At 52.2% G+C, this 243491-nt stretch overlaps 10 protein-coding genes and 1 long non-coding RNA gene across 41 annotated transcripts; 6 read left to right on the top strand and 5 right to left on the bottom strand.

Annotated features, from left to right (window-relative positions):
* Positions 1-2539: 2539 nt before the first annotated feature.
* Positions 2540-6020, top strand: MYOG (myogenin; the record flags this gene model as incomplete). 2 transcript variants are annotated; one of them, XM_084497622.1, is made up of 3 exons in its annotated part: positions 2540-3019; positions 4658-4739; positions 5471-6020. In XM_084497622.1, the coding sequence occupies 3 exons, from the start codon at positions 2540-2542 to the stop codon at positions 5590-5592; spliced, it is 684 nt and encodes a 227-aa protein (XP_084353748.1). In that variant the 3' UTR covers positions 5593-6020. The 2 variants fall into 2 exon arrangements, with proteins under 2 accessions (XP_084353748.1, XP_084353747.1); XM_084497621.1 differs by lacking the exon at positions 5471-6020 and having other exon boundaries at positions 4658-5011.
* Positions 6021-6408: 388 nt separating this feature from the next.
* On the bottom strand, positions 6409-54197 carry PPFIA4 (PTPRF interacting protein alpha 4). 4 transcript variants are annotated; one of them, XM_084497683.1, is made up of 31 exons: positions 54134-54197; positions 34712-35521; positions 27625-27726; positions 27382-27546; positions 26685-26759; positions 26313-26408; positions 25698-25919; positions 25125-25271; positions 24885-25023; positions 24231-24310; positions 23934-24065; positions 22504-22566; positions 21104-21195; positions 18762-18903; positions 18299-18504; positions 17577-17817; positions 17368-17403; positions 16656-16789; positions 16350-16513; positions 15806-15899; positions 15482-15563; positions 14857-15057; positions 13861-13923; positions 12681-12707; positions 11573-11748; positions 10872-10969; positions 10034-10209; positions 9746-9814; positions 8762-8939; positions 8050-8141; positions 6409-7598 (listed from the first exon to the last, which is right to left on the bottom strand). In XM_084497683.1, exons 2-30 carry the CDS (start codon positions 34946-34948, stop codon positions 8083-8085), a joined length of 3696 nt encoding a protein of 1231 aa, XP_084353809.1. In that variant the 5' UTR covers positions 34949-35521; positions 54134-54197; the 3' UTR covers positions 6409-7598; positions 8050-8082. The 4 variants fall into 4 exon arrangements, with proteins under 4 accessions (XP_084353809.1, XP_084353810.1, XP_084353811.1 ...); XM_084497684.1 differs by lacking the exon at positions 54134-54197 and adding an exon at positions 50123-50209; XM_084497685.1 differs by lacking the exon at positions 17368-17403.
* Positions 54198-56456: 2259 nt separating this feature from the next.
* TMEM183A (transmembrane protein 183A) lies at positions 56457-69338 on the top strand. 2 transcript variants are annotated; one of them, XM_084497680.1, is made up of 8 exons: positions 56457-56628; positions 56918-57007; positions 59851-60006; positions 62108-62267; positions 63373-63553; positions 66871-66951; positions 67643-67798; positions 68850-69338. In XM_084497680.1, the coding sequence occupies exons 1-8, from the start codon at positions 56532-56534 to the stop codon at positions 69033-69035; spliced, it is 1107 nt and encodes a 368-aa protein (XP_084353806.1). In that variant the 5' UTR covers positions 56457-56531; the 3' UTR covers positions 69036-69338. The 2 variants fall into 2 exon arrangements, with proteins under 2 accessions (XP_084353806.1, XP_084353807.1); XM_084497681.1 differs by having other exon boundaries at positions 56470-56628; positions 62111-62267.
* A 925-nt stretch (positions 69339-70263) lies between these two features.
* Positions 70264-78096, top strand: LOC311423542 (alpha-1,6-mannosyl-glycoprotein 4-beta-N-acetylglucosaminyltransferase-like). 7 transcript variants are annotated; one of them, XM_084497678.1, is made up of 4 exons: positions 70264-70396; positions 75374-75508; positions 75814-75961; positions 76852-78096. In XM_084497678.1, the coding sequence occupies exons 2-4, from the start codon at positions 75398-75400 to the stop codon at positions 77994-77996; spliced, it is 1404 nt and encodes a 467-aa protein (XP_084353804.1). In that variant the 5' UTR covers positions 70264-70396; positions 75374-75397; the 3' UTR covers positions 77997-78096. The 7 variants fall into 7 exon arrangements, with proteins under 7 accessions (XP_084353804.1, XP_084353801.1, XP_084353803.1 ...); XM_084497675.1 differs by lacking the exon at positions 70264-70396 and adding an exon at positions 70647-70783; XM_084497677.1 differs by lacking the exon at positions 70264-70396 and adding an exon at positions 70676-70801.
* Positions 78097-79368: 1272 nt separating this feature from the next.
* On the bottom strand, positions 79369-85938 carry TMEM9 (transmembrane protein 9). Its single transcript, XM_084497682.1, has 6 exons — positions 85889-85938; positions 82831-82932; positions 82324-82415; positions 81796-81904; positions 81191-81322; positions 79369-80591 (listed from the first exon to the last, which is right to left on the bottom strand). The coding sequence occupies exons 2-6, from the start codon at positions 82921-82923 to the stop codon at positions 80442-80444; spliced, it is 576 nt and encodes a 191-aa protein (XP_084353808.1). The 5' UTR covers positions 82924-82932; positions 85889-85938; the 3' UTR covers positions 79369-80441.
* A 4491-nt stretch (positions 85939-90429) lies between these two features.
* On the top strand, positions 90430-96902 carry LOC311423541. The gene is made up of 6 exons (XR_014685738.1): positions 90430-91083; positions 91526-91782; positions 91878-92095; positions 92202-92353; positions 95677-96303; positions 96779-96902. It is a non-coding gene; the product is annotated as an uncharacterized lncRNA (long non-coding RNA).
* Positions 96903-103410: 6508 nt separating this feature from the next.
* IGFN1 (immunoglobulin like and fibronectin type III domain containing 1) lies at positions 103411-137861 on the top strand. 13 transcript variants are annotated; one of them, XM_084497663.1, is made up of 26 exons: positions 103411-103536; positions 108191-108331; positions 112258-112324; positions 112841-112963; positions 115087-115226; positions 115709-115808; positions 116708-116755; positions 117676-117721; positions 118493-118667; positions 119262-119375; positions 119982-120153; positions 120800-121072; positions 122618-124048; positions 125054-126661; positions 126853-126977; positions 127764-127905; positions 128437-128733; positions 129348-129647; positions 130352-130525; positions 131135-131263; positions 131755-132057; positions 132803-132891; positions 133850-134045; positions 134547-134846; positions 135336-135662; positions 136977-137861. In XM_084497663.1, the coding sequence occupies exons 3-26, from the start codon at positions 112306-112308 to the stop codon at positions 136988-136990; spliced, it is 6645 nt and encodes a 2214-aa protein (XP_084353789.1). In that variant the 5' UTR covers positions 103411-103536; positions 108191-108331; positions 112258-112305; the 3' UTR covers positions 136991-137861. The 13 variants fall into 13 exon arrangements, with proteins under 13 accessions (XP_084353789.1, XP_084353787.1, XP_084353797.1 ...); XM_084497661.1 differs by having other exon boundaries at positions 122618-124081; positions 124382-126661; XM_084497671.1 differs by having other exon boundaries at positions 122618-124540; positions 124694-126661.
* An 8637-nt stretch (positions 137862-146498) lies between these two features.
* On the top strand, positions 146499-194702 carry PKP1 (plakophilin 1). 2 transcript variants are annotated; one of them, XM_084497789.1, is made up of 15 exons: positions 146499-146576; positions 151067-151285; positions 157636-157736; positions 167086-167510; positions 175623-175767; positions 177504-177711; positions 178456-178633; positions 180723-180837; positions 181615-181770; positions 181874-182050; positions 184143-184296; positions 184807-184993; positions 189221-189305; positions 190415-190515; positions 191417-194702. In XM_084497789.1, exons 2-14 carry the CDS (start codon positions 151084-151086, stop codon positions 190484-190486), a joined length of 2205 nt encoding a protein of 734 aa, XP_084353915.1. In that variant the 5' UTR covers positions 146499-146576; positions 151067-151083; the 3' UTR covers positions 190487-190515; positions 191417-194702. The 2 variants fall into 2 exon arrangements, with proteins under 2 accessions (XP_084353915.1, XP_084353916.1); XM_084497790.1 differs by lacking the exons at positions 146499-146576; positions 151067-151285; positions 157636-157736 and adding an exon at positions 166912-166989.
* A 16408-nt stretch (positions 194703-211110) lies between these two features.
* On the bottom strand, positions 211111-221608 carry TNNT2 (troponin T2, cardiac type). 2 transcript variants are annotated; one of them, XM_084497657.1, is made up of 14 exons: positions 221457-221607; positions 219548-219606; positions 218639-218656; positions 217209-217265; positions 216635-216667; positions 216202-216237; positions 215910-215931; positions 215054-215114; positions 214837-214953; positions 214498-214575; positions 214208-214318; positions 213701-213810; positions 213255-213345; positions 211111-212728 (listed from the first exon to the last, which is right to left on the bottom strand). In XM_084497657.1, the coding sequence occupies exons 8-14, from the start codon at positions 215105-215107 to the stop codon at positions 212684-212686; spliced, it is 606 nt and encodes a 201-aa protein (XP_084353783.1). In that variant the 5' UTR covers positions 215108-215114; positions 215910-215931; positions 216202-216237; positions 216635-216667; positions 217209-217265; positions 218639-218656; positions 219548-219606; positions 221457-221607; the 3' UTR covers positions 211111-212683. The 2 variants fall into 2 exon arrangements, with proteins under 2 accessions (XP_084353783.1, XP_084353784.1); XM_084497658.1 differs by lacking the exon at positions 216202-216237 and having other exon boundaries at positions 221457-221608.
* Positions 221609-223047: 1439 nt separating this feature from the next.
* Positions 223048-231485, bottom strand: LAD1 (ladinin 1). Of its 2 annotated transcripts, XM_084497892.1 has the most exons (10): positions 231291-231485; positions 228243-228383; positions 226890-227391; positions 226542-226685; positions 225896-225945; positions 225215-225287; positions 224742-224873; positions 224301-224390; positions 223205-223282; positions 223048-223093 (listed from the first exon to the last, which is right to left on the bottom strand). In XM_084497892.1, exons 1-10 carry the CDS (start codon positions 231326-231328, stop codon positions 223085-223087), a joined length of 1257 nt encoding a protein of 418 aa, XP_084354018.1. In that variant the 5' UTR covers positions 231329-231485; the 3' UTR covers positions 223048-223084. The 2 variants fall into 2 exon arrangements, with proteins under 2 accessions (XP_084354018.1, XP_084354017.1); XM_084497891.1 differs by having other exon boundaries at positions 223048-223282.
* Positions 231486-237070: 5585 nt separating this feature from the next.
* TNNI1 (troponin I1, slow skeletal type) lies at positions 237071-243259 on the bottom strand. Of its 5 annotated transcripts, none has more exons than XM_084497653.1 (8): positions 243056-243259; positions 241194-241228; positions 240605-240646; positions 239980-240111; positions 239805-239894; positions 239419-239595; positions 237760-237870; positions 237071-237446 (listed from the first exon to the last, which is right to left on the bottom strand). In XM_084497653.1, exons 4-7 carry the CDS (start codon positions 240103-240105, stop codon positions 237763-237765), a joined length of 501 nt encoding a protein of 166 aa, XP_084353779.1. In that variant the 5' UTR covers positions 240106-240111; positions 240605-240646; positions 241194-241228; positions 243056-243259; the 3' UTR covers positions 237071-237446; positions 237760-237762. The 5 variants fall into 5 exon arrangements, with proteins under 5 accessions (XP_084353779.1, XP_084353780.1, XP_084353778.1 ...); XM_084497654.1 differs by having other exon boundaries at positions 241198-241228; positions 243056-243119; XM_084497652.1 differs by lacking the exon at positions 243056-243259 and adding an exon at positions 241406-241525 and having other exon boundaries at positions 241198-241228.
* Positions 243260-243491: the final 232 nt, after the last annotated feature.

The raw sequence follows: 243491 nt of genomic DNA, 5'->3' as shown, positions 1-243491 counted from the left end.
ACGGAACTGTTCTGCCTTTTCCAATGGAAGGAGCCCCCCGGTGCCAACCCCACCACCAGTGCAGGGACGTGCACCATGCCGCGCCGTGCTTAGGGGCTTCAAAAAAAAAAGCACACCGGGACCTTTGGCCGTGGTGGGACAGCAAAACAGCCCCCGGGCACCTCTCCCCGGCTGGAGAAGCAGCAAAGAGGAGCCCTGCTCACGGAGATTTTCTCAATGGGGAGGTATTTTTAGCCCGAGCCTCGTGGCTGCGGTGACGGGGTGAGCCGTCCCCGCGAGGCCGGGGGCCCCCTCCTCTGCCAGCCGGGGAAGGTCACCCCGTGACGGATCGCAGCACGTTCTGCCCGGCGCGCACACAGCCTCGCCTTTGTGTGCGTCCCAGCCGCCGCCATCCATCACGGGCTAACCTGACAGCCGGCAGCAGAGCCCTAAGCCCCCGACGGCTCCGAATTACCCGGGGCGCAGCCTGCAGCCCGGTTTTGGGGCCGTACGCAGGGTGCTGGGGGTGCTGGGGGCTGTGATGGGAGCCCCCCAGGGTCCCTTGTGGGGCTAGGGAGGGGACGGTGGCTGTGTGTCCATCCGTGGGGGTGCATGAGCCTGCTGGACACTTGAGACTGCGCTGTGCCCCCACACTGCGCCCAGGACGAGGGGGACCCTTGGCAAAGAGCATCCAAAGAGCACCTGGGATGGAGGAGCAGCACCACGGGCAGGGCCCCGTGTTGGTGACAGCCTGGATCCCCATGGATCCACCCTAAAAGAGCTGGGGTGAATGTGGGTGCTCAGGCTGACCCCCCAGCACCGTGCCCATTGCAGGTGACACCATTTTTTGTCCCCCTCCCCAGGGCCGGGTGCCCACAGGCTGCCTCCTGCCTCTCCTGCCGTGGGGTTTCGGTGACCCTGGTGTCCCGTGGGGGCTGCCTCGTCCCCACCTCTCCCGGCTGGGAAAGCCCCGCCGCCGGCTGCAGCGCTGCTGCCCCTGTTTTATGAAGTGCGAAATGCTTGGCCGGGCTGCTGCACGGCCCTGCCACGTGCCCAGCGGGGCTGGCTGTGTCACCGCCGCTGTCCTCGTCCTCCAAACGCACTCTGGCAATTAAAAAACGTCGAGTCGGGCTGGTCCCTTTGGTGTCCCGTGCCCAGGAGCTCACTGGGGTTGTGCCCATCAGCAGGTGCCCCCAGCACAGGTCCCCACGAGCGAGGCGCTCTGCTCCTCAGCCTGGTTTGGGTTCTCCCCTCCTAACAGCTTTGTGCCAGACACTGCAGGCTCTCAGGGACGAATCCTGCCCCTTTAGAACCATTTTAATAATTTTGCCTCATACAGGGACCAACCCAGTGACCCCATTGCTTTCCTTCTCGAGTATTTAAGGGTTTTGACTGCGCCCGGGGAGCTGTGCTGGACCCAGGGCTGCAGCCCCTGCTGTTACAACTGCAGATATTTTCTAGGTGGTAAAAATGTGGGGATGGCGATTTCCCAGTGCTGAGAGCCCGAGAGAGCTGATAGCAGGGCTTGGGGATGTTTCAGGGCTCCTGGCCAAGAAGAAATCACTGCCCCTGATGGCAAAAGGATGTCCTTTGGGAGGAGAGCACCATGGCGGGCCCCAAAATGACTAGAAATGAACCCAAAGTCAGCCAGAGCGCTGGTGGGTGGGCGCGGGGAATGCGCCTCCCCGGGGAGGGGGATTTGGGGAAGGAAAATCCCAGCAGGGTCGGCCCCGTTCTTGGCTGACATTCTTTCCACTGACCGATCCCTCGGCTGGAATCTGGCCCGGAGCAGGAATAGGAGGAGGTGGGAGATGGTTTCTGACGTTCCCAGTGGAAAAAAAAAAAAAAAAAAAAAAAAAAAACACCCTCTGGATTATAGACAAAGCTGGGGAGATGCTGCTGGAGTCCTGGGAGGGCTGGGGAAGGGTTAAAATCCCAGTGCCCTGCTCTTGCTCACACAAAGCCCATCACCGTGCCTCAGTTTCCCCACGCTCAGGGCTGGATTCCTCCGCGTCCCCACAGCTTCAGCAGAAGCAGGACCAGGCCTTTACACCCCGTGGGTGACACGGGGGGCACGGGGCAGCGACGGGGAGAAGCTGAGGGGCACTGGGCTCTGCCCGCGGGGATGGCGCAGACCCCAGGGTGCCACGGGGTGGTCACGAAGGGGTGCGGGTGCTGGCCAAGAGGCTGCCCCCACCCCGGCCACCCCGTAACTGAAGGGACCAGATGACAGCGGAATGCGGGACGGAGCTGGCAGCCACCCACCGGCCCCGGTGCCACCCGCGGGGGCAAACAAAGCCCCCGTTTGCCGAGCCGCCCTCCCGTCCCGTCGTGCCAGCTCCCCCCTAGGGCAGCGTAATCCCCGCGGGGAGGGCGAGCGCACGACCGCAGACGGACAAGTTTTGATGCGAGGAAGCAGCTTAGGGTGGGCTCAGGTTTCCTTTTTAGGTCCGCTATATTTATCTCCGTGATTTAATGCCAGCGCCGGGGTTTAAATGGCACCAAGCAGTTGGCGTGGGGAGACGGAGCAGCCGTCCCCGAGCCACACGCACGTCCCCCCATGGAGCTCTTCGAGACCAACCCTTACTTTTTCCCGGACCAGAGGTTTTACGACGGGGAAAACTTCCTGGGCTCTCGCCTGCAGGGCTATGAGCCGGCGGCGTTCCCCGAGAGGCCCGAGGTGACCCTGTGCCCCGAAAGCAGGGTGGCTTTGGAGGAAAAGGACTCGGCCCTGGCCGAGCACTGCCCCGGGCAATGCCTGCCCTGGGCTTGTAAGATCTGCAAGCGCAAGACGGTCTCCATCGACCGGCGACGGGCGGCCACGCTGCGGGAGAAACGGAGGCTGAAGAAGGTGAACGAAGCCTTCGAGGCGCTGAAGCGCAGCACCCTGCTCAACCCCAACCAGCGGCTGCCCAAGGTGGAGATCCTGCGCAGCGCCATCCAGTACATCGAGCGCCTGCAGAGCCTGCTCAGCACCCTCAACCAGCAGGAGAGGGAGCAGAGGGACCTGCGCTACCGCCCCGCCGGCCCCCAGCCCGCCGTGAGTGCCGCGACCCCCTCCCCGGGATTGGGGCTGGTGGCATTGGGGGGACCTCGGGTGGGGGCTGCGGGGTGCTGGCAGGGCAGGAGCAGGACCCTGTGCAAGGTTGGGGAGCACAGGGTGGCACGGGGAAAGGGGCTGAGAGCTGCCTTTGTAGGGAGGGGGCTGCGGTTGTAGGAACGGGGGTAGGGTGGGCTGGAGGTGGGCACTGCGCTGAGCGTGGTGTGGGTGCTTGGGAGGGAGCCTGGAGGCATATGTGACAGGGAAATGGAAAATAAAGGAACATAAATAAAATAAAATAAAATAAAATAAAATAATAAAAAGTGTGCCCTCCCCACTCACACACATATACTTCCCTGCTGCTGAGGCTTTGTGCGTGGTAGTGCCCAGCTACAGACACTGGTGTAGGCTGGTACAGCGAGAGGTGGCGTGGTTAGAGGTGAGAGGCAGGGACATCAATGAGGCAGCTACAGGTGGCACATATAGAAATATAGATTATATACATTATACAGGTATCTAGACTACATAGGTATTACAATTACATCGATAACTAATTTTATTTTGGGGGGGCTTAATTCAGATGGATTTGTTGGCTGCCCCCGTGCCCCTGCTGATGGAGGGGCCCAAAGCAGGACACGTGCCTGCGGTTCCTGCGTCACCACTGCTCCCTGTGGGCTGCTCTCCCAGGCAAGGGGAACATATTGAGCACAAAATGCAAGATTCTGGGCAAAAAGAAAAATCATATCCTTAAGAATTTAATTTTTTTTTTAGTGGAAAATGAATCAAACCATTAACGAACTGGCTGTGTCAGCAGCCAAGACCAAGCTGGGACCCAAGGTTTGGGGGTTCACCAGCGAGGTTTGGCAGCTCAGCTCCGTGGTGCTGGGTGACCATGGGGTGGCCCTGGCAAGGTGAAGCCCTCCCTGTCCCCCCTAGCCCGAGCACGACCACCTCCCAGAGCCAGATTCCATTTCTGAGCTGCTACAAACAGCGCATGGGTCCTGGGGTTTGCTCCCACAAACCCCATTTCGAGTTTAACCCAGGCCAGCATCTGCTTCTAGACTGAAAGATGAAGACGCACACACACACACACACAAAATTAATTCTGAGCTTTGCTGGGTAACGCGCTCATTTTTCAGGCTGTCAGCTCTTTTCTGTGAAATCTTTTCAGCCCCAAGTCCACAAATCAAACTGCAAAAAGATCGTCCCCAGAAAGCCCCTTGGGACAGCCTCAGGGCGCCCAGCCCATGTGACATTTTTTATTTAACTCAGGTGATTTTTCAGCAAAAAGCTGTTTTGCCCAAGGATGTTCATCTGCTTCCAGCCTCTTTGTCATAGTTATTGGGTAAAGAGACACTTTTTAACCTATACTGAGAGGATGGCCACTGGTCCAGAGCCCCCCAATATTTTTTTCAGCCCTTACAGTGGCTAATGGTGCATCTGGCACTGACGGGTCTCCGGGGACCCCGAATGTCACCGTCTGCTTTGCAGGCAGGGTGAGGAGGGCCGTGCCCATCATCCCACATGGGCATTGTGCTGCTGTGATGGGGGCACCCCAGGGTGTTTCGGGGGGCAGCCGGTGGGGTTTGGCTGGGCTGGAGGCGAGACCCCCACGGCCAACATCTCGGCTCCTTGCAGGCAGCCAGCGAGTGCGGGTCCGGCAGCTCGTCCTGCAGCCCCGAGTGGAGCACCCAGCTGGAGTTTGGCACCAACCCCACGGGTAAGGTCCTCCCTGCCTCGTCCCTGTGTCCCACAGCCTTGCTGGGGGGGACACCACAGCCCTGGGATGTCACCGAGCCGAAGCTTCCTCTGGGGGATGCTCGGGGTGGAGGACAAAAGGAGCCTTGTCTTCTCCCCACCCCGCAGACTTCTGCTGTCGGGGAGGGATGAGCCCTGCCGAGGCTCATAAATCCTCCAGCGCCGCCGTGGCTCAGTGCTGAGCTCACTCAGGCTTCTCCCGTTGCCTGATCCCATGGGACGTTGGCTCCCCACGAGCCGAGGGACTGGACGGCAGCAGTTCGGTGCCGCAGACCCCAGGAGGGTTTTTTTCCCGTTGTCGTCCCGTGGCTTGGCTGCCCGTAGCCGCCCTGCACCACCTCGCCCTCCCCATGTCCCCAGTGCAGCTGCTGCTTTATTTTCAGTTTTGCAGTTAACCCCTTCCAAATCCACCTGTTTTATTTTTAAATTTTTTATTATATTAATTTATTTTTTTTCCCCAGAAGACGAAAACTAAAATCTCATTTTCCAAAATAAAACCAAAAAAATTTCCCAAAAGTTTCACTCCCCGTTGCCATCTCCAGGGGAAGGTCTCAGCCCTCAGGGTGGGAGCTGGGTGCAGGTCCCCGAATCACTACGGCCACGTGGGGAGGTAACGGGGTCCCCTGCACACCAAGCAGGAGCCGTCCCTGTCCCGCTGCCACCCCCTGCAGATGCCACCCCTGCTTTTCACAGATCACCTCCTGCCTGACGACGCGGCAGAGGACCGCAACCTCCACTCGCTCTCCTCCATCGTGGAGAGCATCGCCGTAGAGGACGTGGCCGTGACGTTCCAGGAGGAGCAGGTTCAAAACTGAGCCAGCACAAACCCCGGCGGCTCTCCGAGCTGGTAACGGGGCGGGAATGAGATTCTGGAAGGGTCCAGCCACTGGAAATCCTATTTATCCCTCCGGCGCCGTGGACTACACCACTGAAACCACTCGATTCCTTTCCCACTCTTCGCCAAAAGCTCTCGCCAGCTGGAAAAAGAAAAGGGGCAGAGGTGGGGTTGTGGCAGCGCCGCAGCTCCCCGCTGGCGGCAGCCCCCGGTCCCCATGGCCAGCGTCGGGCACAGCTTCGTCCCCCCGGCCGGGGGCATTCGTTCCTTGGGGGCCACTGCGTGTGCTGGGGTCACTTGCTCATTTTTTTCCAAGATGCTCTTTGACCAACGTCTCTCTCCGGCTGGCACCTCGTGGGCTGCCCTCGCCGGCTTTTCTACTGAACGCTGTGTGGAGTTGCCATTTGTTTGTTGTTGTTGTTTTTTTTTTTTAATTATTATTTTTGTTAACTTATTTGGATTTTTTTTTTTTTTTTTAATAAAGGCATTCTTGTTTGAACTGCTCAGGGCCTCCTTTACTGCTGTTTCGTGTTGTGCAAAGCTCTCCTACCACCACCCCCCCGGTTAGGGGGTTCTCCGTATGAGAAAATCCTAGGGCTCCGTTTGGACCTCAGTGATGGGAACTGGGTGTCCCACACTTCAAATCAGCCCTGTGGAGACCAGTGAGTCCACTGCCTTACAACTGGGACTCAATCTTGTACCTCAAAAGACTCAGGGAGCAGGTAATGTTAACTCTGGGCTCCAAACATTAATTATATTTTTTAATTTGGGCTCTAGAAAGAAGGCTCGAGCCAGCACTGCTTTAAAATCCTGTTTATTGGAACACACATACATCCTTTCCTGACCCAGTTCAGGGTTTGGAGTCCATGCAGTACCAATAATATGACAAAAGAAATAGGGCATCGATATAAAGGGCTCACCGACTCTTCAAATTAAAAAAATATTTAATACTGTATTAGGCAAATAATACACCGAAAAGACATCGTGACTGTATAGCCTCTCAGATATTGCACTTCCAGACAGCACATGATAAGTATAGGTCATTCCAGCCATCAATAAATATCACATCAGAAATAGGGGCCACACAAGGCAAACGTGGCATGAGGAGACGAAGAGATCCTACCCTACGGGGGAGAAATGGGAAGAGCTGAGAGCCTCCTGGATCGATCCCTGCCCGTAGCCTGGGGGCAGGAGGGGAGAGCATCTCCTCTGCACCTGGAAGGGAAGGGATGGGCACGTCCCGGGGTGCCGGGTGCCCCTGTTGTGTCTCCCCGGTCCCCAGGGACGGTCCTGGCACCGTCCTGGCTGGCAGCGAGCCGGATGGGGTGGTCCAGCCCTTCCCCACGCAGCCCTTGGCAGAGCCGCCGTGTGAGCACCCCGAAATGCCCCGACTGCCCGCTCCTCGCCCCCACGACAGCCGGTCCCTGCCCCATCCTGCGCGGCGCCCACCCTGGCACTGGCCTCAGCCCCTGTGTCCTGTCCCGGGGGCAGCTCCTTGCCCATTCACCCCAGCATCAGGATTTTCGCACCGAGACGAGCCTGAATCCTCCCCGGCTTCGAGTCCTGTGGGCAGCAGTGTCCTTGATGCCTGGAGGAGCTCCGGTGTGCCGGTGCAGCAGCCTGTGGCATATTGGCAACGTGAACCAGGCAGGAGAAACGTTCCCAAATATTGCAGCCCGCTTTTGGGGCATCTCTGCATCTCCGATGGGTTGCAGCACACTTCCACCAGTGATGGAGCTGGCACCCAGCGAGTGCACCTCTAGCCTGGCTGGTGCAGTGTGGGGTGGGCAGAAAAGCCACGGGTGGGAGGCACGGGGAGCCGGGGGAAGCAGCGGGGTGCACAAGCAGAAGGGAGAGCATCCTTTTCGGTCCATGGCAGGAGCACTGCGGCATCTGTTGGTTTGGGCCGAGGAACAGGCGCAGGCTGGGCTCTGGCTTTGTCCTGAAAGGCAGCCAGCACGTGGCTGAACGGAGAGTGGGGACGTGCTGAGAAACAAAGTGGGAAAGACTCCATGAGGACAGTGGTGTGCCTCTGTCTGGGGACCCTCAAGCAGGCAAACCCAGCCAGAGTCAGTGGGGAAAGCTCCTGGCATGGAGCTCCGTGCCCTGGGGCACAGCAGGGTCCCTGGAGACTCTCCTTCCCTCACCCCACTGGGACCCCACATCTAGGGTGGTATCCTGGGGACCTCAGGGACTGGACAACTGGCATGTGCTTAGGATGCTGAGCATCTCTTCTGCATCATCTCAGGGTCCTGTGAGCCTCAGGTAGCAGCAGGCTGTTCCCCCACCGCTGAGCTCTCCAAACACCCCCATGGTGAGGCAGACTGTGGTGACAGCAGACACCTTGTCCGGGTGGCACCAGAGGGAGACACCGTGTCCTCCTGCTCCCCTCTTGGTCCCCACCCAGGTCTGAGGCCTCGGTCCTCCTCTCACGTACCCAGGGCCGGGCTGGTTCCCGTCACGCTGACCCTCAGCAGGAGTACGTCCGGACCGTGGAGGTCTCCAGCCGTGGCGACCCAGAGGCACCAACTGGAAGCAAATCAAAGAGCACAGCACGAAATTAGTGACTGCCCCAATTAGCCCTCGGCTTCCCACCAACACATTTATTAGGCAGCATCTGTGCGCTGAAGCTACATGAGTCAAAGGAAGAGGTATGCCTGGCCTTCACCCAAGGCTCCAGGGTATTTGGAAAGTTACCACTTGCCATCCTGCCTTGCTCTCGGGCAGCAAGCACCCTGCTGTCTGTATCTGGGGGCTGTCAGTTGTTGGGATTTTGCCCCAGGTTTTATTGTCCTTGGCCAGCTGAGAACTGCATCCTTCAGGCATGGGATGGAAAAGGAAGAGAAGTTTGACCTCAGCCACTAGTAGAAAGCTGGCCACTAATAGGAAGATGGACAAGACTGGCTCAGGTCATAGCCCACCACGGCCCTGATCCCTACCCTAGTTCCTGCAGTTCAAAACAAAGAAACCACACAGCAGAGAAGGGGCTGAAATAACCCTCCAGGAGAATCATTTACAGCAGACAACAGCTCTGCTGGCTGGATTCAGCATCGCAGGCAACCAGCAGACCTCTCTCCCTCTCCTCTCCCCACCCGTGCTGTGAGGTTCCCTGTGGTGGCAGAGGACCCGAGGGGAAGGGGGTGACCGACCTTCTGGGGGCATTTTCTTGGCAGGGGCGGATGGGGGTGGCAGGGGCACCAGGCTGGTGACACGGAAGCCAGCGGGCAGCGTCTCGGCTGAGCCACTGAGCATGTTGATGCTGTGAACATCTCGTGGGCGGAAGCGCTTTCGCCAGGACGGGGTTCGACGGAAAGTTTTGTCGTCTCCCTAGGAAGGAAGAGAGGGTTTGAGCCCGGCAGTCTGGGCAGCAGGACCTTCAGCCTGGACCTTCAGCCCTCATGAGATCCTGGCACTGCTTTCGCCTAACTGAGTGCGTGCCAGCATGCCAAGGCCACCCCAAAGTGTGCAGAAGTGTGTGATCAAATTGGGCTAAGCACATAGGAGCCAGCTTGCCTCTCTCTTCTCTTCACCCTGCCTGCAAAGATACAGATGCCTGGATACATCACCATGGGAGCCGCAGCAAAGACCCAAAGAGAAGCATCTAACCTTGTACAGATGGTGGCATCTGGAACCTGCTTGTTTCCATGCTCTAAAGAGAGTCCTGACCAGGCCTGCTATCATACTTCACGCAAGGAAGCTGGATGTAGGACAGATCTAGATGAATTCCCACCTTCAGTGACTCAATGTGAGCAGCTTTCTGTCTGCATCATGGGGCATCTCCAACCCACCAGCTTTACCAGGCACAGATGTGTCATGCACAGGACATCTGTGCCTCTATAAGGCAATATTAAAGCAGCTGGCAAGGAAAGCCAGTTGGGTCCTCTTCAAATTCAGCCCACCAAGCACTAGAAAAGATGCACAAGACCCTACCTCGTCTGCCTCCACAACCAGTTTTACGTTTTACATAATTTAGTTTTGAATTATTCCACTGGTCATGCAATTGCTCTAGATTCTATGAGGCACTGCTTGACTCCCCAGGACAAGGCAGGAGAGAGCTGAGGCCCTGTCAATCCTATTTCTTGAACAAGAACAGGCACCCAGCACGATTTGGGCCTGGGCGGTTTGGTACTCACATCATCCAGCCTTCGATCTGTGCCCAATGCCAGCAGATTGTTGAACTCCCTCTCCAGCACTTGTCGAGCCTGAAAATAACATCAAATGAACGCTCCCCATCGATGGGAGCAGTTCCCAGCACAACTTCCCAACCCATAAACCCTAAGAATGACAGAGAAAAGGCCCATGCACCACCCGAGTGCTCTGCTCAGCACACGGCGGGGTTGGTGGCACTGCTGGAGTCACATCACGGCCACGTCCCGTGCCCAGCACCCACCTCCACAACACCCCGGGGATGCTGCCCCTACCTGCGTGTTCTGCGTGGGGATTTGCAAGACGAGCGCCAGGCTGTTGTGGTCGAAGTTTTCGTCGAGGGCCAGCAGTGCCCCGTGCACTCCACTCTCAACGAGGTTGTTCGCGTACTCGCGAAGCCCGATGGACTGGATCCAGTGGATGACCTGGTCGTTGGTCCACACCAACACGTCTGCAAAAGAGCAAGGCCATGTCCCAGGGCAGCTCAGACCATGCTCGTGGTCATGTTGGGACCTGGCGATGTCCTGGAACCCTGCCCCACAGCCCCAGGCTGATCCCAGGACAATTCTTCCTGGGCCAGCTGCAACACCACGTACCCAAGTGCCAGCAACAGCTCAATTTGCCAAACTGAACGTTGAAATAACAGGCAGAAAGCAACTGTGAAAATTAATCCTAAGAACCCAGGGTTGCTGGTTTAATTAGGGGCATTATCAATAATGAGTTGTAATCTAAGCAACAGCCAGATGCACGGGAAATCTCAGGACAGCCAAAGGAGAAGGGGAGGCTGAGCAAGCTGGGGAGTGTCCTGAGCATCCGAAAGGGGCAGAAGTTGATCTGAAGCTCGGGCTAGATCTTTCCTGTCTTGACAACCTTCTTCTTTCCTTGTGCCTGACCAGGGTGAGCTGCTTAAAGGTACTTGGAGCAATCTGTTGGGGAACATTGCAAGGAAGTTCCCCACAGAGAACAGCCCTACGGGCATGGGCATTGCTCAGAAATACCAATTCTCCCTTGGCAAGTGCTGTGATAAAAATACAGAAGAGGGATCATTGCTGGGCATCTCTGGAGGTTTCCCATCAATCCTCCCAGAGCTGGGGGGTGTATGTGGCTGCTGACCTTTGATTTCATGCTGGGTCTCTTCTCGCCTCCTCTCGAGCTCTTTGCGGTCGTAGTTGAGCCTCTTCAGGCACATGATGCCGTACTGCAGGCTGGTGCTGCAAGGACACAAGACACCATTCAGCCTTCAGGAGGGCTCAGGCACCTTGGGGGCAGGCACCTTGGAGGGACCCTGCAGAGGGACCCCCCTCCCCACTCGTTTTCCATGTGCCCAAAGGATGTTTTGGTGCAGCACTGGGTCCTCACTGACACAGTTCAAAGGGAAAATCTTGGCCAGAACCTGGGGAACATCCCTCCCTTTCATCATAATCCCTCATTCCATCAGCTTTGCCCTGTTCTACCTGTCTGAGAGTACCTCGATACAAGCAATGATACTTGGGGGCTGGGGAGAGGAGGGACAACCTGCCCACGGGGGCTGCTCCAGCCTGAAGGGTCCTGGCAGCCCCCACGGATGCAGGGTGGGGATCAGATGGGATGAGCCCATTTTTTTTTTTTTTGTCTGTGGTTTGTTCCACAGCCAGAAGAAAGCTTGTTCCCCTCCAGTTTTGCTGAAGGAGCTATTTTGCCCACACCAGCTGTCCCAGGTGCCATCCTTCAGCACTGAGCTTGCCCAAGACAGGGAAAAATCCCTCCAATTCCCCCATCCTCTGCTCCACGTGCAGGCACTGCATCCCAAGGGCCTCCCAAAGGAGGGCACTCACCGGTGGAAGCTGTCCACCATCTTCAGGTGCACTCTGAGATCTTTCTTGGTGAGGTGGTCCAGCATCCGTGCATCGACGAGACACTCCATGAAGTAGCTACGATACTGCGGGAGGCCCAGGCTGGGCAGCCACTCGTTCCCAATCCACTCATGGTTCATGTCCCCATAGGCCAGCGTCTGTGAAAGCGAATGGACAGACTAGGGAGAAACCAGGGCTTGGTAGAGCTGCAGATAATCCCAGGAGAGTGGTGACAGGTCGGTGCTGCAGCCTGGGGGTCACTGTCCTGAGGACTAAACATGGGCCAGGGGAGATGAACCCTAGTTTGGACTGAAGGAGCTGGGGGGAACAGTCCTGTTGGCCATGGTCCTTGTCCTAATGGTGCCCCAAAGAGACAGGGCAGCAGCCAAGAGGCAAGCACAAGGGATTTCCTGACTAACTTCTTCTGGAAAAAGCACATTCAGGAAAGTCGAAACAACTAAGTAGGAGATATAGTTTATTGCTTTCCCAACTGATTTTTAGAAATCACCAAACTTTCTGTTTTATGATTTCAAAATGATAAAAGGTTGGTTTGGGGCAGCAAAACATCCAGTCAGTTTCACTGCAAGCTGATTCGGGGTCCAAAAATGAAATGAGATCCACCAGAAGAAAAGTAACACAATTGAGAATCATCGAAACCAGAAGAGATGGAACCAAGCAGGACTTTTTCCTCCCACCTTTTCAGTCCATGAAAACGTTCTGTATCCTGAACTCTGGGCCAATAAAGGTGAAACCTAAACATTTGTGCATCTGGAAACCTGCCCCCCACCCAGGGTGGCTGGTCAGTCTTGGGTGGGGATTTTTAACACCAGAACTGCGTCTTACAGAGGATGGCCCAGGAAAAAAAGTCACAGCTTGAAGGAGAGAAGGGCACTGCTTGGTGGGAGGTCCCAGGAGGACCGTCCCATGCCCAAGAGATGGCTCAGAGGAGCAACCACCAGGTGCAGGCTCAGCTCCAAGTAGGACTTGCTGAATCCTGTTGCCCCAAGCTCACTCCCTGGGTGCCCCGTGGTGTCCGTCTCTCCCTCCCATGCCCACCCCACCGAAAAAAAAAGTGCAACGGGGACCTCACCTGTGCCCAGCTGCCTTCCTCTGTGTCCTAAGCATGCCACACGCAGCATGTCAACAGAAAGGACAGATAAAGTCAGTTCCCGGTGGTGCAGCGCTGTGCCAGTGCAGGGGACCCTCGGCACTGCGTGACCCAGATGGGCCTGGGGTGCTCAGCCTTGCCAGCAGGGTGCTGGGGACAACCCGGCCCCACGGGGCCCAAACTTCACCCCAGCTCTCAAGCAAGCAAGGAGGATGTGGGATGGGGCTTTATCTACAGGTCTTGGGCTGGAGGTGGCACAGACCTGGGGCTCATATGTCTGTCCTGGGTAACATGGGTAACTCTTGGGTCACCCAGAGACAGATGCAGAGAAATCTAAGCTTCAGCTCATGGATCACAAGCTCCCAGAGGGGCTGCCTAACCCAATCTGCCCATTTTGCAGCTGCTTTTCCTTGTCACCTTGAACTAGTTTCTCTCAAACTTGCAAAACCTGTGAGGGAAAGTGCCGTAACCCCTGCTGTAACCCTGAGTTTGCTGTCCCCAAAAGGCACCTGCCACTTACAAGCTCTGTGGTTCCCAGGCAGTGGGCATGAGCTTCAACAAAATGCCTCATTCACACAACAGAGCCAAAATGCTGCCCCTGCTCTGAGACGTGAACATGGGGTCGTGAAGTTGCAGAGAGGGGAGCAGGGATTCCTCTCTCCAAAGGGCCCAGAGCTTTTAGGAGCACGGCCACATCCCCCTGAGGGACCCCAAGCTATCAGCCAGTGGTAGGGACAGACAGAGGGGACAATATCTGGGCACACTAAAGTGAAGGGAGGTTAGACGGTGACTTCTCTGGGCACAGGCTGACCAGTGTGGGTCTCAGTCCCATGCATCTGTCTGAGATCACCCTCGTTTTTGTCTTTCCTTTCTGTCTAACTCACAACCGACGGACGAGCTGTGCTGGAAACCCGGCACAACCCACGGGGACTTGACAATGGCAAATGCATCTGACGGGTTTTAAGCCAGCTTTAGAAATTGTTGGGATATTAAAGGCTGAAAGACGGTTTCTAGACAGGTGCAATGCGCTGGCCACGAGCTGACACATGAGACACAGCCAAGATCCCCTTCCCTCCTGGGGTTTGGCACGTTAATGCACGCCCGGAGCTCACTCAGTGCGGTAACCGATACGGCGCGGCGGCAGTGGGGCGCCCAGCCTCACCGTCTTGGTGGACGTGGCCATGTTCTCCATCTCCTCGTGGGTGACCCAGACGTTTCCAGAGGACTGGAGGAGAAAAAGGGCAGAATGGTCAGGGTGAGCCACTGTGGATGATGGAAATGAGCCTGGCTCAAGATGAAGGAGGACCAGACCACCCTCACGCCTGGGATGGCACCAGGGGGCACGTTGCAGCATCCCTGCATCCTCATGGGCTGGTGGCACCCCACTGTCCTTGTGCACCGTGGGCTGTCCATGGAGAGCCCAGCCAGGACCACTGACCCTCTGGCTGCCTTTATACTTTGGTTTTACGTTCACAGAGCCTGCAGGCTTGTCCCTGACAGCTGTGACACCAGACATGGCTGTCTGAGGGCATGCCTGGGGCCTTTCTTTTTGCTGTCCATACTCCTACAGACATGTCTTGACTGACTGGAGCACCATTAACCCCTCGGGGGCTTTAGGGACCAGCACAAGACATGATCCTGCCGTCTGCTCCCTGTTCTACCCAGAGCAAGGCTGGGATCTGCAGCTACTCTGACTTGCCCCAGGAATTTTCAGATGGTCTCGGGACAAGTTTTGTATTGAAATGACTGAAAAAATGACTGTGCACAACCCAGCTGGCCCTGCAGATCAAACTGGGTGGGAATTTAGCCCCTCCAGAGCAGACAGTCCCTGAGCTTTGCTCTTCACTGGCTGCTCTGCAGAGTCAGCCTTTTGCTGACAGCCCCTGTAGGTGAGGACAAGAGCGTCTGCTGGGCCCTCAAGGCAGGAAAGGACTTCATGCCTGATGGCAGCAACCATCTTTGTGCCTGAGGACATGTGCCTGGTGGGTTTACTGCTCTGTGAGGGGATGTCACCCCATCCACAGCCTGCGCCGAGTGCTAGAGAACCCCTTCTTGCTGCATATGCCTGCAGTACCGGGGCTCCCTGGGGAACAACGAGCCACAATGCTTCCAAGGAGCCAGGGAAAGGGGAAAACCAGTCATGGGATGGGGCACTTACTGTCCGTGAGGTGGGAGGTGCCGAGGGGCTCGTGAGCGAAACCATCTCCTGGATGGCCAGGCGCAGCTTCAGGCGATGCAGCGCGTTGCTGATGCCGATCTCCCTCTGGATCTCGGTGTCGGACAGGGCTGACATGATGGCTCCGCTCTTCACGTTGGCTCGGCAAGCAGCGACATACCAGGCTGGCATTCCCACCCAGAGCTGCCAAAACAGGGCAAAGCTGGTGACTGCCCAGGGCACGGGCCCTCATTTCCTCTGGCAGGGCTCTAGGACGCCCTGTTTAAACTCAGTACCCACAAGGACCCACAAACGGCTCCATGACCGCTCCTTTGCCACCTCCCTACTCATTGAGGGAGGAAAGAAAACATCTCCGTGCCTGGGGAAGCGGTCCCTACTGCCACTGGCCCCAAACACCCATTCTGTAGGGCATGCTGAGGGTCTCGGGGCTTTGCCAGATGAAGGAGTTGCCGAGCATGAGCTGTTTTACAATGGCCACGTTGTGCATGGACCAAGCACAGCGGGACTGTGGGGTGCTGTACCCCTGCCAGGGGAGCGCACCACAAACCAGCAGCAACTGCAAAGCTGTCGGTGTGTGGGGACAATGCGCGGGTGTGCTCTGCCTCACCTCCAGCCAGGAGACAACGGTGGGGCCATCCCAGTGGGCAAAGGGCAATCCTTTCCTCCGAGCCTCTTCCAGGAGTTCGTGCCTGGAGGGAACAGAAGCAAAAGAGTGGTTTATTGGGAGTCTGGGGAGAAGGGAACAGCTCTCGAAGGGGAAGAGAGTGCAGGCAGCAAGAATCAGCTGGCAGCAAAGCAATAAAGGAGCTAATAGGGCTCATGAGAGCGTGAAGGCAAGAAGTCTTTTCAGCGATTCCCGGTCCTGTGTCGTGGCTTAGCAGCCACCAGGTGGGACATTTTCTTGCTGGGGCACAGAAGCAGGTTCACTCACTTTTTCCGCAGGCGACGATCCTTCTCAGCCTGAGCACCCAGCTTGCCGAGGCCCAGAGGGTCCTGGATGCCCACCTCGGTGTCGGTCAGCAGCACTGTTGGGCAAAACACCCGTGGGTCAGCGCGATGTCCCCAGCATCAGCACGATGTCCCCAGGGTTGGTCTGACAACCCCCAGGGCACTGCATGGGTCCTCGCACTGAGGTGTCGGGGATGAGCCACCACAGCACAGATTTTCAACCCACCCTCATAGCCTCCCACCAAAGGGCTGTGCAAAATCAGGGAGGTGCCACAGGGCGAGAAAGAGGTTTGGGCCATGCTCAGGCCCGAAAGGTCCATGGGGCTGACAGCACCAGGATCTGACTGCCCTGAAGCTGCAGGCAGCCCAAAGCCGGTGGCTCCAACGTCCCCAGGGGTGCCCAGCAGGGGTGTCCCTGCTCCTCTGGGGTTACAACCCCAAAAGCAGACAGTGCCAGGGGGCATGCAGAGAGCCCGGCCCGAGAGAACGCCCGCCCGGCCCGCCCGGGAGCGGAGCTGCTCACAGACCCTGCCCTGTGGCCCCTTCTCTGCTCAGCTGGATCAAGCGGCCCTTCTCTTTTTTCCCAAACAAGCGCCCGATGGAAGATTTGATCCCCTTCCTCTTGGAGCCCTTGTGCAAGGAGTCCTGGCTGCTGTTGCTGCTGGGGTTGCTGGCCTGCTCTTCCAGGGAGCTGGGGATGGAGGAGGGAGAGGAACAGCAAAGCCTGAGGTTATTCCAAGCCACAGCAAACCCCAGCCCATCCCACAGCCCCAAATTTCCCCTCCACAAAGCCTCAAACGAGTGGTTTGAGAGCCAACGGGTGCTCCACTCACCTCTTCCCATCCTCCTGACTCAGCGCGGGGTGACCCAGCTTCTCCAGCCTCAACGTCCTGGGCGAGGACGGGGGGGAAGTCTCGCATTTGATGGTGGTTTTGTCCTCTCGGCTTTCATCCCGAGCTGCGGGTGACTGAACAAGCACAGGAGCCATGAGGTTGGGCGGCTCCAGCTCCGTCCTTGTCCTGCTGCCTGCCCCAGAACCTACCCCTCTTGCTCCATGGAGGCATGGCCCAAAGAGCCACCGGGGCCCCGAGGCCACGCTCCAGGATCAGCCCGGAGCAGAGCCCTGGTGGTGGCTCGAGGTGCCCAGGCAGATGGGAAGGACACAGCCGTAGGGCCAAGATCCTTGGAAGGAGGGAACTGGGGAGGAGAAAGGAGGCAGCCCCATGGTCCAGGTCAGGGTGTGGGGACTGAAGCTGCTGTTTCAGCAGAGGGCTCTGAGGAGGACAGATGGGAATGTCCCAAATACGCCCTGTCCCCAGAAGGGACGCTCAATGTTTGAGGACCCTCCCCACGTCCTGCCAGAGCCCCGGGCTGCCAGCCGGCATGTCTCCAAGCACCTTATGGGATCCCCCTGATCCTCCTGCTGAATCCCTGGGGTCCCCAGCTCCATCCCACGCCTGGTGCACCCTGACCTGGTGTGGACAAAGCCAGGAGCAGGCTGGAAAAGGGGCTTGGACAAAACCCAGCAGGGTGGGAGCCACTCACTAGCAGTTTCCTCCGGTGCTTCCTCAAGTCACTGGGCTGATTGCAAGGGAGAATGCGAGAGAGACACAGAAAGGGAGGCAGTTAATGGAGAAACCCCTCAGCAAACACGGGCATCCCGTTCCACATCACGCAGCCGTACCGGACACTGGGGGGGCAGCCACATGCACCCCCCCTCCCCAGGCTCCCACCTGCCCCAAGCGCCTCCTCACCAGCGTCATGATCCCCATGCGGTCGAGGTCCTGAGCGGCGCTGCGGGAGGTCAGTTTCGGGGTAGAGCGGCCACTGAGCGGTGGGGACGAGCTGGCCAGGGACAGGGCCGTCAGCGAGGTGGGGATGGAGGCCCTCTTGCACAGCTGGGTGAGGTTGAGGCCCTCCATGCTGCCGCTGGTCACGCGCGTCTCCAGCTCCTCCGCGCGGAGCTCGGTGGACTCCTTCTCCTCTTGGATCATCCTGGTGGAGGAGTGGGGTCAGAGCTCAGGGCTTCCCAGCTTTTTTTTTTTTTTGGGGGGGGGGGCCTGGCCATCTGGTAGCTCCCAGCCATGGGATTGAGCTGTGCTAGGGAACTGCAGCCCCGGTGCTGTGACTTGAGCTCCCTGTCTTTAGGAATGGCAGCCAGAGCCATCAGAATCCACACAGACCACGGCTGAGAGGTGTCCCAATTCCTTTCAGAATTTATGGGGATTTTTATATATTTTTTTTAAACAAAGATCCTTTCTGTAAGCCCACACCGGTACTTCCAAATGACACAGATCCCCATGTAGAAAGGACCAAGCCCTGTGGCTAAATATCCTCGAGCCATTTCCCTGGCTGAATCTGGACCAGGACATCAATTTTTGGGCATCAAAGCCTCCTCCCACTGCCCGGCGGTTTGTGCCACCCCCCGGAGCCATTTCAGAGCTAGGTGGTGCTGGGTTTTGGCCGTGGCCACTACCTGATCTCCTCGTTGATGGCATCCAGCTGCTCCTGGAGCATCATGGCCAAGGTCTGAGCATCCGAGTGCCCGCCAGGGGAGAGCACGTCCATGGAGCTGAAGAGCGTCTCGCGGTCATCCTCATCCACGTCAGAGATCTCAGGGTCGCTGTCGAAGGCGTGAGGCCCCGTGGCCAGGACGCTGCCTGCCTGCGCCTGCTCCCAGTCCTGGGGGGAACAAGGTCCACTGGTCCCACCTGGCACCCCCAGGTCTCCAAAAGCCAACCTGGAGGCCTCAAGCATCAGTCGCGCTTCAGCGCAACCCCAGCGGGAAGCCCTTCTTGCCACGTTACCCCCATGCCCGGTGAATGAAACCACCCCACGTCCCCAAATCAAGGGCATGTAAGACCAGCGTGCAGGGCAGAAGACCCCAACCCCAACCCTGACCCCAGCCCTGGCCCCGTGCTGGCAGGACACTGGGTTACCTTGGCCGGCTCCTCTCGCCGGGCGGCAAATCGCCCTTTCTGTGCCCGAGGCAGGCCTGGGGCCGTCCCAAAGGGCTCAGCGGGGGCATGGACCACGGCGCTGAGTGGGAAGCGCAGGTCCGTGGCACTGCCCATGTGGGACCTGGGGAGAGAGAGCTCTGCTGTGGACATTGCCTGTGCAAGGACGTTCCCCTGCGGCTCCCCTCATGGCCCAGACTCACTCAGGACAGAAGAGGAGGACAGGGCCGTGCTGGGATGCCCACCACGGTGATGCCTCCCTGCTCTGCGTGAAGTGATGCAAAAGCAGGGTCTGGAGGAGAAGGATGCCCAGTTCCCCCTGTCCTGGCCCTGGAGATGCATTCACAAGCAGATGGAAGCCCAGCCCAGGGCCCTACCCAAGTGCTACCTCCCCCTTTGCCCTGATACCCACAGAACATCCAGCCAGTTTTGGCCCAAACCAGAGGGTCTGGGGGCTGCACAGCTCCCTCCTGTCCTTCCCTCTCCAGCACAGCTTCCCCTCCTGTACACGTATGGCACCAGAGTCCTCTTGTGCCTGTTCTCCCCATCCCCATGATGGGGGCCAGACACGAAGCTTTTCTTCTGTTTATGTTTTCTTCAGTATTTCCATGAAAAAATCCCTGATGAACAAAATCCCATTTGAAACAGATCTTCCAAGGTACAGGTGCATGAGCATTGGGATCTCCCATCGGAAACCAGACGGGACTTCTTTTTTCTCCTCCTCCAGGCTTGTGTCGGTGCTCAGGAACACAGAAATGCGTCAGCTCCAGCTGGACACGAGGCCATTTTTTGTTATTTTGATGCTCACTGCACGTCTCCATGTCACCCGATCACACCTCCTCACCCCAAAGACCCATCCCTGTGGCTGAGCGAGGCGTTTTCCCAGAGAACGGGGTCGTTCCTCACCATACACATTGCAATAGGAGGCACGAGGGCTTGATTTAGGATGACAGAAGCATTTGTCCAGAGAAATCAGCAGATTTTCCGCCACGGTGGGGTCTGGTTTCCAGCGGAGGCATAGATCTGGGCTCCCCACCCCCAGCATCCTGCCGAGCCCAGACAAAATCACTCACACGAGCTGCTCGGCTTGGTGTCAGCTCAGTGCTTGCAGACGAAGGCACGGCCCAAGTTTCAAGAGGATTTAAGCCGTGGAGCTGCTGACAAGCTGCTCCTGAGCTAAAAACAGATAAAGGTGCCTTAGACAAAAGCTGACATTTCAACTGGGGGATTATTCTGGCCTCTGTAACTCAAGCTTTCTGCTGAATTGTCCTTCAAGAAATTACAGAAAAAAGATTGCCTGTCTGATTCTTGCAGACCCACACAAACAGGTCCCACATACGCTGCAGACCCTCCTCAGGCACGCAGCTGTCCTTCAGCCTCACTTCATCCTCACTCCCCGTTTCTTCCTTCCAATGTGGGCACGGGGCCTCCAGGCCCTTTCCTCTTTGCTGCCAACAGCTTCGAAGCTTAGTTGCTAGCTCCTTCCCTTCTTTTCCATCCTCTCAGGGAGGTGAGGTTTTGCAGCTGGTGGTCGCTCCCAGCAATTTCTTGCCACACCGAGCCCAGGTTGCGAGGGTTCAGGCGAGGACGTGGGCTCCCAGGTGGCCACAGCAGTGTGGTGGGGTGCACGGCGCCTCAGCACCCTCCTTCCCTTCCCTCCTGGGGCCGTTCCTGGATTCTTGTGGCCGTGCTGGTTCCCCTGGCTGGTGCCAGAGGCTGAGACCCGCTGGACTCACCTCACCTCCTGGAGCACGGGGCTGGGATCCCCCCAGTCTCTGCACTGCTGGCCATCACGGAAAGAGCTTCCTCTTTCCTCACCAGCCCATCCCAGCACATTGGGGGAGGAAAGGTGGATGGTGAACAGGGATAGATTTCACAGGGACTAAAAATGAGCCAAAATGAAGAAAATGCTGCATGGTCTGCAGCACCTCGAGCTGGGCAGCGAGGATGGAACTAGGTAAAGCCACCCCAGGGTAAAGGAGCTGAGAGAGAGGTTGCACAAGCCCTGAGCCCTTTGTGCAGAAAAAGAAACGATGCCCAGTGGATTTTGTTTTGTTTTGTTTTGTCATTGGAGAGTGAATCTGGGGCTGTTTGGTGAGGCTGGGCTGTTCTCAACAGTCTGTGTCTCACCCCAGGACAGATCTGCTGTGGGGACAGCGCAGCCAGAGCCGACCCTGCTGTGATGAACTGAGGCTTGGTGAGACCGAAATGCCCAGCACCAACAGCATTTTGGGGCCCTAAAAAACAAAACGCCCTGAAGACATGGGTGTGGGATGAGAGCGGGGCGTGCACTGGCTGGCAGGGTTTTGGCAGGAGGCTCTCACCTCGTGTGCACGCTCTCCACGAACGTCCCGCTCCTGGTTTTGAGCTGATCGACCTCCAGCCGCAGTTTGTCGATCTCGTCTGACAGCCGGCGCTGTTCAGGGCAAGAGAAGAGATGGGCAGGGGTTGGTTTTGTCCCGAAGAGCACAATGAGACAGGTTTGGGGCAAACCAAGCAATTTCCAGGTTTACATTCCCTTTAAAAGCCCCCATCCCAGCTTCAAAGCACCAGAGAAGAAACAGCTCATGCAGGCGATAGTGAATGACAGCGCTGGGGTGATGCCAGGGTGATGCTGAGAGGGGAGGGAGTGACCCCGGGGCAGACAGACACACACACACGTGCTCGAACCAAGGCTGCTTTGTGAGATGAAGGAGAGCCAGTCCCACCAGGATGCTCTGGCTTTGCTCCAAGCTTCATGTGCACATTCACCACAGCAAAGGGCTGGCAGCGTGGGACCCGCCAGCCAGATTTGATGCTGGGCCTGTCCCACCTCCCTGCTGCCACCCCCAGACCAGGACCACTACGTGGCCGTGCTGCCCTGCGGGAGATGCTGTGGGTGGGGATGGAGGCAGAGGGATGGGATCCTCCAGGCACAGCAGGATCCCATCCCGTGGGCTGAACTGGGGGTTGAAGTGGGCTGAACTGGGGTGGGCAGCATGCGGGCAGCATCACGCAGGTCTCCGGGCTCTGCCTCTACCCGGAGCTGAGCAGCCGTGGCCGGGGAGTGCAAGCAGTGCCTGCAAACCCTCACAGCAGGCAGAGAGCATCTCGGAGAGCTGCAAGCGAGGGGGAAAGCAGCCCCCCAGACCCTCCCGGCATGCACAGGACGTGGGGCACGTCCCCGAAGCTCCCATTGCTTCAAAAAGCTGGAGCCCTCCAGCTTTCTGGCACAGGCTGGCGTGGGCTCGTCTCGCAGACCCTAATTAGATGCTTTATCTGAGGGCAGGGGAGGTGTGGAGACCTACAGGGATTTCTGCAAGCTGGGCACGGAGCAGACCTCAGCCCCGACTGAGCGAGGAGGTTGGGGAAGTCTTGAGGGTGAAGGGGATGTGGCTGCCTCAGGGAGCACGGGGGCAAATACTCCTCTGGAAATGAGGACAAAGCCACCGCAGCCTCGCTGCTGTCCTCACTCAGCAGGGGGATGGATGAATGTGACAGAAATACAGAGATGGGAGCGAACATGCCTGTTCAGGAACCGAACCGGGGGTCTCCAGTGAGGTGGGTGGCAGCTTCCATTCAGCCACTGCTTGGGTTAGTTTGTGGCCTCCTGCTGCTGGGTACTTTGGGGTCCCAGCTCCTCCAAAACTTTTTAGAGTATTTTAGGTGGCGGGACTGCCACTAGTCAGGGGTTAGGAGTGAGGAGGTGCAGTCACTAGGGCAGGCTCCCTGTGGCGGCATTTACCTTGTCGTGCTGGTGTTCCTCTATCTGCTTTTGGGTATTTTCCAGCTCTTGTAACAATGTGTTCTTTGAAAATTTCAAAAGAAAAGGGAACACAAACAGGAAAGAAAGAGAGAGAGCATTGAGGAGACGGCTGCGTGGCCTCGCGGGGATGGCCAGCGTGGAACTGCAGCGGGGACAGCAGGACTGACACGGGGCAGGACGGGTGGTGGTGGCTCCCAGCCTGTCCCTCACCTCCCTGCTGCCAACCAGCCTTCTCTGCAACCCCCTGCTCCTCAAAAGCAGGGCTGCAGCCCGTTTCCAGTCCTACACTGGGGCTGGGGCATGGCCACGGTGGGCAAGCAGCAGCCAGAGCTCTGGGAACGCTTGCAGGGTGGGAAGGGGGCTGAGAGGAGATCGGCTCCTCGGGTAGCTGGCCCAAGGGCAAAAACATCCCCGTCTCCGGGCTAGAGAAGAGGTGTGGGGAAAGAAGAACTTGCAACTGCCTGGCGTTTTGGTTTTTGATTTGGGAAGTCAAAGAGCAGGATTTTTGCCCAAGGATGAACTGGATGTGGTGTGTGCCAGCGTCGGCAGCAGGCTGGGGAAGGCAGTGCTCCTCCACGAGGCTCTGCTCCCTGCTTGCTGCTGGCTGGGATGGGAATTTGGAACCAGTCCCACCCGTGAGTTCCTGTTCTGTACCCAGAGCTGGCTGAACACGTGCTGGCACTGCCAGGTCTGCCTGGGGACAGGAGGTTCAGAGCAGCAGGGACACAGCCCCGGTCCTGGAGGCATCAACCAGGGGTGCACCTCCCTCTGCGCCCCGATTTCTTACGGGGAGCACGGTCCCTGCAGGAACCCAGACAGACAAAGGTGAATGATCACAGGCTGGTCTCCTGTTGCCACTGTGAGGTTTAATCCTGCTCTGGGCCACCTGCTCTGCCAGCTGAGTGCATTCACAAGGCTCAAAGGAAAGCCTGGCTCCCCAGGAGGAGCAGGGAAGGAGCTGGCGGCTGCTCACGGGCTCTGTCCCGGCTCGGAGAGGGCAGGGCCTGGGGGACGGGAAGGTTTCACGGCAGCACACGGAGGGTTTGGGGACGAACACTGCATTTTCTCCTGCAAAATGCAGTGGGGTTTCGCTCTGGCTGCAGGTGAGGCTGTGCTGGGACAGACACAGGGAAGGAAGGGAACGGAGCAGGACAAATCCTGCCGATGTCGGAGGCAGCTCGGTGGGGAGCGGGTCCTGCTGGGTGGGGGCTGGCAGGAGGCGAGGACGCGATGCTGAGCCCCCAACCAGCCCTGGCACCCGGCTGGCATCCCGTATGGGGTCATTTCTCCATCCCTGCATGGGCACTTCCAAAATCCTGCGCTGCAGCTGGCGGAGGGTCCGTGTCAGGGCCGCTGCAGGTCCCTCACCCCCCAACACCTCCCTCCTGAAGCCTGCCCCTAGCCGATACCTTCTCCTCCAAGGCTGCCATCCTCTCCTTGAGGTGCAGCTGCAGCCGCTCGTTGGACTCGCTCAGCAGCCGGTCCACGGTGTCCGAGAGCCGCTTGTTGTGCTCCTCGTTCATCTTCTCCCGCTGGCGGGCCTGCAATGGCAAACAGCAGCCGGCCACGTCAGATCCAGTGGCTCTGCTCCTCTCGCTGTGAGGAGCTCTGTGCTGTGTCCAGGCTCCCAGCTGTCACAGCAAGGGGGAGCTGAGGCCAGATCAGGACCCTCGAGGACTCCCCCATCCGGGCTGAGCAGCACTTACCCTGGCCAGCTCCTGGTTCTTCTCTTCCAGCTGGCTCTCCAGCTGCCGGAGGTGCTCCTCGATGCTCCCATGCCTCTCTTCTGCCTGGGAAAAGCAGAGCAGCCCTCTCGGATGGTGCTCCCCAAAACCACGTGGGCCCTCCCGCATCCTTCCCTCCGTCCCTGCATCCACAGCCTTCCTGGGATGAGGCGCTCCCTCCTGCTGCCTGCATCCCTGGGCAAGCCTTGAAACAACTGCTAGAGAGGGGATCAGAGATGGAGGTGCTCCACAAGCAACTGGGCACCTGGAAAAGGCAGGGCTGGCCACATCCACACCCCCACCCAAGCCTGCACCCTTCCAGATCCAGCTTGGGTCCTTCCTCCTCCTCATTCCAAAACTATCCCAACACCAGGTGACGGTCACCCTGAGCAGCAAGGCCACCTCTGCCTTGGAGAGAGCAGTTGAGGAAAGGAGCAAGTCCTGCATGTGAGGAGTTTTAAAAGCTGTGAACTGTCCCCGCTACCCCAGAGGAAGCAGAGGGCAGCAGAGCTCAGAGGCTGGGACCGAGAGCAGGGTGCCCTGGGGCTGCCAGGCTCCATCTCTGCAGGTGGGTGTCCAGCCCTGCCCCTGGTTCCTGCAGCCCCCCGGCCCCTCCGCCCCACGCACCCCACACACTTGCCTTGCTGAGCGCTGCGATGCGCTGGGCCAGCTCCGCTTCCACCTCGGGCAGCGTCTCTGCTTTCCGCATCGTCTGCTGCAGCTTCTGCTCCGCCAGCTCCAGCAGCTCCTGCAGGTGCCGAGCTTTCTCCTCGCACTGCGGGACAGGGCAGGACGTGACTCCTGGCACCCACCTCCTCTCCCCAGCACCCGCTTCTCCCTCCCGGGTCCCCGGGGTGGTGGGTCCCGCTCCGGTACCTGGCGGTGCAGGGACTCCTTGTTGGCCAGTTCGCTTTCCAGCTTGTCATTGAGGTCGTGGATGGAGGTAGCTTCTCGCTGGGCTGCTAGGTAGCGTTTCTCCAGCGTGGTGATCCTCTCTTCCATGTCCTCCTTCTGAGCCAGAGCCTGGGGAAGCGATGGGGCTGTCACACCCTGAGCCCGTGGCCAGCAATTTGGGAACAACTGGGCCATAAGGATTCTCTGAGCCTGGGGCATCCCTGAGCCTAAGCATGCAACTAAAGCCCCGCTTTGCACAAAAATATGGAGGGGACAAGAAAGGGACAGTCAGGTAATCCCAGAAAACATCCTGGCACAGACACAGCTCACTGCCTGGGGGTATCTCAGAGTCTGCTTATCACAGAATCACAGAACTGGCATTATAACCTCAGGGTAGTCCTGCTGACAGATGTGGGGACAACCCCCAAAGGCAGGGTTTTTGGGGGGAAACACCATCCTTCTCCCTCCTTTCCCATGCGTACAAAAGGGGTTACAAACTCTTTCCCAGCACAGAGCACATGGAAGCAGCAGTGAGCAGAGGGGGCAGCGCCTAACCTCTCGGAGGTCCCGCTGGTACTTGCTGCTCATCTCCTCTGACTTGATCAGATCCTTCCTGGCGGTGCCCAGATCCTCCTCCAGCTCCGCGACGCTGGCAGCCAGGGCGGAGATGCGCTCCTTGGCTTGGACCACTTCGAAGTTCTGCTTCTCCAGGAGCTCCTGCAGCTCCACCACCCGCCCTGCCTCGTCGTCGGGGTGAACAGAGCCATTGGAGAGCCGCTGCAAGGCACCGGAGAGGGAGGTGGGTGCCCGGCTGCCCCACAACGCGCAGCTATGGGGTGGGTGAGTGGGGCAGGGGGCTCTGGGACCCCCGGGAACAGTCCCCACCAGCAGGGATGTGGCATCTCGCAGGCACAGCGGGACGGGGTTAGCTAAGGGCAGAGTCCCTGGGTGTGCAGAGCACCTTTGGGAAGCTGAGCCCCTAGAAGCATCCAGGTGGGAGCACAAATTCCCCCGTGCTGGAAAACGGCTCGTATCCAAAGGGCATTTCCCAGGGGTATAGGGCCAGGGGAGGGCAAAAAGCATTCAGTACCCCAGAGCCTGCAACAAGGGGGTTAGAGAAACCACAACCTTGGTGAGCGTGGTCAGAGCAGGCATTTTTGGGGCTCTCACCTTCCAGGGAAGCTTCTGAGCCGGCTCCTTGGGCTCCCTCTCATCCCGCTCGCCTGCTGGGGCCTCCCGCGTGGCGCCTTGCTGCAGAGCTGCCACCTGCACACCAACAGGGATTAATTAATAACAGAGAGGTAATGAAACCAGCTGGCCTGGCTACGAGTGAGGCCAGCCCCAGCACACCCAGCTTTGCAGCTGGCTCCCCACTGGCTTCTTCCAGCCTCTGCTTAGGGCTGAGGGGGTACAGGAGAGAGAGGGTGAAGGAAGAGTTCACCAAATTCAACCTGAATTCACAAATCTGGTGTAACTCCAAGCAGTCCCAGCACAGCAGTCGCGCCGGCAGGGGCCCAGGGTAGGCTGCCAAGCACCTCTTACCTGCCGATGGGCATCCACCAGCTGCTCCTCCAAGGTCGCCACTCGCTCTAAGGATGCTCGCAAGCGCTCCCTGACCTGCAGGTGGGTAAGATAATGGGAAAGTTGGGTATTTATTTATTATGGGTAGTGTCCTGGAGCCAGGAGAACCCCTAACCCCTTTTATCTGTCTGCAGGCCATGCCTATATGGATTCATGTCCAGGGCACAGACTCAGGGAGGCTCCAGCCCATCACTTGGGAGAGCAAAAGCGTGTTGGGGAGGCACAGCCAGGGCCAGTCTGAGTCCTGGAGGATGCCAGGAGTAGCTTGGAGTAGCTTAAACAGGCCAGGGTAGCTTGGAGATGCTTTTTAGCACAGCAAGGAGATGCTCGAGGCAAATGACTCAGGAGAAACTCTACGTGCTGTAATGCGAGGACTGAACCAGGGTGCCAAACACCTGCACTCACCACCATCAGGGGAGCAAACGGGAGAAGCAAAGTCCCCATCCCCAACGGCCTCAAGCCCACAGAATCTGCTCCAGCCCCAGCGGTTCCCAGTATCTTTTTGCTGAGTTCCCCAAACCCTCCTGCTGAGGCATCCCACATCAACACATCATGTAATAAAACGAAGAGGGAGGAGGCCAGGCTGTCCCAGCGAGGAGCGCTGGGAGAAGGTCTGCTCTGAGCAGGGGATGGGAGAGGCCCCAGCCGCCCCTCTCACCTTTTCATCTAGCGCCTTGTGATGCTCAAAGAGTGACTTGAGTGCCTTGAGCACCTCGACCTCACTGGAAACCCCAGACGGCGACTGGGCCTGACGCTTGACCACGGTCATCCTCAGGGACCGCTCATGCCTCGACACCAGGCACTCCAGGTGCTCCAGCAAGAGCTGCAAGAGGGCAAACGTGAGCTTCTTGTCACCCCAGGGGAATTTTCTGGGGAGGTTGGGGAGGCTTTTGCCGCTTACCCGGGTGTTGTTGCGCTCAGCTTTCAGCTCTGAGATCTCCTCCTCTCTCTCCAGGAGCTGCTCTCGGCACGCGCTGAGCTCCCGCGTCAGCGTGGCGAACTCCTGCGGAGAGCAGGGCACGGCCGTTAGCTGGGAGCATGGGATGGAGACGGGGCCAGCACCCTGAGCCTACTGCCGGCACGGAGCATTTCCTACCCCAACCCCTCCAGGGGGGTGACAGGGACAGAGAGCAGCCAGCGGAGCGCACAGGCGAGCTGGGAGGCAATTTATTCCTTTAAACAAGTGAGAACCACAGCAGCATCCCGCTCTTTATCCACTTGGTTTGATGTCCGGTGACACAGGAAACTGCTCTCTGGCTCCAGAAGCGCTCGATGGCATTTAAAGCATTCCAGCCAAGGCCACCAGCACGTTCCCATCCCCTCCCATCACCTCGAGGAGCACCCACCTGGGAAACGTCCCACCAGGCTGAAAACTCAGCCAGCCACCCACAAACCCCATGTCCCAGCCAAGACAGATGGGGCACGGGGGGAGAAGAATCCCAGTTGCTACCAGTCTGGCAGCAGCCTCCCAGGAGGTGACATCCAGCAAGAGCTGTGCAACAAGGGATGGCACAGCAGAGGGACATGAGGGACCCCTCCAAAACACAGAGACTTCATTTGTGGCTGTGGTGGAGCAGAAAGAAAACTTGCCATGAAGTTCCTAGGGTGCAGGAGGGTTCATTTTTTCTTAAAAAAAATAAAAAATAAAAAAAATAAAAGGAAACACGAGCACCCGGGTTAGCCCAGGAGCACTCTCCCACTGCTCCCAGTTGCTGTTCCAGTCACTGGTGTGTGCCAGGGCTAGGTGACATGGTGCAGCTGGGACTTTGTAGGGTGAAAAATGCAAATGAGGAAACGCTTCATGAATTTACACCCGCTTCACAGGGCTGTTGAGAAGAACTTAAAAAGGAAAAGGGCTGCAGAAGAAACTGAGAAAGATTTGCTTGAGCATTAACAAAACAAATTTTGACTGGGAGCTGAGAGCGGTTTCACAGCGTGAAATCCTTCCACTCTAATTTCCCAGTTAAACAAATTAAAAAGCCTTAAAAGTGAGGCAAGGCGTTCGGATTTGAATTAAATGCTCCGCTCAGCTCAAAGGGAGACCTCTTGCACCAGCTGACATCCCACCACGACACTCGGAGTGTTTCAATCTCTTTCTCCCAGCTACATTTTCCTCCTCCCTTTCCACACCATGCCCTGGGCTGCTCGCAACGGCTTTTTTACCCAGGGCGATGGGGACGGTGGTGTCACCGGGGATGCTGAGACCCCACAGAGGGACGGGACCTCTGTGTGGCAGTGGGGATGGAGGGAAAGATCAAGCTGCAGTCAGGCTTGAGCAGCCACTCTCCTGCCCAGCGCCCTCGCCCCGGCACTGCCGCAGCACCCCAACCCCGTTCCTGCCCCATCGCTTCCCCAGGGGCTGCTCCAGCCCTGGCCTCATCCCCACCCCACAGAAGGCACACACCACACCGACACCTCCCTCGCCAGCTCCTGCCATGCCCAGGCATTGTCTGGTGCTTGCTCTTGGCCCACCCCAAGCCCCCCAGGTCACAGAGACCCCCAGGAGATAGCGGTGCCCGGCCGAAGCTTCCCTGGATCCGTGCTCTCCCGGCCCCTGGGGATTAGGGCTCGGCTCAGCGCAGCACACACACACACACATGTGTGTGTGGCTGGGTTATGCAAGCTCTTGCATGCAAGAGAGAGCAGCTTGTGAGCATCCCCGTGGATTATGTAGGGCTGGGAAAGCCGGCGAGTGGGAAGGGGAGGAGCGAGAGGCACCCAGACGAGGTACCCGTGCACCAGCGGCTGCTTTGGGTTTGGGGACAGGCAACCGGGCTCGTGGTGAGCAGCAAAAGCCTTCTTGTGGCTGGGAAGGTCCCAGGGATGTTTTCCTGCAGCCTGAGCTTTGGTAGGCGGTGCTGCAGACTCTCCCCTAGCACTGGGGTAGGGACCCAGCGCATCCAAAGCCTCCAAATCCGGAGAGGCTGCAATCCAGAGGGGGAAGCAGGGCTGCGGAGCCTGATGCTCTCCCCACTGCAGCCCTTTGGAAACCCGCAGGCACGTGGGGTAGGAAGCCCAGCAGCATTAGAGACCCTCAGCAAATTGCAAACTTAGGGTAGGAGGCAGCAAGCGGTGCTTCCTGCGGTGTGGAGCAGACGGGACAAGGCAGCAGGGGTGGCCGGGGAAGACGGGTGCCACGACGGGGACAGAGCCAGCAGCGCCCAGCCCTCCTCACCCCGCTCTGCCTCCCGGGGTGGTGAAGCTGTGCAGATTGCGGCTGCAGTCAGGCTTTCATCCCGAAGGCAAGGAGATTAAAAGAGAGAGAAAATCTGCCGGAGGGAGCAGCACAGCCCCTGCCCCTGCCGTCCTGATGCCACCCACGGGGCCGGGGCTCAAAGTGCGGTGGTGGCTCCATCCCGGGCTGGTCGGGGCTCAGCACAGAGCTCCTGTCCCGGCCCCCTCCAAGTTGTCCCCTTGTCAGGGACCCCGCACACCATTAAGGCTCCCAGGGCATCCCGAGAGACCGCAGTGACTGTCCTTCCTTGGGGAAAGGCTGCAAAAAAAAATGAGCGTTTACCACCAGAAATAGCAGCACCCCTGCGGCGAGATGGGACAGCAGGACACAACGGGGGATAGCTGAGCTAGGGGGCACCTACAGGCCTGATCTGGATGCCTTGGGAATAAAAAAACAGGGACAATTCACTCCATCATCCACATGGATGGATGGCTTTGTCAGCCCTGGCTGACACTGTGGGTGCTTCTGGGCTACCGGCGGGCACCAGGCGAGGTTGGGGATGGTGAGAAGAAAATTCCCCAAGCCCCAGCTGCAGACAGAGGCACTCCCCAGAGCACAGCTTCTACCCCAACCCACAGGGGTGAAGCAGCAGAGAGGAGGACAGGGTGATGTTCCTGTCCCCTGGCCATGGGCAGGCAGAGCTGCACACTGCATGCCCCTGGCTCCAGCAAGCGCTCAGGCTAAGCAGGGACACCTATAAATGGATTAGAAAGCAAAGCAGAGGTGCCTGATCTTCAATCAAATGGAGGATAATTAGAGACGGCGCTGAGAGCCCCCAGGAGCCCTGCGGGAAGCCCAGCAGCCTGGGAAGTGGCTAATTGGGATTAAAACCAAACCACCCAAAAAGGGTGAGGGTGAGCGGCTGGGCTCGGCACCAAGCCCCGCACAGGAGGGACGTGGGGGGATGGATGCTGATGCTGGTTTCACTGGAGGAGCCAGGAGGGAGACAGGGAGCATGGCGAGGTGCATTGAGACGGGGAGCTGGGGCTTGGGGCTCTTGGTGCCAAGTTTGGGGTCTCCAGGCTGGAGAAACGCCGCAGGGAGACCTCGGGGAGAGGTTGGGGAAGCTCAGTCCTATAGCAGGGGGAGATGGCTCAAAGCACGGAAAACTGAAATGTGAAAGCCCTGAGCCACCTTCGTCCTTTCCCCACCCCGTCGAGATCTCACCAAAGTGAGCAAAAACCATTTTGTGGCAGGAGCACGGCCACCGCTCCAGCGCACCCGAGCCTCAGGAAGGAGCTGGCTCCAGCTGTGTGATTAATGGCATTTCAAAGCCCCTAATTGGAGTGATTGCTCCTGACAGGCGAGGCTTGCCGCGGGAAGGCTGCCCGCCCGCACCTGGAAATCTGCTGCTGGCTCAGCGTGCGAGGGACGGAGCCCGTCCGTCTGTCCGTCTGTCCATCTGTCCGTGCCGGGAGGAGACAGACCCCTCCAGGAGAGGCACGGATCCCCAGGAAAGCCCTAAGTCACCCCCGCGGGGCTGAATGCAACCCCAGAAGCAGGCAGCACGGCATTAGGGAGGTTAAATCCTGCCTGGCACCCCGGGGTTTCAGCCATCACCCCCTGACGGTGCCGGGCACCGCGGTGCCATTTCCCGGCTCTCTCAGCCCAGCACCGTGGCTCCGCGGGGATCACCCATGAGTGTCGGTGTCCTCCCCTCTCAACGTGCAGTCAGGATGTGTTTCCATCCAGGATTACTCGGAGAGCAGCGCTGTGCAGCTGAGCAAGGAGTAACCCAAACCCCAGGGTCCTGAGCTCGTAGGAGGGCGGCAGGCTCCAAGGGTTCAAAGCTCAGCTCCCTCCGTCCTTCCCCAAAACCTGAAGGTACGTTAAAGCCCTCACCCCACGGGTGTATTCCCCCTGCTTGGAGCCTCTGGGGTTTGTGTTTTCATGCTTCTTCTTTGCAGAAGGAATTCTAGATTCGCCTGTAAGTGAAAGGGGAGGAATTGGGGTGATGGCCGATGCCGGGATCCTGCCCACCTCCGGAGAGCTCAGGGGTCCTGGAGGCTCTGCCCTGGCTCTCAGCTCCCTGGGCAGCCCCAAAAAGCAGCGAGGGCCTGGAAGGAAGGATCGCAGCAGGTTTCCCAGCATATCAGCAGCCCTCTGCGCAGCAGCCTCTGTGAAATCGGGGAGCCCGTTCTCCCCCTGATGTAAACAGGGACAGGGATTTTTGCCAGACCCCCACGCCCTGGGCAGGACGGGGAGAACGGCAGCCTCACGCAGGACCCCGCAGCAGGAGCACATCTGGAAACATCTGGAGCCCTGCACACAGCATCCCTGGCTCGCACTACACCCAGTGGCCAAGCAGGAGGGAGCTGGCAGCCGTGCCACGGCCCTGGGGTGCTGCTGAGGGCACCCACACCCTGCTCGGGGCTTGGTCCTTGGTGCCAGGGCTCAGCCGCGCGCCCCCCGCGCAGCAGGGAGGGGAGAGGGATTGGAGCCGGGAGCTTTCAGCCCGATTAAGTCGCGTTCGGCGCTCCCACATGAATAAATAAATCATGTAAAGAAGCATTAAGGCAGCTTAGTCTCCCTGGGAAATCGCCCTGGAGTTCTGCCTTTTTTTGGGGGCTGAGGGATGCCCCCACAGATCAGGAGGGGGCGGCTCGGCCGTGCGGCACCGGGGAGGGGGACGGGAGCTGCAGGCAGGAGCATCCCTGGGGCATCCCTGCCTGCCCCATCCATGGGTCTGCCCCACTGGGGGTCCCAGCAGCATCCAACTGCCCCAGTGCCCTGGAGGGATGCACAGTGCCACCTCCCCTGGTCCCCGGCCAGCCCAAGCCATGCAATTCCTCCGTGCAGCCAGGGTTTGGCTCCTTGGAGGTGCTGCAAAAGGGCTGTCGGCCTCGGGGGGTACTGAGCTGCGCCAAAAAAAAAGGGTTTCTTCAAGCAGGCTGCTTCCTAATAGCCTCTCAGACCCTTCCCAATAGGGCCTGACAAACTGCAGAAAGCTCCTCAGTGAAGCAGACCTCAGGAAGGCCCACAAAAGAGGAGGAATGGGATGGGAGAGGCACACTGAAAACCCCCCTTACCCCTCAAGGGAAGCGCCCCGCCGCGTCCCCCTTACCTGGTACATGCACATGCTGGGGTTAGTCCCATTGGGCAGGCGAGCAGCGCCGCTGGGTTTGCTCCCCGTGTTCATGCCGAGCCCTCATCTCCCGTGAGGCTGGCCGTGCCCGGAGCCCCCCTGCCCGTGCGGGGTAAAGCCGGGCAGCGGGGGGCAGCGGGCACCCGGGGCCGTTCCCCATGAGCCGCCCGCGCTCATCGCATCCCTCGCCGCAGGGCAGGGAGCTGGAGAGGGGCACCCAGGGGGCTGGCGGGCGCTGACCCAGTTTGCTCCGTCCGCACGCTGCCGTGCGTGGCGCCGAGGACCCTTTATTGGAGCAGGAGCTGGGAATAAATCCGCACGGTCCCTTAATCCGGGGCGGGCGGCGCGCTCAGGGTGACCCGGCTTGCTCTCCGCAGCGAGCGCTGGAGGGAGCAGAGGGGACACGAGCCACCAGCACGAGGTGCCCGGCACTTGGGGAGGTCTTAGGGAAGCTCTGGGGACGTGGAGTGACCCATCCGTGGGGCTGCCCTGGAAAGAGCTGTTGTTTTTTTTTGCTTCGGGCAGCCTGTGGAGAGCCCGGCTCCGAGCACAGGACGGGGGCTGCCTCCCTGCTGAGCTGCCTTCCCCTGTCTGGAGCGGAGGAGGGATGCAGAGAGCCAGCCGGCCACCATCCCAAGCTCTGCCCTGGCTCGTGCCACCCGTTTCAGCCCATCCATCGCCTCCTGGCTCCCTGGGGTGCCCCAAAGCCCAGCACCCCAGTGTTTGAAGCCTCCTGCTCAAAGGTGGGCAGCCAAGGCACCCCATGCAGCCCTGCGATGCTGTTCCCCCCTCTCCTCTCCTGACCTGAGCATCTTTCCTCGCGGAGGCTGAGCTCGAGTCCAGGTCCCCGGAGCGCCTGCAGCGGGTCCTGCTGGTGGAGGAGCCGGGATTGCGGCAACACCCAGCTCTGGGCAGAGCCAGGAACCCAACGGAGCCACAGCCAGCCCCGATTCCCCCGTGCCCTTGGCTGGCTCGCTCAGCACAGACCTCTGGCAGCCTCCCCGCGTGCTGCCCGTCTGCTCCAGCTCAGGGAACAGATGGGCCCGCCGCGATGCCTCCATCCCTGCTCGGCACCCAGCTCTGCCACCAGCGTTCCCACTCGGCGCAGAGAAAGTCCTGACACCTGAGCCCGCACCCCAGGGCAACGGGGCTGTGGAAAGGAGCCCTGCCGGGGAGGGAAGGGGCCTCCAGCGGTGGGGAAGAGCTGTGGTTAGCGGCCCCGTTTGGGGGCTCTGTAAATGTCAGCGGGGATTCGTGAAAGCAAGGGCTGCCCTGAGTCCCACGGGGATGGCTGGAGGCGGCCCCTTCCCCGCGCACTGCTTGGTGCCAATGGGCGAGCAGGGGCTCTGCATCTGCCTCCATCACCTCAGAGTGTCCTCGCGGGGGGTTTTGCCCCTTCTCTGTGCCCATTCCCCTGGGCGAGAGCAGAGATTACAGCTCCACGTTCCCTGTAAGGAGTCACGGACCAACGAGGGTACAGGGGAGAAGATGAGGTGAGAGATCCCACAGGTTTTACTCTTGGCACGAGATGTACGACACCCGGCACCATCACCGCCACCCACTAAGCCGGTCCTCCCAAAATCCCAGGCTAAACCCAAGATCTGAGCACCCGATTGCCCTCACACACCTCAGCACGGGCTCCTGCTCACCCCGGGGCCGTGTCCTTACCTGCGGGAGGGCAGAGTTGAGCTGCCTCTGGAGCTGGTCCCGCTCCCGGAGGGCCTCCTGCAAGCGGCTCTGGGTGACGGAGAGCGTCTCGCGGGTCTCCCGCAGGGTGTCCAGCAGCTTGTCCCTCTCGTCCAGCATGTTCACCATCAGCTGCTCGAAGTCGGCATCCGCCTCGGAGCCCTGGGGGGGGCCCAGGGGGTCCCCCTCGCTGATGGTGGGCATCACCTCGCACATCATGGCGAGACGGGGTGGGCAGGAGAGGGTGCTGGAGGCACCCGGCGGGGCGGGTGCTGGGTGCTGTCGAGCTGCAGGGCCCCGCTCACATCTCTATGGGCTCCCCGTGCACCCGAGAAGCCAGCAATGGAGAGGGCAACGGGGTGGTGAAGGTAGAGGGATGCCCCATCCCTTCTTGGGTGCCCACCGAGGGCTGTCGCAGGGACAAGGCGATGTCCTTAGCACCCACAAGGTCCTCGCGGTCTTAAATCCCCCTTGCTCAGCTGCTTGGCACCGCTGGTGCCATCGTGGCCCCTCTTGCTGCTGCTCTGATGCCTTTTTGGGGGGCTGGAGCATCCACGAGCCACGGGGATGCTCAGAGGGGGACGAGGTGACCCTTGGGGACACGTCGCAGTGGTGAGCTTGAGCTTGCAGCAGCGCAGGAAGGGCCTGGGGGATATTTGGGCTGCCCGGGCATGCTGAGGAGGAGTCGGATGAAGAGCGGTTTTTCTCCCGGAGGCGAAGCGAGATGGCCCCAGCTGGTGCAGGAGGGCGTCTCCGTTCGGTGCCGTGGCTCTTTAACCACAAAGCTGTGACCTGCAGGAGAGGGGACAGCGATCAGCTCCCTCCTGCTGCCCCCCAAACCCATGGGGCACCCACCCAGCACCCCGGGCTTTGCGAGTTTTGTAACTTTACGACAGATGAAACACTTGAGACTGGGTCTGGATGTCCTTATCTCACCCCCTTTCAAACCAAAAGGTGTGCCTGGACAAAAAGGAAGACCGGCACGCAGTTTGGGGCCAGAGCAGCCTGTTCTGGGCTTGGGAACTGGAAGAAAAGGCACGAACCGAGCCGCCCAGCCGCGCGCAAAGGAGCACAAAGAGATGCTCTCGTGCACGCCCAGCCGTGCAGACGCCCGCTGCCGAGGCCGGGGAGCCGTAGCTCCGTTCTTGGGATGACATTGGCTCATCAGCTGATGGGAAGTTCGACACAAAAACCCTCTAAAAATAGAGAAGCTCTGACAAAAGCAGCAGCCCCTCAGCATGCATCCAGCGCACTGCGGGTTACGCTCCAAGCCAGCTCCCCGCGTGCCAGGACAGGGGCTGGGGCGTCCCGCAGGTGGCTCTGCCACCTCCTCAGCCTTTACAGATGTAAGGCAGGTTCCTCGGGTGGGATAAGACCTCTTACAGGGATGTGATGCTGCCCTGAACCCTCAAAGGGGTGACTGGGATGGATGCGCACAGGACACCCCGTCCCCGCAGCATCCCAGCAAAAAGGAGGCCGGGGGGGGAAAGGCAGGGAGTGAGGCCCCCCTGCAGCTCCTGCTCGCCTTGGGTTGTGTTGGACACGAGCCCCATCCCCGTAACTCCCAGAATTAAGCAGGGGAAATGTTTTTCAGTCCTCCTTCCCCCAGTTGGTGTCCCAGCGGCCCCCAGCAGGGCCACGCCGCCAGGTCCTTCTGCAGACGCTCCCGGGATTTGGGCCAAGAAGAGCAGAAATCAGCCTTACTCCCCAGCCAAACCCTATCACCTTGGGTGCAAAACCCAAACTAAGCAGCTTTCACACCCCATCTCACTGCTGTGCCTCTGCTTGTGGGGGGAAAAGGTGTCTGAGGACAGACAGGAGCACCCCCTCGTTCCCACGCCACCCCAAACCACTGGATTTCCTCCGTTCTCCAAAAGGGATGGGAAATCCTTCGCTGCCACGCACCCTCCCCTCTGGGAGCGCAGCCGGCGGATGCGTGCAGGACGCGGTCCCTTCGGGGTGAAGCTCAGCATTTCTTCGGCCCCTGCATGCCCAGACGGGCACTTCCCAGCCCCTTGGGGCTTGTCGATGTGCACGATCACCCCAATGCACGATCACCCCCTGCCCGTGATTTCAGCAGCAGCAGCAGGGCCAAAAGCATCCCTTGGCTGCCGGGTGTCAGAGGGGTCCGAGCCTGCTCGGAAGCAGCAGCAAAAAGCTGCCAGCAAAGCTCAACCTTTCGGCTGTATCTGCTCAAAGTACAGAAATGCGGCTGCCTGGGTTTAGAGGGCCTTATCTGATGGGATAATCATTGGGTAGAGGAGCGAGGCTGCGAGGAGACAGCTGGTGAGCCGAGAAAACAGACACTGCGCAGCTCGAGCCTTTTGCTGGGTATTTTTAGTCCCGCGGGGCTGCCAGGCGCAGACTTGCTGGAAGCAGGTTTGTTGCCAGTGCAAACGTACTTTCTTTACTATCCCTCCCCCCCCAGAATGATGCTTTCCCCACTCTCTGGGATGGCAAAACAGCGCAGCCACGTCCCACCTACCACCGCTCGGAGAGGCTGGTTGGCGATGGCAGCACCTGGGTGTGGAGCAGCTGATGGAGAGCAGGGCTTTTTTTCTTGCCCCTGGGTGGATTATTTGCTCAGCACGACCCTGTAGCGAGCCATGCTGCTGGTGGGATGCTTGGCACCCACCCGGTACCCCCCAGGGAACCAAGGATCGCCCCAGCTTTCCCTCTTACACCAGGCTGAGAAGCACTCCCAGCACCTAGCCAGGCACAAATCCGCCTGCGCACCGAGGCGGGCGAGCTTGTGGTTTTTCTCTGAACAGCCTCACTCTCATCTCAAAGGAAAGGAAAAAAAAAAGAAAAGAAAAGCAAAAAAAAAAAAAAAAAAAAAAAAAAAAAAAAAAAAAAAAAACCTTCATGGCTCTGTCAGCGAGATCATCACCCCAGCAGGCAGCTGGCAAAGAGGGTTTAACGCGCACCTCGGAGGCAACAAGCTTGCGGAGATTGATCATCCCATAAAAACGTCAGTTTGATCTTTTCCTCTCCTAGAAAATCCTCCCAGCCGCCCAGCCCGGCCTCAGAAGAGCAGCGTGGTGCAGCCCACACCAGCACCCACAGCTCCCAGTGCCCTGGGGCTTCCCAGGCTGAACAGGGGGCTCTGCAACCCCAACCCCTTCCCAGCCAGGCCCGGGAGGAGGAAGGAGGGCGATGCCCTTTTGCTGCAGGTTTTTCCTCGCAGCAGTTCTTTTTTATAACCTTTTTCCCTGTGATGCTGCGTTAAACGTGGTTACAGGGACGGGCTGTGAAAGGGAGGTATCCTGAGATTTTGGGCGAGCCCGTCCCCATCGCTGCTCCTGCTGCTGGAGCCGTGTCCTGGCTCGAGGGCTGCCCACCCTGCTTGAAGCCGGGCGCTGTTTTGGAGCAGCCAGGGCAGCTCGAGCCACTGATCCTCCCTGATGCTGAGTTCAGCCTGTGGCCAGGACAGCCAGGGATAACCAGGGAAATTGGTGGATTCTGGCTGGAAACAAGGTGCCATTTTTTTAGCAGTGGTGGATTAGATTCCCATCCTGCAGGGTGAGACGGGAGAGTCACCGCTGCTGAGATTTGCATCACGGATGTGACTGAGCCCTGAGAAGAGATGTGGTGGTGCTTCCTCTCCTGCCTGGCCCCAGTCCCACATCTGGCAGGCACTGGGATGAGGGGTGAGTGAAGACTTTTTGCTGAAAAAAAAGCAAAAGTGCAGAAGCCACTCGAGGTCCCCATGCCTGCAGCAACGTGTCCTTCACTCCCCTGGGGACACAGCCCGACTCAGCCCTTGCTGGGGATGCAGCAGGACGGGATGCTTGGGCAGCACCTTCAGGGCTTGGACCCTGTCTCAGAGCTGGCAGGGAAGCATCGGGTGCCCCTAAAGCATCGAAGGATCCTGCAGACAATCAGAGGACTGCTGCTCCCAGCGTCTCACCTCAGTGCTTGCGCTTTTGCCCTGAAGGCTTGCTCCAAGCCCAAAAAGCGGTTCCCATCCTCAGCCTTTGCTTGCTCCAAGCTGCTCAGTCAGCGGAGAAACGGGGAGGCAAAATGTCCAGATCTGGCTCTTTCTTTGCAGGGAGAAGTAAAGTGTTAGTATTCAGCCGATATTTATAGTTCCCTGTGGGAGGGGAGGCATTACACACAACTTCCAGCGGGTATTTTCAGAAAGCCACCTGCTCCTCGCCATTGTGCAGAGCCACAATTGTTCTGCAACAAAAAGCTCATCAGAGGATGAGCCGAAATCTCCGCAGCACCCTGAGGGGCAGGCACGGGGTGCAGGGCACAGGGGACGAGCCCCCCAAGAGGGGCTGGCACCACACCGTGCCCAGCCACAGGCACCGATGCGCAGGACACGGCACCTCCAGGAGAGCGTCACCTCGGCCACGTTGCGGTTCCCGTCTCGGCCTCTCTGTTTCTGGATGCAAAATGCTCTCTGTGTCCTCGCCTGACCCCAGAGAAAGGCAAAATCTCCCTCTGTTGGTAGGAGGAACGTGGCATGGGAAGGGACTGCTGGGGGAAAGACACCAAGACCCAAACCGGTGTGCGCTGGGGTAAGATGAGAGATGGGAACGAACTGGAGGGGCTCCAAGCCGGATGATCCCTCCAACAAGTGGGATCCCAACGCCTGGCCAAGAGCCTCAGCAAGCCCAGGCTCACTTCAAACTTCATCCTCGGCTCCGCACCAGCCAAAAACCCAAACAAGGGGAGAGAGAACAACAGGGCTGACGTTACTGCTACACCTGCGAGGACGCCGGCGTGGCCAGGAGCTCACATGGGAACCCAGCAAGCGGCGAGGCGAGGAGCATCATCACTGCAATAAGCAGCCTTTGGGAGGACAAAGCTGGCTTCTCTCCGACTTCTGCCTCACTCGGGGTTAGTTTAAAGAAGCAGCAGGGGGGAAATGCAGTCCTACGTCTCCTCCAGAACCAGTATGCGGAGGTGAAGCAGCCCCTGGAAGCAGTGGGATCCCAGCAATCGAGCTGGGGGCCGTCCTCCTCGCTGCCAAACCAGCACCCACGCGTGCTAATTTATGCAGCGCCAGGGGAAGAGCCACCAGCACGGAGGGAGCTGCTGAAATCTGTGCCACGGCTGCAGCCAAGCCCTGAGAAAAGACAGAGGAGCCCCCTCACCCAGCCAGAGGCCAGGACCCGTGTTAATGCTGGCAGCTGGGGCTCGTGTCCTGGCCCTGGGGACATGGGAGGCTGCAGCCTGGAAGAAAACCCCCCTGCAAATGCCACGAGCATCCCGGAGCAGCGGCCACTCGCTGGCATCTCCTCCACACCCAGGTGCATCGTCCTCCTGCTGAGCACAGGCTGCGGATTTTCGGTTGAGGAAGAGCCCAGGGATGTGATTTGGACAGCAAAGTGGCAACCTGGGCTTTTAATGTGAAATCCGGGAAGGATCAGCACGCATTCAGAGCTAGCCATGGACAGACTGGGGAAGTGCCCAGTGCTGCTGGCTCCGGCTCGGACTGCGGCAGATTTGGGAACACATCCTTCAGCCTCACCAGGGGGGGTTCTGCAGCCAACACGGCCTGAACGGGAAAAGCAACAGCCCAGGAGCACGACCACGGCGAGGCCTCCAGAGCTCTCACCGTGCCCCCCATCCCACATGCAGGCAATCCAGGGGCGTCCCCAGATGCACCAAACCACCACTTTCCTGCACCCTCCCAAAGCATGGGAGGTTTTAATTCTTCCTGCCCAAGAAGAACACCAACGTCTCATCTTGACCCCAGCCAGAGGCACCTCGGGTCGTTTTGGTAACCCAGATTTGGGGGCTTCCCCTGGCATTCACCCCCTCTGCTTTCCCTTCCTTAGGCTGACCCCATTCCCCTGGGTTTCGCTTTAGCAAGTTATTCAATCCATTTGCTGGTGGCAGAGCCAACATTAAGCACTTTTTGCCCAGCTGCAGACACTCTTTGGTGGGGAGCGGGACCCCGGCGTGATGCTCAGCTCAGTGCAACTGCGCACCGAGCCTGGTGGGGCCAGATCCAGTGCCAGGACAGCTCCACGGAAAGGAAAAAAAACCATTCCATCTCCCCACGTGGTTTGGAGGGAGCTGATGAAGTGGAGAGAGGAGCGGAGAGGGCAGGATCAGGCCCTGGAAGCAGCAGGCAGAGATGCAGCTGGACTGCACCATGACCCCTGTCTGCCCCAGCCCAGGCCAGAAAACCCCCAGCCTCGCTCCTGCGCACCCGAGGGTGCCCCGAGAGGCAGAGAGGGCGCAGGCAGCCGGGTGTCAGCTCCTGGTGCCGCATCCCTGCGGTTTATGGCAAGTGACACAGGCAGAAGCAGCCACGCGGGGACATGCGAGGACAGTGACATTTACAAGGCGGCCGGGGGCAAGGCGCAGACACTCGAGCGCCGTCTGCCTCTGCGTAACCCACAGCAAGCGAGCCCACGTCTCCAACCCGGGCTCTTCATTAAATAAAATTAACCCACAGACGGAGCTCGTAGGCTTGTAGCCTCCAGCACCAGGGGCTAGGAAAGTGCCGAGTGCCAGCCCCAGCCGGGCAGCGCCGCGTGAGGGTTTCGTCTTTTCGTCTGCAGCCTTTTCAAGCTTCATTTTCATGCCGCATTTCTCGCGAGGAGATTTCGGTGGTGGCTCTGCCCCTGCGTGTCCCCAGACGTCCCCAGGCACGGGCTCAGCGTGCCAGCCAAGTGGGCTTCCCAAGGGCTTTGGGAACCGAGCTGAGGAAGGAAATCCAGGTCGGTGCCCCGTGGGAGAACAGCGGAGGCAGCTCAATCCTTATTAGCCACCAGGGAAACCACAAAGAGCACCTCAAAAATACCCAAGCATGGAAAAGCTCCAGCTGGAGCTTGCTCCTCCTGGACTGAATCCAGGAGGAAGCGATAACAGATAAGTCCAGCTCCCTCCAGAGATCCCAAGCTCTGGAGAAGATGGGGAAGAATAAACCAGCCTGTGTGAATGTCACCAGCTGCTGGCAGAGCCAGCTTCCAGCCCCCTTCTTCCCATCTCTCTTCATAAACCTGCACCCCCAGCCCAGCTAATGACCCCCAAATACCCCGTTAGGGGTAGGAAGGTTTTCCTGGTGATCCCTGCACCCACCTGCTTGGCACGGTCCCAAGGCTGCCTTGTCCTTGATCCTGTGCCCTGCACCCATCAGGGGTGCTCAGCGTGGGGCTGTGTGAGCAGAGAGAGCAGCCAGAGGAAAGGCTGCAGCCCAGCATGATTCTCCCAGTTTGGGGGTTTGGAAAAGCAGCACAAGCTTCAAATTGAGGGAACTAACACAAAAATTGCTCCAGAAAGCACGGGGAGTGCCGTGGTTTGCGTGTCGCGCTTTGCACCAGGGTAGCGGCGCTTCTCCGTGCCGGCAGAGCTCTCAACAGAGCTTTTATCATCACAAAAAGCAGCAGTGGGCATTAGTTCAGCTCAATTTCCAACTCGCTCCCTCTTAAAATGTCAGCTCTGCAGAGCTGAGCGAGCACAGCCCCGCTCCCCGGGGCAGCCCGGGCGCAGACCCGCTGCCAAAGACCCCTGCACGTCCCACTGCGAGGTCCCACAGCCATGCCCCGCTCACCCCAAAAGGCTGCAGGGGTGCTGGCCCCAAGCATGCCATTGTCACCCCTCCATCCGCCACCCCAAAAGGCATCCAAGAAGCATCCAGCCCCGTTAGGGAAAGCGCAATCCCCCCCCAGCACCCGGAGGGGCTCCTGCATACACAATGTCGTGCCCAACCCTGAGCACTCGTGGCAGAGATGATCCCAGCGAGGAGGAGAGAGCAGGATTTGGCCAATCCTTGCAGGACACCACCAGGAGAGGAGGGAACTGAGTTTGCAGCTCAGTGGGACTTTTAAAGACATTAAATGCAGGTTATTAAACGTGGCTGGAAAAGGCGCGTGTGTGGTGGTTTCCGTGCTGGTCCCACCAACTGAGCAGGCTCCTGGGGACACTTGGAAATGCAGGGGCCAGGAGACCTTAAAATCCCTAGAGGGGGGATGAGGGGAAGGGGCTGAACCCAACGTCACGTACCCTCTGTGTTCAAACCAAGCAGTATTAAAGCTCATGGGCTGAAAGGACGCACGTGGGGCTGGTGCAGCAACAGGGTGGGTTTGGGGGACGCTGCCAACTCCCTAGAGTAATGCAGAGGGAGTCACAAGAACAAGGGGAAGAACGGTGTAAGGGGGATGAATGGGCAAAATAAGGGCCAGGAAACAAACACAGAGTTCCCAGCTCTGCCAGGACAGAGTGACGACCATCAGGCACAGCAGCTAAGACAATTTTTACTAAGTTTAGCGACAATGTTTGCAGGCAGCTTTAAGTTTCTGACTCCTTTACGGCACAGTTTTGGATTCTGGCCATCCTCCAGTGCCCAGCTCCACCAGCGCTGGCCTAGGGATGGTTCCCCCCAAAGCAGCCTGTCCCCAGGACCCACGGTGCCACCAGCGCAATGCCAGGGCTGTGCTGTCCCCTCCAGGCAACGCAGGGGGAAAAAATAACACATGCCAGGGGCTGGAGGGATGCTCAGCCAAGCAGAAGTAGCCACAGCACCATGCCCTGCCCTGACTTTCCCAGGCTCGGATGTTCCCTGCAGCCCACCTGAGGGGACCTCTCCCTGCCACAAGACACGGACACGTCGGCTGAGCAATGCTCAGGGTGCGCACAGCTGGCAGACAGAGCTCCCGACCTCGTCTGCATGATTAAATGCCCCGATTCATCCCACCCAGCTTTGGAAGGGGACAGCTGCAAGCTCTCTCCTGCTGTGATGCAGTGATTCGAGGCCAGGCGCCGTGTGGCACCGTGGTAACACCCCCAGCAGGACCTGCGGTCCGTGCGGGCAGACACCAACACCTCCCCGACACAGAAACCCACCCAGTGCAGGGAGCTCAGAGGGACGGAGCTCACCCCACACTCAGGACCTTGAAAACGTCCCGTGGGGTTTTTAAGGGCTGTCCTCCACAAGGGGCATGGCCCTGCTGCAGGACCTGGAGGATTTCAGGCTTGGCGAGCCGCAGGCGCAGCATTCAGGGCACCCCTGGGTCTGCACACCACGTCCCTGAGGCATCTCCGTAGGTCCGAGGAGGAAATCCTTCCATGCACGGAGCAGACACGGAGCTGGGCCTTTTCCCAAGGGCTGAAAGAAGGACTAAATCCTTATTAAGGAATGGGAGAATTTAGTTCCTGAGGTCCAAGAGTGCCCAAATCGGGTCTCCCCATCCCCTCTGCCCCCTGTGAAGCACGTGGCCATCCTCCTGCCACGTCTGGCCTGGGGAACACGAGGCAGGAGAGGGCTTCTGGGTCAATCCTGGTCTCGTGGAGGGGAACAGATGGGTTTTCTGGTGGGACCGACATTCTGAAAAGCAATTACACATGAAGACGTCCCCAACAGACTACGCTGTGCTCTGGCCCAGGGCCCGAGTCATCTTGGGTTTGGATTTTAATTAGGCCCGTTTTGGGTATCTGTTCTCTACTTCCCTCCAGATAATGATTTAATTATTACAGACATGTCTTCAAATTAGCAGCTTCCTCAGTGGATTATTCAGCTGGGATCTCCTCAATTACGGAGCCCATCTCAGTGCCATCAAAAAAAAAAAAAAAGAGGCTGGAGAGAGCACAAAGGAAAACCAAAACCCTTCCTGGAAAGAGAAGAGCAGGGGCCACTGCGGAGCCCTTCTCCTCCCTTCGTCCATCACAGTGGGTGAAGAAGCCTGGCTTCAAAACACACCCTGAGCACTTGCATGATGCAGAACCATGGCATCAGGGCTGCTCTCGTCCTGCCGCCACCAAGCCCTGTGACCCCACAAGTCAACGGAGAGTCCAAGGGGGAGAAGGAGAAAGGGATGCTCCAGCAGGTGGGACACAGAGCTGCTGCTGGGCATCCCCTCTGCTGGGAACACGTGTTTGGGGAGCCCTGAGGAGAAGGGAGCTCAGGGAGAGGGACCTTTTCAACAGCAGGACCCCCAGCATTTCCCTCGCTGGTCATGCTGCAATCCCCACACTGCAGCCAGGGGAGCAGATTTCGCTGCAGCCGCTGGAAGAGCGCTGCCGCCTCTCCCTGCTGCGATGGGAGCAGGGGCCGCAGCGGGAAATCTCCGCTGGCTCCTCTGTCGCTGCAGCTCCCGCTCCGGCACACCGCGAGCTTAAACCAGCTGCAGCTCCTGCCGCTGCAGGAGGAGCCCTCGAGAGCAGCCACGCAACGTCTGCGGCTGGAAACGCAGCCCAGGGCTCTCGGAAAGGAAAAAAAAAATGCAAGCGCCCCACTTGCGAGGCTGGAGCAGCCCTCCTCCTCCTCCTCCTCCTCCTCCAGCTCCCTGCCTGAACGCAAGGAAAGCAGGCGGGCAGCAAAAATAGCCCAGCTCAGCAGCCCGCTTCCCAGCTCACAGGGCTGGGGAGAGACCCCAGGCATCACCTTGGGCTGTCCTCCCCGCCAGCGCTCACAAGCCACGGGGCGTTTTGGAGCTCTCCACCCCATCAAATCTGCTAGGAGAGATCATCACATCCGAGAGCGAGAGAAAAGGCCGTAACCACGCAAAGCCATCAGCTTCATTTCCTTAAGAAAGCGGGCTAAAGAAGATGGGAGTGGAAGCGACACAAAAGAGAAAGAGAGAAGGATATTCATTAACCCGATCAAGCCTCCTGGAATATGATAACAGCGGCAATAGCGGACACCTCCCCTCTGGCTGAGGACAAAGAAAGGCTCCCTAGTTATGAAGAACAGGAAGAAAATTGGAGTGGAAGAGAGGAAATGATGTCTGAAATGTCAGATGTTATTAAAAAGCCTTTATCTACAGCGAAACGATGGGTGATGAGAGCAGGGATACGACGGGAAGCCGAGCAGCTGGAGAAGCAGCGAGACGGGGAGAAAGCAGCTGAGAAGGGCTCTGTGGCCCCCCAAAAGCTGCCCTGGTGACTCCGGCAGGAGGCTGGCTGCTGGAGGTGCACGTGGGGAGAAATGTGAGGACCACGGGGAGCCCAGGGGCCGTGCCAGCGAGGCGGGCAGCAGGCAGCAGCTCCGAGGAGCCCCGCGGCAGCCTCGACCCACGGCGGATCAGGGAGTCCCCACCGAGCTGCGGTGAAATGCCTCCGTGTTTTGAAGCGCCCTTTGCAGAGACCCCAGCCCTGCTCCTTGCCACCCCCTGGGCCACGCTGCCTCTGCACCACCTCGCGAGGTCCCTGCTGTCTTCACGGATGCCACCTCCCCTTCCCAGGGCACCTGCGGCACCGTCGGCACAGCAAGAACCCGCCTCTGCCAGCATCACGAGCCGAAAAGCAAATCGAGCAGCCCCTCCGGCTTCCCCACAAGCAGCAGCCAGCGTGGGGACACCCACACCTGCAAATTCCTGGGGCTGTCCCCCCTCCCAAAGAACCCCTGGGGCTGTCCCCTCTCCCAAGGAGCCGAGCCGCAGCATCCACGGCCGAGCAGAGCCGCAGCCGGTGCCCAGGCCAGGTGGCCCCGCGTGGCCCCGGCTTTTTCAGGCTGGCAAGAGGAGAGCCTGTGTTGGGTGGGTGTCACGAAGCATTGCGGGCTCTCAGCTCCCACACCGGAGCAAAGACAGCTCCAGCCCAGCCCAGGAGGCTCGAGCCGTTGTCGCTCCGCTCTGCTTCTTCCAGCGCCGACACAAAGCCCCTCTCCAGCTCGCTGCCACTGAGATGAGCTCAGCCCTCCCCAGCCTCCCCGGCATCTCAGGCGCAGCGACGCGAGGAGGTTTGCAGGCAGGAGCAGCTCAGCCTCCCCGCCGCAGCCTCCCCGCTGCTTGGCACCGTTTCCCCAGGCGAGCTGCGTGTGCGGATAACGCCCCCCGAGCGGAGACCCCGAGGCGCACGCACCAAGCTCCCACCCGGCAAACCGCCGGAGGCAGGCGGGCACGCTCCGAGCCTCGCCTCGGCTCCGCTGTAATATATTCACAACATGGCCAGAGGTGCTCTGAATCCGACAATATTCGCTGCTGGGAAAGCAGCAAGGAGCCAGGGCCAAACCGCGCGCGGCGCCCTGCCACAGCAAGGTCGAGACGGGCAGGACGCCGGGCGCTGCAGCCACACGGAGCACGGACTCCTTTGAACTCAGACCGTCACCTTCAGAGGCTGATACGGAGAGGACAAAGCCGTCACAGCAGCCACCACCACCTCCTCCTCCTCCTCCTGCTGGAGGAGCTGTCCACAGGCAGCCTGCTCTGGTTCCCGGGGAGAGAAGCGCCCGTCCTGCACCCACGAGTCCTCGTAGATGTGCCAAAGCTTTGGGTATCCCCCGGCGTGCTCGGCAGCTGCCCTTTGCAGAGGATCGGCCTCCATCCAAGGCGATGGGGATGGAGCAGGGCAAAGGGAGGCTCTGCATCCCCCGGGGGTGATCTGCACCATCTCACGCTTTTGGGAGTGATGCCCGTGACAGCGTGGCATCAGCTCGCCGCGTGTGCGCACCCGCCCTGGAGGACAGAGGGGGAAGAAAGCTCGGGTCGAGCACAGCAGCTTGGGAAGATCCTTCTGCTTCCTCCTCCAGAACAGGTCTTTGGCATTTCAGGGCCCACCAGGACAGCCCATGGCGGAGTGGGGAGGGAAGCTGGAAGAAGTCCAGGCACTGAGCGATGGGGGACCTGAAGCAGGTCTGAAGGACCAGGGCAGCGCTCCCGATGGGTCCCCGCATCTGACCCCACACAGGGCAGCGGCAGCACCTCCCTGGCCCCTCCAGCAGCTGGATTTCCTCCTACTCACAGCAGAGAGAAAAGGAAAACACGTGGCAAATGCCTGCCAGCTCCATGGGGATGGTGGTTCGGTTCCTCACTTTCTCAGCCTTCAAAATCTTTTTTTTTATATATATTTTTTATTTTTATTTTTTGCAGGACTCAGGGAATTATAGCTGCTTGCATCCATGGCTTGACCATACTGCAGCAGGGTGTAGGAGTCGTGGCTACCAGCCAGCCTCAAGCCTATGCTCACCCACCACTGAAGCTGCAATTACAGGTCAGGGATGAACTCACCCAGCAGCGTGCTCGTTTATCACACGGACAGGAAAATCCTGGTGCCTTCAACCCAAAGTATCCAAAACCAGCATGCCTACTCAGAGCACCGCTTGTGTTTATAGCTTCAGCACCTCTCACCTATGCTGAAATTCAGTTTTGCCATCTACCACACCCTTTGCAGCTCCAAAATCCCCCGGCTTGAGCCACCGAGCTGCCCGCAGCTCTCCAGTTTGCTGCTTCACCCCCCGATCACGGCACAGCCACCAGCTCCTAGCTTCACTCGACGAGCTCTCCCTGCCCTGCCAGGAGGCCAGCGAGGTCAAGGGCCTGAAATCTGCGGGATAAAAGCCTGCCTGCTTCTGAACTACACGGCAGCCTGCCCAGAGCCCCGTGCAAAATGAAAACCCCAGCACGGGCTCTGCGTTCGCCCATCGAGGTTCACCCCAGCTGCTCGCACCGGAGCCGTCAGCCCCCTTCCCTCTTCTCCACACCTCAAGCCAGACACGGACACGCAAATATTTAAATACATTTACCGCACAGAGGAAGGAACAGGCTCGTGGGACACGCGAGTGGAGGGTTAGCAGGGATGAATCACAAAGCACCGCGTTTTCTGACAGCTCCTGGAGCACGCAGCGATCAGAGGGCACCCAGACAGGCCCCCACCTCTGATCTCCTCACCACAAGAGGCTGGGAGGGCTCCCGAGATGCTCCCAGGATGGGCTGGAAGGGATTTTGGCAACGCTTTTCTCATGCCCTGTCCTGCGATGGAAACAGCCTGGGCAGCCCTTCCCCGGGAAGGTCACCAGCAGCGACGGCACCTTCTGTGGCAACAGCTTCAGGCCCCTTGCTCTGGTGATGGGACGATTTTTGGGGTGTATTTTGCTTAATGTGGAGGTGCCACGTTATGGGATGGGTATTTCCCCTCCCAGGCCCTGCTTCCCCAAAAAGACCTGAGTAGGAAACCTGGCAGCGCCGAGCACAAGTAATAAATGTTCATTTACTCCGAGGATTGACAGAGCTGCTGCATTATTTAAACCCCGGCTCTCAAGAGCAGAACTTCACCCTCTGTAGCGTAACAGATGTCCTGCACTGAGCCATGCAGCAATATTTAAATAAAAAATGGTGGCTGTACAATAGCCAAGTCATTTGAAAATTAAAGCGCTGGTATTTTTAGGCAGCAGGAGTATGTGTGGGAGAGATCTCAAAGTGCAGGCTGATGCCATTTGCTGCAGGGCAGTTAGAATTAGATTTATTGACGACGTGTGATTTGAAAGCGACACCAGCGTTCACGAAGAGCCATGCAGTGATCAGCAATGCTGGGGCTTATTTTGGCTTCATTTTAGGAGACAAAATATCTTTATATACACGTAAACGCAAAGGACATGCGGAACAAAACCCGTTTCTGCATGCAGAGATCCTCGGATTGCCACCTCCAAAAACGGTCACTACAGAACTCTTGTAACTAAATTAACAGCAAGAAGATGATCAAAAGAAAAAAAAGAAAAAAAAAAAAAAAGCTCATTTTTAAAATGGCAGTCCCAAAGTGATGGCAATAATCTAGTGATTAGCATCCAAGCTGTGACGCTGAGGAATAGGAGAGAGAAATCTCACCTCTCCATCAAAGCCAGCCACTTTCTGGGTGGCACACGTGGATCTCGGGCAGCATTGATGAAACAAACCTGTTCTGGACCCAAAAGAGAAGCCTTTTGGCCAGGGGAGCTCACTAAGAAACATTTAGCCCGTTCTGGGATGCTCCCATGGGTGGTGCCGGGATTTCAAGGCACGATGCTTCACCAAACCCCAGTGGGGTCAGGCTTGGGTCTGTCCCCCAGAGACCGAGGCAAAGAGAGTGCAGAGCCCTCCAGAGCAGGACCCTGAGCCACCCGGGTACTTTGAGAGCTCCGCAGATGTCATCTCGCATCCTCACCCCAACAAATCACACCCTCACAAGGTGCTCATGCGTATGTGGGACAGTCGGGGACCAGAATAACTTGGCTGAGCAGCGTGTGAAGGAATCAGCCAAGCCAAAAATAACCTCTGGACCTTTTTCTGACTCCTTCCTGCAAAACAGTTGAGGGAGGTAGCCAGAAAGAGGCTGAGATGTGGTTCGTACAGCTGCCAGGCACTGGATTACAGGGAAGATTAACTGGATTTTGGGGGGCTGTAAAATTCGTATGAGCCCATCCTTCTCCTCACTGTCTGCAACCCCTGGCACCACGAGGTCTTGCATGGCGAATCGTACCAGCCACCACCGAGAAGCCTATTAAGTTCATGATTAAAAGCTTCAGATCAGGTTTACGACACGCATGTTAACGGCTTGGCAAGGCTATAAACGCCCTGCCCGGTTCTGGCAGCCAAAGGGCCAGGCTTTGGCAGGCGAGGCTCCATCCGAGGATGCACTGCATGAACGAGGCTCCTGGAGAGGCAAATTTTGGGGGTGGAAGGCAGCCCCACATCCCCCTGCCCCACGCTGCGACCACCCAGGGCACAGCCCAGCTCCTACCTCTTGGCTACCAAACCCTCCGGGTGCCGCAGCAGCGCATCTCGAACGATGGGGAGGCAAAACCCATCTAATTACGGAGACGATTCATTTCTACCAAGAAAACTGGGGAAGATGGAGCTTTAAACCAGCAGATGAGCAGCCCTTCGGGTCCCTTCTCCCCCGAGCTGCCCCATCCCATCCCAACCGTGGCCCCGCTGCTCTCTCCATGAGGCTGGATGGGAAGAGCATCCCTCCCCATCACCCGGCCCCGCGGCACAGCTCTCGCTATTTAAAGAAACCGGCCACACGCTGCCAGCATCTCCCCTCCCTGCAGAGGAGCAGAGCCCATGCCCGGGGGTTCCTGACGTGCCACTGCCTCTGCGACCCTCTGGCACACAGCACCGGGGGCTCAGCACCGCTGCCCGAGGCTGGGGAGGCTGCAGAGAAGGGAGGCATCGCTCGCAGCAGGCAGCAAAACGCCCCGGGAACTGCCCTCTCCTGGAAATCCGTCGCAACGGGCAGGAGGATGAGGGAAATGATCTCTCATCTGTCACTTGTTTTCTGTTTCTTTGTGTGTGTGTTTTTGTGTTTTTTTGTTGTTTTTTTTTTTTTTTTGAGGCAATTAAAGGCAGCCACCCAGCCGGTACCTCCTTGCGCCTGCTAAGAGAAGCGTGGAAGAAATTGAAAAATGGGAGCTGAAAAAAAATAAATAAATCTGCATTTCAGACAAATTCCGGCCTTGCCTGTTTCTGCAGGATCACAGCGCTGGAGACAGCGACCTGTGAGCTGATTTAAAACATCAGGAAGAAAATTCAGGAAAAGGAGAGGTGACTTTGAGCAGACAGGGTCAGGCCCTTCTGCCCCCGCTGACTTCTGGCCCTGTCTTTTGGAGAAGTTTTGGCACCCAGCTCCTGGCTCCCTCCACCTGTGGGAGAGAAACCACAGTGCCCCGGTGCTGCACAGGGCCCGGCGGGGCTGCTCCCAGCACAGCTTTGCCCAAAAATGATAGAGAATGAGGAGAACCCACTTCATTCCTTAGGGTGCCCTCACCATAAAACCTATTCCGATGGCTTTGCAACGTCCCCGCAAGGATTCCAACCTGCTGGACCACAGCGCAAACAGAATTAACATCTGATTGTAGCAGAACAACTTTTTATTTATTTTTTTTCTTCTCCCGAACCATTTTTCACTGCTTCTGCTCCAGATGGGCCCCGGTGCAGACCTGTCCCTCCTTCCCAAATGTGGGAGAGCGCCCACGCGCACGCCCGCCTCCGAGCCTTTTGGCATCGCTCACGGAGAGTCCCTGCAAGTGCTGGAAGCTCCCCCAGGAGCCCGGCTGGGACCCACCTGCAGAGTCCACACCCAAGCTGTCACCCTCGGCCCCAGCTGACCGTCACCCCCCACGCCTGGCGCCCACGTTTCACACAAAGCATCTGTAAAGCGGGGGTGGCTGTGGCATTTAGCAGCGCTCTCGGAAGAAAAGATGGGCGAAGGATCCAAACCTCCTCCATTTAACAGCCTGGAGACCTCCCAGCTCACTTTTGGGAGCCATCTGGGAAACCTCAGACTCAGCAAAGCACGCTTGAGGAGAAAATTAATTGTAAAATACGGGCTTCAGGGTTTGCTAAAGAATCTGGTACCTCTCTGCACTGCTGGACAGCATTAAATGGCACCTCCCAGGCAGTGGACGCACTGACACCGAAGCTGCTCCACTTCCCTAGGAGTGGAGACCTTTGCAGTTGTGTCCCTGGTTGTGTTAAGCACCCTGCGAGGCTCCAGGGCTGTGTCCCCCGAGGTTTGGTGCCAGCTCCCACCTCCAACACGGTGCCAGGCTCTTCCCAGTGCCACCCAGCCCTGTCACCCGCCCCTCATCCTTGCACCACCGTCCTCCTCTCCAACACCGTCACCCAGAAAGGGCAAGGCTTGCGCTACAGCCCCTCAAAACACACAGATGTGGACTTTTTCAGGGTGTTTTCTACTCCATGCACCTCCTGAGAAGACTGACAACAGGCAGGGACCCAAAGCTCCAGCAGGCTCAACCCCCAGCATCTGCACTTCAGCTGCTGGCGAGCGCCGAGGCACTGCCAGACCAAGCCCCAGCGCGGAGCGGGACCCGCCTGTGCTCACCACAAAGCCAGAAAAGTCACACAGAGACGGACGAGCCGTTTAATCCCACATCTGCCAAGCTACAGCTGACCCAGCCACCCAGAAAGCCAGATCCAATCAATCCAACCACCAGTCCCACCACCCGTGCCTTGGAACTGGCCGGTTTGGGGGCTCCCTGCCATCCTCCAGCTGGTGGTTGGGGTCCTGGGCAAGCGCCGGGCCAGGCAGCTCTGTCTCATGGAGAGAGGCAGGAGAAAAAAAGCTGGAGAGTCACTCGTGCATCTGAGCACCAGCCACCTCTGCTCACGGCTCCCTGACAAATTCCCATGGAAGCTCACAGACATCGGTCCCATTTCCCAACCAGCACCCTCCTGCGATGCCCACGGGGACCAACACATCATGGCATCCTCCAGCGAGACACCTGCATCTCCCAGAACATCAGAGCTACCAAGACACCGAATTTCCATCTCCTCAAAAGCCCGGGCAGTGGCGCAACCAAGCCCCCGAGGCACCCAGACCCATTCAGCCAGGTACCAACCTCCAGCTCACGATGTGGTGGCACCGAACCCAGCAGGAGAACCCCGACCCAGCGCACGAGCAGATGCTGCCAAATAAGCTTCAGCGAATATTTTGCCAGCACCGACTTGGCCAAACCCCTGTAAGGTTTTGCAGGGCTTTAACGAAACCCAGCTCCCTAAGCCAATTGCTGGGATAATGATGCAATTTGCGGGATAAACAAGCCCCCCGAAGGGCTGGTGTTGTTCAGGAGGAAATCACGGTGTCTGGAGGCAGCTCGCCACGGCCGACAGGAGGATGGGAAGCAGAGCGAGCACAGCTGGAAGGGGCCAGGCTGGCTGCTGGCTGCTCGCTGGACCCATCCAGCCCCGGGGCTCGGTGATAACCCAGCCGATGCTGAGCTCTGGGCAGCACCAGCCCCGCGAGCATCCTCCCTGCAAGCATCCCCATGCGCTCCCGGGGCTCGGTGCAAGGCAGATGCTCGCAGGGAGGGTGCTCGAGGGGCTGCTCCAGCCCCAAGCTCGGCCCTGGATGGATGCTCACGGGCTGGAGACGGCGCTGAGGGAGGCAGGAGGCTGGGAAAGCGGAGGAGCAGAAGGCCATGGGTAAGGAGCGATCCCATCAGGATGCCACCCCATAAGGTGGGAGCGTGGAGGGGGTAAAAAGGGGAGGTTTGGGACCACACCGGGGAGCAGCTTGGGGCAGAGAGAGGCTGGAAAGCAGGGAACCCCCCTCCCTGTAACCACTCCTGGGCTACAGCAATCGCAGCCCCCCTCGCCCTGCAGCCGCAGGGGGAGATGCGGCCACCCTAAATCCCTCCTGTCCATGCGGAATAGGGCAGACCCCAGCCAGGGGTCCATGATACGGGGGGGGCATATCCACCAAACCCCTCGGCTCATGCTTCGGGGCGACAGCCCAGCCTGGGGAGAGGGTGGGGGGAGAGATGCCAGCCCCCCACTCAGACCCTACCCAAGGGAAACGGGGCTCATTCAGCACATCCCTGACTCAGGGCCCCCCCCGGGGAGCAAAAAGCACCCCCAGCTCGCAGCACCCCCTCCCCCGTTGCCCTAAGGGAACGATGGGGGGGGCAGCGCATCCCTGCATGGCACAGCATCCTCACCCCAACCCCACCGCGGAGCGGCAAGCCCCAAAAGAGGGGACAAGGGGGGGGCACGGAGCATCCTTTGGGGCTACCGAAACCCCCCCAAACCGCAAGGGGAGCGGCACGGGGAGATGGGGGGGGGCGCAGCAGCATCCCCTGCCGAGCCCTCCCAGGAGGGGCGATGGGGGCTGAGCATCCCCTGGCCGAGCCGGGGAGGGTCTCAGCATCCCGGGAGGGGGCTCAGCATCCGTGGGGGGGTCTCAGCATCCCTGGGGGGGGGCTCAGCATCCGGCCCCGCCCGCACTCACCGGCCGCCGAAGCCGCTGGAAGCCGCCGCCGCCGCCGCCGCCGCCCGCCCCTGCGTCGCCCTCCCCGCCTGGCCACGCCCCCACCGGCCACGCCCCTGCTTTGGCCACGCCCCCCAATGAGTACCCGAGGGGGGGTGGGAAAAGATTTTGGGGAAGGGGGGTGCAAGGATTTGGGGTTGGGGACTCGGGGAGGGGTGAGATGGGGTGTGGGGTTAGGAGCCTGCGTGGGGCTGCAGGAGCCTTCGCAGGGGGTGAAATCTTTCCTGGGGGGGGGGTAAAATCCTTCCTGGGGGGTAAAACCCACCCCCCATGGGGCAAAAAATGCCCTTGGGGGGCAGTTTTCCCCCTAAGGGAGCTTGAGCCCCTTTGAAGGCAGCAGCCCCAGGGTGGGAAGGGTCCCCCAAGTCCTCACCCGGGGCAGCAGCAGGGCTGTGGGGTGCCCCCCACCCAGGAGGGCAGCTGAGCCCTGGGTGCCCCATAACCCCCCCAGGAGCGAAGGGGGGTGATTAACGCAGTGCCATGCTTCGTTAGCAGGTGAGCAATTAATTTGGGGCCTCTTAAAGCCCAGGTGAGTGCTCGCTACCTTGTGGGGTCACCACACCCAGAGCACCTTAGGGTGCCCCACTCAGGATGTGGCAGTGGCGGTTTCTCCACCTCACGGACTCCCAGAGCCCATTTTTGGTGGTTTTACCAGCTAATTTGGGGGAAGATCCCAGAAGATAAATGCCACCGGTGTCACCAGCCTGCGGGATCCGTGGCCAGACCTGGAAGCAGCCACCTCGGTGGGTGAAACCCCCTCCGTTTTCCACACCAGTAAGAGGGCTGCTTCTTAAAAATACCGCTTTAATACAGTTCCCACATAACGATGACGAATCGCATAGCCCAAAGAAAAACATTTTTCGAGTGTCCAAGCAACCGAGGAGGTAGGTAAAGCCATCAGCCTCGGGATCTGGTTGTATCAGCTGCTCCAAAAATAGAGGAATGCGATTAGGAATCGTGTTTTTTTTTTTTTTTTTTTTTTTGTGTGTGTGTCAAGGAATGACCTTTTCTGTCAGGGAAAATCAAAACTTGATTGTCAGATCCGCTCTCTGCTGATAAAATAGAGCGTTTTAGGGTAATAAGGTATTTGAGGAAACTCCGACAGAAACATGCCGGGGGCCGCGTGGTGCCCGCCTGAGCAGCACCGAGGGCTTGAGCCCCACGCCAAGCACGGCCCTGCCCCAACCACCCTAAATTTGGGGGGCAGAGCACGGGGACCCCCCCACCCCGCTTAGTGGAATCCCAAACACCTTTGTGGGGTCCTTCCCCACGATGTGGCATCACCAAGCACCGAGGATTCAGCACGGCCCTAAAAGAAATGGGGGCGGTGGTGTTGTGCCACATGGGGCCGAGCCCCCCCTGAGGTGCTGGGGGACCCCCGGGGTTGGGGTCGCAGTGGGATGGGGCCGGGGGAGGCCCTGGTTGTGGGGCACCCCACAAGGCTGGGGGCACAAGGGACTGGTTACTGGGGGGTGAGTACCCCAGGGGTTCTCGTTATGGGGAGGACTGGGCAGGGCTGGAGCTGGGGTGGGGGCTATCAGCACAGAGGCCATTTGTACTGGGAAGACCAGTTTGCCCAGAGATCCTTGATACTGGGAGGACTGGTGTGGGGGTTAGCACTCCAGAGGCCCTCGTTACTGGGAGGACTGGGGGGTGGTGTCACCTCAGAGGTCCTTGTACCTCATGACTGGAGGGCTGGGGGCAGCTCCCTTCTTACTGGGAGCACTGGGGTTGGGGCAGCCATCCCAGAGGCTCTCGTTACTGGGAGGACTGGGGTGGCTGGTTACCTTAAGACACTGTTACTGGGAGTACTTAGGGGGGACAGTTACCCCAGAGCCCCTCATTACTGGGAGGACTGGGGTGGCCAGTTACCTCAGGGCACTGTTACTGGGAGTGCTTGGGGGGGGGTAGTTACCCCAGAGCCCCTCATTACTGGGAGCACTGGGGAGACCAGTTGCCTCAAGCCCCCGTTACTGGGAGTGCTTGGGGGGAGGCAGCCATCCTAGAGCCTGTTGTTACTGGGAACACTGGGCAGGACTGGAACTGGGGCTGCTTATATTGGGAGGACCTCACCCCAGCGCCCCATCACTGGGAGCACTGGGGGGGTGGGGGGGGCAATTACGTCATCAACGGGGACCACTGCTGAAGGAGGGGGGGGGCAGGAGGAGCGATGTCACCCTGCGGTATGACGTCAGAGCGCCGCGCGGGCGGGTGACGTCACGCTCTCGCGAGGCGGGGGGGGGCGGGGCAGAGGGGGGGAGGGAGGGGAGGGGAGGGGGGGGGCGGCGCTGTCCCCGCGGCCCCGCGGCGGCCCCGCTCGGGACGGGCCGGGTCGGGCCGGGTCAGGACGGGCCGGGACATGGCCCCGCGAGGCCGCCCCGAAGCCGCCGCCATGCCCAAGAGGGGAGCCCGCAAACGCCTCAAGTTCCGGGCCGACGACGTCTGCTCCGAGCGCGGTGAGGGCCCAGATTTGGGGAGGGCCCAGATTTGGGGCCTTATGGGGGGGGGAGGGGGAAAAGCGGGGCTGGGCCCGGCCTCGCTGAGGGGGTTGGGGGGGAGCTGGGCCCTGCTGGGTGCAGGCCGGGGGTGCCCCCCACACCCCCCCCAGGCACCTTTTGGTGCTGGGTGCCTCCTGCGAGGCTCGGTCCCAGCCCCTTGAGGAGGGATCGGGGCTCTCAGGGCCTCGTCCCCCCTCCCCGTGAGCTGTAACCCGCTGACTCCCCCATCTCCTTTCCCTTCCCGCAGTGACCGTGGCGGATTATGCGAACTCAGACCCGGCCGTGGTGAAATCCGGACGGGTGAAGAAGGCCGTGGCCAACGCGGTGCAGCAGGAAGGTGAGAGCGGGCTGGGCAGTGCAGGGGGTGAAGGCTCACCCCGTCCTGCTGGGCTCCGTGTGCTGGGGGAGAGCCCCCCACACCCCCTGGGCCTGAGATCCGACAGTCTAATTTGATGCCCGAAAATGAGTCTGCATTTCTCAGATGCTCAGGCTCCTAGACAGGTTGTTTTTGCAGAAAGCCAGCCACAAACCCAGCAGAATTGCTGAGTCTTTGTTAGTGCCTGAAATGGAAGCCCTTTTTTTTTTTTTTTTGACTTAATATTTGGAGTTATCTGCAGCTTGAAACAAAACAACAACAAACAAAAACAAAAAAAAAATCATGAGTATGACTTTATTACCTTACACAAAACTGTAGATAACAAAGTTATGAAATAAAAGTCTTTGAATTTGGAATAAGGTTCTGGTCGTTCTGGCAAATTGTGCTGTGGTTGCAGTGAGGTCTTTTGAGCGTGTTGTTGTTGTTTTCTTGCAACTGTGTAAGCAAGCAGTTTCCTGAAAATGTATTGCAATATTTTGTTATCTACTTCCTCCTTGTTTTCTAGCTGCTGAGGGTAATAGGAACGTTCTGGACTAACACTCTGCTTGCTTTAGAGCAGTTGATGTTTAGGATTTGACTCAAATGTAGCTGGTCTAAGGGGTAGAATGGGTTGGGGGTGGATGTTACTGTATCAGCAGTGACAGCTGAACTCTTTATATGGGAAAACTCTGGTTATGTGGTTGTAATCTTAAATGTTTAAGGAGAAGGTGCCCATTGTATGGGTGCCTGTTTTGGGGGAACAGTACAGGGTGGTGGTGCTGGTGATTATCCTTTCTATTCACTACTTATCAAGCTTTTTATATCAGGGCACCTCCCACTCTCTGCAGTAGGCTGGGGGCTTCCCTCTCCCTGTTCCATCTCCCATTCATCCTTACATTGGCTCTCCCTTTGAGGCAGCGTGGTTCAGCTTCATAGGCAGCAAACTGCATCACCTTTAACATCTTGCCCCCTGCTCTGAGTCCTTGCACCACCTGCCTTGTGCGGCTTAATCCCTCTCCTAAACTCCTGCATCCTATTCCTGGTTTGCCTTCTCGCTGTCTGGATGACTCCAGGTCACAGCAGTCCCTGCCCACCCCTTTCTCAGGGCTTTGCAGAGTCATTGGGGCTTCCCCTTCCTGAGGAGCTGATCCTCGGGGCTGTCCTGCAGCCTTATCTGCTGCACACCATGCTGCAGTTTGTCCCCGCACAGGGACAGCAGGCAGCAGGGAGGAGATCCCTGGGAAACTTTGGCCTTTGGCCTCACTCACCTCTCTTATTTTTTCTGGCTCTCAGCAAACATCGCCCTGCCCGTGGCTGCCAGGAGGCGAGCAGGGGAGCAAAGGCCAGGTGGAATTTTTCTGAGCTTTTTTTCCCTTCCCTTCCTAACCCCCGGGGACGGGGTGGGATTAGTGCTGTGAGATGAGGCGAGGGTGCCTCTCTGGCAAGGTTGCGATGCAGCGTGACTCAGTGTGTGAACAGCCTCGTGTTGTCAGCCCAGGTATCGTGCCGAGCTTTCCTTCCAGGAGTGTGACAGTGTCTTTTTCTCAACCCTTCCCTGACTCCTGATCTGCTGTCAGCCTCCCTTGCGTGGCTGTGTTTGATGGCACAACTTGCTGTCACTCGGCTTGCCATCTGTTTCTCTTTGGCTTTGCCTACAAAGGGTCACGTAGAGAGGGCAGTGCTGTTTGACAGCGTGAAGGATATCACTACTGCAAATGCATACAGTTTTATGAAGTTTCAAAAAAAAAAAAAAAAGAGAAAATGGGGGACAAAAAAATGGTAGAATTGGCTTAGCAAAGCACTGCAGTCCTCTGCTGTGGCTGAAAGCCTAGGGATGCAGTCCCTTCTCCTAAACTGCTCAAGCTCTGTGTTAAGACTGTCTTTCCACCTGCTGTGTTGCCATTGCAGAGCCTTGCTCTGTGGTTAGAAACGAGAACACTTCCAGCCTAGGTTGGTTTCTGGTCAGTTCCTTATCTTCACCCAAGCACATTAGGTAGAAAATCAGCGTTCTTGAGTGTGTGTGAGCCTGTCCAGTGCAGACTGGCAGAGAGTTTATCGTCCTGGTCTGTGACAGTGGCTGATGCAGCTGTAACGTAGGCCTGCACCTTTGTTTTTCAAGACTGTACTGTTACTTCCTCACACGTGGATTTTTCTGCCCTAATGAGCCCTCAGTTGATTGATCAACTTGCAAAAATAATGTTTCGTAACAGTGATGCATCTGAATGTTTCCCCTGGAGACTGCAAAAGAAATACTGTCTCCACTTGCTGTTTTCCTCATTAGGCCAGAGTTTTCCCCTTCACTAAATTCTAGGACAAGTGGAATTCCTGTGCACTTGGCTCCCAGTTGTATTTCTGATGGGTTGTCTGTCTTCAGCCACAGGATCTCTTTGTCCTGCTGAGGAGGAAGTATACCTTCAGGGTGTTTAGGGGACAATTACAGTGTGGGTGGTGGCTTTATACAGACTGAATGGTGGTCATGCAAGCGTGCTCTGGTATGCAGAGCAACACGTTTTATTCAGAGTTGTAAACAGCCTCAGCTAAAGCAATAGGATCATCTGCATAATGTGCTGCTGATTATCCTCACTGGTAGTTCCTTAAAAGAAGAGGCTGAATAATTGCTTCCAATTCATTCACCTGTGTTAATCTTGCTCTGGCAAGGTAATCCTTAGGCCTAGGATTTACTTGCTTGTGTCACTAGAAGGCTTTAATGAATTTAGGTTGCTGTTTCTTAGCAGTGGCTTTGGTTCCACTGAAGTGTCTCCTGAACTTGGATTGCCTTTTTCTCTCTGCTGGCATACTCACCATGTCGTTGTTTGTCGTTCTAGTAAAATCCCTCTGTGGTTTGGAAGCTTCTTGTGTTCCTTCTGAAGAAGTTCTCTCCGTATCTGGAGAGTCCTGTGACAGCAGCGATGAAATGGACACGAAGGAAAGCATCAGCGGGCGAACTGCATCTAGAAAAAAGAAGAGCAAAAGGCACAAAGGTACGGTACGGCTGCCAGCCTCTCCTGGGGTGCTCTTCGTGGGCTTCCTCAGGATCTTCTGCATGTGTGATGTTAGAGACTTCTATTTACAGGCTAGTAATGTGGCTCTTCAGGGGATTCTGTAACTCATAATTGTTTAAAAAATAAAATAAATGCCAGGGGGGTGAAATCTACCCCATTTCTCCAGAGAAACCTGCTGTGACTCAGTCAGATGTGTTGCCTTTTCACTTAGGCAGACCTTGGGGTGTGAAATTAAAGCCTAAGAGCTTGTTGCTTTCAGCAAACTTCTCTCAGCCTTGGAAAACTACTGCTGCTCTTCAGGAGTTGTGAAAATTTGCCAGCGGACATGTATTACCGTTTTTCACTGAAGGCACGTAGGTGAAAGCAGTGTTGCTTTGGGGAGGGAGAAAAAAAAAAAAGCACACACAAAAAACATTGCTGCCTGTGATGCGTTTATTGGCAGGATCCAGGCCCTGTTTTCAGGATGTTTCCAAGGCTGCAGTGTGCTGCAAATGGGTTTCAAGAGGTTTCTTAGTTTGTTTTTGTTTTTTCCCCCACAACTGAGCAAATCTGGCCCTGGTAGCACCACAATGCATTAATTCTGTTGCTGTATTTCAGCAGTTACCCTTGGCGTACTGCTTTCCATACAGCTGCACCACAAACAACAAGTCTAACGCTGACTTGCTGCACTGTGGCACCCTGCAGAATTTGCTAACAACAGCTTGCTTCTGCTGAAGCACAAGAAAGCAAGTTAAGCTTTGCTTAAGAAAGGAATTTGAACTTATTAATACTGGTACTAGTTTGTGTAACATATCAGTGTCTGGTAAGGACTGTAAATGCAGAGTTCCCCTGAGTTAAGAGTTTAATCTGTTACAGCCTGCTGTGGGTGTGGCTGCTGTAAATCCTCAGTGGTGTAGGTGAGTGCATCCAGAACTTTCCTTGGCAATGGGGGTTGCAGTTATCACATTGGGTTATTACCCTTTGTTGTTAAGCTGATAGTTGAAGATTAAATGTGGCACCCTTGAGTTCTTAAACACCTCCTTTGTGCCACTTGTTTCCAAACCTTGTGGCATTTTTTTTTCCTGCCAGTGCTCTGTACAAGTTGTATGTTCTCTTTCTCATAGTGTTGCCACTGCATGGTATTGTTTAGCCATTCATGTTCCATTAAAAGTATTTTATCTCCTAAGCCTGGAACAACGTTTGTGGAAATAAATGTGGTGCTAGCTTAAAACCACTGCAGGAATTAAATGAGTTTGTGAAGCTTCAGTTTTGGTGAAGAGATTCTGACACACCTCTGAGAACAATGGGCCATTTTATTCATCTCTGAGCTGCGTTAAATGTTTGCCATCTCAGAAGATTTAATTAAAACATGGATTTAATGAGAGCAGCTGATCAGCCATTAGAGGAGTTGCAGAAGGGAATTGCATGCCCTCCCTTGCAGAACTCCTACAAAAATGTTTTGACCGTTTGAACAAAAGAATTGACAGCTGTGACAATATCTTGATGTTCGGGGACCTCTTGTGTGCAGTGTACTTTGACCTGTTAAATGAACCATTTTGATGAAAGAGGCACGAGCTTGTCCCTTCTTCACACCGTAGCTGTATTTGCCTTGTGGCCTTTGTTTTTCCACTTACGTTTTGTTTTTTCATTGGGAAAGAGTCAAGTGCTGCAGAGGGGTCCAGAAAGGCTGTGGGGTCTCCATCCCTGGAGACAATCACAAGCTGACTGGACGAGATCCTGAGCGCTCTGTGACATGAAACTGGTGTCATTCAACCTGCTTTGAGCTGGGCTGTTTGGACTGGAGACCTCCAGGTGTCCCTTCCAGCGGAGATTATTCTTTGAAGCTGCCACTTGGTGCACTTGTGCTACCAGTGCAGCAGTGATAAGCGATGGCGCATATCCAGCAAAGGGAGGGTGTTGTGGTTGCACAGGTGGGAGAGCTCATGTTAACCAAAACCAGGAGCGGTGACAATGACGTTATAGTTGCTCGGGTTTGTTTAGATGACTGTTTATACCTGCTAGCAGTATTTAAGTATGTGCCTCTAGATGTGATTTGGCAAAGAGGTTCTTTATTACACTAATGCACCTGTGTTGTATTTAGAAGACCCTGATGGTGACGGTGGAGAAGAATACCCCATTGACATCTGGCTGCTGCTGGCTTCCTACATTCGCCCTGAAGACATCGTCCGGTTCTCTTTGATTTGCAAGAAAGCCTGGACTGTTACTTGCACTGCCGCCTTTTGGACCAGACTCTACAGAAGGTGAGACTCCAGAGGGTGACTTAACTACTTGTAGGAGGCTTCAGCAGCGACCGGTTCTCTGCAGAGCTGTAAATTAGAGAATATTTTCCTACAGGCTTGAGAGCATGGTACTTGCATATTGCAGTGATGGTGTGGGCCTTGTTTGGGAAGGTGTTGTGCTGTATTGCCTCTGCTTTGGGAATGGATCTGTGATATATTCCCAGATGCTTCATGTAAGATCTCAAAGCCTTGTGCACTTTTCTGCTTGCAATAGTCTACACGTTCCTGTTCAAAACTGTGCACTTTGTATATGAATTGCTCAGAAGATGCTTGCAGTAAGGTCAGTGCCGTTACCTTAAAGGCAAGCAATCCTCACTGGCAGAAACCTTGTCCTGCCTCAAGCTTTGATCATGGTCACCTTCCTGTATCTAGGATGGCATGAAAGAAACTAATGCATTTAGGAGCTGTCTCAGTGGCAGAAATATTTTATAAATGAAACAAAAGAGCAAAGAAGGTTACAACTGGAAACAAATCCTTCTGTCCAGGTGTATGTCACTCAGGCTTTCCTTCAGGACAGAACATTTTCTTTACATTTCTCTATCTGTTGCACATGAAACACAAGCAACACGAGTACAGGGTACATCACAGCTATGGTCATCCGTGCCCCATTTTTTTTATTATTATTTTTTTGAGTGAAGTTCCCTAGCAAAGTCGTCTTTGGCACTTTCTCTGATCACAGTGTGGCTCAGTCATTCACACTGCTCAGGCAGTTGTCCGTAATGATGCAGGGAAGCTCACCTAACATGAGTCCTAGGGAACCTGCATGAATCTGCAGGCCTTTGCCTGTCCTACAACTCAAATGCCAGCTGGTCTGTCTGGGGAAGCTGTCTGCAGGGGAATTAGTGGGGAATTGTAACATCACGTGTGTGCTGGAGCCTGGAGTGATACAGGTGAAGCCTTTCAGACTCTTCAGTAGTTCCATGGAGAGCGGTGCAGAACCCTTGCAGACTGAGCTGACAACGGGTCCTGTGATCAATTAGAAGTTTGTTTTTCTCAGAGCTCTCTTCTGCATGTTTTTGGCATTCTGAGCCCTCGGGTTATGTTGGCTTTGTCGTTGGCTTTTCAGGCACTACAGCCTGGACGCGTACCTGCCCCTCCGCTTGCGGCCGGAGTCCATGGAGAAGCTGCACTGTCTCCGTGCGTGCGTCATCCGGTCGCTGTACCACATGTACGAGCCTTTTGCATCTCGAGTCTCCAGGAATCCAGCTATTCCAGACAGTACTCCCAGCACTTTAAAAAATTCCAGAGTAAGTGGGATCGCTAAGGAAGTGGGTTGTGTTGGAGATGTTGCTTTTTCTGTTTTTATTCTCTTTCTAAAAGGAAAATAGACATTTAGAACCGTAGAAAAGCCTCGGGCTTAAGGGATCTTGAAAGGTAATTGGGTCCAAAATTTTGTGTGAAGCTTGGGAGGTAGGATTAACTTGGACTAATGACTTGTAAAAGTGCATTGGTTACCTGTATCTGCATAGCTACTGCTGCAGGGGATTTTATTTACTCTTTTGGGTGCCTAAGTCCTACTACAACAGCTTTGTAGTTGTCAAAAAAGGTGCCTGCTTCCTTGAGTGTCAGAACTGCTAGGGATATTTGCAGCTCTTCCCTCCTCTGTTACAAATTTGTTGCTGGAAGGAGGTGACAGTAGGGTCAGTGTTGATATCCACTGCTTTATTCGGACACTACCTGTCAGAACACTTCTCCGCAGCAGGCAGATGGAGAGATAAGAAGCGACACTGATAGCCACCGAAAGGGAATCATTTCCTACCACCTTCCTCCAGGTCACGCGTTGTCTTTGGTGTCTGAGTGAGGGAAGGTAGTGACCTTGTGAGCACAGCAAATGTGCAGAGCACATGTCTGCTTTGGGACTGGGCTTGCAGTTGTGTTGGGCTATAAGGGGTTTGTCACTGGTGTGGGCAGGCAACTCCACCTGCTGTCAGAGCTTGGAGCACTTTTGTGTCCATTCCTCTTAAATTTCTATCGATCTTTTAACTCTCATACACCTCCGGGTTTCTTGTTTGGTTGTAGCTTACAACTGTCTGATACTTTGTGGACAGCTTAAGCAACAGCATGAATTCTCCACCTTCCAAACCAGTTGAATGAGGTTTTCGGAGCCAGACAGAAGTGCCTTTGGTTCAACAGTTGTACAGTTTTCCATGCAAAATAGAGCAACCCCATCGCTCTGTGTGTAACATCCCTTCTCTCTTCCTTCCTCTCCCTGGAAAAAAAGAAATCATCATACTGCTTAGGGAGCATTGAGCGGTAACACAAGCAGGTGGTGCTGCAGAGCAGGAAAAAAGCACGGAGTTCTGTGTGCAGTCATACCTCTGCATCCAGGGCTCTTCATTCTCTTTCTGTTTCCCCACTTAGGGTGTCATCTTTGCTTAAAAATAAAAAGCAAAACATTTCTAGGAAGTTCTAACTTATCTTTAGCCCTTCAGAGTCTCATTCCGTGGCATGCCTGCTGCTTGGATCTGATAGCGTGGCTGTAAGAGCTAGAAACCCTGAGATGGTGCTGTAGGATTGTTATCTTAGAAGTGTTCGTGTTGACATCATAACGGCTTTGGTGCCCCCCTGCTAGTGCTTCTACTGTACTAATAGTTTGAGAAAGTCTTGAAGTGCAGTCTTCTACGATTCAGCTTTTAAAAAAGGAAATTAAATGGTGATGAGGCTTTGTTTAGGGCAGCGGAGGTCTGACCTAACCCCTCGGAGCACAAAAGAGCTGTCCCAAGCCTGGTCTTGCTGTACTACTGCATTGCAAGACGCTGAGCTCCACGTGTTACTGTGCACTGACACACATAAGCACGGGGTTATGGAGGAGGATCTGAAATTGCCTCCCCATGTTCTTGCTTTCATGGGCTTTTGGTACCTTTAGGGGTCACTGAAACTAACGGCAGACGCCTACGTAAAGTGCATGTGGCAAGAGGAGCCCCCAGTCCCCCATGTTACCGAATCTAGCTTTTCCTCTTTAATTTCCTTTTTTCTTTCCCTAGCCTAGCTTGTGTGGGACACTGGAGCCGTTATGGTGTCAGCAGAAGTGTTTGCCCTTTAAAGACACCCCCATTAATTTTGGTGGAGCGGCAGGCCGTACGGCGCGTCTGAAGGGCAGGACGGCTGACCCGTGGACAACATCCTCTGCCCCTTAGGAGGTACTGACCATTTTGTGCTTCACTACTTGCCTTGACCAAACAAGTTGCTAGACCAGGCCGCCTGTGCAGGTGAACGACAAATGCTGCTGATGGTGGAGTTAAACTCAGCAGCATCTGCGCACCTGAGGAAAGAAAAATCTGGAGAATGTTACCTGCAAAAAGTGAGGGTCACCTTCTCCCAGGTGGAGGTTACGTGATGCACGTTTCTGAGCTTGACTCCCCAAAGCTTTGCTGGTCACCTCGTGAAGACTGTTGAGATAAAGAACTTCTAATGACTCTTACAGATGTGACTCAGAGTAGAAGTACAGGGTCTTGTATCGCCTGTAGCTGCTAATTACAGAGGTTCAGTGGTGGAGAATGGCTCTGGCTTTGTTTCAGTTGGGGTTCCTCTATACTGGATTTAAGTTAAATGTGTGCTTCCCCCCGTGACCCAGCCAGGCCTTCTTGGTGCACCAGAGCTGGCACGTGTGTCACGAGGAGTTGTTGTCTTTATCAGTATTACTCTTCCTTTTCCTGTTGACGCTGCTTGAAAGGACCAGATCAGACCAGCTGTGGAGGGCTGGCATGTGTGGTGTAGAAACATGGTCAGTGGTGTGTGCATTGACTCGCCAGGTTGTTGTGTTGGCTGTTAAGGTAGTTGCTTCTGCTCAGTGGCAGGCAGGGAATTTCCCTTCTCCTTGTTTTAATGCAGGAGTTCTGCTGGGACTCCTGCTAGAAGTAGTGCTGCATGCTGGGATGGAGCCTGTGGACCGTACGGTGATAACTCTGTTAAATTAGAGGACTCTCGGTGTATGTCTGCGTGGGAGGGCAGTGCTGGTTACCTCAGGTGTTGGAGGAGGTACTTCTCTCATTTCCCTTTGAAACAGGAGCAGTAGGTTGATAGAAACCGCTAACTTGGCAGTGTTTTTGTGCTCTGAAGTATGATAGCGCCCAGTGTCAAGACTTTCTTTTGATTCTTAAGTGGCTTTGGACCTTTATCATCTGTCACCTCGAAGGTCATACATCAGTCTTTGCGTTTCCCTCTGGATTCTCTCCTTCTTGAGCCTCGTTCTGAGTGGCTGCTTTGCGTAGTCTTGTTTGGAGTCTGGTTTATTGGCAGTTCTTGGTGGGTGCAGGAACCAGGTGAACCTGCACTGCTCATCTCTGCCTTACCAAAGGGACAAATAGCACAGAGAGATTTCTGTTTAGCAGGTCAGTGGCTACGAGTTGTATCATCCCGCTGCACTGTGAATTGGCCAACTTGAGACTGGGAGACTTAAACTGCTGGGTGTGATCTCTGAACATAATTAATTTGAGTAAATGGCTCCTAACTGTTCCTATGTAATTGTGTTTGTAATTGGAAGCCTTAATGCTCTGCTAAAACTTATTTAAAGCGGTGCCTCCAAGGGTTTCATAGTTGTGTATTTCTTTTTTTTCTACCTCAGTGTCTGCTTTTCTGGTGCAAAAAGCTTGAAGGGAACAGACAAGAAGCAATGTGGGAATTCAACTTCAAGTTCAAAAAGCAGGTATGAAAGACGAACTGTCATGAAAGAAAAACCAGAATAGCTCTGGCTTTTTTTTTTTTTTTTAAAAAAAAAGAAGTAATGATATTTCTGAGTGGTGGAAGGGAAGGTGGAAACATTTTGAGTGAGTTCAGACAGTAAATGGAAACTCTGAATCACTTGGGAAGCTGAAACTCATTCTGAAACTGCGCTCAGTTTTCAGTCTATATCACCAAGATGTGTCCAGTCATGTGCTTTTATCTTTGCATTTGATATTTTGTTTCCTCATTGATCCGCTGTAAGATGTGGATTATTTGTCACCCCAAATAATCTTATCTTTGGATAAGATAAGTGATAATCTACTGATTACCACTAGAAAACAGACTGTTTAAGTCGAGTGGTCAAAATGTAGATCCAAATCTGAAACTGCTTGTCTTACCATTGGAAGGATTTCCCCAACAAGTGAGGAAAGCCAGTGCCTGCCAAGAAAAAGCACTGGATCTTGGGAGAAGCTTGTAGCCTAAGGCAACCCTGGGAATTCTGCAGCTTTCCTGTCTAAAGAAATGGCCCTTCAGATTCCTTGTCCCGAGTGGTGGCTTGTTGTTGTTTATGTAACGCTGCCCAAGTGTATGGGAATGTGGTGAGAACCTGCTAGTCAGAACTGGTGAGAAGAAACCAAAGGCTCCTGCTTAGCTAAATGTCTCTTTCTTTGAAGTCTCCCAGATTTAAGAGCAAATGTTGCAAAGGTCTTCAGCCACCCATCCAGTATGAAGAAGTCCATACAAACCCTGACCAGGATTGCTGTTTACTGCAGATCACCACCTTTAACTTCATATTCGTGCCAATAGTCATGGGTATGACATTTACCTTGGTAAGTGTTTGAGTAATCCACCACACAATCTTTGCACGCGCAGGTTTTGAAAGGAGAGGGAAACCTCTTTGGTGTATAAATCCTACTGCTGCACCAACCAGCCAGTTGTGGGAATCTCAAGGTTAACGATCAGAGGAATTGCTAAGGATCTCCTCAATTTAGCTGCTGCAGATCCATCAGCCCTTCCCTGTTTAGGGGAAGAAGCTGAGTTTGTGTGCACGTGCAGCAGCTGGGAGCAGATCAGTTGTCAGCACCACAGCAGGAGAGAAGTGGGGAGGCAGGAGAAGAGGTATTCCCTCCTTAATAAAATCTCTCCTTGCCTCAAGGCAGCAAATTCTGAGAGCAGAACCTGTACAAGCAAACTCCTGGAATATGTCTGTGGTCCCTGATTGCTGGGAGAACCGGTGGCTTTAGAACCAGCAAGCTGTGCTCCAGATGGAGGTGTTGCATCAGAACGGAGCACAGGCGTGGTTAGGTGTGGGACAGCATCTGTGTCTGCACCTGTAGTCTTGTAACTTTGTGCAGGGTTGGCCTGTGCCCAAGGGAGGCTCGGGCTGGCCTCACCTAAAGCAGAGCAGTGAATCCAGGCTTCCTCTGAGAGCCACTTGCTTGCACGCTCACTTCTGGCATTGTTATTTGGGGTTGCCAGTTGAAGAGGACTGGATTGAATTAAGTTTTGGAGTCAGAGTGTAACTTTCCAAGCACCTGAAGTACCCTGGATGTATACAGCTTCATTCTTAGCAATTTACATTTACTTTTTTTTTTTAATTTTCTTTTTTCTTTAATTCTTCTGCTTATTCATTGCTTTGATTATTGAAATGGTATCTTTTTTCCTTATAGGTAAATAAAAATTAAAGCTAAATTGCTTTGTGGAAAACCTACCTGAAGGGAGTCAATCGTTCTTTATCAGTAATGTATTTTAAATGCTGATGTAACCAAAAAGAAGTGATTTTGATACCTCCTGTCAGCGATCAGTCTGCATTTACCTGGAAACAGGCATTTCTAGAATCTGTCTGCCTCCTACAGCACCTCCTTGTCTCTCTCCTTGCAGTTCACCATCAACGTGAGCACAGACATGAGGCATCATCGCGTGCGTCTGGTCTTCCAGGACGCCCCTGTCCGCAACGGCAAGAAACCGCGCCTTGACCAAGGAGTGCAGGTTGTGCTGGACCCTGTGCATAGCGTGCGGCTCCTGGATTGGTGGCACCCACAGTACCCCTTCTCTCCAAAAGCTTAGTGCTCTCCTGCGTCTGCAGCAGCCGGCAGGTGACTGAATCTGACAGGCTGAAGAAAATTTCTAGGAACCAGGAAATCCTGTTTTTTGTTTTGTTTTGTTTTTTTTCTTAAAATAAATTCTGCAGCCTCCCTGAAAGTGGTTGAAGCTACTGAGCTAGTCTGTATGTATATAACTTCTGGTCAGTGATGAGCAGAGCTGAGTGTAAAGCAGAAACTATTTGTAAACACTTTTATGTAAAATTCACGTTTTATCATTTGAAAGGAGCTCCCTGGAACTGTTCATTTAAAATCCTTTTGGTGCTAACGAAAGTGGTCCTGTTTTCTGTTGTTCAGGAAGAAGCAGGAAGTCTTGCTTTTGAGCTTTAATGTGACCGGAAACAATTGACAAATGAGATGCATGTTTTTTTGTTTTTTTTTTTTTTTTACTGCCACATGATTGCATTCAAATACAGTGTGATATTTCAGTGTCTGAAAGCAGTAAGCAAAGCAGCAATGATCAACAATAATGCTGATTCACAGTCCAACAGACGTTTAAAGAACAGCATACGTGATCAAACAAAGGCGTTATTTCAAAGAGGATTTGTAAGGCAAAGGTCTTTCCTGAGTGTAAAGATATTCCAAGTTCTCACGGTGATGTTCCCCTTTGAAAAGAAGATCTAACCTTCTAAAATTTTTCAGAGGTACTTCATCAGGTACTTTTCAGAGAAGATGGAGGGAGAGGAGATGCAGGGGATAAACTAAAGTAACTTGAGCAGCTGTGAAGGACTTGAGTCTGTTTTTTGTCAGAGCAGTGGAGCAGTGTTGGCCTGTTGACACTGGAAAGCTCAGCAGCAGTCAGCGATTTAGCTCTTGACCAAACAAATTTAATTGCCGTGAGGAAGAAGAAGCCCTGAAACTTTCTGCAGCCGCTGTGGCTCTGGGGTGCTTGTTAGAATGGTAGAATATCCCGAATTGGAAGGGACCCACAAGGATCATCAAGTCCAACTCCTAGCTCCGCACAGGACCAAAAATCGGACCCTGTGTCTGAGAGCAGTGTCCAAACAGTTGAACTCCAGAAGGCTCGGAGCCATGACTGTCACCCTAGGGAGCCTGTTCCAGTGCCCGGCTGCCCTCTTGCTGAAGAACCTTTTCCAGCCTGACCCTCCCCTGGTGCAGCTCCTGCTGTTCCCTCGGTTCAGTGGTCACCAGAGAGAAAAGATCTTGTTTGAGGAGGGAGTGGGGTGCTGAGGCTGGGCCTGTGAGGAGCAGCCTGTCGTGCCCAGAGTGAATTGGGCAGGAAATTCAGTGGGTGAGCATCTTGCTGCTGACAGCCGCGGGTCTCCTGGAGGAGTGGCAGCAGGCAGAGGAGGTGCTGGCACACAGGTGAGTAACAGCAGAGGTGGTAACCCCGTACTGAGCTCTGCTGTCCACCAGTGACTGAGCTTCAGTCCTGTTTGACATCAGATCTTGTCTCAAGCAGGGGTAACAAAGCATTTCTTGTCTGTTGGCCACGTATTCTGTTTGGTGAAGCTCCTGGAAAGCAGTGGGTGACTGGAAGGAGAGGGAGTTCTTCATTTAACATGCAAATAACCCACAGTCCCTGTAGCTGCCTGGCAGGAGTTTCTCTCATGTGCTTCTGCCCCAATGTAAATCACCACCAAGGACATCTGCCCGTCGTGGAGCTGTGTTAGAGCTCTGTGATGTTGACTTCAAACAGATGCGTTTGGGAAAACTCCTGCCTCAGTTTCCCTTTTCTCTGCTGCCAAGCAGGTATGTTGGAACTGGCAGGTAAGTTCCAGTGCAAGAAAAGTGTGTTACAGCTGAGATAACAAAGCGGGTTCCTGTGACAGTGGAGCTTGGTCCGACCTGTGATTGCCTTTGGCCTGCAAGAAAGGAAAGCGAGGCTTTGAAGTGCTGGGGCTGCTGCTGTGGAGGGATTTTCCATTCAGGCATTGTGCAATGCATGTGTGTGTGAAGTGCCTGTGCAGAAGGAAGCTGGTTCGGGACAGCGTGAGTATCGGAGTCATCTTTGTGGTGGGGCTAGGAATCAGTGAACGCAGCAACAAGGCCTTGGTAGTCACAGAGCATGGTTCTTCTGCTAGAGGAACTCCTCCAGCAGCGCGTGGTGCAGACCACAAATGGCTCTCAGCCCCGTAGCTCTGCCAGGAGGGGCAGCTGGGGGCGCAGCAGCAGGAAGCAGGAGGGGCAGGGTGTTTCCTGTGCCCAGCGGGCTTGTGGTTTGAAATTTGGGTATTGAAATGTGGATGGAGAAGCCTCACGGAAAGAGCTGCCCTGCGGTCTGTGAGGGGCAGGGGTGCTGCGAGGCTGTGCTCTGCCTGCCCGTGGGTGAGGTGAGGGGTTCCTGGCCAGACCTCAGCCCTGAATTTGGGGCTTTCCACCCCTTGCCCCTCACACCCAGCCCTTGCAGGAACATCCTCCGTGCTCTCACATGAGTGGGGCGAGCTCCTTCCACTCCAGCTCACCCAAAGCCTCGTGCTCATCCCTCTGCCTCTCATCTGGGTCACCAGCTGCAGGTGATGCTGTGACAAAACTGATCCCCGCTGGGGCTCGGGGTGAGGATAACATCCCCTGGCGGTCAGCACGGGCCCCTACTGCGATGGCCGGAGCCCCGATGCTCTCCCTGGTGCTTGGGGCCCTGTTTTAGCTCCGCTTTGTTCCGCTCGGGCTCCTGAATAATGAAGGGCCGTAAGCTGATCCGGCACGGCGCTCGGGTTTCCACACGGAGGTCGGGGAGTCTCGGCCATCCCCACGGCCTCACCCTGCCCCTCTCCTTGCTGGGGTTTTCCTTGCCACTGGTCCAGCTCCGTGCCCCCAGCTGCTGCATGTGCAGATCCTCGTAATTCAGTAGGAGAAAGGTGGGAGAGCCCAGCCCCGTGCTGGTTGTGCCCGGACACCGCAACCTGCACCGTGGCCCCCCTTCTGCAGCACCTTTGGGATTCCCTGCCCAGTGCAAGGACAAGGATGGGGCCAGGCTGCGAGCGAGGGGACCTGCACCTGGCACAGCCCCAGGGCTGGGTTCGAGGCCCCGCTTCCTCCCACTGGGGCAGGAAGCACCGAGCCCCAGTTCCTTCCTGCGCTGGGCTCGGGGCCATGATGAGAACGGCCCCGCTGCCTCCTGCAGCTTGTGGCTGGGCAGCAATTCGCTGCCGGCCCCGCTGCAGCTCCCCGGGGCCTTTCAGCACGAGAACGGCCCCGTTCTGAGAAGCCAGGGCCGGCCTGAAGGTAGGAGAGGTCCTGGCTGGTGAGGGGATGAGGGAAACGGGATTGTGCTTTGGATAAATGAAGTGGGAGAGGAGCAGGGCCACCAGCACGTTGCTGGGTCGGGGGTCGGGACGTGGCTCTGGGGGTGCTGCATGTGGTCGGTGGTGGGCACCGCGGCCACGAGGGCTGCCGGGGGTCCTGCACAGCTCGGGGGAAGCGGTGGGCCCCAAGCGGTGGATTCCCAAAGGATTTTGGGGTGCGGGGGCCTGGTGAGAGCCCCGGGGGGCTGCTCTCACCTGTGGCTGTGGGGTCGATGATGGAGAGGGTGCTGGATGGGATGCAGGCGGTGTCCCTGTAGGATGCCTGATCCCAGGGGAGGCCGGGGCTGCCCTGACCCCCGCAGCAGGGCTGGGGGCCCTTTGCCCAGCCTGGCTGGTTCACCGAGCTCCTGGCACGGGGCCGAGGCCGCCCGTGGACGCTCCTCCTCTGCTGGAGGCAGGTGAGGGCTGGGGTGGGGCTTTGCAGAGCGAGAAACCAGAGCCCGGCCAGAGGAGCTGCGGACGGCGAGCCCGCACCCACAGCCCAGGTCCCCGCGTGCCCTGTAAGTCTGTGCCATCCCTGTGGGGTCGTCTGGAGCGGTGCTGGGGGGTGAGCCATCATCCTCAGGGCCTGCACGGGAAAGGGGTGCCTGGGGAGAGAGCAGGGGGCTGGAGCTTCCCCGTGCTGTTGGCTGCAGGGACCAGGTCGGACCCGAGCGTCCCCTTACCGAGCTGCCCTCGGAGACCCCTCGTGCTGCAGGGAGGTAGGAGACCTGTATTGACCTAAAGCTTTGGATCTTGGAGTTCTGGGGTGGAAAAATGCATCTCTTCCTCTCCTTCCTCCCCCTGGGCTGACCTTTGAGCAGGGAGACCCATGGGGCACCGGGTAGGGCCCTTGGCTGCTTCCCAGGACCAGCAGCGCCCCGAGCAGCCGGGATTTGCCCTCGGGGGGCTCGATGCCGCCCCAATTTGTCACATCCCCCACTCATGTGAGCAGTGTTTTTGGCACTGGGTTAAACCATGCCCAGATCTGCCTTGGGGACCCCTCCAAGCAGCGCTGAGAGGCGCTGAGCCCTGCCTCGTGCACCCAGCCCTCACCGCGTTGGGCAACACAGCCCTTTGCCCTGCCTCAGTTTCCCCAGTGCCACCTGGCACCGCCGAGCCCCGGCTGCTGCCACCCCCTGCGAGCAGCCCGACCTCTCCCAGCGCCACGGGTGGCAGCCGGGAGCATCCGGCCTTTGCTTGCAGCCTTTGTGGAGCGAGGCTGCGCGTTTCCTCCTCCTTGTTCCCCTCGGAGTCAAGGCCACTGCTGTCACCGAGCTGTCTCGGAGCCCGCTGGTCTCCTGACAAAGCGGAGGAACCACGACGTGCCCGTGGCACCACGGCATTGTCCCCGCTTGTGCTGATCTCAGTGGGCTGCTGGAGGAGAAATGGAGAAGTGAAAGCAGGGAGTTCATCATCATTCATTCGTTACCTTCCGTCCTCCGCTAAGCCTGCGGAGCGGGGCGATGCCGGAGGCTCCAGGAGTGTGTGACCGGGGGGGGGACCAACCGCAGGGACCCATCCCCTATGGGATCCCCTTTCCCTGCTCCCCACCACACCAAGCCGTGCTCGGGAGGCTCTGGGGTTGCTCGGCAGCGCCGTGTTTTCCACCCAGGACCCTTTGGCCTCACGCAGCATCAACGGGAACGGCCCCGTGCAGGGTCGGGTGCTGAGCCCTGATGTTCCCAACCCATCCCCTGGCTTTGGAGCTGTCCCACAGGGCAAAGAGAAGCCCAGGGGCATGGGGAAGAGCTGGCTGCGGGGCTGGCCTAGGGCAGGGAGCACCCCAAATCCCGCTGCGCTGTGCCCTGAGCCTTGGAAGAGGTTTCAAACAGCTCTGAGAGCTTTGAAGAAGCGGCGATAATCAGAGCGCAGCCATCGCGGCGTCTCCTTTGGCCCTTTCCCTGACACCCGCTGGGTTCAAGCCAGGTGAAGCGGCTCCTCTGCTCCCCTTTGGCTGGGACGGGGCTCGTTAAGGCTGCGATCAGCCAGCCCTACAGGGGTGGGAAGATGAGGCTGACCCCGATAACGTGATGCCTCGGCTGATCCCAGCTGCCTCAGCTCAAAGGCCGAGGAGCCTGGGGCGTGAGCACCCTTCGGAGGCTCTGCTTCGTGGGAAACCGTGATGTAAGGAAGAGGCTGAGGAGGGGAAAAAAAAAAAAGGGAAGAGCTTCCCCAGCCCAGCAGGAGCAGCCGCGGCCCCCCCCAGGAAGCAGGGCAGGCTCAGATGGCAGCTCGGTGTGTTGTAGTCGCTGATCTCCAAGCAGCACTCCCAGGTGAGGTCAGCAAGGATGGCTGCTGGCTCATTAGGATGTTAACACCCCCCACGGAAGGATTTTGGGGCTGAAGTCTTTTTTTTTCCTCTCCAAATAGTTCGGAGGGGCCCGATCTCCAGGGCAGGGCTGTTGGACCGGAGGTGCTGCGCCGGCTCCTGCTGCCTGGAGAGCGTGGGTGTGCTGGGAGCATCCCACATCCACGCTTTGAGCAAGGCTTCGCCTCCCCCTGGGAGCTGCTGACTTTTTGTAGAAGTCCTGGGTGAAGCCTGGCAGCTCCCGGCTTTTTTCCTGTGCTGCCTGGGAGGGCTTTTCCTCGGCGGCTCCGTGTTGAAAGGCGCTTTCACCAGACACTGCGAGCGGTTTGGATGCGCGCGCTGCGTCTGCCCCGCGGCGCTGGGCACTCGCTCTCCGCTTTCCCCTGTTCCAGGGCAGCCCCAGCATTTAGAATGGAAAAACCCCAGATAAACACAGGAGCCTTTTAGCCTCCTGCCACGCCTCTGCTGCGAGGGAGAATATCTTAAGGGCAATGTGAGCTCCTTGAAGGTGACTTTTCCCCCCCACCACCACCCCAGGGGCAGCTTTCTTGTCATTCCAAGCACGGGACGTGGCTGGGCAGGGGTAGGGGTGGCTGCTGGCAGCTGCCTGGGGTCGGAGGTGATGGCACAGGTCCTGCCTGCTCGGTGCAGGACAGAGGCTGGAGCAGGGGCTGGGGACACTGCCTCGTCCCTGTGGTGCCTGTCCTGGGGTCGTGCTGTGCTCTCATCTGCCTTTTCCTCCCCCAGGCCTCAGCGGGCTGGCCCGGTGCTATGAGATGCTCCCCGAAGCGCTGCCTCACGGCTGCGCTCACAGCCCTCGTCCTCCTCCTCCTCTTCCTCCTCCTGCACGGGGGCAGCTGGCAGGAGCAGGAGCCCCTCGAGGTGAGTCCTGCACCGGTGTCATCCCACTGGAGGGGGGAACTGGGATGTCCTCCACTGCACATCCCCTGCCTCCCTGCCCTGTATGGATCCTCACGGCTGGTTCTGCTCCCTCCCTTGTCCCGCGGCATCCCCAGCTCTGCCTTCTCCCCTCCCTGGTGTTGCTCTGTACGCTTGGGGCTGCCCCGGAGCAGGATTTGGGAGGGCAGGATTTGGGGGCTCTCCCTTGCCCTTTGCTCCCCCCACCTCGTGTGCATGTGGCTGTCAGCACCCTGGCTCTGAGCTGACCTCCTGTGGCTCCCATCCAGGTGGAGTTTAGGGACCTACCCCCAGACACCACCCTGCAGATGCTGAAGCCAGAAGGGGCCCTGAACATCCTCCAGGACCTGGACAACCTCTCTGCGCCCCACAACGTCTCCTACCACCTCCTCGCTGGCTCCCTGCCACCCCGCAAAAGTGAGTGGCTCTGGGACCCTGGGTTGGGCAGGGCTCTGGGGTTGTGCTCCCTCAGCAGGAGGTGGGGCTGGGTGACTGGGGCAACCCCAGGGTGGGAGATGCACATCGAGCTCTTGGACGGCTACGCAAAAAGCAATTCACGTGCCCTGGGGAGGAGCTCAGGGCAGCCCTGGGCACATTTGTGCCAAAACCAGTGACCCAGCACGGAGTCACAGAACAGTTTGGGTTGGAAGGGACCTCAAAGATCGTCTAATCCCAACCCCTGCCATGGGTGGGGACACCTCCCACTGGATCAGGTCACGCAAAGCCCCATCCAGCCTGGCCCTGAGCACCTCCAAGGACGAGGCATCCACGGCTTCTCTGGGCAGACACGCGCTGTGCTGTACAGAAAGGGAATGAGAGAAGTTGCAGCAAATATGAAATCTGAACAAAAACCACAAGTTGCCCACAGGGAAGGCACAGAATTGCCTCATCCCCCTGTGTTTCATCGTCATGAGGTTCAGAATGGGGTAGAGACATTGCTCCCAGGACACGTAGCTGTACCATGATGCCATCCCAGACCCGCAGACTGTATCTGCCCTTTCTTCCCCATGTTTTGTGTTTTTAAGGTGTCTTTTTCCTGGATATTTCCTCTTCGGAGGAGCCCCTGACTTCTCATCCTGGCCTCTCCCTGCCCTTTGGTACAGTTTTTGGTACCTCCTGAGATGCTGGTGGCTTCAGGAAGGACCCTGAAGGCCTCGGACATGAGGCCATGAATAGGACTGTGTGGGCTGGCTATGTGGAGAGCTGGAACCCCCTTTTTCATGGCTTGCAGGGAAAAAATCTCCCCGTGGTGCATCCTGGGTCTCTCCCTCAGCCTGCTGATGCCTTTTTGTTTTTTTTCCTTGCAGAGTTCTTGACAGTGGGGCTGTCGTCAGTGCGGCGGCCACGCGGCTACTACCTCCCGGCCACGCTCACATCCCTCTTCAAGCAGTCGACAAAGGAGGAGCTGCAGGAGATGGTGGTGGTGGTGCACCTGGCCGACACGGACCCTGGCTGGAACGCTCGGGTGGCCGCCGACATCACCCGCAAGTTTGCTCACCGCATCCTCCTGGGCCAGCTCCTGCTGATCCACGCTCCCCAGGAGTTTTACCCGACCCTGGAGGGCCTCAAGAGGAACTACAACGACCCGGAGGAGCGGGTGAAGTTCAGGTCCAAACAGAACGTGGATTACGCCTTCCTCCTGGCCTTCGCCGCCAACCTTTCCTCCTACTACTTGATGATCGAGGACGACGTGTGGTCTGCCAAGTCCTTCTTCACGGCCATCCGAAAGGCGGTGGCCTCGCAGGAAGGCACGACCTGGGCCACCCTTGAGTTCTCCAAGCTGGGCTACATCGGTAAGCTCTACCGCTCCAGTGACCTTCCTCGCCTGGCCCGCTTCCTCCTCCTCTTCTACCAGGAGATGCCCTGTGACTGGCTGCTGGTCTACTTTCGCCTCCTGCTCACCCAGAAGGACGTCATCCGCTTCAAACCCTCCCTCTTCCAGCACATGGGCCTCTACTCCTCCTTCCAGGGCACCGTCAACCGGCTGGAGGATGATGAGTTTGAGGCCGACGCCATGGACCTCCCGGACAACCCTCCCGCAGCCTTGTTCACCAGCATGACCGTCTTTGAGAACTATGAGCCCCTCAAGGCTTACAGCGCCTCAGGGGGGTACTTTTGGGGGAAAAACCCAGAAGATGGCAGCACCTTCTGCATCGTCTTCCACCAGCCAGCCCGCATCACCCGTGTGCGGGTGCGGACGGGCTCTGATGAGCGCCAGGGGGATTTCTTGCGCGCGGGGGTGCTGGAGCTGGGCCGGAGGCGACGGGCTGATGGCCGGGACTGCTCTGCCTACATCACCGTGGGCACCTTCGAGAAGGGGCTCTTCGAGCGCAGGGGGCTGGAGAAGGGAGCACCCGGCCCCGTGGAGTGCGTGCGGATCCGGGTGACCAAGGGCCAGAGCGAGTGGCTCATCATCCAGAGCATCGACATCTGGACGGGGACAGACAGCTGACCGCGGGGCGCTGGAGCGGTTGGGTTTTTGCACTAACGAGGAGCTTTTATTTTATTCTCAGCCCCTTTTCGGCTGGGGAATTAAATTATTCAGTCCCGCCGGTCATGCCTGCTGTCTCCAGAGGGATGGCGGGGCAGCGAGGATGGGGTCAGCCAGGGGGATGCTGCAGCAAGCAGTGCCCAGCCCCAGGTGGTTGGGTTCTGCTGTGGGGCTGCAGCCCCGATTTGTAGGGGGCAGTGATCTACAGCTCAATCTGCATGCCCAGACAGAGCTACCAGCTTCCCTGCTCAGAGCAGAGCACTGCTTCCTTCACCTCCTGGTGTCCTTCGTGGTGCCTCCTTTTCCCTGGAGCCCCCCCTGCCCCAAACTTCCCCCCTGGGATCCCAGAGCCCTCTAATGCTGCAATGTCCCCGTGGCTTCCCTGGGTGGGAAGTGGAAAACATTTCCTCCTGGGCATGATGGTGCATGGGACAGGGCTAACTGGCTAATTAATCAAGTAATCAGACGAATTAGCCAGGCAGCAGCATTTTTTTGCAACCTCTCTGTATCACACCATCCCCACCTTTGCTGTCGAACCCATCTCTTCCCAATTTTTAACCTGTAGCTGTTTTCCTTATCCCATTTCCAAGCTGTTCCAAGGCCAGAGGGCAAGGGAAGGAGTTGGGGTGCTGCTGCTCCCCGAACCCCAGGAGCAGGGAGCCGGGAGCCTGGGTGCTGGCAGCAGGACCCCTGCCCCTGGGGGCTGCTGATCTCTGCTGCTTCGGAGGGGCACCGGCCACCAGATGGACCCATCGGCCCGGCGCAGTCCTTCCACACCACCCAGGGCAGCTCCCACCTCAAAACCTGTGCTCAGGCCCTTCAGGCAGCTCTGCCCTCTCCTTGCAGCACAGCTGCCAGGCAGAACACACTGTGTCCGTGAGGGATTTGCCCCAAGAGGGAAGGACGGGGGGGAAAAAGGTTACAGAAAATGCGACCTCAGTCTAATTCAAAGCCCTGAGTATGTTTTTAGGCAAGCATGGTGCTAAAGGGCAGCTGGGGTAAATGTAGGCTGCCAGAGCAAAGCCCCCACAGAGCTTCTGTTTGGATTTTTTCTGGCTGTATCAAAAGCTGCTGGCCGCAGTGTGCAGGGCAGTGTGACCAGCATCTCTCCGGGGTAGGCTTTTAGCAGCAATTGCTCAGTTTTCAATGAACACGGAGGAATTGTAATCTGCTCGAGAGCCCGGCTGCAAGCACAGCCCAGCGTGAAGCAGTTCCAAGTTCCAGGAGCTGCTCGAGCTCAGCCCTCCCCCACCACGAAGCCCCCGAGTGCTGTAACCGCAGCCTCACGGTCCTGCAGCAGCTTTTCCCCGAAAAAAGCCAGTGAGGGAATAGGTCTTTTTCCGCATTTAATGTAGAGATGCTACATGATAAACTTCAGCACCTTCCTGACGTTACACATGTTCTCACTGGGATACACGCTGCAGAATCACCTCATTTTCCTCCACCAGCAGCAGTAGTTCAGAGGGCGCTGAGAATTCTGAGGAGCGTAAGGGTGACCTGGCAAGGGACGTGAGACCCAGGCAGGCAGAGCTCCAGCAAAGCCTTTGCCTCGGTTCTCTTGGACACAAATGCCTCCGATGCGCTGTGTGAGTAGCAAGGATTACAAATGTGGGTACAATCAAAAAACTTTCTCCCTAATGTATTTTTATCCACTGCTAGGGGAGGAAAACAGAAAGATAAATCCGCATTTTTACCTGGTGGTCCTTTACTTGTTAATGTACTAATCATTTTTTTCTGCACAGAAACAAACTGCAATGTCGGTTATGCTGGTGTAAGCCTGGAGAAACTCCACTGACCAGAGTGGAAATCCACCCGGGTTACACCAGAGTAAGTGCAAGCAGCAGCTGAGGACTGGCAGGGACCTGCTCATTGTCCTCCCAGTGCAACGCTCTGCACCACAACACCCAATTATCAGCAGTGCCAACTAGAGAGGGAGGTGGCTTCTTTATCCTGGAGCAGCACCACGTAATTTCTTCCGCATAAATGATCCCGTTAGTATCCCAGGAACACTAAACCAGCTCCCAGCACTCCACAAGACCCCTGGTCTCTAACGCAGGGCGTGGGCTGATGGAGGCTGTGGCTGGAGCTGCAGCCCCTGCACAGACCAGTGCATGAACCGGAGCGGCAGCGCTGCGCACGGCCGTCCTCATGCAGCCACGGGCCAGCAGGCAGCGCAGGTCTCAGCTGAGCTAAGGTTAAGGAGCCTCTGAGGCTCCTTACGTAAAGGGCAAGGGGACAAAACCAGGGGCAAGCACTTTGGCCTGCTCGTCTCTAAAAAGAGGGTAAATCGGAGAGGGTGAGAGCTCTCAGTCCAGCATCAAGGCTGTCCTGAGGGATGGCTCGCTGTCTGTCTCGTCCAGCTGAGCTACCCTGCCTCTCAGGAAGCGGTGCCGCATGTCTGCTCCTCTAGCTCAGCATCTTGTGGCGGTCGAAAACCGTCTTCCTCTGCTCCTGCACCTGGCGCTTCCAGCGCTGCTGGGCTCCCTCCACCCTCTCCAGCACCGTGTTGGCTCTGGCCCCGGACGGGGTGGGGGCTGCGGCCAAGGAGTGAGCGTCCTACAATGGAAAGAAATGGTGAAAAAGGTCAGCAATGTCAGAAGGCCCCCTGGGTAAGCATCCATCGTGGCACAAAAACACCAAGGCAATCCTGAGACCTATCCCAAGGAGATTACAGTCCAGAGTGCTAGAGTAAGATAAAGCTCCCCAGATATCAGGCATCTACAGCATACACCTAGATCTAAATATGAGTTGTTCCTTTGGAGCAGCGGAGCAAAAGCATACTGCTAGGATACAATTCATCTTCTCCTGCAGGACCTCCTTTTTTCAGCAGGGGAAGGCAATGGCTAAACTGTGCACCCAGAGCAGCTACTCCTCACTCACATCGGAGTAGGAAACAGCTTGAGCAGACAGTTTATACTTATAACAAAGTATGAACACGGCAGCCTGATCCAGCAGAGTACCCTCAAACCCAGCAGCTTCCCTCGAACTGTGACTGAGCTCATTGCAGCTGCTGGGGCTGATCCCACACGGGACCAGAGGGAGCAAAGCCTGAGGCCAGGCTGTCTCCCCGCCTGCCATTCTCTTCTTCCATCCCACCACCCTGGCTCCACCATGAGAGCAGCCACGCACTGCATGTGCCAGCAGCACAGCCTCACCTCATTCTCCTCCTCGTTGTGCAGGGGCTGGGTGTAAGCATCTGGCTTGCGGATCAGAGGGTCCACCAGCACAAGGAAAGCCATGTACAGCAGCAGCGCCCCAACCACGGACAAGTAAATGATGATGATCACCTGCAGTTAAGGACAGCACAGTGAAAAGGGATCAGCAGTACAGATAAGAAGCACCACAGAGGCCTGGAAGCTCCCTTCACAGCTACCTCTGATGTTTGATCTCTTCCCTCATTCTCACTTTGCTCACTAGAATGACCTATGACCTTGTCTGGATCATCACCCTTCCTGCAAGAAGGAAGACAATTACAACCCATGCTGATTTCCCTGCGTTGGGTCAATTACAGACATGCTGCACGTGAAAGGAGACCAACAGGATGGGCACCCAGTCTCAGCTGTGCTGCCACATCCTCACAAGGAGACTGGGCTCCCATTTGCCTCCTCCTTGCTGCCAGGAGCGTTCCCGACTCAGACACGGTGCCCCCAGCACTACCACGGGGTGTCAGCTGTGACAGCTTTGTTGTCCCTTGCTGGGCTCCTCTCTGGCACCCACCCGGCTGTGCCCGGGACGGCGTGGTGTCACAGGGAGCAGTTACCTTGATGGTGGTGGTGCTGCGCTCCTCGTACTTGCATTCACACAGCAGGCAGTACGCCTCCACATCGTTCCCGGGCACTGGCATGGGCTCCACAACATGCAGGCAGTTGCTGCAACACAAGGAAACCGAGACCAGCAACAGGACAAGGTGAACCCGGTGCTCTGGGGAAGGATACTGGGGTCACTTTGTCCCAGCTTTCCCATCTGGCTGATAACGCTGCCTGGAGTTCCCTCACAGCCAGTCCAAGGTTCCTGGGACGGATTGCCACAGCACCTTCTGCAGGGTGAAAGTCCAGGTGAAAGGGACTGGAGGGTAAAATCTCCATCTGCTGAGAGCCATGGCCTGAGAAACCATGCCTCCCACGTTCCTGAATCTCTGTTCAAAACATGCCCCTCACCCAGGCTGAGCATCACCTACTGGAACAGCTCCCTCCACAAACACACAGGCAGCAAATTTCTCCCCCAGCACTGGCTGGAAACTCCAGAGCGTTTCACGGAGCAACCCCTCAGGCTTCAACGTGCAACTCACCAGTCCTTCTGAGACACATTCTTGTTGTAGATGTGCCCACTGATGTTCCGGTACGGGGGACAGATGCACTTGCAGCGGATATCCTCCGAGCTCTGCAGAAGCACGAGGAGACAGCGTTAGTGAGTGAACAGATGGGAACAGTTCTGGGCTGTGGGAAAAGACAGAACATTCTCTGAGAGTGATGACTTCGTGCCACATCCCTGATTTCTGCTCTGCTTCTTTCACATCAGTAGCTTTGAAATCTTAAAACGTCTTGAGCACCTCTGCTCCAGAGACCAGGTGCTCTTCAAACAAATTTTAAAATGCAAACTCCAAAACATGACATAAGGCAGGGCAGAGGCCGCTATATCTAAAGCTGTGAATGGACATGACAAATCCATACACAGGCACTGACTTCTTACAGCACTTCTTACCTTTGCAAATTTTCATAAAAAAACACTTGTTTCTCTTCCATTTTTGTGCCTGTTGTACTACACTCAGTGCTTGTGTCAGAAGCTGTTCACTCACCTTGCTGGCGTGTGCTAGAGGAGAAAGGACGCAGCTCAGCAGTGCGACCAGCAGCACGGAGCTTGCACATTTCCAGGTGCACTGGGCAAACATTGTGCAAACCTGAGGAAATAAAAACTCACATCCAGGATAAGGGATCTTGGCATTCAGTGCAGCCAGAACACGTTACTTTGAGCTTTCCCTTTTGACCCACTTATCTCTGTTTTAACCAGGAAGTAGGGGTTTATCTCTGTATCTAAACAGCTTCCGCCACCTATTGCCATGCACCCCAACTACCTTCTGCAACAAAATATTGCTGACTTGCTGACCATTTCACCCCCACAACTGCACACAACCTCCTGTATCACCCGCAGACCAAGGGTAAGCTAAAGAACTACGCTGGGGCCTCACTGCTGAACTGCCCAATAAACGTAAATCATTCACCTTCCGATACCAGCGTTTTGCCTCTGCATGGCTCAACATATTTTCCTGTCTTGCAAGCCATGCCAGGAGTTCCTTTAGCTCAGGGAAGTGAAGTCCTATTTTATTTTTGTTTGGAGTAATTTTGAGTTGTTAAGTCATGCTACAAAGGCACAGATAACGTTTTTATAGAGGGAGTATGAGTTCATTGCTGCAAAAAGCAAAGTTAGCCTCTGAGGGATGCCAAGGCTGGAATTCACCTTTGCAACAACGGCGTGCCTGGAGCTGAGAGGCACTGCAGGCCTCGTGGTACCGCCTCGGGGAGGGCTCTGAAAAGCCACTTCAGTTTTCATCAAGGAAGATAATTTACAGCTCATCAGCTCCATGCAGCTCACGTTAATCCCCCAGCCAGCTCCAGGAACTTATATTTTGTGAGCTCACAGAAGTCCATTGTTAGTATTTTCACCTCTGTAGTGTTGCATCACCATTTGCTTTATCTTGTTTCAATACACTATAAATTCAGGTACCTAGTTCCCATTCGATTTTATGGATTATGAACACCAAGTTCCTCTCCTCTCGCCTTTATCTAAACAGAACACCAGCCACTCACTATCTAACAAGCTGATCTGCCAAAATCCATCAAAACACATTCCGATCTTGTGAGTTTATCACAGGCCTTGTTAACGCTTTGCAACCCACTTAGCAGGAACCGCCTCAAACCACGGCTCTTTGGAGACATCCTGATTTTAAGCTCTTCATCAGAAACACCGGCTGAGGTATGACAGCCTTGGGTTGCAGTCTGCATTCCCCATTGTACTCCAGTGCTTTTGAACTGCTACCCATTTGGATTTGTAACGCAACAATGGCTTAAGCTCATTTAAGTTCAGATCATCGGAACAACCCCAAACTGTTATTTTTAATACAAGCATGGGAAAACATGTGATTTATTACACGATGTTTACCAGGAACAAAATAAAAGCTTGGAAGGACGCCTAGACACCGAGTCTAGCCATCATGAACTGTAAAGCGCTGGGGACAATTCACACGTGGTTATTGCCCAGACTGATGGAACTTGTCCAAAGGGGGCACTGGCACAGCTGCCATAAAGGTTTATATATCCCCTGCATAAAAAAGGGGGCAAGGAGGGCAGACAGCTGGAATGGCTGAGCAAGGACCTGTAGGTCAGACTGGGGTGCAAGAAGGAAACACACAGGCAGTGGACAAGGCGTTGGCTTGAAGGTCGCACCCAGAGTGGTGGTCAATGGTTCTACATCCAGGAGGAGGCTGGTGATGAGTGGTATCCTTGAAGGGTCTGTCCTGGGACGGGTACTGTTTAATATCTGTATCAGTGATGTAGTGGGATCAAGAGCACCCTCAGCAAGGCTGCAGATGACACCAAGCTGAGTGGTGCAGTCCATACACCAGAAGGAAGGGATGCCATCCAAAGGGACCTGGGCAGAAGTGGGCCCACGTGAACCTCGTGAGGTTCAACAAGTCCAGATGCAAGGTGCTGCACCTGGGCTGGGGCAATCCTGGACATGAGGACGGGCTGGGAGAAGAACTCACTGAGAGCAGCCCTGGGGAGAAGGACTTGGGGTTCAAGGGGACGAAAAGCTCGACATGAGCCAGCAGTGAGCTTGCAGCCTGGAAGGCCAACTGCATCCTGGGCTGCATCACCACAGGAGCAGAGGAGGGAGGGGATGGTTCCCCTCTGCACTGCCCTGGTGAGGCCCCACCTGGAGTGCTGCGTCCAGGTCTGGGACCCCCAGCACCAGAAGGATGTGGGGCTGTTAGAGTGGCTCAAGAGGAGGGCCACAAAGATGATCAAGGGGCCGGAGCAGCTGTCTTACAAGGAAGGACAGAGCTGGGGCTGTTCAGCGCACAGAAGAGAAGACTCTGGGGTGACCTCATTGTGGTTTTCAGTACTCAGAGGGGGCTTGTAAAAGGGATGGAGAGCACCTTTTGCTCAATCAGATAATGACAGGACAAGAGGGGATGATTTTAAACAAAAAGAGGGGGTATTTCAATTAGAGGTTAGGATGAAGTTCTTCACCCAGAGGGTGCTGAGGCACTGAACAGGTTCCCCAGGGAGGTTCTGGACGCCCCATCCCTGGAGGTGTTCAAGACAACACTGGGTGAGGCCCTGGGCAGCCAGATCCATGGCACGGGATTGGAACCGGGTGATGTGAGGTCCCTTCCAACCCAACCCAACCCAACCCAACCCATCCCATGCCTCTACAAAATGCCTCATTTTCCACTCGCCTTTTCCCAGTGCCAAAAGCAGCCGGGTGCCGACCAACACCCCACAACAACGTCAGGGACGAGGGATGGGGCTGAAGGTTCTGACGGTGACCAAGCAGCAGCTCCTCACCACCACCACCACATCTCCTCACCACCCCCTCCACCACCTCCTCCCCTCACCACAGCCCCTCAGACCCGACTCCTCCCCGTCTCGCCGGGCTCCCCGTGCCCGGGGCTCCCCTCAGCTCCCTGCCCCGGCCGCTCGGCCATGGCTGCGGGTCCCCACAGCCGCTAAAGGGGGCGAGAGACCACGGGGCGCCCAGACATGGCAGCCCCAGCGGGGCCCCTGACAGGAACGGGACGGACACAGCCCCCCCCTCCCCTCAGCCGCCCACCCCCCACTGCCGCCGGCCCCTACCTGGCGCACGACGCCGGCGTCCCCCGCCCTCGCAAGCCCCGCCCCCGCTCCCGTCCGCGCACACCCATTGGTTGCAGCGTGACGGGCAGCCCGCGCGGCCAGTCAGAAAGCAGAACGGCCCGCCGGGGCTTGAGGGGGGGATCAGGCGCTCTGCCGCCGGGCCCTCAGAGCCGGGGGGGCGCGGGGCTGGGTGTGGTGTCCCCGGTACCCTCTGCCCTTTCCCTGCTTTTGCAGTGTTCACACTAAAATGTTGCTCAGAAATGTGAAAAGCTGGGCTGCAGCACGGCCCTAGTATCTGGATTTGGCCGCTGTAGCGGTGTAAATTACGTTTAGGGTCCCCGAGGTCCGCAGTCCCACAGCCCAGTGAGTTGGGTTTAATCCCGACCAAAGCTGCGTTTAACCCACAGACCCGCTTCAGCTCCTTCATTATGCTATGGAGGATGTGCCTTTTTCCCAAAGATCACGGGGCCTTGTGGTTGTTCAAAGGGGATGTTTCAGTGACCCGGCTGCTGGGGGCTCTTGTTGTGCCCCCTTTTCTGTGGCAAACCGACCTTGGGGTTTGCAAATAACACAGGCTCACAGGTGGCTTTGCCCAGCCCTGCAAACACCCTACTATGCACCCAGGTATGGGAATTACCCATATAAAAGCATATTCTCAGCCCATGGCTATAACGTGCAAGATGCTGCCCTCAGCATGGCCGCGTTCCCTGCACACGTTATAGGGTCACGGCCTCTGCCAGCTGGACTGATCCCAGTAAATACCCCCTGAGAATAAGCCCGGGTGTTGGATGCACAAGGTACTTCTAATCCTTTCCTCCTCCTCCAGTGCTGCCAAAGGGAAGAAGCCCGGTGGTGCTAACTTGCTGCTCTCGCTTCTGAGCAGAACCTTTGGCCTGGCTGCAGGGTGCTGCCGGCGTTGGGAAATAGTTGAGTTTTTACAGGCTTAAAGGCCAGAGGACCACAGGGCTTTCATGTTACTAACTTTCCCAGTGAAATGGATAAGGACTTATTTTTATCTTCTCTGATCTCTCTGTTGTCACAGCACTCTCCTCTTTGTTCTTCTGCAGCATAAAGATAGATATCAGTGCTCCTCGTGGGGCTGGAGTAAGCTGGATGGGCACTTGAAGAAAGCAGCTTAACCTCGTGACAAGATGCTGAGCAGTCCTGCTGGAGAAAGTAAAGAAATGACCCAGGCAGCTGAGACACTCGTCCTAGGGAGTGCCTCAAAGACAGGCCCACCAAATATGAGTTTGAAAGTTACATTTATTTCAGTTTCAGGTCCCTTGTTCAGGAGGCTGGTTTCCTCTGTGTGCCTGGGCTTGTATTCCATGGTGCAAGGGAGATGTTTCCTTTGTAGTGATGAAGGGTTCTCAAACACATCCATCCAGGAGACTCTTTCCCATTCCTTTCCTTGCTGACTTTCCTCCTGCAGCCTTCTTGTCTGCCTCAGGAAGCTCAGACACAGTGGGCTCAGTTCTCTTCTGTATGTCATCCCTGTCGCTGTGTTTAAGGCCCAGCAGCAGAAGAAAAAGAGAGCATTTGGCTGTGGGCAGCGGGATTTGCTGCTTTATGTCTCCCAACACACTGTGCTTAGCCTTGTCCTCACTCGTAAGTACAGCGCTATACAGACCCAAGAGCTGTGGTCACGTTTCATTGATTTCTCAGTGCGTTGAATGCAGGACAGTGGTGGGTCCTCAACTCCTACAGAGCTCACCATGAATTCTGAGTAACTTGGGTTGACGTTAGCCACTCAAACTGCAGAGATCTGTGACTTTTACAGTGGTCTGGCAGGAGGCTTCGCTGTAATTGGGAAAGTGTAGGATTAGCAATGACTGTGGGACTGTACGTTCCCAATTTCTGCCTGACACTTGAGCAGCAGACAGGTGAGAGGTGGCTTGGAGGAGCTTTCCATATGTGGTGTTCTGGGAACAGAGGCCAAACGCGGTTTATCTGGCACTGAGGGAGAGAGAATCAGAGATCAGCAGACAAAACAAAGCAACAGGTATGTAAAAGAAGGGTAACACATCAGACTTGGCCTCAAATGCCCTGAGCTCTCCTCTTACTGAGGTAATTAGTCCTTACTGGTATTCGTGGTGTCAGCTTTGAAAAGACAGGTGGCATTTTTGTTAACGTGGCCTGCAGCTGAGGACACACTATAGCAGCTTGTCCTTGCTCTTTCTGGAAATGGGTGTTAGTGACTGCACTGTAAACCTTTTTCCAGAATGATGATGGGAGTCTAATCAGGTGCCAGATATCTAAAGGGCAATTTAATTTAGATTGTAAACCAACAGATTTACTTGTAAATATCTTGGAGATACATCCTACCATTACAAAGAGCATCCTGTAATTCAGGGGGAAGACACTTGATTTGCAATAAAATGATTGTTTTATTTATTTGTGTTAAGCACAAAATGAAATTTGTTCTAAAAATGCTTTCATAATTGTAAACTGACAAAAGAGATGCAATGGGCACTGGGCGGCTTCATTGAACTCTCTTTCTTGCTCTGAGTAATTGGTTAGACCAAGGAATGGCAATTCTTTTTTTTCTTTTTGCTGTTAACTCCCTTGCAACTCCAGGAATGTTCATTTTGGTGATGTGCCTCAGTTTTCTCCTGGACAAAATGTCCAGCATACATCTAGATAAAAATGTAATGTGATGGGTGAGCAATCGGCTGATGGGTTGGGCTCAGGGGGGTGACATCAGGCTGGTGACCTTTGGGGTTCCCCAGGGCTTCTTTCTGGGGCTGGTTCTCTCCAATGTTTTCAAAAATGGTCTGCATGCAGGACTCAATTGCATACTAAGGAAGTCTGCAGATGATACTAAACTGGGGGGAGCTTCTGACTCCCTCGAGGCTGGAGAGTAGACCTAATCTGCTGCTGTTTCTGCAGCTTTGGTACCAGCTGTACAGAATTTATGATCGATTGTAGTGACACATTAGTCACATTATGTCATTGCCAGTCAGCCCAGCTGTGCTGAAATTAACCCAAACCACTGTATTTCCAGCTGTTCTTCTGGGTGACTCCTACCCGTGAGGGATTGCCTGTAGTGCAGGATTTCCCTCTACATGATTTTTTTTTTGGGTCAGGCTGCTCCCCAGAAGGCAGTGACGCTTCTGTTAGGAAATATTCCATCCTGCCTAAATTAATCTTTTTGTTGCTAATTTTGGAGGTAATCAGATAGCGTGGCAGGCAGCGCTCTCATCTCATGTATTGGTTGTATTAAAAATAGGATTTAAAAAATAATTTCTTGGGCACTTTTAAGATGGTCCTGGATCTCTGTCAAGAGGGCTCCATACTGTTCCTCCCCCAGCATTCCTCCCTCTCTGGAATCCTGCTTCGTTATGCCTTTTGGGTTAGCCTTGCTTGCTGCCATAAATATTATTTCTCATATTATATTTCACCTTCTCCACGTCCCATTGCAGCCACAGAACAGGACAATCCCTTATCCCAGCCTTAGCAGGACAGGAGGGGATAATGTTGCTGACAGAAGACTATACGAGGCAATTAACAGCTTTTACCAGCCGCTGGACGCCGATGGGAAGGCAGGTTATCCCATACTTGTCAGGGAGCCACGGAGTGCCTCTCCTGCTTGGAGGGGAGCACAAAAGGGCCTGGGCAAAGAGCAGCTCTGCTCTACTGCTGCTGTGGTCGCTCTCTGCTCGCTCAAGGGTTTTTCAAGAGTAGGTTCCAAGGCAGCGTTTGCTGTTAGGAGTGGCCTGTGCAAATGTGACACGCCACCACTGCCTGCTCCACATCACTGGGGTGTGCTCGGGATTGTTCTGGGCTCCTTGTCTCTGTGCAACAAATGGTCCCATGGGCGGTAGGAGTAGGCCAAAAGCCATATTTCCCTCCATGGCTTTTCTGGGATCGGTGAAAAAGCATAATGCAGAGCAAGATTCAGCCTCTGGACTTATTAGGAGGGATGGAGGAACATCAGACTGCATCTGGACTGATCCAGACCACCCCAGCCTTGCAGGGCCAGGCCTCGACTTTCTAGTGCTGTGGTGTTTATCTACAGCTAGCTCCCTTCAAAGGCCTGCCCTGGCCTAGCAGACCTGTAGTGGGTGGCAGCGTACATCCCCTGTTTCTCTCCCAGTTGGTCCTATTTATAGGTTTCAAATGATGGCAGGTGGGGAAAGTGAGACATTTGAAGTATGAGGGACTGTCACCGAGAAGGCAGGGATATTTATTTGAGTTGATGAAACTTGTTGTCATTGCACAGCACCAGGAACTCTGCATATGTGGTGGGGGTCATCATTTCCAGAGCATCGGTGGGCCTGTCAGGCAGGACAGAGCAAACAAAACGCGGTTAGAATGGGCAGAGGGATTTCTGCCTAAATAAATTATACCCAGTTATCACCACCTGGACAGCAGTCAAAACACCAGGAAGTTTCTCCTGAGGGCTAGGATAACATCTCTCCCTCGATGTTTTGTTAGCAGTCTGATCTCCCAGAGCTGTCTCACTTGGCTTTCCTGCACGCTGAGGGTGAGCTGAGGACAACCCGCTTGGCCACAAGTCAGATGGGCTGAAGTCTCCCTGGGGATTTAAAGCCCATGGAGGGTGTTCCCATTGTTGTCTCCACTACTTCTTTTGTCATTATCTTATCTCTACAGGCTTTCTTCCTCAACTGCAACAGGAACAGGAAAAATCCTTCTGGAAACTGATCTTGCTGTGATGGGCAGGTTTCACAGTCCCTTCCCAGTCTCAGCGGCTGTTTCAGCACTGGGAGCACTCGTTATTCCCCAGAAGTATGGGGAATGGCCAAGGTTGTAAGGGGATGGCCAGGTTGTCCACAGGAGTGGTGGCCAGGTCTGCAGGGTGTCTGGTGACAGGGATTACCACAATAAGCAGCTGGTAACGGTGCAGGGAGCTGCGACCCTGTAACACTTCTGCCATTTTTTTCTGCCTATTGTCAGAGCTCTCGCGTGCCAGAATTACCTTAATCTCTAAAACAGCTGGGGCTTGGAGTAGAGACCTCTAGAAGTGCCTTCCCTTCTGTGATTCTGTTTTATGACACAGACAGGATTCGAGGCATCGTCCAGGGACCGGTGACAGCGCCACTCTGTAGATGTCTTTTCCAGAAGGGATTCATTTCAAACCCAAGGCAGCTAATACTTCAGTGGCTCTGCAGACTCATCTCCTGTTTGCCCAAGAACAATGTCATTTCCCCTCAAGACAGGCAGATAGTTGCAAGGTAAATCAGTCTCCACACAGGCACTCATGCCTTGAACATTAATATCCAGGCAACCTGAAGCCCAAGTAGCCCCAGTCAGTGCTACCACTGCTTCCTGGGCCACCTCCATCACAGCTGCTGACAACAGCACAGCTAATTCTGCTGGCTGAAGGTGTTCTCTTGCTCCCCAGTACCCAGACGGCTTCTACCATACTTCAGAGAATCAGGGCTGGAGCAACAAAGCAGCTGGGAAAGAAAGGGACTTCATTTCTTTGTGGTTTTTGTTTGTTTTATTTTTCTTCCTTCCTTTCACAGATATTTCAGTGGAGGTGCTGAGTAAAAGTACCATTTAATGCACACTTATCTATGTGCCATTTCTTCCTCAGCCCCTTTCTGGGGGGATTCTACATGTATGCAGTCCTGTGCTGGGGCAGAGAAGTGAATTTGTTTACCTTCCTCAAAGGACGGATGAAGTACCTTGGTGCTGGTCATGCAGCTGAGCGTGATGAGGAGCTGGAAGGAGCCAGCTGGCAGGACGTTAATGGAGCACTGGTTTGTGCTCTGAAGACAGCTCTGAAGAGGCCAGAGGAACATGGCACCAGATCAAACCGGGGATCCGTCTACTCGAGGATCCCTCCTCTCACAGTACCCAGGGTGGTGGCCATCCTTGTGCATGATCCTGGAGGTTGGTTTGACCTCCAAGCTCTTCTCTCCTCTTGGGTAAGTCCTTCAGGGCAGCAGTCCCAACCCACCCCTTATTCCCAGCCCCTTGGAGACTCCTTTCAGGCCACTGTTTTTGTGCCACCCAAACAAAGGCTTTCAAAAGCTGCAGTCACGTATGAGGATCGAGGGCAGTGGCAGATAGCACTACAGCAGGAAAATCAGTGCATGCTTTCCTGGTGCTTCTCCTCCTGAGACCTTTTTTTGCTGAGTGTGATAAAGCTGGAAGTTCAAATGGGCTGTCAGAGCTGCGTGGATGGTGGATGGCTACTGCAGCTTTACAGAAGTTAAACGAGCCTATGGGATCCAAAGGGTAGGAGGGGTGGTGTACACCCAGTATTCTATCCTGAATCACTGTCTGGGGGTGGGACAATTCACTGAGCAGAAAACCAGACCTTCTCCTTCATTTGCTATCCTAGGTGCTGGCAGCTGAGCTTGCCGTGACAGCAGATGCAGAGACAGTGGTTAGTGCTGCAGCCAGGCTCGGCTTTCCTTGTCTAAATACATTGCTGTAGCAGTGGTGTTGGGCCGAGGGAGAGAAAGAGCCCTGAGGAAGCAGAGGAGAGAGCCGGTATGTGCCCCTTCCCCACAGCCTCCTCCCACTGCGAAGGTGTTTATCCTATTGACAAGCACTGTGGTCCTTTCATAACTGCTGCATTAGCAGAGGATCAAGTAACACTTAATGGGAGCAGTCTCCCTCCTGGAGTGTGATTGAAAAGGTCACCAAGGTGGATGGGGGAAAACATTTGCAGCAGGCTGACATAAGCCTTGGCTTCTGATTGACAACAGGTGGACGTTTTAAGCGCTGCCCTCCCCGTCCAGCATTTCGGCTGCCCTCCCCTCCTTCCACAACACTGGCTGAACGTTTTGCAGCGGCGCCACGGAGCATCTGCCGAGCTCGGTGGGAGGCACATGGGGCAACACAGCCCTGCCACAGAATTCAGGGAAGAGGTGATTTGAGGCCAAGTGTTGCTTTCTGAATTGGCAAAATCAAGGAAATCAGGCAAACTGTAAACAAGGCTTTCTCGTGAAACTGCCCCAAGCTGAATTGTTCGGTTGAACATGATGGGGCTCTTTTTTTTTATGGCACAAAATACATAGTTGATTCTCTTTTTTTAATATAGCTTTATTACTCAAGGCTGCTGGTTTTGCTGGGTTTTGCCTCTCCCTGCTGCTGGCCCTACAGTGGGTTTGATGAAGTGAAGTTGCCAGGTCTCAGATTACCGACATTTTTAACACCCTCAGTTTGTCCAAGCCAGCAGAAATCTTACTACTGCCCTGGCAAGCCTGTCCCCGAGGTCACGGACACATACTGATTGCTTTACGTGTCTTCTCACCCTACTCTCTTGCTGCTTTTGGTGTCCCATCTGTCTTATATGGTTTCATCTGGGAGAATGCAGAGCACTGAATCCAGGCCAAGTTGCTGATGACAAGCCAATTAAAGATCTAGCAGGAGAGGAGTACCTTAATGAAGGAGAAGTGGGTTGAAGGGCAGTTTGCCAAGGCTGTGCTGTGACACTCGCACTTAGGAGAGCTAATTGTGTGTCATAATTGATGGTTCAAGGGAGCTATTCACTGCACAGACTAGGCAGAGGAACAGAGAGCTCTTTTGATGGCATATTCTGAAAGGCTTTGATGGGATCACAACTTCCAAGGGCGAGTTCATCTTCCGTGGTGCCAGGCAAACAGTTTGAACACGGAGCTGCACAGTCTTACACCTCTCTAATAGCTGATCTGGAAAGTATGCTAAAGCCACGTCAGTGGAGACAAAAAGCCCAGAGCAGGAATCTTCATGGGACCACTAGTGGTCATGCTGAAGGTCAGGTGCTGCCCAACAGCCCTGAGCACGAGCCAGGTCGCCTCCCTGCAGCATACAGCGCGCTGGGAACAGCCAGCGTGAGCGGGAGGTGGGTTCTGGCGCTGGCTGCAGGAGGTGCTTTGCTGGATTATTTCATTAGGGACGCGTGCGCTGGAAACTTGCGGGGTAACGTGACGTTGGCCCAGCCCATCCTCGCAGGGAGCCGGTGGCAAATGGCCCAGTTACAGCAGCGTGCTGGCGGTGAGGTTGCTGACAGATCCGCATAGCAGGATGCTGGTCTCAGGGCACCATCCTGTGTCTGCTTCTCTTCTTCATCCAAGTCAGTCAAAGCAAGGCACTCCTTCACCTCTGGGAGATGCTGGAGTGTAAGGAATACTTGCAGATACTAAGGGAATTTTATTGCCCTTGATTTGGTTTTGCTTCCTGGCTCCTGCTTCCATGATGCATTCCCTTTCTGAAGGGTGGCACTGAGGTTCCTTTGACTGGCAACCAAATTAACTGGTAACTAATTACCTAACTCACCAAACAGGAGGGATGAATCGGAGAGTCTCTGGATGCAGTCTCTAGCTCTGAAAGGGAGTGGGGACTGGCAAATAGTTGTATCAGGTCTCATGTGTTTTATCCTCAAGTTCGGAGGAGGATTTTTCTAGTGGTTGCCCCAGGGATGAACACGTCTCACGTTAAGCAAGTCACGCAGTGGCTCTTTGTTTCCCACCTCCTCAGAAACAGTCTGGGAGGTAACTCATGGACAGCATCATGGTCCAGCAAAATGCTATTAACCAAAAAGCACCATAAAGTGCTGTTATTGTAGCAGCTGTGTTTGGCACCGGCCTCTGCCAAGAAGGTCTGTTTGCAGCAGAGAGCCCCTGCCCTTGACAAATACCTGCGTTCACACTGTCCTCCCTGCCCTGCGACCTCTCCTCACAGCTTCTAAAATTCCTCTCACCAGGGTGGTTATTTCCTTATTATTGACACCTGTTTGGACAGACAGGCGCGCTGACCATTTACAGAGCCACTGGGACTGCAAGTTTTTATGCATCCCTATATAAAGAGGTGTTAAAATTGGCCATGTGTAATTTATAGTCTGCAGCAGGAGACTCAGCCCACTGGACGCAGCACGCTGGAGCATTAGCTCTGCTGTCAGCTCAATTGTCAGCCGGATGCCGAAGGAGTGGATACCCTTTGGGTCACAGCTTTCCGCATTCTTGATCACAAGTCAGCAGAGTCATGAGCCTTAAGACAACTGTTGTGATTCTTAGGCCCTGAAGCACTCAGCAGGTCCTGATAAAATGCTCTTACACAGTCATGTACACAAACACATGCGCACACACACGTGCATCCCAAATGACGGAAGAATCATCGCTACGACTGGCAGAGAAGACAGACACCAAAGTGGTATTTCTGTCTAGATCAAATACCAATCTGTGATTTCTGCCTTAAAGATATGAAAATCTTGCCAGCAGGAAAGAATTAGGACCCTCAATTAGGCTTTGATGGCAGGGGTGTTGGTAGCTCTCAAAGTTTTTGTATAAATGCTGCCTTGTTAATTCAAATGTATGCTTTGTCTTACTTAAAGGTTTCTTCATTGCTCCACTGCTGACCAGATATATAGGTGCCCTGTCATACGGAGCACAAAGTTCACTGTAGTTTGGCTACTGAAGGAGAACGCCCAAGGATAGGGACAACAAATTGCCAAAATAACTGAACAGCAAGTCACTCCCAACTGGCATTTACTGCAGCCAAGAGTTTCCGAGTCCAGTGTCTCATGGCCGTTTGTCCTCCCAGATTTGATTCCTGACCTTAGAAAAGACCTCTGAATTTGAGTGGCAGAAAGCTGTGTCACAGTCCCTATTATGAAAGTTAAAAAAAATCCGTGTTAATTTTGTCAGATGCTTCTGCTGCTTTATTCCAACTATGAAGCTGTTTCAGACCCGGCCAGATCTAGTGGTTAAAAATTGGATTTTCCTCTTTGTGGTCAGTTATTTTTATTTTTCCTTCTGTCACCTTGTCCTCTCTTTTGCCATTTATCTTCATCAGGTTTTTATTATTTTTTTTCCCCATCTCTCTTTTGTCAGACTGAACAAGTCAAGCTTCTTCACTGTTCCTTAAAACACCTCGCTCTCAACTACCTTGAGCAGCCCGTGATCCCGTCTCCATATGTCTTCCTACATTAGCAAATAATTCTTGAATGTGCATGAACGTCCGTGTTGCCTGCATTCTGGTGGAGCCTTCAGAGGGTGAGATGGCTTACGGCTTGATCCAGGAAAGCATCAGCTCACTGCTCTGTGGTTGGAGTAAAAACAGAAAACAAGAAGAAAGAAAGAAATTCATTTTTGTTAGGAATGCAGAAAACAAAACAGAAACTGTCACAGTGCTGCTATAGATGTCTCTGGTGCTGCTGGTCTAGTAGTGTGCCTGCATCTTGAGTGCAGTCTGTGCTTCTGTCTGCCATCCCTGGCTCAGACAGGATATGAAGGTGAACGGCAGTTCAGAGAGGAGTGATGAGGATAATGAAATGGGCACCCACCCATGAAGCAGATAAATGGAGATTTCTTTTGAAAATGCAAAAAGCATGGTGGGAATTGCATCAAATAACTGTACAGACTGGAGTGGGAGGATGAACAGAAAATGACTGTTAATTGGTTTTCTTTCTCCTAGTGGAAGGAACAAAGTATGGGATCAAATAAAACAAAAGAAAACAGGTAAGCACTGTGGTATTAGCAGGGTGTGGAGCTCCCTTGTCATACAAAGATGTCCACAGACCTTTCCTCCAAGAGAGGCATGTTTGTACCACCTATGCAAGGTCAAAGAAACCTGATCGCTCAAGGTCTCTTCCTCACTGAAGGCTGATGAGAGCAGCTTGTATCCTCTCCGAGCATGCACATATTTATTCTTAATAATAAGCTAGGGCTTCCCAGTTATTAATAATAACTGATATCAGACTGCAGCATGTCAGCAATTCTTCACAGAACTTTAATGACAGACCTCATGGTAAGCAAAACCATTAGAAGGGAACTGTTGCCAGGAATCCTAAATCCCTGACAGTGGCATGCTAAGGTTTGGATGCTTCCCCCCTAGCCTGCTTTATGGGGATAGTTTATCAAGATTATTTTTGACTCTCAAAATTTCCCTCTTCTGCAGTGATTGCCCTTCTTTATGGTTGTTGTACCTTTGCAGATGTGCCTCTCGCTGACACCCCGTGTTGGTGACCACCAGTGACCCAGCTGCAGCTCGCTCTCAGCTGCCCACTTAGGCTTTTGGGTTCGCTAGGGGTTTGCTTGTACCCAAGTCTTGTATCAATGCTCTGACCTTGCATCTATGGAACAAAGGTTAGAACCATGTGGTACAGAAAATAATAAAGCCTTTTTTATAAATACAGCAGAGAGCATTGCCGGCCTCAGCTGCTCTGTGAACTGTCACAGCTTTCCTGCCACCTTCTGAGCAGGTCAGCATGGCTGGGTGCCTGGGAGCTGTTCATGTGGCTTTGCTGTATAGCTTAGTGCGAAAAAAAAAGATTCATTCCTTAGGCGAAACATTTAGGGAACTGCTGGAACTGCTAGAGCCTGAAAGAGGCTTCAATTCTTGGAGACTTATAAAGGCAAACTGGGGCTGTCCCTCTCCATTTACCCTCTGGTTGAGCTCAGAAATCAGCTGACATAGTTAAGCTGACAGTCATTAAATTTATATGTCCTTTGCTCCTGTCATTCTGTCCTCCTGTCTGATCTGGCAGTTTGGGTCTGTTGACCTTTGTGGCATGTAGCAAAGCCAGTGTATCTTGGCTTCTGTCTCAGACGGCTGTGGCTTGTTGCTTAAGGAAGTTTATTTCTCAGGGATATAGTCATAAGTCAGCAATGTGCATGTTCTATTTTTGTAGACATACCTAGAGAGTCAGGAAGAAGGCCAAAACTCTTCCAGAGAAGACAGACAGCAGATCTCAATGTTCTTATCAATGAGATGTAAGTTCATAAGCTACAAAGAAGATACAAATTGTACAACAGGATAAATAAAGAGAGAGGGCATGGAAAACAAATGTGCCTGCACAGTGACATGACACCAGAGGAAGACAATGATAAATAGGTAAACACTTTAGGAAGAAAAAGCTGTAATTCTAGGATAGATGTCGAGGAAAAAGAACTAAAGCAAATTTTGAAAACTGGGTATATAGTCCTAATACACACAACACACAGAAATACTGTCTTCATATTCTTGCAGAAGGTGGGCAGCAGCAGTTAATGGTTTATTTGACTGCTCCCTGCTTTTTGGAATCCTGGGCTGCTGGACATCTTGTTCTCTGTGCTAGGTTGTCCCTCCTGCACCAGCAGTCTCCCACCTCTGCTGCTGATGGTTTGGGGTGGAACCCGAGTTCTTTATTATTGTCAGGACAGGAATGGTAAGGATGGCCAGGAGGAGCATCTCGCTTGGGTATTCCTATTCCTGGTGGGGAGTGGGAAATTGTCAACGTGACCCAGTAAGCCATGAGGATCCAGGTGGAGTCCAAAATTGTAGTGACACTGAGGAATACAGGTAAACATGATTTTTTTCCTCCTTCTCTCCTGTACCACGTGCTGCATGAGGAGCTCTCCTCCTTTATAATCACTGCAAGGAATAATACCTTTGTTCTGTTTAAAGCCCCTTCAAGGTAGACACACTCATTGGGTGAAAAGAGGGGAGTAAGTGGTGAGTGCAAAATGGGATATGCCTGAAAAATAAGCTGAATTAAACTGGAAAGCAGGTGAATGGCTGCAGGATGACCTAGTTGCTGTCATGAACATAGATAGCTCCGAACCATCTGATACTCTCACATCTGTCAATCAAAGAGATTGATAAGGACATGCTGGGATTTGTGTAGGCCCAAACTGCAAGCAATTTGCTTGCCATTCAGTTTGCCTCAGAGCGACAGACCAGCTCCCTCTAAATTCAGGGTTAACCAGGGCCTTTGCGTGGGTCTTGTTTCCTCCTGCTCAGCTTCTGGCACTGGTATTGTCTGCCCGGCCACCCATCCCAGAAGACAGCCCTCCCTCATCTGTCACCCGTTTTGACACAGGATCTGTCTCTGACACCCACTCCTCCTTTCCTCCCTTCTCCTAGTATTGCCATGATGTATCGGCACCCCTGACATTATCCTGCCCATTTCAATGATGCATCTCTCCATCCATCTGCCATGAAAAGTGACCTGCTCACTATGTCCCTCCACCCTTCAATCAGACAGGAGCCTGCCTGTCTGTCTGACCACAGGCAGGCAGAACGTGCTTCATGGTTGAAAATACAGAGAGCGTGAGACCTTATGTCACCAAAAGCAATCCTTAAAAAGTAGCTCATGGAGACTGTCAGAGGACCAAGTTGTAAACTGGGCTACAAGGTACAGTGTCATCACACAGTTCCTATTCAGAGGCTCTGCCTTTTCCAGGCAGTTGCAAAAATATCTGTGTTGTAGGAAATAATATTGCAACAAGACAACCGAGCTCAATGGGAGACCTTAAAGGAGGGGAAGGTGATTTTATTTTAAAAAGTTTTAATTCACTCATATACACGTGTACCCTCAAGGACCCAGGTGCTTTTATCCCAGTGGTCGTCCCAGCACACAGGCACCAAGACGCAAGCATCCAAGTGACTCCTGTGACTGCAGGGAAGGCTCCAGGTACTCAGTACCCATTAGTCAGGTCTGAACATTTCAAACTGAGGTGACTTGCAAAACGAAGTTTGGGGTCTTCAGGAGCCTTGAAGTATCGGCAGAATTTATCAGCTAGCACTATCAAGGCTAGGCCATGTAGCAACCTGATCATTTTTTGGTGGCATCTTTTGTTAGGCATCTAACATGGTCTGTGGTGGTCTCAGGCTGGGTAACTGAGGACATGGACGTGCAGACTTGTTACATTGGCTTCGATGATCACCAGAGACTGTTGCCATCACTGTTCCTGCTCTGTTCACCTACAAGCGCCATTGAGTGCACCTGGTCAGTGGGGTCTCTGCCCTGCTTCTCCTGCCCTTTCTGTCATGGAGCAGCTCTGCTTCTCCTGCTCCCTGAATTCCAACTCTTACGAGCATTCCTGTGCTAAGAGGTTCCTGGCATGGCCTTGTGACTGGGAATGAGCAGTAAAGGCCTGTGGCAGAGCCTGTCACACATTAGGTCACCATCACATGGGAAAATGAGTGAGGGAACTGGCTGCCACAGGGTGTTTGGGGGGGAAAAACCTCAGCTGCATTCATGATGCAGTCAAGTCCCTCACAAGGCCAGCACGAACCCCACAACTGTCAGCCAAGACAGTTATAGGGTGATATCAGACCTGCTTTGGGCCCGAACCCAAGGAAACATTTGTAGGCTGGGCACTTACCGTCTTGCTTAGTGTCATCTGTCCTTTTCTGTGCTTACAGGCAGGAGGTCAGGTTACCCTGATAGCAATCAGAGCTTACAAGGGCAGGCTTCTCTCTGTTAGTGGTACTGGGCCAGGTGAGCTCCACTGATTCTCCTTAGCCACAGGCAGATACTAATTCCACTTGAAGGAGACTGAAAGAGGTGAATGGGAAACCCAGTTTCTTCTCTCCCTCATGGGTGCTCATTGAAGGCCTTAGGTCAACTAGGAGAGGAGTTTGGCTTTATTCCCTGGGCTTGGGTAATGGAGGGCTGTCCCAGCCCTTCACCTGGTAGAGTTTCTGTCTTTGAACCATGTCCAATCCATGTCTGGGTGCATGAGCTGAGCTCCTAACTATTGGCTAGGTCAGTCAGCTAATTGGTTTTCCAGGGAATCTAGCTACTGGACATCAGCCTCAGCACAGGCAAAACTTCCAGAGATTCCTGGAATAATAGATCATTTCAAAATAACCTTTGGTACCTCTGAGCCGTGAGGGATGCTCTACTGCCAGGCTGCATCCTGGATTTGCACAGAGCCTGTGCTCTGGATCCAAAGCAGTGTTGTAGTTACTACAGGACATCCATCAGGACTAAATCCTGGGAGTCTGAAAACTGTCTGAGATGTGCCATCTGCATTCGCCTTAGATGGGGGAATCCCATCCCAATAGTCACACTGGATTTGTGCTGGACATCCCCACTCTACCAGCAGGATCATGGCCTCATTGCACATTCCTGTGTAATGAATGTAGATTAGTACAGAGTAGCTGCACTACAAGAAAGCAGTGACTGTAGCATTTTAAAGCATTTTAGCAACTTGCCTTAGCTGTCCAAGGTATTATACATTAGGCAACTTGTACAACTGTCTCTTAGTGTCCATGTCCACCTCGTTGAGACTCCATGTCTCTTGAGCATAAAGCTTGAGAAGAGCACAGAGTGGATTGTCTTCTTGCTCTTTCACAATAAAGGCTCTGGGTTCTCAGGATTATTGCACTGGTTGCCCATTTCTGCATTTTATCCTCATTTGATTGAGAAGTGAGATTTTTGTGCTCTCAGTACAACTGCTGACAGACAATTCAATGACTGGGTTGCAAACATAGAAGTGTAGAGGAACAGGGCTGGCTGAGCTGGCTGTGCTTTAGGATAATACTCTGTGGGAGAGTAACAAAATCTGTCTACGTCGTAAATAAACCTGAATAGCTTATTTTGGCAAAGAATTTTCATTCCTGACAGATGCAAGTTTGAGACAACCAATAACCACTTGCTAATCTAGGATGAAATACTGTTGGAATCTGACATCTTCAGGTCAGCTCATAGAATTTGGTGGGTTTCCAGTGGAGTCTTCTCTCACATGTCTGAAGGGAAATAATCTTTATGAGAGCTGTCAAAAGGAAGGGAATGCCCAGGCTTACAAATCATTGAAGCAAGTTATTGGAAAGGGATGTGCCAGAGGATTGCTAAGTAAAGCACGTTACATAAGGCTGCCCTTTGGGTTTCTGAGGTCTGGTAACTGGGACATTTTCAAGTTTATCAGACTGAGTTTAGTATCTCCTGTGTTGTTAGTACTTCCCTACTTTTTGAGGCAGACCCTTTGCATTTTGCTGGCTGTAAATGTGCATAAAGATGTGTAAATGTGATTCGCTGGGATTTGCCACCTGCACCTTAATGACTTAAATCTGTTCCTGTATTATCTCAGCAAACTGTGGGACAGTCCAAGCTATCTCACCAACACGAAGAATACTTAGCGATTGACTGGGGAGAAAACTATTTAATTTGTACTAAAGGAGTTAGGGAGTTAGCTGGTTTCTTGGAAGCACATAAAATGCAAACATCCTGTTCTCCTGCTACTTTATCTTGGTACCTCTTGCTGGGCTTTCTTTGTGATTAGTTGCTTAGCCAGTCTTGGTGCGTTGGAGGTATGGTTTTACACAGCAGGGTAAGGGGCTCATTGCTTGGTGTGAGGGGGCTTACATTCATAGAATCTAGAAAATCCCAAGTTGGAAGGAACCCACCAGGATCATCAGGTCCACCTCCAGGCTCCACACAGGACCAAAAATCAGAACCTGTATCTGGGAGCGTTGTCCAAATGCTTCTTGAACTCAGCTCAGTGCTGTGGCCACGTCCCTGGGGAGCCTGCCCCAGCGCCCGAGCACCTCTGGGTGCAGAACCTCTCCCTCACCCCAAGCCAGACCCTCCCGTGTCCCAGCTCCATGCTGTCCCCTCGGGTCCTGTCGCTGTCCCCGGAGAGCAGAGCTCAGCGCCTGCCCCCCCGCTCCCTGTGAGGGAGCCGCAGGCGGCCATGAGGCCTCCCCTCGGCCTGCTCTGCTCTGGGCCCAACAAACCCAGGCACCTCAGCCGCTCCTCACACGTCTTCCCCTCAGGCCCTTCACCATCTTGTAGCCCACCTTTGGGCACTCTGTAGTAGTTTTATTTCCTTTTTGTACCGTGGTGCCCAAACTGAACTCAGTAGCGATGGTGAGGCTGCACCATTGCAGAGTAACCATTTAAATGGTTAGAAACAAAACATTTTAAAATGACGTTTGCCTTAGATTCTTGCTTCTCCTGTTGGATAGCATTGCACTAGGCAGCCTGATTCCAGGCTAGGTCACGTTGCTGGGGGTCTGGAGTTTGTCCACCTTTTAGCACTTGAAGTGCTTCGTGTCCAGCCTATCCTACAGACCTGTACTCTTCCCTGAAGACAATAAGCTGCTGTACATTACCATCTGCTTTTTAGAAGTGTCCATGTGCTCCTGTCTGTCCTGCCTCACAGTATTGCATTTTTAGTATTGCTTTTTAAGTTACAGAATACAACTGAAATTATCACCCAAGGTGTTACTCTGTCCCTGTGGCTAGCAACATGGGCAATGAAACACCAGACAAGCCAGCAACTCAGACCTGGAAGAGGGGGGAGCAAGAAGAGCTTTGGGTGGTCTGTGGGTGCCCACCACCCTCAGCAGTCTGAGGAAATTGTGTTTTCAGAGAGTTCTTTAAGAAAGCAGCATTTTTTGAGAAGACCTATTCTTAAATGTGCTTGGCCACTCACTTTAATCAAAGTTCAACTTATCTGATCAATTAGTAACCCTAATTATTCCTGAGATTGGTTTCAAGGCAATTAAGCTACAGTTTCCTTTAGAACATACAGGGCCGTTCAGTTGTATGAAAGTTTTTAATGAATCACGGCGAAGAGGAAACACAATCTGCAGAAAAAGCACCACTCCAAACTACTTGTCAAATATTGAAGAATTATGTTAATCATCTCAGATTTGTCCAGCACCCTTACTGGTATGGACTGAAATAATAACAAATAGGAGACAGGTGCATCAGGTTCCCGTAAAAAAAAAAAAAAATCATCTGCATGTCTCACAGGCTAACAGCTCTGTGACAGGCTTCCTCTACTAGAGGGAGAGGGCGAGAGAGAGAGATTAAGTGTGAGAGAAGGAGAGGCAGAAGTTGAGACAGGGAGCAGCTGAGGAGGATCCCAGAGACCCAGCACTGATCCCACAGCTGAGCACTGACTGCAGAAAGGACACGGGAGCTGCAGCTTTGACAGCACGCCGAGTAGAAGAGGACTCTTGGGAGACGTGTGTAGGTCAGTGCTTTTTACCTGTTTGAGTAGCTGTGGTTGCTGTTAGCTAAAGGCATGTTTGAGCTCCGTGTGATCACCTTCACAAGGCAGAAAAGCTGACCGGTGGGGAATAGTGGACACCGCTAGTTCTATACCCACATAAAGGAAAACTCTGTGACCTTTTGGTGAAATTGTCAGATTCCTGGGGCAAGCAGGGGCTGAAGGGGAGAGACATCCTCTCCTTCCATCATGGTTATTTCTTTCTATTTCAATTATTTCTCTGTTGTGTGCTGGCATAATTTTCTAGTTCTGGGTAAGACTTATTTTATTCTGACAATTGAGTGCTGGATACAGTTTGACAGAGGACAGCCTACAGAAGGAATGGGGCAGCATTCCCAGCAAAGGGAGTCCTCTGTCACCTCTGTGGGTGCCAGGCATTAACTTGTGCAGGCAAAGGACAGGCAGAGCAGTACTAGAACAATGTTGAAAATAATGTTCAGGCATCCTGCAAAGAAAGTGGGAAGGCAGCGTGTGCTGTGGCTTCTTGGAATTTCAGAGGGATTTTCTGTAGTATTTGTTTCAGTGACAAACTTCCTTGCATGTGAGGGTATGAAATATTAAAATAGTTTGTAATGTGAGGACTGGGCATTTCTCATCTGTTGCTACTGGCAGGTTGGGGAAACAAATCAGAAGTGGGGTATTTATTAGGTGCTCTTTTTGCATGTAAATTTAAAGTGGGGGGAATGAGAAGAAGTCTCATAACTTGAATCCCTTGCGGCATCTGAATAGCGCAGCTTGCCTTACTGTGCAGTGAGTGCGTGCTCGAGTGCTGGTGCACGTGGAATGGTTCAAACATACACATATAACTGTAACTGGTGCAGAAGATGTTTGGCAGATCCCAGTAACCATATGGAGTCACATGAAAGCAGCTAAAGCATACCTTATTCTCTACATTCATTAAAGAGGTCAATGTGTTTAAAATATAATTTTTGTTAGTGTCTCAGGGAGGGGTGAAAAGTACTGAAGGGCTGCTAAGTCTGGTACTATGTTGATGTTTAATCACATACTTGCTGAGTCCATGTTAAAAACCCTATTGCCATCTATTTTGTTTTCCCAAACGCGAAACAGCAAGTAAATTCCAAATACTGGCCAGCTCAGGCTTTGGAGCATGCAGCAAAGTGGGCAGCTACCACAAGAGAAAAGTAGGAATATCAGGTTTAGAGGCAGCCTGGCTCCGTTTAAATTCTGGATTGTGCTTGCAACCCCCTTCAGTCAGTCATGGATGCAAACAGATTAAATCAGTCCTGAAGGAAATAGTAGGCATTCTGTACACCGTGGGAAGGAGGGAGCTAATCTGCAGTGTGAAAGTGGAGTACTGGTGCTTCTTGAATTTGTTCCACTGCTTTTAATCTTTTCTGTATATTGAGTTGCATCTCAGTGTGTGAAAATCCAGCTAACTGTGGTGGGTTTAATCATGGCGTTGTATGAATAGTGATGATGGACCTCAGCTTACTGGGAAACTGGCATCTTGGATGTGGGATGTAAAAATAACCAAGGCTTTGGGCTCTAAAATAGTCCCTTAAATTTCTTCTGCAATGTACAGCATGGGTGATCTGGTGTTGAGGGGCTGGGTTGGGCATGGACATCTGCTGAGATGGAACCGTGAGTTTTTGGGGCACCACATTTATATAAAATCAAATGTGAGTCCAGAAGACTCATCTGGGGCAGCCATGTGCATGGTGTGACTATTGCTCATCCTGATGCAGGGTGCTTTCCTGGTAAAAAAAATAAATGCTGTTCTGTGATCCATTTAATTCCTAGCGTGATCTGATGGAAGGAATGTCTCTGTACATGTACATGACCAGCGAGACCAGTACTGTCAGATCCACCTGATTGAATATAGTACATAGGGCTGCAGGTAAATGATAGCCTTTGCCGAATTTAGACTTTTATTCCATTTTCTATGCCCTTACCCATCCTTAATTGAATGCAACTTTTTTTCATATTGTATTTTCAAATATTGTGTTTGTGAGAATCTTGCTGCTAATATGCCAAAGTGGATGTTGTACCTGAGCTTTGTACATCTTGACCCACTGCTTATCTCTGAATATTTCTGCCCAAAGGCCCCGCTGACATCACCCTGACCTTCAGTGCAGTGACTGACCAGATACCCGTGCTGCCGAGGATGGTGTGGCTTGGCCAAGTGGCTCTAATGGGAGGCTTTTGACCTTGGTTGTCTGTTGGCAGACTGGAAAATCTATTCAGCTTTTTGGACTCTTCAGGTCTTAATTTCTTTAGTCCTTGCTCTGTCTGGGCCATGTAGTAGGCACCAATAGTCTCTAGGAAGAGTTGTGCCAGTCATCTACCAGTTCTGACTGGTGATTTCATGTATACCAAAGAGGATGGGAATTATAGAGAAAACACAATTCTTCCAATCTTCTGTTTCTAATTAAAATGTACTTTTAAATTCAGTCCTGAAATATCTGTCCTGCAGCTGTTGCCTCTTGACACTTCTTCACTGCCCTTCATTAGGGGAATGAACTTGCTTCCAGGGAAAAAAGCACCCTCTTTGCATTGAAAGTGGTGACCGCTGCTGAATGTACAGGGCTTCGTTCTGACATTTTGCGGGTTTTCAATGGTATGTGTTAGCTTATCCACTGGCATGCAGGGGTTAACAGGACTTTTGGGTGGGCGGGTGGAAAACAAGCTGTGAAATGGAAGAAGGTCAGCCTCTTGGAGGGGTTTACTCGGTCACAGATGGTTTTAGGTTATCAGTCCCTTATAGGAGAGGTCTCCATCCCTTCCCCCCCATCACCCAGCAAAACCTATGTGAACCAGGGCTGGAAATAAGACAAAGCCTTATTAGGTCTAGGTCCAGTGCACCAGGCAGAATTGTGGCTCTCCTGGTGCTTGCTGGAACCAGCTATCTACATAGCTAGGAGTTCCTCAGCCATTCAGGCTGACTCCAAGAGCTAAATGTGATTTGAGACTAAATACCATTGGCAATGCAATTTTCAGTGAGGAGCGTATGTAGGTAGGGGAGCCGCAGTAAGCCTCACGGCTCTGGATAGCTTACATCCTCTAGTTGGGCTAACTGCTAAGTGGAAGGCTTTTGCAACAGCTGGTGAGAACTGAATTCAGGTTTCAGTAGAAACCAGTCAATGGGGTGCATCCCATGGCTTACGTGAAGTGTTACCGTCTTCAGAGACTTGTGAAGCAGCTGTTCTTATTCAAGGTGAATAAGAACAGCTCACTGTCTTAACAGCTCACTGTTAAGACATCAGTTCCCAAAGAACTGCGTGATACAACTGCTGCCCTGCGCCCATGAGACTAACATTCAAGGAATTATTTTTGGGATGATCATTAGGCAATGAACAGGTCATGGGAAACCCACTAGGACGCTAGAAGGTGGTGTCTGCTGCTGTGTCAAAGTTTTTTCAGCAGCAGATGAAAGGCACTGTCTTAATTTCTTGGCTTGCTTCTACTTTTTTACTACTGCAAATGTAACAACAGATGTAAAACTGAATGGTCTTAGCCCTAAGATCACCTTGAGCGATCAAATTTTCCTATACTGATGTTGTTTTCTTATGATTTAGAAAGGTGTAAATATCGTCATCAGCCATAACTGTCAGGAAGAAAGAAGAAATTTTCCTGTTTCCCTTTTAAATTGCCAATCAAAATGATGTTCCCTAGCCCTGCAAAGAAGCTCTTGACCAGGTTTGAGCAACCCGGTCTAGTGGAAGGTGTCTTGCCTATGGCAGAGGGGTTGGAATTAGATGGTCTTTAAGGTCCCTTCCAACACAAAGCATTCTATGGGTGTAGGATTCCATCTCTGGGTTGGAACAGTTGCCAGATGGTGCTGCCACCACCAGTGTCTCTTCCACTGAAAGCTCAATTCTCTGAGACTAGTGGAAATGGTGCCCTTCATGGGCCTTCTGTCCTTGACCAATATAACACGAGTCTTAGTTACAGGACCAAGTGTGTACTGTATGTTCCCTTCCCATTAATTACGGGTTTTAGAACTTGTAATTTGATGGGACACCAAAAGAAACCTTGTTCTGGTTCTGCTAGCCATGACAGCATGTGAACCGTGTGAAGGAACTATTTCCTTCAGACCTCTCAAGAGTCTCCCAGTCTGTGTTCTACTATGAAGACCAAGCCCAGGCTTGGTTTCCCAATGCACAAATGCCAGAATCCACTGGTCTTACTTCTCTGCTAAGGAATGATGAGCTCTCCTACGGACTCGTGACCTCTGAGAACCCATCTACTGGTGTGTCCTACAAAACTTGGACGTACAGCTTGTCCTTTCCTTGAACAAACCATTGATCCACACAAATGTTTGTCCCTTGTGGCACAAAGTCTTGACCCAGCTGGCACTTGGAAATGCACCGTTGCCGTGACTGATGGTCGCATATGACCAAGCTGGCCAACTGCCTTGCTTGAGGCTTGCCGGGTTCAAGTGTGCCTCCCATGCTGCAGTGGGAATGTAGGGGGTGTATAACCAACTCCCCACAACCGCTCGCAGTGCAGCGTAGACATCCCGGCTAGGCAGCTACTGAGCCCAGGCTTGCCTTCCAGGAGAGCGGAGAGGTGCGAAGGGGACAAGAATGTACTGTTTCTTCTCCCATTTAATGATATTTAGGGCAGATTAATAAGGGATGTGGCTTCTTCCATACAGATCGCGGATATCTGTGACCGAGAGACCTCTTGAACAGCTTTGAAGAGCTCTGTCATCTGAATCAACGGACAAAGCGACTGCGGTCCTAGGAGGCACAGTGTTGAGTTAAAGCAGGATCAGCTCAGAAGCTCAGCCTGTAAGGTAGTGAGTTTGGTCATGCTGTCACTGAGATTTGTGTGCGGGTGATACAGAGCTGGGGGGATGAGCTGCAACCTTTGCTGTCTCGTAGACTCTGTGTTGCTGTGGTCTGTAAATTGCTTGTAAATTTTCTGGGAATGATGGAGTCCTACAGTGAGAGCTAATTTCCCTGGGTAGAAGGCAGGCTCTAGGAGACCTGCTGCAAGTTTCCCATGGAGCTAATGTGTGACATGTAGCACAGGTATATTCTCTTTTCTACGATTTGTTGTCTTGCAGGCGTTGCTTCTTGTGGCAGCAAGTATGGATAAGTTGTTTTTTCTTCTGGACATTAAGTAAAACTTGCATTTGCTTTGCAATACTTGCTGTAAATTCATCGACTGTATGAAAATGTGTGTCTGTTATGAAAGAAATTATGGTATCTGGTGTGTGCATACATAAATTGTAGATGGCATGAGCATTACATTCATAATCCCTGAGGCAGAAGAGAAGATCAAGCCAAATATAGATTTTCCAAAGGAATAAGTCACATAAAATCTGATCCTTGGGCATTCCTCCTCGCTCTATACAAGGTCTCCATTCATCACAGGAGTACTTGTGGCATTCCCCCTCTGTGACCTACTCAAAAATTTTCATGAAGTTGCACTTCTGACAGTTGCTGGCCTTCAGTTTTGCGGCTCTAACAGAAGTATGAGACTTTCCTTTAAAAAATCTTCTGAAATTGGAAGACTCAAACTCAAAATATTATTTAATGTTAACAAACAATCAAACAAAGCCTACCCAAAGCTAAAAGAGAAATTTTAGGTGGGAGATTATTCTTCTCAATGAGTATCTGGATGTGCTAGTGTAAAACACAGCTTGGATTTGGGACTGAACACACAATTTGAATGTTCACTGTGTTGGAACTGTCCTGATTTTTATGCATTACAAAGAGAAATAGAATGCTGCATCTGTTGCTGATTAATTTATTATACTGATTTAAATCTTCTATTGTGGTCTGTGCTAATGGCTTTGTACCCCACCCGTGCTGTGCTTGTGCCAATAGTAGGTCCCATGCCCCTGGATCCATCACCTGCATATGAATCGCTTGCTTGCTGCCTGTCACTTCTCTGCAGGTTTGCCTAATTTTGCTCACCAGTCTCTGCCAGCAGTTATGTCATAACTCGTCTGTGTTCTACTGTCTGAACCCCATAAATAACTACTTGTGACATCACTAGTACCACCAAATCCTGTGACTTCCAAATGTTTTCCTCATTCACTTAGCTGATTTATGGCCCTACCACTAGCGCCCAGTCATAGTACAAAAGGGAACGGGCTTTTGCACTGTCTCGTCCAGATTGATAGATACACAGGCTGAAAGGCAAGCCTCCCATCCCGTCAGGCTGTCTGGTTTATTTTGTTAGTTTAAAAATGTTGTCAGTAGTCAAGGGTTTGCTTCTATTCTGCATTCACAGCAGTGGAAACTTTGCCACTGTCTCCAAAGGGGACATCTCCGCCCCTGAAAACCAGATGGACTTCTACACGGGATAAGAAATAGCCAAGTCTTATCTTGGTTATCTGAATGAGGCTAGCGGATGAAGTCCTCTGTTTTTCTGAGAGTGTTGAGCTATTTCCAGTATTAGCCCTGTTATGCTAGGACTGTCGGTAAAGAGCATTTCATAGAGGAGGGGTTGGTTGCCCTTCGGAAGCATTTGTCTGCCTCTTTTGACTAAACGGCAACATCAGTGATCATCTTAGTGCAGAGAGCTTTGGTTCAGGCAACTGTGAGTGGAGATATAAATTCTGCCATGACAATTTTCGGAAGGTTTTTGCTGTCTTTCATATCTTTAAAAAACAAACAACCAAATAAAAAAGCCTGTGATTTATTTTTTCTAGGATTAAACTGAAGTCAAAGTAAAAAAAACAAGGTTATTCTTGTAATAATGGAGTAGAAATTTTAAAAGTAAGCAGGACATATTCTGAAAGTTTTTGTGCCAGCAGATACAGTATTTCCAATCCACATTTAACATGGAAGACACTAGAAAATGTGACGTGGTTGGATTAATTCCACTGAAGGAATGTTCTCTTGCATATCCTGGCGATGTTATTTTAACTGTGCAGTCAGTGTGTGGCATTAGGATGCTTCTGTCTCACTCTCCAGAAGACAAGAATTCACAGGAGTTTAAGGACTCACAGCAGCTTATCTTTAATCCATGTCAATTTCTGAAATATTTAAGACCATGTTAACTCAGCAGTTTACACAGTGCATATTGAGAGGATGCAAGTATGATGTCTATTACTATCTGTATGAATATCGTCAGTATTTTTATTTTTTCAGCTAGGTTTGAATGTAGCCATCTCTTTATAGTTTGGAATTACGTTAGCATATGTCCACAGTCACACCTGAAAACCCTTGATTGACTTGACACGTGATAACATAAGAAAAAAATAAATTTCTTAACAGCTTTGGACCTGAGGCCCACGTTCATGTTTCGGTATAGATGCTTGTCAGAACTGCCTAATGTAGAAGGGAAGAAGCCTTGAGAAGTGAAGGGTGAATGTAAGCCTAACATAAAGACATCTTAGGGGAATACTGTTGCAAGTTAATGACAAGTAGTCACATTTGTGTAGAGTTAGACATTTCAGCTCCTGGAGTGGTGACATGTTTAGGAAGATGCAAGACTGTGAAAGGCAGGAGGGGATTATAGTGTTTGCTATTAATACAGTTCAGTACTTTGGAGGACAAATGAATTTCATCAGGAGATGGTGATTAAGAGTCTCTGAAGAGCTCTGCCACTTGCTGTGCAGTGCCTTGCCTGGTACAACCTGGAATCATCTTTTAATCATTTCAGTTTTGCATTTTTCCCTCCCACGAGCTGTTCATTCCCTTCATTTGTAATTTTTACAACACCACAAATAGATTTTTACAGTAGAAGGTATAAGATAATGCCAAAATATCAGTGTTCCAGCTAGTGTGTGTGGATATGTAAACTTAGTCTTACCCAGTGTTTCCATCAGGTGTAGTGTGGCAATTCATGGTTGCATGAACGTCAGTTGATACAGGAAACAGAAAGAAGGTGAAAGGTGTGCTGTCAAAGTCCCTCTTCCTTTTAAAACTGGTAAGGGTTGCAGTCACAACACGGTTGGACTGTGTTGAGCAAAGGAGTGCAGACGGGTAAGCAGAGACATAGCATTAATCCCACATGGGAATCTAATCTAATTGCTCTTTCAGGGCTGCAGTAACTCTATAGTTTCTGACCATCTCTCATATGACAAGAAATCTGCCTTCACAATTTGCTTGCAAGACAGTGATGTGTTACATTATATGCTGTCCACTTTATAAATACAGGGAAAGAGACACCTTTGACAGAGGGTCACATGAGTGATCTATAACAATAACTAGTTAATGCCAAGTTCACATTTCACCATTTCCTTCTAGAGTAAATACTAGCTTAAAGTCTGCTCTCAGGTCTGTTGCTAATTTAGACGAGCTTACTTAGATCAGGATGTGCTTCTGCTTCGTGCCCCAGTTTAGACATCCATCTCTGTGGCTTTCTTCTCAGCAACTGCTCTTGCCATCCATCAGAACTCAGCGCGTGAGTGCCATGTGGTGTAATATTTGCTTGAAACATGAGAGGAGGTCTTTGGAGGAAAGCCAGATGACATGTAAATGGACGATGTGTCAGAGGGATGCTGTTAGATGTGTTTGTTTTCAGTTTAGCCCCACTAGCCATTTTCCTACCCGTTTTGCATCATGCTTATGGTTCAAAACTGTCATGATGTGATTTGGAAAGAGGTGGAAGAGCTGTGTTGACTGTCAGGCATTTCTCAACTGGGATGCTGGGGATGTAGCAAGCAAGGAAGGGCAAACTGCATCATAAAGGTGAGCAGGATTAAGGTCTTTCATTTCCTTTGTGACCTGTAAATAATGAAATGTTTTGCCTTCTTCACAGGAGAGCCTATTTGTGCTGACCACAAGCAGCTGAGCTGAGCACAGCATCATGACAAGCCATCGGGCAGGTGAGAGAACAGCCACAGCTGTGGCTATCTGGACTAACCCTGAGAATAAGCCCAACTTGCTTTTGGTGTTGTTTGGCAATTAGGTGTCTGTCTCTCACCACCACCAGGAGAGACACCAGAAACTGGCCCATCAGGTTCTGCTGACCTTTGCAATTGGGTTTTCCTCATGCCAGACTTTGAATTTTTCTTTGGAATAATGACTGACGTAAAAGCATTCTCCGTCCAAAACACTGCTAGGTGTGTAAGCTGTTGTGGCCCTGGACTTTTATCTTGATCGCAAATTTTCTCACTCCAGCCACAGCTGTGCAATAAGTCAACACAAAATCACAGACCTTAATGCTCCAGCCTGTGGATACATTCCCATCCTGAAGTACGAGAATGGATGGTTCCTTTCTTGTCCAAGTGGAGCAGAGTAGAAACCCTCCCTGTTCTACAGGGAGGTGATGCAGATTGCATGAACATTTCTGAAACACAAACGCATTATCTTAATTGAATGTATTTTCCTTGCCTTTCTAGTGAAATCCTACAAGAAATCTTCTATCCCAGGAGTAAATATTGCCCAATTTGTGGATAGGATTCCAGAAGGATGCAGTACACCTGACTTTGAGAGGAAACCTGTCACTCTAACATTGCAGGAAGGTGAGATTCTTTAAAAAAAAAAAAAAAAAAAAAGTCACAGACCCAAAGGCTTGATTCCATGTCTATCCTATGTCAATTTTCCAGATTAAATCAAGCTAGTTTCTAAAGAGATTTGACACAAAAAGTATTGTGTGGCCAAAGTCTATGTACTACTTAGGAAAGTTCCATTAGTACTGCTGGAGTTCTCCTAAGTATTAACTATTGTATGTGCAATCAAAATATGGCTCCTAGTGTATACAACAAATCCTGTGAATTATTGCAGGAAGATCTCAAGGTAAGTATTTTGTAGCAAAAGGTTAAACACCTTGAAAAATGTTCATTGGAATGGGTTGCCCAGGGAAGTAGTGGAGTCACTGTCCCTGGAGGTGTTTAAGGAGAGGGTAGATGTGGTACTTAGGGATGTGGTTTAGTGGGCAATATTGGTGGTAGGTGGTGGATGGTTGGACTAGACGATCTTGAGGTCTTTTTCAACCTGAATGATTCTATGATTTTTATTTTCCTGTTTCACTAACTTGATTCATGCACGTTCAGCACAAGGTTAGCTGCCTTTTAAAGTAAGAGGAACCGCTGGTGCTATTTAGGCTGTAGTTCTTCAGCAAGAAGCAATGCAAATTGTGCATAGTGTAGAGAGGAGGCAAATAATGAGCCAAGGTGCAAAATCAATGGGAAGCTTTCCAGTAATCTTTCTACCCTTGCAGCAAGTACCTTTTTGGAGTGGATAGCCTGCATAGTTCGTGTAGCACTTCCTTCCTCACGAGCCTAAAGATTTTCTAGCACCCTGGATTTCAGTGTTGTCACACCCATGTGTCCATTTCCAATGGCCATTGAAATGTTAAGAAGGAGCACAGTGGCCTCTAGTGGTGCATCCAACCTCCACCACCTGCCTTTTGCCTGCCAGTTTCAGGCATGAACCAAAACACTGGTCGGTCATACTATCTAAACTTTCTATATTATTTCATTTAATGTAGGTTCTGCATGGTCCATATACACAATATTAGGGCGTTAAGGTCATCCATTGCGTAAAGAGCATTCAGTGTCTATGCAGATGCACTCTAAGTTTCTTTAATTGTATTGTTGCATCATTTCATTCAGTGCATGGATTAGCTGGTACTCCAAGCCATTACAATTTGTCAAAAGTGTAATCAATTGGATTCAGACTTTAATAATAGTTCTGGTACTGCAATTTTGGAAAAATTATGAAGAAAGATTCTTTTCGTAAGAATCTGTTGGCTGCATGGCCAACAGATCTTGCTGCATCATATATATTTTTTTGCTGGTGACTGCAGAAGGGTGTGGGAAATATTGCAAGACTTTCTGGGGAGACATTTTAACATTGTTGGTCATCTGAAGACCAAAACTATTACAAAGGAAAGATAGTAATCATTTCCTCCCTGAGCAACATCCACTCATCTCCTTTTCTATTCCAGTGTGACACTCCCACTTACCTACACATGAGTCACTTCTCTGATTAGTTGTTTTATGTCTCCTAAGACTTTGCAGCTGTTGGAGATTTCAGTGGTCAGCTGCATATACTCATATTATACCTATATACTCATATAATAACCTATACTCAGGTTATTAGAGGAGGAGAGATGGAGAGACCTCACAGGTGAATCCTGTTCTCTTCTCCCTTCCTTGCCTCTTCAGATAGCAGAGCCTGTGTGTTTGGAGTGCAAGGGAATTAGTCCCTTAGTTCAAGTCTAGGCTGTGGCACTTTTCCCTGTGTCAATAATGACAGGGTTTGTCTATATTCAACCATAAAAGGTCTTTAAATGGGGTGTTAGCCTGCCAGCCATGACTGCTAACACCCTCTAATCATTTCTGTAATCAACAGAGCTATAACAAGTTCATCTTAGATGTGCTACTGGCACAATTTTGGTCAAGGTTATTAGGTTATTGCAGGTATCTTACATTAAATGTTCAAATTCCTCCAAATTAAATTGGTAATTTAGGCATTCTTCACAGGGAGAACCAAAAGAATTATTTTTAAAGAATGTCTCTGTCCAAAACAGCAAAAATGGCTCACTCTGAGGGTCACTTTATCAATAACACAAGGAGCCTGGCGTGAGAATCCTTATGCTCAAGCTTGTCTTCAATAACTAATTTCTTGCCTCTTTCAAAAGGTAAAAATGCCATTTTCAGAGCAGTGGTCAAAGGTGTTCCAACCCCTGAGGTAAAATGGAGGCGTGCAAAAGGAGAAATGGACAATCCTGACAAATATGAAATATTCTTCAGTGAAGTTACAAGTGAATACATTCTGAAGGTAAAGATCAAATACTGTGGACAGGACACATAATGAAAAGGGGAAGCCTGCAGTGGGCTATCGGGGTGGAAACATCAGCATCTAGCAAAAGTGGTTAGGTAATCAACTACTAGAAAAGCCTAAAACACAGCTCAGGACTGAATTGCATCACTCCACCCATATAATGACATTCAGGGTGAAACAGGAAGAGAAGCTGAAGGTCAAAATAGGTGCAGATTGCAAATACTAGAGATGATGACATTCTGATAATTTATTCTTTTAAAAAGTGCCGAAAGAGCAAAAGGGTCTAACTATTTCACAAATAAAAGAATATATAGATATCATCAGGTCTGAAATAGCACAAAGTCAACTGAGCCATTTTTTGAGTCATTCTGAGAACAGAAGAAAGATCTGAAATTTCACCAAGTAGCTGTTTTATTACAAGTTGAATAAATGAACTGCAGTACATGGCTGCAAGCTCTTACTATGTTCTTCTTTTTAAGATAAATAAACTCACTGCAGATGACACGGATGTGTATCGTTGCTTTGCTATAAATGAATATGGGGAAGCTACATGCTCTGCTGGCCTCAGGATCATACAAGGTAAGACTGACTAGTTCTGTAGTCCAAATATCCTGTGGTCCCATGTAATTGGCTTCACTGTCCCTTGGGGGTGGGTGCCCAGAGTATTGTCTAAGTATCGTTGGTGTGAAGGGCTATTTTCTACGTCATTGAGGACTGGAGGTCTTCTGCAACTTCCCCAACTTTGGTGACTCCATGACAATATGAGCTTTAAGGCAACACAGGAGAAGCTGGATATTGTCATCAGTGCACCAGACCATGCCAAGAAGCTCTGGATTTAGTGTTAAATTGGCTTGATCCTTTTTTTTTATTTTTTAATCATGTTGGACAAGTTGGTCCATCTTCTTTTGTTAGGGATCCATCACATGTCACTTCAGATGTTTATGGTGCAGATGTCTTCACTTGACCAGGTTCTGTGGTTCTCTTCATAGTCAGTGGAGAGAAATAAGCAATTCATGAGTAAAATATAACAAACCTGCTCTGCGAATCTATGTGATCAGGACATGGATTATATTGGAAGTTTACATTTCACCTGTCTGCCTATAATGGAATTTTAAAAGGCAATTACCTGCATTTGGTCAGATAATCCTTGCACCTTGGCTCCCCATCTCTAAAGCAGGAAAATAATATTTCTTACCATTACTTAAACTGTAAGCTTCAACTATAAGGGCAAAAACAATCTCGTCCATTGCACAGAGTATCCACTAAGCACAGAAGCAATTGCAATAGGAATGTTGCATTATAGGTAGGGATGACTAGGCATCAGTGTCAAGCTAACAAGGAAATCCAGACTAGAATTTCCTCTTGCACTGATGACAGATGGAGAGATTTTATGGTTCATAGGCTTACTGATGTTAGTCTGTGTTATCTTGTTCATCTTATGAATTGCTTTTCATTTGTTTTCTCTTCTAAACTCTCAGTTGGCTTTAAGAGGAAAGCACAACACGTTCCTGCTCAGTCTGCTGATGGTGAGTTTTTTTTATATATATATATATATATATAAAAATGTATGTATATATACACTTTTTTTTTTGCATTCCAAATACTTATCTATCTAGTACATTTTTTACTTATTCTTCTTCATTGCTCTGTGAAAGAAAAACAGGAGGTGGGGAGGAGCAAACACAAAATGAAACAGTGATATTATTAGCATGGTATCAGAGAAAGTGCTAGAGGCCTTTGAGGAAGGAATAGGAAAACATTACCAGGACCTACCTGCCTCCCTAGCTTTATCAGGGGAAGGAATTTAATCTTGTATACACATTGCAGCAGAAACAAATGAGATATTAAGTAATTTAGTCTCCATTCTGAGGAAACAAACAGTAGTATAATTCTTTAGGAGGTTTTCTGTCTTTTATGGCTTTGAAAGTCACCCAAACTTGTTAAATAAATAAAATAAAATAAAGTAAGAGACGGTTAATGTATCTCTAGTGTTCAGTCCGCACTTTCTGCTTGTTGTTTACCTTTGGGTAAAGTGACATTTGTAAACATGGCTTTGAGCTATTACAAATAATGATTCCAGGTATGTGCTAGAAAAGGATTTTTGGCTGTCAAATTCATCAAACATGTTAACGTGGCTGGAAAATTGTGGGTTTCTAGAGTGTCCTCTCTAGAAAGAGAGGAAAGCTCCGTAGGAAGCAGTGACCTTTAATGGCACTAAAAGAACATGAGTTTGGCAGATGAACTTGTAAGCTTCACAGCAGTTTTTTCGTAAAGGGTAAAAACATCACCAGAGGTAAACACAGAATAGTGGAATGGTCTCCTGCTGGGGGCTGTTTTGCATTATCTTCTTTTCGGGACCATATTTTAGAGTGTTGGGTATCTGATTTTTCTGTTGTTGTTTTAATCCCTCCCTCTCTGTGTGTCGTCGTTTTCCCCCCCATAATAGAATTGAAGAAGAAGCTTCAGGACCTCAGGAAGCTGCTGAGGAAGCGGTAAGTCTCCATATAATGAAGGCCATTTTTACACTTCTCAGAGGTTTCTTGATATGGTAACTTCATAGACCTTTGTGCCAATATGTTGTTTCCAAAGTTGCTGTGAGACAGCATATGTACAGACATATCAGAACAGTTTGCTACTGTCTGTGAGGCTGAGATAAACACGAGGTACCAACCTTGCTTTGAGGTGTATGTTCCTTTGCACTAGAAGATTTTGGCTTTAAAAGGTCCGTTTCTCCACTTTCCCATTTTTAGCTTACAAGTAACTTCATGGCTGAGTGGCAAATCTTCATGTAATGATCTCTCTGGGCAACCAGGGACCGAGCCCTGGTTCCCATGCCATCTGTAGTCTGCCATGTGCCCATTGGTGAGCTCCCTTTACTTCCCCAGCAGGAAACCGCAAAGACTGCCTACTGGGAATGATCTCTGGCCTATGCAAAATCTTGAACTGTGCTGAGAAATAATTTGGGAAAGTACAGGTTGGCCTGGGCTAAACTGTGCCAGTGGTTCTGATAAGTAATTATCCAGACTGCTGAATTTACAGTGTTCTATATGTCCCAGGGCAAGACTATTCCCTGACACCATTTCATTTGGTAGTCTAGATACAGAAAGCCTGTGCCAGAAGAGTCGTATCTTTTCTTGTCTATATGTACAAGAGCAAGTGAGCTACAGAAATGATGGAGAGTAAACTGAAAGAGGATTAATTGTAGAAAAAAGACATCTTGTTGTCTTTCAAAAATTCTTGATTTTTTTCCCCCTGTTTCTAAGGGCCCCAGCACCAAAACAAAAAACAATCGACAAAGAAGCAATCTTTCAACTGTTACTACATGCAGATAAAAGAGATTATGAGAAAATCTGTATTAAGTATGGAATTTCTGACTTCCGTGGCATGCTGAGAAAGCTTCAGGAGATGAGAAGGGATGCAGAGAGTGAACAAGGAGAGGTAGGACAAACTGAAAACACTGAATGCACTGATTTTTAACAAGGTGCCAAGTCCTACAGTTCCTCAGTAGCTTCTAAAAATGTGCTAAACCTTCCTAAATTGCATCACAGATGAAAATTTTATTGTATGACAGGCAACAATTTGTAACATGTTTTATAGTCCTATGTCTATATTGATGCAGATGAAAAAGCTACCTACTTTTTTGAGGTTGACTTCATACATTTTAGGGGATAGTGAACTTAGGGTAATCCTTTTATTGAACCACAGAGCTAAATTCTGTATTCAGTTGTCTGTGATAAGAACATTGAAGAGTTATATGCCTGAGGGTCAAAATTGCCTGTTGCATACAGAGTATGTAGAAACCTCGACAGGTAGAGGTTGTGTAGCATATGAATGACCAGGGCATAGCATATACAACACAATTTGCCCACCAGAAGAACCTCTGGACATTCACAGGTGCTTCTTGTATACAAAAAGTTAGAAGTAGCTCTTTTCTGTGCAGATTTAAGGTAGGTTTCACATTTGTTCAACAGCTTAAGGACTTCTGTCTTGGCAGCTGTACCATTTACCAAGTTCTTGTATCTTTCTTTGCAGTTAATTAACAGTATCAGAAACATGGAACATATCAAAGTCAACAAGGATGGAACTGCTACATTTAGCCTAGAGATGGACCTGAAAAATAGTAACAGCAAAATTTATGTGCTTAAGGTAAGGCTTAAGATGAGTTGCCCAGGTCGTAAATCACCGTAGTTGTCTGCATTAAATGCTTGATCCGCTGGACAGTATCTGAGAGCAAATACGCATCTTAAAATAGTCTGTCCATCACAGAATCATTGACTGATTAGGGAAAAGTATTGGTGTGGGGGTCCACGTAATCTTTGGTGGTGAATATCACTCGGGATTTATAGATCCAAGTACAGTGGGAACATTTCTCAGTTACGGACATCCTTTTTACTTCAAGGGCTCTTCAGATAAGAGTAAATTCTAACAATGTCTTTCAGGTTGCAGAAATCCTGCAGTCTTATATCAGAAAGTCAGACTGATTTAATTCCAGCGTTATATTTGATTCTAATTCATTTCTTTGATAGAAGATAGCAAGGAAGTAAAACATCCCATCCATTTATGTAGTTGTGTTGCTGTGATCCTCATGTGACCAGAGTTGTGGATGTTCCACTGGAAGATACATTTCAGTAAAATTGCAGACTTCTCTCTTGCCACTCATTGATATCAATAGCAAAAGTTTGGCCTGATTTATTTGAAATGCCTTGTGCTAGTTGTGTGTTGTCTTTAAGAATATGTTGTTACTCTTCCTAGGATGGTGAGAGGCTCAGATATGGAACAGGGGATGAATACAGAAAGCACTACCTGAGGCGGATTGGGAAAAGGTATAATTTCATTGTCAACGATGTGCAGCCAGAAGATGCAGGCGTATATCAAGTCAGAGTGGAAGATGTACCTGTTTTCTCAACTGAACTGGATGCTGAATGTAAGGATTTCAGTTAGATGTATGTGATCTGCAGCTGTATCAAGAAATTATTTTTGCTGGAAAGTTTAATGTAGGAGCATATGCAAAGCTCAGCAGTCGAAGTTGATGACAACAGAAGACTTTTTTGTGTTGCTTAATAACGGTTTGCTCCTTATGACAAAGGTGAAAAGCATTTGGAGGGTGATTATGTGGTATGGATTTTGCATTTGTTGTCCAAAGGAATTGGACTAGGTTCAAGTACCCTTTGGACTTCTTGATGGCAGTTGACAAATTCCTTAACTTACCCTGTGCTGCAGTTTATTTTTGTAAGCTCAGCATAACAACCGTCAACCTTACTACTAGTATCAGGATGCTGAAACACATTAATGACTACAAATTACCAGCACATCACAGTGATGGGTAGTATAAATGCTTATACTAAGATAATAAAGACAAAAATCTGACCCTCTATACTGTAGAAGTGGGCACAGGAGCATGTCTTAGTCTATATTTTTTTTCTGCCTGAAGTAGTGTTCACAGGCATGGCAAGTTCTTGTCTTTCTTCCTTCAGCTGCAGCAAGTTTTTTCTGAGAAGACAGAAGTAACTCTTTTCTTTTCTGTAGCCTTTATGTTTTCTCTTTTTTCTTTTTTTTTTTTTCCTTTCCAGCCATCCCTGTGAGATTTCAGCAGCCACTTCGTGATGTGCGTTGTCCTGAGAAGGGAAATGCTGTCTTTGAGTGTATCCTACGCAGTCCTTGCTATGATGCTGTGTGGCTACATAAAACCCACCCCCTTGAGGCAAGTGAGAAGCACCAGATCTCCATAACCCCTGACGGTCTGACCCATCAGCTTGTTATCAAGGATGTTGAGGCCTCTGACAATGGCATGTACACACTCGACACTGGACTCTGTTCCTCCAATGCCTATCTTCTTGTAGAGTGTAAGTGACAATATATTTTTCCCACAGTGTTGGCCTGAAGCATGTAAATAAGATAATAATCCTCTCACTGTCTTATTGCTCACTGAGAAACAAATTGTGGAGCCTCAAGTTCCTAAAGTGTATCTGTAGAAATGAAGGTCTGTTTAGACCTTCTTTTCTCTTCAGATGAGACATTTTTTTTTATTAGTTAAGACAAGCTCTATTTGTTTATTTCCTCTGCAGTTGGAGAAGTATGAAGTATTATGTACTGTGTAGTACTACTTAGTACATAGTACTACTATGAAGTAGTATGTTCTCCATCATTTACCTAAAAATACTCCATATCCTATCATGTGTTTTTAATGAGGATGCAGCATACATACAATCAAGGGAATTTAGAGGGCATCTTGCTAGATGGTATTTTCTTTCCAAAGTAGGGGTTAAACAGGTTAGAAGCAGCTCAGAGGAAGGTGGGAAATGTGCCTTCCAGTTAAAGAAGATTCAGGCTGGATATGAGGAAAAGGTTCATCATCTGAGGGTGGTCAGGCACTGGAACAGGCTCCCCAGGGACATGGTCACGACACCAACCATGACAGAGTTCAAGAAGACACGTGATTTATTTATTTATTTATTTTTAATGTGGTCCTCTGGAGACCTAGAAGTTGGGCTTGGTGATCCTTGTGGGTCCCTTCCAACTTGGATGTTCTATGATTCAGTCTTCACTATGATTCAGATTAATAGTTAGCTGGCTTATATTTTTTGATAATCAAATGTAGTTGTTTCGGTTTCTTTTGAGTTCCTGCTGCAGCAAAAGCTTTCATAAAGACCTTTTTTGGTAATCCTTCAGAAACAGGGCAGGTTGCTGAGTATGACATAAAAAGCAACTGCCTGTTGACTTACTGAGCTGTCAATGCTCTACAGAAATTATATCTAGGTTGAAAATAAACACAGTCCATGACCCACTTTTTGTCTCAGAAAAGTCTGAATTATGGGTTTAATACAAAGCTGTTCACAGAACCAAAATCTTTAGTCTTCGGGTTGGAGATCTCTCAAGTGCCAGGATGCCAAATGTGCAAGCTGCTGCAATAGCCGTATGCAGACCCAGCATATTCATATAATTGAAGGGAACTGATGACCAGTCTGGGTGGGGGATATTCTGCAATTTCTTCAGGGCTGGAGGGAGAAGGCAAAAGGAACTAAAGAGTCCCAGATACCACTTAAGTCCCTCTAAATTGGATTTATCATGCTGGGTTTGCCCTGATCTTCCATTTCTTCTTTTTTTTTTTTTCTTATTTTTTTTGTTGTTTGTAAACAAACATATTTCAGCTAAAAATAATTGTTGTCTTAACTAAGAAATGTAAAGTTATGTGTTAGTGTAGCAATGAAAAAAAAAGGCTTTTAACTGAATTTAAGTTCATTTAAATTTGTTCTGTTTCTGTGTCTTAGAAAGAAATGATAACTTGCTAATGAATTTTCTTTGTTGATGTAGTACATGACGTTGACTGTTGTTTTTTCTCTTTTTCTGTAATTTTTTTTCTTCAATCAAACAATGCATCTTCAATACAGATCCCAAAGGAAAAAAGAGACAGGATGAAGAAGGTGAAAAAGAGAAATCTGGCTGGCGGAAAGAAACATTGACAGATAAAGATGGGGCTAAGAAACCTAAACGCAGAGAACATCTTAGTGATAAAGATCATCTTATGGATACTGGCATAGAAAAAGATGACTGGTACAGAAATGGCCAAGAAGGCAGTCAAGGCTACTCTGCTGATGTTGATGAAGGACGTATATTTCTGGGAAAAGAGGGGCTACGCAAAACATACAGAGATGGAACAATGGGGCCCGGGCAGTTTTCTGAAGCAGAGAGAGATGGAGAATCAATGACAGATGATGATAGTGACATTAGACTAAAAATTTTAGGAGGGAAAAAAGGTTTAAGGCCTGTACACAGCCAAGATTCTATGACAGGTAGAGCAAATACTGGTGATAGAACAGGAGGAGCAGATGAATTGTATTCTGTGGATGGCAGAGATGAGGGCATGTTGGATGCAGTTGATGTTGACATGGATGATGCAGAAGGTATGGATTCTTGGCATGGCAAAAATGATAAAGTAGGTGATAATAGTTCTAGAGCTGGCTTTGGTGGTATCAAGAAATTAGGTGCTACTGATGGAAGTTCTGTGTTAGATGGACTTGATCCTGATTCAACCAGAGTGGGAGACAAGCATTCCCTGTATGGTAAGGATGATAAGCTAGGTAGGACTAGATCTGGTAAGAATGCTGCCGGTACTGAGACTGCAGGAGGAATGAGATCCCCCTATAGCAAGGATGGTCTGCCTACTGTGGCTGGTGTGAGTGGAGCCGGTATAAAAAGAGAAGGAGAAACAGGGGCTCCGTATGGAATGGATGGCTTAACAGCTGATGCTGGTGGTCATCTAGGTCAGGCAGGAAGATCTGGCTTGCTGTATGGACCAGGTGGTCTCCCAGCTGGAGATGGGGCTAGAACTGGTGCAGGTGGAAGTTCTGCAGGAGAAATGGGGGTACTCTATGGTCCAGATGGTCTACCAGTTGGGGCAGGTGTTGACGATGCTACTGCAGGTAAAATGGGAGGGTTCTATGGTAAACATGGACAATCAGGTGAACCTGGGGCTGGAGCTGGAAATTGGGTTAGAGCTGATGGAGCCGGAAGACAAATGGGATCACCCTATCAAAAGGACGGTCTCCCAGATGGAGCTGGGGCTGGTGGTGCTGGTGTAGGTGGTTTTGGAGGTGTTGGCTCTCTCTATGGAAAAGATGGCCTTCCAATGGGAATGGGAACTGGAGCTGGTGTTGCTGGTACAGGTGTAGATGGCTTTGGTGGTGTGGGGTCTCCCTATGGAAAGGATGGTCTCCCAGCTGGAGCTGGAGCTGGTGTTGGTGGTGCTGGTGCAGGTGGTTTGGGAGGTGCTGGGTCTCCCTATGGAAAGGATGGTCTCCCAGCTGGGGCTGGTGTTGGTGGTGCTGGTGCAGGAGAAATTGGCTCTCCTTATGGTAAAGATGGCCTTCCAGTGGGAATGGGACCTGGTGCCAGTGGTACAGGTGTGGATGGCTTTGGTGGTGTGGGGTCTCCCTATGGAAAGGATGGTCTCCCAGCTGGGCTTGGTATAGGTGGTGCAGGAGGAATTGGCTCTCCTTATGGAAAAGATGGCCTTCCAGTGGGAATGGGAACTGGGGCTGGTGTTGGTGGAGCTGGTGTAGGTGGTCTTGGTGGTGCTGGATCTCCCTATGGAAAGGATGGTCTCCCAGCTGGGGCTGCTGTTGGTGGTTCAGGTTTAGCTGGTGCAGGGGGAGTTGGTTCTCCCTATGGAAGAGATGGTCTTCCAGCTGGGGCTGGTGTTGGTGGTGCTGGCGTAGGTGGTTTTGGAGGTGCTGGATCTCCCTATGGAAAGGATGGTCTCCCAGCTGGAGCTGGGACTATCGCCGGTGGTGCTGGAGTAGGTGGTCTGGGAAGTGTTGGATCTCCCTATGGAAAAGATGGCCTTCCAGTGGGAATGGGAACTGGGGCTGGTGGTGCTGGTGCAGGTGGTGATGGTTCTCCCTATGGTAAGGATGGTCTCCTGGCTGGGGCTGGTGTTGGTGGGGTTGGTGTAGGTGGTGCAGGAGGTGTTGGTTCTCCCTATGGAAAGGATGGTCTTCCAGCTGGGGCTGGTGTTGTTGGGGCTGGTGTAGGTGGTGCAGGAGGAATTGGCTCTCCTTATGGAAAAGATGGCCTTCCAGTGGGAATGGGAACTGGGGCTGGTGTTGGTGGGGCTGGTGCAGGTGGTTTGGGAGGTGTAGGGTCTCCCTATGGAAAGGATGGTCTTCCAGCTGGAGTTGGTGGTGCTGGTGCAGGTGGTGCAGCAGGTATAGGTGCTCCCTATGGAAAGGATGGTCTCCCAGCTGGGGCTGGTGTTGGTGGGGCTGGTGCTGGTGGTTTGGGTGGTGTTGGGTCTCCCTATGGTAAGGATGGTCTCCCAGCTGGAGTGGGTGGTGCTGGTGCAGGCGGTTTGGGAGGTGTTGGATCTCCCTATGGAAAAGATGGTCTCCCAGCTGGGGCTGGTATTGGTGGTGCTGGTGCAGCTGGTTTGGGTGGTGTTGGTTCTCCCTATGGAAAGGATGGTCTCCCAGCTGGGGCTGGTGTTGGTGGTGCTGGTGCTGGTGGTTTGGGAGGTGTTGGGTCTGCCTATGGAAAGGATGGTCTCCCAGCTGGAGCTGGGGCTGGTGTTGGTGGTGCTGGTGCAGCTGGTTTGGGTGGTGTTGGGTCTCCCTATGGTAAGGATGGTCTCCCAGCTGGAGCTGGGGCTGGTGGTGCTGGTGCAGGTGGTTTGGGAGGTGTTGGGTCTCCCTATGGAAAGGATGGTCTCCCAGCTGGGGTTGGTGTTGGTGGTGCTGGGGTTGGTGGTGCTGGTGCAGGTGGTTTGGGAGGTGCTGGGTCTCCCTACGGAAAGGATGGTCTCCCAGCTGGAGCTGGGGCTGGTATTGGTGGTGCTGGTGCAGGAGGTATGGGAGGTCTTGGATCTCCCTATGGAAAGGATGGTCTCCCAGCTGGGGCTGGTGTTGGTGGTTCAGGTTTAGCTGGTGCAGGGGGAGTTGGTTCTCCTTATGGTAAGGATGGTCTCCCAGCTGGGGTTGGGGCTGGTGTTGGCGGTGCTGGTGTAGGTGGTTTGGGAGGTGTTGGGTCTCCATATGGAAAAGATGGCCTTCCAGTGGGAATGGGAGTTGGGGCTGGTGTTGGTGGTGCTGGTGCCGGTGGTTTTGGTGGTGTAGGGTCTCCCTATGGAAAGGATGGTCTCCCAGCTGGGGCTGGTGGTAGTATAACTAGTGCAAGGGGGGCTGGATCTTCCTATGGAAAAGATGGTCTATCAAGTGGTGCTGCAGCAGGGGTAGCTCGTTCTCCTTTTGGAGGTGAAGAAGTAATGGGTTCACACCACGGTCGGGGTGCTGGGCTGAGCAGTGTTCAAGGATATGGAGGTGGAGCAGGAGGAGCTGGCTTATCCTCAGAAGGAAGGGGTGTTGGCGGCTCTGCCATTCTAGGTGCTGGGTCTGCATATGGAAAGGATGGGGGGTCAGCTGGAGGCAGGGCTGGAGGGGGTGGTGTTGGCAGGTTGGGAGGTGATGGGAAGGAGTTACATTCAGCCTGGGGTACGGAAGGAATGGGAGGGGTTGGAATGGGTGGTGAATATGGGCTTGATTCACGTCCTGGCAAATCTGCACGAGGTGAAGCTGGAAAGGGAACTGCCGGTGATTTCAGAGGGCCAGGGCACAAAGGCTCACCCCATGACAAAGAATCAGGTCAAAGGGATGGTAGGGGTGAGGACAGAGGTTTAGGACAGTTAGGCTCCCGTTATGGCAAAGATTCTGCCGTTGGAGGGGCAGGGGGCAAATCTCATGACAGATTGGGTGACGGGAGGAAGCCAGGTGTTTTCGGTCAAGGTTCACCAGGTTATGATCAGACATCAAACCTTTATGGTGGACCCTCCTCGATAAACCAGAGAAAGCAGCTACCCAGCCTTGATGTTAAAACAAATGACTTCTTGAAGAATACGGAAAGTACAGAGAAAAGAAGACATTATCGCCTAGATGATCTGAGAGGTATGTGTTTAACTGATTACTTCTGTATTGCTGATCTGTGCGTTTCGATACTAACAAGAGCAAGTGCTGGATTCTACTACTAGAGTGCCCAAAGGAGGGCTACAAGATGGTGTATAAGATGTGTATATTACTTTCTGTCAGTGTAGGACAGAATTAGCATCTTTCCAACATTTTCTTTTCTGGACACTTAGCACCACGCTGTCATGTCAACAAGCAGTTAATTGATGTCCGAGTCCAGAAAGGGGAACCAGCTGAGCTGTCTTGTGCTGTCAATAAAGAAGATTTGACAGGAACCTGGTTTAAAGATGGATTAAAGGTCGGTGTCCTGTAGCTGCTTTTTTTCTTTGGCTATCTGTGCTCTGCTCTCTGGCTCTACGTCTTATTGAGTAGCATGTTGAGGTGTCTTTCCCTCTGCCGGTCTTACTATGGTCTCAGCATGGCCCTAGAAGACTTCTGCAGGAGCTTGTTTAAGCTAAACTTCCTGTTAGAAACTGACTGAGATTTCTTTGCATTCCTGCTGCAAGATATGTCCATTCTTGCTGACAGCAGGAGGCTTTGTGTTTTCCATTCTTTTTCCATGGGTGAAGATGACATGGGTCTTTTACTTGAAATGGAATCCCTTTTCTTTATTTTGGTGCATGAGAAAAATATGCAAAAAAAAAAAAATCTTCAAATGATCTTCAGGCAGGTATAACACCGAAAGTACTCTTTCAAATTAGTGCTTAAAATCAAGTATAGACATCACATTCCATATCCCAAAAGATCATAACAGACTAGTTCAAATTGTGGGATCCATATGATACTGTGGTCATCCTTGAGCCTGGGTTAAAGTGTCAGCATTAAGAATAGAAAGCGAAGGTTTGGAGATAATGTTTTAAGATCAGAAGTCAAATTAGAATTACCATTTATTTTAATGGTCTTTGATTCAAGCCTTTGTGGGGAATATGGTGTTGAATTAGTTACCAGATAAGTAATCCCAGAATGTTATTGTAATTAAACACATGACATTCATAAATCATTTCAATTACATTTCAAAATTTTGCCTGTTTGGATTGTCTTTTTATTTTTTATTAAGCATGGGTCCCTGTGTTTTATCTTGTAGTTAACAAGCATGGATGGAGTCATATTTGAAAAGCAAGGTCTAGTCCACAAACTAATTTTTAGCAAAGTGGAAGATATTCATGCTGGGAAATACAGGTTTGAAGCTGGAGATATGAAAACTGAAGCTTCAATTTTTGTTGAAGGTGAGTGATGCAATACATTCCCTCAGGACCTATAGTTGGTTATTGAGACTTTATTATAATAACCATCAATACGGGGAATGTTTTTGTTACTGGTTGGTGCATAAAAATTTAACTAGGGAGCCTTTATGACTAGCTTCTACTACTAACTCAAAGGTTGTGGGTGCACACATATGACTTTATCAAAAGGGATTCTTCATTCTTATATGTGTAATATGTTGCCTATGCAAAACTTGCTACAGTGAAAAGGACAGTATGATATCATGAATACTTTGTGAAAATTATCCTGTAGCAAAGTTGCATGCACGTGTGTGAAGTGCTGGGTGTAAGAATAAATGTGAAGGTCAGTGAGTTTGCAGCACCATGAACTTCGCTTTTTCAGGTTGGATAAGTCCCCAAAGAACCAAATAAATATATTTTGGAATATATGTTTGAAATATACAGCAACAATGAACGTAGAGAAGCCCTCCCCTCCAAGGTTGGCCTTATCCTCTTTGAACCATGTTTTTTAATGAGCTTGTATTATCTGCTTAGATCCTCCACAGGTTGACAAAGTTCTCCTGAAAAACTTAACAAGTGTGCCTACTGTGGCCAAGGCAGGGGAGAATATAAAGATCAAGATCCCTTTTGAAGGCCGGCTGCCAGTCAGAGCAACATGGCTAAAGGACAAAATGGAGCTAGCAGATGACTCAAGGATTCGTCTTGATAAAACAGACACCTATACTATGCTGTCCATCTCCAACACTGAGAGAAAGGACCGTGGGGATTATAAAGTCAGGCTGAAGAATGATAGTGGCATCTTAGATATCGACCTAAAGGTTGAGGTAACAGGTAAGACCCCGTAACATCTACAGTGTCTTTTATTGTAAGGCTTAGGAAGTGGAACCAGTAACGCTGGTCACAATCTTATTTAGGACTATTGGCTATTCCAAGATGAACAAGGCTATGTAATTTTCCAGTAAATTAAGATACAAGCAAAAGTTGTTGACGTGTTTCCTCCCCTTTAATACGAGACAACACAAATCTTGTTTGGTGTTGGACAGCCTCATCAGTTGACTTTTGAATGTTGGGAAATTGTGGAAGACAGGACTACACGCAACAGGCAAATCTATAATCAGATTATTAAGGCCAAATTCCATTTTACCATAAACGTCTCTGCTCTTTTGAAAGAACTGATGGTGTGCTTTACAAGTGAGCTGTCTTGGTATAATTTGTATGAGAACAATCAGCCCATGGAGCAAGTGCATAGCTTCCTACACCCTTATGAAAAGTTAGAGGAGTGGATGTTTGAAGAGGCAGTTCAGGTGCTTGGCCCTCATTCTGCAACTAGTCATAAGTACCATCAGAAACTGAATGTCCCAGCTGGTGAGCAAGAAACAATGTCAGCTCCAAACCCAGGAGTACATTTGGATCTGGAGCTAACCTGCTTGTGTTCATCTTTTCAGACAAGCCACAGCCACCTGCAGGACCCTTGAAAATTTTAGAAAGCTCTGCAAATGACATCACGATTCAGTGGAAACCCCCGAAGGATGATGGGGGCAAACCAGTGCAAAGCTATATTGTGGAGAGGCAGGAGGTAGGCAAGGGCGACTGGGTGGCTCTTGCAGAAACCCCCAGGAGCTGTACTACTTTCACTACCAACAAAGTGGAACGAGACATGAGCTACTACTTCAGGGTGAGGGCTGTGAATGCAGAGGGAACCAGCGATGCACTGGAATCAGAGGAAGTAAAGGCTGTCAGTAAAGGTAAGGAATAACTTTTTTTGTAACTGTTTCCTGCAACCCTACTGGAAATTATCAAAGCTGACATGAATGGAAACTCGCTGCATTTTGGATGTTGCTACAGATCTAAACCTGAATCATGGCTGTGAACTCTTCACAAAAATCTGTGCTTGCCAGTTGTAGCCTGGGATACATTAAAAAAATAACAAGCATGGCCAGCAGATCAAGGGAGATGGAGTACTGCATCCAGCTCTGAGGTCCCCAGCACAAGAGAGATGTGGACCTGTTAGAGCAGGTCCAGAGGAGGTCCATGAAAATGATCAGAGGGCAGGAAGTACCTCGACTATGAAGAAAGGCTGGGAGAACTGGGGTTGTTTGGCGTGGAGGAGAGGACTTTGGGGAGACTTTGTTGCAGACTCTCAGTGGTTGAAGGGGGCTTGTGGGAAGGAAGGAGAGACTTTTTGCAAGGTCATGTAGTTATAGGGCAAAAGGTAGTGGTATTGAATTGAAAGAGGGTGGATTTTAGATGAGACGTAAGGAAAAAGTTCTGTGCTTATGAGGGTGGTGAGGCACTGGAACTGGTTGCCCAAAGAAGTTACGGATGCCCTATTGTTTTCAAAGCACTTCCATATAAATACATTGGGGAAACTTGGAAGAAGAAATAACTCAGAACACTTCCTTATTTTGCAAGTGTATCTGCTAATAATGAAACACTGTTCTCTTTCCAGCTACACCTGGTGCCCCAGAACCCCCTGAGATCATCAGTGTCAGCAAAGACACTATCACAATCTCCTGGAAAACACCTCGTAGAACTGGCAGCTCCCGAATCGTGGGATACATCGTTCAAAAACGCAAGAAGGGTACCATGACCTGGGTGCCAGTCAACAGTGTGCCCATAGCAGGTAGGTAGCTTACTTAAATCCTGGAACAAGATGGAAGACTTGAAAAAAGCCATAAGTTCAGCTGGGTTCAGAAGGTAACATGCTTTGCAGCGTTGCTGCCTTCCAGCTCTTCTTCAATCTCTGGAACTGAAGTCTTAATTTCGTGTGCAGAACTACTGTCCTTAATCCTCATGCTAAGAACTAGGCAGGCAGGAACTCAGAAATGCAGGGAAGGTAAAGAAACACAAGTGATATAAATAAGCTCCTAAATGTATTTGGGCTATAGCTATCAATTATCCATCAGGTGCAGACTAGGACCTCTTACCTGGTAATACAGAAGAATTTAGGTTTATATCATGAGGAAAAACAATGGATATTCTTTCTGTAACTTAATAGCTCTCAGAGTCTGTTTGTTTTGAAAGAGAATACAATGAACACATCACAGTAGTATGTATACACTAGGATAGCGAAGGGCAAGGGAACTGGAGACAGCGGTGGAGACATACGTGGCTCCTCAGAATTACGCAATCTGTAGTTTGCATGGATGCAGTAAAGTAGAACATCCTTGTCTTGCCACTTCTTGTTGGGGTACTCCTCACCCGAGCCAACATGCTTGTTTTCATTCTGCAGATAAGAAGCTGAAAATGACCGATCTCAAGAAGGGTCTGCAGTATGAATTTTGTGTGGCAGCTGTCAATGCTTCTGGTGTAGGAGATATCAGCGCACCATCACAGCCTGTCTTTGCTCGAGATTCCATGAGTAAGTGAACAGCTGCTATCCTTCTGGCTTGGGAATATGTAAAGCTGAATGTAGACTGGGGATGTCATTGCACAGGCGATGTTTGTAAGTACTTTGTAAAAGTATATGAAGACAAAGATCAAATAATTGGGGAATGTTTCACGGCTGAGAATCCTTTATCTTCCTGAGGGAGGAATGGAAGGGTTTACTGTGTGATGTTTCAGTTAAGATATGACAGATGCCCTGTGCAGGAGCTATGTGGTGTGGAGAGAGATTCAGGATGGGTTGCAGACCATTTCAGGATTGTTGCAGACTGTACTGCATGGCTCACTGGAGCAGGCACCTATATCCAGGTTTGAAGAACTGGGACAAAACGGAGGCAAGGTAATAGGGTTATCTAGTGCACTGCAAGAATATTGGGGATCTCAGAAAGTGACTGAAAAGCCGGAGGGGTGGGGGGAAGTGTAGCAGGAATACTAGAAAAATAGTTTAAATAAAATTTATCTTTTCAGAACCTCCAGGTCAAGTGAGGGACCTCGCAGTGACCAGCACTGACAGCACTAGTGTCACCCTAACATGGAAGAGACCCGAAGCAAAAGATGGGAATGATGTGAAAGGCTACGACGTGGAGATACGGTCTTCTAACAACCTCGACTGGACCAAATGCAATGTTCTTCCTATAGAGGTGACCACTTACACAGTTAAAGGCCTGCAAAACAAGGAGCTATACTTCTTACGTGTGAGAGCCCTCAATGACTGTGGGCCAGGAGAAGCTGCAGAGCTTGAAGCTTTCATTGAAGCCGATTCCACTGTTGGTAAGTCTAGTGGGCTGCTTTCAGCATGAGCAAGATTGTTCTGTAGGTAACAAGATGAAGGCAAGATCTGTAGGTGGCTGTGATGATTTTCTTTAAAGTCCCAGGCTGTAGCACAGGGACAAGTATTACATTGCCCTTCTAGAATGTTATTTGGTTACCTCATCAAGAAATTCTAAAGGTAAAACTGTATAACAGACTGTGTTTAGCTCCTGTTATTACTATACAAGAACCCTCAAAACTGTATTTCTATATGGATTTACATTTTGCCCCCCACACCCCGCCATGGAGCTATGCCAAAGCGATGATCACCAGACAGAAGCCACATATGTTACATGGACATTTTTTGTTTGTTTGTTTGTATATTTTTTTTAATTGAGAAATAGAGTTTTCGGTTTATTATTTTAGACAAGAGATCCATCATGTCATGGGTTGAAGTGTATCAAAGAGCAAATTTATCCATGATTGAGATATCACACATATACAAACACTGTTGTAAATGTAGTTTAACATCCTTCTCTCTCATATAGTCTTAGTGCTAAATAAACAATAATAACATTTGAAAGGTGTAATGGCTAGCAAGAAACTTTGGTAGTGAATCAAGGAGCTTTTTTTCGATAGTACCCCACTGAGTTTATCAACAGCCTGCAGACTACCTGTTGGAAAGTCTAGCACATGCATATGAGTTTGTCAGCCAATGACTGTGTCATAACATACAACTTTTTGTTGCAATCACTGTCTTTTCCAGTTTCTCCCAGGTTCTTAATAGATGATACAGTGAAAAATTTCCTGATTATAAAAGCAGGAAATACTATCCGAGTAAATATTCCTTTCGAGGTAAGTTTTCAAACGTAATTCAGAAATTCCCATCTTTTTTTTTGTATATCAGTAGTAGACATGAAAATTGAGCTATTGTTTTCTTGGTGTGAAATTTTGCTTACAAGACACTCAGCAAATCCTTTAACCTGCCTGCGCTGTGTATACTTTCTGTATGAGGAAAACGACAACAAGAATTCAGCTGTCACGCTTGGTCTTAGTGGTTTAATGAGACTGTGGTTACTCAGTAACCTCAGCAAATAAAGCACTTGTAATGCTGTCCTTCCAACTTCCTCAGTATTATCTCAATTTAGTACTGATCCGTCATACCTAGTTTAAAAATCAGTCGATTTCCCTCCATCTCCCTCAGAAGGCATTGGGGTAGCTTTTGTAGCAACATCCTTGTGACTGTCTTACTAAACAGCAGGACTTAAGCCCTATTCCTTGAAAAATAGGCTTTTTACAGAAGCCCTGTCTGCTTTGACATAAGCTTGGAACAACACAGGTTAAGCCTAGGTTCTCAGGAAAAAGCTGATGAAGGCAAAGTGTGCTTATTTCCTGGTCTTGCTCCAACTCATCTGCTCCTTTGGAGTATGGAGACCAAAGATGGAAGAATAGAAATTTACACTTTGAGGATGTTTTTATTTTTCTTTCCTTTAAAAAACAGCAGATATTTTTTAAAGTAGAAAATGTTAACTACTGATGTCATCTGTTTGTGCCCTAGCACACCTTGTTCGATATAGCTATTCCTGAGCACCTTAGTACAATGATGTTCTTACAGGAGATAGAAAGAAAAACTTGCAGAGGAACTCTTGAGCAGCTCTGTATCCAGGGCTCTTAGATCCATCTCTGGTACTTGTGTATGTTGCACATCTATGCGATACATTTGAGTATTTGGGACAAAATAATGAAGCTGTAGATGTAAAGATATAATTTAGAGGCAAAGCAGGTGGACTGTAACTGGTACTATTCTTCACAGGCATCTCCAGATCCAGAGGTGACCTGGTTAAAGGATGGGCTTCTCCTTTCAAACCGGGCTACAATAAGCACCAAAGATGGTACCTCCCAGCTGCTGATTAAAGCAGCTGAGCTGACTGACAGCGGCACCTACACCATTGAGCTCAAGAGTGGGTCAGGGAAAAGAGAAACGTTCAGCTTCCAAGTTCAAGTTACAGGTAAGTCACTAGCATGTGTATTTAAGTATAAGTACATACGCATGTGTACGGATTTACAGTCGGTAGTGAACTGAGTTCAGCACAGTGAGCTCTGATGTGGTTAAGCAATGCAGGCACCAGGAGAATGAATACAATTCTCCATAAGATGCAGTCTGTCCGCTATGTGGTATCACTTGGCCCAGCCTGCCCAACAGATTAATCTACTGATTAGGAATAGACCTGGCTACCAGAGTGACTGCTTAAAGAGATAAGGTCATGCAGATGAATAGTGTAAACCACAGGAGAGAGGCTCATGCACTTTTTAATGGTCTGAGCTTGGTCAGTAGCAGGCTGTATAACCTTAATTCATAGCTAGAACAACTCTTCAAGCTGTCTCATTAAGAGGTGAAAAGGTTTAGCTGTACCAACCCTCACCTCTTCCCTCTGTCCTTAAAGAGGCTGTGGGTCTAATGCAGCAGAAGTTTCCCTACATCTTTAATATTACTTGTCTTAATCTGACAGATATCCCACAAAACCCTGGACCTATTCTACTGCAAGAGAATGTGCCAAATGCAGTGACAGTAACCTGGGAGCCATCAGCATCTGAGAAATGGGAAAGCAATCTCTACTATACGGTTCTGAAACGTGAATCACAGAAGGGCGTGTGGCACGTGGTGGGTGACCTGATCTACACCAACAAATTCACATACACCAAAGTGATCCCAGGCCGGGACTACTACTTTAGGGTTGTGGCAAAAAATGAGTTGGGATCCAGTGGTCCATCTGAAACTGTGCAGCCTTGGAGAATTAAAAAAACAAAGGGTAAAACAGCTTTTACGTATAGCTATCTGTGTAACAATGTTGTTGTGCTTTGTTCCTGTTATTGTTTCTAACACACTATATTGAAATAGATCTCTCCTCCTGTGAGCATTTATTTGCCCAAAATAAGAGTGCATAAAAATAACCTAAGAAATTCCAGTTTGGCAGGGAAGGATCGCCCTTTTTGCACAGACATTGTTGCAAACCAGATAGAACCTTTACTTCCAGCCCTTATTAACAGATAATTTGTAACAGAATTAGTATCCAGCAAAATCTAAGGCGTAAGTTTTGCAGAAACTCAAGTTTCTGACTTTGAGGTTAAGTTCTGACCAATTTGAGAAGAAACACAGATTACAGTCCACAGGTGTCTGGGGTCTCTGGCTATTTGCAGTGCAGAATGGCATGTGTTAAGTCCTTTGATTTCTTTGACTTCTATCTGAACATGAAGCAGTATCTGAGTTTGTATGTTGCTTTGTGTTTTTTTTTTACCAGCTGAAGTTCATATCAGACCACAGAAATACAGAGGAGTTAATCAAAACCAGCCCCCGAGATTCCTCGTCCCTTTGAAGCCTCATGTGGTGACTACTGGGAGTGAGTGCCGTATGAGCTGTGCTGTTGCAGGCCATCCACCTCCAAAGATCACTTGGTATAAGGACAGTAGAGACCTCTCCAGTGATCCTGCCTATTTTGGCACAAATGACTTTGGTGTCTGCTCCCTGGTGATCCAAGGGGTCTCAAAAGCTGATGAAGGAGAATACATGGTTGAAGCCGCCAATGAATTGGGCCGTGTGTTCAGCAGAGCCTTCCTCGCTATTAAAGGTAACAATCTTTAATACTTCTTTTATTTCCTCCTGTATTCTGAAGATACATATCATTGCTGTCAAGATGCCTTAAAAATGGTAGTCATACAGCTTTATTTACTGACAGGAGCGATCTCCTATGAGACTGTGTGCATTTGGCCTGCTTTATAGAATTTTTAGTTTACCTAAGTGATCACTTGAAACAGATGTGAGAAGGCAGATATGAAAAACTCTTGATTTCTACATGAGCCCAGAGACCTTGCTTGATCTTGAGAAAAACTTTTAGAAAGAAATATCCCATCTTTAATAAGATGTGGTTAAACCCAGCAGGCAGCGAAGCATCACACAGCTTTTTGTTCACTCTTCACCAGTGGGATGGGGAAGAGAATCAGAAAAAAGGTAAAACTCACAGGTTGAAATAAAGACAGTTTAATTGGATAGAAAAAGAAGGTTAAAATAATAATAAAAGAATATACAAAACAAGTGATGCACAATGCAATTGCTCCCAGTCTGCTGGCCAATGCCCAGCCAGTCCCTGAGGAGCAGCAGCAGCAGCTCCCCCAGTCAATGCCCCCAGTTTTCTTGCTGAGCATGACAACATATAGTATGGAACATCCCTTTGGCCAGTTTGGATCAGCTATTCTGGCTTTGTGTCACCCCAGCTTCTTGTGCACCTCCAACCTCCTCACTGGCAGGGTGATATGAGATGTTGGACAGTCCTTGACTTAGTGTAAGCACTGCTCACAACAACAAAAACATCGATGTGTTACCAGCATTATTTTTATCCTAAATCCCAAACATGTCACCATACCAGCCACTGTGAAGAAACTTAACTTTATCCCAGTCCAAACCAGACCATATGATAACATCTAGGTTAGATTTCTCTGCAGTGCAGGATAAAAGATTTGTGCAATAGCCATGCTAGGTGAAGCGGGAAGGAAGAAGGCCAAAGGCAATGAGAAAGGAAGACAGAGAGCAGTTAAATGTAAGTTGAACAGGGTCATTGAGGATTCTCGCATGAGTGCAGAATGAGTGTAGCTGGCTGAGGATGAGCATCTGGTGAATATACTTATGGGTAAATATCACTAGCATTTTCCTCGGTTCATTATGAAACATCCTTTACTTTAAGTCAAATATTTTCATTTTAATGCAATTCAAGACACCTCAGTAGAACTATATGAGTGGAGAAACAGGTTAATTAGATCCCTGTAATGCTTTTTCAGACATTGATCCTCTTGACCCTGTAACTTTTCAGGTTTCCCTTTCAGTATACCTTTCAAGTTGTCTTCTGTGACAAAATTTTGCTCTACTTCTCTCTTTCTCTTATTTTCAGACTCCTCCCTGTAGCACGAACTTCCTGAAAACTCCTCTGCACTCCTATGTGAATGAGAAGGTTTTCATTGAGAACTGGCTTTGTACAAAGGCTACATATTTATTTTCAGATGTCCATTATAGTCTGAGTGTTTTCCAGATCCAATAGTTGCATTTTGAACCTGATGCTGCATTGTAGTCAAAATGGGGGAAAAAAAGCTTTAAGAGAATTGCATCTTTTCATAATGATTGTGGCTTTCCACTACCACCCTTAAAACACAGATGAGAGCTTCAGGAACACAGAAGATGAGAGGAAATATAATTGGCCAAAATGAAACTTTGGATGGAAAACAGATGTGAGAGACCATTCTGCCACAGCACTCACTTGCTGTCAGGCTGCTGCAAGAACACTTCATGACAGCAGATCTCTGCGAAGCTGGCCTTTTGGCCTGTGGCTTTCTACTCCAGAGCACTCATTTTGGATTTCACCTAACTCTCAGCAGGTTTCCTACTTCTGGTAGAAGCAGTTGTGCATGTATTCTACTACCAGTCGCAGCTATGTATGTTATTTCCCTTAACCTCTGAGTTGAGGAGTATCTGTCTACTAGCTTTATCTAGGCAAGAGAAATTCTCAGATGAGGCTAACACAAGGTAGTGCTACTGGCAGTGAAAATGCACTGATGAGAATGAATGGAAATCTAGAACCCGTTACATTTGTTTGAGCAGATCAATGCTGCACTTAAAGCTATTGTAGCAAGTGCCATAAAAAAAGGATGCAGCAGTGCTGAACTACCATGTTAGTGTCACCTTTGAAATGTAGCTGCTCCGTAAATGTTCTTTTTGTTTATATTTTGTACAATGTTGTACAGACATGACAACCATGAAATTAAACTATAGTTCAGTAAAATCTACCACGTGTGAGTGGTTATTTTGGTAGAAGCCCAGGCAGTTCCCTGCATGCTCAGATAAGGGGAATGAACATGGGCAGTCAGCAAGAGAAGCTGGTGAGTGAGCTGGTTTGAGTCAGTGGACTACAGCAAAGTGGTGCCTCCTTTCCCTGGAATTAACTTCCAAAGTGGAAGAGCAGGCACTGCTGGGGGGTATGGCCTCGAGTATGTGATGAAAGATCCTGTTAGGGCAGAGAGCAAGCCCTCATGCAGGAGTCTTCCTCAGCGTAGGTGTGTTTGGTGCATCTGGCTGAATTGCAGCAAGAAGAACGCTGACTTCTGTGGTCTTCGGTGACTTGGAGGATACAATCTGGTCAGTTGATAAATCAGCAGTGCCTTTCAGTGCTATTTTCTGAGGCCTTTTCACATGAAGCCTTTGAACATCCTCTTTTGGAAGGATGAGTCTTTTTATCTGCAGGGGATTCACAGCCCATCCTCCTGGCTGGGCAAGATGGGGATGGATTGACTCTGGGCAGCACTTGGAGCAAGAGCTGCCCACTTCTACACCTCTCACCTGCAGCTGGCTGTTGCAGGAGGGGACTTGGATTGTCTCAGGGGATGGCCGTGCTGGGCAGGGAGAGGCAGCCTCCATCAGTGCTCCTCCCTGACTGCACAGCCAGTCCCATCCCTCCATCTCCAGGGAGAGGTGCTATAGGACTGCACAGCCCTCCAGGGACCATGCAGAGAGGGTTTTCCAGAGTCTGCAGGCCAGCAATACCAGCTTCTTCAGAAGCTTGAGACACTTCAGAGCCCTGCCATCCTCCACAAGGCTGTTAAAAGAGCTGCCATTGGCATGTCTTACCACTTCTTAAATTGCTGGACTTCCTGGATGATGAGATTAGAGCAGGAGTAGCCGTATGTTCAAGGGTCCCGTGGCAGTCTCAGCCCCAAATCCTTGAGGATGATGCCCTGCTGTAGTTTCTCATAGCTTTGATCAACATCACCGCATCTGCTTCCCAAGCCTGTGTTCCCCTCTGCTCCTACGTGGAGTCCAGGTGCTGTTCTGGAGACGCAGTTCAGGAGGCAGCTGCTGTGTTGTGTCGCAGCTCCTGGGGGCAGCCTGCCGGGGAGAGCACAGCCATGGCTAGCCTCTTGCATGCCCTGCTGTGTTCCCTTTGTGCCATGCTCTCAGCTCTGGCAGCGTGGCTGCAGAATGGAGAGCTCTGGCTGAGGTCTGGTTTGCATGGGCCAAGCCCTGTGCTCAGTACCCCATGGGCAGCATTGTGCACTGCAGCAGGACAGGGGCTGGGGTTTCACCTAGGTCCAGCTCGATGTCCTGTTCCAGGTAGGAAAACTCAAGGTCTAACTCCTCCAGGCTGCTTTCAGTCTCCTGTGCCTCCCTTCTTTTTCTCAATCTCAGGTAAGAGCTATTTTTTCTCTCTTTTCTACTGGTTCCCATTCCCTGTCGAGTACACTATGAATTGGCAAGCAGGGTGTGAAAGAGCTGGTGCTTGCCATCCCCAGCCCAACCTCGCAGCGTGTTGCAGCCACGGGGCGTCCTATCCATGCAATTGCACTCGAGTTTTTGGGGGAACAGCTGGCTTTTGTGATGGGGATGAATTTGGCAGTGATCATACAGCATTGCCCATTTCTGCAGGAGGCAGCCCCAGAACAGAGCATCCTGTAACACCTGAACCAGCCTGGGCAGGGAAGGATGCTTTGTGCCGGAGGATGCTGGTTTGGGTGGTGTCCCTCCTGGGGAGGCTGAGCGAGGACCCAAAGGGGTGGCTTGCAGGAGGGGTGGCTCTGTGGTGGGGTGCAGTGGGTCAGAGCCAGGGGTGGGATTGCCTCAGTGATGCTGGGAGCAGGGGGAGGCTGAGGATGGGTGTGCATGGCTTGCTGGGTGTGGAGGTACAGAGGAGCTGCTCTGCAGATCACCTCTGCTTCTTTTGTTGAAGAGAAATAAAAAGAAGCAGATCTCTTCCCCAGAGGGACCTGGTGGAGGAAGGGCGGACATGGGGTGGGATGGAGGACGAGCTGGACACGTTGCTTTCTGACTCTGTCTTGGATCTGCTCTGGCTGCAGCTTCCTCCCCTGGTGTACTGGGACAGCCCGTGGGCAGGGACGATGCTCCCAACAGGGGCTGCTCTACTTCTGCTGCGTTCCCAGTCCTAATCCATTACCCGTGCAGGTCTGGGGTACTGCGGGTTGTGCAGGTGTCTTCACCCTGTCTCTCTGGCCCTGGAGGTCCCTTATGCAGTCTGTCGGTACCTTTTGAGCTGTAACCTTCTTTCTGCATTAGCACAGGCAGTCTGTTGATGGGTTGGAGGGGTGCAGGCACTGACAGCTAACGTTGTCTGGGTTTGTCACCCTTAAATACTCCGTGACGCCTGGCTGAAGCTCTGCTGCAACTGCAAATGTGAAGAAGTAAAACTGGACACGTCTGGAGTATTTCTAAACCCGCCGCAATCAGGCCATGTATCAGCAGTGATTCAGCATCTGATGGGAGTCCAGCAGCTGCCCAGTCTCAGCTGAGCGTTTGCTGTGATTTAGGCGGTGGGTGCGAAGCTCACCCAGCAGGGCACTTCCCAGGCACGCTCTTTGTGATGCCACGCTCACAACAGAGCTGTCCGAGCGGCTTCTGTTTGTAGGCACTTTTCCTGTGGGCAGCACATCGAGATACACAAGCTGCTCAAGCCGTGTCTCAGCCCGAGGGGACCTGTTGGGAACGCTGGCAGGGCAAAGCCGGATGGAGGTGTTGACCAGACCGTGTTTTCCTGCCTAATCTTACTTCTGGGCCTGATAAGATGAAAGAAAAAAACACCACCACAGCAGGGAGGATGTTGTTAGCTGCTCGCTGCTGAAGTCAGGTGAGGTGAGCGCAGCGAGGACTGGATCTCCATCTCTTACCACTCAGCGTGGTCTGTGGGCCATGGGCATGCCATTAAACCAAGCGGTGCTCTATCTGATGGAGCTCACCAGGATTCCAGGAGCTTTATTTTAAGCCAAGACACGCAGGCAGCACCAGCTGGTAAAGGAAGATGCTGTGTGTGTTGGGTTTCTCTGACAGCAGCCTCGGGAGGTGCCTTGGTTCACGGAAGAGATCCTGTTAAGCCATGAGGAGCTGGGGGTTTTACACAAAGATAAGGAAGTCATTTGAACATCTGTGCAGCTCATTTGCTATACTTGTTGTACAAAGGTTCATCAGAGACCTTCAGCTTCACCCCTTTCTCTCTGCCCAGCCCCGGTGCCTCCAGAAGGGGTCAGACCTACCCGACAAGCTCAACCAAAAAGGACCATGGTGGAATGAGACCCAGCTGAACTTGCCCAGGTTAGCAATCTGTAATGCACTTGCACTGGCTGACGCCTGCTTCTCTGAGCCTCGCCAGTGACACTGGCTCCTCCTCACCCTCGGCAGGCACAGCCTTCTCCAGCAGATGCACATTTACATGACAGACCCAGAGGCACTGACCTATGGAGTCCTGTTACCCTGCAAATGACATTTCCTCTCATTTGCTCACTCCCGTGCAAGCAAAGCTGCTCTCTGACCCAGCCCAAACCCCTGGTCTGAGCAACGCTGCTTCCTCCAGGGTGGCCCCAGTAGCTGGGGTTTTGAGAGCTGTTGGCTCGTGCAGATCTTTGTTTTCGGTGCCTACAGCTCTGCCTTTCTCTCCCACTTGCCTGCACGCAGCTGCCTGCAGCCCCTTTGCCAGGACAGCGGCTGCTGCTTTTGCTGAGCCCTTCACAGCCGTGCAGGCAAAACAAGATTTCACTGCCCTCTTTCCCTTCCTCGCCCTCCACACCACGGCTCCTTCGCTGGCAGCAGCAGCCACCCCGGCTGCCCACATCTCTGATGTAAGGCTGGCAGCGGGCTGGGGTTGTTTTGCTTCCTCCTGCTGCCTGCCTTTCCTGTGCCTACACCCGGCTCTTGGCTCTTCTGCCTTGGTGTGGCACGTAGTGGCCTTTGTTCTCGCCCGTTGCATGGCGAGCAGATGAAAGCCGACCGTGAAGCATAATTTATAGGTAGCTTGAAACACAGTTTTGGCAGGGCAAAGCACGCCAAAAGATGAAGCAATGCCTGAGGAGCTGCGCTCATACTGCTTATCAAATGATGCTTGAAAGGCTCGGTAATGCAAGAGGAGGGTTGAGTTGCTCAATTCCAGCAGAGGATAAACTGTCTCTATTAGAGGGACACGTGTTTGGGAGCAGGGAGCTGATAGCTTGCTTTTGAAAACCCGTCTGGCAAGGCAAATCACACCTTAAGGAGTCTTGGTCCAAAGGGTGGCGGGGCTGCAGGAGGGCGCCTGTGCACATGCCCCAACAGGGCTGCTCCAGCTCCCCTCCGCCCTCCCAGAGCACTGGCATCACCACCTCTAAAACAATCAAACGTGAGCAAGCTTTGTGCTGGTGATCCTGAAATCTTTGTGCAGCAGGACCTCGGCGCTGTCACACCTCACACCATCCAACCGCTGCAAAAACCTCAGGGCTGAGCCAGCCCTGTCCATGTGGCGTGCAAGGACCACGCACCCCGTGAGCTTCCTTTGCCTCTTTTCACACTGGTTGTATCGTGGATGCCCAGAGCATCCCTGTCAGTGCTTGTCCCTGCTGTCGCTGCCATGATGTGCCGCTCTCCTGGCTGCTGGCCCTCTGCAGTGGAGGGGAAGGGCTGGGTTGTGATGTTGTAGGGCAGGAAAGAAGCTCAGAAAGTCCCTTGGTCCTTCCCCTGCTCCAGTGCAGGACAGCGTGACCAAGCCCTGCTCAAATTGTCCGTCTTGTCTTCAAGACTTCCAGTGCTGCAGCATCCCCGTGTTGTGGGAACACGAGGTTCTTGCCCCATATCAACAGCAGTTGCTTTATTTTTTTCTTTTTCCCTTTAAGATTCCTTTTTCAGCCTGCTGATAGTGGCATCAGCTGTGAAACCCTGGGACAGTGCTGAGCCTTTCGAACACTCGTGTTTCCCACGTGGGAAAGGCCAGGTACTGTGGGAAGGTGCTGTGGTGCTGCAGAGGGTGGGGAAATTGGGGTATGGGTTGCTGGGCTAGCTGGTGGGTGCTTTAAGGAAATCTGGACACACACACGGATTAACATCTCAGCCAACCCAAAACTTTCTGTGATTTTCCCCAATGGAGGGCAGTGACACGTACATGCATGCGGTAGTTTATTGCACCCCCTTGAAAATGTGGGATGGCCCTTGGCAATGATGTGTCTTGCTTGGGCAACCTAGAAAATGGTAGGAATGGTCACAAAAACCACAGCCTGCTTTCCCTGCACCAGAGCCTGTGGTGCACAGGATGCTCCTGCATCGATGACTTGGTTAGTTGTTTCCACAATAAAACCAGGAGAGGTGTGCACCGTTCTCCAGCAGCGGGGCAGGGGGCACGGGATGCGTTCCTATTGCCCTCATTGGTTTTGAGTCATGGCCAAGACTTCAGACCCAACTGAGGGCCGAGCACTGTCTCAGGGGATGCTGCAGCTTCTGCCCTCGTCTCCACTTTGGATTTGCCAGCTGGTGTCGCAAAGTCCCTCTGTGGTGCCCGGGGCTGCTCAATGCGGAGCAGGAGCTCAGCCAACTTGCTGGGAGGCTGCATAAATCATGTCCTTAAACCAAGGCTGTGTGGAGTGCGCTCCTCCTCTGCCCCGAGCCGGGTGTCGGAGCTGGGTCAGGCAGCCCCACTCATCCCTGGTTCTTCCAGGACCAGAGTGGCTGCACATACAGACAGGAGCACAGAAATTTAGCCCAGTGTTTCAACCCATTTCCAATAAGGAGGTGATTTTGCATGAGGAGGCAAAAGGGACTAAGAGGTCATGGAAGGATCAGCATCAAGCACACAGGTATGACTTTAGTGGGTGAACATCACCTCGGACATCTCCTTGCCCTGTCTCTATCACTGCTACCCAAAGACTATTTGCCTGCCCAGCTATAAATTGGCATTGGAAACCATTTTTCCCCATTTAGTCTGCAGGTGGACATGTAAATACCTGTCCACATTGAAACCCAACTCACCACAGACTCTTCCTGGAAAGCAGACACAAGTGAAACATAACCCATCCATGACACACAGATTAGCCTCACATATTGTCTCGAGATAAATTCGCCACTAACCACTAGTGTTAGAGGTTTTGCTGTAAAAAAAATGGTACCCTTAAGAAATAACATTAATAGCACAACTCACATAAATCTATTAATTGGTGCTTCTATTCATAGCAATTTTTATTAAACAAAGCTTCATCATTTATTTAGGAAAAGGACTGAGCTTCTAGGTTGTCAGGTTCATCCTTCAGGACTGGGATTATGATCATCGTCCCCCCTTCCTGGGCAGGGTGTTTGCGCAGCGGGATACCCAGCTCCCAGGTCCTACCAGGAGACCAGTTGCCAAAGATTTGGGAAGGGCAAGGCTTCAGCAGAACTGGTGAGCTGGGAAGGAGGTCGTGAACCATTGTGGCAGCTGCCCTTGCTGTTCTGGCTGCAGCTTCTGACAGATCTTTCACTTCTTGGTCTTCTCCTGCCCCAGGAGAGGAAGAGGTTCAGCTCACACGTGCCCATGAACCCAGGCTTGTGCTAACCAAGTTCTGCTGGCTGCACAGTGCCCGTACAAGCAACGCTTTCCTTTCCCGGTTTATTGAGAAAGCCTGAGCATTTTATCTGTGCTGCCTGTGGGCTCAAGAGTCCTCTTTCATGTGGAGAGACGGGGATGGGACCAAAGCTTTCTGCTCGGTCACTTTGGCCTTAGCAAAGACTTTCCGTGGGGCACGGGGGTGCCGCATCCAGCAGGAAGCTGCAAGCTCCTGCAGCACCCCAGGCTAGGACCTGGTGCGCTCGTGTCACGCGGTCTGCAGAAACGGACAGCGTGATAAAGATAAAACCACAACCTAAACGTAAAGCCGCAAAGCCTTTAACGCTAGGCTGAGTGCATCCATCTCATATCCATCTTTTTGCATTTCTTTTGAGTTCCCATCGGCCTGGGTCCGTGCCAGGTGGTGAACTGTATTCTGCCAAAATGTGATTGCAGTCTCAAAACTGTGGGAGTGCCCATCGTTAGCTGTGGACACCTTAATTGCAAAGAGCTACTGCTGAGTATGGGAAGCACAAGGCAGTGTTTGGGAGCAAGGCTCCACTCCTTGGGGATGTCCTGATCCCACCCAGGCTCTGATGACCCCAGGGACTGCAGGGACATTGCCACAGCCCCGCATGTAGGTGGAGGAGCATCTCCAGCAGCGCACTCCTGTGCATCACCCTGCATGTGGCAATTAGGGGTTGTGCAGCCATTGGAGCCTTCCCAGAAGCAGAGAAGAGGATGGGGAAGCAAAGTCCTCATCAGCAGCTGCTTTTCTTTGATGTGACCAACACAGTTCATTGTCACCCACTGTGTGTCCTGGTGGGCAATACCATTGGGATTAATGCTGCAGGACACTGTGTGCACAGCACCAGCCCGATGTTTTCATCCAGGCAGGACTTGTGTACATTGACAGCTGCAAACAAACCCTCCTGGAGTTCAGGTAGGAAAAACCTGGGCCTGAAGAACCAACAGTGAGATCCCTGATAACGGGTGATCCCAAAGCTTGGGCTGCCCCGTTCCACCCCGAGAGAGGACGACCATGCCTGTAGCACACAACCTTGAGCATCACCTTTGTGCTTAAGCCAGGATGAAACTGATGGGACTCCCCGATGCAGGATGTGGAGAGAAACCAGACCCAAAGCTCTGCACCGAGACGTTGTCGTGGAGGGCTGGGAAGAGGCCCCAGCAGCACCTGCAGCTCCCCACGGAGCAATGGCACTGCTTGATGTGCGTAACCCCAAGCACTCACCGCCCTCCTCCGCACCCACCTGCACCCCGTGTTCCCCATCTGCTCCCAGGGGACAGGCTTGCGATCGCCTCTCCTGCCCTCCCCCTGCCGCAGGTTGCTTTAATGAGTCGGGTGACGCTGGGAAAGGTTGCTAAATCATTACATAAGCTGGTCTGCGTGGTGTCCTCCCCCAGCAGAAATGCAAGGGGATTTCACAACGCCGTGGAATCAAGGGCATCCTCGCGCCATCTACATGCTTGTTCCCTTTCTAATTTTGGCCCTGTCATCTCTGTTCCTTCCATGGTGGGAACACACGCTCCCTTCCCCGCAGCGTTTCTGAGCTGGGTCAGGCTGGTATGAGCACAGGGAGGCGAGGAGTCCGGGTACCTTCTTGGATGAGATGTGTGTCTACCTTCTCCGCTCACACCTGTGTGGCTGTAGTCGCCTCCCTGAACCATCTTATGGTGGGCACAGGCTCCAGCTGTCAATTTTTTGCACAGTGTGTTCATACCTGCCTGGCAGCATCGCCTCTGGAGCAGGTCTCAGGACCCTCAGAAACAGAGCAGAGAGCTGAAGCTAGGGAGAGGCTACCACAGAGTGCCACCAGGCCTTCTGGCCATGGGCAAGTAGGGTTCGCTGTCCCTTGGTCACCATCAGCCTGCAGCAGGAGCCCAGCCCATCCTTGCTGGGGGCTGGACATCCTCACAGGCAGCCGGGAGACCCCTGCCCTGAACCTGTGTGGCTGGACATGGTGGGGCAGCAGCACGGCACAGCTGTGGAGAGCAACCTCTCGTTCATCTCAACAGCATCACCTAGCAGGGCATCCCCTTCACACAGATGGGTGAGGAGGAGCCGGAGGAGCCTGAGCTGGACCTTGCCTGGCAGAGAGCACTGGGTGGAGGTGGCAGGACACCAGCAGCCCCTCGACCGGTTTGGTAGAGGCTCCTCAGGTGAGATGGGGACACGAGGAGGTGAAAACTGGGCGGGCTGGCCAATCTGATGGAGGGGAGCGCAGATCTGCTTCCTTCTCCGTCACCACCCTGCCCTCCCAAGGCGCCTCCTTGGTGCCTGCTCCCAGCGCTGACCAGGGCACGTCCCTTTTTAGCCCCTGGCAAGCCTGCAGAGCCCCCTGAGCTGTAAGCAGCTCAGAGCAGTGATATTGCTGCTCAAGTATTGCTGGGACCTGGCAGGGGGCTGCTTGGCGGGGGCTGCCCAGGTGTAGGGCAGGGCAGAAGGGACGACCTCCATCCTCAGCCTTATGGTGCTGAGTGTGGGCACCTGCAGGCTCCTGCACAGAGCAGTGAAGTGCTCTCCAGCTCACAGATATCCTGCTATGCTTGTGTCGCTTTGCCTGTGCCATCTACCAGGAACAGGGGAAGAAAAAGCAGGAAAGCAGGAGCCTGAGCCCCTGGAAGTCCAACTGACAGCAAGGGCCTGACCCAGGTCTGGGTCTGCTCTGCAGCCCCGAGGTGGTCAGGAGTGGAGTACAGGACCCAGGAGGAAGGGCTGCAAGGTTTGGGCAGGGAAGGGAAAGCTGAAAGGGGTCTTACAGCTCTCTGCAGCTACCTGGTGGGAGGGTGCAGAGGAGATGGAGCCTTTTGAGGTGCATAAAGAGAGGAAGAGGCACCAGGAGTGAGCTGGGAGATAGGACATTCCTCTTAGATACTTGGAAAACAAATTCACCGTGAGAGTCACCAAATATTGGAACAGAGGCTGGAGAAGCTGCTGGATTTCCATTAGACCTCAGCTGGACAAGGGCTGGAGCAACCACAGCCAGGCTGGCCCTGCTTTGGGCAGAGGGTCGGTCCCCCAGCCAGAATTATTCCAGGTGCCTGTTACAACACACCCCAACGATGCGGGGATTTCATTCCCAGGTGTTTTATCTCCGTTACGCAAGGCTTTCAGCTTGGTGCATGCAGCCTTGCAGCTGCTCCGTGTGAGCTGTCCTTCCTTTTTGTGGGGAAAGCGGGGTTCTCCTTCCTTTTGTCATGTAAGCTCCTATCCACAGTGGGAGACCTGTGGGGCTCGGGGAGGTTACCAGCTCTGCCGAGGGCCCGGCTGTGTCTGCACCACCCCAAAACCACTCAGTGCCATGTGTGCGAGGAGCCCAGGGAAGGTTTTTCTCAGAAACACGGTGTCCGCATGTCTCAGCAGGATTCTGCACGGCTCTCCTCAGCTGGGCTGCTCCACGCACGCTTTCAGCTGGATCCCGGTTCCCCTGATGGAGCTGAGCTCTCCATCGGCCCCGTGGCGCTTTGTGGTCCCACAGAAGGAGAGCCTTTCATGAGAGGCTGAGCGAAACTAAGGCTTTGTGCATTTGAAGAGCAGGTTTTCTCCTGGAGAAACCTTGCCAGGCTCTGGGAAGTCTCAGCTGTGCTGGGTGAGGCTGAGTCACCCCTCAGAAAATGGCATTATCCTGGGAAATGCAAGAAATTCCCAGCACCATTACCTCTGTCCCTCTTGGTGACCACCCACCCCAACGAAGAAGCAACCCCAGGTGATAAAAAGTCACAGTAGGGAAGTCCGTCGGCAATTTGGGGGCTAGCTATTTTATTTTTTATTCAAGCTAGATTTAGATTTTGCGGTGATCTGTAGACACCTTCAGTTCAGGAGTGCCTGACAAGTTTGAACAGAAAACCCTGCACCACTCTGGGAGCAGCATTGGGCCAGCGAGCCCTTTGATTGCAATCAGCGAGTTGGCAGGAATCCCAGGAACTCGCACAAAAATGCTTTGAAGAGGCCAGATGCACAAGGTGTGTCCCTGTGAGCGTGTGGGGTGCGGAGCAGTGATTCACGGCATCGCCATGCGATGCTTGGTGCGTGCACATGCAGCCGCTGGACCGCAGCGAAGGCCCCCGTCTCCCTCCGATCACCAGCTGCTTTTTTTTTTTTTTATTTTTGTTAATCTCCCCAGTCTTTCACCTATCCTGCTCCAGATTTGGCACAGGTTTTGTTTCCCTTTCAGCCTTCTCCTGTTGCTGCCCCGGTGCCTGCGAGCTCCAGACAGAAAGGCAGACAGGGAATTTGCTTCAGGCGCTTGCAGATGCAAGCTCTGCTGCACTGGGCTTGCTGGGGATGACACTCACCGTGCCCTGCTAAGTAAGCATCCCCAGCCCGTGATTCAGAGCAGAAGCAGCAGTTTGCATAGAGGTGCAATAAACTCCTTTATTTAAGTAACTTTTTCTCTTTTAGAGATGGGATTGGAGTCAGTTGCAGAAACCTGGGAGATTCCCTCCCTTGGGCTAGACTGTGCAAACTCGCCCCGAAGAAACCATTGTTTCTTGAAAGCCTCTGTAAGCTCCCTGTCCCCAGCTCCCCAGCCCAGCTCAGCGTTTTGGGCGAGTTATGAAACAGGGCAGATGCTGGAGCACAGCATTTGTATTATCCGCCAGCAAATGACTGGATGTGATAAACACTTGGCTCTCCCGTGCAGGGACAGGGTGAGGGCTGTTCCTTGCCGTGGGGGAAATGACATTACAGGTTTGCAAGAGCTGGGCACTTTGTTGTGCAGAAGCCATCTGACGCTGACAGCCTGTCATTGATTTGCGAAAACATCGTTTGGCATCGATAACAAGCGTTCAGGAGAAACAAGTAGGACACAGGAAAGCAACACCCAGGTATTGCTTCGCTGTTCCCTATCCAGACTGGAAGCGCACAGATGTGTCTCCACTCTGAAAACAAGCACAGGAGAAGCAGAAAATCCTCCTCCGTGTTCCTGGACATTGACAGAGGTCTTGGGCAGCGCTCACCCAGGCCAGCCTCCCCTGGGCCTGCCCTAAATGTCTGAGTTGTTTGGGTGATGGAGCAGAGCGAAGCTGCTGCATCGCTTGGGTGAGACGTTGGGAACCTTGGGGAGGGGAAGCCGAGGATAATTAGGCTCTAGTTGCTCTAGGTCTGAGTCTCATTAACAGAGTTTGGGTTTCTGCTGCTGGGGTTCACTGGAGAAGCACCCTGGAGCAGCAGCAGGTGTACAAAGCTCACCCTACCTAGGAACACGCCCCGTGCTTCCTGATATTGCTCTTGTTCCCATGAAAACCAACGTGTGGCATTGCTGCGGCCACCTGCATGTTCACAAACACCAGGGAAACACAAAACCTGATGAATGGGAATGAAATAAAGTGTGTTCGGTGTCCTCCTGCTGCTTTCGAGGAGGGACCCAGCATCTGTGAGCTGCCAGCACCGGGTCTAAGGTCAGCTAGACCCCAGGCACTGGTCCCTTGAGGGATGGAGGAACCCTCCCAAGTCCTCTCTGCTGTGGGGATTTTTTGGGAGTTTTGTCCAGCAGTGCAGAGGAACGTGGTCCTCCAGCCGTGTGTCCTTGTCCCATGCCCAGGACCTGGTGACAAGGGATCCCAGGGAGCCTCTGTCCAGGGCGCCCTCCCCTTGGCCTCCCTCCTGAAGGGGTTTGTGCCTCTCCTCCTCTATCAGCCTCTAGTGGCTCGGCAGGAGCTTTGCCAGCACTTGCTGTGAAACTGAGTCCCCCAGCACCGGGGGGTCTGGTTCTCTGCAAAGGACTCGCTGCAGCCCGGCTTGGCAGAGAGAAACCTCTCCTTCAGAGTCACAACCCAGCGTGTGATTTCTCACATAGCCAGGTTCTCTTGTAGTCTTCTTGCTAAAAGTCCTCGCTTCTTCCACGCTGCCCCAAGCCACTTGCAGAGATTGCCCCAAAGCTTTGCCGGGTGCCTGTCCTGATTTATACATGGATTTTATACTGCTGCTGCCAAAGGGTCCACGACCTGTGCAGGCAGAGGAAGTTTTTGCACAGGGAGAGCTGGACAGAGGGAGATGGGAGCATCTCCGCGGGGCCAGGGTGGTGGCTGGACCCCTGTGGGACTGGGCATGGTGGGCAGTGTTGTGCCTCTGACCCACGGCATGTGCAATGCTGCCTCTTGCTAACAGGGCTGTCCCCAGGCTCTTGGCACTGGGACACCATTTCGACCCATCTTAAAACAAGAGAAATAACGCAAAACAAGTTGAGCGGGCTGCACGGGAGCTCCTCCAGCCTATGAGCACCGTTTCCTAGTGAGACGCACAGCCCCATATCCATGGCCCCGTTGCGAGGGGGCGCAGCAGTGCCCAATGCCCACCCCCAACCCCCTTCCCACCCTTCCCCTCTCCCTGCTGGGACCCCCCCAGTTCGGGGCAGAGCTGGGACCAGGGCAGCAGAGCCGCGTGCCCTGCAGCGGCGGCGCGGGGGCCGCGAACGAGCGGCGGCGGGGAGCGCGTGGGTGTGTGCAGGCAGGGCTGTATATCCAGTCTGGCAGAGGGTGTGCCTGCTCACACGGCGGGGAGCCGAGCCGGGAGCAGGAGCCCTGAGACACCCTCGGCCGGGGGACGTATGGCAAGGAGGGGCTCGGGAGATTAACGCCAGAACGAGACGCGTTCGCTGTCGCCTCGTGTCGCGCGCGGTCAGGTGCAGTGCAGCCCCCTCTCCCCCCAGCCCCGCGGTGTGCAGCCATGATTCACTCTCCACTGAAGACAGCGTTGGCATATGAGTGCTTCCAAGACCAGGCCAGCTCCACGCTGGCCCTGCCCTCGGATCACAAGCTGAAGACCAAGGGCACGGGGAAACAGCGGGTCCAAGAGCAAGTGATGATGACGGTGAAGCGGCAGAAGCAGAAGTCGTCGGTGTCGTCGAGCGTGGGACACTCCAACCGAGGTAACGCCACACCGTGCGGTGGACAGCAAGGGGTCCCCTTTGGGACCAGTGCAGGTGCTGTGAGCTTTTGTGGGGTCAGAGCGGTTTGCATCTATAACAGGGTACCCAGGACAGGGGATGCTGTGGTCTCTTGTGTGGGCACGGCGCCGGTGCAGTGAGTCCATCCCTGGGGCTCTGGGATGTGTCTGCGCCGTGCTGCTAGCTGTTTGCTCCCTGGCCTTGAAGCTGCCTAAAAGCTTTGTGAAACTCTTCTCGGCAAGTGTCCCCTAGGAGGGCTTCTCCTCCAATCTCATCCCCGTCCTGCAGGCAGCCAAAGCCACCAGCATCGCAGCTCCACCACGCCATGGGGCTGGCAGCACTGCGGCAGGCAGGGAGCAGGCAGCTCTGCTACGCACAGGGCATGGACCTGAGCTCCAGAAGCTCAGGCTTTGCCTCCAGAGCTCCCAAAGTGTCCCCCATTTGCAGGCTGAGCCTTGGGGACGTCCCGGTGTGAGTGGCAGGAAGGGGGTGAGAGGATGAGAAGTGTCCCTTCCTTACCGCAGTGGCACAGTGGGGATGCTTCGCAGTCCCCTCCGTTCTGCAGAGGGGTAGAGCGGGGTGCAGGCATCCAGCTGCTCCACCTCCACACACAGAGTTTGTACAAGCCCTCAGCTGAGTCCCAGATCTAGGTTTCCTATAGGAACGCCTTCCTCTTCGGCTTGAGGCTTGGCAAATTGTTTTCTTCTCTGTCCTTGCGTCTGGCGAAAGCGGACTTGGAGGGCAACCCAGCTGTCCCCAGACAGGAGCTGCAAAACCAGATGGGCGCAGCAGCCACAACACAAAACCTCCCGGCTCTCAGTGGTGCTTTCACCAGCAGCTGTAGCGAGCTCGCTGCTCTGGCTGGGCTTAATGGGAAGAGCAAAGCCTGAGGCTCTGGGGGATGGGGGCTGCTGGGGCTGGGACCGAATCCTTCAGCGTGCCTGGGGAGCGCAGTGTGCATGGAGGTGTTTGCAGGGAAGCTGGGTGAGCTGGGCTGGTCTCTGATGGCTCTTTCGGGGACTACAACTCGGTGGCAGCTTTTCCGAGCTGGATCTGGAGGCAGACTCCAGTGCCAGTGGGGTGGCACGGTCCAGACATGTTTGGGGCTGGTGTGCCAAGAGGCGCTGGGAAGGAGTGGAGGTGGCACTCCCGTAGGAGCCCTCCTGGATGCGGGCATCGTAACTGCTGCGATAGAGGGAATAGAGAAGCTTCATGGGAAAGATGTGTGTGATCCAAAACCTCTGCTTTCTCTCTCTTTTTTTGCACGTTTGTGGACATGGACTCCTGTGGGTGGGTGGAGGACGGGGAGAGGAGAGCTTTCTTCTGCCACCAAAATGGCAGGCGATGGGAGATGCAAATCCCCGCCTCCCTCAGGAGGGTTTATTGCTTACGGTGTTATGGTGCCAGACCTGACCAAACAAAATACAGCCCAGGATGAGACAAGAGGCTCTGGATGGGGACTGGGGCACCATCAGCCTCCCTTAGCAGCAGGGGGTTATACGAGGGGAAGCGGGCAGGGGGACATCTCCCACTGCTGCCCATGGGGAGGAAGGAAGGGAGGCAGAGGGGGATTATTCTGCTTGGAGAGGAGCCCAGGTGAAACCTCTGGGAAAGAAATAAAGAAAAGCAAATTCCCAAGCTGCCCGTCTCCGCTCGACAAGCTCAAGCTAAACCCCTCCTCCAGACACTTTTGGGAATGTCTGGGAATGGGAATTGCGTGGAAATGTGCAGCTCTGGTTTCTGCGTCCCAGGGAAGCTGAGTCACATCCAGCTCCCAGCAGCTGCCTCCCAACATGGGGCTGAGGCCCCGTTCCCACCGTGGGGAGGCTGGGCAGCACCGAGGTCCTGGTGCCCCTTTTTAATGGTTTGCCCTGGGAACTGCTCCTTCCATGCATTGCTGGAGGGACTCCCAGAAGGGCAAGGAATTCCTGTTTATTCCTCATCTTTTCTCCTGGGTGGGAGCCTGAGAGGGTCAGGCTGAACTTCCAAGGGGCAGTGTTGCATCATACTGGTTTTTACTGCTGTTGGTCTGGAGGGCAGCTGAGCAGACCTAGTGAGATGCATGAATGTCTCCTGCAAACAGGCTGAGGGGCTGCTGGGGTGGACATCTGCCACGTGCATCCCCGTATGGTTTCTCTGAGATGCACCTCAAGCTGGGGAAGTTTTAAAGCCCCTTGGTAAATGGTTGAGTGCTGTTCCTTCTGTATTGACCCAGGTCCAGCTGTCAGTCCCTGCATGTTGATAAGTGGCTTGAACAGGAGCTGAAGAGCAGAGCAGAGCTTCCCCCAGCATCCCAAGTGCCTGCACCCGTGTATGTAGGCTGGGGACATGAGCATGTACCCCACTTGCACACAGCAGGGATGGGACTAGTGAACCATAACTGTGCCTCTTTAGAGGGAGCAGATGTTCCCTCAATGTCCTTGACACCTACCAAAAATCAGTTGGTTAACTGGAGTGCAGCAGGTCAAGGCAGTGAGGCTGCTGTCTGAAGATCCTGGTGTCATGCACAAGACGTGGAGCATTGGCAGGAGAAAAGGCCGAGCTGAACCAGTTCCTCCTGGCCATCAGCACTGATCTCCCAGGTCCTCTAGCTAAAGAAAAGCTTTGCCAGTGCCTCGTCATGGGCTGGCGAGGTGCAGGAGTGAGCAGGGATCTGAGGAAACCCAGACTGAGTGTCATATCCACTAGTGTCGTGGCTGAGCCGCGAGGCAGAGGCTGGCTGTGGTTGAGGGAAACCCCACCAACACCTAATGGGGGAATTACTCTGATGTGCACGGAGGGCATTGCAGACAGTCAATGTTTTGACTGCTGTTACATTCCCCTAGCAGGAGATGGGTCACTGAAAGCTCCTCCACAAACCTTTCAGGTTATTGAGTATAGGAAGGAACTGCCCTTCTGCTCAAAGGCCAGGAGGCAGAAATGCAGCCTGGTCATCCCTGCACAGCTCTCAGCTGCTGGGATTCCACCAACACTTCTCTCCTAGCAGGCATCCTGCTTTGGGCTTCCCACAGGTCCTCTCCTCTTACTACTTTTTTCCTATGTTTAATCATCCACATTGTTTTAAGGCTGTGCATGGTTTATTATTTGACTTGTCTAGCCTGCGCTACCGGTGACGGGTTCTTGTCTTGCCTTTCCCTGCCACAGATTAATATTTATTAATATGCCTCCATTGCCACAAAACTCCCTGTTAGCTTTCTGTGTCCGGCTGGAGTCTTCTACTGTCGTGCTTGAAAAATGGCACTTGTGACATAACTCTTCCTGCCATCAGCCTCCTAGCTTTAAGGGCTGTAAAGTTGTCTTTGAAGAATGTAAAACACTGATTAAGAGGGACATAAAGCTCAGGCATATTGTGTTATATCAGCTCTTACTTCGCTCTGCAATGATTGATAACAGAGGAGGTTTGATAACAGAGAGAGGAGGAGGAGGAGGGGAAGGCTGGCATGTAGTGGTGCTCGCAGCAATTAAGCAAAAGCTTTTGCAATCCTTATCTGTTGTACTTAGCTTTTACAGTCGTGAGCTTTCCCAACGAAGTTAATGGGATTTAGATTGACCAAGTCTTGAAGGAAATGCTGTGGGGCAATGGCATTTCGGGGGTGGGAGAGGGGTCCCTTTGACAGCCCAGCCAGAGCCTGAGCAGCCCTCAGACAGCTGGGAGGCTGTGCTTCCATGAGCGAGTCTCTTCCATGATTTTTCTGCCTCTATCCCACCTGTTATTTACCACTGATGCAGTGGTTTTAATCGGCTCTGTGCCTGTGCAAGTGCAAGTGGGTGCTTCAGAGAGCTAAGCAGCAGCTTGGATGCCAGCAAATGGGACACAGGCATAGCTAGGAAACAACGTCAGGAACTTCATCATTGCCCCAGTGAGCAAGTCCAGCCCCTGCCAAAGTGATTTTTTTATGTTTTGTTTTGTTTTGTTTTGTTTTAGTATAGTTTACTTTAGTTTAATTTATGGAGACAGTCTGTTTTACCCCAGGGTCTCAGACGGACCTGTGGCCATCCTGTATGGTCTTTACCCATGCGGTGGCTGAACAGCAGAATATCCTCCTCTCCCCTAGGGGTGGTTATACACAGCCAAGCTGCCTCTCAGGATGAGTCAGGCAGAGAACTGTGTAAACTTACAGGACAAAACAAAGCCGATGTTTTCTTCAGCCGCCTCCATCATAAAATCCCCAGGTTCTTCCTGGCCTTCATACTGAGCTCTCCAAGCAGCAGAGCACGGTGCTGGGGTGGCAGGAGCACCTTCTCCAACCAGCAAGGCAGCTTCAAAATGCCTTGAACGTTTGAGGCTTTGTATAATTATATATTTATAACCTCTTGTGTGCAAGTTCTTGGAAGTGAAGTCTACTCTTCAACAACCAAAGAGCATAGACCTGCATGAAACTCCCAGCCTCTTGAATTTGTCCACTGAATGGTGACTTTACAAGGAAAATTACGTGTGCCTGAACTGGTTCGTTTTTGGCTTTTCCTTGCTCAACCCCCAAGTCTTTAGTGCTGTGCTTGACAGGAATGGATGCTGAGAAGAAAAGCATGGTCCCGGGGGGACTGGTCAGGTTAACCCGTGAGTCACACCCAAAAACACTTTCTTCCATTTAAGGGTGCTGTTGACTCACAAACAGCATCAGGAAATTCCAGCCTGCAGACACATTCTGTTTGCACAGAACAAGAGAATGACTGTGGGAAGTAATTCCCAGGAAACTGCTATGGGATTGCACTCAGAACGCGTATCACCTGGCACAAACTTATCATCTCAAGCCCTGCCTTGCTTCTGCTGAAGCCCAGTAGTAATATCTGGAGGTTCATGGGAAGCTACAGGGTAGGTAAGCAGTAGGTGAATTCTGCCCCTGAATTGTACCTCCCTTCTTGGGTCGATGGCTATTTCCTTCACCCTTAAACACAAGTCCTGTGAAGCTTAATGTAAATTAAGCAATCAGTGCTGGAGAAATATTAATAGGCATCTTGGAACAATGCTCACCGAGTCTATACATTTTATGGAAAACGAGATCCTGTAGTTTTTTGCACAAGCATATGTTTGTGAACCCTCTCTGCTGTTGCTTATTCTGCATTCAGTGGTGTTCTGCAGATGCTGCCATCCATGCAGTGCTGCTCCTCTCTCGTTGACAATAGAAAGAAAATCTCATTACTTATACTGCATCTATGGGGACGATCTTCCTGAGAAAATGCAAGAATTTTTAGCCACGTACCAAATCAACATAACAGGTTCTGGATGCCTCAGGCAAGGCAATAAATGAGACATATTCTTAGGATCGGTGGCTGTAGAAGACCTGAGTGGCTTCAGGGCCTTTGTGGTAGAGTTTATCCAGTTTATCTAAGAGATGAGTCTTATCAAACCATCAGAGATTAGGATATTTCTGACATTACCCACCAGTTTAGGTGCATAACTTGAGACAGGTAAGTCCTGATTTTGTAGTTTGTTAGACATTCAGAGCTTTCCCTGGAAGTTAATTGGGGTGTAGGGTTTGCACTTCCTCGTAACGGGACTTGGGATGCCACAATTATTGAGCACTTTTGAAAATGAAATTTAAATGACCTTAAACTCTTTTGGACCATCTGAAGGGTGTTAAGGGAATTGCAGCTTGGAAAGAGAATGAGTTGTTCTTTTTTGTTTGTTTGTATTTTTTTAATTATTATTATTTTTGTCATAGTGATTAAAGCAGCCCTGTGTTCATAATGATGGAACTTCACACATTTTCAGGAAAACAAAGTATAAACAGAGTGATCTTTCAGAGATTGGTGACAGAAATTAAAGGCAATGCTATTTTGCTTTTTTGGTGCTCGACTATTTTAGATCCTCAGGTGTGTGATCATCATTTACCAATCACATTTGTTATTTACAACTTACTGAATTTAGCAAGCCTTGCTCACACTGTTCGTATTGATCTCATAATTAGTCTTCAGACCAGGAAAGCATTTCACCCCAGACAGACTGGCAAAAGGGTTGGGGTGGGCTTTACCTTCAGAGAAGAGGCGAATTTTAGTTACCTCCAAGTCAGAGTAAAGGAGGCGAGTTTCAGGTTCAGAGCTTCCAGAAGCTCCAGAGCTTCTTGAGTGGCACAAAATATCACCCCATTCCTCACATATAACAAAGACCCAAGATATCAGCCAAGTCTTTGGCCCAGTCTGCTCTTGTCCACTTGTGGATTTTATGGCACTATTTTTATTTTTTTGTTATGGTCTTTTGTACTGAAGACCTTTGGGTGTTGCTCACAGTCTGAGGGCTGGAGTTTCTAGGGGCTCTTCAAAAAGGTGCTATGCTTAAAGGTGCACCCACTGGGACCACTTTCTCCTACTGATGGTACTTTTTCAATTTACAGGTTCCATGTATGACTGTATAGCTGATGGTTATGGCTATGGGACATCCCGAGGCAGCTATTACGCCAAAACCCAAACAGGAAACAGCAACTGGGGGTATCCGGTAAGCTACTCTTTTATCTGGGAACTGTGGCATGCTCTTGGGGTAACCTGCACAGAAAGCAACCTCTAGCAGGAGAAGTCATGTGGCAAGGTCACAGCACTTCAGAAACTTGCCGGAGAGAGATTGTGTATTGCTATTTTAGCAAGTAACTCAATGCTGTGGGAGAGGATCAGGAGATGGAATCAAGGGGCGACAAGGACCTTATGTTGATGTTATATGTGGCTGGCGATTTTACTGTGAACAAGATTTAATTTGGTCTCATGGATTAGTATCCCACCAACACAAGATGTCTGTAGCTGTCTGACGGTCATAGCTTCAGATTGGTCCACCTCAGTTAAAGCTTGGAGCACATCCATTGCTCACGTGGAACAATTACAATTTTTATTTCCATGCACCAAATGTTATGTGAACAAAATCAAAGCAGTTGGTTGGGGATCATAAGGGAATTTGCATCATTTGCTGCTCCCACCTAAACGCTACTTCAGTCTCTTTTTAGATACTCCCTGAACTTAGAAAAAAAAAGTGCTTCACTTCTCCCATTCTGTTTTCCACTGAAAATGTTATATTACAGATTGCCAGAAAAAGCACTTGTAAGATTGTACTTGTCTTTCTGCAATCTGAGTGAACACATGCTGCAGAATGGCCTTGGTGACAGACTCCTGGTGCACTGGGAAGCACTCCAAACCACTCCAAAGTCTACCGGGACTGCGTGTGCTTGTGTTCCCCCTCCACCTAGGACCTGTATTCTGTTCTTCCTTGGTTTTCATCAGCTATAAAGTAAAAAGCGCAGTTCACAGATCTGGGATTTGAATACAGGAAAAAGAAAGGGCTCCTTTCAACAGCTGCGGGACTGTAAGGCAGCTCCCTGTCAACCTTCAAAGGTTTAAACCAGGAAAGGTGCTTATGTTGGCTTCAAGCACAGAGACAGAGGAGTGAAGCTTTTCCTGTTAGCTGCCAGATCCTCTGCCTGTTCACAGCATCTGCATTCCTCAGCTTCAGAAAGATTCATCTGTCATCTCTTTTAATGGCCATGGTGTAGCATGCTTTCCTCAAGGCAGCGATAACGTCACTTGCTAGGTTTGATGCTTGCTGCATGTTCAGTAGGTGGGCTGGGAGCAAGGGCATGTCTTTGAAATTTTTATTTACACTGTCTGTCAACTCAGTGTCAACTGTCTGTCTGTTTCAAAGTCTTTTGCTGAGCTGTTTAAATGCCAGACAGTGATATTTCTGCCTGGTGTAAGGCCAAATGAGTAGCAGTGATGGGTCAGAGCGGGGGGTCCACCTAGCTGAGTATCCTGTTTCCATCTCAAGGGTGGGGATGGACCCCTGCAGAAGGGTCTAAGCATGGGAAGAAGGCAGTGGTGCTTCCTAGAGTGTTTTCCTGGCCCCCAGCATTTTGCAGCTGAGAGGCATCCTGAGCCAGAGCTGGAACCCCCGAGCTTCATGGTTGTGCTGATTTGTTTCCATGATTTATTGCTGTTTATCTGTTGTGGCTCCTGAAAGAAGCGTGTTGTGCTTTGTCTAAGCAAAACTGTTCTGTTCCTGCTATCTGGTGGTTTCTGACTGGTCTTTTGTTAAGGAGAGAGGAACGAAGCCGTGGCTCCGCAGTTGCTCATGCTACAGCACTGGCAGCATGGCACTGTGGTCAGTACTGCTGGTGTCAGTGCTGTTGTTTAATTTTGTTAATTCCTGGTCTCCTTCCCAACCATTAGAGCAGCAGGACAAATGCAGACTAGTTAGAAATGCCAGCTGGCTGCCGGGGATTTCAGTCCAGCACTGATCTTGCTGTGTTGGCTTGCATGAGGATTATGAAGGTCTAATAGATGCCTCTGCTGGACACCACAGAGGACACTGCACGGAGCAGTTCAGTCACTTCTGGTTCACCACAGACTTGTACAGCTCATGGCTTTTCTCTGAAAGGCTCTCCTGCATTTATGGTGGGGAAGGCCTTTCTCTGAGCCCAAAGTGTCTTACCAGCCTTGCATTCCGGAAATTTTTGGTAAAGGTCTTCAGGACCTGGGCTACTTTAGAAAATGGGACTGGGATTCATGAAGGATTCACAGTGAAATGAGTCTTACAAAACTTCGTCTATCTGAAAATCAGCCATTTTGTCCTAACAAGTTGTCTAGACTCCTCCCATAGCCAACAAAGAGAGAGGTACGAGGAGGTGATTCATCTCCTCTATCGGGGAGATCTGTCAGGTCAGGATGAATCAGCCCCTCTGGATGCCGAGCTCCTGCCACCGGGAGCCGGGTCGGAGCAGCCACCTGCCAAGCAGACGGCTGCACTCAGGGGCGATGAGTCCCAAGTGCCATTGGCACGCTGGAACTTATAACCTCAAGCCTAAATCTGCCTAACAAGCCTAACAGACGTCAGGCTCCCCAGCCGCACCGAGGAACCTCCTCCATTGTGCTTCTTCCAGAAGTGTGTTAAGGGTTTACACACAGCCAGTACCAGCTTCCAGCTTGGGTTGCCTTTATTTGAACTTGAAATCCATGCAGGTTCTAGGCATTCTGAAAAATATTTCTTTTCTGTAATTCCCGGATTGTAAGACAGGGAAAAGAAGATAAAGCAAATCTGTTTTTGAAGAAAAGGTTGCTGGACTTCTCTCCTGGTGCTATGAATGTTTCTGCGAAGTCCCAAAGGCCTTTGAGATGCACAGGCAAATTCAGACATTTCAGGGCAATTACCCAGTAGAGGGCCAGGAAAATTGCTTACCCTTAATGCTTCTGAAATTTAAAGAATGTCATAGGCAATCCATGTGCATGTCACTGCTTCACAGCACCTGCAGCTCAAACTGCCTTTATCAGTGGCTGTAAATGACACAGCAAGGAGGTATGTCATCTGCCCTGTCCCACCCGCAGCTCTTAAAAATTATTATCCCTGACTTACTCCTTTTGTCTGGTTTTGTATCTTACTGGAAATCTCAAGCTTTTGCTTCTGAGTTTTCTTCCCAACCTTATGAGATACTGGTGTTCAAATATTAGAGCAAAAGAAATTATACAAAAGGCTTCCTAAAATTGCTGTTGTCAGCTCTCTCTGGATCGGTCAGCAGTTCTGCGAAAAACCTTTGACTTGCCCATTATTAAAGATTATTTTCTGATTATTCCCGCTGCAGAGTGCCTTGTTCATAGCATCACTGTAAGTAGCTTTGTAATGAGTAATTGCTAGCGGTGTAGGCAACAGAGAAGTCAGTGGGACTGCCCCTGGGGGCAGCACAGCAGGACCCCAGCCCATGGATGCACCATTCCCTTGTCTCACATGCAGCCTGCAGGGCTGAAGTCCCCTGCCCCATCCACACCGAGACCACTGTGGGATGCAGAAAATGGTGGGCTGCAAACCTCTCTGCATTCGGCCACCGGTCATGGTTAGCTTGAGCCAGGTGCTGTTAAGCTCGGAAGACCTGTAGGGACGTTTGTCACCATGCTGACGATGTTAAGTTGTGCATGGCCAGCAGCTCCCAAAGCCATGGGAGCACAGGAGCTGTGCCCAAGGACAGGTCCCTCTGAAGGTGCAGAGGTGGCCCTGATTTATACGGACAGACCCTGGAGGGCTTTGAGTGGGCTCAGCTGGGTGCCCGCAGCAGCGCGGTTGTGGCAGGAGAGGTCTCAGCACGGGCTGACACCCTGGTGGCACCCAGAAATGGGATCTGTTCAGCACTGGGCTCAAAGCCACTGCCACAGCCTGGTGTGCTGCCCACCCCACCTGCAGTCAGCTTTGGAGATGGTACCCAGAGCCTGAGGAAGGAAAGGCCAGGGAAAGAGGAGCCAGGATCACGCCATCAGCAGAGGAGACCCTGAGGGGCTTCGTTCCCATCTGCCTTGTGCCTGGGTCTGCTCTTGGCAGACAGTCGGGGGGTCCAGATGCTGGACAAGATGCAGAAGCACACCAGGACACTGTGCCACTGCCTCCACGGGGAGGAAATCTGCTGGCAGGATCTGGCCAGTCCAGGGGTGCTCCTTGGGTGGGTGGGTGCAGGACGAGCAGCTCCTCATCCTCACCATGGGCTGGGGCTTGTGAGTTACATCTCAGGGAGCAGCTCAGCTCCCATCCCGAGGAATATTTGGCATCTCTGCTGCTGTTGAAGCAGTTAAGAGAAGTTCCTGATGCGGAACAGCTGGGGACCAGTGGCTACTGGGCCACCAGGGCTCTGCTGCCCTCAGCCACCACCAGGCTCAGCGCTGCACTGGCGTACCCAGCTTGGTTTCTGCAGCAATCACGTCTGCTGTGATACCAATGCCAGGCATGCATTTTGGTGATCCCATGGCACAAGACACGGTATGCAGATTCCTAAGCAAATTTATCCAGGAGAAAGTTGCAGAAGTTTCTCTCCCAAATGTGTTGTCTGCATGAGCAATGTTGGCCACAAGACGTGCCCTCCCGCAGCTCTTCTAACAGGCAGGGGCACTGCCTGCTGCCCCTGGACAAAAATCCTCCAGCTCTAGCAGGAGCTTTGTCCCATAAGAATTTCAGGATAAAATTTGTCATTTACTTGAGAACATGTTTAAGTTTTTTTTTTTTTTTTTTTTTAAGAAAATAAAATAAAAAATAATAATAAAAAAAAAAAAGGAGGGAGTTAGGCAAGCTTATCAAAGGATTTATCAAGGCTTTATAGTTGCTGCACATCACTGCTTGGTCAGATCCTGGTCTCCCTGTGATGTTTCCCAAGAGGCTTTATGCTTTGGAGTAGCTGGATGTTACCTTCCCTAGCCAGAACAAACCAAACCATCTTCTGCATAAAGAAGCAGATGAGAAGGCAGATGGGATGGCAGCATCCAGGAGAGGTGGGGAAAAATGTTTCAAAAATGGAATAACAATGCATTTGCTGGTTTTGCAATTTTTCTCCCTGCACTGGAGTGCGTAGCAGGCAGCAGTGAAAGCATTTCGCAAGTAGCATCAAGAGTTTTCCCCACCCATCATTCAGGGTGGGACGCTGTCATGCTGCATTGCCTGTGCTTTGCCCTGCAGCCTGGGAGAAACCTGCTCTTGACGTGTTTATTCGGAGTCCTTTACTTCTCTCTGTCTGCTACTCTAGAAACAAACAAATTGCAAGGGAAAAAATTAGAGCTAGGTAATGAACTGATCGCGTCCTTAGATGCAGAAGTCAGAAACACCCAGTTATCTGGGAGGGCCTCCGACCAGGACGCGCAGCAGGGATCCGAGCACAATTCTGCACCGAGCAAGTCAGTGCCTTCCTCTGTGCTCCAGAGGAGAGGGCCTTTGCCTCTTATACAGAAGATTTTCTGGAAGAAAAGGCAGAAAAGGACCCATAGTCAACGACTGAAATAAAGACATTTTGACTTTCTATCTGGCACCATTTTTTTCCTGTTTGGAACAAGAGGCTGGAGACATTTATTTATTTACCTGTCTGGTGTGAGCACTGGGTGTCACAGTTAATGCTCCTTAAGTGGGCATTCATCTCAGACTGAGAGCTGGTGCTCCAAAGCGCTTATTAATTTGAAGGCATTTCTTTGCTGCTGCCAGTGAAGGGAAGCACTTAGTCTTTGGGCCTGATAAGAGCACCTGTGTGCTATCAAGGGCTCATCTTCACTTCCTTTCCTCCCCGTGCCTCCCCTCCTTTTTTTAATATGAATGAACGGCTCCCAAGGCTTGGCCTCAAATGTACAGACTCGTTTCAGAGTAGGGAGGAAAAGTTCAGGCTAACATTTGGGATGCTGCACGTGAGCAGCATCCTGCATCCCAGGAGAGACCTGGAGAGCTGCCCTGACCTCTCAGGTCCCATGGGAGAAGGCTTGGTGACAGCCACTGCTCTTCTGAAATGATTTCTTGTAGGACAGAGGGAATCACTGCTTTCTGCCTCCACCCTGCTTTGAGGGAATTCCTTGTCTTTTCCAGCATTTCTAAAGGGTGGAGGTGTGGACCTGGCCCGCCTCCCCTGTGCAAACACCCACAAGCAGTGGGCAGATGCAAGTCAAGGTGTTAGGAAATCTGGGCGGTTTATGAGGTTTGAAGGTGAGAGATTGATTGTTTCCTTTCACTAATGCCATTCTGCAGAGGGAGAGCTCACCCTACACACATAATGGCATCAGCAAAAATTAGGAGATGGTTGTCAAGTGGCTATTCGGACCACAGACTGTGAAATGGCATCGCCTCCACTGTTAGCAGTGAAGGTCTCTGGCGTGGGGATGTGGGTCTTAGTCCAAAAAAGCCTCTCTTAAGGCACGGACGTGGCCCTTTGCCGAGATCAAGAAGCGATCGGGTCAGCTATGTTGGTGTGGGGATTTGTGGGGACCATTTGGCACACAGATCTGAAATCCGCTGAAGCTGGCAGGAGGCTCCTCATCGATTTGGAGGCTTTGGTGCAGGCTCCTGTTGCAAAGAGGAATTCTAAGATACCAATTAGGTCCGTGCCACTTGAAAGAGATTAAAATGGGCTCAGCCAAGCATCTGGTAGCATCAGCAATAAAAGTCATGCACTGACTTTGGTAATGAGCTTCACATCACACGGGAACTATTTTCCCATGAGTTTGCAAAAGGCCTCCCCGCCCTGCCAGGGCCTGCACCGACTTGCCGCTCAGGGCTCCCTGTGTTGCAGAAAGGAGACTTTCCAAACAGGCGGTCGCTTTGCTTCACCCTTCCCAGGGCTGGCAAGAAGGAGAACAATGCTGTGTGCCACTATAAAACGCAGCAGGAAATACAGAATTGATAATTCCCACCTATAAACACGGACGCACTCACACCTTCCCTCGCCCGCTCTGCTGGCAGATATCCCATGCGAGTGCACTGGAAAGCAAACAATAGCTTTAGCTAAATAACAAGCTAGCTCTTCCACAGTTAGCTGAATTGGCTTCAGCAAATGCCCAGGGGCTCCATGGCTCTGCCAAGCTTCTGACAGCCCTATGAAATAATCCCAGTTTACACTGACTCATAAAGCACGGTGACAGGGCTCCCATCTAACAGGCTGCTGCTCTGTCCTACGAGCCCTGAGCCCTGAGAGTGGGTTCCCCGCTCCATGAGCCACCAAAGGCCACCCTGCACCTCCCCGTCCCTCGCTGTCCTGAGGGTTTCTGAGCAAGTAGCCAGGAAAATGAAGAAAAAAATGAAGATTTTATCAGCCTTGGAAGGATGTATTCATCCCCAGCGGTACCCCATGGTTTTCTGAAAGTCATTTTGGCATTGTTGTGTGCACTGGCCAAAGCAAAACTGGGATGGAGAGCACCTCTGCAGCGTGGTCACCATGAAATTTTCAGTGGGCCTGCACCACTGCTGCAGGAGCCCCCAAGACTCACCGTGCTTGCCCATGAGCCTCGTCCTTGCTCTTCTTATCGCATGCAAATTCTTTTTCCAAATCCCTGGGAGCTCTGCAGGATGCACCAAACCTGTTATCTGCCGTGCTGCAGTACTAACAGGTTTTTTCTGTGTCCTCTGGAGTAAGTGCAAAGGGAATTTTCTCCCCTTGCAGCAATTCACCTGTTTAGATGCAAACCTGCAGAATGAAAAGTATCAAAACGACTTCTGACTTGTGCTCAAGTGGCAGAGCAATCTGGGTCCAGTGTAACCGGACTGAAGTGTTCCTTCTTATCCTGACAGCATGCCTGCTGCGCAACCCGCTCTGAGTTTTCAGCCGTTACTTGTGCAAGTCTCTGGGACGCAGCAGAGAGGATTCACTGCATTCCTGAAGATCAGTTTGTTAATGGAATTATTTGGCTTAATTAATTAGCATAATGACAATTCTGCAGAGTGTTGGAGGCAGAAATGATGCTGAGTGTGCTCAGGGCTGGGATGAAGTGGGGCAGAGCAGCTGGATTAGGGTGATTCTGCATAGGACACCAAGTTCTTTTTTGCATGGTTAACCTTTTTTTCTCGGTTAGAAATATATATATATGTATATATATATATATATATATATTTAGATAGGCACAGGATTATTGCAGTAGGCACAGGCTTTTCACACCTTGTGCCATGAATTTCCATGGAAATACCTAGGTGTCAGTGTTTGACTTTTCTCTCCCAGCCCAAGGGACCCTTGGGCAGCTGATGCAAAAAGAGGTATCCAAAGTGCATCTGCTTAAACTCAGTGAGGAAAAAAGCCCTCAGCCCAAGAAGAGACCACAGACTAGCTTTTCCCAGAGATGAGGCAAGCCTTCAGGAGAAGGTCTCTGTCACCATCTTTATCCTTTAGTTCTTTTTATGCCTCTTTGCTCTGTTTCTTGGAGATGTGCTTGTCAGGGTGCAGAGGGATACAATGGAAAAACTTGGGCAAAATGGGGCAAACAGCACTAAAATAGCTTTATTTTTTTACCTTTCTGGAACACACGCCTTTGTAACTTGTATCACAGGACTGACATCCAGAAGCTTTAGCATTGCAAGAGAATATTGGATCCAGTCCTGGTGTACTTGGGGAAAATCTGGAGTACTTTTGGTGAAGTGGTGGAGACATTTCAAACTGTCAGCAGGACAACTAAAGCTATCATTTGTTTTGACTAATTGCAGTGGGATTTCTACTGTCTTGTCCCCTTTCTTTCCTTCTTTCTTTATTTCCTTAAGTCTCAGTCTTGTCATTTCTTACATCACATCCCGCATTGTTCTCAAAGCATCCCATTGTACAAGCTGACACAACACACCTTGTAATTCATAAGCAGATATTCATTGTCCCACTGCTTTCTTGACACAATGAGATTCAAGAATCCCTTCTTACCACTTTCTCACTCCCTTTAGTCCCTTTCTAAGGATTTCACAGGTGGAAGAGGAACAAAATACCATTAGGAAATGAAAAATAAAAGCAGGCAGTGCTGGAAGGTCAGAATGGCTCAGCATTCTGTGATGGCAAGAGATGGGATGTGTTTCACGAGGAGTAAGGTCTTCAGCTCCTGTGCTTACAAGTTGGGTTAGACCCCATGTGTTGAAAACAAGGCATTTGCTCTCGTGGCAGGGTCATGCTTGAGCTTTCACCTCTGATACCAAGTTTTTGGATGCCACATCCCAGTGACTGAGTCCCCAGATTTCAAGGGAGGGTTTGGCATCCTTCTAAGGGCTGCAGGTGGGCTGAACTCCCAAACATTTTGATGTTTGTGCTCTGCTTGGCACATAAACACCTGGTGACCTGTGACAAGAATGAAGTATGCAGAATGGGATTCAGCTCCTCAGGGGGTTGGCAGTTAAAATTAGTCAGCTCAGGTGCAATATATTAGTGGATCTGTGAAAGGAGGCTGGTTCTGGTCTTCCTTCCAGGCTCACACAGCAAAGACCAGGAAATTGAGCCACAAAAACACCAGAGAGGCAAACAAATTTGGTAGCCGCTATACCCATGCATGAAAGAGCTTGGCAATGCCGATCTCCATCTCAACCTTTCCTGATTTTTGTTGTCTCCCCTCTTGTTGTTGATCAGCTGTACAACGGGACCCTGAAGCGGGACGTGGAGAACCGGCGCTACAGCTCGTACAGCCAGATGGAGGGCTGGGGCAGCAAGCACTACAGCAAGGCTGTCTGCAGCCCCACCAGGGCCGGCAGCGACTACTGCTTTGTGCAGAACATCAAGAGCAGCCGGAGCGAGCCCGACCTCTACTGCGAACCACCCCGGGGCACGCTGAGGAAGAGTCAGGTGGGGGGCCGGGCAGAGCACAAGGCGACCTTGAACCGCCAGAGCATCTACAGCAGCTGTAGCACTCAGCAAGGAACTACCAGGACAAGTAAAAAAATGCCAGCACGGGCCCTCTCCTGCCCCTCCAGCAACAAGCCTGATGTGGTCTATGCCCAGCCGGTGATGAGCGGCAAGCAGGAGGTGGTTTATGGACAGACTCATTCCAGCTCCAGGTAAGTCTGCTGCCGTGGGATGAACCCAAGTAAATGCTGACTTCTCCTTTGGAGGTCTGTCCGTCTGAGCTAGTCACCTGAGCTGCTTTACAGCCACTGGGGAGCTGGTCACCATGCTTAATCGCATCCTGCAGTGGTGTCTAAAGTGGGTCAGATGAGTCACGCTCAAAGGGCTTATTTCTCTTTGTGGACTACGGAGGGAAAGGAGTGTGGTTGGCTCAGTGTGAATGTCTCTGCTGCAGCTGTGGGATGCTGGACAAGATGATGGCTGGTGTCTCGGTGGTGGTATTGGCCGATAGCTCCTTTGCAAGATGAGGGTGGGGATATGAAGAGCGAAAATGCTGATGTGCAATTTGGGTGTCATGCTGCTCTGCTTTGGCAGAAAACCAACCTGAAAAAAACAACTAAAGCTAAGGAGCTGGTTCCTGAGGGTCTGACTCAGAGCAGAGCTGAGAACCTGGTGAGCAGTTGTATTCACCCTCCTGGCTTTCCACCCAGTCCTTGCTTCATTCCCCCAGAAGGTCTGATTTAGGTTCCAGAAAAAAATGAGTCAGAAACTGATTTCTAACTGATTCCTAATTGGAATTATTTACCTGGCCAGGAAAGAGGAAAGAATGGAGGCTGTTCACTTCCTTCCTGTCCAGAGCATTCAGCTCCATTGGGCCGGGAATTATTGAGGATTGTCCCTAACTGAGAGGATTGTCCTCTCAGTTAACACCAGGTCCCTTCTTGCAAATGTTTCCTACGACAGTAGGGCATGTAAAACACAACGGTGAGTTCAGACACCACCAAGCTAATATTTCTATACAATGCAGCAGAGCTTTCATCCCAAAATAAACCCAACAAAACAACCAACAAACAACAACAAGCACAAAAACAAACAAACTAAACACCCAACCTTCCAAATAAAAAAAAAAATCAGTGGGATTTTGATGGCATTACAGTGATGTTTATTGAAAGTTTCTCTGATGCTGAGAGCCACACTGCCTCCAACTCTGGAGCATAAAACATATTCTAGTGCTTAAGTAGTCTTGGAAAATATCTTGTTCAAGGTTGTGATGCTTTATTGGGCTAGGGAAAGAGGGTCTGCGTCTCCCATAGGTGTTCCCAGGGGCTGCTGCATTACCATTGCTGCATCACTGGCAAACAGGGCTTGCTCTGCACCACCCCAGATGTCCCATCTCCCATGCAGGCTCTGCAGTTTGTCACACAGACCCTGGAAGCTCCTGAGCTCATTTCTTGTGGTCCCTGGTGCAGAAGGGAATTTGCACGCTGCAGGATAAGTAAGAGGCTGTTTAACAGGGAGTACAGCCTTTGTTACAGCTCACACCAAAGGCTGGATTTTGTTGAGCTTCTGACCCAAGGTGTGTTGTAGATATGGAGAAAATCCCCCACCACAGTCGGCAGTGTGAGCCAGATCGTGCCCTTGTTCACATCTGAATGTCAATTTCCAGATTTTTCTGGCTAATTCTCTGCTTAACCTCCTTCATTTCACATTGAGTAGGGAAAATAGGTCCCACTGTCTGTGCTAAGGAAGGTCAGATGCCCGTTAGCATGTTGCCATGAAGCCTTGACTTCCCATGTGCCCAGTTCCCTTCAATTTAACACATGCAAATTTAGCCCTAGCCAACCTGGAGCACCAGTGGTGTTGGCTTGCTCATTTCATAAGCTTTGTAATTCCTCCGGGATGAGAAATGGAGACATTACATAAACTGGAGGTAACTAGTTCCAGGGAATTTCTGAGTAAAGAGCATAAAGGTGTAGTGGGAGTGATGGCAGAATGACTGAACATGGGGAAACCAAGGCTTCTGAGAAATCAGTCCCAGGCAGGCTTTTCCACTGCGCTGTGTAGCATTATGGCTGTAGACTTGGTCATTGCTTTGGAGAGGTCACTGGAAGAATAATGACACTTTCTGAAGAGGAGGAGAACTGCTGTTGCGGGAGGAATACTCCCCAGCGCTGGATGCCCTTTGGTCAGGGAGTGGCTGCATTTAGACAGTTCTCCTGGCTTGGGGCATTGCTCATCTGGCAGAACTGGTTCTGGTGTGGAAACGAGGGCTTCAAGTCCTGGGCTCAACGGGGGCTGTGTCCCCTGTGTGAATCTGATCTGGCTGGGGCACACCCCCGTGCTTCGCATGAGACTCACTGCAGAGCCGGATGGGTTTGGAGAGCAGTTTGTGCAAGCACCTCTGCTCCTGGCTCTAAGGAGCTGAGGTTGGCAGTTGTTGTCCTCATCATTTTGGTAACATACTAAGGATTTGTCCTCTTTGAAAAAATGATGCATTTGGGGGGTCAGTTGCCCTTATAGAGCATGTGGCAGGTTGCTGTTAGCCTCGGTCTGGGGTTTGCTTTTGTTGGGAAGGGACCCTCTGGAGATGGGTTAGGACCATGCCAGGGCTCTCTTTGCTGTGTAGGACCATTTCTGGTTGGAGGAGTCTGCACTTGGAGCTGATCTGCATTTGGGTAGCCTAATCTTTGGGTAGGGAGAGGTTTGCTCGTAGGCAACCCATTATTAGTGGCTGTGTGCTGGAAGAGAGCTTAGCTGGGGAATAGCTGCTAGAGTTCTCTGTCCAAGGCTCTGTTCTTCCTTTGTGTTCACTTTTCACCATACAAACCTCCTGCGTATGTGGATAGGTTGTCTGCAGGCTGGCAAACAGTCTCAGTGAGCAAGGGAAGAGCCCGGTGGTGCCCAGGCTCCGGGAGGCGATCTGATAGGGAAATTTCCACTGAGGTGAGGGGCTGGTGGCACCGGCAAGTCACTGAGTCTCTGTTTATTAAGGAACTGCTCTGTAATGCAGGGGCTCTGAACAGCGTCAGTGCCGGTGCAAGAGCTCTGCTCCTGAGGCTTCTCCTGCTCCGGGTCTGATCTTCTCTTTGGATGGTGTGAGATGAAAATGGGGACTTTTGGAGTTCCCAGGTAGTGAAAGAGGTGTGTGGATATCTAAATACTGGGCAGTGAGAGCTCTCCAGCTCTGTGTACCAAGCAGTCCCTACAGCAGAAACAGCATTTGATCACAAAGTTGTGTAATTTCTGGAATTATTCATGTTTGTGTGATTGTTTCCATTTATTGAACCAGCTTTGGTTGTATAAGACATGGAAGAGCTGTCTCTTCAGTAACTGTCTCTCAGAAGAGTCCCTGCTCTTACAGCAATGACTCTAGGTAAGGAAAGTGCCTTTCCTCCAGCTAGCTGTTGAGTCTTTTAACACCTAAATGTTTTGGGGTAAAAGCTTGTGCCATAAAGTAAAACATGCTGTAGGGTTTTACCCACCCCGTAACACTGGCTCTGGTGATGAAATCTGAATTTGGTGCTGTTTCTTCAGGTCAGGGGGTTAAACAGCACAGACCTGCTGCCAGAAACCTCCTCCTGAAGTCTCTTCCCTTCAACCCTCCCTGTGGTTACAGCCCTGCCTCGGTGAGCAGAGTCGGGATGTCCCTTCCAGACACACTTCTCTACAGCCACTCAGGGGCTTAAGCCTTTGTAAGCATTCTGTGATATCTGCAACAGCATTTCCAAGCTCAGCATCTCTGGGCTCAGAAGTCTGTGGGTTAATTTGGTGGCTCCTGCCCAAAGGCAATATGCACCATACATATTTTGCCAGAATACAGCTCTGTGGAGCAAGTCCTTCTACCTGGTGGAGCTGGAGGGAGACCTGCTGGTGCCCAGAGCACCCCCTTCTCCCCAGCACCCTTCTCCTTCCTAGGCTGCTCTGACACCCTGCGGATCTGCACCCTCTTGTCCTGGGAGGTGGCAGCAGCTGTGGTTCCAGCACCTCGTGGAGACACACATATGGTAGCCCCTCGTAACCACTTCCTCTGGCAGACAGCACTTCTCTGCTGTGGCAACACGCTCCAAGTGGCAGTGTGCCACCTGGAACTAGTCAGCAGCTTTTAGCTAAATAACATGAGATTGGGGAGTGAAGCTTCTACGCCCTCCTGGCTCACCAAGTAGTGATAACGAGAAGCAGTAATAAAGGGTGTGATATTTAATGCATCCTGTAAATCCTTGAGTCTTTTTCCTCCTCCAGCTGGAACTCAAAGCACAGGAAGAGTAGCGCTGCCACTGGCTGATGCTGTTTTAGCTCTGCTTGCAGATGTGGTGCACTTAGTGCTTTGTATGTTATGTTCAGATGGGATTGACAGCCCCAGCTGGGTTGGTGACACACGGTGCAGGTGGCTCAGCAGGAGTCTGTGCCATATCCAACTGGCTGCATGTGCCTTGCTCCAACAGGAGGTGCCTGCATCTGAGCCAGTGTCCCCGTTGCCCCTGCAGAGATGCAGTCAGTGGCCAAGGGAGCTGAAACCTGGGTAGGTCAGTGAATTACCTGCTGGCAAAGTCAGTGCCTCTCGGTGCATTCCAGAGCCCCAGGTGACCGCCTCAGCTGGAGGCTGGGGCAACCTTTTGGATTTTCAATATTGCGAAAGCACCGTTCAGATATGGTCACATCTGCCTATGGTAACCCTGGCTTGGCCCAAGCTGAGCTGCAGCAGCCTCTGTGAGCTGTGGCTAAACTTCAGGGACAGTAACTGTGTGTCCTGAAACCCTATATTCCTAGGCAGAAGTTCAGTCCCTCTGGAAATGTTCGAAACAGGGAAAACACAGAAAAGTTATTGAAAGAGTCAGAAAGGTATTTATGGGGTTTTCTGATAGATCTCCTCTTTGGGGGGATTAACCAAAGGAAATCAGTATCAAAGCAGAAATCCTCCAGGACCGTGCCACACATGAACACAGAACCATGTAGAAAAGCAGGCATCTTGATATTATTTTGTTGCTGTATGGGATAAGCTGCCTCTAAAAATGGCTGTTTCACTGTGCTGGCTCTGTGTGATTTGAACTCGTCTGCACAGTGCATTTGCATCCAAAGCAATTTCAGGGGAGCTGTGCATGATGCTGTCCTGGTGTGGTTCATACCACAGCTTGCTCATGGTGAGGATCTCCTTGACCCTGGCTCAGTGTCCATCTCCCTGGTATCTACCCACCAAGCAAAGCCCGAGGGGAAGCTTCATCTGAGCTCTCAGTGGCACCAAAACGTGGGTGGAGTCCCGTGGACAAATGTGGCTGCTTGGCATGGAGCAGCACCATTGGTTTGCTTCTGTGTGGCCTGGCTCTGGAAGGCTTGGATGTGCTGGGTTCACTCAAGGTTTTGAGTGTCTTCACTCTCATTTTGTTAATGAACAATGCGATTTGTTACAGTTTTCTAGCTTCCTCCTCTGCTGGGGCTTAACAACTTTAACAACCAGGATGGAGGCTTAGATCTGCTCAACACAAACTAATCTGTTAATGCAAAGTGAACAAAAGACATTACTATCAAACTAGAGAATTTCCCTTTCTGTGATACTGACACTCTTAAGTATTTGTTTCCCTTCCACACCTGAATCTGATCATCTAATTTGTCTCCTGATGAATCATTTCTAATTGAGGTCTCTCCTTACTCTGATTGCTTCTTTCTTGTGGAAGAAGAACAACCTTTGGAGCTCTTCCTACCAGGCGCATTGGCCCAGGTTGGAGATGGCCGTGCTCCAAGAATTCGTCCTGGAGCAGGCTGTTGTTCTCATGGTGTTGATCTGGTTAGGAATATCCCTGACTGGCTGACGAACAATCTCCTGTTAGCATGGGCTTTGCCAGGGTGATTCTGTTCTCAGCTGGGAGAAATCACTGCTGCTTCTCCAGGGGAACCACAGATCCCAGCTGCTCACCCTCAGTGAACTGCTCCTGGCAGTGAGCCAGCAGAGGAAATGGATCTTTTCCCATCTTTCCCCATGCAGAAGTGGATCTATCTGCCTAGTTTTTCCCTGCCAAAAGAGGGCTTGGACCTCTTATTAGGTGGATGTGCAGGAAATTGCTTTCCTTCAACTGTTAGACAGAACAGGCATCCTTCTTTCTCGTGAAAAATACTCCTGGTTCAGGGTTCTGCTTAACCTGGAAAATATATTAAAATAAATAAATAAACCCACCACCAACAGACAAAACAGCATATTTACATATGCTGCATGACCACTGACCTGTTAGTTTTATTAATGTGCCTCCCTCCCTGTCCCACTGACCCAGGTCTGAATTCTCCCTCTGGTGCCATCTGTGCTGAGCCTGTCAGTGTTTCAGCTCTGTCCTGTGTCTCAGAGCAGACAAAAAAAGATGAAGAGAAAATCACAGTGTCCTGAACCTGATTGTGACCGAATCCAAACCAAAGATTTCTGAGGTTCCAAAGCTTCTAGTTTAACCTTCTTTACCATTTTGTGTTTTCTTGTTTCAAGTTGAATGAAAGTTTCTTGGAGCCATGTTTTGGTAGAGGTTCAGATGAAGAAAAACCATATGATGAAGTGACGTTATTTTTAGAGTGGAAATAGAAGTGAAATGAAGTTCACTTTTTTGAAGTTCACTTTTTTGAAGTTCACTGAAGTTCATCGAACTTTAGTTATTGAACATTTAAAGTATCATGCAAGATTTTATCTAATTTCTCTACATCAACAGAGGCAGCAGGCAGATCTTCCTGTCTTAAGATAAATGCTGATGACAGAACGGCAAGTTGTTCTTTGGAAGCACCTATTTCTTAATTTAAATTTAAACTGGGTGGAACTTTATATATAGTCTTTCATTCTGTCTTTCAGTGCACAGCATAGTTGTTGGCTTTTGTGTGAAATTTTCTATAGAGTTAGGATATTGTTCATAGACTTCTGCTGTGGGGAGGTGAGAGTCTTTAGATATTTGAGGACAAAATATTTTATCTAATTGTGAGCTGCTGGAGGTGGGGACCATATCTGTGTGTCCTTTATGGAGCTTTATTCTTACATTTCTTTGGAACAATGAAAATGATTCTGCACACTGGGAGACTCGAAAAAAAGTCACTCCCTCCTAGTAACATTTAATATTTCAAATGTAATAGGTTCATTTAAAAATCTTTAAAAATATATATATATCTCTGTTTTGTTAGAGTCTATTGGATTGTCTGACGATGCCGATCCATCCTAGCAAAGCCCACAATTTCTGGTTTCATCTACTGTCCCATTTGCATGCTTTCACTGCTGGAACTGTAATAACCGAACAGAAGTTTGGGGTTCACCTCTTCTCAGTCCTGAACTTGGTGTGGTTATTTACTCTGGTGCAAATCAACGCCGTGAGCTGAGATCCTGCTGCAGCCAGCTGCAAGCCCAAGGGGCAAGGATGATAAGACAAGAACTTTTTATTAGACTAACTGATATAATTGGAAACACAGACAAGGTTTACAGTTCAGAGCCCCTTCATCAGTATGAAAGTATATATTTTTTTCTAATTTGATGTGGTTAAAACATCAGGAATCAATATCAGTACTGCTAAATAAGTATAAACCAAAGACAGCAAGACCTTGAGATTTCTAAACAAGGGGGCAAATCTTCAGGTGTTTGCATTTTACCCAAGGTTTTGCTCCTGCTCCAAGCCAGAGGTAAATGTAGCCTTCCTCCAGATTCTGCAGGCAGATTCTTTACCTATAACAGGGGATGATGACGATGACTGGCTTTTACAAAGAGCTTGGAGACTACTGACGTAAACATGCCCTGGGAGCAGGATGTCTCAGTGCTATTATTAGTATTTCATAAACTCTTTGTTTGTCCGTTCCATCACTCCAGACATGCCTGTCACCTTTTCCTGCTCTAGCCTTCCAAGACCATCAGCTGCTCTCACAGTTTTGCTTCCACCACATCTCACATCAAAGGACCACGTGTTGTGGGAAAAGCATCTGTCTACTTTAGATTGCCCTAATAAACTGGCGGATGGTTTCATTCTTGCCCACTAATTCTTTTATGCGAGCACCAGTGAATACTGCTTCTCTCTTCTCTAATCCTTCTGCCTTAGACATAATTAGACTTCTAGCACCTCAATCAGAGGCTTCTATTTTCTGTCTCCTTTGTTTCTGCTGATGGAGTGGATCCATATTTCATTAGCCCTAGTGTTTTCTACTGCATCTTTTCCACTTTTATCATCTCTTTTTTGAGACTGAGAAATGCAATAGGGATTCACAATATGGTTTATGTGATAATATTTTGCATTTTGTATTTGATTCCTTCCTAATAACAACCAGTACTGAAGTAGCCTTTTCAGCTAAGAACTCAATCAATGCTGCATTTCTCTTTAACATAGAATATGTGGTGACGAGATAGACGGCGGTACAATGACGATCCAGAAAGCCATACAACTTCTGTGCTCCTCTGATGACAAATACCAGGCCATGGGTGCTTATTACCTCCAGCACACCTGCTTCCAGGATGAGTCTGCCAAGCAAGAGGTGAGCAAACTCCTTCAGAGCTCTGCTGTCATACTGGATGTGGTGCCACATGAGGTGGATGAAATTGGTTGTCCTCAGCAGCAAGGTCCTTTTGATTTTCATGATGGAGCCTCATAACTCGTTAGTCTCACGCAGGAGTTAATTAAGTAGTTTTTTCAACTATTAGTGGCCACTTTCTCTTAATAGCAGTCAGGTCAGTATTTTAACACAGGGGAATAGTTAGCAGGCAGCAGAGGAGGCTGTGACTGTATTATCACCCTAACCCGTTGTGATAGAGATGGAAGGGTTAGGGTGGTATGGGAGCAGCCACCCAAACACACAGTTGTCTTCTGGAGGCATCTGCACCTGCTTCCACATGAATTTTCTGCTATCTCAGAGCTGCAGTGTCAGAGCCACACAAAATTGCCCTAAATCCTGCTGTGATCTTCACTGTGCATTGCTCAATGACTTTTCAGCCGTCTGTTCAAGCCAACGGGTTCATCAGTGGTCACGTACAAAGATGGCTGGCCAGGCAGAAGCCCTCCTTACAGCAAAGTTTATTTTTCTTATGCTCTTGCTCTCTGCTTACTAAATTTATGGCACCATGCAGCAAGGGAGGCAGTTTCAATGCTGGATCTGCTGTAGCAAGACTGTCACAAAAGTTTATCTGCGTCCTGGCATGTTTGCAGTCATGTAAATGCGGGTTTCTCAAGACAGCATCTGCATAAAGGTGGCTTCCAGTTTTCTGGCAGTGTGGTGGAGCTGCACATGCTGGCACAGTGTGCAGATGTGCCTCTGTGTCCCTGGTGCAGCTGAACTGAGTGCAGGGACCCCAGCCCACGTTGCAGTCGCTAATTGCAGGGTGACCACACCCTTCGTTACCGTTGAAAACACTGTGAGCACCCGCCTGTCCCATCGCTTCCCAGAAAGATGTGTTAGAGCAGGTATGTGAGTCATCTGAGCGCACACTTGGTTGCTTTTTTTTTCTTTCTTTTTTTTTTTTTTTTTAAATGCACTCATTCATTTTCTATTGTAAGCAAATCTCCAGCCAACAGGTTTGTTTGTGCGAGCAGGCGCTCCATGTGAGCTTGTGTCCCCAGCAGACTTGGCACAGGGGGAATCCTTCAGCAGGAGCCCCCAGTGGTTTGGAGAGCTCGGATGTTGTGGGTTTTTTTTTTTGAGCAGGGAATTTGCTCTGCCTTCAAACACCCATGGTGTGCATGCAGTGTCCTGCAGCTCAGGGCTCCGGCCCCTTCCCAGTGCCACCCCTGCCCATACCTTTCCCTCTTCTCTGCTGGAGCACGGCCCAGTACTGCTGGCTGCCCCTGAGGGTGTTTACGCTCTGCCGTGACCGCAGCTCAGCCTGTGATTTCAGGATGCAGATAAATTACCATGTCATGTCATTGCATTGCTATGGATGGCCCCTGTTGTAGGCAGGGCAACATTTTTTCCTGATGTAAACGGATGGAGGTAGGTGAAAGTTTGTGGGAGCAAACACATTTACACCAGCCAAAAATCCAGCCCATGGCCATTACTCATAGGCATCCACTTCCAGAGTCTGAGCTCTAACCTCAAGGACAGCACCCTGGTGCCACGACTGATGGCAAGAACCAGCCGTGCTGTCTGAGGGCTCCAGCCATCCTCCTCTGCCAGGTCCTGTGAGTAGGTTCCACGCTGACTCCTTGCAATTATAGCTGTCCTTCTCCTGGCGATGCTCTGCACACCAGGCCAATGTCAGCATGTCTCTCCTGGTGCAGGTCTATCGGCTCGGGGGAATCGCCAAGCTCGTCGAACTGCTCCGCAGCACGAACCAGAACGTACAGCGGGCAGCGGCTGGAGCCCTCCGAAATCTGGTCTTCAGGAATCCGACCAACAAGATAGAAACCCGGCGGCAGAACGGGATAAGGGAGTGTGTGAGCCTCCTACGGAGGACAGGGAACACCGAAATTCAGAAGCAGCTGACAGGTACGTGACAGACTGCCAAGAGCCCCTCAGCTGGTGTCCGCCCAGACACCTCGAGCCTCTGAGGAGCTCACCCCATGCTCCCATCTGCCTGTGGCCCATGCTGCCTGACACAAAAAGCCATGGTGCTGCCATAACAGCAAGAGGATGTTTTGTGGTCCTGTTGCATGAAATGGCAACTGAAGACACAAAGCAGAGGAGGTCCTGGCCCTTTGGTGTCCTGCAGGGGTTTCCCAAATTATAGTTGCTCATCGGGGCTGTGCCTCTTCCAGGTTTTCCTGATGTTGCCCTGCCATTCCCATGCCTTCCTGGCCCTCTGGACCCTGTGCAGGGAAGGACAAGGGTACTGACAATCCCTTTACAGCTGGGCAGGTCATCTGGTTGGGGTCTCTCCTTTTCTTGAAGGATTGACTTGAATTCCTTGGTGCCGATCACCCCCAGCTGTGCCCGAGGTCCTATGTGCAAACCTCCATGAGATCCCTGGAGAGATGCCTTCCTCCCATAACCTGATTACAATATAAACACCAATTCTGGGAGGAGGGGCGATGCTTAGATGTACACCTCCTCATGATATCACGCTCCCATTGTCCATCTCCTATGGGGACGGGCAGACTGGGGTTTAGGGCAGCCTCTGCACCCTGAGTTCAGATGGTAGGAGCAAGAACTTTTTTTTTGCTTCACAATTCACTCTGATCTCAAACTTTCTAATGCATGGTGACCTTCTGCTTGTGTCCGTCTCCTTCCTAGGACTGCTCTGGAACCTTTCCTCCACCGATGAATTAAAGGAAGAGTTGATACAGGAGGCCCTCCCCGTCCTGACAGACTGTGTTATCATCCCTTTCTCTGGCTGGTCTGATGGCGGCTGCAACAGGACAAGAGAAATTATTGACCCAGAAGTTTTCTTCAATGCCACAGGGTGTTTGAGGTGAGTCATCAAGCAGGGACTTAGTGTAGCTTGCCGTGTGTTGACAAGAGCTGAATCTACCTAAATCCTCTTACAATAAGCTAAAAACCACACTTGTTGCAATGCTATTAATAAAAAAAAAATCCCTCTGAGAAAGTTTTCCTGACTAAGAGAGGGTGAAGAAAAAATGTATGCAAAATATTTTTGTAGTAGGTGTTGTTTATTTTTAAGTGGGGTTGCTCTTGTGAAGTCTCTGCTCAAAAAATATAAGTTGCTTTGTAATTGGAGAGCTGTAATACTGAAACCTGACAGTGTTCAGCTTAGACCAGGAATCTTGGCACTTTTTGCCCTTATATTTTGAGGTTTCCAGAGAAAATTCTGGTTGCTAGAAAACAAACCGCTCTGAGTTCTGGGTGATATAAAGACTGAATTCTCTATATGGGGATAACAAGCATTTTCCCACTAATTTAAATAACTGTTTCAGTACAGAACAGTCCCACTGCCCTGGACTTTACCTGCCACCCCAGGCCCATGCAGCTTGCTGCGTATTGGCCTATTTTGCCAGATGGGTCACCCCCAAAAGAGGAGGAGCAGACTGAGCCTGGAGTAGTTTACTTTTTCAGAGGAAAGCCAGAGCCCTTTTGTAGAGGATCTTCGTCCTGACTTGCTGTTTCTCCTACCACCCTCCTCCACTTGGATGCGAGCACCTTGTCTCACTGGGAACAAGTGGAAAAAAAAAAAACCTACCTGGTATAATTAGGCACTTTCATCAACTGAAGCTCTCCCCGAGGGAGCGCAGCGCCGGCCGCACCCTTACCAGACACGCAGCTAGCAGGAGCTGTATCTGCTTGTGAAACGAAATGGGTGAACACGGCAGGGGCCTTCTGAGACGTGATACTATCGTCTTCTGTGGCTGGGAACCGTGTCTGAAAGATAGCGAGCGCTGCTCCCTTCCCCGTCTTGGAAAAACCTTCCCCGTGCAACTGCACGTCGCGATGTGCGGTGTGGAAGGATGCAGCCCCCCATTTTGAGACCATCTGAACCCACTGATGCTGCAACACAGCTCGTTAAAATGAAGGAAAGAGCGCAGGGACAGTGTAAAACCAGCTTTCCATGGAGAGTAGCTCCAGGCAGGCTCTGCCCCTGTCCTGCAGCCTGCAGCAGCAGGGTCCTGCTGAGGACGGCCCTGCTGGATGGCAAGGGAGCTGGGAAGGTGTGGGGGCACGGGGAGCATGGAAAGTGGGGCGAGATGGTCGGGAGCCCCTGCTTTGTGGGGGGAACCAGGCCAGCTCTGACTCACTGCGCTGCAACAGCATCACGCAGGGATGAGAACAGCCTTGGGTTTGCCCTGGGCTCAAGCCATTGCTGCTCAAGCATTTCTGGATTGCAGATGAATTCATGTTAATGAAGAGGCTGCAAATCACAGTGAACATCAAATCCAGTTCTGGAACGCCTGGAGTGAATATCTCACAGCGACTGCCAACCTCTCTTTGTTTTTCATTTGCAAGCTACAAGGCAATAAAACAGGGAAGAAAAAAAAAAAAAAAAGGGCAAAAAAACGTTTCCTGTTACTGGAAAAACTCCCCAGTCCTGGCAGCAACCTGCTGGGCACTCAGGAATGCATGAGGAGCTGGGCAATCCCACTGGTCAGAGCCATTGCTGCTCCTCCCCAGGTCCTTCCCATTCTCCACACAGGCATTGCTGTAGACCCTGTGTAGTTGTAGTTCCATGTTTACAATCATTTGCATGTTCCTGTTTTTTTATTTTTATTTTTGGACACAAGGAGGCAATGAGACTGTGTAACATCATGTGTGGCCTCCGATCATCCTCACTAGGAGGATGTCTGCTATACAGCCTTTCTTTATGAGGACATTTTCCCCTATGGAATCAATCCAGAAGAGCAACATGAGAGCTCTGCACCACTGCAATCGTACAGAAGGCCTCCAAAATGAAAGCAGAACACTGTCCTTGCTGAACATAGAAAAAAAAAAATAAATAAATTCAATTCAATCAGGGCCATAATGAGAAAAGAGCTGATAGAGACTAGTGAGTGAAGCCAACTAATTCTCTCTTCTTCCCTCCTGACGTGCTCTGCCATGGCTCTCTTCAGAAACCTGAGTTCTGCAGACATGGGGCGCCAGACCATGAGGAATTACCCTGGCTTGATCGATTCAGTCATGACTTATGCCCAGAACTGCGTGGCTTCTAACCGACCTGATGACAAGGTACCAGCTGCTCCTCCTCGGCTCTTTGCCTGAGTTCAGCCCCGTAGTTACTCACTGCAGCTTTCAGAATATCTCCAAACCCCTTTCAAACAAGCATGAGAGGGGACTGGGCTCTTTGTGGCTGCTTTTGACCTGCCAAATCCCAGTGCAATCTGTCATAGCATTGCAAATCTGCTGTGCTCTTGGCCTAAAGTTGATGTCTGTTTTACAATTTCCCTTTACCAAACACAGAGCCACAACAAAATAATTTGGCTCCCAAGCCCCCAGAATGCTCCCAACCCTCATCTTCCCACCTAGGATCCTTCCAGCATCTAAACCTCCATCTCTCACCCTACCAGTCTGCTGACTGTGACACTGATCACTGTGTATAAAAGGCACTTTTTTGGACAAAATAGAGCTTACAGCACATTTTCAGGAGCTCAACATCTGCTATGTTAGCAAGACATCCCAGAGCCTCCCGTACAATACCCATTAAAACCAAAAATATTTCAAATGAGCTCAGGATTGAGCAAATCCTCTTTAGGGGACAGCTTTTTTAAAACAAGCAAGCAAACAAAAAACACAGTTCCAGCAGAAGATACCGAAGTCAGGTGTTTGGAAATGTAACTGTGTGTTTTGGTGTTGGCTGCAGGTATCTAGTATCGAGACTTTATGCAGTTTAGCTGCTAGAAAAGATAACTATGGCATGGTATATGTCCTCTCTGTACCTATATACAATGCTGCTCCATATTTCTGCCTAATGTGACCCTTGCATTTTTGTTCTGGGGGTGATTTCAGTCTGTGGAGAATTGCATCTGCATCCTGCACAACCTCTCCTACCGCCTGGATGCCGAAGTTCCCAACAAATACACCCAGCTCAACCACATGGCCCGGAGTGTTTACATGGACAAAACTCTCACAGGCTGCTTCAACAGCAGGAGTGGCAAAATGGAGGTAAGACATGCTGCAAAGGGCTTGGAAATGTGATGTTCAGCCCCAGGCAGGGGCTGCAAGTGAGGAGCAGGATGTGAGCTTCCCATTTCTCATCTCTTTGTAGAATGACGAGTATGGTGTCCCCCTTCCTGAGGAGGATTTTAAACCCAAAGGGCCCAGCTGGCTCTACCACTCCGATGCCATCCGCACCTACCTGTCCCTGATGGATCAGAGCAAGAAGGATGCCACCCTGGAGGCTTGTGCTGGAGCCCTGCAGAACCTCACTGCGAGCCGGGGGCTGGTAAGCGCTGCTCTCCTCTGCAGACACACAACCAAACCCATCAACACCTTATGGTAGTCAGGAAGGGAAATGTCCTCCTTAAACTATTGCACTATTGCAGAGCTTTCCACAGTGGAAAGATCCATTAAGATCCATCTCAAGTTCTTATAAATGCCAAAAATTTGTTCACATGGGGGCTAGAATCAGTGCCCTAAGCATCTATCTCAGGTCCATGAGCTTTTCCAGGGGCTCCTCCGAGTTTCCTCACTCTGTAGGTCATATCACCAGCATCTATAGTACTGGCACCCTCCCCCAGGACACCAGTGAGGATGTGCACAGATGTGGACAGTTGTCCTTAAAGCAGGGAGAATGCTTTAAGGGATATGTGTGTGCCGACCATGTGTGTGTTTCCTAAGCAGGAGGTGGCTCTAATAACAGGGTGGGTTGTGCTGTGGATTGTGGATTGTGCTCACACCAGAGCTGCTTGTAAAATTACCCTTCCAGATGTCCTGTACACACTGGTGTGGCAGCACGGAGGTGACACGGGCTGTGTGACACTGTGGACATTGCAGGGGCTCGGGGCTGGCAGGGGACACATCACGACAGCAGCTCCGCTCGCAGTGCCCAATATCGCTGCCCTGGGCATGTCCTCACAGGCTACATTCACAAGGACAAACCCCGACTTGTCTGTGTCGAACTTCATCAATTCCAATTTAAATAAGATGGCTAGGGAGATAAAGGGGTAATTATTTCATACGTAGGAGAGGTGTGTCACGTGTGCGAAGCGTTCCACCCAGAAACACGGCGTGACTCACGGAAGGAGCCTGTGCTGCTGGGACGGCATTAACCTGCCAGCTCCAATCTCCTGGGAGCTTTTGTTCCGAGTCTTTCTTTTGTGTTACAAGGCTTTCAATGTGAAATACTTAGGGATTTTTTTTTCTTTTCCCATTTAACAAAACCGTGCCACTAATAACAATGGGGAGGAAGGCTGGCACGGTAAGGGTAGAGCTGATCGGAGACACAGGGCTGGAGCTACGTGCTCCGTGGAAATGAAAAGGCTTTCAGCAATCAAGATCATTACACAAGAATGTTTTCTTTGGGAGGAAGAAAACAAACAAACAAACAAAAACAGTTCTGCCAGTGGTGCAACAACTTACTTCAGCCTTCTAGCAGGGATGGTTGGAATGGCCCTGGATGTGCAGAAGTGGCTTTTGATTTCAAAGGTCTTGCTCCAGCTCAGAGCTGGAGGTGGGGTGAGCTGCTGGGTCTGTTGTCACTAAAAGGAAAAAGAAAATAGGGAAGAAGCTTGCAAAGCTTACTATAACCCTTTAGCTTTCAGAAGAAGAGTCTAAATCTCTTCCCACTCTCACCTTTATACATCTCAGTCCCACTGGTGTGAGTCTGTAACGCAGCATCTGTGCATCCTTGGAGCACGGGAAGGAAATTGAGTCTCAGCCCCATGGAAGGGGTCACCTTCCAGCCTGTTCCCATGTCACTGCTGATGGATGTGTGTCACTCTAGGGGCATGATGCACTCCAGCAGCCTGCCTGGTGGTGCAGTAGTCAAGAAGGTCAGATTAAACTCCATTAATAAGTGGGCAATGTATTATTGGTATGTGCTTCAAAGTCCATGAGCACTCAGCTGCATTGGCTACACCCTAAGGCCTTCTAGATTTACGTAAACAAACATGAAATCAGGAACCAAGATGTGTACTTTTGGCCTTTGGCTTGTTTCTTAAAGGTATCATTAGCTGTTTCTGCTCCAAAGCAGCCTATTACCTGTGGCACAACAGGGAGCTGAGCAAGGGCAATGTGGATGTGAAAGGTAAAATTTCTCCAACTACTGGGAATATCAGTTAGGCAACCAAGTGTGTCCCCCCCCAGGCCTCCAGAAGGAGGACAGGAGTCCCAGTCGTATGACAGAGGATGGGAGGCTGACTTTGCAAACTCCAATGGAGAAGAGGGGTAAATTACAAAGTAAGTGGGATTACTCTAGGAGGTGTTATGCAGATGTGTATTTTACAGCGTGGTTGTGCTTGTCTGAACCTGCACATCGTTGCAGTTGTGTCCTTCCAGCATGGGAAGTCACGAGACATCACTGTTCTGTCTCCTAGATGTCCAATGCAATGAGCCAACTGATTGGTGTGAAGGAAAAAGGTTTGCCTCGCATAGCACGGCTCCTGCAGTCCAACAGCTCTGAAGTTGTCCGGTCTGGGGCTTCTTTGCTGAGCAATATGTCCAGACATCCTGTTCTCCACAAAACCATGGGTAAGTAATTTCCACCATAGTGGATTCCTGAACAATGTCTAATTTCTACCTCTCTAACATATGCCCACCTCACTTTATAAATCCCATAACAGGACTCAGCCAGACTGGGCAAAACGGTGTCGTTTGTTCTGGTCAGAAGGACCATTACAAGTGATATACGAAGGCTTAGCAACATGCCTGCTATCTCAGTCTCTACAAGCCTGTGGTATGCTTTATAGATAATGACAACTCTGCAAGGTCATGAGGATGTAGTGCAGATGATAGTTTTTGGGGAACTGAGTTGGACTTGACTACCTATAGCCAAAATCATTACCTTTCCAGAAGCCTGCAGCGCTCATCTTAGCTCTAAAAAACAAGGATAGGCTATTATGCTATTACCATCCAGCATTATTAGTGCCTCCTTCAGGGGATAACACTGCATTCTTGCATTGAATAGTGCTAACACAAATAATGTCATTCACCTCTGCTAGGTTTTATTTAAATGTTGATTGGAACATTCCACCTCTTTAGCTCACCAGGTGCTCCCAGATGTATCACGTCTCCTGTCATTCCAGTCTGGAAATACCAACAGCTATGGCGAGATCATGACATCAGCTTGTTACACTCTGAGGAACCTCATCATGTCCAACCCACACCTGGGAAAGTGTTACCTGACAAGCAACATGTTAAATAATGTAGTAAGCCTGTGCCGAAATGGGTGAGTTTGGGGCAGAAGGCATGGAGAGGGTCACACGTAGACATTTTTGAGCCCCTGTACTCTGTGCAAAGACAGATTAATATCAGAGCCTTCAGAAAACACTTCAGAGCCACCGTGAAGCATTATTCTTTCCCTGTACCTGTAAATTGAGAGTGCAGATACATTTTGAGCATGCTGGTAGACACAAATCCTCAGCAGTGGTTTCTTGGAAACAGATATGAGCCATCCAGGGTGGGATTTGTAAAAGGGCCTTAGGAAATTTGCTCGCTGATTTTTAAGAAAATATAAAAGGAACTGAGGGACCAACATCTTAAACCCTGCTAAAAATTCCAGCCTTCAAAGCAGGGGGGAGTTCAGAAGACAACGTGAATCCCTAGCACTTGGGCTTCTCACTGACAGCTTCCTGCAGCTCTTACCATGAAGGTCAGGTCTGAGATTCAGGCGCAGCTTTTATATTGGTATTATGCTTGATTTAATGTTCAAATGTATTTATCTTTTGGTTGGAGCACCCACCTCAAGTGGCAAAGATGAACCACATTTTTTTTTTTTATATCTACTTTTTATAAGTAGATCCTCTGTTCTCACCTATATGCCACGAACTTCAACAGCTAAACAATCTCAACATATTTTACTGCTTTTTCTTTTGGGATTTGGTTTAAGTTTTGCAGGTAGTAAATTGGTGTTTAACTTACAATGGAGCTTACAGTCTTTGACCATGTATTCTCCATTACAAGACTCTCATCTCTCCTCCCATCTGTCTTTGTTATAAAATACCTTATGCAATTAACCTGTTGTTTTCTGTTATGAAAAGACTTCTCCATCATCCTTTGATAAAACATGTACAACTTACCACTTGTTTCATGGCAGCAAAGAGACTCTCAGTCATTAGAAGTGGCCTCTTTGTTTAGTTTGGACTTCAGCCAACAAATATCAGTCACTTTGCTGCTTTTATATGCTTCCACTCTGCAACAAGCCCAATTAACACAAAACCCTGCCCTCTTCTAAGTCTTCATTGTTATGAATGGCATTAACTTCTGCCTAAAGTCCCGCTTTGGCTCCCTCAGACAAGTCATCGGCTAATTTACTACTTCAGCAGAATATTGCACAACCAGGGTTGTGCGTACCTTAATTGTCTTGCCTGTTTTGTGTGTTGAGCTTTGTTTCCAATGAGTCATGGAACTGTGAGAGTTACTAAACTCTGGAGATGTCTTCAGTGTGTTCCTCCTGTCTTCATCACAAATTCCTCCTGAGAAGCTCTCTGATTCTTGCCAAAAAAGGAACTTGAATTCATCCTTTTACTCCTTTATTCATTTCTGTCCCCGTGGATTTTTATGCTGTTTGATTCTTATGAAAAAAAGCCAACAATTGACATCCAAGACTAATCCAATTTATTCCAACCATATTATTTTAGACTGTTCCCATAGGGCAGATGTTAAGAAGATCTCTCCTCTAGTGACTTGACCCTGCTATTTCACAAATTGGCTAACTTTGGCCATCCCATGTCACGCCTTGTTAGCATTTTGCAAGGCTTTCTCTGTTTGTTTGCCTCAGTTTCCCTATGGACACACTTCCTTCTCCCCAAGCATTGGTGTTGGTTGCTTGACGTGTCTGCGTAATGCTCCCCTGGTACGTGTTTATTCTGCCACCTACCAAACATTTCTTAGATTTTTGAACTGGGCTCTCTTTGCATTTGAAGCTCTAAGCTTCAAATGTGTGTTTAACATGCTTGAACAATTTTGTATTCATATTTTAGGAAGAACTTTCAGGCTAAAGACAAGTAAGTTGTGTATACTTTCCCATCTCACGTACTTCTCAAGTGACACCCAGCTCTCCTCAAAGTCAGGGTTTCTTTTTCTTAATGCTACATGTAGCTGTGTTCTGAGTGAAAGGCATGAACGGTTCAGGAGTTTATCTGATAGCTGTGGTTTCTTCTCCTTCCTGGAGCATCCCAATTAGATAATTGTCTCAATCTCCTGCATATATCCTCCCCTATGACATAGGCTTCAGAGTGATGATGGTGTTTGCTCACTCTCTGTTATTTTTAATTCAGGTTGCCAAAATATTGAATGTTATCTTTGTGCCTGTGTGTGTTGCTGTTTCTGAAAATCAAGCTATGGTTACTGATTTTTTATGATGTCATTTTCTTCTTTTTTCTGCAACTATCTGAAAAATAGTCCCCTTCTAATTTTCAAGCAACATTATTTTACTGTTAAAATCATCGTTTTTCTTAATAATTCTCTGGCCTGCCCCAAAAACTTATCTCCAAAATGTCTTTCTGTAACTTTAGAGCATCAGATTTGCAATGCATTTCACAATCCCTTTATCACTGACTTGTTCCAATTTCTCTTTCTTTGTTCATTCACTTGTCACATTTTTTCTATTATACAGTTTAATTATATATTTTAATTCTATCATAATGTTTTAACAATATTATTCTTTCATGAAACTCAGATCTTTCTTTGATTCTTTTCTTGATTTCTTTTCTTTTCCACAAAAGAGATTCTGTGGAAGAGAGTTCTTCTCACCCAAAAATTTCCAGCTTCCTAGTTCTACCAAAGATAGTACCTTGCTATCAATTTTGTAATGTTTTCCTTGGAAGCCCCTCCTGCAGGAATTTCTTGGCATCTCCTATGGTTCTTGATATTTTTGTCCTTTGAGGAAACATAAGTTCCCCCATTTTTTCCCATTATTTGATATGCATTGTTCCCACAATTTGTTATGCATGTTGAAAAGCACTGTCTTTTGTGCTGCAGTCATGCTTTCCCTCCCCAGTCCTTCTGACTGGGTTCTTGCTGTATTTTTTATACCTAAATAATAGTACTGGATACTCTGTGTGTAACAGAGCCAGTATCAATCCTTCAAATTAAGAATTAACAGCTCTGCTTTATATGCTGCAGCTACATATGCTCTAAAGACATAATGGCAAAAAGAACATAGTTGGCATCATTAGAAGCAAATTACTTAAAAATAAAATAAAATCAATCTGTCTTAGAAAAAGAAAAACAATGGGAAACAATATATCCCTGAAAAAAAGTTATATGGGACATGACTATTGAACACTAAATACCTCAAAAGCTTATTGCTTTTCAATGGCTTTTCAGTCAGATGCTATTTTCAACCACAACATTTTTTTGCATATAGTCATTCTGATGACAGGGTATAGGTTGGTTATAACCAGAGAAACAATTTTGCAATAAAAACTAGTTCTCCTGTCCCAAAACATTGCTCAAGAATTTCTGGTTATGCACGGCTCCCCCAGTCCTCAACACAGTACCAACATATGTGATCTGCACAACCCCTGTGGTGATTCTAACCAGATTAATTTGGGAATTTCTTGTATGCTAGAAGGTCTTTATTAATGACTGCTGTTTATGTGAGAGGAAAGCTCCAAAATATACTCAGTGGAGTTAGATTCCTGTCCTTCCAGACTCATAGGAACAGTGTTTGCATGTCCCAAGTGGTTTGCATGTCCCCGCTCTGCCACTCCTGTCCTCTAATGCACCATTTTGAGGACACTTTTCCTGAAACTGGGAGCCAGGGACAGTCCTAAGCCTGGTCTCCCCTTCATTGCCCTGTTTGAGACAGTTTGGGGTTGTCGCACTGGGCCTACACCAGGAGTCTCCCACGGGCAGGACGTGGTCCAGCAGATCAGGAGCAGTGATAACAACCAGCAGTGAGGTTTAGATCTAGGTTGTCGTATGAAATGTTCCAAAATTATAGAAGATACTGTTATGACTCATGGTTTCGGAGCTGTTACATGAGCAAGTATCTATTAACTTGTGCTGAGTAAGGACTTCTGGTTACAGATGTTGTTATTGTGAATGCTCCCATCTCCTTCATCCCCACAGGCAGCACGGGGCCCTTCCCTGTGCTGCCCTCCAGAGGGTTCACCCATGATGTCCCTACAGAGCCCAGGGACGGGCTGCCACCTTTGTACACCTCTTTTACTCTCCCAGAAGTTCTCCAAAAGCTCTCCTTCAACTCGGTTTCTCTGCTCTGATCTTCCCCTTTTCATTCGTCCTGTTCTGGCCCCAGTGGCTGCTGTCACATAACCTCGCTGAGAGAGCAGAGGAGGTTTCCCGGGCAGGCCTCTAAGGCTGAGCCATCCCCAAATGGGATCTCCAAATGGGGATGGCTCAGGTAGGCTGTGGGTAACACGTCCTGATGTCTGTGGGCCGCTGCTCTGCGGCCATCCACAGTTCACCCATGCTGCTTTCATCTTCCCAGCTCCTGTCCAAAAGCGGCTGAAGCTGCTCGCCTCCTCCTGACAGATCTTTGGTCGAACAGGGAGCTGCAGAGTGTGCTGAAGCAGGTAAGGAAAGCCCTGCTGCTACCTGGCTGATAGAGCAGCCCCGGTCTTGACTCACGGTGAGATTGCAGAGGTCGTGATTCAGCAGCGGGTGCGGGCAGGGGCTGGGAGCAGCCCAAGACACGGGATCGGTGACACTCAGCACTCAGGCACCACATACGGCCCGAGGAAGAGGCAGTAGGGTCGCAACCACAGCTCCCGGGGCTGTCTTTAGGGACTTCCCCATCGCAGCCCATTGTGTAGGATCAGTGTATCCTGCCAAATCCTCACAAAAGTTCCTCCTCTTTTCCCCCATTTTTCTCTGCATCCGTAACCCTTCCCTGTGGTCACATCACCTCTACAGTCAGGATAATCTTTAAAAGCAATAAGAAGGGTTTTTAGGATTTGTTTTGCTCCCTGCAACAGAAACTGTGGAAGTGCCGAGCCAGATGGGGCGCTGAGCCAGCTCCCAGCTCCCAGTGGCTTGCTTTGAACGAGCTGGGTTTTTCCAACTCAACAACAGCAGCACCTGCAGAGAGTAAAGGGCCAAATTAAAGAGAAGGAGTAACATCCACAAAGGCGAATACCCTGGGGGCAGGAAGGCAGAGAGAACCTAAATATCATTCTTCTATTAACGGTTAGGGACTTTTCTCCATAGGAGTTCGTGTAGCTTTGCACCAGGCTCTGCTCAGGAGCCTGTGCCAACTCATTTTGATGTGACTGAGTCACTCCTGTGCTCATCACATAGGTATATACATCAGAGAAACAGGCTGGGAGTCTGCAAGGATATATGCATCATGCATGTATCTTTGCCATGTTTCCAGGATGGGGAATAAGATGAATTAATGTTGAGTGAAGGATCACGTGAAGGTTTCCTCCAGTAAAGCCGGAGGAGTCCAGCTCCTAGCAGGCAGAGAACAAAGCAAGAAGGTGAAGTCCATCCACAAGGGTGCCTGTTCACGTGTTGAGGGCATGCAGAGGGAGGACAGAGAAGGCTGTTTGAGAATGAATCACACTTTTTAGGTGGAGGACAGCTTTTGAACTGGGCAGGAGGCAGTCTCACGGCAATGGATAGGTATTGGTTTTGAAGGCAATGCACATTCACTGCGCTTTGTATACATCTGCTTTTTCAGCAAGGATTTGATAAGAACATGATGGGATCTTTAGCTGGAACAACCTTCAGGACTCTCTCCTCCAGATTTTAGGAGCCTCTCCATGCACTTCTGGGCTGCAGGTGAGAACGGGGCCCACATCCATGGGGAAAGGGTTGTTGAGGGCAGAGGAGCAGTGCATGAGCCCAATCAGCATTTTGCTCTTTTTAGTCATCCCCAAAGTGGTGTGTGTGTGTGTGTGTGACATCTTCATCATGAATCCTATCAGCCCAAACTGCAAAACGTTTGGTTTGATGACAAGTCAGAAGCCATGCAGTTCCTGGGCTTAGTGCAGATGCCACCCACAGTACACAGCTGTGTGCCTTGGACAAGCTCAGGGCAGATGCCATGGGATGGACAAAGCTGTTGGAGACAGCAATGCCTTGCGCCATTATCCTTAAACATTTTATGAGCACTTAATCTGCCAGTAAGCCTCATATCAAAATTTGGAACCCTATGGAACCATCCAAATAATCCCAACTGAGAAACCAGGTTGGAGAGATCAAGGGCAGACTTTTCAGAGCATCATTAGGATATTTTTTCAGTATGGGATGAGGCCTGAATCTGCAAAGTACTTCTGATTTGTAATTCCCACTGAAGGGAAAGGTGTTGACCAGTTCTGCATTTTTTCAGGCTCTCTCTATGAGGTGATGTTGAGTTTATGGAGAATTAATTATTTTCTCTCTTCCCCAACATACTCTTTGCAGTCAAACTAAGCAGAGTCCTGATGTAAGAGGAAATGGCAAAGCCCACTTCTCTCCTTCTCCCTGGGCATGGATTTCGCTTCTTGCTTTGTTGGGTGGTTTCCACTGGGACTCAGTCTGATACTTCAGAGGAGTGTGGGAGTCCAGGGGGAAGAGCTATGGGTAACACAGAAACTGGGGAGAGGCCAAGGGAAAAGATAAAAAGTTGGTTTTGGATGAAAAGAAAAAGATTTCTTGAGTGTTTTAATTATCTGGGTATTTCTTTTTTTCTCCATTTCAGAATTTGGAATCGGTTCATGTCCAGGAAGACAACCCTTTCACAATTACTTAGGATGTTAAAGATGTAGATTGTTTCTGAGTTAAACTCAACTGTAAAGCAAACTAAACATATGGATTTCATGTGGATGATACTGATATTTTTAAGCATTTTCTTCTTTTTAGGGGGGAGAAGGGACTTTTAACAAGGTTATACTTTCTTGATGTCAATAATTATTTTTTTTTTGCAAAGAGTGTGTCTGTGTAACTATGTACATGTTGCTGTGTATGTGTGCATGCAGACAACATACATGTGCACACTTGGTGAGTAGGATCTTCCTACGGGCATAGCCCCCTGTCTTCCACCAGAAGTCAGTGTGATTTGTGCAGTTTAACCCCCTTGTAGAGTTTTGATAAATTCCACCCAATCCATGCACCAAATGCTGCCACACTAAATACTTGTCACAGCCTATTTTTACTCAAAAGTACAAAAATTACCAGTTTTATGTTAAGTTTCCCCATTGCATATGGCTATTTTAAACAGATACACACAACAGTACTCTTCTTTAAAAAGGCTGGTTATTCCTAACATTTATGAACATGGGCTTCTTTTCTGCTTTTGATTTTTTCTCCGATGAACTCTTATAGTTATTAGTATTTTCTTTCCTGTCATGTGAACTCTTTATCTCAAGAAGCAAATTGACGTCTGCTGATTCTTTCCTGGGTCTCCGTAACCGTTGTCTGAAGCTATATGTGAGGGGACAATTACAACACATCTGCAGAGCATGAATATACCGGGTCCCAAATCATTCCGAGCGCCGGAACAACGCCATCTCATGACCGTACCTGGACAAATGTGGCTTTTGAGAAGCTGAGCTGGAGACAGGAGGAGTTTGTTTTCCCCAGGGTCACTCACTGACTGCCACCCAGGGCTCAAGAGTGAGGGATGTGCCATTTTAAATCGTCATTTGTTTGTACTGATCAAGGTAAAGAAATGGTATTACTATGCAAAGGAGTATAAGCATGTGTGTGAAGTCAGAAGCTCAGACAACCAGGGAAAGGACCAGCTAAGGATGCATTTGTGCAGGGGCACCAGACCCTGTTTTGCAGATGCCAAGGGTTCAGGAGGTGCTTGGGAAGGATGAGTTATGAAGCTGAATCTGGAAAGGGAAAAAGAGTCTCACTTTTTTTTAAGTGTCAGCCTTCTCACTTGGTGGCAAGTGGTATATCCCATTCACTTGACAGATATTCTGTGATTTGTGACTGCCGAGGGTCTATCCATAACATTCAGGTTGGCTTTAACACAGCTCCAGACCTAAGAAATGGGGTGGCATTTGTCCGCCGTTTTGACAGGATGGAGCACGTGTCCGCAGAGAGGGAGATCGTTTGCCTGCTGGTTTTTCTCTTGGACTACAAAGGGTGGCTTAATCTTGTGCACTTTAATGAGCAACAACTATTTGCTTGCATTCACCCACGTTCAGTCGAGAGCTTTCTGTGCAGAGCTCCCAGCCAAATGAAAGAGAAAAAAGCACCTTTGAAGTGGAGAGCTAGAACCAGGTGAATCCGGTAGGACAGTTTCAGGAGCATTTAAACAGCAGCAAAGGAGCCCAGGCCCGTGGGCATGCCCTTGCCATACCTGCCAGATGTTACGTAGCTGGATATACATTCTCATTTCATGGTTCAAAATGTTTTTGGCAGGACCCAAGACTATGGACGTCCAAAATGGCTGCAGTATCCACAGGAAGGATTGTTACAGTTTTGGTGTAAAAGTATGTTGCGTGCAATTTTGCATTCAGATTTGTTCCTGTAATTACATGTTAGACTGAAGTCCTGGGAGCTAATGTTTTTCCCTGTAAAATTAATTGGGGAAAGCTAACTACAAAATGTAATGATGGAATATTGAGGAAATTCATTCTAATTGGCTGTTATTTAAGCTTTATTTTTAAACAGTGCTGCTGCTTTCACCGGTAATGCAGTTTACTATAGTGCTATATTAGGCACAAAGAGCTGTAGCTATATGATAATCATCTCACAATTAAATTTACAAGTACTGGAGATTTCATTACTAAGTATTAAACTCAAAGGACCAGATACATCATTCCCATAAATGTTATTAGTACAGTAAAGTTGGTGTTGTTTTTTTTTTGTTGTTGTTGTTGTTTTTTCTTTCAAAGCTAATAAGACGATAAAAATAGAATCTGTCTCCATCCCTGAGATCTTCCAAACTTGGCTGGACACAGCCCTGAGCAGCCCAATCTGGCTGTGACACTATCCCTGCATAGAGTTGGGCAGACCAGAGAGGTCCCTTCCGATCTTAATTTCCTTATGATGCTGCTGCATGTTGCTGCTCTCATACCTCAAAATATAGCTAACTTGAGAGGGCAGGGTGCTGTGTGAAGTGCCCTGCCACCCCAGGGCTGTTTTGCAGCTTTTTTTTTCCCCAGGAAATTCTCTGATACTCAACTCTATTTTCCTCTCAGTTTCTCCTTGTAAAATCTGGACTACAGATTCTACCCAAGTAGGAGAAGTGACCCTGATGCCCAGCTGTGAAAGGAAAGGAAAATCAGACTTACTGGAGTAACTGGTGTTGTTCATAACCAGCAGCTTGGGACCTTCTTTTCCAAGCAATGCTTCTCCCAGGGGCAGAGCTCAGCACTGCAGTACTTGGATGCTGTTCTAACCTCCAAAGTAAACGTTTTTCATTCTGGGGAGACATTGTTTTTTTAAAGGCATGTCTTTCACTCTGACACCTGCTTCAGTGAGCTGTTTTCCTTGTTTTCACTTGTGCAAGAGCCAAGTAGGGCGCATCCCCAGTGATACGGGTGAGGCAGGGGCACAGTACGTAGCTCACGCTCTGGGTCGTAGTGATGGAGAATTACTGAGGAGGGAAGGACCATAGCTAGCAGCACTGTGAGCTCTGCCAGCAGCAGAAATAAGAGCAGTTGGGGCTTGATTTGTGCGCAGGACACACAACCATGTAAATAAATACCATACTTGTCTGTCCTGGGCTTAGCAGAGCTTTTTGGTCTATTTTCTCATAAAATGCTTTGTTTGTTTGTGTATGTACAATCTAACCCACCCCAGCATTTCAGAAGCCTCATGGACGAGTAGAAGGCAGTAGGCAGTTTTATTCCTCTCTGACCATACACCAGTTTGTGACCACCTTAGCCTACCAGTCCATAGCTATACAGTGTATTCTGTAAGATATAGGTATGTGAGAATAATGTATCAGAGTTTTGTTTTGGCTGTACTGTATGTATTTGCTTCGTTGGAAAAGCTGAAATCAATAAAAATTGCTGGAATTTCTTCAAGCTTCCTGTTTCAGATGGATTTATTTTTGTTGTCTTGCCATGATATGGTAATGAATATAGCATCTGTTTGAGAGGTTTGCAAGAGCCTGTTACCCTGCAGCATTCAGCCACTGGTCTCACCACTGGTCTGTTCTGCTTTTTCTGATACAAGGAATGAAGCTGTAAAGCCTGTTTCCTCCACCATTTCGTCTTTGGCAAGCCTTAGAAGGTTTCTCTCCCATGAGCTTTTACAGTTACCACTTCAACCTAGGAAAAATTTAAGTATTGATAGCATCATTTGTGTCACCTCTATGGATCCGCACTTTGTTGTGGGGAAAAAAACACCTTAATTTCTTCTAAACCTGACTCACATGAGCAGTGTTTGAAGCTACCTGAGTCTTATATTTAAAAAGCGAGATGAGTTGATGCTCCCCAGTGTCTCAGACAGCCATGGGCTGTCTTTGGTCCAGGCTGGGAAGTCCCAGACCAGTTCCTCAGACACAGCCGTCATTCGTTGTGCACGGTGACCTCCTCTGAACCTGTCCCAATTACACTATTTCCTGCAGAGATGGGGAGGCCAGAACTGCATTCAGCATGCAAAGTGTGACTAAGTTGTGGGTTTATTTAGGGACATAATAGCCACATTTTTATTCTCTTCTGCTTCCCTAGTAATACATAAAACTCAGCTTGCTTTCTGCACCACTGTTGTGCATTGAACTGTGACTGGGATGGGACCATCTACCATAAAGTTCCCTCCAAGTCAACTCCAAGCCCACTATTTGGGAAGATAAGTTTATTTCACCCCAAGCATATCACCTAACATTTTCTAAGCTGCTGTTTCTCTGTCATTTATCACCCATTCCTTATTGATCTATAGTTCACCCAAGTTTTGTATACAGGCATCACACTTAGTTCTCAGGTACATGGCCATGTGGGTTTTCCTCTGTCAGATATTGGCTGTTGTAGGAATCTTCCCCATTTCTCAGAGGCATCACGTGTAAAAGAAAGAGAGAGAGAGAAGAAAGATCTTTTTCTGCTCTTCCCCTCTCCAAGTATTCTTTTCACCCTGATATCTATTGGCCTTCCAGTCTCTGTGGCAGGCATTTGTATAATTGAAGACACTCTTATTTTTTATCTTATTCTTATGACACTGCTCCTTCAACTCCTTTTTGGAATATTTAGTTCAATTTACGTTTAACTTGGCAGAGGTTATGAAGTTTTTCCTACTTTTGTCTTCAGCTATTCGAACAACACCTTCTGATAATTTCCCTCTCCTGCTGCTTAACCCAGCCAGCTCCCTTCTGCTCTTACTCGAGGATTTCTTCATTGGTGGGATGTACTGGGTTTGTCTTTCAATATGATAAGCATAATCTGCACTGCCTGTAATGTTCAATTCACCCTTTTTGCTTCTCCTTGCAGTAAGCAAGCAGCATCCTCTTGATCTCCTTCAGAAGATGGCTCTTCAGAGAAGAAACCTTGCAAAGGGGAACATGATCTCAGCGATGAGGAGTGTTTAGCTTGTTTACTCGAGGCAAGGCTTAGGGATAATCCTTACCACTGACAAGTGTCTTATGAAAAGAGGATTCATAGCCTATCGGAAAGGCTAGGCACATCCTCTAAATCCATGCATAGAAAAAGGGGCAGGCATCGCCCCGTGCCATTTTGCACAGAGCTCCTTTCCAGGAACACCCTCTGCTGCTCTGCTGAGATTTTTGAAGGCTGGGAAAGCACCAGAGGATTAAGCACAGAGGCAAAACACCAAACCCCAGACTCCTTAATCAGCTTTGGATGGACCTTATACAACAACACTTTGAAAAAGAAATTGCATTGGCAACCATGATCGTTCTTTACCCAAGCTGTTTCTAGGACAGTGCATATTTCCAGTTGGCTTTGAATGTAGTACCTAAGCAATTATATTACGAAAGCCCTTGTGGAACAGTGTATCCAGAACTCCTTGGGAGGATTAACTATCAATATCGCATGTGCTGATGATGTCAATTCCACAGCTTCTTCAGGTACAATCCACACCTGAAGGCACAGCCAAGAACGGTCATATAAATTATAGGCTAGGAAAGCAAGGAGTCTTCCACTGAGTCTTGCAGCATTTCTGAGTGTCTAAAATTAATGCAGATGAGTCCTACCTCTGTATTCTTGAGCAGGCTCTCTGGACACTGAGGAAGGACAGGTCGTGTGTCATTGTAGATTGCAGCACATGGCTGAACTTTAGAAATTAAAGGTTGCTCAGCAATGAACATGACACTACTATGTGTTTGGATTTCTCTCTGTCCATTTACAGTATGTAAAATGAATACCAAGAATCTGGAACATGCTTTCATTTTTCATTCAACACCCCACTGCCCCAAGCCACCACCCAGAGGATCACCACCTCCCAGCCCAAAGCGGTTCCCAATTTGTGCTAATTAAACTGTGCAGAGACCACATGGCACTGCGCAGAGCATCCCTAGGACACACCGAGCCCCGGCCTCACACCGCAATATCACGAAGGACCCCACAGTGCCACCGCCTCGTGCTGGGACACACTTGCACAGCCAAGCTCTATCTCGGTTTCCCACACCCTGGGCGCTATCACCCTGAGCAGAGGCACCGCCGTGGCATCCCGGTCCCACACGGCACGCTCCCGGAGGACACGTGGCAGCCCATACCAAAAGCCCTACCCCATAAAAGCCTGGTAGGTGTAAATGAGCTTCAGCATACACAGGGCACCCGCAGCCCACAGCCCCCATAGCGCTTGTGCACCCACACTCCAGGGCGTCTCCACCATGGGAGCCAGGGGCACGGGTCAGAGGAAGACACAAGTCCTGTGCGAGGTGCAGTGACTCATTCCTTATTTACCTTCCCTGTAACATTCGTTACTTTATGCTCCTCCATCGTATAACCCTCATTTGCATCTTTCCCGCAGCTATGTGTCCTTGAAGATTTAATCTCACTGAGCACAGTTGTTGTTATCTAGCCAAGACTGCACTTGGCCCCCTTCTTGGTGTTTTCTAAGCTTGCCTTTGTCCCTTGGGACATGTTGTAGGAAACCCTTTTGAGGGACTCCTGTGAAGCTACCAAACCCAGAACCACATCTCTCTCTCCTCTAACAACAGGTCTCTCCTTTGCATGGACAAAATGCAGGTAGAGCCTTTACAGCCCCTTCTCCTCCATCCACATGGGTGGAGCAGTGACATCCAGAGCAACATTTCCTTGTTTCAGGGAACACCAAGCACAGTTTGTCAGGATGTGGCATCCACCCCTGGTTGCTCACGCTGAATGACCTCTGTCTGACCAAGCCCCCTCTTCCAGCTCCCTTCCAGCTTTCTGCAGTCTCATGTCAGAAGGGATGTGGTGAGAGGGCCACCAAGTCTCAGCTCCCACCCACCCGTGCACTGATCCTGCGTGCTGGTGTCACCAGTGAGACCCTCGGTGCCTCCAGCATCCCCAGCCCACAGCAGGGATGAGCAAGGGAAGCATCTCACGTTGGGAAGAGCACAAGAGTCTTTGCAGGGTACAAGGGGTGGCACTGGGGAGGAATTGCTGGCAGTAAATCTGAGGTAGCAGATCTGCTCCTGATCGATGCTTCAGCCAATGCTGCAGGTCTTGGGTGTCCCGAAGCTGTGAGATGGCCACATCTGAGTGCTGCTCCTGCAGCAGCTCCAGAGCTCGATGCTGTCATACCCAGAACTTGCAGGAGACCTGCCTGAGCCTGGTTTCTCCCCTTCCTGTGGAGCTGTCTGCCTTTCTGAAAATGGGGAGCAAAGCCAGAGGAAATGCCCCCACCCTGCCACCCTGCACAGGCGTGCCCGGCTTCCCAAGGCAATGCAATGGAAAAAAAAAAAAAGAGTAGAAATTTCCAGAAGTGATAGCGCTATTGGAAGTTCCTGGCACTACAAAAGCCAAATACTTTCCCAGAAAAGCTGAGTTCCTCCCTCCTTCCCCTTTACAAAGAACCTCACAAGTGTGCTGCAAGTTCTTAGCTAACAGATTTGAGCTCGGGCAATAACTGTAACTGCTTTTGGGTCCCGGGGCCAAGTTTCAGTCTGAGAGATGACCCAGACTGGGTGCTGTGCAATTAAGCATGGCAGGGATTTGCTTTGTGCATCTTATTGCTTTCTTCCTTATGTTTTCTATTCTTTCCCCGGGAAGCCTCTTCATCTCACAGTACAGGTAACTCCTGCCTCAATCAGCAAGGCTCTCTCCTGGCAGAACAGGAAAATCAGTCTCCTGTCAGCAGGGCTGAAAGAAACGCTCAAAAAATATTAAAAAAAATAAATGTGAGATTATCTGAGCACCTTTGAGTTCCACCCTGAGCTTTTCTTTAGCACTTTTCAGCTGTTAGGAAACCGATTCTTGTTTCCTTTCAGGGGAGGAGAAGCAGCACAGGGGTGCTGAAGGTGATGCTTTGTGTCACAGAGGGGCCACTGGCAGGATCCCAGCAAGACTCTGGATTTCCCAGGCTGCAGCACAGCTCCTAAATGGCTCCCATCATTTTTGTCTGGGCGATGAGAATCTGGCTGTGCCTATCTCAGATCTCTTTTTCTTTTTCTTTTTTCTCTTTTTCCCAGGGCTAATCCAGAAGCAGCCTAGAAATGATTTCCTGAGGGAAGCAGAGAAGCAGAGGGTTAAAGAGCTGGCGGGGGGGGGGAAAGGGAGAAGGAGGAGATGGCACAGGCAAGTGTTTATGTTATCCAAAGCGATGACTCCTTGGTACACGGAGCTAAACCCACACCCATTGCCTTTCTGCCCCTGGAACCTGGGCGAAGCAGCAACAGCACTGCAGGGCTCAGCCACCGTGGGAAAGGCAGCGGAGCCCCGGCGAGGCCGGCCGCGCGGCGCGACCCGCTGCGGGTGACTCAGAGCCCCACCTTGCTCCGAGCAGGAGGAAGCAGAGCTCGTGGAGAGGCAGCCGAGAAAAGGCAGAGCGCGAGAAAAAGACGAGCAAGCCCCCCGTGTTCACACACACACACACACGCTCCCCACGATGCTGAGGGTAAAAGGAGCGGTGGAGACGTGTGCGGCATCGCGGCAGCCGGTGGGGGCACGAGAAGCAGTGGAGGGTTTTTCTTCCAAACATTGATGCCCAGCAGGGAAAGGTTGGCGGTGACTGATGGGGGGAGATGAGCAGCATCTTACTCATGGGCAGGTAGCGAGCTGATCGGCTTTGTCCTAGGAAGGGAGAAACAGGACCCCAGGCTGAAGGAGGCAAGAGCAGCGTACGTGGGGATGCCTCCCCTGGTGGGGATGCCTCCTCCTTGGCTCTGCCCTTGCCACTGTCCTCCTGCCATGCACCCCCCTGCAAGGGCACCAAGGGGCTGTGGCACCCCCAGGAGTCCCAGCTGGGAATTTGGTCCATGCATCTCCTGGTGTTTGGCAAGGGATGGACGGTTCTGCCCTTCATCCTGAGCAGGAGGGCAGAGGGTGCTTGTGCCCAGGACCACGAGCACCTTCTGCCCAGACCATCACCAGCAGCCTGTCACCCTCCTTTGGGACCATGGAGAGCTGAGAGGAGCTGAGAACAAGGTGAGGCACTGACGTTAGTGCTGAGTCTCCCTCACTTTCAGGCACCTATTGTGGCTCTGGGTGTCTGTTCTGTTGCTCTGGTTTTTGAGGGGGTCCCATGTCATTGAAACATGGAGCGTAGCTGCCTGCACAACACCCTGCAGGCACAGCAGGAGTTTGCTGCTCCTATTCACTCCAGAAATCCTGCCACAAACCCCTTCACGTAACCTCAGGTGCTCTGAGGTCCCCCCAGATACCTGCTGGCTGCTGGGGCTCAGCACCAGCAAGCACATCAGGAATCTGCCTCCAGCACACAGCTCGTGCTGTGCCCTGGGAGAGAGCCCAAACCCTGAGCCTCCGTGTCTGAAGCCAGACTCCTGCTTTCAGCATACCGCAGAGCAACACTGGTTTCAGACAGACCTTGGCACCTACCAAAACCAGACCGCAGATTCAGGGCCTTAAATTTCACTGGCCAGGGAAGGACCGTCCAAGGCCAGAGGTGATTTTGCGTCATTGTCTTTTCCAAAGCACAAACCTGAAAACCCTGGGATTTTCAAAAGGGACGAGTGATTTGTGAGGTCTCACACGTTTTTAAAGCCCTGTTTTCTTAAAGTCATCTGGGGGCATCTCAACACCTAATTTGTTCAGCACAAATTTGACAGTGATGGTGTTGCTGTGAGGGTGCCCCATGCTCAGCTGCCAGCAGTGCAGAAGGAGATCTACCATCATCTCTCCTCCCCTCTGGCTACGGACAGCAATCATTTGCCCACAACTACCTGCACAGCTTTGCAGGGCTTGTAGGACAGCTTGCTTGCATTATTTTTTTTTTTAAGCTGCCAAACACCAGCTTTCCATAAGCTGAGCTAAACAACCACATCTGAAAAACTTTCCCTACAACCCTGGCCTCTATTGCTCATTCCCTGTTAGGAGAAATCTCTTGGGATCAATCCACCCTCACATGAGCAGCTTAAAATTAGACACTGAAGTCTGAGGTTGTCACTCTGGGTTCCCTACAGAGCCAGTGGAGAGAAATAGTCTGCCCAGCATGTGGTTCACCCCATTATACGAAAGAGGTAGAAGGAGGGGCAAATTAATAATTTTCTATTTCCACTGCTGATTAAGGAAGTCCAGATGAAGATAAGAAATGTTCAGATGTAGCTAGGTTGCCTAAACCTCACCCTTTATCTTTTGTGAGTGCACATACACAAAAACACCCATGCTAATACTGTACTGCAAAGGGACAATCTTAATTTCTAGGATGCTGGACTAGCTCTACCCTGGCAGGACGGGATGCAGAACAACACATTCCCTGTGCCTTTCTGACATGAGAGTGAAACAAATTGCAGACCACCAAACAGGGTGAAACTAGGTGGAGAAGCTTTGCAATGCTCCTGAACGTGGCGCTGGCACTCACAGGGCAACAGCATGGGTGTGCTCCCAATTCTTGTCTTGCCATCACCACTCACACTGTTCCTGTTTCTCTAGAAAAAAAAAAAAAAAAAAAAAAAAAAAAAAAACAGCTCCTGGAGTCACTGAGCTGTTTAGGTTCACTTTCCTTTTTTTTTTTTTTTTTTTTTTTTTTTCTGAGCAAAAGTCTGCAGAGAAAAGCTTGACATGTTCAGCAACGCCCATGTGCTGGAGGGTAACACATCGTTTTGGTTGGGATTAAGAGGACTTCATTGTAAATAGCTGGGCGCTCTGACTCATGCTCATAGCTTTGTTCATTTTGCTCATCCTTAGATGGAAAGCCTTCTAACTGGATTTCCTCAGCAATTTGTGGCTGCTTTCACTGTATCTGGTTGGACATAAAGCAATGCAAAGAGGCTGTCAAAGCCTCACCTGACTGTCCAGCCTTGCCTTTATGGTGGTGCTCTGACCCAACAGGGAAATGGGAGCTGGAAGTTGCATAACCGGTGCCAGTTACGCACAAGGGCAATGGAAATGAGGAAGTTTATCCCCAAAACAAGGATATCATGTATTTGTTCTTTGTGTCCAGCAAGACTCATACCACAGACTTTTGCAAAGGTGACTGCTGGGAGTCTGGGAGCTCAGCAAGGGGAGATGCTGTCAGAAACCTGAAGATAGGAAGTGAGCATCCAGTGAAAGCAGTTAGGTATTTAATTTAATGTGTCGTGGAAGATCTCCTCTCACATGCATGTGTGTGTACAGACATCTATGCCCAAGGGAAGAGGCTCATTCTCTGCCCAGCCTTCTCCCACAGAAAATTGCAGCTGGCAGCACGGCTGGAGCACGATCAGGTCAAGCTGGAGGTCTGCAGGGTGACTAAGGCAGCCCGGGTGCAACCTTTCCCCAAGAAACACACGGGTATTTATGCTCAGGGATGGTCTCAAATTCAATAAGCCACTGGATTTGCATGTTGGGCCATTGCAATGGGAACACAGGGCCAAAAGAGTTCAGGCATCCAAATATGAAGGCACAAATCCTCGCAGCAGGCCACATCACTGCACACGCCAGTGTTTGAAATGCCTCTGGCATGAACCCCAAATTGCCAGATGCACAATTACTGACCAGCTATGTAGACAGGGCTGTTGTATCCACTATACTCCACAGGGCATGGCAGCTGTCTGGCTAGCATGCCCTTTGCAGACATAAAAATAATACTTTCAGTATTACTTCTTCTCTTTGAATGTAACCAGACACACATGAGCTGCTCTGTGCTAATTCATCTCACACACAGCATTCTGGGCTATTTAATTTCACACTGCTCTGTAGGATTTCAAGTTCTCAGGTGCTGAACTTGACCACTCACGCACCCACACTGGGACATAAACAAAAATAAGAAAACAGCACTAAAAAAAAAAGCCTCATTCTCCCCTTTCACATCCAAGTGGTACCTAGCAGGAAGCAGACTGAAATTCATGGTCCAAATCCCAAGATTTCAGGTCTTCTGTTAGGGTAGGAATAAATCTTAGGGTGCCTGCCAGTTCTGTATGTACTGATGCTAAGCCACCCTCTCCTGCCTGGCTGGCGTTAAGAAGTTTAGTGTAAGGAGGTTCTGAGCACAATAAAATGGCATTAGCAAAGAGCTGCACTGAAATAAGGACAGAACTGGGCGTGTGGACAATTCATTTTTTTAGTGCTGTTAAGCATCTTAGGCTGAGCCTGGACGTTATTACTCTGTCACAAAAAAAAAAAGATTGCAGATAATGAGCTAATAACACTTCACTTTCCCAGCCTGCTTTGCATCTTCAAAGCGCTCCACAAGAACAAACTAATTAACTGTCCAGAGAAGAAGCTCATGACTAAGAGCTGAGAAGCCATGTGAGTCAATCCGCTTGCAACAGGTCTTTGCAGATTTCAGTAAAAATTCATTTCGGAGGAAGGTCTGCCTACTGGCCCGACTGGTCACACCGATCCCAGGCCACATTCCACGGGTGTGAGCGGCGAGGACGGACCCAGCCCAGGAGAAGCCCCACCGACTTCAAAAGAGCAACACCTCGACAGGAATGCCCCAAAACCGACCGTGTGGCTTCCTCCTTCTAATTTGTGTGTGTGCGCGCACCCGGCGCACGCTAAAACTGCTGAGCTAACAGTCCCAGACCCGGCAAACCTCCGCCAAACAAGGGCGCATCCCGATCAGCATGGTAAGGCATTTCTGGCAAACAGCCCCATTCCAGTGTCCCGAGACCATTAATTCAGGAACACCACACCATACCAGGGGATTTTAATGCAGAATTAGGTTTTCTAGCATAACTTTGAGGAGTACAGACCCGACGTAGTCTTTGAGCTGTGTCTCCAGCTTGAGGAGCAGTGCTGAAGTCCCAGCTCTCTTATTCCTTGCTTTGGGCAAATTATTAAGCTTCCACAAGAATGTGACTTCTCCTGCAGGTCCTTGGCTTTTGGGGAATGTGGGTCACATTTGCTTGAGCAAAACAGAGATGAGAACATCATTTTTTTGCTGTGGGTAAGTGAACTCAGAGGCCCAGCCCTACAGAAAGAATTCAGACATTTCAGGCCAAGAATTTTCTCTTGTAAACTCCTGCCTAGCTGCATAAATCTCCACCAGGAAGCATCCTTGGTCTACCTCTGGGGCAGAACCTCTAAACAAAGACCCAAATTAAACCCACTTTCCCCAGATCCTCAGCAGATTTCAACCCAAAGGTTGTGGGGAACATCTGGGGAGGAAGCGTGGCTGTGGGACATGTTAAAGGGTCGGTGCCTTTCTAAGGGAGACACCCATCCCAGATGTGCTTCAGAGACACAAGCCCCCATCTCACAACCCCTTTGTCCAGGGTCTGGTGGGTTTCCAACCCGCAGTCTCCCAGCCTGCAGGCTGCTGAGGGTCCTGAGGAAGCTCTTTGCTGTCCCTCTGTTTTGTCTGTGGCACTGGAAAGCCTGATACAAAATCGCCAAATCCACTGGTGGATCCAGGTGCCTTTAAGTGACCTCATGTCTTTAGGGCAGGTGTTATGGGCCATATGCTTTCCCGCAGAGCACTGGGCCAGATTTCCAAAATCTCTCAGCACACTGCAACAAAATCCAAGGAGGAGTTTTGTGCCCAGGAGAGCTCACATCTCCATGAAACATCCAGGGTTGGGTTTGATGCTGCATCCGTGTCTGGGACTCATTGCAGACAGCGATCGCTCCCCTTGGTTCCTCAACTGGTTTGTGGGCAGAGGCTTTAGGGAGTTTCACATTATTTTTCCTTCTTCCCAAAAGAGAAGTGCTTCTTTCTGGGTTGTTTATTGGTTTTCGTTCAAGGAGCTGCCGGTAGGTCGGCCTGTCCCTAGCCCAAGGGCCTGCGAGCTGCAATTGGGACTTTTCCGCAGCTGCCAAGAAATGCCAACAATTTCCAGAATCCTTTAGTTACTCTTCCTTTGCAATGAAGATATTTGGAAGGCAGCAGTTAATCACGGGGCTCAGCAATTTACAGGGCTAATTGCCCCAGAGGCAAATAACCAGGGGATGAGGAAAAGTTCCCATCCTGCAGAAGTGTGCTCCCTCCAGCCAGGACCCCAGCCCCTGGTTTTACCACGCCAGGACACACAGCCCCGAGTCACCCTCTGGAGACTTTTATCTCTGCCCACTGCTAGCAGGGATGGCTTCAGGGTCTGCTGGTGCCTGGTTTACTGGGGGCAGCTGGAGGAGCAGCAGGAGGAGCCCTTGATGGAGCTGGAAGACCCCAAGGGATCCCATAGAGGGATCTGGAGCCAAAGGGCCCCAGGGATCCCATGGAGGGATCTGGTGCCCAGCATCAGGTGATGCTGACATCTCCGCACTGTGGTGCTCCACCAGCCATGGGGGACAGGAGCCCTTGGTGCAACCAGCCAGCCCTAGGGAGCTCTCCATCCTCTTGGCAGGGACCTTGGGCACCTCTTCCAGCATCCAGAAAATGCTTCTTAGTCTCTGGCAGCATGATTCTGCTTGTATGGATTTTGAAGTGTTTGAAACACTATCCTGGACAAAAACTCTGAGGTGGAAAATATCTCAAAGCCAAATGTTTGCTTCCCAAAACATGTTGTTAAAAAAAAAAAAAAAAAAAAAAAAAAAAAAAAAAAAAGCGCAGAATTTGAGAACTGCAAAATTAAATTGAATTTCATCTTGTTTTATTTTGTTTGAGGTGTGACATGGCACACAGCCAACAGCCTGACAGCCAACAGCCTGACAGCCCAGTGCTGCAACGCTGCCTGAAAAGTTACAGTTGCTGCTCTATTTCAACAGGTAATCAACAACATCTGGTTCATCGTGAGAGATCAAAGTGCTTCCCTGGATCAAAGCGTCCTGTCTTTGTCATGATATCAAAGTTAGATTTATTGCTCTGCGAAGGCACAACTGTATTTATTTACGTGTGCAGATAAAAGGTTTGGGCAGCTCACAACGCTTCCGAAGCCAGGTGAGTGCCCCAAATAGAGTAATTTCGATGTTGTGCTGTGCCACAATCTCACACATCAGCTGTAGCATGTAGCACAGGAAGCGTAAACCAACGTCACACGAAGAGAGCACTGAGTGCTGCAGCTCTGCCGGGCTCAGGAACCAGAGCTCAAAACCACGCTCATGTCAGGGGGAGGAGAGAGAGGAATTTGGATCTTCCATCTCAGCAGCCAGTGCTGTAACCACTGGGCTGTTAGATAAGGGATGCACTGCCTTCCTCTGCTGCTCTCTCCTCCTCCTCCATGTCTTTTGTTTAAGTTGTGGAGGCAAGCCGGGCAGAAAAACCTCTGCTGGTCTGGTGTTGTACTGGAGTAATCCGCAGCAGGCCAGCTTCTTGCATATTTATTTCATGCAGGAAGGCAGACAAAGAGAATTGCTTCGTAATGAGGATTTTCCCAGGCACAGGTCATGCCGGGTCTGAAGGCAAAGCCTGCAAGTCCATGCTTCAGCATGAATTTCCATCTCTTTGAATTTCCAACGGGCCCAAATTGGAGCTTGTGTGCAGCGGGCACATACGGTGTGCTGGGGTCATGCAGTGAGAGCATGGAGTGCAGGACCTGGCTCTTTGCAAAGGCGATGGCACTTTGTAAAGAAAATCCTCATTAAACGTGGCCATCAATGGACTTAGGACCTGAACATGGCTGCCTGAAATAAAATAACCAAAATTCAGCCTGGCATCCACATCCCCTTCGGAGCTCCCCAGCTGCTACTGCAACCAGTGCAGAATTAAGGGTGTCTTGAAACGCATACCCTGCCCTTGGGTGTCCAAATCCACTGGGGATGCCCCAGGGGTGCTGTGGGCATGGTTCCCCTGTGCCCACCGCTGCTGATTCACCTTACTCCAGAGGCACGTTGCAGGATCTGGCACGGTGAGCTCTGCATGTGTGTGCACACAGGTAGCTGCCTGTGTGTGCACAGAAGTATCCGTGGCTGAGTGCACGTGCCTGGGACTCTGCGTGTGCAAGAGTGTGTGTGCTTGCATGCAGCTCCCTTCCCCTGTGGGGAACAGGGCGCTGCAGGACAAGCTTCTGAAGATACCTGGCCTCAAAGCTAGAGTGGGGTTCTGGGAACACCCCCCCTGCCTATGGTTTATGGGTTAGAGATGACACAAAACTGGGAGGAGCAGCTGACACACCAGAGAGCTGTGCTGCCATCCAGAGGGACCTGGACAGGCTGGAGAAATGGGCTGCAGGGACCTCATGGGGTTTCCTGAGAAGTGCCAAGCCCTGTCCCTGGGGAGGACCAGCCCCAGCCCCAGTCCCAGCCCCAGCCCCAGGATGTGCCGGGGGCACCCTCATGGCCCTGCTGGAGCAGGGGGGACCGGAGGGACCCAGGGGGCCCTTCCCACCTCCACCTCTCTGTGATTTTGTGATTCAGACCTGGGTACTGCCCGTGACTGCCAGAGCCGCCTCTGCAGCTTGGCTGCTCCCACCAACCATCACAGCAATGCTGGTGCTCAGCACCACACCAGGTCAGGAGATACAGTGCAGCACTGCCTTTACCAGTCACAAACCTTATGGATCCTACGCTGGGCTCCCTTTTGGTCCCAGCATCCCAGTGCTCATGCCAGTGGTTGCTGCCTGCACCAGAGAAGAGCACGGTTTACAGCCAGAGCTTAAGCTGAAACCTGGGCATGAAAGCACAAGCAAAAGCAATGATTCAGACATCACTAGGAAGCTTATTTTCCTTCCACTAAATGCCAATAAAATGCTGCTTCCAGACAACTGCTAAACCCTTTTCCTTTCCATCCCAGAGCATTGTTGCCTGCTTTGTCAGCAGGACTTGTCTCATGGACATGGGTCATTGCGTAGATGCTAAACTGTGCTTACGGTGCATTAAAGTCCTCATTGACAATTTTACACTTCTGTGGAATCAGCATAAAGCGTGGGCGACTTCTACCAGGTAAAGGTGATTAACAGTTACCAATGAGCTGGCTACTACAGGCAGTGATTTACAGGGCTAAGATATTAGTTGAAACTCGTAGTTTTATGGGGCATTTATAAATAACCATAAGAAAATTGCAAGTGTCAGGTATTCTCTGCATGCCACCCAGAACGTGGGAGTTGGTGCACCTCAAACTTCGCGCTGTGCCTGTTGGGGGGACAAAACACCCCAGCACCTCCAAGGTGCAGATACCCCAACTGATGGGGCCAACGAGGGGTTCAGCATCACCACTGCTGAGCCACACGGGGCCCTGGCAACATTTCAGCTTTGAGAGCTGCCACTCCATCATCCTCGTGGACCACTGCAGCTACACCACGTGCTGTAATTTTGGTAGTCTGGGCTCCTTGGGATACGTGCTGGCCAGGTGGCCCCAGGACAGCAATTTGCTGTGCTGCCTAGAGCATCCCAGGCTAATATGAGCATGGACAAAGACATGAGCAGGCTGTTTCTGTCTGTAGTGGTGGTGGCAGGATTGGGCTCTTCAGAATCCGTGTTTCAGCCTCTGGGAACCATCCTGGGTCTTGAGTAGGCTGAGAAGAGCACAAAGCTGCCTTGCACACAGCTCTGGTTTCTGCCGCAGCCCAAAACATCAGAGCAATATTTCACCAGCACCTTCTAGGTAACAAACACATCTTCATTTGCATCTGCTCCAGCACATGGGGACAGTGACGCCCTGCCATGGGGCTGCATCAACCCACCAAGTGCAGACACTTGTGAGACCTGGGCAGAGTTTCCTAATGCTGTGGTCCAGGCTCATGCAATTGTGCTGAGACCCCCGTGCTGGGAACCCCATGCTGATCACCAGAAGAGGAGGCTTTGTACCCTGGGCTGGAGCTTTAGAGGGTGAGCCCCCTGTTTGGGAAAGGCAGGGTCTCTGCCCCTTGTACCATGCTCCAGAGGATGTTGGTGCTTTGGCTTAGCATCCAGAGGTCCTGCTGCCCACATGGACAGTGGGGCTCCACAGCAGCTAGCAGACACTAACACACTGCCAATGTTCCCAGTGGCACAGCAGAGAGGCTGTTAGGACCCTCCGTGAGCCCCCAAAGGCTGCTGTCAGGGGCCCCTAACTCCACAGCGGCATGGCCAGCCCAGTCCTACTGCTGCACTAATCCAAGACTCATCCTCTTGCAAAACACATGGCATGCGTGGCAGGACGGGGACAGTACACCCGGACATCACTCACCAGCACACAGCACCCTGCACCGCACCCCAGCAAACCTTGGCACAACGCGCTGCACCCATACAACCATCCCGCAGCCCGTGGTGCAGCACTCGGGACGCATGCAAAACCCCAAAGAAGACCCCCAGACGGCTGTGCCACGTCCCAGGGGATGGACACCAGCATCCCTCATCGCGGTCTACCAGGCCCACTCGTGGTGGGGTTGGGGGACATCCACGGACACGGGTGGGAGACGCAGCAGGGCTGGGCGCTGACTCAGGGTGCGGGGAGCAGGGAGGGAGGTGCCGGGCGGGGAGGAGGGCGCCGGTTTCGGCCCCGGCGCGCAGGGAGCTGGGCTGGCGGGGGGCCAGCACGCTGCCGGGACAGGCCGTGCTGTGGGAAGCAGGGAGTGCCGCCGTGCCCCCACCCTGGGCGCTGCCGCCCGCGGGGACGGGCAGAGCGGAGGCAGCGCCTCTGAGCGGCACCGGGCGCCCGCATTGGCACGGCCCCTCGCTTCTGCAGAAAGGGTTGGGGGATCCGTTTTTGGAGCTGTGGGGAATGGGGTGGCTCCAAGTTGTAATCTTCTGCCCTGAGTGATGTTATCTGCCAGGGGCCACGTGTCGAGGCAGGGTGGGAATGTCACCAGCTGGACCTTTGCTGTCCTCTGGGGATTTAGGGCCATGGAAAGGCTGAGGGGCTGGAGCATCGCTGCCGGGGGCTGGAGCATCGCTGCCGGGAGCTGGGGCTGCTCAGCCTGCAGAAGAGGAGGCTCAGGGGCTGCCCTGAGGCTGTAGGGTCTTCTCCTTGGGGAGCTCCAAACCCGCCTGGACATGGCCCTGGGCACCCTGCTTGGGGTGGCCCTGCTGGGGAAAGGAGGACCAGAGGATCCTAAGGGGCCCTTCCCACCTCCCCCACTCCGTGACTCTCTGTCTCCATGATTTGCTGCCCCAGCACTTCCAGCCTCCCCAGCTCTCCCTTTTTGTCCCAGGAAGGTTCCAGGCTCATCCCTCCACACCCAGGTTTTGAGGAGGTGGGTGATAGGAGGCTGGTTGCCCTCCACTTGCTGCCTCTCTGAAGCTGAGGTTTCCCCCAGCCTCGCTCCCCCAAACCTGGTGGCATGTGTTGGAGTAGGCATCGCTTGACAGGCTGCACCAGGAAACCTGCAGCATGTTCCTGCATGGCTGGGCCTGGGACAGGGGGAACAGGCAGCCCCAGCATGAAGGGAGAGGAAATTTCTTGCCAAGTGACAAGCAGCCCATGAAGCTCCACCATCCTGAGCCTCCAGCCCTTCCCCATTATTTCCCCTATTAAGGGAGAAGCCTCACAGCCCAGATGCTGTTGAGCAACAGCAAGGGACAAGCCTGGTGCAAGCCTGGTGTCTTCTGCTGGCCCACAGGCCAGATGCGTGTCCCAAAAACGCTCGGGAGCATGCAGCAGATGTGCCCCTGTGGGCACTGCATGTGGGAGCGTGTTAGAGAGACGCCTACAGCTAAACGAAAGGGATCTGCACCCCTGCGAGGACAGAAAAAAAAAAAAAAAAAAGTCTCTGCACACTGACTCACCTCCAGTCTTCATTGGAAGCTGTCAGAAATACGCAGACGAGGGTCTGCTCCCCTTTGGTGGGTGGCAGGGCTTGTGACCAACCCATGGACCAAGGGGGTTGGGAACAGGGCCCCTGCCCACATCACCCCTCACCCCTGGCACAGAGAGGTAGAGCAAAGCGAAGCAGCCATAGGACTGCAACAGGAAAAGCAGCTCAGAGCACTGAGGTCCATTACAAAGCCTCCCAAGGACCACAAGGCAAGGAGCCGTGTTGTGCAGGAGGCCCTGGATGGCTGCTGTCTCCTTTGTGCTCCAGGGCTGGGCGAGTGGCCGGGCCTGGCCGGGGCCCGTTTCCCCCTGGTTCAGAGCTTCAAGGTGGAGATGACACCCGCACCCCCTCACCACTCTCTTTATTTACAGACACAACACCATTCGGGGGCGTGGAGATGAGAAGCAGCACCTCGTGAAGCCTCTGCCCGCCCAGACCGCGCCGTGCCTGCAGCAAGGCCCCTGTGAGCGCCGCGCGGTGGGGCAGCGGGCATGGGGCAGGCCCCATGGCGTGGGGCAGGCAGCTGGCTGGCTGAGCCTCACCTCTGCCTTCTGAGCCATCTATTTCCACCGGCCGCCCACCATGGTCTTCCCACGGGCAGCCTTCGACCTGGAAGGGAAGGATGAAAAGATGTGCAAAAGGGCACGAGTGAGAATGGAAAGAGGGGAGAGGTGGGCGCCATCGGAGGTCCTGCAAAGAGGAGCGAGCCATCGCTGGTTGATGCTTGTTGCCCTGCAGGAAAGGTCTTCCTTCCCAGCATAGGGCTCAAGTGTGGTTTGGGACATTTTGGGAACAAGCTCATGCATTTAGCCAGGTGTTTCCAACCAGCCCCGAACCCCTTCCGTGCTTCTCCCTCCCAGTGATCCTTCAGAGAAGAAACAAAGGCTCTTCAGTCACAGAGGGTTAGTGATGGCTGCACGATCCTTCCCCTGAGGCCCAGAAGCTGTGAGGGTGTTAGCCAGGACCCACTGCACCGCTCTCCTTAACCAGAACCAGGGGAAGTGGCCAAGGATCAGGAGAAGGAGGAGGAGGTTCAGCTGGTCATTGATGGGCATTTCTGGCATCCTGAGAGTCACTGACCCCCCTTGGATGCCAGTCCCCAGGTCAGCCCCTTCCTCAGCCCCACTCCTGGACTGGTGTCAGCACCAGGGGTGCATGCAGCATTCATGCAGGGGGGGCACGCAGCCTGTACTCACCCTTTGCTGCAGTTACAGGCCATGGTAGGGCAGAAGAGAAGAGAGATTTGGTGTGAGCAAGGGGGGGATGCTGCTCACTGCAGGGGAGGTTGCAGGGGGGATGCTGCTAACTGCAAGGGGGGAATGCTGCTAACTCAGGGGCAAGCTAAGCACATCCCATGCAAGGAGGCAGAGTAGGACAGGGATGTGAGAGCGGCATGGTGCTCCCGAGAGTGCAGGTTAAACATCCACCTCCACCCTGGGAGTGTTATGAAGGGTTCCCCAGCCCTGCACAAGGGGCATGGGGACTGGCTTCCCTGTATTTGCAGGGCCACACAGCACCCACAACCCATGGAATTTCCTCTCCTGTGTAAGCTGGGGTCTCCAGCACCTTCCCTAAGATGCTGGGCAGATGCCCTGCAGGGATAGGGACAGCTGGAGGCGGGCAGGACCCTGGAGGACACGAGGCTCCAGGTACAGAGACCTCTCCCTGGGGTCCGTCCCCAGCCAGGGTCTCTGGGACAGGGGGAAGCCGGTGGAGCTGGGAGACCATGGGGATCTCTGGATGGCAGCAGAATGGCACAGACCGAGGTCCATGGGCCAGACCTGCAGGTCCACAAACACGGGGTGCCAGCAGGCATGAGACAGCCAGGAGAAACACAGGGAGAGAGCTGGGGCCAGGGGAGCAGGGAGCTGGAAGGGCAGGGGGTGGTGAAGGAGGATGCTCAGCCAGCCCAGCTACTTACACCTTCTGGTGGTCACTAACGCGGTTTCGGAGGACGTTGATCTGGAAGAGAAATGCAGGTGGGTGGTGAGGCTTGGCAGGATGCCTCACACCTGGCTGGGGACAGGATGAAGGTGCAGCACTGCTTTCTCTTCCCCAGCCATCCCTGCCTGGGCTTTAGCACAGGGCTGTGATGTGCTGCACAGTGGGAAGCCTGTCACAAAGCAGAGTACAAGTCCCCAGGAGCTGGGAGGCCACAGGGCCACCACCAGCAGCAGCAGCAGCCACATCCTGCAGCACTTCACAGCTGCGCGCTCGGCACTGCCAGGATGGCAGCTGCTGGGAGGGTTGCTTTGAGCCCTGCTCATATTCAAATGGGAGGCAGAAGTGGCTTTGCTTTCAATTGTGTAGAGCCTCTTAGATGTTTGTCACCCCATGGGCAAGGTGGGCACGGGTCTTTTCTGACACAGCCTGGTCCCTGTGACATCTCTGGCAGGTGCTCAACCCACCCAGTGTTCAAAATGGGGAGCTGATGGCTCAGCCAGGCACACAGAGGGCGAGTCAGCCCGGGGAGGACCTGGTGGCTCACCTCGTATTTCTGCCGCTTGAACTTTTCCTGCAGGTCAAATTTCTCAGCTTCCAGGTCACGGATGGTTTGCCACAGCTCCTTGGCTTTGTCCCTGTGGGAAGGGACGGGTGATGTCAGTGCAGAAAAGGGATGTGGCAGCAGGGTCACCGCAGGGGATGGGGGGGTGATGCCACCCCCTGCATGGCAGGGACCATCTTTCCTCCTCCCCCATGGGTCCCTGCAGGCTCCGAGCCCAGCTGGGGACGTGCTGCCAACGATGCCAGGCCCATGCGTGTGTCAGGGCCATGGGGACACACGTGTCCCAGGCGTGTGAGTGTGGCTCCCTCTGATGGCCGACGCTGTCACCAGCACCCTGGCGTGGTGGCCTGGCACAGCCACCCTGGGGTGGCACAGCCCGCGTCACCCAGCGGACATCACCTGGACATCCCTCCTGCAGCGCCCCTCACCTCAGCTTGTCTTCGCTGAGGTGGTCGATGTTCAGGGGCTTCCGCCGCTCACTGAGGATCTTCTTCTTCTTCTCCCGCTCCGTTTGCTTCTTCCCCCCCTTCTTCTCTGACTGCAGAAGCCATCAGTCCATCAGAGGGAAGGAAAGCCACCCCCAGCCTCTGCTCTGCCCCATCCCCAGCTCTGCCTCCCGGCACCCCCTGTGTTTGGCACTCCAGGAGAACACGAGGCCCTCAAGGAGATGCTGGCAGCACTGCACCAGACACAGCCCCCAGACCCCAATCCCAGTCCCTGTGGTGAGGCCGGACCCCCAGCTCCTGCAGCACAGGGCTTCCAGCCCCCTTTGGTCACTACTGTCACCCAACCATGGTGTCCTGTCTTCTTCTGCCCATAGGACCCCCAAGCTACCACCACCAAGCATCTGCACGGTGCTGTGGGGCCAGCCTGTGGTCGAGCCCCCCATTGGGAGCATCAACGGCTTCGCTGCAACCCCTGGGGCAGGATCGCACCTTTTGCATGTAACCCCCGAAATGCAGCATGTTGGAGAAAGCTTTTTTCTTCCGGGCTTCCTCCTCGGCCTTCTTCCGTGCCTCCTCTTCCTCTTTGCGAGCTCTCTCCTCCTGCCAGGGTTAGCAGTGGGTCAGGAGGGGATGGATGGAGACCTCATGGGCCAACTAGCATGCAAAACACAGCCCCCATGTGCTCCACGGGTGGGTTCACATGGCGTGGGTGGCCTGGTGGGGGCCCATGCCCTGCAGGAGGCCACTGCCCGAGCCCCTGTCCCCCGAGGAAGACTCACGGCCATGCGGGCTTGGCGCTCCTTCTCCCTCTCACTGCGGATCCGCTGCTGCTCTGCCCTCTCCGCCCGCCGCTGCTCCTGCGGGAGGCAAGGACAATGGCCTGGGTGTCCCAGGTCATCCCTTTTGTCCCTAGGGACACATCCCTGGCTTTTGAAGCCCTGAAAGCCCCACGGGCAGCTCTGCTGATCCACATCTCCCAGGGGAGTACAGGGACCGGAGCCCATGGGGAAGGGGAGATGTCTCAGGTCCTGCTGTGGGGACTGCGGGGAGGGGATTGTGGCTGTTTGCCTGGGGCAGAGGGTGGCAACAGGGAGGAAAGGGGAAGGCTGCAGACATACGATTCTGTCCTTGAGGGAGATGAGCTCCTCCTCCTCCTTCTTCCTGCTCTCAAAGTGGGCTTCGATGAGGGCCTGCAGTTCATTCAGGTCCTTCTCCATGCGCTTGCGGTGGATGTCCTGCGTTGGACAGAAAAGGGGGCGACAGCCATGCTCACACAATGCAACCCCCCAGGAGCGAGGGGAGCCCCCATGGGGCTGGGCTAGGTGTGCTACTCACATCAAAATCCAGGCGCTCGCCGTCGGGGATTTTGGGAGGCACCAGGTTTGGCATGAAGGGCCTGGAAGGTGAGCGGGAGGGCTGTGAGCCTGCAGCAGGTACCCGGGACAGGATGAGGCTTTCCACCCATGCTCTGATGTACCCAGCCCTCCTGTCTGAGCCTCACGGCCCCCAGGGCTGTGGAGTGAGCACATTTTGAGGACAGGGAATAACGCTGCTTGCTGGAGGTTGCCAGCTGGACAGCCTCGGAGGAAGACCTCTGGCATTCCCGGGAAGCTCTCCAAGGCACCCGCATGGCTGGAATAACTCTGCAAGTGGCAGGCAGAGTGGCCACATCCCTTTGCCAGGCACCCTGGGGCTGGCAGACACCCCACCGCTCACCCAAAAGAGAGTGGAGGGGCTGTGTGCTCCAGCATAAGCTGGAAGCCACCCCCTCGTCCCCTGTGGGTTCAGTCCCGGGGTTGTAGGGGCTCACAGAGATGCCAGCCTTCCCCCACTGCCATGTGGGGAGGTGATACCCTGGCTGTGCCAAGGACCACATACCCCAGGCTGGGGTGCATGCAGATGTCCTCCAGCTGAAGGGCCACAGGGTAGCTGGACCTCCTCCAAGGAGCACATAAAATGCTTCAGAAGTGCCCATACACCCCATTCTTAGGATCCTCTTTGTATCCCTCATTTATCTGCCTGGTTTCTCTCCCCTTTTCTCTCCAAGTCCCAGTCTCCACACTATTTTCATGCTTTTTAGGCCTCACTGCCCCTGTCCCTTGTGGATCTCACCCTGTGGCACCAACCCCACCACATGGATGCACAGCTCCTAGTTCAGACCTTGCACCGGAGAAAATACACCAACACTTACTTGGGCTTGGGCTTTGATTCACCTGTGGGTCCCCAGGAACAGGAGAGAAAGACAGTGTCAGTGGAATGGAGGCATTTGCTTTCACACCTTGACCCAAAAACCCACAAAACTCAGCCAAGCTCCCCCTCTCTCCCAAGTAAATCTTCCTCCCCCAGAGGCACAGGGTGAGGTGTCCAGCTGTGTACCAAAATCCCACACACACCAATGCTCCCCACCAAACATTTGGAGCCTCCCTGCACCGCCCAGGCATGGTGCCACCCACCCCAAAGAGGATCACGGGGGGATGCCTCACCTTCCCCAGGCTCCTGCTCTCGGTCCCCCTCTCCACCTGCGGAACACACGGTGCTTGGAAACGGGGCCAGCCCCGCTGTGCACCCTGCCGAAGCGGTGCTGCCCCCACCACAAAATCCCCCCCCTCCAGCTCTCCAGGATGAACAGGGGAGCACCTTCTCCCCTGAGAAAGCAATAGCTCTGCCCTCTCCTTCCATTTTGGGGGTGAATTTCTTACCGAGGCAGCATGAAGCCATCCCTCCTACAGTTCTGCTGCTGCCCCAGCCCTGGCAGAGGACAGGCCCTGGGCAGTTCTGCCCCATTTGCCGCAGAATCTCCCTTCAGCAGCAGCTGAATTTAACGCTGAAAACCCCGCAGCAAGGGGACAGCACCTTGGGAGATCGGGTTCAGGACTGAAATGGCCCCAAAATGTCCTTCCTCCACTCCTGCTTTACCTTCTCCTGGTGCTTTTGTTTCATCTTCTTGTTCTGTTTCAAAAGTAAGGGGGAGAACGTGAGCAGAGCATCCGCAGGCGAGGGTCACCACCTCCCCTGTGCACCCTGCTTTGTGGAGCAGGGCTGGGACCTGAGCGTGGCCACCGGGCAGGACTGCGTGGGGACACAGAGCAGGCAATCCAGGCCTCTCCAAAGAGGTCTTTGGATGGTGAGACACATCAGAGCATGGCCCCAGCTCTGGAAATCCCCACTCCGAGACGACAGCTACCTCTCGGTGGAACAGGCTCTACTTGTTTCTGGCATTAGTTCGGAAGGCTGGACACCACCAACTTGGCGGCAGGTCAGCAGCCAGCAAAAACCAGCATTAACCTCATGCTTGTAGGGCCAAGGCACTCAGCACTTGGGAAGGGCAGCCCAGTTTTGGCACATCTTTACTGGAAACCAGCGATATGGGGGCTGCTGGCCCTGCTGTAGGTGACACCAGGACATCCCAGCCCTGCTCCAGGGCACAGCACGAAAACCAGCGCCCCACCAACATGGAGCACGACCGTGGCATCTCCCACCATGTGCATACCTTCTGCCTTGGTTTCCTCGGTCTCCTCTTCTGCCTCCTCTACCTGTTCTTCCTGACCTGGGGAACAAGGGCAGGGTCACTGCGAGAGCCGCGGCTGCTGCTGGCTCCTCGCAGCCCCCTCCTGGGGGACATCTGTGGTTCAGAGCCGACCACCAGCAAGGCCAAAGAGCCCCGGGGGAGAGGAAGCTGCAGGAGAAAGAAGCAGCAGCTCAGAAAGCAAAGGGCTTCGTTCTAACCTGCACCCAAAGGCTGTATGAAGGTGGGGAGAGGGATAAATTTAAAGGATTTAGAGCCTGGTTTGTCCCTCGTTCCCTCCCCGCCAAGCTAGGCCCTCAGACCCCAGGGTGCAGAGGAGGGATTGCTGTTGCTCTTCTCTACCCAGCAAAGAACAAGGCTGGGTGGCATAGGTCTCATTATGGCACGGTTGGAGCCTTTTTCCACTGGAGGGAGCAGTATCCCCATGAGAATCCTCCATCGGAGCGAGAGCAGCGCTGGGGCCCACAGGTCCTGGGAAGACTTGTGGGCCCGCAGCAAGAGAGGAAGAAAGAAAAAGAAAACAGCAAGCCACGGGCACTTTTGGGGGTAGATGGAAGACAGAAACCAGAGAACGAGAGCAGGTATGCACAGCACGGCTGGATGGGGGAGTGCAAGAAGCAACAAAGAGAAGTGAAAGAATGGAAGAAAACCCTTCCCCAGCCGGGGAAAGGCACGAGACAGATGGACCCACAACGTGTTCACAGCAGCAGTGGAGAGATGAAATAAAGAAAGGTGCAATAGCTACCGTCTTCTTCCTCAATCCATTCTTCCTCTTCTGAGCCCGGGAGGAGGGGAAGGAATAAGCGCAGAGGTTAGTGAGACGCCGTAAAGCTGCGGGGTGTAGCTACGGCACGCGTGAGATGAGGACTCCAGCCCTTCGCTTTTAACTTCCAGGATGCTTCGCCCTGCAGCAGCCCGGGCTGCCTGGCAGTGCCCTGAAGCAGCAAGAGCCCCAGCAAAACCCAGGCCCCAAGCCCAGCCTCGCATGCTCAGCCCAGCCATGTCCCAGAGCAGCTGCATGCAGCGGGGGGGTCGGTTCTTCACCGTACGGGGGCAGCTGGAGGCTTCTCCTCGAGCACCATTAACATACATTCAGCTGAAGCGCCAGCTCCCCTTGAGATACTGTGCTCACACCTCTGAAAATACCCAAATCCAGCATTTCTGCCCCTCTTTTTTGAGACAAGGGATCTCCCTGTTAAAAGAGATCCTAAGAATATTCAGGCCGGCTTTGATCCCACTGATGTTTCAGGTGGAGGAATTCACAACATGGCCTCACACAGCCTCACACAGCCTCCTCTGGCCCACTGCAGCCCAGCAGCTTGCCACCACCACCCACTCAAGCATAACACCGAACCAACAGCACTGATCCTTCCAACCACAAACAAAACACCTACCTTCTTCCACGTACTCCTCTTCACAGAGCACATGTGCACACAGGAGAAAGGGAAGGGAAAGAAGACGCAGGTTATTGAAGCTGCTCTGATCGTTTCTTAGCGTCAGTCTCGGGGCAGCTGTGGATGCTCCACGTCCCCTTACCTTCCTGCTCCCTGCAAAGCACGACACAAAGTGCCCCAGTTACAGCAATCCTCTGCAAAGGAGCTGAAATTTCCTCAAGCGGCGGGTATGGGTACTCAGTAGGCTGCGGGGTGCCGTGCTGTAAGGTGGTAGTGGGGACAGGTCGAGTCCCCCATCACCCAGCAGGCATCGGGCAGCCTGCAGTGCTCAGCTGGCACTCCGGTGGTGGTCAGAGCCCAGGACCATTTCACAGCTCGAGAAGGTGGTCTGAAACTCTAGGAATGGGCAGCCTACATCTCGCCCTTATATCAGACAAGGGCTCAGATCTAATTTTGCTGATGGTGCATGAGGAAATAGCAGCCACGTTTGGACCAGTCCCTATAGCCACATGGCTCCAAGGTCAATCCCCTTCCCTTCAGGTGTTCCAGCAGCCCTCACCAGCAAAATCTGCCCTTGGATTTGGGCCTTGTTGGGATGCTCAGGATGCTGCAGTAGGACCCCATCAGCGACACGCTGATGGAGCCAGTGTTTTCTCAGCTCTGTCCCATCAGTTTAGAGCACATAACTTTTAGGGCAGGGTCTATTCCTTTGCAGAGCATTTGCTTATCGGCTCCAGACTCCCCACAGAACCGTCAGAGCAGTGATGCCAATGGGCAGGGGGGATCCCAAAGTGCTTTCATGCTGGGTGCTGGGGCAACAACCACAGCTGGGCCCCCCATCAGCACCTCTAAGCAACGCTTGACCCTACAGGAAGACAGGAACTGGGAGAGAGAAAGGTGTTTAAAAACACACCACTTACTGCTCATACTCTTCGACGACCTCTTCAGAGTCCGACATGCTTGGTTATCTAGCAGAATTCAAGGCAAGGTGGAAAAAGCGAGGGTTAGGAGCTGAGATAAGGACAAGCACAGCCTGTCCTGCGGCACCCACGACATGGGCACAGTGATGCTGAGTCTCTCCAAAGTACTTGGAGCTGGGAGCTGTCCCCCGCCGGGCTGTGGTGGTGATATCTCAGTGGAGATAAGGTCCCCCCGCTCCCCTCCTGTCCCAGGATCAGAGCTCGCCCCAAATAAGAGGCAGGAGATTAGACACGGCCTCGTGCCATGCTGATAGCTGCCATCAGGAGCCACGTCTGGGACACGCAGCTCCCCTTGCTGGAGCCATCCCAGGGTGCTGTGTTTGCTCAGGGCACGGGAAAATTACCCAATTATAACGTTCAGCTTGTTTTGCTTCCTGACTATTCTTAGCTCAGCTGGGATATGGAACCTTGCAGGGACATCCCGTTATCTGCAATAGGCTGAGCTTAGCTACAGGGGACAATAACTCAGATCCCAGATGAGCATCAGGTCTAAGTGTAGCGAAAACCATGGAAAATGTCCATGCTCATCTTCCTCACACACCGATCTCCCTCCCAGCCTGTGGCTGGGTGAATGCCACCCGTTGGCACTGCTCGCCCTGCTCCCACCCGATGCTGCAGCACAAGGTTGCACAGCCCGGCCCCTGCACAGCCCAGCCACCCTGCTCCTGCGGGACCTCGGCGAGGCTGCGATGCGGCAGGACAACGTGAGGCAGCTCTAGAAATAACCCCCATGTGCCGAGCCACCTGTTCCCAGAGCAGTGCTCCCATCGGGCAACCGGGAACAACTGGCCCTGGCTGCATCTGTCGGGCATTCATTACCCAGGATGGGTCGGAGAGGCTTCAGGATCGCTCATTAAAGATGCTGAATCCGGGACCGGGACCCACAGGCATGGGGAAGATGCACTGCAGGAGGGATGCCTCAGCATACCACACGGCTGTCAAACCTCCTTTCTGAGCAATGACTCAGGAGTGCTTTTTGGAGACAAATGAAGTCAGAAGCCAGCCCCGTCTGCCCCAGGTTCACTGCCCCAGCTGCTGCTGTTGTCCCCATCCCTCCAACAGACCCGGGGCTCAGCCCCACGCGTTCCCCAGAACTCCCCGTGCCTGGCCCTGCGAGGCATGGTCCTGCCACCTCAGAGTTTGGCCAAACCCTTTTATCTGGCCACTAGCACCCAGGGCTTCACGTGGCCCTTGTACAACACAGGAGCAGAGATCCCCTCCTGGCCACAAGGCTGTAAACATGCATTTCTGGAAGTGTATTTCTGCATTCCCATGCATCTCCTCTCTGCTACATCACCAGATACCACCAAACATTTGCTGAGGAACAGCAGCAAAATCAGGGCTGTTAAGGTGGCATGCAAGAAAAGATAATGTTATACTGGAAAGTGGCTCTACGAAATATTTTTCCATCCTCTGTGCAGAAAATGGCACAGAAGCAGGACAAATCTTCCAGTTAAATCTCTGAATGCTTGTTCTGAAAGAAAAGTGAACATCCTGGCTCTGCTGGTCCCCGTGGGCCAGTACGATGCTCCCACAGCACCGCATCCCTCCTGTCTGCCCGGAGACACGGGGAGCAGGGATCTGCGAGATCCCCCAAAGGCACCCAAAATCCTTTCCAGCCATCTTACATCACTCAAACCGCACTGGATGTGCTGCAGAGAAACCCCCTGGAGAGGGTCCTGATGCTTTCCCCGAGGGAATGCCTTCACAGCAGAAACACATCCCAGAGAAAGCAGCTGGGCAGGGCCATCAACCCCGAGCCAAATCCACGCGGGGCCTGCATCTCCTGCGCTTTCACAGCAGAGCCCGAGCATCCCACGGAGCCGCCCCAGCCTTACCTCTGCTGTGGGGCGCAGGTGAGGTCCCACGGAGCCGTGGGGAAGCCGGCGGGTGTCTGGGGTGTGCTCCTTGGGGGGCAGAGGCTTTAAGGGGCCCCCAGCGCCCACCCCGGGGCGGGCAGCGCCGGCAGGAATGCGCCCGGCGCCCAGCAAGGAATGCAACACTTGTGAGCTGCTATTTCGGCAGCCGCGGCCCCGGCCCCCTCCGCGCTCCCCCTGCCCCCCCAGGAGCCCATATAAGCCCAAGCTATTGTGTGGCCTCAGAGATTTGCTATTTTAAACCCGCCGGACGGAGATACGTGAGTGCCCGAGGGGCTGACACAAGCCAGCCAGCTGTCACCTTCTAGGGCTGGGGACGCTGATAAGGCAGCACCAGGGACCAGACCCTCCACACCAAGATGTTGTCCTGTGAAGGTTCAGATTGTTTTTACCCCCCCCTTTGAGACATCCGTCTCAGGTTTTTGCCTTCTTTCCTCTTGAGAGAAGATGGGGAGCAAACCTTTCAGGTCCCAGTCCAGGAGCAGCCAACCGGGAGCTTCTTAGAAAGAACTTTTATTAGAAAAAAAAAAAAAAAAAAAAAAAAGGCATAGAGGAAAACCAAATCCCTTCTAAAGCCCAACAAGCAAGATGAGACCAAGGGGCAGCAGGAGGGTCCCACACCGAATTTGGACACCGCAGTGGTTGTTGAAGGCACAGTCCCAGCCCGTGGCATGGCCCCAGCAGGATTTGAGCATCATGTTATGGGCTTCCCACAGCACCTTGTGCCCCCCCAGGGTGGGCGCAGCAGCCGTGGAGAATGGGGACCAGGTGGCTTTGGGATCTGCATCACAAAGGGCTCCAGGGGAAGTGTGGGAAGGGAATGGGGCTTGCAGAAGGGGTCCAGGACAGGGCTCCCAGCTCCACAAATAGATCTGTGGCCAGCCTGCCCTCCCCATAGCACTCAGCAAAAGGGGTCACTGCTTGCAGGGGATGGGAGTGGTGAAGGACGTGTCTGAGCTGTGTGCTGGAGGGAAGCACCAGTGCTGTCAGGTCCACCAGTCCTCCACGGGGTCTCCAAGCTAGGCTGGTGCACGAGCAACTTGGCAAACAGCATTTTAGGGGTTTGGGTCCCTTCCAGCAGTCACAGCTTGGGGAGGGGGTGACATCTGCCTGCACCCCCACCTCACGCCACACTCAGGGATGGGCACGGTCCATGGGTGGGCAGCCAAAACTGCCCTGGCCCGGCAGCCTCTCACCCCAACAGCAGGATCCAGCTGCAAGGGACACGCACAGGCTGCTCCCCTTAGCAAGCACGGGTTGGGGCACAGCCAGGGATTAGGAGCAGAACGCCAAAATGTTGTAGGGAAGCAAGGCCAGAGCCTGCCTTCAGCACCTGCAGGGAACCTCCAGGCCTGGGAATTCCTGGAGAGGCAGGGAGTGAGGGTTGGGGACGCAGGGATGGGATTCCAGCCTTCTTCCTTCCCAGCCCACAAGCAGAGGACCCCGGCCACCCCATTCCACCCACACATGGCAGTGGGGACTCTCGTGGCAGTGGGCAGGGCTGGCACGGATGATTGGGCAGGGCCAGGCTTTGATCTTCAGAGCAAACCAGTTTTTCCCCAGATCATCTGATATTATTGCATACGATATTATTGCAGCTGGAAGAGAAAGTGAAAAACAGTGAGGCCGGAGCTGGGGGTGATGCACGGGTGAGCAGGTCCCAGTTGTGCCCCAGCTCGGAGCAGTTTTCAGCGCAGCTCCACATCTACCTTGGTGCCTGCAGGGGCGTCTCTGGGCTGCTTTACCCAGACGTCACGCTTTGGCAGGCTGTTTATTTTCCCGACGTCCTGCAAATAAGAGAGTCGTGAGTGGCACGAGAAGGTTTCCTCCATGCATCATGCGCATTACTGCCTTGCTGTCTGTAAGCAGCCCTCGAAGCGGGATTGCCCCAGCTAAAACCAGCCAGCCTTGAGATCCTACACCTGGTAGACCCCAAAAAAACAACTGCAGCACCAGCCCACAGAGGTGGATGGCGGCTTTATTTCAGGAAAATACGAGGAAAAAAGCCTTACCCAGGAGTGACCCCAGGAGCAAACCCTTTCCCAGCAGCCGGAGCCAGCTCAGCCTCCCGGCACAGACACGTTTGGGCAGTGCTAATCCTGGAGCTCAGCGCCGGGGTGCCCAGGCTTGCCCGCCCGGGCTGCGGGGCTGGGCTGGAGCTGCCCCTCCTGTACCTACACAGCTGCCACGAGCAGCAGCAAAATCCTATTGCTTTGTGGGGTGACACCTGCCCAGCATTTGTCCTGGCTGATTCTGCCCTTTCCAAGTACAGTGAGCTGTCTTGAGGCCAAAGGGTCTCCTGCCCATCTCCCTTTAATCCACATCCCTGGAGCAGCACCCGAGTCTGAGTCCCCAAAGCCAGGCACTTTGTGCCCCCAGCTGTGGGACCCCCTGTTTTGGGGGGGCTGGGATCTGCAGCAGGATCAGGCCCAGTACTCAGCAGGCCCTCTTGGTGCACACCAGGTCTCAGTGCCAGGCTGGATGGGGCTTTGGGCAGCCTGGTCTGGTGCAAGGCGGTGTGCCCATGGCAGGGGGATGGAATTAGGTGGTCTTTGAGATCCCATCTCACCCGACCCGTTCCCATTCTGTGTTTCCAGGCCCCACAGAGCAGTGGTTGAGCAGTGAGCATGCAACTCATCTCCCAGCGGCCTGCAGGTGGCAGCTGAACCTGTGACCCAAATCTTTAGCGGGTTCAACCTGGGTTTTTCAAACCCTCCAAGCCCACCTTCCCCAGCTGCAAGGGGGTGTCCCACCAGGCTGCCAGCCCCCAGGACTTGAGCCCGAGCTCTTGGCACAAGCTGGTACCTTGCTCTTTTCCTCCTTGGCAGGTTCCTGAGTTCGGCTGATCCACAGATTAATGCGGGACGTCACCGACCCCTGGATCTTCAGGTTGTCCTGTGGCAAGGAGAGGGACAGCAGGGTTGCAGCACCAGCTCTCCCATCGCATGAAGGCAACCCGGAACAAACCCCAGGGCACAGGGAGACGGGGCAAGCCTGCAGCAGGCAGAGACCAGCCCACACCTTGGCTCCCTCCCAGCTCCCCAAATACCAGCACATCGGCACAAACCCACACTCTGCCAGAGCACAGTTTCGGTGGCTCGAGCCCAGCCCTGATCACAAAACAACCACCAAACTCCCCCCAGCAGCCTGCCGCGGTGTGCACCGGTACACAAACCGGGGAGGATTTGCCCAAAAAGCTGGTGTCTGCCCTGGCACAGGACCCTCCCAGGGGATTCCTGCCCTCACCTTCTTGGCTGTGAGTGGCTCAGCCTTGCTGGGAGCGCTGGTCTCGAAGAAGTTGCGCTTGCTGGCCACCCCCTCCGAGGTCACCACGAGGCTCTTCTGAACAGTCACGGAAGATCTCACCGACCCTGAACGCTGGGAGGAGAGAGGTCTGTGAGCAGGGGCCGTGCTGCACCCCAAGGGGTGAAGAGCAAAGCCCTGGGTCAGCTCCTTCCCTGCCCATCACCAGCTCATGGGATTGCCCACCAGGACCACACAGCATCCTCACGACCCTCTCCAAGGGATATCCCCTCTGCTCCTAAACCCTGTGGAGGATCTGTTCATCTGCATGAGACTGCCTTCATCATCCCCCTCAGGGCTGTTTGTTTTTTTTTGGTGAAGCCCAGTCCCCCTCTGCTTTCCCCCCAGCTCCAGGCCCCCTTTCCCTCTTCCCCCCCATCCCTGCACCATCCTGGCTGTGCTGAGGGTTTCGGTACCTGCACGGCCGAGGTGTACTTTTCCAGCTTCTCCTCGATGGTGGTGTTGCTACCTGGGATCCTCAGGCTCGCGCTGGTGAAGAAGAGGGGAGGGAGTTGAATGCAGCCCCCACAGTCCCCTAGACTCAGCCCATGGTCTTGGGGGGCTCCACTTGTTGGGAGGAGACCCCCTCTGACCCAGGCACTCATCCTGCCCCCAGTAGGCCCCAGTAGGACAGGGAGTCTTATCCACCCCCTGCTCCCAGACCTGAGCCCTCAGTTCCCTGAGAAGATTTAAGCCCCTAGCCCAAACCTTGCCACAGAGTTGTGGAGGGCCACTCGAACTGCCCTCCAAAGCGAGATCGAGTTGCTCAGGGACCTGTATGGTTGGGTTTTGGGTGGCTCCAAGGGTTGAGGGACACCTTATGGCACTGTAACCAACTCCTAGCAGTGCAGATGAAAACGCTGGCCAGAGACTGCCTCAAGAGACCACAGGGGCAAGCTGGGGGTGACCTGTACAGATTCCAGCTCTGTGGTGGACTTTGGTCTGCCTGCTCTCACCCCAGGCATCGCTGCCCGGTCAGCCAGGCACCCTGGGGACAGCAGACCTGTCCCAGGCCCCATCCCCTCCTCCCCCTTGGAAAACAAGGGACGAGCATCCCTGCCCAGGAAGGCCAAAGCAGCATGCAGAGGGTTGCTGACCTCCTTGTGAGAGGGCTTTCGTCTTCTTCTTTCTGTTTCTTTGAGATCACCTGGAAGACACAAGGCAAGGAGACACTGGAGCCATCCTTGGTCATCACAGATAAACACATGGAAAACTGGGTCAGAGTCAGACCCTAATTCACAGCACGGAGGATCTCAGTGGCTTTTGTGCTTTTCCCAGCCTTTTATTCCAGACTTTTTTTTTTTTTTTTTTTTGAAGGGGGCAGGCTAGAAATGAAGATATTCTTAGGGATATAACGAGGAACAAGAAGGAGGATGGGTTATTTTTTCCTCCTGCATTCTCAGAGAAGAACAGAAATGCCAGAGGGTGGATGGTCATTTCTGTGACTCTTTGGGAAATCTGAGGACAACAAGCTCCCTGTTGTCTAACCACTTCCTACAAGTTTCCATGCCAGCACAAAGTATATGAACACGGACTTGTCCACAGTCACCCGCCTTTGGTCTGACAAGGAGAAGGGAAAGGGAGGGAAGACTGAAGAAGAGCTGCAATGCCCAGACCAAGGATGGATTTCAAATGCACATTTTGGAACAGGCTCTGCCAACATGGCACGGACACCAAATCACCCCTTCCTTCATCTTCCACTGCCCTAACAGGAGTCTTTCTCCCACTTGCTTTTGCTCTTACCCGAAAGGACACGGTTCTTGGGCTGCTTCTTCTGATGGAGCTGCTGTAAGTGGCATAATTTCGAGAAGTCTCTGACTTTTCTGGAGGTTCATCTTGGGTGGGAGGTGGCTGTATTACCTCCTTTAAGGGGCTCCTGGGTGGATGCTGAGGAAAAAGCAGACATCTGATGCACCTGTGCAGAGCTTGTGGGGAAGGTTCAGCTTCAGGTACAGGGATCAGAGCAGCCAGGGTGGAAATGGTTTGGAGACAGGGGTTTGAGACCCTCCTCCTTTTGGTCTCTCCCCCTTGCTCTTGTCCTTCCAGGACTGCACACCCCAAAACTCAGCACCTTCCCCACATCCTGCTCACCTGCTGGTCCGGAGATGGGGTCCCCTCTGAGGCTATCTTCTCCTCCGTGCTGCGGATCCTCGTTCGGGTCAGGATCTTCACCTCACGGACCCGGCAGGTCCCCAGCTCCGGAGCTGCTTGCTGCTGCGGCTCCCCCTCATCCCTCCGCTGCTCCCCTCGGGGTGTCCCCGCGCCTTGTCCCTCTTTGTCCTGCAGCCGTCCCCTCACCACCACCTTCCTCTCGCGGGCTGGCTCCGGGTGCTGGTCTCCTGGTGGTGCTTCTTTGCCAGTGGCCGCATCCTGACCCTGCTCTGCAGCCCGGCTGCTCTCCTGCCCCGTGTGGGGCTGAGCCTGCTCACAGCTCGCTCCCTGCACTGCCTCCCGCTGCTCCTTCTCCTGTTTTGGCTTCTCAGACACGGCCATCGGGGACCTTGTCCGTCTCCCCTCTTGCGTCTTCAGCACCTCCGAGAGCTTGCGCTCCTCCTCTTCCTCTGGAGACGCCGGCTTCACCAGGGACTGGGGCCTAGAGAGAGACCACAGGTGTCACAAAACCACAGGGAGGTGGAGGTGGGAAGGACCCCCTGGGTCCCTCCAGTCCCCCCTGCTCCAGCAGGGCCACCCCGAGAAGGGTGCCTAGTGCCACGTCCAGGCAGGTTTGGAGCTTCCCAAGGAGACCCCACAGCCTTGGGGCAGCCTGTGCTAGGGCTGCGGCAAAAAGTTTCCAAAAGTTTGGACTACTACTCTTTTTCCTTGTTTTTGGTAGAAAAAATGAAGCTTTTCTGCAGCCTCAACCCAGGGCAGTAGCACGTTTCCTGGGAAAGCAAGCACCTCCCAGTGCCTGCAGGACTGTCCAACAAATGTTTTAAGTGGGGTGAAGGCAGCCCAGCTCCTTCCCATTCCCATCTCTGCCAAGGAAAGAGAAATGCTAGCAAAAACAAAGCCAGAGAGCTGGTAACAGCGAGCTGCAGCAGAGCCCTGCTGTGTGCAGGAGGCCTCTCAGCAGCTGCAGCAGCAGGATAATAGTGGATGCCTAGGGAAAGTGCAGGACAGGTATGAAGTCTCCAACCAGGGGAAGCTGGGGGACTTCAGGGCATATCTTGATATTCAGAAGCTCACAGTGGCTCCATAAATGTGTCCAGAAGCCTTTGCAAACCCCATAAAACATTGGCATAATATTTATCCTCATCCTGAATCCCTGCATTGCATTCACCACACAGCTGGCCTGTGCTAGCACCAGGGAAGGGGGACACGTCCTATTTACCTTGTCCATGCAGCCACATCCCACCCTTCTCCAACCCAGGCAAGAGAACAAGGCAGAGAGCTGCGGGTGCTCAGCACCACGAGCGAGGCCGATGCCCGCAGGACCTCACGCACCTGCTGGGTGTTGGGCTGGGGTCTTTCACTGGGCTCAGAGGCTCTTCATCCACCGATGAGGAGGACAGCAGGCTCCGGTGCCTTCGCCGGCGCTCCCTTTGCTGCTCTTCTTCATCCTCAAGCGTCCTCTGCTTGGCCAGGCTGTTTGGGGTGGAACATAAGGTCGTGGTGAGGCTGTGTGCCTCGCAGGGATCTTACAAAGAAAAGGGACCGCAGTGGCCTCGGAAGGGCCCAGGGGGTGGTGGAAGGACCCTTCATGGAGCAGGGGCAGAGGGACACCAACGCGAGCTGGGTGTCGCAAAGTGTTCTCGCTCCACCCAGCTGGTCCGGGCATTTCCCAACACAAGCACTTGACTTCCCAACTCCTAATTTCTCCTGTTCAAGGCAGCAGTCATTTAAAAGGAATCCCTACATTAAGCAATCCGTTCCAGGCATGGATATTTAACCTGTAACTCAGCAAGACCCTAGAGCCACCGCAGGGATCTCAACCACACGACCTCGAAGGGTAACCGCGAGTGGCAGACGGTTTTAGCCCCAGCATGAATTATGGAGGTGGCATTTTAATTTTTATTGTGCAAAAAGCCTCAGATGCAAAAGCATCCGAGGCTGAAGGGCGAGCACTGCTGAAGAGCTCTACACAGGAACAGGGACACAGGAGCCCCTTTGCTCCCTACGTGTGGCCTCCCAAAGCCAGAAGGACCAGGAACGTATTAGTCACAGCTTATACCGAAATGACAAGGTTCATAAGCACCTTTAAAGTCTCACCTTTAAAGATTTTATTTTAAACAATTCATAATTTGTAGGCTAAAATGCCAACCTGAATAAAAAGTTGTTTGGGAAGCTTTCCCTTCCTTCCGCTGTGCAAACCATGCCCAGCCTTTCTGCCGGCGCATGAGCAGTGTTGGGCAATATTTCGTGCCTGCACTGCATTTTTCACAACAGCGCTCATGTACCTGCAGCACTAGTCCTGAACCAGCTGCAAACACACACGGGGTCACCAGCACCACAAGGGGCAGCTTCCTCCTGGGAAGCCCTGGCTTTTGCCCTCCCGTGCAGGATCTGGCCCCATGCAGACTCCCAGGGGCTGGCACTCCAGCTTCATCCGGGCCCAGGGTTTGCTTTGAATTTGACTTTTCTGAACGTGGAAGTCAGAGCATGCTTGGGTCTGTGGTACTGCCAGCACTGCTGTGGACACAGTGACTCGCCGTGTGGTTTGCGAGTTACTGTGTAATGAAGCCTGGGTCATAAATTAAACCGCATTACCCCCCGCAACCACTCGTGGCTTCTGTTCTTCCTGGTGGATGGAGGCAGGGGAGCGCTGGAGGGTCAGTAAAGCAGAACGGAGAGCACGGGTCCCAGCGGGCAGCTCAGCCCCTGCCTGCAGACAGAGCAATGCCACGGGACGTGCTGTCCTCCTGCTCCCCCATCCCCAGCATGCCACCCCAGGGCGGTCCCCAACGCATGGCATGGGGTGGGACGGGGATGGAGAAGGCTGGGACCTGCCACAGGGAGCCTCTGTGAGCATCCCCAGCTGGGTCTCATCCTGCCTGGGGACATGTCCCCAGCCAGCCCCCCACAGCAGCATTTGTCGCATGGGCCTGAGCCTGCAAACGCTGATGTACAGCTGGGCTGTGCTTGCAAGGCTGCAGGGCTGTGCCTCTGCCAAGCTCTCTTTGCGTGTCCCTCCTGCAGTGACAGCGTGGAGCCCCAAAGCCAGTCCAAACACGTGTGAGAGCCGGTTACTTCTTTGATTTGCATGCACAGGCTTTCTTCAAAATGAAACAGATTTTCCTGCCTCGAATTTGCTTGGCTCCTGCAGAGGCAGCGCATATCCTGGCGTTACCAACGTGCAATTCCTCATTATCGGTAATTAAATAATCCACACATTAGGCTATGGATTTGCTTTGCCAGTCTTTCCCTCCTCTTTTCAAAGAGGGATTTCTTTCTCACTGTCTTGCCTTTTTTAACCTCAAAGAGATGAGTAAAAGAAGACTGGCAAGTCTCCCCTGCCTTGTCCTCTCCTGCCCTGTTAATCATTAGTGCTGAGATATTTGACATCTGTGCTGTTTCAGGGAATTCTGCCTCTTCTAGCGAGAGGAGAAGCTGCCTCACTGCCTTGTGAAACTTCCCGAGTGCAGGACCCCACCAGGCTCGCATTTGGGCAGCTGCACAGCTCAGAGGTGGATCTGGACGGGGTTTGGATGTTCTCTGGATCCATACTTGTGCACCCATGATGGAGGCAGTGGTGTGAGCTGGCAGCCTCTGAGCAACAGGACCTCAATTCCCAACTCTGTGCTGACCGGGCTGGGTGTCTCACCCAAAATTACAGCTGATCTGGGGACCCTTTGGCATCTCACAGCTGGATGAGGGGAGGTGGTCTCTGATCCACCACCCCGATGGGGATTTCTGCTCTGTTTTGTGGGCTGTGTCTGAACCACTATCACCACCCGTGCAGCCGGCAGTGGAGGTTGGCGGTACCGGCCCCGAGTCTGTGTGGGGTCGGTGCTGACCCCGCATCCCTGTGAGCCACCAGCCCCTGCCTCACCCGGCCGTGCCCAGGAGCTTCCATCGGAGCCCAAATTGCTTTTTGGGAAGGGCGCAGCGGCAGGGCCGGGATGGTTCAGAGGCTGGGGATGAATCAGGGCTTGCTCAGCGCCGGATGGGCAGAGCCGGGACATGCACCCGGGGGCTGCATGGGTGAGCACGAAGTCCCACAGCCACCCCTGGAGCAAGCCCGGTGCCACAGCCCCACCGGAGAGAGCCCAGGGAAAGGCAAACAGACCCAAGAGACCAGGAACACACCCAGCGCAGGGCGAGGATGCCTTTTCCAGAGCTGTTTTCCAACGCAGAGCTCAGCTTCCCCAGGCAGAAGAAACAAAACTGCCTCTGATCTCACCCACCCACGAGAAACCCCAGCAGCACCGAGCCACCTCCACAAGCAGCCCCCCGACGGCAGCCCCCGTCCGTCCCCGTCCTCCCCGACGCCCCGCGGTGCTGGCAGCCCACCCTCGCCTCCTGGCCGCGTTCAGCCACCCCCCAGGCACCCACCTGGAGAGATCGGACCAGTTCCTCCTGCTGTAAGACATCGCGGCTTCACGAGTCTCAGAGAGCCCCCAAAACCTGCGCTGGCATCCAGGCCGAGGCGCCGGCGGACCCACGGGGATTTGCGCTGCTCGGGGAGGGAGGGACTCCCTGCAAGGTTATTTCCCTGTGCACCTTTACCCTGCCTGCAACCCGTTTACCACCACGCAGCATCACATGGTCTCTTATCTACCTTGACAGAGGCAAGGCTGTAATTTGTCTACTAGCGGCGCCGCGCAAAAGACGCCCTGCCCAGGAGTGCCACGCAGAGCAAATCCCTGCTCGCTGCCTGCTGTGCCAGGGCTCGGAGAGGGACCCGCGCTCGGGGCTGGATCCATCCAGGTCTCCCAGGGTTTCGGAGACAACTCCCAGCCCAGAACCTGTTCTACCAGCAGCTCTGCACCCGTCAACACCTCCTCCAACGCCGGCCTGGAGGAGGTGAATTACCTTGGGCTGCGTGGGAGGAGGCAGCCGCTGGCTCTCCGGGATCCAAAACAGTCATTAAAACACCTCCGTCAGGGCGCAGACCGACCCTTTCCAAAGAGCAGGGCAGGGTGCCCCCCTTTTTGCAGCCCGGTCTGGATGCCTTGGGTGGAGCAGACACAGCTCCATTTTTTTTTTAGATTTGCTGCAGTAAAAAGCACTCAGAAAGTCTTTGGGGAGGCGGGGGAAGCCTGAGCAGGGGGTGATTTTTGGGTGCTGAAGCCCTGTGCACGCACACCCCGCTCCTGGCCTGGCCCACCCAAGCCACCAGCCCCACCAGGCTGGTCCCCAGTCCCCGTGCCCCCACTTCTCACACCGTGCCCTCTTTGAAGGGCAGGGGGGAGGCAACGGGGGGCTCACTGGGGCCACGAGGGCACCCCAAGCACCGCAGGCTGGGCAGGTTGGTGGATGACTGCAGATGTCCTCTGGGACCCCTGGGTCTGCGGCCCCCACAGGGTCCCCAGGGGAGGTGATGTGGCCAAGCCCCTTTCCCTGCCTCTGCCCCACAGGGTGTGCCCAGCGCCCAAGCAGCTCTCTGAACCAAAGGTGCCTGATTAAAATCCCGTCTCTAAAATACAGCCCTGTCAAATGAGCCATCCACCACGAGCCAGGCTCGTTCTGCTTTTCTTCCTCTTCGCTGTCACAGCTGTCTTTCAAGTGCTGTCATACATACGGAAAGTTCAGTGAGCTGTGGCACAAGGGAAAAAAATTACTTAAATAACCTTGTAAGCGTCCCGCTAATTGCTGGCAAACTATATATAGCAGTCCAGCATCAGCAAGCTACTATAAAGCAATAAACCTTTCTGATTAATGCACAGCGAGCACTTTACTTGCAAAACTCATTGCCAAAGGATATCACTGAAGCACAGGACTTAACAGGATTTATAAAAAGGATTACACCAGCGTAGTGAAAGAACACCCCCAGCTAGGATCTATACGGCAAAGGAACATAAAACCTCACGGTTTGTGATTCCTCTGGTTACGACAATGAGGAAATTCTAGACAGGCATTTAGCAGACAGGGATTAAGCAGGGGACAGGAGCTGGTGACGCTCGCCCCTCACACTCCCCCAGTCTTTATTTTCAGCTCAGACAATTTTTGAGCTGAATCAAAGACCCCCCCCAGGGGGCTGCTCCTCCGGGGACCTGCCCTGGTTCTCTCAAGCCCAGGAGAACTGCTGGCGTGAACCTGCGGCGAGGAGTTCCCCGGGTCTGTTCCACGCTGCAGGAAGAGCTCCCACCTCTCCAGCTGGGGCTGATTCATGCTGAGCTGTTTGGCTGCACGAAGCGTTGATCTCCAGCCTCCAGGACACTCCTGGTCTGAGATTTGTGCTGTCACAGAGCGGTTAGCTCATGTTTTCCCCTGTGCTGCTTTTTTTTTCTTTTCTTTCATGTTTGCTCTAATCCCAGGCTCTCACTCCCAGGTAGACAATGGCCAGCCTCGAGCCCATTGTCTTAAACATGAAGTCATGTTGAATTTTTCTCTCTGTGTGTCACTTTGTACTCTTCCTGAAGCTCATCGGCACTTTTATCTTTTATTCCCAAATCCCAATCCTGCAAGGTTCCTCAGAATGCCTTCATCATGACCCTTCATCTCTGCCATGCTGGATACACCCAAATTATCTGCAGGCTTATCTCGCCATTGCTGTTTCCTATCTGTTAACTGATTATTTACCTCTGGTTGGACTTTCCTTCTTAACCGTGGCTGACCTTTTCCAGCCTTTGCTCCTGGAAATCCAGGAAAACTCTTACCTACTGAGTCACCCTTAGCCACTAGCTTGCCGACGCCTTCAGCGCACACCAGCAGCTTTGTGAAGCCAGACTTCCCTGTACAAAATCTATTTCAGCTGCCCCACGCTCATCACCAAAGCAGCATTCACCAGCTCAGCCCAAGCTGCAGGTCCACAAAGCAGGATGTGATGAAATTGGGTGCGGGCACAAGTGGGGAACCAGGCTGACATTTATCCAGACCTGCTCCACGCACCAGGCTGCTGTGTGTGCTGCCCCAGATCTCCACCCAGGAGAGGAGGAGGACAAGGGTACGGTGCAGAGCTGTGCTTCTCCCTGGACACCCGCTTTGCCCAGGGTGGAGAGCTTGCAGCCAGCCCTGCAGCTCCTGAGGAGCTCCAGGAGGCCAGACTGATGCAGATCAGCAGAAGGCACCCATTTATACCTGCTAAGGAGCTAGACCAGGATCAGCTGGTTTTGCTTTTTTTTTTTTTTTTTTTTTTTTTTCCCTTGGGAACAGTGTCCTGTGTCTCATCCCTATGCAGAGCCTGTTTCTTTGGCTACAGGGCAGTGGAGAGCTTCCAGTTTCCATAACCGTGCTGCAATTAGGGCATTCCTCTGCCTCGCCCCAGGGCCCAGCGGTGGATCCTGCACCTCCGCCTTGCCCTGCGTGGTCCCCAGCCTCGGCCCCAGCTCAGCTCCTTCAGCACCCTTGCTCCCTGCCTAAAATTCCTTCAGCTTTTGGAAAGATGGGGGTGATGCACTAGAAATTCATAGTACTGAGCTACCTGCACTGTACAAAGAAAGCCAGGCAGGAAAACATCTGAGGCTGGTGCGTTGCTGTTCAGAAACTGGGTAAAACCCAACCACAGACTGACATCTTCTGTAGGAAGGGAACAGCCATTGTCTGAACTGCCTAGGAAGGAAGGAAGGAAGAAAAGGACATTTTAGACAAACACTAATTCAGAACTGCCCCCCTGGAGCCCCAGGGGTGCTGTGATGTTTTCGGGCTCCCCTCCCCAGCAGATCCCCTCCTGTGGTGCCCCAGGACCACGTCTCATGATGCACGGACAGCCCCAAAGGGGTGTCACTGGCAACGTCCCAGCTGACCCATTACATGGACAGACCGAGAGCAGCCGATGTTGCCAGCTGGAAAGCAGCTGTGTGGCAGATCCCATCCCTGACAGCACAGGAAATTAGCTGTAATTAATGAGGAATTCCTTCTGATATGAGCAATGAGGCAGAGGTTGACTTTCCTCTCTGGGCTGGGGCAGGGAGCTGCAGGGGTGCAGCTGAGCTGCAAATACCCCCAGGGCAGCACCCGGTGGAGCTGACACATCCCCAGGGAGCACCCTGGAAAAGGAGTTTTTTGGTTTTTTTACAGCCAGCTAGGAGGGAGATTTTTGAATGGCCACATCAGGCCGAGCCCTTTGCTTCTCCCTCACTGCAGTTTTGACAGCAAAACCTTTCCAGTTGAAAATCGTTGCATAGATTTTTTTTTTTTTTTTTTTTTTGACGAACCAATTTAAGCAAGTTTTGCAATTTTGAGCTTCCCTTGTTTTGCTCTGGGGGTTCTCAGCTGCCAAAAGTTGCGGCGTGGGGGATGGTAGGCACAAGGCTCTGTTCAGTTCAAGGAGACGGGACTGACTCATGCCCTTCTAGAAATAAACCCAGTTTCATTAGTGACTGCTCCAAGCATCATCTTCTCCTCCAAAGGAGAGCACCTTGAAATTCCCCCTGGAACTGCAAGGGGCAGGAGAAGAGCTGGCTCCCAGGGCACGGAGCCAGGAGAGCTCAAAGCACACAGCTGCATCTTCCCCTCGAGACTCGAGGCGGGGGGTTTCCATGCTTCTAAGAAAGCTGAAATCCACAAAACTTTGTCAGCCATGGCAACTGATGGTCATGGGAATGGTTTTGTGCCAGACCAGGATGAAAGCAGCAACTGGAGAACGTCGTATCGAAAAAGCGGGTGAACTTACAGAGAAAGGAGTTTGGGGTCAGGTTGGTTTTTTTTGCTTTTTTCCCTCCAATTTAAAACCCAGGCTGGCCATACGAAGTCAGCTGCAGCCTGTGATGAGCACACGTAGGTCTGGGACCTCGCTGAGGACACCCTGGGAGCAGAGACGTGCTGGAGAGCCCCAGGCTTTGCTCGGCCACAGTTTGGGGAGTTTTGGTGCTGAGGATCTGGCGACGAGCTGGGCTCTGAGGAGCACCCACGGGAGCCTGGTCCCACAGCACCCATCGCCCGCATTGCCTTTCATCTCCCTGCCATCCCTCCCTGCCCCGCAAACACGACCCCTTTTATTAAAGTCCCAAATTATCGTAATTAACGCCAAGCTCAAAGCAACTGCTCTCGACCCCGACTCGGCTGGGGTTTTCTGCTGCTGTTTCAGGTCTGAAGCAGGCTTTGTTTCCATGAAACCTCCCTGCATTTTCCAGCTCTTCCAGTCGGTCAGGTACAGCCATCGCCTCTGCCTCCACACCTTTCTTCCCCTGCCAGAATCGCAGCCGAGTGTGTGAGCTCCCCCGGGGATAGCTGCCGCCCAGATCCCGGGACGCAGCCCTGGCGCGGCGCCCGCTCGGGCAGCGAGCTCGGAGGGGCGAGATCGGAGCCGAATCCCGGCACGGTGGCAGCTCCCCCATCCCCAGCACGTCGAGATTTGGGAGGAAAACGCGGGTGGGAAGGGCTCTGGGCGCTGGGCAGCAGCTCTGGGGGTGGGACAGGTGGTGTTGCCCCTGCGAGGGGGATGCAGAGGGGGACACGGTGACAGCCGCAGGGGGGTGGAAGTGGGAAGGGACCTCAGGAAGTCATCTGATGAAGCAGCCCAGGACACCATCGGCTTCTTTGTGAGCCACACTGCTGGTTCCTGGTCACCTTGGTGTCCTGCAGGGCCCCCAGGGCCTTTCTTGCCTGGCTGCTTCCCTGAGGGTGCCCCAGTTTGTCCTAGGATTGGGGTTGGGGCTGGGGCTAGTCCTCCAGGGACAGGGCTTGGCACTTCCCAGGGAACCCCACGAGGTCCCTGCAGCCCATTTCTCCAGCCTGTCCATGTCCCTTCGGATGGCTTCGCTTTGAAAATGGGGATGCTGCTGCGATTGCTCTGGATACCTGGGGACGGGGACAACAACCAGGAACACCCTGCCAAGGGCTGAGCCTCAGCATCCCCTGCAGTGCAACCAGGCAGAGGCCCCATTTTGGTGCAAATCCTCCCCAATCCTCCCCTCTCCTCCCTCCAGCCCTGCTGGTGTGTTCCTCTCCCCCTGCTTGCATCCACCCAGCTGCAGTTTTGGGGGGCTGTGATATAGGGAAGGGTGGCATGGGGTGGCTAGGGGTGGACTGGGGCTCTCAGCAGAGCTGGGAGCAGCCAACGGGGGCTGGAAGAGATGACCCCATGCAAGGCTGGTCCCAGGGCGTGCTGGCCTGAGAGCTATCACGAGGACATCGCCGGGTGGCAGGAAAGGGCCAGGATGTCTCCCCCAGGGGGCTGTGGACCAGCAGCTGCTCGTGGCCCACGCAGTGAGGAGCCCACGCGGCGCAGCCCCGGAGACCGTCCTTTAATGCAGGAGCAGCCACGCGGGCACATCTCAGGCTGCACCCAAGGGTGAGGGGAGCAGGGGGACCGGCGGCCGTCCCCAGGGCATCTGGGCAGTGGCAGGAGGGGCTGGCTGGCTGGTGGCCCCTCCAGGAGCACGTCCCGTGGGGGTGATGCCCGCGGGAGCCGCTGTGCTGGGGCCGTGTGGGAGCAGGGCAAGAGGCAGAGCTGGAAGGAAGAAGCTCGGGTCTCCTTCCCGCACGGTTGTCCACACTTCTCATCTCGGTGTTGAGCTCGGGGTGAGGGTGCAAAGAGTACAGAGGGGCAGCAAGGGAAAAGGGGGCAGGTAGCGGGGTTGGGGACCTTCTTCTGCCCTGGCACACCTGTGGGAGAGAAACAGAGCAGAGCAGTGGGGCAGAAGAGGAATTTCACCAAAAGCTGCCCAAAGCTGGTGCCACCCATGCCCGCACTGTGCAGGATGAGCACAGCGTGGGCAAACCCTGGGGATATGGGGAGGAGAAGCCAGGGGAGCTGCTGGTGGGGGCTCCACGGTTGGGATGTGTGGGGCAGGGACGTGTCCCCCCTGTGGGGTGGGAGATGGGGCAGGCAGTGCCTCTTTGGGGCCGTTCTGCATTGCCCCAGCCACAAGCACAGGCAGGGGATGCTGCAGGGCGCACGGGCGGACGGAGCCCCTACCTCTCACTGCCCCGTGGGGGACTTGGCGGCGTCGAACATCTTCTTCCTCCCCTCCATCCCCGACATGGCCTCCACGTTCTTGCGCCAGTCGCCCACTTCCACGGGGCGCTCCTGCCAGGGGGAACGGGGACAGGGATTAGTGGGGGGACAGCCGGCAGCCCCACACCATCCCACCCCACAGCACAGAGCCCTGCTCGGGGTCAGCAGCTGCCCTGCTGCAAACCCCCATGCCCCGTGGGCCTGGGGCTGGCCGGGAGCTCTGGGTGCACGTGGGCACCTCCCCAAAACCTGGCTAAACTGCACCGGGAGGCACGAAAATCCCAGAAAATCTCTTTAGGAGGAAGAAGCCAGCACGTGGGACTAACTCCAGAGCTACACCAAATGCGAGCAGAACCATTTTCTGCGCCCATTTTCTGCGCAGGAGGCTCCCCGCTGCGCTTCCTCCCAGCTCTCGGATGGGACTGGGGTTGCTGGTGATACTGGGAGAGCCCAGCAGCCGCGGCTGGGGCAGAACGGGGAGGTGGAGGCGGTCCTGGGAGTGTGCCAGGCACCGGCCCTGCCAGCCCACAGGCATTCATAGATTACGAGCCGTGCCCCAAAATCATCTCACGGCATCTGCAACAGACTCAGATCTGTTCACCGCCTGGCGTTGAGATCTGTAAGTGCAGTTTTCTGTCCGAAGGGCTGAAAACATGCCCTACTAGCAACAGGGGGGAAAAAAATAAAAATAAAAAATAAATTAAAAGAAAATGTTGTGCTGCTGGGAAAGCAGCACAACTCTTCTTCGGAAGTGTGGGGGGGGATCTTTACATCCCAACATTGCTGCTGCTGCGGAAAGGACCAAAGGACCAAAACATTGCAATTCCTGAACATGGCACTGAGACAAAAATCCCCCCCGGTCTTTTTGGGGTTGTCAAAGTGCTCTGCTGCAGCACTGCCGGGATGTCCAGCCCGACAGCCAGCACGGTGACAGGATTTGTGCCTCCTCGTGGATATTTAGCCAGTGACGGGCTCAAGGCAGTGAGCCGGGACGAGGTCGAGGTGCAGAGCTGGGACCCTGGCCCCTCAGGGTGCCATTTCCCACCTGGAAGCAGCGACAGCTCCGGTGGCTGCTGCTGCTGTGTCCCCATGCCCACATCCCACCCCTCGGAGGGGCTCAGCACCCCTGGGTGGGTCTGGGCACCCCGTGCTGCCCCCAGTTTGGGGGACAACTTTCCCTTCTCGTATCTCTGCAGTCACTAGGACTGGGCTGCCTGTCTCAAGTGTGCTTGCTGGGCTTGCTTCCTCTTATCTAATCTGGGTCTGGGAGTCTCCTGGGTTGTTTTCTGGGTGTGATTGCAGTAAACAGGAGCTCTGCTCGTTCCCAAGAAGACCAAAGACCAAACTCCCAGCTCAGCAGGTACACCGAGGGAGCTGCAGTACCCCTGCTGGAAGGGCCCCACTCGTCCTGGGAGGGAAGAGCATCCCCGAGGCAGCCACAGCTCTCACTCACCATCGTCCTGCAGCCGCCTGGCCCAGCCAAACTGCTCCCGTGGTGCCATGCAACGGGCACAGCACGCTCACAAGGAACCAGGACAACCCTCGAGGCTTCCCAGGGGACCTTGGAGAAGGGCGAGGGCAGTCCTGGGAGCCCTCTCTGCCTCTGGGAGAGCGACCCACCTTCTCCGTGTCCTCCTTCTTGACGGACTTCAGGTTGGCTCTGAGGTCCATGGAGACCTTGTGCTTGGAGCCCAGCAGAGCCCTCAGCATGGCATCGGCGGAGACGCGGACCCGCCGCAGGGGCGGTCGCTTAAACTTCCCCCGCAGGTCAAGCACTTTGATTTTCAGGTCCTTAATCTGCGGGAGGAGGGCAGGGGAGGGGGTCACTGCCTTGCAGAAGATGCCCCTGCGTGTAGCAGGACTCTGCTGACCCTGAGCCACAGCTGGGACAGGCCTGGCCTTGGGGACACCTCCACCAAGGGACCGTCCACCCGAGCACAAAGCTCCCCCTGCCTCACGTAGCAGCCGGGCAGTTCACGTAGCAGCAAGCCCGTCCTGCTGCCTACCTCCCTGGTGTTGTGGTTGCACTTGGCTTCGATGTCATATCGCTCCTCGTCCACGATCTCAACCTTCTCGTGCAGCTCCCTGCACAGGTCCTGGGGGCCAAGCACAACAGGGGAGCGGTGAATGCTGGGGAAACCCAGAGGAGCCTTGCTCCACGCTCAGGACACAGAAAAATACCTGGAGCTGGCTCAGGGAGAGCCCGCTGGTGTGCAGCGGCGTGACGCGCTCCGCCAGGTACCTTTCCTTCTCTGACTGTTTGTCCACGATCTCCTGATCCCATTCCTCCTTCGCTTTTGCCAGCATCAAGCTCTGTGGACACACGCAGACAGTGGAGGTGTGAACGTCCAGGCTCTTGCATCCACCCCACAGCCTCCCCACACAGGGTCTGCGGGTGGGACGGGGACGTCCCCGCCTGCCCCCAAACCTCCCCTCACTGCCGCTGCCCTCCCCAGGTCCCTGCTTTGCAGCAGCACACATCAAACCCCCCCCGCAGCCTTCGTGTGGTGACCCTGGAGGCAGGGGAGCGGCGGGGCTGAGATATCAGAGGGCTGCGGTGGTCCAGGTGGGTGCCGACCTCAGCACTTTCCTGCGTGGCTTGGCCCTGCCAGAGACCTTCCCAAGGGGAGATTTGCTCGGCGTGTCAGCCGCAGGGCCCACATGAGGGAGGGTTTCTGAGCCGACGAGGTGGGGACGGGAGCTGCTCCCAAAGCCCACGTTGCGGCCGTGCCCCATCGCTGTCCCACCAGCCCCAGCTCCGTTTCCCCAGCCAAACCCCAGGGAGTTTCCAACCCTTAGGACTCACCTTCAACAGCAGCTTGCGCGAGGCTGTGATCTTGGATTTTCTCTAGGGGAAAGGGGAGGAAAGAAAGCTTTGAAAACAAACTCAGAGCAAACGCAGGGGAGCATCAAATCACTCCGAGAGGCAGGGCACTTACCTCCCTGCAGGCAGGCACGCGTTCAGGCAGGAGCAATAAGGAAGGAGAAGAGAGAACGGGGCATCAGTGAGCAGCAGGCAGAAAGAGGAGGCAGCAAAGCAAAGTGGTTGCAGTCGGTGTCATTTCTGCGTGCAATATTTGGCTCCTACAGGCCAGCCCAGTCTGCAGCCAGGCTGAGAGGGCTGAACTCTCTGGAAATGCAGTTTTTCTGAAGACCAGCCCTCAAAAAGCCAGAATTCCACTCAAATGTGGCAAGTGAGCTGTCATGGTACCCATTTTGCCAGGTCCCCGAGGCTCGGGTCACAGCACCCTCATCCACACCTTCCTGCTCAGCCTGGAGCCTGGCCCTGACGGGGCACAGAGGTCTCGAGCACTGCCTGGACCCCATAAAAAGAGACGGGATCAACCAGCACAAGCAGGGAGCATTGAATGACAGCCGAGGGAAACCCCTGCTACTTACGGCTCTGGCATCGTGGCTTCGTGCTGTTCTCCTAGAAATAAATAAATGCAAGAATAAATAACTAAAAAGGGAATGGAGCTGAAACAGGTGAGCAACTCCCAAAGCTGAGCTCCCCGTGGAGCCACAGGCTTGCAGGAGGGACAGAGCGAGGGGCCATGGCCACGCATAGCAGATTCCTTCAGCATCCACATCCCCGTGAAATACTCACAGCTTCATATTTTAAATACTCTCGGTAACCCTATGCCCCAGCAGCAGCTGCAAAATGCTGTTCCCCGGCACTGCCTCTAACACCGCCCCTGCTCGCCCAGAGGCCAGGTGCTGCATAAACCCGAGGGATAGAAAAATCCGGGGGAAAAATGCCAATCTTTTGGAAAACGCCAATTTTGCTTTCCTCTTTCCATCCAGGAGTAACAAACTGAAGACACATTTCAGAAAGAAATGGCTTTCTGCAGTGTTTGGTTCTGTTCCTTTGAACAAGGCTGAGATTTTTTGCCTCAACCTTTTGCATCCCCACGAATTTGGGAAACATTTTAAACCCCAAAGATTACTCCTGGGAAGAAAAAAAAAAAAAAAAGTCTATTTCTGGTCTCCTGGAGTAGCTCTGAGGCATGCGTGGGGGCTGTGCTGAGCAGATCCCAGTGTTTCAGGCAGCACTTCACCTCCCAGCCCCGTCCACTTGTCCCTGTCTCCTCCCCGTCCCCCGCTGCCTTGCCAGAACTGTGGCTTGAAGGATTGCAGCTGGCGAGGAAAATGCCATAAAATCCCAGCAGGAGCCCTCTCCCTCGGGACCTGCCAGATCCCTGGCCCTACAAGGAATAACTCCAAGAACTGGAGATAAATATTTATGTATATATACATATGTTTAGCAAATCCTCATCCATCAGTTGTAAGCCACCGATTTCACTCCTTTTTGGAGGTTTTTGGTGACAAAATGAACATCCCAGAGGACACACGAGGAAGGCGGCTGCTCTTGGCTGACACGGGTCAGTTCCCAGCTTCTCCCTCCCAATCTTTCCGGGGGGGCAGCGAAGCCTTTGGCTCCCTGGCGCTGGGCAGGGGCTGGCGGAGCCGCTCGGCGTCTCCCTCCTTCCCCGGTGGAACAAAGCCGCAGTCCCAGGAGCTGGCACCCACACCACACCTCAGCCCAGTGACCTCTACCAAGGTCAACCAAGTTTTGGGGCCAAACATTCCTAATTTGACTTCCCAGAGGACAGCCAGGGCTCTACCGAGCAGTAAGACGCGCCCAGCAATCTTGTGTCAGGGATTTTGGGGCTCCAGCCAGAAATAGAGCATCCGAAAAAGACTTTGCTCTCTGATGGGGACAAGAGGATCTGGGCAAGTTAATTCTGCAATGCCTCCATCCGTGAAAAGCTTAAAAAGCGTATAACAACTTTAAATCACAGAAAACCCCTTAATTCCAACACAGCCAGCCCTGACACCCCCCCGCAGTGCAGGGGCTGGAGGCAGGCTGTGCACAACCAGCGCGATGCCACGCACGCTGCTCGCACCCCAAATTCCCCTCCCTGCTCCCACCAGTGACCCTGAGCAGTGAAACCAGGATGAAAGGGCTAGTGCTCCCCAAAATGCTCCCGTTTGCCACTTTTCAGGAAAATTCAACAAGCCTCAGCTGCAAAGCAGCCGGGGCAGGTACTTCTCCCCTTCTCACCAAGCCTCTCTCCGGGAGCAGAGGAAACCTTTGGCAGATGCAGGTTGCACCGGGCTCTCTGCCAGACCCAGGAGCACCCCCCCATGAAGAAGTGGGAGAAATTCAGCCCAAATTTGCCTGCCGGGGGGAGCCGGTCCCACTGCTGGGCGACCCCAGCACCCGCAGCACGGCCGGGGCCGGGATCCCTCTTACCTCGGTGGTGCCTGGTGTCAGCGGAGCCGCGCACTGCGGGGCCCGGCGGCGGAGGGGGAGTATTAAACCACAGGCGGCTTGCAAGTGGTCAGTAAAAATAGCACAAATCCCCTCTTGTGTGCACACGTTTGCTGCGAGCCCCGGCGCCCTGTGACGTGCGGCACCCACCTGGGGCACGGCCTCGAAGACGGGGCGCCACGAGGCACCGCACGCGCGCGCTGTCGCACCCGTGTTTTATTGCACCCATGACCCCCGTGCAATTTGGGGAATTCCTGGGCTCTCCATGGACGGTTCACCCTGGTAATTCTGGTGCTCACTGCCCGATGCCCTGTGTGTGCACGTGTTTGTGTGTGCACACAGCTGTGCCAAGCCAGGCTGACCAGGGGTGCAGTGCCCGTGTGCTTTCCACTGTGCTCCTCTCCCTTCTGAGTTGGAA

The sequence above is a fragment of the Aythya ferina genome (genome assembly GCF_964211825.1).
Source record: "Aythya ferina genome assembly, chromosome: 25".
NCBI classification, from domain to species: Eukaryota; Metazoa; Chordata; class Aves; order Anseriformes; family Anatidae; genus Aythya; species Aythya ferina.
The sequence above is the reverse complement of the archived record's forward strand: the minus strand, read 5'-3'. Positions and strand labels throughout refer to the sequence as shown.

Excerpts from the sequence above, each read along its gene's own strand:
- PPFIA4 (XM_084497683.1), bottom strand. The coding sequence starts at position 34,948 with ATGATGTGCGAGGTGATGCCCACCATCAGCGAGGGGGACCCCCTGGGC. Across the intron at positions 15,564-15,805 it reads GATCGTCGCCTGCGGAAAAA|GCACGAACTCCTGGAAGAGG; the intron begins GTGAGTGAACCT and ends TGTTCCCTCCAG. Across the intron at positions 8,142-8,761 it reads CAAGAAAATGCCCCCAGAAG|TTGGTGCCTCTGGGTCGCCA; the intron begins GTCGGTCACCCC and ends ATTTGCTTCCAG.
- TMEM183A (XM_084497680.1), top strand. The coding sequence starts at position 56,532 with ATGGCCCCGCGAGGCCGCCCCGAAGCCGCCGCCATGCCCAAGAGGGGA. Across the intron at positions 62,268-63,372 it reads TGGACCAGACTCTACAGAAG|GCACTACAGCCTGGACGCGT; the intron begins GTGAGACTCCAG and ends TTGGCTTTTCAG. Across the intron at positions 67,799-68,849 it reads TGGGTATGACATTTACCTTG|TTCACCATCAACGTGAGCAC; the intron begins GTAAGTGTTTGA and ends CTCTCCTTGCAG.
- LOC311423542 (XM_084497672.1), top strand. The coding sequence starts at position 70,973 with ATGCATGTGTGTGTGAAGTGCCTGTGCAGAAGGAAGCTGGTTCGGGAC. Across the intron at positions 71,024-75,373 it reads GGAAGCTGGTTCGGGACAGC|GCCTCAGCGGGCTGGCCCGG; the intron begins GTGAGTATCGGA and ends TTCCTCCCCCAG. Across the intron at positions 75,962-76,851 it reads CTCCCTGCCACCCCGCAAAA|AGTTCTTGACAGTGGGGCTG; the intron begins GTGAGTGGCTCT and ends TTTTCCTTGCAG.
- TMEM9 (XM_084497682.1), bottom strand. The coding sequence starts at position 82,923 with ATGTTTGCCCAGTGCACCTGGAAATGTGCAAGCTCCGTGCTGCTGGTC. Across the intron at positions 82,416-82,830 it reads CTCTAGCACACGCCAGCAAG|AGCTCGGAGGATATCCGCTG; the intron begins GTGAGTGAACAG and ends GTGCTTCTGCAG. Across the intron at positions 81,323-81,795 it reads GCAGCACCACCACCATCAAG|GTGATCATCATCATTTACTT; the intron begins GTAACTGCTCCC and ends CCTTAACTGCAG.
- IGFN1 (XM_084497659.1), top strand. Across the intron at positions 119,376-119,981 it reads GCAAAATTTATGTGCTTAAG|GATGGTGAGAGGCTCAGATA; the intron begins GTAAGGCTTAAG and ends TACTCTTCCTAG. Across the intron at positions 134,046-134,546 it reads CTTCCAAGTTCAAGTTACAG|ATATCCCACAAAACCCTGGA; the intron begins GTAAGTCACTAG and ends TTAATCTGACAG.
- PKP1 (XM_084497789.1), top strand. The coding sequence starts at position 151,084 with ATGATTCACTCTCCACTGAAGACAGCGTTGGCATATGAGTGCTTCCAA. Across the intron at positions 180,838-181,614 it reads CTAACCGACCTGATGACAAG|TCTGTGGAGAATTGCATCTG; the intron begins GTACCAGCTGCT and ends GGGTGATTTCAG. Across the intron at positions 182,051-184,142 it reads TCACTGCGAGCCGGGGGCTG|ATGTCCAATGCAATGAGCCA; the intron begins GTAAGCGCTGCT and ends TCTGTCTCCTAG.
- TNNT2 (XM_084497658.1), bottom strand. The coding sequence starts at position 215,107 with ATGCCAAACCTGGTGCCTCCCAAAATCCCCGACGGCGAGCGCCTGGAT. Across the intron at positions 214,576-214,836 it reads TCTCCCTCAAGGACAGAATC|GAGCAGCGGCGGGCGGAGAG; the intron begins GTATGTCTGCAG and ends TGCCTCCCGCAG. Across the intron at positions 214,319-214,497 it reads AGCGCCAAGCCCGCATGGCC|GAGGAGAGAGCTCGCAAAGA; the intron begins GTGAGTCTTCCT and ends TAACCCTGGCAG.
- LAD1 (XM_084497891.1), bottom strand. The coding sequence starts at position 231,328 with ATGTCTTACAGCAGGAGGAACTGGTCCGATCTCTCCAG. Across the intron at positions 224,874-225,214 it reads AGTACACCTCGGCCGTGCAG|CGTTCAGGGTCGGTGAGATC; the intron begins GTACCGAAACCC and ends CTCTCCTCCCAG. Across the intron at positions 223,283-224,300 it reads CCAAGGAGGAAAAGAGCAAG|GACGTCGGGAAAATAAACAG; the intron begins GTACCAGCTTGT and ends TCTTATTTGCAG.
- TNNI1 (XM_084497652.1), bottom strand. Across the intron at positions 239,596-239,804 it reads GCAACCACAACACCAGGGAG|ATTAAGGACCTGAAAATCAA; the intron begins GTAGGCAGCAGG and ends CTCCTCCCGCAG. Across the intron at positions 237,871-239,418 it reads AGAAGGAGGACACGGAGAAG|GAGCGCCCCGTGGAAGTGGG; the intron begins GTGGGTCGCTCT and ends TCCCCCTGGCAG.